Raw genomic sequence first — 218,511 nt, forward strand, 5'->3', positions numbered from 1 at the left:
TTTATTCTTTTGCTTTAAGACTTTTTTCTCTCCCACCCAATAATGTAGTAGAAAACACTAAAAGTTCCTACTCCTACAAATCCAAAAGATGAATAATTCCATACATGTTTCATTTTTTTTGGATGAACATTATACTTCTAAAGAGAAAGTTAATAAATGTTGACTACACATTTCAAAGCGAGGAGGTCAGATATTACAGAAGCTTCCTTGCTGTATCAGGTAAGATTTAGTTTTATAGAATTTGGCTACTTAAACTTCTTCTTAAGTATCCTGTGTTAACACAGTCTCTTCTTAGCCACTTTACTTTTGCACAAGCCTGGGGAGCACAAACATAGCGTCAGAGTCTTGGCTTTCCAAAAGGACGTGCCGATTTCTGCAGCCTTGGCGATCCCCAACCAACCCCGTGCCTGCCGCACAGCGGGTGTGTTCACCATGTGCCGTCTTACGCAACCTCTGCAGCCGGGGCCGTGTGCGAGGCTGCCTCTCGGGGGGTCCGAGCATTGCAACTACACGTCAATGTGGTGAGGGCACGACTGGCGCTGACGTGATAAATATGCGAATGACTCGCTGGTGGCTGGTGTTTACTGAGGTACAGGGCTGAGTCATTGCTCATCGCGTTAGACTCCTCCTCAGGAGAGGCTCAGCTTCCTGGAAGGGTCTTATCATCTGAGGAGCTGAGGGAATTAACATGAAAATTTACAAAAGAGCACGTTTTCCAGAAAACTGCAAACACTCCAAAATTATCTTTTCTTCTTTCTGAAATTATTGCTCAAAATCTTATACATTATAGTGCTTTTTCCTAAGTAAACTCACCTATGTGAAGCTTTTGTTAATGGAATGCTTTTTTTCAAGCATAAGTTTACTTTTTTGCAGTTTCAGGCTAAAGGTTGAGAAGTGAGTAAACTTTATATCAGTTAATTACTTTTAACCTCAGTTTACCTCCAGCTATATCACTTAGTTGGACGTAAAATAGAAATTAACTTGCCCTCACTACCCTCACTAATGTCCCTTCAGCCTCCAACTGGCAAGGGGAAAGTGAAACAGAATTTAGGCAACGGTTCTCTATTTCAGGCTGTTAGCTCTGTCCTGTCCAGTTGTGACATGGGCAACAGCAAAAAATGTCAGTCCAAGACAAGTGTAAGGAAAGATCAGTGACTCAGATCACAGGACTTTTTACTGTTTTAGTGGCACAGACTAGGTGATAACTTTCTGAATCAGAAGGTTAATTAAGATTTGGTATTTGTTCTTCCTGGTTTTAGTCTGTTGTTATTGGAAAGCGTCTTAATCACAAAACAATTCTTCTGTATTCTGGGATTAAAAAAATCCAGCTACTTAGAGTTTTATAGAAAAGATTGTAATTTTTACATACTTAAAAGCTTACTAATGCCTTTTACTATTCTTTTCATGAAATTATGCGCTATTCACTACTGTTGGATGTCTTGACATGCAAAAAAGAAGAAACAGTCTCAAGCTCCTAAAACCTGAATTTCTGGATTAGTTGCTAACTGAAAAGAGCTTCCTTCATTCAAACCAGGAAAAATCATCAGCCTATTATGGTGGAGCATGGCAAATTTCAATGCTAGCACTGTCCTAGGGCATATGAGACAGACAACAAAAAAATTGTATCATTTACTACTGAAACAGGAAAACTTTCTTGCCCCACTGATGACTCTTAGGAAATATGAGAAAGTAATATATTTCACTAGTGGTTTGTTTGATCAGAAAGATAACATTCCCAAGCTCATTTAAGCTTGAATTGTTGGGTTTGTAGGAAAGGTGCCATTCAAACAACTTAAATCCTTGTCAGAAGTGTGAAATTACTTTATTTAGAATTTTACAAATGATATGAAACCAGGTTTCTGCAGATTCTCAAATCTATATTTCTGTAAGGAAAGAACGCACATTCCTTAAGGAATATATTATAGGCAGTAAATTGTGTACCCGATTTTCTCTTAATTAGTTTTTATTAATCAATGAAGATCACATTGTGCATGTATTGAGATTTGTCCTTTGCTGTAACCTTTGGACTTACTCCCAGGCTACAAACCGTATTAAATAGAACTGGCTGAAAATAGGGAAAATATTTTGCAAAGACAGACAAAGGACTTTTAGTATCAGCAGGGCTGAGTTTCATTCTTTGCCCATCGCTAGTGAATGCAGTAAATGATGTTGAGGGGATTCCTCCTGTTTTCTTAACTTTGTTTTTCCTTTTACTGCTCTACTTTCTTTTTTTTTTTTTTTTAACTTCCTTAACAGAAATATTTTTAAAAGAGCAGAAGTAATTCTCAAAGGTCAAAGCCCTGAAATTCATTCTGTAATGGTGAATATGAGGAAAATTATGAGAAACACCACCCTTCCAAAGACATTAAAAAAATATCGATACATCACTGTTTAGAAAATATCTTAGAAGCAGCATGTTGTGAATTAGAAAGTCATATATCTCAAATGTGTTTATACTAGGCTGTAAGTGATTAAACAGCACTTCTGGCAGGAAAAAAAAATATGGATATACAGTGATGAGGGTTCAAAACACTACACTTGCTCACCACATTTCAAACTGTGACCCAGGCCATATAAGAAGATCTTTTTGATCTGATAGTAGATAGCTTTGTGTCAGAGCTGTGTTTTCTTTCAGCCAACCTCTATTGGTAGAGCTATTTGGCATGGTCACTCTTAAACCAATCCTAACTGATACAATGTTTTTTTTTCCCTCGGGGGCTTTCACTTCAGATGCAGAGCATTTCTGGGACTGTAGCAACACCTACCCCAGCATTCCCTTGAAAGAGCTCCCCATTCTCTTTGTGCATACCTGATACCCCTAACACCGACTCTCTCCTTGGCGCAGAGTTTTTACAGGAGTCTAAAAGATTTTTAAGGAAACACATTTTGATCTCTAGAGTGCTTTAAATAGTTCTCAAAAATGATAACTTACATGGAGAAAATGGTTCATTGGGTTTTCCATTCTTCAAGCAGGCCTCTCCCACATCATCCTTCAGATGACAGACACATCCTACACGCACACTTCTTTTATTAAGATCAAGCAGAACTGCTAGGAGGGAGCTAGGAGTACCACAGTACTCCCTTCATCTTGTAGGCACTCTTAAGTACAAGCTGTCTGCCACCAAACCCACAAGCTTCTGCTTTCCCTTCTCTTGCAGCAGGAACACCACTCAGTGGGTCCACACAGTACCTTCACTCAGGCCTGGCAATGGGGGTATCCTGATAGGCCAGTGAAAACATATCTCAAAAAAACCCCCTAAACCACTTCAATACCAGTGATATAATACTTCTGAAAATTATCCCCCTATACTACTTTTTTTCTCCCTGGAAACAATGCCATGTCTAAATCCAATTTGCAGTAAATTCAAAATTTTCCTTTGCAGTCTGTCCAATCTTTTATCCTCCCTTTCTCCCATTTTCACTCCAGACTAAGCTTTACATGCAAAGTAATTTGAAATTCTAGGGAATTCCAGTATTTAAAATCAAAGTTTGGCTACCAAAATTTTTAGATTTTATTTAAATTGTGCTTAAGTGTCGCTTTCAGCTTTCAGAGCTATTGAATCAGAATGCTTTTTGTAAGATAACCTTAAGCTCAGCCTTATGTCAAAGTTCAGATCACACTAGATGTCTGAAGAAAGCAGCAAATGGCGAACCTACACACAAAAAATAATGGCTAACACATTTTTGTATATTTCAATACTTAAATCAGTTCCGCAAACTTCAGCTTGAAAACCAAAGAATATCAGTGACTGATCTGACATGAAAATGTAAAAGGATGAAGATAATCTCATTATAATTTCATTAAAGTATCCCATCTAGTTTTTTTGAGTCTAACTTACTTTGAAGAAGTGGTATGATTTTAGACCAGAAACAATTCAAGGAAAAAAGCTTCCCTACATTTACCTTATATAAACACTTTCCCATGTAGTGGTAAATAGTCAATTTTCTCAAGTTTACAAATAATATCAAATTATTAAATTTTTTTGAGGTTTCCGGTGATTATTTTTTTTCAGAATACTGTCTTCCTTTCCAGAACTCACCAGTTCAAGTGATCAAGTTAGTAAAATAGGAGTCAACACCGACAGTTCAGCTAAAACATGGGATAATCTTTGATTTAAAAATGGGAAAAGTTTAAAATCTTAACCACTTCATAAACGTTATTCTGCAGTGGAACAACTCTTACCGATGTCAATTCATTGATATTGGTGTAGCTGTGAAGGAATTCAATGGCTTTGACTTCTAGAAAATATTTGCTGTGAGCAACTGTTAGGACTTCTTAACCAGGTAACCCGCACAGCAAGTATTTATTTGCATGACAGTGGTCCATGCAGCTTCAATGTATGTCTATCAAGGTTGATAAAGCTGCACTTTGCAGATGATTAGACCCTCTCTTATGGGGTTGGGATGGGGAGCACAAACAAGGGCACAGCAATATTCAGTCTCACAGAATGTTTTCTCTGGCACCTCCATGATTGTTTCCAGTTCTCCTCTCTCCCCAGAAGGATGACAAGCACATTTATTTGTGCTTTTAAAAATCAGTTCCCATCTTAGCCCCTACTTGGTGCAGACTGTGTTATCAGCAGCTTCCATTTCTTCAGAACTGGCGAGAAAGAACAAACCATAATTAAAGGCTGACAGTATTTACCCTCTCTTCCCTGCCCTGAAGGGACTGAGCTGTTGCCAGCAATTACACCCACTTCCCTGAGATTAGAGCAGGCAGGAACCAGTAAACCCACTCTGATCCCACCTACCCGCCCTAGGGAAATTCATCTGCCACTGAACAGTGACAAACCCTTCCTAACTCTCTGTGTTCTCTCTGGCCTCTGAATACCCTCCAAGGAATGATTTTCATTTCCAAAGACTATCCACTCATTTAGGTCAAAATCCTAACCTAAGAACAGCGGTGAAAATTTTGCCATTCAATTGACTCCTTATAAGTAATTCTGAAATCTGTTGATGAAAACATATAAAGTGTGTATGTGCAGGTATTGTAACCAGTACTGAAAAGGCAACGGAAACTAGGGCATGTAGCTGCTCTTGCTGTTCATGAGTTACATCACTGCAAACTTGTCTTCTTACTTTGCATACTACTTAATAATTTTGGTGTTTGTGTGTGTGTGGAACAAACAGTGCTTTCTGATGAAGTTTCTGTCATTTCAGTGAGTGTTCTCATGGTTTACTTAGCGACTGTGTAGAATGTGATCCTGTTGTGGCTGCTTTGAATATTTTATTAATAGGTAGATACTCAGAGTATTTTATGCAAGTAACTTTGAGTTACTTTTTATAGTAATGTCATTAGTTTGCCTCATCCTGTGCTGCTACTACAAAGTGTTGTGCTTTGATTTATGCAGATGGTTGGCAGTCTTTTCTTTTCCTAAATAATAGGCAGCACAAAACAGAACAAGCAAAACTCATGTAACAGAAAATGGTGTGAACTTTACAAATCAGAGCAGTTTAATTTCTAAAATATTTTATAATATTCCAGTCAACTATTAAACTATGATATTTCACACAGACTGTTTTGAAGCAATGAATCAACCAGGTGACTGCTGTAAAAATTTTCTCTTCCTTCTTTTACTACCCAGGTGCATGCCTCTTATTCTGCTTTCCCATTCTTCCTCTCTGTCCTGGCCTAATCCTTCAGCATTTGTTTGATTTGAAAAATCTCTCAAGAGTGTTGTTGCTTCCTCAGCAGACTTTGTATTTGCTCCTCTCCTGCTACTTTGTCCTCTGACTTGCCCCGTCTTCACAGCTATCTCTCTTGATTCACTGTCTGGAGCATATTGCCCTCTAGCACTTTTACCCAGCAGAAGTCACTCAGCAACACTCATGTCTGGGTGTTGGCTGAACATAAGGAAGACAACCAGAAAAGACCTCTAACAGCAACGTAGTTGCACATAGTTCTGGGATATTACAAAAGGAACTGGATTTTAAATACTTGCATCTCTGTCTAGTTCTTGCACTTACAAAAGAGACAAAAAAAAGTAAAAAAGATTCAGTTGGTTTTGGGGCATTCTGTGTAGTCTAGGTACAGCTTCACAAACCTAGAGGGTCAGGAGAGAATCCCTGACAGTTAACGTATTCACCATCTCCTGAAGGAGAAAATTACGGCACTGAAAGCTTTAGTTAAAGTCCAGAACAAGCCACTGAAATATGTGGTTTGAAATCCTGACCACCAGGTGTAGAGTTGATCCAGCCAAGATATACCGCAGCCTGGAACAGCAAGTTTCCATAGGCAGTAGCAGGTTCATGAGCTGCTATGTCTCCTCTCATTAGTGTGCCAAAGCCATTGCAGTTTTTGCCAAATTTCCTGTAATGGAAAACATTCTCTCATGGCTACACAAAGGTTGTCTGTCAGATTATGTACAATCCAAAACATTCACTGGTCAGATTATGTACAATCCTAAATATCCACTGGTGAGATTATGTGACTAATATGTCTGTTCTAGAACAAGCAGCAGTCACAAGTATTAAGCCCATGTTGCTGAGAACACAGCTGCGTTGGGCAGGGCACGTCTCCAGGATGAAGGACCACCACCTCCCTAAGATCTTGCTTTATGGTGAATTTACCACCGGCTGCTGCAAGAGAGGAGCCCCGAAGAAAAGATACAAGGACTCCCTGAAACAACATCTCAGCCTTGGCCATATTGATCAACAGAACTGATCTACTCTGGCCTCCAATAGGGAGGCCTGGAGACACACCATCTATAACGCAGCTGTCTCCTTTGAGAACACACGCAGGATCACTCTCGAGGAGAAAAGACAAAGCAGAAAGAATCGTGCCTTGCAGAATACACCACCTAAGGAGTCTTTCTGTTGTGCCTTTTGCAACCGGACGTGTCTATCTCGTATTGGCCTTTTTAGCCACCAACGCGCTTGCAACAAACGTGGGTAGAGCCCTCCTCAAATCTTTGTTCACGAAGCCCAGCCATGACAGCCATGGTGGTCACTTCAAGCCTGACAACCTAGGTAAGACCCTGCTCCCTCTTCCCTCCTCTTGCTCATGGAAGCTTTGCAGTAGATGTCTCATTTTCCAAATCTGCTTCTGAAGTCTCTTTGCTCTATAGCCAGTACTTCCAACAGCCTTTTCTCTCCTGTCTTGATCAGGAAAATCTCCAGAAGTCTTTAGGAATGACCACAGCTTATCCTAAATCATTGCAGTTCATGGTTCTGAATGTCCTTGAAAGTAGGTTTCTCTGGGCACCTAAAGGAAATTGCCTACTTGGAAAATAAGTTATTCAGTCATAGCTTCCCTGGGTGCACCTGCCCTCAGACAGAGAAGAATACTTTGGTGGTTCATACCATGCCCACTGACTACTTTTCCTCTCTGTACCTACAGGGGACAGGTATGGCCTTTTGCCTCATCTCCAAGCTTATGTGGGAAAATCAGGACAAAAGACTGCAAGCCTTTAAGCTCCAAGGGTCCACATGTATCTATATGTATCGTATGGTTTAGAGGGTGCCTAGAACTAGGGATGGCTCACGGTTCCGAATCAAGACCACTCGTTCTTGAGAACCTCTCTCCAACCAGCTTGAAAAGTCTCATTTCACAAAAGTAAATTATACCCAGATTTGTTGGTCTCAAAAGGGAACTAGGAGGAATGGACTAAAAAAAGCCCATCCACCCTCCCACCCTCCCCGTGGCCGCATTACTGTGTGGCTTGACTCCCTGACAGCTGAACACAAGATTGCATTGTGCCTCAGATTGGAGGTGAAAACCATTCACTTCCAGCATCTCTTCTATTTCCCTTCTTCATCCCATCCTTGCTTATTTAATAAATACAGTTGAAGAATTATCATAAGAGAAAACTTGATTTTTTTCCTATAGGCAAATTCTTTTATTTCTCTAACTGAATTTCAGGTAAATTTGGTGGCAGCAGCTTGAACCAGTTATCCTTGCATCTGTGCTTCCCATAAAATATGCATACATCTGTGACAATTTTTTCTTGGTGTTTGCCATGAATTTTACATGAGGGAAGATGAGGTTAAGAGCATTTTCCTTCATAATGATAGGTTGTATTTTCAAATTGCATAATATTTCTATTTTTAGATATAAATCAAAATTGTTTCCAGAATCCCTGAGGCCTGTACTTCATACTTCCACTGAAAATGAGCCTCATACAAGCCCTTCTCCTTTTCTTGCAGAAAAGCATACAGAGGACTGACAAAGTAGGCAGAAAAAAAAAACTTACAAAAATACCATAAATAAAATTGTCCCCAGAGAAGGTAATAATAAGAAAAAAATTCCCTGTAGTAGCAACAGGGACTCTCAGTAATTCCATATTTCATTTCATTGTCAGCAAGATAATTCACATCCATTTTAATACATGAATATTAACATTGGTCAAAAAAGATCCATTTTTAGGCTACACAATTGCAATTCGTAAGACTGCAGCTTAGAATGGGGCTTTACGAATCTGTGTCATTACTAAATTTAGCTTCTTACCAGCAACTTGTAGAAACAGACTTTCCTTATCTGCAAACTTCTTTACATGCACAAAGAATATGTTTTTCTGTGCAATAACCAGGCAAATTGGCACACGCACTAATATGCATAGAGACAGCAGGCTCTGCTCTGGCTGCTACTCATCCTCCCAATTTGTTTTCTCCTGCATGTGCCACCATTGAGCACCTGGAATCCAAGCAGAGAGAAAGGGGATTTGATGCCACATTCTTCCTTCCGGAGTTAGACTTTGCACTTCAGATAAGTGGGACTATGGAAGTGGAGATATGACCATAGAGCAAAATTGATATCTGGCTGCAGAGTGAATTTGAGTTACTGTACCACAGGATGTTTTAAAAGCCTGCTTTTGTGCTGACCTGTTTCTCAGACAAGGTCTTCAGCCCTACTTTTGCTATATTTAGATGTCACTTTCCCTTACATTATTATATGTAATAAACCATTTATTCTCCAGAGAATACAGAGAACATTTTAGGAAAAAAAGTTTCAAAAATCTACAACTCTACATAAAAACCAAAGTAAGAACCACACAACATTTTGGAGAGGTTAGTGGCATAGCATTGGCATATTTAGGGTTTTCTTGTGCAGACAGCATAATGTATCAAATGCAGCTGGTTTACTTCAGTTTGCATAATCAACTTTCAGTATTCATGACATTAAATATGTTAGAGGCAGGTAAAGCATGTCACGTCTGGCCAAATGTGCTTTTTAATTTTTATGTCTTTGAAGCTATAGCCTGCTGTCATTAAATAGCTTGAGCAGTATATGTAAAACTGAACTGCTTGCTACTTCAGCTAATTGAATGAGAGTCCTCTGTGAAATGTCATCCACGGCAACAGCTCCAGTGTTGCTCAAATTGGAGTGCTATGGACAAATCTGACTGACCACTTTATTTAACACTTGGCTGCATGGAAGTACAGTTTATTAGATATTTTTAAGGATCAGAGGTTCTTATGTGCAAAAAGCAGTATCTAAGAACGCCCACAGGATCAGGGCTGGCCAAGGAATGCTACTTTCAAGACAAATGGAGTGACTCTTCCTGTGGTTTTTGATACCACAGTGTAGAGAAGTAGACAAATAGCCTACCTTGCTGTATGTTCTTTTATTTGACGACTCAGCAAAGAGTGTTAATTGTCTAAGGATTTCCCCCCTTGCTTTCTTGCCTTGCTTGAAGTATCGTTTGCTAAGTTTGTCACTGGCAGAAAACAGAAGCCGTTTATTAGTAGACCAGTATTTGTTAAGAAACAGCAAATTCTTCTTGGAAACAACTTCTGATTTATGGTCTACTGATAAAACAGGTACATTTCAGGAAGCTGAATACAAAAAGTGTGTATCTAGCACTGAGATTAGGGATGAAGCTTTAAAAGAGACTGTCACAGTGACCCCTCATACATTGTTACTGTCACAGATACATCCAACTTCATTCAAATTAAAACTATATTGGAATTCTGTTGAATTTTCCACCTGATCCCTCCTAAGCAGTGTTACTGCTATTTCTGATAAACTAGCAAACTATCCTAGATCACTCCACTCCTCCTGCAATTGATCTCTGCGATTACCCTCTTTTGGTACTGCCGTGGCAGTCTGGTGGGGAAAAATCTCTTTGGAAATTTTAATTGTAACTGACATTTATTAATAGAAAAATCTGCTATGCTTCCTATGCATTCCTATTTTATGGTGATATGTGCATCACTTGACTGATACCTCTGTCCGCCTGAAGGTGACTCCTGCACCTTGGAACATACCACGTCAGTCTGAGACTTATTGTAGCCTAAGCAATGCTATCAGAAATGCTGCTTTTTCAGCTGCAGTGCTACAGATTTGTATCCAATTAAAACCTACCACATTCCAGCTGTGATGCTTTTGCACAGTTTTTACTAATTCCGGTTTGTTGCAGTCAACAGAAAGTTATCTGCGAATTATTTGCATAGCACTTAAATACTACATTCCATGATGTACTCATATGTGCATATATACACTTGAGCTTAGGCATAGTAAAGATCTTCTATCACACAAAACCATTAAACTTCCTGTATAAACACTGGAAACATACAAAGGAAACATGCACGCAGGCCACACACTTCATTGCAAACACAATTTACTGGAAGAAAATTTACTGGTGCTTCTGGAGAAATGGCACAGAAACAATCAGCAAGGAGGCACAGGACACAGGAAGCAGGAATGACAAAAGTGAGAGTTTGGTTTATGGCTAAACATATGCTGGGCTCTTTTTGTTTGGCTAAACATAAGAGCTTGCATACCAAGCAATGCCTAAAAAAGAAGAGCGGAATTAAAACCAAAACTGCTCTGTGGTCTTACTTATTTCTGCAGGAAAAAAGAGATTTATGCAAGTTCCTCATAAAACTGCATCAAAGACATCTGATATCTAAAAGCCAAAATCTTTTTATAACTGAAACAAGACTATATCTGCAATATTCGTTTATATTACCTTAAATGAGTAGATTTATTCATGTGATCCCACTTGTTCTTTTAGGTGTACGTAAAAAAGCACAACTCAGGGCACAGATATTTTTACTATGTGGATAAATTAATTATCTAGATAAATAAAGCTCACACATACATCCTAATTTACAGTCAACATTAGGAATTAGCAGCAGTTCTCTTTATTGGAATCATTTTTGCTTCTGCAATACACAGATATGCTGAAAATGGTGCTTTTCCACATGTGGCTACAAGAATTGATCAAGAAACATGAAATCACATAATTATGGCACTACTCAGTGATTCAGTTGTGAGCTACTGCAATGAGACTTTCTAAGAAATCGAGGACTAAGCTGTTCTGAAATTTAATTTTTGGTTTTTAACAGGTCTGTTTGGTGCTCTTGCAACTTCAATGTGCTTCTTCAAAATTTTTGAGCAAGGTAGGGTTTCAATAGATTGTCCTATCAACATTAGAAAATGTTGATACATTGCTATACATTACAGAAAATGAAAAAGGTAGCCATATATACCTATTGTAGTAACTAACTTCCTAAGCAATGTATTTGGCCACTTTGATAGTAAACATGCCATGAGTTTCATTTAAAAGTTTCAAGTTTCATAAGAATCTATGATTCTCCAGAGCAGCCTTGGGAAACAAAACAAAAAAACCCCACCAGTAAACTTTGAAGGGAAAAATAACAAGATAAAAAATTACCAATAAGATAAAGATGAGTAACTGAGCCAACAACTACAGATTTGACTTCAATGAAGAGGTGAAACAAAGGGCTTCTGGTTCTCCAGGGAAAGATGGAAAGCATCTCAACCATCTTCCCAGAGTTCACACATTTCAGCATTTGGCACAGAAGAGGTATTTACACATAGACAGTCTTCCTGGTGCTACTTATTTACCCAATGTGCTACACAGAACAGAGGAAGACCTGCAATATCAAGTCACAGACCTTGATGAATCCGGCCCAAACTTTTATTATTAGTTTCCTTGAGGCACCATACAATGATTTTCTTTCTGATACACAAGTCCTTAGCGTTCCTCTACTACTGGATAAAATGACTAAGACAAATACTAAGGGAAGAAAATTAGCTTTATTTATGTAAATTAGAAAAATTAATTGTTAGAACTTTGGTCAAATGGTTAATTCTGTACAATTTACAATTATATTTATATACAAAACTTCTAATAAAATACAGTACATCACACTCTTCCTGAGTCACAGTGTGTTTCTCAGTTCCGTAAATAATTTTTTCTTCTTTCTTTTAAAGCAATTAGATTCAAGAATGAAATAGTATCCTCAGTTTGATAGATAGTGTTTGGTTTAGTTAATACTGGTATTAAGAAGGAAGTCAAAATACTCTATAGCCTTTGCAATTTTGATAGTTATTTTTCTATATTAAAATATGTTCCTTGATAAAAATGTTAATTATATACTCCTTACTATCAGTTTGTTGCACTTTATTTATAGACACAGGACAAAGTGACTTCAAATATGTCCATCTCTCATTGCAGAGATCCGTAAATTTCTGTGAGTTACATGTATATATAACCGATCATTTACAGATCAGGAAACATACATCCAGATAGAGCAGAGGTCTGAATTGAGGCACAGTATGTTAAAACTGCTGTCCTACCCTGGACAGGATATGTAAGCTCCAATTGCCTGGCTCACCTAATAGAAACTTAACACAAGTACACATCCTGAAAAGTGAGACCATGTTGAGAAGCAAGGCACCAAGCCTGCCAATCCTTACATAGTCCCACTCTGGAAAGCACTACAGAGTCCTTCATGAAGAAGCATCATAGAGCTGTGTTTCACTGTTACATCTTGTACAGCTCAAGACATTAGGATTAAAGCTATTCATACTACCTGTACTGAGTTGAATTTTCTGAGATCAACAATAAACTATTGTAAGGCTTAAAAGGATACTTAACCTGTTTAATTAATGATGCAGTCTGTTAAATTAGTAATTTGCATAGATTACAATCTGTAAGTAAATTTATGCCCCAGTTAAATCCAAAAACCACTTAAGGTAACTTCTTTCTGACAAATATTGCTTTGAAATAAAATTAATTTTACTTAATGGCTAAGTGTGGGCTTCTTCTAAATATACCTATGGTAAAGTTCACTATACTTTTTTTAATATAGACATGTGCATTTCTGGTATTTTAGTCCAAAATAATAAAAAAATACAGATTTGATGACCTCTGATTTATTCACAGTATTTAGAGATGTTTAAGAAGTCTTACACTAACAGAAAGCTACCTAGAGATTTCCTTTCTCTTAAAAACTTTCTGAAATACTTCAGCACAAACTCAAATACTTAAGATCAACCCATAGCGATTCTACTTTGATTAGAAATTAAAAGGGATGTTTTTTGCTGCTGATATCAAAATGTAAAAGAAGACAATATAAAGCTTTAAAGAAAATTGGTCTTTAGCTGAATGCTTGAACTTTTCCCAGGATTCTTTGCATGTTTAGCAGTCTTCACTTTGATGCTTTCTTGATTGCCTTTCACAGCTGACTCAAGCCTGGCTTTCATAGTTGGAGAGGAGGCCATTAATTTTTTAAAAACTGATGAGTACTGTGGACCAATCTGCATCAGATTTTGCAAAGCAAACTCATGTAGATTTTTTGCTGAATTTGTAGCAGAAACCAGGGCATTTTCATCCAAAAGAAAGGAAATAAGGATGGGAAGAAAGCAGGCCACCAAATGAGCACCTACAACATTGAAAACACAACTTTAGCATACACTATTTAAAAATAGTTTCAAATTAAAACTAGAAGTATTTCTCTAGGTTAACCTTTTACTCAAACTATAAAGCTGCAAATGTTAGCTGAACTGTAGGGTAACAAGAACCAATATTTACTGTGAGCAATTTTGTTAGCAATTAGTGTTCAGGACTGGATTCCTAGTGGTCGTTTTGGTTTAGTTTGTTACTTATGGCAACTTTGAGCATATTTAATGCTTTGGGCACTCATAATGGAAATAACTTACGGTGCTCTTCCTCAGCAGTGGCTGTCAGAGCTGTAACCACCTTTATTCCCTCCTGAATGACTTGAAGTTCAGCAGCATTTTCAGGTTTTGCTTTTTCTGTTTCCTGCAGTTTTCCCACAATGGATGGTGCTAAAGAATGAATATAAGGATATGACACGGTTTTGTTTGGATGCTGAAAGACGGAGTGCAGCAGCTGGTAGCACTTGTACTGTACCTAAAGGGAAAATGAAATTTGCAGTTACAAAGCGTTGTACTTAAAAATACATCTCTGAGTATTTTAAATCTAACAGCTTGTCAGATAAAATTTTAGGGAGGGGGAAAAATGTGCCTCACAGCTCAAAAATCCATCAGGTTTCAGGCTGCTAATGTATAATACTTTATTAGAGCATTATAACTTGTAATCAAAATAATAATAGAAACAAGATCATACTTCCTTTTTCTTTCCACCAAGTCTTACATATTCTGACATTTTTGAGTTACGGAAAAAATACTTTTTTTGTATGAGGATGAGTACTGTTTTGAAAATACTCTCCTTTTTGCAAAAGTACAGCTGACTGAAAAGAGGTGCTTAAAATGTAAGCAATATCCCTGTCAAACTGTAGACACAATTTTAAAATGCCTCAGATTGTCCAATAGCTTGCATTCATTGGAAGTCAACAGGACTGGAACCACCAAGTTCCTACACAATTTCTGAAGGGTTCAGATGCTTAAATACTTGGATAAAATTTGAAAATGCATACTGACATTTCCTTGCAGTCATATTTGGCATCCCCAGTTTCCTAACAGTGGAAACTGACATTTACAATATTAGAAATGTATTGATCTATAAAAAAGTACTGTCTTACAGCTATTTCTCAAGTAAAGGTAACTTTATTTAATTTTTTATTACTATACAAATATATACAGAGAAGATGCAAGAAAAACAGTTTACAATGAATTCTCACAAAGATGAAATCTAATGCATGTTATTTTCAGAGCTGAACTTTGAGAGTGAAGAAGTCCCAACACCTAAAAAAGCCATTTGTATAAATACTTTTTTCCCTGATACATTGGGTTTTTTAGGTGAAGAATAGTAATATATGAACTGTGGCACTACAATCTAAAGCCACTACATGAAAATATTTATACTAGGTCGGAACAAAGCATTAACCTAGTTCAGTAGGCTGCATCCAGCAGTGGCCAAGAGCTGATGCTTATGGGACAGTAACAGTTATGTAGTGACACTTGCTACAGCTCCCAAAGACTCACAGCTGAGTGATTTCCTGTGCAAAAGATGGTATCTGTGTGTTGAAGATAAAACGAACAAATAAAATTAAACAGGTGCCTGAAACACTACACAACTGTATTTTATACTTATCAATGTATAAAGTGCTGCATCCAATGCAACAAAAAACCAAAAAAAAATCATAGGAATACAGAATTGCATACAGAATAAAAAATGATTAAATGCATGGCTGGACATGTTTTTGATCACTTGTTCAAACCGTAATTAAAAATAGAACCGATATAGTCAGGAGAGAATTAACTTCAATCAATACCCAGGACTAGTGACACAACTAAAATTCATTTAATACAATTCTGGTATTCTAGAACTTCACCAGTACTTACAAGAGGATCTTTTGAATCAAGTGTTATTTTAAACTTCTCAATACAACGCTTCTGAAGGCACTCTACAGTAGTAACTTCTGGGCTGGTAGACATAACAAATACTGTAATAGCAGTAAGCAGGCTAACTTCATCGAGTTCTTGGAGTTCTTTATCTATCAATAAAGTAAGAAGGTTAGATTTGCATTAAAAAGTAATCTTATGAGTTAAAGTGTTATATAGAGGTGGAACAGAAATATCAATGTCTACATTTCTTTAAGAACCTCTTTTTTCAAATACACAATGTACTCTGATGCAGTGATATGGACTTTTCCTGTAATAAAAGCCAAGGCCAAAATGGGAATTCAGGGGTGCTTATATGCATATTTAGAAACAACAGCATGCTCCTATTCCAATGTTTCTTTATATAAAGTACAATAAACATCTTTGAAGAGCTGGTAGGACATATTAAGATTACAATCTTTTTTGAGAGTATATAAAATTTGCATTAACATATATTCTTTTTCTATAACTTAAAAAACCATCTCTGTAAAGAAAAGTTCCAATGACAAATTACACCTTAGAGAGTAAACATAAGGAATGATAAAAATACTACAAATTCAGGAAGTTGAAGCAGCAGCACACAGTAAATTTAAGACAAAAAAAGCTTTTCTTGCACTACTGCTTTAAATACCCTTTGTTTTACTACGGGCACTAACTCTCTGTTGAGAAGCTGCACACAGGACAGCTGTCTTTTATGCTCAACCGTACGCTGAGGCCACAACTTCTGTTTAGGCTGTTGTACCGTGTAACTACATTGTGGCACTACGTAACACAGGAGTAGGCCTGCAAACCCACTGTCCTGGGTTCCGCTAGGATAGAGTTAATTTCTTCTCAGTAGCTGTTACAGTGCTGTGTTTTGGATTCGGAATGAAAATGGTGTTGATAACACACCGATGTTTTGGTTTTTTGCTAAGTCATGTTTATCCTAAGTCAAGGACTTTTTTTCTTGTCTCTGCACTATAGAATGTCAAGCCCAGTGTATAAACTAGGGGGAGTTACCGGGAAGAGGTGCTGATCTGGGTTCAGAAAGGGGGGTCTGGCATTAGTCAGCAGGTGGTGAGCAACTGCCTTGTGCATCCCTTGTTTTTTCCCTTCTTATTAGGATTATTATTGTAGTTTACCATTATTGCTGTATTTTACTTTATTTTCAATTATTAAACTGTTTATCTCAACATGCAAGTTTTACTTTGATTCTCCTCCCCCTTCCTCCAGGGTGGGGGCAGGGAGGGGAGAGGGAGGGTTGAGCGAGCAGCTGCTGGTGCTTAATTTCCAGCTGGGCTTAAACCATGACACCCTCATTTGTACTTTATAGATGATGACTTCTCATATGAACTGTAGAGACAAGACTGCACTATAGTTTCAACAGTACTTGGTAGTTCTTCACACATTCTTCTGTGACTAACATACTAATTTTTTTTAACATGTGCATAAATTGAATCTAAATAAAACCAAATAACCTTTCAGACAGACAGTTTTTGTTTTGTTTTTAAATACACAAACCCGATATTTGTGCTTACCTTGATCCCAACAGTCAAGTACTGAGACCAAAGCACTACGCAGAAGATCAGTCCAAGCAGTCCTACTCTTCTCTGCTCGAGACATTGGAGAAGACAAGAGTCCTTTAAGAGCTTGTAGAGATGCAGCAACCACCAGAGGTAACTGGCCATCTCGTGATTTCACAGCAGTTTCTTTAAGTACTCCAATAATTAGGTACAAAATAGTAGGAAGAACTGAAACGCTTCCTGTAAAACAATGCAAATTAATTTCACAGGAGTTAAAACGATGCAGGTACTTTTTACATTAAAAAAACTTGAGGCAGTTTTCTTGAATTCTCTTTTTTACTTATTATTTATAATTTTTAAGCACCTGTACTAATGGAGGCACCGGCAATTTGAAGAAAATATTTGAAATAATGTGTGACCTGCTACAGCAAACAGAGAGTCAGACTGCTTAAGTGAAGTCAAACCTTTCCCCCTTTTAAATTAGCACTGTAGATCTTTTATGGATGATTTTACTATATGAAGCATGGAATTATGTCCTGTTCAGAGAAAAGCAAGAACAGAAAGATCAGAACCACTGAGGAGGTTGTTCTCATAGAAGAGAAGGTATGGAAGTATACAAAGTACAGTAGCATATACGGTACATACTAGTATATGCAGTAGTATGTATGGTAGTATAATCTTTGTATATAATAGGATATACAAAGAATAGCAGAAAACAAAATATAAGCATCCAAGTCTATTTTGCAGTGAAGACAATAAAGTGAAGGAAATTAACAGAGGGTAATTTCAAAACTGGTAAAAGGAAATACTTCTCCCACATGATGCATGGTTAGCTAAGGATGTCACTGCTCCAGAAAATCAGTGAAGTCGAGAATTTAGTAAGAGTAATTAAAAGAGGACCTCAGAATAAATATGTGTAAAAAAATCCTAGAATTACGATAAAAACCTCTAAAATATTTTGAAAAGAGGAGACCTAGAGAGAGAAGCAGATTATCCCATAGGCTACTGAAGAGACCTTCATCTCTAACAATCTGATAATTGACCTGTCAGAATGACAGACCATTAACAAATATTAAAAATAAAACACAGAAGAAACCTGGCATAGCAGTTTAACTTATTTTTACATCTTGGAACCTAATAGTAATACAGAATTCTGCACATATTGGAGACAACCTAGCAACCTGCATACTTATGTGTTGCTCCTATCTCAGTTTCTGACTCAGCAAAGCACAGAGTTAAGCATATGGCATAATACATTTATCTCCTTCCCTAATCAGCAAAATGCTTACGCTTTTAAGATTTTAATATACTGATGTTCATGAGAGACCTGTTGAATAATCAAGGTCTCTGACATATGCACAAGTATTTTCTGAAGCTGAGGACATCTACCTTCTATTTTTAAACAGCCAAGTCTTTGAAAATTGACTGTTGGAATTCAGTAGGAAATGTTGTTCATGAGCATCATTTACTTGCATATTTTATTATTTACTTTATAAATAATATTATTATTTACTTGCATACCTATCATGACAGCCTGAAGTAAGAGACATGGTAGTCACAGTACTATAACTTCAATTACCTATTAAAGGGGAAAAAATGATGCAATTCCACATAGGAATTCTCTTCTCTTTGATTATATGAGCTGACTTTCGGAGCCGCTTCCTTATTCAAGTGACTGTATAAGCAAGCTTAAGCTCCTCTTTTCAGTCACCTGAACGAAATGCTCAAGTCCTTTAGTGTAAACATCTCATATAGTTTGATACTGCAAGCTGTTAGTTTGTGGAATGACATGAATGACTAAAGACAAAAAAGAACAACAGCCACCAAAAAAAATCACAGATTATTTTTCACACAAGATAGTTGTCCTCAGTTTTAAGTGATGCTATGTTTATTTCCATTTGCTTTGAACTAATAAATAATGGGCTGCAGGGGGAAAAAAGAAAGCATATGATAGCTTACAATGATAGCAAGAGTGCCATTTGGAGAATGATATTCCCCAAAGAAGAATCTTTTAGCAGAGAACAAAATTAAGAGAAAAGAAGACATTTTCAGAGCTGGTAAATACCAAAGATTTGCATAAGGTGTACACAGATACCTGAGGTGGGAATAGAAGAGTAGGGCAGAAATGGTTTATATGTGTGGCTGTAACAGCACTGGAAGATCATATGTACGAATATGATATTGGAGGTTGGTGGTGGGGAACCATCTTAAAGTTTGGAGTGAATTCAAAATGAATCACTCCACTTTCACTGGGTGAAAGTCAACTAATCTGAGAATTCAACCGTAACTCCTTACAGTGGTTTCCTAATGTTCCAATGATGGCTTTTAGTGAAAGGTAACATGACACATTTCCCTTTCAAATTTAATTTATGTCTCCATTATAATTCCAGAATAGACAATTCAAGTAGAATATAATCATGTAGCTGTTGTATACTTCCCTGTACAAAACGAATCTATTAATTGCACTGCTACATGTGGGAGGAAAAGAAAAACTACTCATTTAATTGCTTCAGTTTTGTAATCTGATAGTCAAAATATAATTAGAAAAGGAAATTGTCACAAGCAAATCAATAAAACTTACTGCCAGATTTATCCAGCTAAGAAAATTAGGTAATAACAAAGGGAGAGAAGACCCCACTATTCTTTCATTAATCTTTTCTTGTGGTGAAACAGCATACCTTCAGGAGAACAGATTGCAGGAACATCAGAGAGAATAACTAATGCTGCTGCTACCAGTCTACTTCCATCTTCTGAGAGTAACAGATGTTTTCCAGGTTGAACTGCAGGGCTACAAGTTAATTTAGGGTTGAGCTGGGGAAGCTGTCTGACAAGAATACAAACACACAACTCCAGTGTTGCAAAGACTAATGATTTCCCAGGCACCAGTCCTCCTGTGTCTTTGCCTTCTCCAAATTCTGGCAACGTTTCCTTTTCTGCAGCACCATCATCAACTAAAAGAAGAAAAAATATGGCAGAAGTCTGCAGGCTGTGCCTTGTTTCCAGAAAGTTTACTTCTTAAGACTGTTTCATCACCAAATCATAATCTTGATGTATATATATGTACATGAGTATGTATTCAAAGTTCTACTGGCAATCATACATCCTTCTGAATAAGCAAACTATGCAGTGATTGTCAAAAGGCAAAAGGGTGTGCAACAGATATACAACATCCTGAGGCACCAAACCAATACGAAGTCACCTGATACAAGTGCTTTTCTTCTTCTCCCAGTCTTTTCCTTTTAGAAAGTGAACATTAGGAAGTTACAATCAGAGTAACTATTGGAATCTAGCTTTTAACAGCTGTGTGGAGTCTCTCCATTGCTCTGTTGCAACTGATTGCAGCTTTTCATTAAAACTCCTCCCTCCCTGACACCACACAAGACTATCCCAACTGCACTTTCTCCAGTTTTCCACCTCGCTTCCTTTGTTCAACACCCAAACCACCTGCTATCTATCATACCACTCCAATTTCTTATGTCAGGCACCAGGACTGACTTAAATAAATCAGAATTAGTAACCAACTGTGAAACACTTCAATTAAGATACATCTTGGAATCCAGTTTTCCAAGAAAGAATTGCTTTAATCCTGATAATAGGTATTTAAACATCTCACACATTACTGTACCTTCTGCACTTCTCCGCTTTTCCTTCACATGTTCCTGAGCTGCAAAAAGAATCAAGCGAACCACTTCAAGGGCAGCAAGCTGAATATCAGGTGATTCTCTGGTCAGTATCAGTCGATGCAAAACATTCAGCAGCTCCACACCTAACTCCTACAACAAGAAAAACATTTAATATATCTTAATTTTAATGCAGGAGTTTTAGGAACTTGTTAATACTTGTTAAAGCCAACAGTATTATTCTGATTAATCTCCCTAAGGAACACAATGTAATTTGTACAATCATAGCAGTTGTCATTTTCTTCAACATCCAGCTCGTAGCTCCTGGTAACAGCAGTCCTGATCAATTCTCCCAACAAAATAGTAAACATAGCCATTTAAGAGACAGAGCACTTAAAATTACTAAACCCACCCCCCCTCAAGTAATCTTTATCTTACGTCATCTTCACTCCTGAAGGGGGGGATACTATATTGTATCCCTCCTACACTATAAGCATTTCCTTGGAGAGACCGTCAACAATCAGCAGAATTTGGGCATGTCTTTGATTTTTACAACAGAATTAATTCAACTGTGCCTTGAGAACTCTCTTTCCCAGAATTCTGTCTTTACCCAGTTCTCATCCTACTCATGTAATTACCCCCCCCCCCGACAAAATGTCCTCAAGTTCCCTGCCTCTCACCTGTCTTCTTACAGATTCCATGATGTGCTCTTTTTCTCTCCTCCCTCTACAGCTTTGGATTTTGGTAAAGCATATAATTTACCTACTACTTATATGTTCAAGATGCCTGAAATACAATCGAGTGTAGAGATACTGTTTAAACTAAAATTATGCCTTAATTCTGGGGGACATTAGATCATTAATTCATTACCTGATCACCACCTATTTTAGACCTTGGCCATGGAACATCAAAGAGTGCCTGTAGGGCATGCAAGCAGGCAATAATATTCTCCATTGCTGCATCCGATCGAGGAGAGCAGAGGAATTCCACACTAATTCCTGTAAGCATCAGAAGAAAAAACCCATATGTGCTCAAAATTTTAAGGAATAATTTTGTCCATTACTAAGTAACCTCACAGTAGGTTGAGCAGCCATAGAAATAGCATTTTATATTGTGAATTCATCTCCTATTGCTAATATCTTGGGGCAAGAACTCTATTTCCATCAAAACAAAGAATTTCAGCTTCTAAACAATATAAGACACAACTATAACTGGTTACTAACATAAGGAAATAAAACCCCAGCAATATCTGAGAAAAACACTAAACTATAGGTCCAATGAACAGACAACATAATTAATAATGAGAATATAGCAGAATATTTGCCTCATCGCTCTGATTTATGTAATAGAAAGAAATAATGGCAAAAGTAATAATAATGCATAAACTCAAAGGCTGAGGCTTTATCTTCCCATTTTACAAAAATGCAACTACCACAACTAGATCACTAGCACTAAGTAAATTACATGAACCCTAAGCTTGCAAATCCTAGATAAGATAAAACTATTTTTTTCCTCAGCTTTCAGGACTCCTCAAGACTTTGGAGACAAGCTTCATATAAACTGCAATCCATATTCTCATCCCAGTTGTACAGCTGTAATTCCAAAATGCGTGATGACTTGGGGAATGGGTCAACGTACACTGAAGAACAGCTGTGCAACAGAAAATGCCTGAGTTTTAAAGTTCTTTCAGTTTCTCTGTAGGAGTGAAAATGAACAACTGGAATATGTTCAAAACTAGAATAAACAAGCCAGATGTTCATGTTAAAGTAGGTGAAATTTGAAGCACTAAGTAGTAGAGGAAGCAGGGGAAACGGGCAGCTTTTGTATCAGAGGTCCCACTTTTAACTGAGGGAGCAATGGAGTTCCAAAGGAATCTGGCTCTCTGTAGAAAAACTGGGATTCAAAAGAAGACATATGCAACTGGGTCACAAAAACCCATTCTGAAAAGGGATTACAAAAGGATACAAAAGAGAGATCAAAGAAAAAAATATAATCACAAATGTCTAATTGTATAAATTTGGAGAACTGGGACTGAATTCAACTACCTGAGATTAGCTTCTGCAGTCTTAAGAGAGCTTTATGTGAATGTAAGGAAACACTTTTTTACTGTTTTGGTGACTAAGCACTGGCACAGGTTACACAGAGAGGTTGAATCTCTATCCACAAAGATATACAAAAGCTGTCTGGACACGGTCCTGAGCAACTGGCTTTAGGTGAATGGCTTGAGCAGAAGGTTGGCAAGATGACCTCCACAAATCCCTTCCAACCTACACACTATGCTGTGATGTAAAACTGTACTTCAGTAATGTTAATCCATACACTCTGTAATTACAGTGGTACAACCACGGTAAAATTCACCCTTGAACTTGCATGTTTATGGGCAGAGCAATAAACACTTGTTTAGGGCTTGTTTAGCTAACAATGAGTGGTTTTTGTACCACATTTGGAAAACACTTTACAATTTTCTCACTAGGACTTAAAATTCTTCTGATTGTATATTTTTCCAAGAGACAGGATATTCAACGATGCAGTATAATGTGAAAATATTTGCTAGCGGTTTTATCTAGTAAGAATTACATTTTGAGATACAGCATATAGACACTCACTAACCCAAGATAAGATGAAATCTGTCAGTATTCACATCCTCAGGTGACTTCACCAAGGGTCTGGTAGAAGAATCTTGACACATGGTAGTTGGGGTGACAGGTCGAGAGAGATTTGTAACTCCTTCATCTGGATCAATGACAACGAAACCTGTGCTAGTCAGCCATAATGCTGTAGCATAAAGTATCAGTGCCCAGGAGTTGTAGTAATGAGGTCTGGCATTTTCAATCGTCTCTGCTGTATAAAATGTACCACCTACAAGAAAAGAAGTTAGTTTTAAGGATGTAATTTATTTTCAACTATCATATTTTCTCATTCTTAAAAGAGGATTCTTCTTTTTTTTTGAAATTATGTTTATAATGTATTGCGAAACTATGGAAAAAAATTTAAATTATGTTTATCATGTATTTTATGTATAACTTTTTCTTTTAATGTTCAATATTAAAAATCAGGCTAATGAGGGAACCTAATTTATATTTATTTGGAAAAAATCCAATAAATCACCTACTTCTTTTTTCCACCATAAAATAACCCAACAAACAAGAATACCAAAAACTACTTTTCACATCAGTGAAACGTCTGTTCTCAAAAGCACTCCTGATCTCTAGATAGCACATAAGCATGCTTAAGTAAAATTTAATCTTACTTACAAGTCAGTACGCTGACAAGTGGCTTATGAAAATACAACTGATTTGCTTTTTTACCTTCAGCAGGTAGTTGTGATGCATATTCTGAAGGCAAAGTTAAGAGAGCAAAATCCTGAAGTGCAGCAAGCCAGAGCTTGCTTAGTGTTCCAAGATCTGCCTGTACCAAGTCCAGAAGTCCACTGGCTGAAAATGTTACATCTCTGTAGCTTTCTTCTGCAGAGTTTGCAATTTTTAAACAGTGATTGTGTGCATCAGTTTGATTTTTCTGCTTTTGAACTGCAACTATGTAAACCTGTTGATATAGAGATATTGACAAGCGTTGACATTTGGAAAAAACTACTGTGATCACTAACATGACTGCCCGCTGAATGGACATGAGGTTTCCTAGAATCTATTCCTGCTTTAAGTCCAGCAGGCAGAGGTGAACAAGCACTTATTTTCTAAACCTTCTGAATCAATTCCCCAGCTAATCATAATGCAAGTGTCCCCAAAAAAGGAAAAACTACTAAAACTCCTAAACACACCTGCAGTTAACTTCCCTGCTCTTAAAAAATAATATTTTACTTGTCCAGCTTCTGGTTTCAACCATCAAACCCTGTTATAGCTATGGCTACAACACTGAAGAACTTATCAAATAACATACCTATAATCATGATCCGGAAACAATAGTTAAACCATTCCTAAAGCTTCTTTTAACTGAAATGACATATTGCACTTGCAACTGACTTCTCAAAATTATTTATTACTCTGTGTTAGCAGTAAAGAATGAAGAGTACAGTCCTGCATACTTGAAGTGCCAGGGCCTGAGACAGGCCAAAATTGACTTAGAGATGAATCCTGTACTGTCCCTACTTGATATAGGAAAATGGGCAAACCTTATACACAGATCAGTTAGATTGCTTGTGCTAAGTATGAACTTTATACATGGATTAGCTAAACTGCTTATGCTAAGCATTATTTTGTCAAACCATATATTTGAGACATCTTTTGCTAAATCTTGTCTGTTAAACCGGATGCTTAAGAAATTGTAGTATGTTCTTGTGACTGCCTGTAAGATATTTTAGAGACCTTTCGGAACCTCGCCCAAACTAGACCTGGGCTCTGGACAAGCCCTGGTCTCAGGTGGTCGAGAAGGTGTTTCTGCATGACAAAATATGCAAGTCATTCATATCCAGCCTGCAAAAGCTGGATCCCTTCACAGCGAAGATGGAGAACTCACCCACGAGTGGACACACTGCATAGGATTTCCCAGTTACCAGGAGTGGTTCTCCGACCCTTCGCTGTGACTTGGGGCTCCCCAGCAAATGAAACGGTCTGGATGACAGTAATTTATTAGTGGGGTAACTGGTGATGTGTCCTTCTTCATCACTACTCTTTGCTTGTACAGTAATTATTAGATGCATTACTTTGCTTAGTTTGTTTGTTGCCAAAATGGTGCACATGCTAAGCTTATTGCCATATTAAATGCATTATTTTGTTTTTGTGTTGCCTTAATTTTGCTAGTATAGTAAGACCACTCCCTTTGTTGGTGTCTGTGTTCTCTCTCTCTCCCGTCAATCGGCAAAACAACACTTTGCAAACTCTTGGGTGTTACCATCAATAGGTTAATTTAATATTAATTTCCCTAGATGCCTTTCTAGCTATGAAAAAGACAGAACTGAGAATGTTTCAGACCAACAGCCATCTTTACTCTCTCCAAAATGCCCCTGGAGGGACGCTCTTCTCCACTATAAAGGAGACATTTCGATTCAATGAATCGCAAGTTAGCTTTGGAAATAGGTAAGATTCTAAGTGAGAAGGAACTGCCTAGGGCTTAAGTGAAATATTTGTAAATTACAGGTCACAAAAGCTTACGGAAAGCTATATGGATTTTACTTTCAAGAATTCTAGTGATGTTAATTATAGGCTGGAACAATCTGCAGATCCTCACTTCTGACAATTGAGCCTCACAGGCTTCTGACCAGTGATAGGTTGTTACATACTATTAAAAACATTTTCTTAATTTAATAATTTTAAGATGATCTCAGTACTTTATCTCTACCTGAATAGATTAAATAGACTAATCTACTTAAATCTCTCAATGTAAGCACATTTCCAAGATTTTTATTCCCACTCGCTAGATTTTCTCCAATTGTTTTCCTATTTTGCCAATATCCTTTCTCAAGTATGGACACCAGTGGTGTTTTTCTACAAATGTTCACATAAAAGCTATCTGTTGCCTACTTTCTCCTCCAAAACAGCTTCTTGACAACATAGAAATATCATGTACCTACATAACATGTTCATATTTAGCTGGTTATCAAGCCTCAGCGTCCAAGGTCCTTATCACTCCTTTCTAAACATCTTTTAGAGATTATGTACACCTTCTTGACTTTTAAATATTTAACCTTCCATTTACATGTATTAAAACAGGCATTCACGTGAGCTGACTTTTAAGTTAACCAATGCAGTACTGAACCGACAATATTAACTTACAAGAACTATTTCTAAGAAATTAAATGCCAATAGATAATGAGAAAAATGACATCTATTTAAAATGGTACATTCAGTGGACCATCACCATAGCCATTTATAACATGCAATTTTAAATGAATATTGAACTATCAGAATATCTTAAGAAATTCATATTTTTAAGTATGAGACATTATTCTTAATGTAAGGTATAATACCGATGGCTTAAGGAGCAGTGCTTTTGTCAAGTTTACAAAGTTCATGTACTGTTTAGAGGTAGCAAAGCAAAGGGCCAGCACTTTCTATTTAATGAAGCTTGTAAGAAATTTCTCAAAAATTCTGTCTGAAAGGTTCCAACTCACCTACCAGATATCAAGACTAACATTACAGAGCTGCTATACTAACCTCTGCCCAAGCCTTAAGCACAGCCAGTATCTCCATAGTTGAGGTGCTTTCATTATATTGTTGATTTTGTGCTTCTTTTCCAGCCTGCACTTTGACCAAAGAGGACACAAGCAACTGGTGAACCCTTCGAAGGTCATTAAGATCACTGACTACACCACTTGCTATCCAGGCACTGCATACCTAGTGTTGTGAAACAGAAACAATGAGGAAGAAGAAAAAAACCACCACTGGAGACTCTTTTGTTTTGTCTGTAAAATTATGAAAACCAGATTTAATTTCTACCAAGATACATTTACTCTCAGAAAATATTAAATGTTAAATGACACTACAGTTTAGTATACTTAAGTAATGAAAGCCAAAAACATTAGTGGGGTGTCACAAATAATGACCAAGTATCAACTGCTACAAAGTTTCTCAAAAGACTTTAAACTGCAAAAAATCTTTTGAGTTGTCACAATATAGAGATAACATTATTTGGTGTGCATTGAGGATTTGAGGCTAGATGATTTATTTTCTTTTTATTGTGTTGCGTATCAAGCAAAAAAAAATATTTCAGAGGGTCTATTACCTAAAACTTCTGACTTTCAACACTTGCCTGACATGCTTTTGCTGTGACATCAGGAGGAGTTTCAGGAGCAAAGGCAGGCCTAAGTGCTGCTCCAACCTAAAGAGAAGTTACACAACATTCAATACGTAGTGAACAATTAACTAAATATTTACTTTTCATAATTAGACTTCGTTATAATTTTCCTTTATAATTTTCCTTTTTTCACAGACTGTTTCAGTGAAGCTAAAGAGCAGAGAAACAGCTGCAGTCATACTTATATTGTTTTGTTTACACTGAAGAGATGGCTGTCTCTGAGAGGGGTCTTGATTCTATTTTTTGCACCATCTAAAACTGAACCAGAAACCTTTTCCTTCCTGAATGCTTGGCTTGATGAGTAGCAAGATGCCTAATGAGTGACATTTCCTTACTTAGAAAGAACACAGATTCAAGGGAACAAACAGCTGAAGTGGGTCAACTTTGGAAAGTTTAAAAAAGGGAGAGCACAAACCCCATTTGCCTAATAAAGAACACACAGACATATAGTTACCAGGTTGCAGAGATTTTAGCTACTCTCACTGTTGAAAGCCATTTCAGTAAAGCCCAATAAAAATTTCCCTTGCTGCTTTAGCCTGCATTTGAAAACTCAGACTTAAGTCTGATGCTTTTTGGAATGAAAGTGTAGTACGAACTCTACAAATACAAGTTTGTGAAAATAAGTGAAAAGGATTTGTTGTTAATGGTAATTAATGACAGTTTTTTAAGACCCACTAAAGCTCAGACTTCATTTAAGGAACTTCTGAACAAGATTTCAGGAAGTTATTACTCAAGTACAGAAAATCTATATCCATCTTTTTCTGGACTATTATGATATTGTTACAGAAAAAAAAAATTAGAAGATAAAGACTTGATATTTAACTGTTTCACATCTCTTAAACTACCATGGAACAGCTGATCAGATCTATACATAGTATTAGCAGAAACACTTTAAGGGTCCTGAAGGTTAAAAGGAAAATTATTAGCTCTACTTATGACCTGCTTGACGGTTTCAGACAGCAAGGACAGATAGCATATTTTTTCCCCTTGGTAGTTCCAGATTAGACCAAGGCACTTCTTTCCCACAAAGAAGCACCAGTAAAATAGAATTCTAATGCCAAAAGTGAGATTAAAGTAGGTTAGGATGTCTTCAGTGTCAGGATCTCTCCATTCCTATGAGAGAAAGTGATTTGACTTATTCAATCCCTGCTAGAAATTGAAGAATGGGAGCCAGATGAGGCTTAACACAGCTGTCTGCCGTATTTAACACAAATGCAATCTGGAATGCAAAATGATTAGGACATCTTTTCTCTAAGTCTCAGCCAACACTTAAGTGAAATGGACCTTTTGAGTATCATCCATGCTTTTATCTCCTCGAGCTTATTTATTGGCCAAGATATCCAAGTGTGATCACTGGTGTGCAAAGGCTACTTACTTCTGAGCAGAATTTAAAATTACAGTTGTTCCTAAAATTTTTTGCAATACTTCCACACTTTGAAACCAATGTTTTCCAAAAAAACCCTACCAATTATCTTTTTTGGTTTTGCTGTATTCAAGAGAGGAAAATTCCAAAACTTGAGAAACTTTGGAGCTTAGATATTATATACCAACTGAAAAGATAATTTCTAAGGATGTTAAGGCCAAAGAAGTTAACAATACTTTCAGTAACAAACTCACTGAAATCTAACTCTTATGCACTGCAAAAGCAAGTTTCTTTTAGTGATTGACTGTAACTTTAAACTTTTCTAAGTTATTGGTAATGGTGCTTACATTGGCTTGATATTGCTCCAGAATTACATGACCTGGAAACTCTGGTTCTGGAATAGCTGCAAACTTCCGAACAACAATTTGCAATGTTTGAAGCCCAGAAAGGCGAAGTTGATCACTATGATCTGTGGCAGCCATAAAAGCCATACGAACTAAGTCAGCTAAATGCAATACCAAAAAGTCATCTGAAAAAAGAAATAAAATAGTTTTATTAAATTTAGGTTTAGACGTAATGTGTTTTATAAGACCGATTCCAACATTTTCAAAATTAATATTTTACATTTTACCTTAACATATCACTTTAGGCAGCTTACACATACAACAGTCTAACTTGGATATCTTATCTTAGCTGATCTAGGTTGCTTTCCATTTATATGTAAAAAAAAGGTACTTAGAATAAAGCATATATCTTATGTATAAGGCAGATTTTCTAAAAAAGAGTGTTGAGGAAAACACCTCCAGATAAACATAGAGAGGTACCAAAAAATGGCAGTGTTTATACCGGTGATTATGCAAATTATAGGAAAAAAAAAAGTGATGCTTTTAAAAAGTCATACTCTCATCTACTCCCAGATACTGTGATGTTATAGGCTGGTGTCAGCTATCACTTCTGACTGCCAGTGCTTATGCAGAAACAATGGCTTCCTACGCATATGCCATGGTACTATAACCAGGAAAGTGAGTGTAAATGGTGCAGTAAGATGCCAATATTTTAGCAAACAAAAATTGCTCTACATCTTAATAAATGTAGGCTTCTAATCAGAATAATTAAAGGCTTCATTGATTACAAACAACAAATTTATAACAAACTTCACTAAGATGCAAAGAGCTAATATTTATTTTAAGCATACTTTGCATTCTATTGAATTCTTTCAGCGTGTAACACATACCTCTTGAATCACGTTGTTTTCTTTCCTGAGCCAAAGTTATGTCAAAATGTGCACTGCATGCATTTTCACACTGGTTTATAATTTTACAAACACACTCTGCAGCAAAAACTCTGGTAGACCATCGTGGATTTCGGAAAGGATGGAACCTGTCATCGCTGTCAGATGTTAAAACAGATGCATCATCCACTTTGGCAGTTTCCTCTTCTTGAGTGGTATCTACTGAAGCTACTGTATTGAAATCTGTATTTAAGACACAGGAGAGAAAACCCAAAATATAATATTCTTTCTTACTGTAACTGAAAACTACAGAAAGACTCACATGGAAATCTCTTCAAAGTCTATCTCTAGCCTCAAATTCACTGTGACTCCCTTCAACCTCGGTGTCTTAAAGTAAATGCTAGAATTAAAATATGACAAAACTGCCTACATTTGGTTGATATTAGTTGCTGGAAGACAAGATCAATACCATGAAAGTAAACTAAGAACTGCAGTGAAAGAATCTTTTAAAAGAAGAGTGACACATTAGAAGCTAGTAATGTTCCAAATCAAAAAATCTAAATCCTTGTTTTCCTCCTGTGCTGCAGGTAAAAGAATTTCCTTTCTCCCTTCCCCTCCCCCAGTATTTAGCACAGTAATTAATTTTGTCCACTCAAGAGTTTCATCATGATATAGTAGGTTTGAATCATTCCTATTAGTAATAGAAGAGCCCATCTGAATATTTTTCTTGTAGGTAATTGCAAAGGACTCATGATCTCAAACGTACTCCGCATTTCCATTTCTAATATGGAAATAAGTTAACATTAGGACTATAAATCAACAAGAATATGAACAGGCAACATGCTAAGATGTTGGCAAAAAGTTGTTCAACAGGGAAAAGGCAATTAGAAGGGAGAAAGGCATATTCATTCCTCTGAAGGAACTAAGTTAAAGGGTCCAATCTTTCAATATGAACGATGATGATACACTTCATAAATGCCAAACATTCAAGAAACATGAATACTTTTCCTTAGTGACACACTGTACTTCTGCAGACTTTATTTTGATTGTGTTCTCAACTACAGTGTATTAGGGCTTACCAGCAGAGGCAGCAAGAACGTCTTTACAAAGCTTCAGCCAAAAAGAGAGCTTTTCAACTGCCATTGAAGTAAGCATATGAGTCAGAGTCTCTTTGATATCTCGGCACAATCTTTGATCCAATTCTTTGTCCAGCAAGCCCAGCAATGCCCCCTCCAGGCCTATTTCTCTGATGTTCACATCTGCTAAGAACAAAGTGTGAGTTGAATGCTGTACATCACAAAACTGCAGTAATGACAACAGAAACCCCACCGCATGTTGCACATGGGGTATCTTTTGAATAAATACCTACTAGCCCTGAAATATTTTTGAAACAGTTGTATTAGCTGCTTTAATACTGTATCTGAATACAAAACAAACTTTGAGTTTTTACAGAAACATAGTAACAACAGGAAGAAAGTTATCCCAGGAAAAAAAAATCCTACTCTGAATTTCACAGCATTGTCATCACTATAGCATCTGAGCTCCTGAAAAAAATTACTTTTGGCCATATGATATTTCACACTAACTTAATTTTCATTTTGACTGCTATTTCACTTATCTTACTTCATAAGGTAATTCTAAAACAATGTTTTAACTTGAAAGGGAAGTTAAAACTATTCTTCAACAAAGCACAAAACTGGACAGACATATAGAAGTAATTTGTTAAATTACTATGAACAATTTTTATTTGCTCAATATTATGAATTTTACATATCAGCAGTTTTACAAAATGGCTACAGTCTATATTTTTGGAAAATTTCCAAATGAGCTTGAACTGAAATCTGAAGTGAAATCATTTATTACCACCATCTCCTCATAGAAAGGCCATGAGGACGAACTAGTGATCAGTCTCAGGCCTTTTAGCAAGAAGTTATTACAACAGCTACAGGCTAGACAGGCTTAGCTTTCTCTGGAATTCCACTTGCATTTTCTCATTTTCTTCATTTTATCATAATTTGGTACTATAAAGAGAACTGAGATAGAAAACCATTTTGAGTTCAAGATTTCAAGAGTGTAGCAAAGTTTTCATACCCATAGCAGACTGAGTTCAAAATTCATTGTCAATGTGTCAATGTTTTGATCTCGAAACTTCAATGCATTACCTGGAGTAAAATCTTCTCTGCTCTCTTTTACTGATGCAACAGCATATTCTGATACTTCAGCAGCTTCTCTTTGCACAAGCTGATGTAAGCAAGATACCACTGCACGTCTCAGTAATAGGTATGAGCTACAGAGATTCATCTGAAACATGCAAGAAGATACAGTAAGATGGCTAACAAACCTCTACAGCAATACCTCAGAAAGGCTGGTACTTTCTGAACAACTGCAGTTATGGCAAATCTGTTACATCAGTAAACATGTAATTGATGCTCTTTTTGCTCAGTTTTTTTTTTTTGTCCGACCCCCAAATGAAAGGTTTTGCAACATCTGTAATCAATTTTATCATATCCGTGCTTTTAGCATTTTCTCTCCAAAGGCAACTTATAATACTGCTTTGGGGCTGAATCCAACTCCCAGCCAATATTGGTAGAAAGACTCCCATTAACTTCAATGACAGGTGAATCGTGGTCTCAGTGAACAATTAACTCTGTTCTTTGACTACAGGAGATATATATATATATGTATGTGTATGTATATATATATACAATGGGCTTGAAAACTCAGTACAAGAGAAAATTACTCAAATCATCCTCAGATGTAACGAGAGAAATGCCAATGTAACCAAGGGTGAGATAGTCAATCAGGTTTTAGTAAATCTGAAATCCATGCATGAAAGGAAGTTTAAAAGAAAGGGCAAAGGGAACACTGCTGCAGTTTCATTGCAAAAAAATATCACATATTCAATTTACATTAAATTATGTTTTAGAGAAGGTGAGAGAAAGGGTGAGAGTTACTGGTGAATGTACTTTTCTAGCAAAAAGGTTCATAGCACCACCATATTTTACAACTATCAGGCCAGTGAGTGTTTTTTACACTGGAAAACACACCATTACAGATTCATTATTACTGGAACAAGGAAAACCATGTAAAAAACCCAAGACATAGCCTCAAGGTTTTTTTGTTAGAGGAGAGCTTTCTGATTTTTATTTGCTTGCTTTCAATTTTAAGAAAATCTGAAGGGAATCCCAAAGATATGATAAATTAGCTGTGTGGTCAGGCAAGATGGCTACACCAATATTTATGCAGCTTCTTTTAAATTAAGTGTAGTTTATCATAAAAAAAAATTCTTCTCTACAACTAAGTAATTGTGTGCCCTTAGCCATTACCATCCTTAAAATAGAGCTGAGTGTCTGCTGCAGGAAAACATTGACAGAAGACTATGCTCCTCATTTGTCAGCAACAGGCCAATATATGTTAGTCAAAATGACTAATATATATTACTTAACATATATTTAAAAAAACCAACAAGGACAAAAAGAGTAAGCAATACAAAATTTCAGCTTTGTTAGATTAACAAAACTAAGCTTCATCTTCAGAATTTCTATGCATGCACGTGAATCTACAATACTCAGATTTACAGATTTAATATGTAAAAAGATACACTCTGCATAATTCTTTTACAAGAACTCTGACTCAACAAGTATGTCTGTAAGATACTTTAATTGAAACTTTAAAACAAGTGAGGCTTTTAATGCAACACTTATGCAAGCAGGCTACACATTCTACTTTAAGTTGGACATGCATAAATTCCGTGCTCATTTTCAATAGGGGAAAAACAGAGGACCCAATTCAGGCTACCAAATAACACAAGATGCACATTTTTCATCTCTCTCATTCTTCCACATTCTAAGCAGGGGACAGGACTAAATGACAGACACAAAATGCAAGCATCACATTAAAACTTAAACAAACAGACCCCTTTCTCTGCTTAACACATTAAAAACAAAATTATTCCTCACTAAGCACATAAATGAAATGTATGCCTGCCATCTACAGAAAGTTAGGAAGGATCTGGTTAGGATGACAATAAAATGTCACTTGACATGCTAAAAGAAATTACATTAAACTGGTTAAAAGGAAAGATAAAAGATGAAATAAAAACACCACTGCAAACTGCAAAATTTAGGATTAACAAGGCACAGGGACCTACCAACACAGAATTATCCAACAAGATTTCCTGCACAAAAAACAAACGACAAACCAGTCATGACAAAACCAAAATATAGATATCACAGTGATATCAACCACACATGGAGACTGTTATATGTAAATTCAGCATATATTAAAATTCAGAATCTTACCTCAAATATACCAAAACCCTCATTTGCTTACTTCATTTGTCTTATATTTAATAAGTTGAACACACTTAAATTGCAATCCAGCTGCCTCTAAAATTAGTACTTAAACAGTACTAAGACAGCAGTACAGCATAGTTATTGACAATGTATACTTATTGTGTTTCAAAATATCTTTAATATCTTAGAGCTGAAAACTGCTACTAAATGCTACTAAAAATAGAAAAAAAATAATTCCTTGCACATTTGTTTTCAAATTGAGTGAGAATTCCTTGACAGAGGGGTAAAAGATCACTCATCTGACCACAGATTCTTTGCCTCTCCTGTTTTTCTGCCCCAAATAAGGAGTAGAGTGGTGAATATTCACACTATCTAGTGCCTAGTTTTTATATGCTACTTCAAAATGTATTGCAAAGGAGGACAGTGACACTTCGTTCTCCAGCTTGCAGACATTTAAACTCATGAAGAATAATTAGCTGAGGGTCACCTTCTGAGCAAACAGCAGAGTCAAGAGCAGATTTCAGATCCAATAATTTATCCTGCTTCCCTAGTGAGATGGTGGTTTAGTGGGTGGAAACTACATGGATGGATGGAGTGTTCTACAAATGCAGAATTCTGATTGCTCAATTATCTTCTCACAGACCTGAAAAGCACACACTCAAACCTTGTTTATGATACTCTTCAGAGACGTACTGGCATTTACTGAATTGTCAGTGTCAGCAAAATTGTCCCTAGTTGTATAACAAGTTCATGGGAATGAGAAAAGTAAGGCCAGTGATTTGTTTGGATTCCTACCCTGTGAAGCCCAGAATCATTTCTGGGTTAGAGAGGAACACACACGTGTACAGATGAATGAACACACACAGTCAAGCTATGAACCATGTTTTCTCTTAATTGAGTAATTTAACATTATGAAATTCATAAAGTACTGTACGAAGTACTTTCAGACCATTTGTAAAAACAATAAAAATCAGTAGTATCGTATAGACAACTCTATCATGATGTCCTCTTTATTAGTTAGATAGTTGATATTAGCTAGAGACACAGAAGCAGATTGCACACAGACTTAGAAATTATCCCAAATGCTAACACATCCGCTGAGCAAGAGAGTGGCTTACATGGTTTGCTGTGATTTTATCAATGTAAGAAAAACTGATTTTAACCCAGAGAAGAGAAAATAATTCTTAGTGTATGTTAAAACAAAGAACACTTCAGATTAGTTCCAGTTCTTCTGCAATTAGCATATTCATGCCTATCACAAAGTGGGGCTGAAAGACCTTCAATTTTTCCTACCTCCCACATCATGTTGCTAGTCAAACTGAATAAAGAAAACTGGAGGAATCTAAACTTTATCCAAAATTAACATATAGTCAGTATCGATACACAAGAGCTACCCAGTAGAAGATGTGAATAAGAACTGTGTTAGTATAGACAAGATTAAAACAAAACCCCACCATACTTTACTGTCTCTGTGGGTTTTTGTTTCTACCTAGCCCACAAAAAACCACCAGGGCTAATAACTACCAGAAAATTATTTTTGCCTTTTTTTTTTACGTGCTTCAGAACAAAAACTTTTCAAAGACAGAGAAATATTGAGTGAAAAGAAAAAGAAACAAACAAAAAAACCCCACAGCAAATAAACTCTCCAACCTCTGTGTCAAATGGGACTGAAAAAGAGTTTTGTTTATTTTTTCCAAAGACCTGGTTTGACTATTACTTATGTAACTGTCAGAAATATTTATACTGACTGCCAAGATGTCAGTACATTGAAGCATTAGTGCTACAGAAATCACAAAACAGAGAAATCTATAATTTTTCAGCATCATGAAAGAACAAAACGAAACCAAACAATTCTCAGTAATTGGTACACACAAATATTTTTAATCAATCCTTCACCCAAGGCATAAAAAGCAGCAAAAGGAAAAAAATGGTCAACATAAAATAGCTGGTAAAAATCCAGCAGAAATTTGTAATGAATGGTATATCCTGCCAGACAACTGGCCTTAAGAGCAGCAGAATGTGCTTGCAAGCAGTTTGGAAGGCCAAGATTTCTACAGAATGTGCTCATCTCGTAAAGGGGAGGTATAAACTGAGAGAAAAATAAGAAAAAATATCCAATACTTGCCTGTAGAAGGACATGAAACACCTTACCCCTACACAATGATCAGTTTCTCTGGTTAAAGAAACATCTCCATTTTTTAAGTGTTTCTGAGCAAAATGTTTTAAAATACAAGGATATAGACTAGTAAATATATACTCACACATAGGCAGCTAACAAGGTTAGACAAGTTGACGTGCCGAGGAGCAAACATGTGAAGCTGCTGAAGGCAAGAGATGGCTTGAGCCTGAACAAGGCAATCAGGATTATCCTGCATCACTGCACAGCCCAAGAGGCAGGAAGTTCTTAAGGCTGAAACTGTTGTACTGCTGCCTATATTTGGAATAAAAAAAGTAGGGTTTGGGTTTTTTTTGGTTTTAAAACATCGCTTTTTTTTTTAGTAAAAATGATAACCTGTTTTTTCCCAAGTCAGCCAACATTCATCCTCTTGAAGGATGACTTCTGCGTCTCTGCTATACTTTGATATCAATGAGTAATGATCACATTGCTCTCTGGAAATTTCACTGTCCAGTTACCTAAAAGGTGATTTAGATGCAAATTTTAAATGTGTGCATCACAACTAAGGCACAGATTGGCTCCTAACTCTTGAAATATGAGTATCTTCTGTTCTCATGCTAGAACTATAAGATGTTAAAATGTAAGAATTGTAAAATGTAAAAATTTATGTAAGAAATTTCAGCCCAAGGCAAGGCTTGGAGAACCAGTTAAAACAAAGGAAATGATCTCAAGAAGACATACTATTTTTAGAAAACTAGCAGTCATGTCATCTTCATTGCATAAAGTCATGGCCTGTGAAATACTGTTTTAAAACGAGGAAAAAAATCTTAGCATCTGCTTGTTTGTTACAATTGCAATCACACATTCAAACAAAGTTTAGCAATTCTGTTGCTAATCCAAACCAAGCTGATGCTTTTATATGTTACATACCTTGCAACTCAGGGCCCAGCGTGGTAATAAGTGTATTTAAACAGCGACCAAGGCTTTGGTGAACTTCAGCATAAGCAGGAGGCACAGTCAACAACAACATGAGAACAAGAGATAAGGTAGGTTCCACATGCACATGGTACAAGGGCCCAGCCAAATCTACTATCAGTGACAGAGAGTGTAGTGCCCATGCCTGTAAAATAAGAGAAGTCATGTAATGTTTATGTGATAAATGTAAGATTTTTTAAAAAACTTGATAGTTCAAGTGAAATTCAGTGTAAAGATATTGTGAAAAAAGCTTTAAAAATTCTTTAACTGAGATTTATACAAATACATTAAATACACTCGATGTCTCTTAAACTATTCTGATAGATAACAGTTTTAGCCACAGAGAAATAATGTGAATTAGTCTTCAAAAATTCTTGCATTATTCAAGGATGCATATTCACCAAGTTCTACAGCATTTAGGCTACAAATCCCTGTTATTTACTACATGACCCTTCAACAAAAAATGTGATGTAAACATCGTAGAAGAGACAAAAACTGACATAAACAAAAAAACTTAGGTACTATCCAGTCAAAGTCAAGATATAGGTGAATGTGAAATGAATTAATTTCTAAAACATCACCTACTGCTTCTGAAGCCAGTATATCTTAGCCTTATCAGCCTCGCTGATCATTAAGTAAGAACCTCATACATATCATCGTATTTGTTGCTAGGGAAGTTGTTGAAGGTGGATTTCAAGCAGGGGCTACCTTCTACATTGCCTTTGCTGCTCTAACCATTACCTGTGAGGTATTCCTAAGAGGTTGTGAAGTGTTACTCTTACGAGAAAAGAAACCTTATACCCCAGAATATAATTCTATTAATTTGTAACATAACATTTTTATATAAGTGGCAAGTACCTGTACATCAGGAGAAGTACTGTCCTGAGATAAAGTATACAGGATTCCAACACATGCATTCAGGTGCTGAGTAGAACCTATTCCTCCTAGGTACCTATACAGACATCCCAGAGCCAAAGAATGACCTGTTCTTGATACCACATCCCTGGCAGATTTTAACCTATTAATTGAAAGAAAGCTGTTAGTTTAATCACCAAGACTCTTACTATGCAATAAGCACATGTACAAATGAAATTTCTGGTATATAATAAGCAAAACATTTAATTAGACACTGTTACATTGCCAAAATTCTAAGTTCATATATCATTTCTTATCTGAAGAAAGTACCAAAATTATTTTAGATACATTTAAATGATGTTGCTAGAACAGCAGAGAATTTAATTTATTTTAAAGTCTACATGGTTACTTAGACAATCTTCTTCAAGATCACCAAAACTAAGAACTACATGCAGAACTCAGGCTGTGCTTTTTTCTGTTTATTTCTTAAGTGACATCAAAATCATGAAGGAAATCATCTTTTAAAAATTATCATAATAGTCGCTGGGTAGATTTCTCAAACATTTTTACAAACTCAACTAGTAACCACGCTTTTTCTGAACTTACTTGTCAAAACTGACTTGTGCTAATCCGGCGGTGAAGGCACTGTCAGAAACCACCTGTGCCAACCTGGCCAAACACTCTGCAGCAGCGCATCTTAGGAGTGGATTATTGCTTTCCAAGGCACCCATTACCAATGCCAGGGCAGACCTTCTAACTTCTTCTGAACCTAAACTTCCCTTGCAGTTAGCCAAATGCTAAAAATAAATATTAAATATATTAAACAGAATATGAATTAGAATGTGCTTTTCTGTCACGCAAAAAACTCAAGACCTGCAGAAGGAATTTTATTTTCTTCCACTTTACCTGAGGAATTCCTCTCTTTTTATTTGCTGTTTTGAGAGTTAGACATCTAGCCCCGCATAAGTGTACATCACAGCACAGCATTATAATATCAACATTACTATTTTAAGAAATACTGGACAGATTGTAGTAGAACAAAATAAACCAACATATAAGCATAAACTTTAGGAAATAATATCAAGAAGAAAACCAGTGAGAATGGAAAGACACAAAGAAAAATCTCAGTCCAAAATAAGAGTATGAGTAAAAGCTCTAGCAGTTATCTGGATTCCATATTAAATATGCTCCAAATACAAATACTGTACAATGAAAGGTCTTGCCTATTCTGAAAACATTTTGCCTTATTAAGAAACACTAAAAAAGGAAGAATGAAAACTGCACAGGAACTGAGGAAATTATAAATAAAGCATTAAGGAAAAGCAGTAAATGGCAGATAGTTTTGAGATTACTTTTTTTTACCAATTGTTAATTTTTATTTATACAATAAGAAATATGAAAGGGACAGTGATAAAGACAGAAATGACACAAACAGAATTTTTCCATATCTCTCTTATTTAAATGACACTAGTAGGGATGCTGATATACTACAGTGCACTAGAACAGGTTTTCCTAAAACTAACATTAAAAAAGGTGAAAACTAAACTCCTTAGCACTCAAGAAAGCTATGACAACACAAAACAATATATTATCATAGAAAATGGGATTGATCTTCACCTTGACTGTTAATCAAAACAAGAACTTCTGTGTAGAGTGCTGGTTTGGGCTGGGGTCATGGTAATTTTCTTCACAGTAGCTGGTATGGGACCATGTTTGGATTTGTGTTGCACACATGGCCAATAATACTGAGTTGGTTTTATTATTTTTGAGCAGTGCTTACACAGAACCAGGGCTTTTTCTGGTTCTTGTACCACCCTGCAAGTGAGCAGGGTGGGAGTGCAAAAGGAGTTGGGAGGGGATGCAGACGAGATAGCTGACCTCAAGTGACAAAAGGGATATTCCATACCATTTAGCTGTTAAAAGAGAGTTTTTAGCATAAAGAAGTTTTAAGTAAAATGAGTACATAGAGTTATTTAGCATAAAGAAGTTTTAAGTAAAATGAGTACATAGAGTTATAATACTGTGTGATTTAATATGCAGTTTGCCACTCTTTACTGGCTTAGCACAAGTAGCTGGATTAGCTGAACCCTTATGCCGATAGCTCTGAACTTACGTCAAGAGATGTTTTTGGCTGGAATATAGTTAATTTTCTTAGTAATTTTCCTAGTAGCTGGCACAGTGCTGTTTTCTCTTCAGCACAAGAAGAATACTGATAACACACTGATGTTTTGATTGTTGCTAAGTAACATTTATGCTAAGTCTAGGGCTCTTTTAGTTTCCTATGCTCTGCCAGAAGCACAAACCAGAATATCAGGACACTACAGCCATCAGCAGAAGCTGCAGCTCCTCAAGGTAAGAACAATGAACAGCCTACCTGCATGAAAACAGGGAAAGAACCCAATAATGCGTTAGAAGACCCCAGACCAAAAATCACCACTGGACCAAGAGATGCGTCCAAGATGTGTGGAGAGCACATGAAGGATGGGTCCATATATCATAAAGGGTATAATTTCCCAGGGATTTTTGTTCTGGGTGCCTCTCCAGAGGCATCCAGCTTGAGCTGACCTGCTGCTCTACCACTATATCAAATAATTTGGTTTTATGAATCTGATCCCTGAGACTCTGCTATGGGAAAGCCAGAGTCAAGCCAGAAGAAGTAGGAAGCATGCCTGAGAGGGAGTGTGTGTGCAAACAAGGAGACGAAAAGGACACATGTTGGCTCACTGGAGCCATTCGCAGTGAAGGGGCTCCGGTTCCAGCAGGTAAAGTCTCGGGTGGTCTGTGTGCGACTCCTTGAACAGTGTGAGAATGCTCAGGCAGCAACTTTAACATGGCATCATGCTCAGCATATCAAGTTGGGAGAAGGAGGCAAGGGGATGTTTGGAGTGATGGTGTTTCCCTTCCCAAGTAACTGTTAGGCATGATGGAGCCCTGCTTTCCTGGAAAGAGCTGGACATCCACCTGCCGATGGGAAGTGGTAAATAAATTCCTTTTTTTGCTTTACTTGTGTGTGTGGCTTTTGCTTTCTCTATTAAACTGTCTTTATCTCAACCCATGAGTTTTTTCACTTTTATGATTCTTTCCCCCATCCCACTATGGGGGGAGTTAGCGAGTGGTTGTGTGGCTGGGTTTAAATCACAGCAGTTGACACATTTGAAGCAACAGGTGCTATATTTTAGTAACAGAGAGAGAGAGAGAGAGAGAGAGAGAGAGAGAGAGAGAAACAAAGGAGAGGAAAGAAAAGAGAGAGAGAGGAGATTTACCTTTAAGGAAGTAGAAAAGGCTGACACGACATGTAGTTGTACTATTTGTTGTCGTGATCCTTTTGTTTGCTTTATGGAATTCAACAACTGTTCTAATGCCTGGAGCCTTAAACAAAAACAGAAAAGAAACCATAGAATTGAAAGTTAAAGAAATAATTCAAGAGTTTCAATTCTATTTTAAAACCCATAACAAAACCTATATATTACAGAAACAGAGGTGGAGCAAATTAACTCTTGAGTGTTTTCCTTCAACTGGCATCCCTGTCTCCTACAAAAAAATGGGTATTCTGTATTAGAAAAAGTAACTGATCCATGAACATAAACTCTTTGCCTTTGTTTCCTTATAACATATGTATTCACAGATAATCATTTATTCTAATTAACATTTAACAGAAATTATTAAAACAAACTGTATAGGGGAATGATGCATTTTGACTTACAATTGAGAAAGGAGGAGGTAAAAGAAAAAGAAAATGAAAATGCAGTTATCTGCAGCAATTAGTTCAGGTCTTGAGAAACAGGTGAAGAAAACCAACCGGTAAGGTGGTGACAGTTGGGGCAAAAAACCCAAACAGAAAAAAAATCCACATTAAAAGCAGTCAGTGAAGAGAGAATAAGAAAGTAAAGGGGAGTCAGAAGAACAAATAAATCACATGGCAATTTTATTGGCAGGTATTCTCATATTCAAAAAGCTGCCTCAAACTTACACTAAATCCTGAGCATTCTAGGTAGTGAAAATATCAAGACTCAGGGCTCATCAAGACTAAGCACTCATCCCACATAGGGTAAATAAAACCATTACTATCTATAATGATCATGATCTGAGGTCTAAGTACCGTTGGCTTTGAAAATACAAAGCTGTTTATTTTAAAAATAATTGATCTGCTCTAAAGCCGCATTCAAAAATATTACCAGCAGCATACAGAAGAAGAAACAGCACACAAAAATCTTAAGGAATTTTATGCCTTAGCAAGCAGTGTGTTCATAAATGCGAAACAAACCAAAATGCCATGTGCGCAGTAGGAAGTTCATACACACAAGAGAATTTTGTGAACCTTTCAAGCATTCTTGTACCTTGACAGAACTGTGGTAAGACACGTACCTGTTTCTTCCCATCTACTTTTTATAATGAATGAGGCAGGATGAGGGTTCCTTATGCTGCCGCTTCCTATCCCTTTTGTCCCTCTTTGTTTCTAAGGTATTTAGTAATTATGTATTAAGCACCACAAAAATAGTGCAATAGCTCTTAAAATAACTTCCATTTTGATCTGGCTATCAGAACAAAACATTTTTCCTGGTCAAAAGAATTTATTATGACAGTAACCTCTTGCTGGATGTGCTTTTTTGTTGTCAGTAACTTTAAAGAGAAACTTGAACAATTTGGTGGTCTAAATTATATTATTCACATGGTTTACAGAATCCACTTAAGCAATTAATTATATTTTCAGAACTGTTTTCTTCTGTATTCAATGTCAAACACTGTGACCATCTCATAACATCTCCCAAATTCCCAGCAGTTGTAGTTACTACTTTACCTGTGAGATTCTGCTATATGGGAAAACATAACTCCAAAAAGTCGAGTTGCTGCACTGATAACAGACAATGCAGGAGGTAGTGGTTTGGGTACTGAGTCCCCTTTTCCAGCTTTCTCATAAATTGCGTGAGGGTCGTACTCCAGGCTGCCACTAGCTATGCTGCTACCTAAAAGGAGCTGTAAGAAAGAAAAAAGGGATAGCCGTATTTTTGACCAAGTCTAAATGAGCACTGACCCTAATAACTAGAACTACTGCCTTTATAACAGAACAAAAAGTACCTGCTCTTCGATAAATCGGTGGTCAGTCTCCTGCAGTAAGGGACCGAGTAAAATGAGATCATTCTCATGACAAAGCGGTGGAAGCAAGAACGTAGAGGCATCAATCTGGCTATCTGGGACAGTCAAGTCGGTCACTAACTCTTTCAGAACAGCACAGAAACTTCCTTTAAGTTAAAGGAAAAATATTTAAAATTTCTGGTTAATTACTTGCAACGAGCAACTTTGGGAGCAAGATATTTATACTGAAATAGCAACATCCATCTAACATTTCTCTCAAGTCTTCAAATAGTTAATTGGAGAACCCTCTGTTACAGGGGAAACAACAGAGCAGTATCTGAGATAAGCAAGCTAAGCACATACAGCAATCCAGAAGCTGAAAAGCAAAGACTTTTACTTTTACAGAAGGCATAGTGCCATACAAGTGATAATCCAGTAAATTAGTTACATTTACAATTAAAGTAGAGGAAAAAAGGCAGTTACAAACACAGCTATATTTTCTTTTATTTCCTGAAAATTAATGCTGTGAAATGTATTACATAATTACATGGGAATACTTGGACTTGGCAAGTCGAGGTAATTTAAAACATCCATAAGTTTGATAAATAACAAAATCTGATGAGCATAGTCCCCCGTTTTATGAGTTCGCATGCGAAAAGCAAAGCAGAAGAAACTTACTGTAGGTTATGCTATGATAAATTACACTATTAGTTGAGTTTCACATATTTTTGTACTTAATATTTCTGACAAGGTTGTACATTATACATAAACAACAACCCTGGGCATTTTGACTCAGACTATTTTAGGTCATTAAAATAGTCCTTGTAGTGAGAGAACATTTCCAGCGCTGAACCACATGTGATGAGAAAGGTCTGATTTATAATTAAGTTGTGTTGAAAAACTGCAGAACTGATTTTAAAGAATGCACACAGTCTTTATACAATTATTACATAAGAATTTACCTCCAGAGCATTAAGGTTGCAAAGTCAAGTCCTCAAGAATAGGGAAATATCAGCACTAAGAGGAGGAGCTTAACTCCACATATCCAATTCTTTGCATTCAGATTAGATGATTGCACAACTATCTGTTTGCACTAAAGTTGCTTATCATTTCTCAACACGTTGAAGTTCCAAAAAACGGGACAACACAGTTATCAGCACCCCATGAGCACAAGCAGAATTATTATAGTTGGAGCTGGTAGCTACAACCAGCTATTTTACCTTTTTTGAAAATTGAAACTGTTCCTAGAAAGCTGACTTTCTCTCCCCTACTTACCAAACTCCTGGCCTCATCAGCCTGTCTTCCCTGCAGGCATCTGTTGCTTTGCCTGCCTCCCTGACTAATTAGGCAAGTATGTAATTTTTCCAAAATGCTTTACTCAAATCTAAATGCAAAAAGTTAGCACTATCAAATATATTGCAAGGTGCACAAATAGTGTGTGCCAGGGACACAAATTGAGCCTTTTCAAAAAAACACAGTAGTTAAGAACTAAAAGCTGTTCTTTCATTATTGCTCATCACAACACCTTTTTTTTCTTTTAAATTCCCTTCCTATGAGAACAGCTTTTAAAATCAAATGTAATTGAGATACCCATTTTTTAACCAAATTAAAATTTATTTTAGTCTCAGACACTTGGCAATCCTCAACATGTCAAACAATATTTTCCCAATGTAAAGCAGCTCAAAATTTTGAGCCAGAATGCTGTTCCAGCATTCTAGCTATTCATCTCATCCTATTAAGAAAGAGAAGTGAATGCTTGTATTCAATTTTATGGTTTAGACAGTGGAACGTAACAAGCACAAAAAGCTGAAGAATGAAAAGAAACCTAATGAGTTGTCTGACAAAACACATTAATTTCAGACAACAGAAAGCATCAACAAATCTAATAAAATTCAGACTACTGAAATTACTTGTGTGAAATTTTCAATCTGGACATTATAAAACTTTTTGTATTAAGTAACAGGAAATAAATGTTTAGCCTCAAAAACATGAGCACATTGTAATCCGGATCTAATTACACATGAAAATGATCACAAATATGATTCTTCATCTTAGAAACAGAAACAGCTTTCACCAGCTTAAAAAGTTCATACTTTGGATCAGATAAATTGCAAAGTCTTAACTGTTCAGACACAATTGAAGACAGCAACTAAAACATGTTCAATGTATTTCACTGATGTTCATGTTTACCTAATATGCTCTTTTCATTTCTGTCATCGCTGAAATAATGCAAATAATCACTTACTATTCATGCACACTCATAGTAGATCTTCGTAAAATTATGCTGTTTGAGTTGATACGGATTTTTAGTGATGAAAACAGTAAAAGAAACTGCCTCTAAAAGGCAGAAAGTGAGCAGGAAAGGACCAAGCAGAGCCTAAACAAGTCTTAGTGTCTCAGGCCTCAGAAATCTAAAGCCTTGAATTGACAAATAAGCTGGGATCTATGAATAAAGAATCTGTTTTCAACTGTTCATTTTCCTGGGTATTTTGTTCCTCTTGTGCTAAAGAAACCAAGTTTTGCACGTTATTTGCAAATACTAAAACCTTGAGTTACAACTCCTGGTGTATGTTTCCATCACCAATTTTCTCAAAAAAAAACAGCTTGCAGGTTTCTAGCATCTGCCTAACTACCTGGATGAAAGAAAACAAAGACAAAAGAAATAAAACTATGAACTGGTGAAAGTTTCTCATTCAGTGTGTCACTCTGAGCCATGCAAAATGTGACATGCTGTGCAACACCAGAGTACTCCTAATATTGTCCCTATTGATAATGACTGAATTTAGACATTGAAAAAAGAATTCTGGGTTTCATAATGATATTGTTTTCCTAAATATATAATTTTTAAAAATCCAGGTATTTGCAAAGACATACAGTTTCTGCATGAAGCTTTCATACTGGAAATAATATGGAAAGAATGGCATTTGTTTCAAGTTTTACCTTAGAAACTTTTCTTCACACTTTTAAATGATGCACACTTATACATTAAAATATATAGCAGACCTTGGAAATAAGTTCTGGTGATGTAAGCATTTCCATTCTTTCTCCACTCTCATACTGTTGTATTACACATGGGTGGATACGTCTGAGACTAAACCTGTCAAGTAACTGCTTTGATTCTAAGGCTATTCTCAAAGCTTTCAGCAGGGTGACCCCTTATTTACAAGAAACCTTTCAAGCTTTTTCTTTATTTATTGGATCTAGAATGCAGCACCCTCAGCTAGGATGCTCTCTCACATGAATCATGCTTTGCAGGTCACACTGTAAAACACGGTGTATTTTCAATGAAGTTAGAACATAACCCAGAAATCTCAAACACATCAAGAAACTGCCAAACCCACACCAAATGCTTGTATTGTATAAAATGTTACCCCTGTAATAAAGAAACAAAAGGAATAACTTGTTCTAAGGGATGAAAGTGTAATTTTCAGTCTTTTAAACTCAAGTCACGAATGAGTATTACACACCATGCTTCCAGTGTTATATACAGAATTCCAATGTGACAGCAGCTTTAAGGTATAAGTCAGGGATTTGTCCCAATTTTTTTAGCCGTTACCACTAGATGGAGCACATAATTTGAGTACGGATTCCCTCCACGATAAAGAGGACACAGCTAATTTAGACCCTGGCTGGCCCATATTGTCTCTGTCCTGAAAAAATACCCTATACTTCTCTTTACAGCTGTCAAAAGCACTATGGTTCCTTACTGAAGTCCATACAGTACTGTATGGCAAACAATTCAGAGACAACAAAGGTATTTAACGTTTTAGCTGAACTGTTAGACCCATCTAACTACAGTGCATAGTTATTGCATTAGAGGGCTAGATTTTAAATGCTTAGTTATGTTCTCCTATGGAAAAGTAAGTCAATCTCCAAATTTTGTTGAAATTGTTCTTTAAATACAAACTTTTTAGCCACAATCTGCACAGGATCAGGTTAATATCTGTAATATATGTTTACTTAAATTATGCAACTGATTTAAACTAAGATTACACCTTTGGGATTCAGGATTCAATGGAAAATAAAACAGGCATCAAAAAGATTTTTTTTCAACTACTTTGAAATTGAAAGGTTGTCTGCCTTCTAGTTTCAACCAAAAATAGAACAAAAGTCTATATGTGTAACAGAGGCCTATATTTATAATAGGAGAGGGGGAAAAGAGATCATGAACACTACCTTTTCAAAACCACAGTGACTTTGCTACAATTCATCAAATTTAAATAGACAGAATAACATTTGTTTTTTAGAAAGGGTGAAACTAATTTTTGCTACCTGAATTTACATAGAACAAAAACTTAAAAATAAGCCCATGGCATTTTTAATGGATTTCTCTCTGTATGGAAGTACATACCTTCATAGGTCTTTGGAGGCAATACTGCTAGTAATTCATAAAGTTTATGTCTGTAAATTGTTGATGGTGTTTTTAAAGCATTTCCGTATGATTTATGTATTGAAGAGAGCCTTAAAATATAAAAAGCACATCAGAGATGTTAAAGATGCAAGCATTACGTAATGCCCCAGTTTCATTTGTACCACTCTGCCAAATGCTTTTAAAATTTGTACGTATTATATAACTACAGTTCTGATTGGCATTACCAATAGTAGAAGGAAACCAATTTATTTCATATATTCTGACAGAATGTCTGTTGTCCATTCCCAGGCATTATTTTTACTTAATACCAGAGAAATAAACAAGATTTTCTATTTTCTTTGATTTTACCTATATTTATGACAATAAACTTTTGTGGATATATTTCTCTAAGCTAGAGTTTAAAGCCCAAATGCATTAAATCACTCTATATTCCAAAGGTAAATGTTTAAAAACTATAAAACCCTTTCCAACTTAGTTCTGAATACATATATAAAAAGTGCCCATGTCTAAAAGATTTTTTCTAAGCATATTCCTGAACTTTGTTTTTGTTTTATAAAAAATGATGGTATATAAACACAAATGTGCATGTTTGATTAAAAAAGTAGAATATAAACACTAACTTAAAAAACCCATGCAATAGCTTCTTTCTTAGCTTTTTCACATGACACTGGAATCTGCAAACACATAGACTCTGATTTCTGTCCTTTGAAAAGAAAGTTCTTTAGAAACTGTGCTAAGTCAAATGCACATTACTCTGGAGCTTCTCAAAACCAGAATCCATTTAACAGCTTCATACACACACTTACTGTGTCAATAAATCAACAGCACTTGGGAGAGGAGGAAGAAGTCTCTGAACAACTTCATCCGTAAGAAGACCACCACAGTGGGAAACAAAGCTTTTGATAGCTAGAAAAGGAATTGGATTTTAATTTACTTAGTGTGAGGTATCTTGCAGGCACAAAATCACATCAGCAAAGTAATCACATCATTACGTCACTAATAATGTAAAAGTAGAAGAAAACAAACAAACAAAATTAAAAAATATTTTAGCCTATAAAATTGAAGAAACTGATAAAAATCTCATGAAAAAAGTCATGTTTACAGATGCACTGTTTTGTTATCTCAGCTTGGACATTCATTGTCTGACTTTTAATTGCATATACAAATTAACCTATTTTTTGCTTTCTGTTATAAACTGAGTTACAGTATATAAATCAACTTCATGATAATTCCATGATAATAATAAAAAAATAGAAGAAGGATGATTAAATGACCTACTGCTTACTGTTTTCCATTACAAATTAGTTTAATTACTGTACCTTATGAATCAGCTAATATGTATACAAGTATTTTTCATTATTTATGAAAAACTAAACTTGAGTTTAATTTTCAAAAGCACCTAGAGAATATGAAGTATTAAATACCTATTTTCTAAAGAGAAAATACTCATAGGTTAATTGTTTAGTTTACTTGTAAAATGAAATTACTATTGAATTCCACACTTTGTGATAAATCTTAAGAGTAAGAGAGAGGGGTGATCACTACACCAGGGTTCATATTTCTGCAATGCAAAAGACCCTTTAGTACTCTAGAATACATGACTGAAACATATTAAGTATTTGAAGAAAATTACTGAAGTAATTTCCTGGAAACCCAAATTCACAGTATTTCATTCAAAAATTGCAACCTACCCAGACAGCAGCCACATACAAAGTGCTCTTCACAAGGTGAGAAGTGCAACTACCTTATCACAATTTTTACCCAAGTCTTCCCACTCCCACAAATGTGTTTGAATGACTCACCAATTCTATTTTGCTTATATTAAGTTACCTGATAGGAAAGACAACGTCTTTTTTCCAAACATAATAAAAGGTATAAACAACAGAACATATCCTGCTTTGGGTCTTCATTCATTACTGTGATATGTATGTTAAACTAGAGAAACAAGCTGATTATCATTTACTGCTTGAAAATCAACTGATTAGAAGAACAAGAGGAAAAACCATCTTGGGTTTTTTATTAGTTGGGTTTTTTTTTAACAAAAATTAAACACACATATATACATATGTAAATAGAGATATAGAAGCACGTATGTTGGGGAGTGAATACATCCTTTACCATCTAGTAAAAAAAAATCAATATGAAGTGTCCTTGTTCTGTCAGAAGGAAAAATAAACTAACAGCCCAACTATAAATATGCAGAGAAAGACAGTAAATCCCACTTACCACAAAGAGCACCAGTACGACCTTCCAGTGTTACTTGCCAGGTAAACGAATCTCCTCGTGTCTTCTCTGTTTCTAGGTCTTTAGGAGATGATGGAAAGATGCACTTCCACAGTAACAGCATTCGTGGCAGATGATGTTGGACAACTGCAGGACCTATAAATGTTGACAGTTGTCATGTTAATGCAGCATTAATAAAATTAAATTTTCTCTTTCATTCCTTTTTCCTGAGTTCACAAAATCTTTACAGCAGTGAATAAAACCTTACGCTACTTTTCCAGCCTTCTCATATATAATTTCTCAGATGTTTACTATCTTGGTACTTCATTTTCCTATATAACTGCATACCCACCGACACATTTACTAGTATGCTACCAAGCCAACTGCAGTCTCTGTTTTACTATGACCCTGTAGATCACCAGCATAAAAGAGATGTAATAATCAACAGCGATATTCAGGAAAGCAAGCATTTGTTTTAGGTTAATTAAATATAATAATATAAGAAAAAAAATGGAAGTTGTTGGGCAGAAGTAATAGCTGAAACAGGAAAGGTGCCTTGAAAATACGATCAAACCCAATAAAATACACTCTTTATCAGTAACTTACTGATCACAGTCAATAATATGACCATTAAGATATATCATAAAGTTCTGTAAGATTTCAAATGCCTGACAAGAGGGATATACAAATGATTAGATCAAATTGTGCTGGGACAGATGTTTAACAATTCATGACCACGAAGACATTTGGTTAGATTGACTTTGAAATTTATTTTCTACATTTATCTAATAGCAGTCCCACTCAGTCACTACTTTTCAGACATTGCTCCCAATGAACTAACAGCAAATTTGAGAGAAATGACATTTTAAAAAAACTTTTTGAGATAAAACATTCCAAACATTTCAGGGTTTTTTAATGATTTTGCAGTGGTAAATTACATAAAATCTCAAAAGAACTAAAATCAGAGATGTGACACCGAACAGCTTAATGGAGTTTAAGAAAAATTGTAGAAAGCTACTACCTAATGTCATGAGGGCAGCTATCAACAGCCATCCAGCCTGTGTTCGCTGCAGTGAAATGCGACCGTTCTGAGAAGCAGAACACAGCAACTCCTCTGCTACTGTCATGATTACCTTCAACGTAAAACAGAAAAACAGAGCATCAGCATCTTCATAACTACAATTTTTTTTTCAAATACTTTTATTTTGATACTTAATCCTATTCCAGTTTTCCCAGATAGGATGCCATCTTCCCCTCACGCAATGGCAATTAACTCGGCCTCCTGAAGTTGCAATTCCTGACTTCAGTAGTAGTCTGGGACAGCTTCAACAATTCTGTGGAGTACTAGGTAAGTTACTCGGCTGGTTTGTACCCTTTCTTTTATCAGCAGTAAAATGACAACCGATAATTCTCACAGGAATATGCATTGGAAGGATAGAAGTGTTGTGATATTCTATTTATGTCAATACGTAGAAAAAGAATAGCATGACACCTACAAATTACAGCTCAAAAGAAGTGGTGGGATGGACCAGTAATGATCTTATCATTGTTTTAGAATAACATATATTATTCTCTCTGACCACTTTTCAAATCGACAAATGGCATGGCTATACAAATGACTGAGAATAGTATAGTTAGAATTAATCCCATTTTAGCTGCACACACCCACCAAGTGCTAAGAGCAAAGTGATTACACTTGTTACCAAAGCACAAGCTACCTAGAACTTAAATGGAGGAACACACCCCCACGGACAATTACCACAGCAGGGCTACTAATGCTGTAAGTATTCTGCAAGTAGTTTGCTTCAATTACATTTCACATATGCTAAAAAGTATTTCTTACTTTCTGATTATGTCTGGTCTCCAAAACTTCCCATAAATCAGTATTATAAGTAAGAAGTGTCATTATCAAGAGTATCATTAAAAGTCTCAGTATAGAAAATATCCTTCTATAATTTTTTTGCACACTTAGAAAATGATGTGAAAGTTTGCACATAAACATTTATTTCATGAATGTTTGAAATTTTTACACTTCCAAAACTTCATCTAAAGTCTTTTTTCCAGTCGGAAAGTATTGGTTTCCCCAATTCCATAATGCTACCAGGTGGCTGTAAATGAAGAAATTTATTTGTATAGATTCCTGATAGATTAAATGTATTTGATTCTAAAATAAATCAGTACCCTTGTTAAATTATGCTACTAAAAAATCACTAAAAACTTATTATAATTAAATTACCTGTAAAACAAACATCCGAAAAAGGATGTCATTTAATGATTTCTGGCAATTTTTCTCTCTATGTACAGGAGGAATGTCTTATTTTTGAAGGATTTTTTTTAACAGAAGCATAAGCACTAGTACTGAATGTTAAATGTACCAAAACTCATTAATTATTTTCTTTAGGTTCCACCTGCAACTCTAACTGCTCTCTCAAAGGAAAATTAATTAATATAAAAGAGTTTCTATCCAGATCACTACTGTCTGAGTTTGATACTTCTTTGTCAAAACTGCTCTATTTAACACTGGTCTCTTTCAGTTTCTGGAAGTGTTCCTGGGAGAGAATGGAAAAGGGCTTTTGTCAACTGCTCTGTTCTCACCCCTGCCAGCTTAGTACAGAATACAGTATTTCTCCCACACTTATTTTGTACCCTCCCATACCTCCTCCTGGCTCTATTTCATCCTACTATACTCCTCTAAAAGAAATCTTTGTTAAGAATTATGTTTCTCTGTTAAATAGAAACTTTAGCTCTGCTTAAGTATATAGTATTTGAATGGCACTTCTTATCTATATAAGTGGGCAAACTGTATTCATTTTGTTCTCTCTGCATGATCTTTTAGTAATCACCAGGAAAAGTTCTTAAAAGCTAGGAAACACAGGTACATTTTTTTTTAATTTATAAGTTGTTTCAATTTGCAGTTGGAACTCTGAATGCTGAGAATATTTTCTTAATGTCCATTGACTCCAAAACAGGTATTTTCACAAGAGAGAATATAAGTTTCTACATTGTGTAAAGAATTAGCATGTACTGCTGACATTTCTGATGTACCATAGTTTTCCAAACATGAGTAACTCCATAGATAAAGTTGCCAATAAGATGGAAACAGCTTCTTCTCCTGGTCTGTATTTCTACATCTGCATATCCCTAAAATTTCAGAGCACTGTATATCCTATCTGCACTAGCAAGGAGATTGGTACAAGCATCTTAGACTATGATAATGTAATAAATTGGTTTCTATTAAATTCTGTAAAACTAAATAAAAGCGTGTATCTGTTGTACTTGACTAAACATTTTGTTGGACTTGACCAAAGATTTTCAATATAATGCATAATGTCTGTTACTGCTTTAAGCACTGACTAAACTGTACTCTGGAGAGTCATTGATGGGCCTAGGACATACTAATTTGGCTTACTGTGTGCTTGAACAACTTTCCTCCCAGAAACATGACAGCATGCAACAGATCTGTATGTGTATTTCTATTTTTTTTTTTTTTTAATGAAAGGAAGATCTTTTCCTTTGGCAAAGGCTGATACTTTTCAGCTGGATTTACTCCAAAATAGCCTTTTCTCACCATTAACACTACTGAAATGTCAGCTTTCTAAATTAAGCCAGTGTCAAACTGAGACAGAATTGCAGAAGGCTTAATTTTGCTGTAAAGAATTTAGTTGGAAATTTGAAAAATGTAACTACTCAAGAAATACTTTTTTCAGGTAAACCTTCTCTTAAGACTGTTCAATTTAAGTCCTAAAAGCTCTGTTCCAAAACAATGAATTTCTCCCCTAACAAAATTTTCTATTAGAAAAAGGTAGTAATGTGAGTAGTTAACAAAATCATTAACGACATTTCCCAAGAAATTCACAATCCTGACACATTTGAGAAAAAGCATTCGCTTATTTGAGTTATGGTATGCTTCAAAGTCCTCTTCTTGAGGCGCCAAAATATCTCATCAGTACACTGGGTTATGTGAGCACATCATAAAGTAAACTTGCAAGTACTACTGCAAAAACATCCAAGAGCTGCCCATATGTAAAGTATTCAAACCGTACCTTGCCTTTTCCATGTGGAATTCCTAAAGGACAGTGTTTTACTGCACCCAGTAAAGCAGCAACAGCAAAACTATAGCCAGTTACTGCTTCTGGGGAGGATTTCAACGTACTAAGACGTTCAATGCAACGATCCAACAGCAGGGACACATAGGAGGGTAATGCTACTGCAATACAGCGTAAACTCCAAGCTGCTGTTATTCTGACTGAAATGCTGGGATGAAGAATGATAGAAATTACTGCTTCCAGAACTCCTGAAAAATAAAACGCATAAATGCACTTAAGAAATAGGTAAGCAGATTGTCAAACAAGCAAAAATCTATACAGAGGACTGGTGAACGTAACACTATCCAATTTCTGTACTTCTCTTGAAAAAACTATTATTGTTTTTTATTGTGAAGTACTTCTTAACGAATTTTAATAATTCAATACTTTTCAAAAAAATTTACCCTGAATGAAACGTAACATTATGGAGAAAACCTAATGGAAAGAGATGTCCACTCGAACCCATCCAGAAAAAATGCAGCTAAATGAAAACAATAAAGGTTGATGAAGATACCCGGTTCAATCAAACTGATTTATTAAAAACATTATGAAGTGTTGGACTCTAAATACAACCCTTAATGGAATTAAATTTGATACTTTTTTTTTATTTTTAATAAATATACTTGTACAGGTTGGAGAAGATACAGAACTCTTTGGGCAATGTCTGAAATTTTCCTACAGCATGTTAGCTAGCCAACTTTCCCTTCTCCCTTTTTTGTTTTTGGTTGTTTTGTTGGGTTTTTTAAAGTTTATTGGAAGAATATAGAAAAGAAGAACTACAGTGATCCTAGTAAGGAGACTGAGCCAGAAGAATAGCCATAAGAAATCAAAGAAGAAATAAGAAAAAATAAGGAATCAAAGAAGACGAAAGTGAGCGAAGGAATATAAATACATTTTGTACTCTGGATGACAAAATAATTTAGGGCTTGTACCTGTACTGGAGTCTTGCAGTAATGGTGCTGCTGTCGTTCCTAAGCCTTGGATAAGACTTCCAAGTTCCTGAAGTGCACACACAAGCACATGCTGACTTCCTGTTACATCTATTGTATTAAGTCTTGTTTCCAAGTTACTGTCACTCATTGCAGCATCTGATAACACAGTACAAGAAAATCACTGTGAAATCATTACCAAAATCAAACAAACAGATCAGAAAAAGGTTTTTGCAAGAGAAGATGTTTCAATTACTAAATGCAGGCAGGTAGATAAAGTGGAAACTACCAAATTGCTTATCTTTACGTGATGGGAAACAGTGGCTAGCAAGAAGCATGCTATTCTGCGCCCCACCAAAAGTGATATGAAGAGGACATGCTTTGATAATTTGTCAGATTTTGGTACATAGTAGGAAAAAAGAAAGGGAAGAAAAGAATTTAATTTTATGACAGCAAGCGAGAAGGTGGAGACAAGGAATAAAGAGAGAGGGGAAAAATATGATGTATTTTTGAAAGTTCATCTTTTGAGACACAAATGAGTATGTCAGTTTAAACATACAGCATTTAGATATTTAACTCAGATACAATATGCAGCTGTACACCAGGGGACAACTGGTTATGCCCAGCATTTTCTTTCTTTTCCACTCCAAGGGGATATGTTTTCTCCAGGAGAAATGCTCATTTTTCAATTAGGAACAAACGTTTCTTTTTTGAACCTTCAGTAATGTCAACTGCTCTGAACAGGAAGGCAGGATCTGGCTAGACATACAATAACTGCCAATTTAACTTACTTTAAAATACTATCTGTATTTTATTACTGCATATATTTATTATTTAATTTTATTTGCAATTGGTTAAAATTGTTTTTGCCAGGGAAGGAGTGTTAAAAATACTTTTATACTTGTGTGGGTACACACATACAGAAGAGACACATGCACACACACACACAAATAACCAGCCCAAGCTAAAAACAAAGCAGTCCATCAAAAGCGTTTTACATTATCGTGGGGTAATAAATCAGCACTATATATTCTATTTCTGCAGTCTCTGGATTAGGTAGTTGGACAATCACTTAAAAAAGGAAAAACAGAGGCCCAAATGGATAATCCTGTTAGACCCATACCCACAACTTTCTTCAGTTTCCAGATGGCCTGACAAATCTCCTTGGCAGCTGCAATTTGAGCCTTTTCCCCGAGCAGGCCTCCTACTGTAGCTCGAAGGATGAATGAAACACAGCGACGACAGCCAATAGCATCCACTGGGCTCTGAACAGCCTTAGGGTGAGACTGAGACACAAGATCTAGAATATGGGAAAGGAAGGCAGAGAAGTTCCTTTCAAGCCATTTTGCTCCTAATGTAGAGACAAATACCACATATGCCTGAAAGAGATTTGAAAAGAAATATATTTTAGAGCAAAATATCTGGGAAATCCCTGCTAACTATCCCACTTTCATAACTTCTTAAATCTGCACATTGCACAACTAGAACACTAAACTGAGATGACTTACAAATTTATGCATCTATAAATCACATACGTTCTCACTTCTGGTATCTGCAATTTCTTACATATATGTTTAAATAATTTAAATTACTATCAAAGTTGTACCAGTAATATTGCAGCCTGCTTTGACTGTAAGTTAATTCAAGATGCTTGCCCATGTCATTTCATTCCAGAGTGTGAGAAATGGCAGTTTACCCGGCACAGGCACTTTTTATGTAAAACATTGTGTTTGGTCTCACTTAACAACAGCTTCCAGCTATTTAAAATTCTGAACATGCAACCCAAATTTAATGTACGAATGCATTTTAAGAACTACAATATTACAAAACTATAACTCATAACCTGGAGATAATTTTGTTATTAAAGGGTTTGAATCAGGGAATATTTGCAGCCCCCAAGCACTGTTCCTCAACTCAATGAATTTTAATTGTTTGCCTTGCAAACCATAAAAAAGATAAAAACCATAAAAAGACTATGTTTATCACAACAAGGAGAAAGAATGCAGAATCACTTTACAAATCTAATCACCACAAGACCATTTATTTTGCCACATAATAAGCTCCCCCACAATTGCCTTCCATGTGCATGTGTTGGATTCTTTTAATGAATAGATCAAGAGAAGGGAATACAAAAAATGAGAATATGCAAATGAACACACAAAATTCCTCATAAGAAACTTCACTACTACTAATATCAATCAATTTCTGTATTTGCCTCACACATACTTTGTCTTGTGTCAAAGTATGTCAAAGTGTTAATAAATTAACAACAAATTTATTCATGTAAAAGAAAGTGAACTACTCTGGACAGAGAAATTATACTATTAGATCCTGTTAGAGCTAATCGCTCTTGACAAATACTACTTATGTTCATAATGCACCAGTACATTATCCTGGTTTTACAGATTTGAAAACTGAGGAATTTCACACGATAAAGACTGTCTTGAACAAATATAAAATCTTCTATATGTAAGAAATCATCTTCAGTGACCTTCTTATTTTTAAATTCATAATGAGCTGAAACTCACTAATTAATACATTTAATAACTGCAAGTGTTTTCTACTTATAAGCACTGATAAATACATAATTTCTCAAGTTTTTCTTATAGAATCATTGCACTATTTAAACTGTTCTGGTAGTTAGAGTGTGCCATCTAGCGCAGGTACTATTCAGTTAACATAGAAATGCATGAAAAAGGAGACAACTTCCAAAAACCAGTAAAAATAGTCAAAACATTGAATTGAAATATCCGCTCCTGGAAAACTAATAAAACCACCATGCATACAGAACACCCTAGGAGTCTGGCATGCATTTTCTAGGCAAATAGCTGTCAAGGTATTATTGTTCCCCAGCTTTTCTGTCTCTCTGCCAGAAGTTAATGCTTCCACTCAGCATGACCTGAGTACAGACGACAATTTGTGAGCACCTTCTAGCTGTTTCAGTGCAAAGTGTGGCAGCTTGTATCAGTAATTGAAGCTAATTTAAAGATTTTTTTTTTTTGCACTGCAGAAGTTGATATGTACTAAAAAACTGCCTTACTGGCAAAGTGGATTATCATATAGCTGTGGAACTGTAATACTAAAATAATCACAGCTGTTTGATACGTAAATGTTCATCATGACCTATAGTCTTGATTCACAGTTTTCACATTTGAGTATCCATGTCTTAGAATGTTTACTTTTAAGATAATATTTACAGGATGAAGCCAACCTGATATTATCTGAAAAATTTATACAATTTTTACCACCATGCACTATATGGTCTGATTTCACTCCCATTCAGTTAACAAGATTCTATCCTTTGAGCATCCTAGAACACAGCAAAACAGATGGTGGGGTTTTTCCACTAAATTCTGTTTTCCTTAGTTTTCATGCACTTCCTCAAAGCAGAATAATTTTTTCAAAACTGGACTTGGAATGTCCCTATACAGAAGGAAGCTATTCCAAGTTCAAAGATTTATTGTAACGTCTCCCTTTAATTTTTAGACATAAGGTATTAAATTTTAAATTAAAAATTCAAGGATTTTAATTATATCACTCCTTTGAAATTCCTATCACATGAAGCTTTCACAAGTAATACATATTTAACTTTTAAAATTTCAAACTATCAGGCAAACAATAAGCAAGATCAGAAATCTTTTTTTTTTTTCTTTCTAATATAACTCAAGATGTAAATCCTTATTTTAAAGTACATACATTTCATCACAGATACAAAAAAGGATGAAGAAAGGAGAAATATATGCAGAGCAAAACAGTTATACAAATGTTTAGCAATCTCAGAAAACCATAACTAACGTAAACCAAACCTGGGTGATTCCAACTCTAACATCTCTGCTGACCGAACTGGTCCCCTTCAACATATCGCCACTGGCTCGTAGAAATCCACAACTTCCACGCAGAAATCCAGTTCCCAATAGCTCCATCACTTCTTCCAAAGAGATTCTGCGGAAGTTCTGCTTGGTGGACACTAAGAATAGATGTAAATCTTTAGAGGAATAGCTCTAAAATCTTGCTACCTTTTAGAGTGGAGAGGTTCAACTCTCATTGTGTTAGAAAAAATAATTTGCATAAGTTCAGTAGCACAATCAAATCCAAATACAGTTTAACTTCATAACAGAAACTAAGATATTTTAGGACTCAGTGATCCAGCAAACCACAACATTTATCAAGTTTTTCTCCTTTAGCTACCTTTAAATAGTCTAAGCCATTGTATGCCCACTTATATTTACCCACCCTCAGTATTTACCATCTATGCTCCCTCTGCAGAAAGGTCTGTGTGATCTACTCCTACCACTCAAAGTTTCATGGAAGTCCTGACTAACATATTCCAGCTTTCCACTGAAGACAACCTCTATTCCAAAATTCAGAGGGGCGGATTCCCTTTCTGCTACGCTTAGCCAGGTAAGGGTACAAATACAGGTTCTCTTACAAACAAAAGCAACTCATCTTGGCATTAAGATAGCTCTTTGAAAGAATGAGAATAACAAAAACAGCTAGGAAAATTATTTATCCCAATTCCTATTCCATTGCTTTATTTCTTTACTGAAAGTTCATTTAAAATAAATACTGGGACATGTCTGCAAACAGCATGATGACAGCACACAACACAAACTAAGTGACCTAAAATTTTCACTGCATTTTTCATTATCTTGAAAGCATTGAAATGGGAAAAGAATGAGAGGATTCAAGATGATTATGTCCAGAAAAAAAAAGTAAACAACTCAATATCAGCATGTCATCAGATACAATACATAAACTTCAAGACTATGAACTCCTTCATTTGCTCCCTCCACCTCTCCCCCCAGCCCCTTCTAGTCCCCACCTAGCTTCTGTCTCACTTAGTTGTAACTTCTTTTTAACTAAAAATAACTCCAATAAGGACAAAACTCCTTGAAACAGCCAATGAAATAATTTATAAGCTTCTTATATAACTTTACCTTAGTACTTTAGAAATAACAACTACGTTTCTTACAAAGATTAAAGAAAACCACTGAATCTACAAAGAGGTCAGAATATTATTTTTTTTTACTTTATTGAGAAAAAATAAGTGCTGTTTTCTGTAACACAATAATACTCTCCAAAAGATTCTTAGGAAAATACTTTATAAATCAAGACTTCAGACTCTACAAAGCAAATATACAGCCTCAAGTATTCTGAAAGACAGTCAGTTGGGCTTAAAGGCATGTGATTTTGTCATTTGCTGCTTATTGCACTGAAGGTTTACTCTGATGCCATTAAAAGCAGAACAATCAGTCTGAATCACACTTATTCTGCATCCTGTTATATTTTGCTTAGATTATAGTTAGATACTTAGCTTTGGGCTTCTCAGATTGGACTAAAACCACCTAGTCTGAATGACACCAAATATTAGAGATGTTAACTTTGTGCTAGGATGCTTCAGTTAGCTCAAGTACTGTCTGTCAGCAAAAACTGCTACATGGTTGTTATATGAACAAAACTGCATGCTAATTTCTGCTTCTGATCATATTAGTACTGCTGGACAATCTCGATGTGATATTGATTAGTGCAGAAAAATAGCTTGAAGGTATCCTTAACTTTTTCGTTTGACACAGAGACACTGCCTCAAATCTTGGTTCTTTCTACACTGCTTAAATTAATCTTGCCTTTAAATTCCTCAGGTTACTAATTTCTCTCCACAGAATAACAATCTTATAATAGAGAAAAATAGTTTTACCAAATACTTCTCCTTGTTTATTTTTTTATAAATAAATAAATATATATATATCCCACCAAAAGCATAGCACTTCAGAAGAAAAAAGTTACAGAAAAGACCAAACCAGAGACATGAACAGCCAGATGAAGCTTTAATTGTGATTTTTACTTCAGGCTTCAATAGAATTTGAGAATTTCTTATCGTCTAACAAATTTTTACAGGTGAGGACTCAGCAAATAAAGTATATACTTTACCTCTTGTCTGCTTAGACGTTAGAGCTCTAGCCAATACTGTGCCTAAAAGTTTTGAAACTGCTAATCGTACATCATAATTGGAACCTTCAAAGGATTTAAAACATAAGGTCACAACACTATCCAGGTCTGTAGTCCACATAAATACTGCTTCATCCTGAAGTTCAAGAAGACACTAGACAAAAAAAAGGGAAATAAAAGTGTTTCAACACGGGAAAGTAGTCAGTAAAAATTTTAATTTGGTACAGAATACACAGAGTTCTTCCTAACAAAATAAGCATGTCGCCTCATACTAAAATTACTTGTTTTTTGCTGCCAAGGTAATATTAAAGAAATAAAGATAAGTAAACAATGTATTTACTGCTGTGTTCATCACCCATTAAAACAGAATTTTATTTAGGGAGTCACTTAATAAAAACAGCTATTAGAGTGGTTTACCTTTGCAGCAGCACAGCGGACTGCCATGGATCGATCTGTCAAACACGATCGGGCAGCTTTGTAAACATCTCTGTGACAGGGGATAGCAGCAGCTCCTAAACCATTTAATATATTTTGCAAACTAAGCATGATTTCATAACGACCTTGAGACTGAAAAATGAAAATGAGAAATGTTAAAATTTTGTAACCCTAAGATCCTTGGAAATACAAAATGCCAATTACTGAAATAGGCAAACAGTGGTTGGGTCTTTTAGACTTTTGGAGATCTGTTTATGCTGAAGCAAGTTAAAGCAGATAACTTGCCTTAAAACTCTATAAGCAAATGAAAACAGTAATTCTATGTTCCATTGAAAAATACTAAATAGAAGAACAAAACTCAAAACAAAGTATGAGCTATACCAAAAAGGTTCTCATTAATAACGCAATTAAATTTTCTAATTTTCATGAAATCAGATTGAAAAAAGCTACAATCCATCATTTTTTAGTCATTATCCATTAACTCGTTATTACTTCTTTGGAATTTAGACACTGATTTTTATCTGATTTTCCATAATTTTTTTTCATAAATTGGTATCATGCATTTTTTTCTTACTCATTGGTCCAGCTACCAACAGTAAACATCCTGTTATTTTTCCAATCATTTTTTAAACATGCTGTTCCAATACCTCTGCATTCTTCATTGCTTTAAGCACATTCCCAACGGTGTCAGTAAAACTGTTTCCCAAAATTCTTCCCAATTTTTTGTATAAATAGCCCAAGCATACCACCGCAGCACTAAAACAAAAGCAAATCCAAAGACGTGTGAAAATGGATGCAGTAAGAGATGAAAGGGATTAAGAGACTAACATAATCAACGGGCAAACAGCAAAATAACTGAACAGAACGTCCCAAAAACATAAATGGATTATGAATAGGGAAAAAAAATGGTCTGTGTGTGGCACATACCCTCTACGAGAAATGCAGATACAAGGGTTGGGAAAATAACTTGCACAATACAAGAATTCAGGTAAATACAATCTTCTAATAAATTTTAAAACAGGAATAGGGCTTCCATATCCACTTTTAAAACTTATCTAATTTTTTACCAAGCATGCTCTGTGTCATGCAGTCTATGGCACTGTGCTACAGCAGTCGCTGCCAGAAGTAGTCACACACAGGTTTACTTACAACTTGATGGCCAATAGTAGACTGCAAATGGTCTAGTAATTGCAATTGTGTCATTTATGTATAACAATACATAAGAAGGAAATAAAACTATAAACCCATGTCCTTTTCATCCTGGTGAAATATCTGACAGCTGGACTCTGTGTGCTCATTGGTCTCTCCATTAGCAAAAGAAAAAATTGCTAATATGGAGTAAAAAAAAAAAAAAAAAAGAAAGAAAGAGTTGCCTAATGAAAGAATGTTTTCCTTTGAATAATTACTTAAGGAAAACACTTTGCTTTTGTATTGACAGATCTATAAATTAAACCAATTAGTTTTATGACTACAAGGAAAAAAAGAAATTATCCCTTTAATCAGCTTTCAGCTCTTTGGCTTAACCTACTTAAATATGCAGACATTGCTCAGCATCCCCTTCAACAAAACAACATTTTGCTTATTCCCCAACTGCATTCAAGTTTCACATAAGTTACACAGTACAATAAGAAAAACAAAGCCTTCTTTCTCTCTTATCATACCAAAATACTATTTTCATTAAAAAAGCATTTTTCATTATTGCTTTTATTCAACTCAGTACACACCAACAGTTTGGATTATAATTTTGTTCATGGTGTGCCTGGGCATAAAATTACAGTTGTCCCATCTTACTACTAAATTGAGCATCTGAAGGTCACAGATACTTTAATTAACTTCAAGATTAAATAAAATCTATTTAATAATCTGAAGAAGGAATATTTAACAGACATATAAAAAACCCCAACCAAATAAACTACCTTATAACATCATGGTATAACCTGCAAACACTCTTAGAAGTTTGGCTGTACTGCCATGTACTGCTTCAGCGTCGCATGAAAGAGTCAATCAGTATTGAACAGTGATTTCTAGCAACAGAGTGACCATACTTGTTGATAGGTAACATCTAGTCAACTAAAGATGGGAATCTAGTTACTTCTGCACATCAACATTTAAGTTTTTATGAAAGTTCAAAGCATAGGACTGAGGAAGCTCTCGTACCTGCCTTCTAGGATTGCATCACGGCTCTAGTTGTCTATTTTCTTTTTCCACAAATGTTTCTTCACTAAGTCCAAACTGTACTAATTGTGGAGTTACTTTAACTGTCAAATTGTAAGCAACAGCCAGAAGTTTCCAAGGAAGCCTGTAAATTTTTACAAGTTTTGCAGGGAAAAGCCTCTCTGCCCCTGTTTCTGCCTCCCTAGCAGCACACCTCTATCTTCATACACATCTAAATTGTTTTCTCTTACATTTTGCCTTAACAATTGTACTTGGAGAGGCACCAACAAAAATCCAGAGCTAAGATACTCAAACGTGGTAAAATAGCACTGAGATAAGCTACAAAAGTTTGCAGACCAGGCAAATGCTTATAGTTTAAAAGCAGCCCTTGTCAATATTTCAAAAACTTCATCATTTAATTAATAAGTTGCATTCACACTGCATAACCTGTTTATCTGATTTGGTATTGTATTCATATCACACTGACTTTTAGTAGCAGATAAGCACCTAGCTAAGGTTATGTTTAAAGTGCTTGCCTAAAATATTTCCATCAAAGAAGAAAAGTAATAATTTATGAGATAAGAGAATGATTCACTGGAACTGTATTTAAAGGAGTTCCCGGGTGTATTAACATATTGTGAACACTGATGGTTAAGTGTTGCTACGAGACAGCATGGGCATGTATGCTAAATAAGGACAGATGGCAAACAAAGACAACACTTTAATCAAGATCAGGCAAAAAAAAGCAATTTTTCTACACTGAACACCAAGTATTTAATATATTTGCAACCGAAGATGAAAGATTTTACTCAGTAAACAGCTCTGTGGTTCCAATTATTTTTGTGTAGCCTCAGCCTCAGTGTCAGCTGTATCAGAAATACTTTTTCCAAAACTTTTTTGAATTAAACCATATTTTACCGTTACTTTTTTTGCCATCTCTTATTTCCTCTCCTCACTACTGCTTACATACCCAGGAGCATTCTGAACAATGCCACCTCTCTCTTTCTCCCCCAGTTACTCCTCTGCGTTCTGACTCTGGATATCTGCCATTACTGCTTTACTGCCAATGGACTCCATCATCCCTCCTTGCTATGCCGACATCCTCCCACTTCCCTCTGGCATATTGCAGCTGAAGCAAGGAAGACCTGCAGAGCTCTGTCCTACACTACAACTCAACTATAATGTTAATGGCATATCATAGTTGAGAATGTAGTATAGCGTAATTTATTCTGCAAGACTTAGACCCTTTATAGCAAACTTATTCTTAACTCAAAAGACTGCACAAGAGGTCACCTGGAACAAGAGGGAAACAAAAAAAATTATGGTATTGGAAAATACAACTGACTCCTTGCAAAATTTATTTTCAGAAATCTTTACTTGGGTTGTCAGAAACAAATTTAGCATGCAAAGTAAAGGAGGAAGACATATTCTGCTCTGCTTTCAATACCATATCATTAATGCACAATGACGTTTTACTATCTCTACCTTTACCTTTAATTTTCTTCATTATAGTCAAAGATGTGCATTGTTTCAGGAATGAAGGTTACTTACAACATTTCTGCACATAAAGATTTGGTTTCACATTCTGAGGTAACAGTTGATGTTTCTCTGTTCTGTCCGCTAGGCTTCAGGCGTTTAGTTACAAACATTTTTAACTATGTCCAGTTTCCCAACTGGATTAAGAAATGTAACTGTATTTTGTACCTGGAGTTGTACTTGTCTGTTTCACTGATCTTCTCAGCAATATTATTCCCTTCTCCTTGTTTTTCAAACAGCTGTGCCCTCATAACTCTGTTATCCATCGCTGGTATCTCCCCAGCCTGATTTTCAACTGTCTGGCTGGAGACCACCAATTCTCTTCTACTCTTTTGGTTCCTGATGCACACATACAATATCTAGCACTAGCACGACCTTTGTTTTATTATGTATCTTGTGGTAGTGAATTCAGATGCAGCTCACCATGTCAATCTGTCTCTCTTGTTATTACTGAATTTGAAGTTTGGGATTAAAAAAATACTTACAGTTTTGTAGGCAGATAACTTGGTGAGTCATCTTTACTCCGAATGAGTTCATTGCATTTGTCAATTGTTTGGTAAACAGAAAAAGTGTCCCCAGTGCTATAAATTACAGCTAAATTCTTGGCAAGAAGCCGTCTGGTAGGAGGTCCTGGTGAATTGTTTAATAAAGAAGTCAATTGTTCGACCAGTTTCTTCTGGTTTTCCCTTATATCAGCCTGGAAATAAAATCCGTAACCAGTTAAAATTCAGTTAAATTTAAAAGTCAGTTAAAGATAATTAACGTAAATTATCTTTACTTTTCATTATTGCCATTCTGATAATGACATTCTTAATTACAAATAAACATTTACTTCATTTTTATGCTTAAAGAAAAGACATTACAAGTATGTGACTATTTTATTCTTCTTCTTAAAAAGAACCCAATACGTTTTTCAGAGCTACTATTTCTAGTAGCATTGCAAGTGTATTTTCCTATGCAATTAATATACTTGTATCTTTCTAAAACAAAGTTTCCTTTTCTTGCTTTGCCTGCTTTAAAATAAAACAATTAATAGATATATAGTAATTTTAGTATCAAAGAAGAACTTTAGCCATGTTTCAAGAATCTCAGTATTAGAAAGGAAAGAACTTCCCTTAAAACAATCATCTAGTCTTAAATAAATTATTTTAATACTCTTTTAAAAAAAATAGTGTGGTACCATATTTCATTTACATATTTTCATCACAAATAAAACCACTTAAATACCGTTATTTTGGTCGGTTTAGTCTTATATATCTACACAATCAACTTAATATACTCTAAACAGTGAACTAATCAATTGGAGAGTTGGCTGGAAACAGGTCTTTTATCATTTGATTAGGAAAAAGTTAAAAAAAGAAGAGAAAGATGTTACTTTCTTGCTTGCTAGAGAACTATCAAATAATTGTGCAATGCCAGGTGGAAGCATGACTGACATTCTTCACAATGGGGCTGCAAAATCTTGCAGCAATAATATGAATTACAAATAATTAAAATTCCCTTCATTGGACAAGTGGCTCTGTCACTTGAAGGGCTGTGACCAAATTCTTGTAACATTTAGAAAGCTGCTGCTAACACTAAATATACTTTCATTGCTTGTAAATGAAAGACATGAGGCAAATGAATTTGAATACTGCTCTTTGGTTTTAAACAAAATAACAAAAAGACAGAAAGAAATAACTATATAATGTGATTTTCTTCTCAAATCTCATTGTACTTACTCTGCTAGTCACTGGTAAAAGTTTTTCCAAATACTGTAACCACTCAAAAATGAACTCTGCTTTTTGAAATCCACCAAGCTGGTTATACACTTCTTCATTAAGCAACAAACTGTGAGCTAACTCCATTCCTTGAAATTTTCCTCAAATCTCTCAAACACTGTGGAATGAAAAGAAAACCCAACAAACTACCGAAGCTGTGTTAATCAGTCAGGTTTTCTTCCTCATTAATATCTGATGAATCAGAAGTTTGAACAGCTAAACAGAAAAAGAAATAAAAAGTTAATAGAAAGTCAATGATCATATCATATTATATTTATGCTTGGTTTATTAAAATAAAATTTTCAAAGGAAAACAATATAAAAAATAAATTATAGCAGTTTTATGTAGCGATCTTTAGTAATACTTAAGTTTTTCATATGAGATAATGGTATTGATGTAATACGTCAGCTAAAGTTAAATATACTTCAGAATATATCAGGGGGGTTCTCACTGAACTTCTGATTTTCCTTCTCCTTGTTTTGCAAGAAGTGAAGTTTTCTAGTCCTTTATCATATATATTCCTGAAAGTAATGACCAACCCAAACATAATGACTTTGCTATCTAGAGCTAAGTGTAGCAATAGCTGCAACCTACACATAACAGACTCCTTTTAATTATATTCATAAATATAAATGTTAACATATTAATTCAAACACTTTAGGTATTCTCAATGCCAAGCAAGGCATAAAAAAATTCCAGAATTTCATCGCTGAACAAACCTCTAATACACTCTTTTTTTATGGGAAAAAACCTCAAAACCAAAAGAAAACACCCAAACCTGAAAAAAAAACCCTCAAAAACTTGACATCCAAAAAGAAGTTATGTTTTACTTATGTCTCTCAGACTATTTTTGGAATTTCTACGTTTAAATGCCATATAGTCTCAAAATACAAAATAGAATACTCTGCAGGCTTCACAAACAAAAATAGTCAGGGAGATTCTGGTTAAAATATGGTCAACTATATTTTAAACTCAAAAAAGCTATCCTTTTCAGAGGTCATTAAGACTGCTGAACACATTTTTTCCTATGTAGTAACAATATTATAGTGTAAAATGATCCGTCAAACTGTAAACAGCAATATAAAGCACTGGTAAATAATTCAGTACTCAGGTTGTCATCAAATGCACAGCAGAAAGCTACCTTTACTATTTTCTATGCATTTTTAGGTAAAAGTAACTCACAGAGAAAATTAGTCATATTATATTTACTGTAGTGAACTGTCACTTCAAATCTACCTGAAATACCAAGCCACTTGAAAAGGTACCACACTATAAAATGATGTGCAGATATAAATACACATAACACATTATACTTATATAATATACATATATTACATATTATATACATTATACATATATATACATATTTTATCTAACTAGGTACACAGAAGTTCATAATTTACCAGTTATGTCGCTCCTAGAACACTCACGGAATTTAGCTCTATCCTCACATTTTTTGCAACATACAAAAAAAAGTAGGATTACATATTTCACTGAGTATTTGAGTGGAGTCTCATCACTACTCAGCATGAAAATTACAGGTACAGGTCACAAATACGTCTTTTTTTCCCTCACCTAAGGCATGTCCAATGTCTACCATCTCTAAACCACCTACTACCACAGTAACTTATCCATTTAACACACGCAGCTCAGGATTAACTCATAGCTGTTTTTCCCAACTGAAAAGATCACAGTTTGTAACCAGACATGGGCACTTAACTTACCTAGAAGATAATTTCTCCTCATTGTAAAAACTATCTCTCTGCTGCTTCAGGTTTTTGGATAAAGGATGTTAAGAACTTGATTTCCTAGGAAAATAATTAATACAAAGATCAACTTTAGGAAAGAAAACACATGAGATACAAGTGTAGCTTCTACAGAAAACAAGAATTCCAAAGTCTTGCAATCCTGAAAATTTGTATTAAGTGATAGCTCACCAAAAAAGACTGGAGCTCCATAAATATTATTAGCTCTCTATATGTTACATTTAAATTGGGCAGACGCACCATGCAATTGGATTCATTTAACTACTGAAACTGCCTTTGTTATTTGCTTTGTTAACTTAGTTTAATTCTAAACCATAAAAAAAGTAAGTTCAAACAGCATAATACAAGAGTATTTCAGTGCTTTTGTAAGATCTACATTACTTCAATATATCTAAAAAAGTAGAGGTGCAAAATATTCACTATATTAGTCTGGAATGCTATAATAAATAGCCATAAACAGCACGATAGCATTCAAGTCAAAACCAACAACCAGCAGAGCTGGCATAGGTGATTCATGTGTTCTGAAAAATTCATGTACAATACTATGGATACAAGACATGAGGATTATCAATCCATTCTCCTAGCTCCTAGATATAGTTTTAATGTAAGAACCCATGGGCAACACATTTCCTTTTAAAACTCATTCAACTTGAACTTATTCTGGCAGGACATGAAATAGAGGTTGAATGTGAATACTTTATTTAAAAACTATTCACTTTTTAATCAGTCTTCAAATGACTGATGTTGAAAACAAATCAAAAGTGTATGTAGATTTCAGAATAATTCAAACTTCTTTCATCCTGGTGAACCAGTGTTCAGCCTGCTGAAGAGAAGGTCCAAGAGGACCTTAAGAAATGCCTTCACAAGGGAAGATTATCAAGCAGATGAAGACAGGATCTTTATTGAGGTGTATGGGAGGGAATAATATAAAAGTGGCATAATTAAAACAAGGAAGCTTCCATCTTGATAGAAGAAAAAAGATTTTCACTGTAAGGATTATCAGCCACTGGGATTGGTGATGACAGGTTGCAGAATCTGCACCCTCAGGGGTTTCTAGCACTTGACTGGACAAAGCCATCTGAAGCTATTATTGTAACTTGTTTCTAAATGAAGACGGTTCAATTGTATAAACATGTGTCGTGGGTTGAGGTGGCTGGGTTTTTGGTAGCGGGGGGCTACATAGGGTGGCTTCGGTAAGAAGCTGCTAGAAGTTTCCCCCATCAAGTAAGCCAAGGATAGCTGGCTACAGGAGGGACTTCCTGCCGCTGGCCAAGGCCGAGCCAATTAGGAGCAATAGTAACGTCTCTGTGACAAAATATTTAAGAACAAGTTTGTTGCGCGAAGAATTTTCGAGCCCGGGGAGAGCTGACCAAAGCTCCTGGGCAGTCCCGCGGCCTCCCCCGCTGCAGGGGGGGAGGTGGTGGCAGCCCAGCCCGGGCCTCTTGGCACCTACCCCGGAGCAGGCAGTGGTGCCCCGGCCGAGCCACCTGTGCTGCTCTCGGCAGTGCCGGCCGAGCTGAGCAGCGGCCCCTGCAAAGGGGCGGTCAGGGCTGGGGCCAGGGTGTGTGGCCCCACGGAGAGTCCTCGCAGCGCCCCGGGTCCGCCTCGCGAGCAGCCCGTGCTGGAGCCCGTCCTGCCCGAGGAGCCAAACAGCACTGACAGCACCAAAGCCTCCAAGGCAAACTGCGAGGGGTGGAGGGGGGGTGCCCCGCGGGCTAGGCCAGGGCAGCAGAGTGGCCCCTGCCAGCGGGCACTGTCCTCCCTTCCCCCCTGGCTGAGTCGAGCCAGGCTGGGCCAGGGCAGCCCGCTGCGGTGCAGCCGAGCCCATGCTGGAGCAGATGGATGCATGGAAGAAGGCCATTACTCCCCATGTAAGGCCCAGGATGGAGTGGAGTCCTTCAAGAGACTTGTGGCTCCACGCCGGAGCAGGTTATTCCCAGGTAGGACTCATGGCCCTGTGGGGGATCCACATCGGTACAGCTCACCCTATGAAGGACCATTGGGGTGAAGAGACCCCCCCCTGCACCCCATGGAGAAGTGACCCTCGGGACAGTAGATATGGAAGAACTACTGCCTGAGGGGTGGAACCACGTTGGAGGGGTCCATCAAGGACTGTTACCTGTGGGAGGGACCCCACAGAGCAGGGGAATGACTCAGAGCTGTGGCCCCCCCATAACCTGTGGTGAGGACCGTGGTGGAGCAGGCTGTCCCCCTGTAGCCCATGGAAGAGTGACCTACAGGAGAGCAGATTTGGAAGACCTGTTGCCCGAGGGGTGGACTTGTCTCCCTGCACTGCTGCAGGGGGAGGAGGGAGAACATGGAAGGAAGGAGGGGTGAGTGGAAAGTGTATTTAAGACTATTTTATTTCTCACTCTTTAGATCTTATCCTGTTAGTAATAAATTTTAGTATTAACCCCACATTGAGTCTGTTTTGCCTGTGTGACCTCTCCCAGCTCAGAGTGACTTTAGTGGGTGCCTAGAATCCGGCCAAGGTCAACCCACGACAACACGTTTGCAAAAATAATCTAGATTTATTTATTTTTTAGTTTAAATTAAAGAAAGAAAAACTGTTACGGTATAGTTGCTGATCTTTACAATGAACCCCTGCTAACAAGGTCAGAAAGGCTAGCATTTCTCACAAGAGAACTATGAGTACTAAATTACAAAGGCTCACTGTTTATTATGCAAGATTTAGTTTTGTAGACACAAAACTGGACATGCAGCAAAAAGAAAAATTTTTAAAAAATCACAGAGCTGATCTGGTCAACAAGCAAACCTTGGTTCCATGAAACTGCATACAAAGCAGTATAACCCCTATTCCATGCAAAAAACTTATCCCTAACACTGACTGAGACTCCCTCTAACAAGAGTAAGTCTGCACACCAGGGACACTGATGAAGCTTCAAAAGTAACAATAAAAAAAAGGGCATATGCATGCAAACTTGTGAGAAGAAAGCCAAGAATGTGGGAAATTAAGTTTTACTTATTTTTATTGGTTTTGCAGCCAGAGCAGAGAACAATGCAGAAGGCAGACTGCTTACAAGCCTATGTAAAGCAGAACACAAGCACAGAACACAGGGATGAACTACATTTGATTAATAATAAATATGTCCTTGTTATGTATGCAAGATGTTACCAGGCAATTTCTAAGTGCAGAAGAAAACATCAAACCAAAACACACACTGTCCAGACATGGGTGGGACTGTGCCCAGCTCAGAGGCAAGGCACAGCCACGCAGGGGGCCAGGCAAGCACGGTGGAAGACTGAATGTCACGTCAGCCACTGCAGCTTTTTGAACGTCATCACATGCCAATGAATCGATGCGAGTGCAACCTAAGCATGTAAAGATGCATCTATATTTACATGAAACTCATGTTTAGAAATGTTGAATTATTTGATAGTGCCTTTCCCCTGGTGTTACAATTTTGATGCTTCTCAATCTGAAAAAAGAAATCTGGAAAAAAGTGTGAAATTTATTTGAATGAGATGTATACTATGCCATCAACCAAAATGAAAAGGTATACATGGCTGATAAAATCTTCATTTGCCAACTAGCATGAAGCACCATGCTTTTGGTTTTGTCTTTAGGTAACTGAAGAAATTACAAGAATTACTTTACCATCGGTGCTACAAGAACAGATCAATCAAAAATCCCTCTTTTTTCCTATGGTGTAGGTTTATTTTGCATTTACAGTATGCAACAAAACTGTCAGAAAGATTTACTGGACAAGGTAGAAGGTGTTCCTACTTATTACTGATGAAAATTTTTTTCATTTATTGATGGAAAATTTGGCAAGCAGGATTGTTCAAGACTGGTCAGAAAAGAGCTCAGAAAAGCTCTTAGAACAACCTCTAAACAGAATGTCACCCTGTAAATTGAAAGAATATAGGGTGAGTCAAGTATTAAAAGGTAAAAACACTTCAGTTTCTGAAGTTCCTGACAGACCACAGTGAGAAAAGAGGGACCTGTAGTCTTCTTTAAATACAGGGTGACTCATCCAGGATAAGACTGATCTGAGTAACTGCCTTTAGCAACCATCTTTCAAATACGAGAACCAACGGATTAGCCATGACAAAATTATAACAGACTAAAAAAAACCAAACAGATCTATTATGTTTATCAAGTTCATTCTGAGCTAGGTAATCTCCTCAGGTTTTAAAATCTGAGGTGAGCAGACCATAGACTGCTGTATTTCTTTCACATGGACATCTAAGACAAAAACTAATCATCACGGCTAGGCTTCAAGAACAAAGATTTGGGGAGGGCTCTACCCACACTTGCTACAAGTGTGCTGGTGGCTAAAAGGGCCAACACAAGATAGAACAAAAACTAATACACAACCAGTGAAAAGCTATAAGCAATAGTGGCAATAATTTTTACTTTCCCCCTTTCTTCCACCTCATAGCATATCTTGCATATATATAAAAAAAATAAAAAGCAAAAAAAAAAAGGTAATCTGCAACAAAGCAAACTCCTAACTGATCTCTCACTAAAAGAAAGCTTTTAAATTATGACTCATTATTTCAAAGAAGAGCAACACAAGTAATGGAAACTACCACACAGATCAAGTATGTACTTACAAATTTATTTTCTTTCAAGACTTTTCATATTTGATCTCTCACTGTTCCAGCAGTTTGTCTCTTTTCCAGGAACAAGTGCTCAAACAGAAATCAGATCAACCTCAGCTCTGTAGGTATGACACACAGGATCTAATGTACAATCTAAACAAGGGTCCAAGTCCTTTACATCTACTATGCAGTGAAGAAAATAAAGTGTCATTTATCTTAATAATTATTTATATTTTTCTAGTTTCAGTATTAACATAATTCTGCATTAAATCTGACCTAAAGCATAATCACAGAATTACAGAATCAATTAGATTGGAAAAGAATTCTGAGATAAAGTCCAACCTTTGACCAAGCACCAACACATTAACTAGACTATGGCACCCAGTGCCACATCCAGTCTTTCCCTCCACACCTCCAGAGACGGTGACTCCACCACCTCCCTTGGCAGTCTATTCCAATGTCTAATCATCCTTTCTCTGAAGAAATTCCTCCTAATATCCAACCTAAACCTTCCCTGGCACAGCTTAAGACTGACTGTGTCCTCCTGTCACTGGTCGCCCAGGAGAAGAGGCTGACCCCCACCTGGCTACAACCTCCTTTCAGGTAGTTGTAGAGAGCAACAGGGTCTCCCCTGAGCCTCCTCTTCTCCAAGTTAAACAGCCCCAGATCCCTCAGCTGCTCCCCACAGGTGACAATTTGAAGCATGGCACAGCTCAGGAGCTCACTGATATATCTGTGGATTCTAGCAGAGAAGTAAATGCATATTATGCTTCTAAGAAATTATCACTGTTACTCATTGCCAGTAATGAGTAACAGTAAAAAAAGAGTAATGAATAACTGTAGTGAGTAAGATCAAAAACGACCAGTAATAATAACCAGTGTTTTCATAACAGCTGCCATCGGGCTCACTATACAATCAACACCATAACCATCCCACTGCTGAAAAACAGAGCTGAAGCACATTCATTAGCTTCAAGCTGTCCCTCACTGCACCGCAGCAGTATTTTAACTGACTTCAAATTCATGGTTTTTTCCTCAGAAAGCAAGATTTTTATCATCTATCTAACAAGTGAACTAATACATTCCAGAGAAAGCCTTCTAGCCTGACACATTTAGTTGTAGCCATTAACAGCTCAGATCAATGTTACTCCTGCAGCACTGTTTTAAAAGTTTAATGGGATGATCATTACCAATGTATCTGAGCTGACTGCAGGGGAGACATCGATGCTCAAGTCTATGTTAAGCCCTCGGACATACCCGTTTAGAGTGTCTTCCAAACATAAACAAAACTCCTGCCCAGCCCCCTTGGACTTACTTCTCACAAGAGAAACCGAGTATGATGGTCTTTGCCAGCTGGGCAGAAAAACCTTAAAGAACCAGCCAAATTCAGCTACTAATGAATGAAACATAGACCAAAATCCAATAGTTACAGTTTGTTGTTTATACTAGTAGGCAAACAGAAAGAGGCATTGAGGCCTGGAGAAGGCAAAAAGTGCAGGATGAAACTCCCAGCTACTTCAAGTGGGAGACCTGATGGCCCAGGAAATTAAGAATTTAGTTATCTTTAGCTGTAATCTAGCTAGAATTTATAGCTCACAGAAATAATCTGCTTCAAATCAACAACAATGATAGAATCTTAGTAATTTCCTAAGGAATAAAAAAGAACTAAAATTCCAGCTTAGATGAGCTTGGAGTTTAGATACTGGAAATGGATTGAAGTGAGAACATTCAAGAGATAAAGGTGTTTATTATTACTGGAAAGACCAGGCAGCCTTTGTTTACTTTTTGACTTATACAAACTATCATCAACTAACTCACAGAAGCAAAGTCTGCCTCACAATCTTCAGTTAGAGTAGGCAAAGCTAAATAGAAGTGTCAGTGCATGTCAGTACTTCCAAATCTTTTGTGTGGCAGGATCCTCAGCATTCAGCTAACTTTTGCCTTCTTTATATATACACAAGCCTTAGCCTTAAACTTTATGCTCCACAGAGCTACATGAAGCAATAGCAGGTAACTGCTGTTCCCAATTTAACATTGAGCCTTCTGTACATATTTTATGTTCAGCAGTGCTAATCACTCTTGGCCTCTCATTTGACTGAAAAAAACCCTGGGAATTTCGTGTGCCCTTTCACCGCTTTCTTGTATGCATTTTCAAAGAAACACACAAGCAAATGCAGAGCATTTTAGCACCAAGACATGAAGAGGAGGAGGGGAAAAAAGAGAAAGTTAACCCCCCTGAGAATTGTTTCTTTAGCAGAAGCATTGGTACATTTAATTGATTAAACCCTTGATGAGGAGGACAGTGAAGATTTTCTGAAACCAGAACCCAGTCTTTCAATGCATACACACTCATACTTGAATTTGTCACTGATTGGTCTCATCAATGTGGACCAAATTACTCCTTAGCATCAAAGTGATAAGTGCTTTTCACCCAAAATCAATATAGTGCCATTAAGAATGCCAGGTATTTAGCAGTGTTATGTTACATTGGTCAGCAGTAAGGAAAATTTGAAGCCAAACACAGAGAAGACGGGACCAACAGTCATGTTTGACAGCAGTTTGCAAGAACAGACCACAAGAGAAAGTCATCACAAGACTACAACTCAGAGGACATGGAAAAAGAACACCAGGCCACAGAGGAGATGGTCCGAAATATTAAGATCTTTAAATCAAGCAGAATTCTAACTCTTAATATCAGATTTTAAGTGCATTAGCATCTGAAAAACACACCAAATAAATCCCACAGTTGAGTACTCATATGTTTTATTGTATATTCTGTGTTAGAGACGGATTCAGTTCCACTCACATTAAATTATCTTCCTTTTTTTAAAAAAAACAAAACATCTACCCACTTGCATCACATGCTTATCCCAAAGAGCAAAAAGCACTGAAGAATCTGTCTAACTACAAGCAGAAAAAGTAAAGCTTATTGCAAAACCATCCACTTCCTCTAATTATTTGTGAAGATTTCAGACTAGGACAACTTCCATTTACATCATATTTTTGTATGCAATTATTCAGATTAGAAACATGATTCTGAAATCATAAATGTTGAACCAAGATCCTATTCTTTCAGGCTTTCTGCTGTGCTCTGGGTGAAGCAATTTGCCCCAGGACAGCTATGTATGTATCCTCTCATTGAAAATTTGGTAGCATTTATGCAGGTAGTCGTTAAAGTTACAAGCCAAGTGTATCCTCATATATTGCACCTCCCACATATGTAGGTCTTGCTGTGTTCACACAGTGTTTCAGGCTGTCCTAAAGAACAAATATCATGCAGCCCAAACAGAATTATTGTTAGCTTCTCAGCTACTTTCATCTGTGTTGCAAAACAAAGAGGCTGTTTTGTGAACCATGATGCTCATACAAAGTACTTGTTTACTCCCACAGGAACAGTTCCCAACGACTGATTTTCCTACCAAAATGCTATTATTGATTTCCAAGTTTCAGAGGAGTTGCCCTTTATCTGAAAAAGTAATAAAGCTCAAAGGCAACAAAGACCTAACAGAAATCTATCAGAATCCTTGCTCTGGACTTGCTGGTTTTAAAAATGTTCACACAAAGAATGTGACCACCCACAACCTTCATACATAACAGTGACACTTATAAGAACTACAACACAATATACATTTGCTGAAATGTGAAAGAAATGACAAGACAATGTCTTCTAAGAATGCTGAATGATTTCTGTGAAGTTTTGAGGACAAGGCTTGAGGGAAAATTAGAGAAAAATACCCTGAAAAAAAGTGCCTGGAAATGCAATAGCTATTTCAGCAACACAACATATTCAAGACATTTAAAAAAAAAATTTGGAAGACGTTTACTCATTGTGTTAAAAAGTATATACACTTTGCTTTCATGTTTCTTGTCATCACTTTAATTTTTATCTCCACATAAGAAGAATTATTCCAGGAAACCAAGAAGCAACAACATTCAGCTACTGAGAAATATAAGCCAGCCATTTCCTGAGCTCCACAGCAGCACTACTGGCACACTGTCCCCCCTAGCCCTCACAACTCTCTAATATTATTTAGGTTCATTTCTGAAAGTTTCAGCCAAGAGATAGACTTGGCTCCATTACAGGGACCTTAGAACATTATTTTATTTACAGGTAACCTGGCAAACCACATATAAATAATTAACCAATGCTTCTAATAGTCATAAAAATGGTATAATATCTGGAAGTTTGATACTGACAAAATGAGTTTAAAATATTCCCCCCCTCCCTAAAACTGGACTAACTAAACTTCGGAAAGCAATAACTAGCTTTTGTCTGATAAAAATTGATAGAATGCTTTGGGTTTATTTCTTTGCAGGTTTGAAAGCTGGTGTCATAGCAAAGCAAGTGCATGAAAAGCACAGAAGTATAAACATCCACCTAAATCCTACCAATAATTTCAATACATGTCTGAATGTAGTTTTATTCCTGAGAACACTGTAGACAATACTGTTTATCTAATATAGACAAAAATACATCAAACTGAGTATGCTGACAGGGTGGGGTGTGTTGTTGGTGGGGTTTTTTATCACAATGACAGCAGTTTCAGGAAATGAAATTATTTGTTAAAATGTTAAATTGACTTACACTAGGTGATATATATGCATATGGATTATCCAAAGTGTAGGTTGATTTTAGATACCAATTTTCCATTAAGGTAAATACTGAATCCAGTCTAGCTTAGCATTAAATTCAGCCAAAGGGATTTTTTGCTGAACATATCCTGAAATCTCAGAAAAGTATACTTATTTTTCCTGAAAAATTATTATAGCTATTACTATGACTAGACTTCAACTGCGCTGAAACACATCAACACACAAATTTAGCAGTAGGAGCCTCACAGATGCAGACTTTGCAGGAGACTTGTTTGGCAGATCAGAGGCCACTATCCAGGCATAAATTACTGACATACCTCAACGCAATTGTTCTTTCTCTAGGTATTTTACATGAATACCCAAAGTTTTCTTTCCCCAAAGAAAACTCCAAAACAGCTCAAAAAATATAACTGCATAAAAATTTCATGCCTTTTTGGTCTGCAATGTCGATACAGACATATTTTGTGTCTTTTTAAAGGTTCTGCTTCCTTAAAATCAGTAAAAACCACATTGGTAAAAACTGAATAGAACAAACATCCCACAATCTGAATATGTTTTTGTGAGAACATATTTCTAACCTCCTACCTCATTAGGATGTTCTGAATTTTAAAACAGACAATCATACTGCATTGATTAATAAAGTTTTTGATGTGTTGGGAAGTAGTCAGTCATGAAGTAGCCAGTAAGTTAGATATTTTACCAACTATAAAAACAATCCTATGTTCAATAATCAAGCACAAGTTTTCAGTGTATCGCTAGATTTAGCGTAACATCAAACTGGTTTCCTCCCCCCAACTCCATTTCATTGTGTCAAACAATCAGGAAAAGAAACCCAAACTCCATTCAGCACACAAGCAGAAGTAATCTATCTGCTGGGTCTCAATTGTTATTTCATACATGAGAGTATTACACATCATGTAGCAAAACACCAAAACATACAATATAGCTTGACTATTTCTGAAGACAGGGAAAATATTTCTGGCATGTGAGACTAAAATAAAAGTACAGTTCATGGCCAGAACTGCAAACACTTAATGCTACTAAATCGAAACCCAAACTTAAAGAATCACTACAAATAATAAATTAAAAATTCAAAATTTATCAAATTTCATTTAGAGAAACACAAAGCTGAACTGAACTTTTATCCGCCTTCCTCCTCTCCTATCATCCTTCCACCCATATCTCAAAAAACTTTCCTTTTCACTAAACTTACAACATCTGTTACTCTTTCCCTCATTCAAAAATGTCAACACTAATGCAACTTTACAGGTTTTCCATCCCTGGGCACGGTTTTTACCAGTTATACGATGCAAATTTCAAGTGCAAAAGCCTGCAAAAACATTTCTGCATACCAGAATGTCCAACACTGCTACTCCTCCCCTAAATATTATTAATTACCAAGATTTTTAAGAAAGTACAAAAAAGACCCTAAAATCACAGAACCTCGTTGAAAGTAAATGCCGAACCCGTCCCTGTAGCCTTAGGTTCTGTATCGCCCCGCACAGGGCAGACACCCACCCTCGCCCACCCCGGGCCGGCCGGCAGCGCTGCTCTGCCGCCGACCCCCGTGACACCCGGCCGGCACCAGCCCTGTGCCCGGCTTGCCGCTCCTCCCGCGGCGAGAAGACCCCTCTCCGCTCTCCGCTCCCCTCGCGGGGCTGAGACTCGCCCCGCAGCCCCGGGGACCGGGACGGGACGGGACGGGCTGTGCTGAGGGAGCGCGGGAGCCGCTCGGCCGCCGGCTTCAGAGGCGGCCGTGTGTGTCACCCACCGACCCACCCAGGCGGCTCGGGGGGTGATCGAGCACTTCTCAGGCGCAGGCCTCGGGCAGGCACAGCCCCGTAGAGAGCTACCGCCTCCGCTCGGCCCTGCTGCCCCTTCACACAGCCCCTCACGCCGCGCCGAGCCCGGGCATCCCCTCCCGCGGGCGGGGGGCTGGCACCGCGCTGCTCCGGGTCATCCCCGCCCTCACCCGGCGGCTCCGAGCCCTGCTCCGGGCGGCCGCCGGGGCTCTCCGCGCCCCCTGCCCCGGAGGCAGGACCGGCGACCTCTGCCCCCGCCCTCCCTACCTGCCGCCCGCTGCACCTCCTGGCTGCCCGCGGGGCTCCCGTGCCGCTCTGCGGGGCTCGGCTCCGTCCGCCCGCCCTCCTCCGGCACGGGGGGGCCGCGGGTCCTGCGCCCGAGCTGCCGCCGCCCGCCGGCGGGGAGGGGGGAGGAGAAGGAGGAGGAGATGGAGGGCGTCTCCGGTGCTCAGGGCTGTGCAATCGGGCCCGGAGCCATCGAGCGCCCGCGGCGGCGAGGAGGAGGGCGGGAGCGGCTCGGGGAGCGCGGGGCCCGGGGCGAGGTGCCGCGGTGCCGGGGGGCACAGAGACCCCGCCCCGAGGGCGCTCCGGGGCCCCGCAGCCGCCGGGGCGGTGAGCGGCGCTGCGCTAGCGGGGCACAGCCGGGAGCCAGCGCTCAGCGTTCTCCCACCGAAAACAGCAACAAAAAAAATCCCTCTCGGTGATATTTTTTTTAAAGTAGCTCGGCTGGCATTTTTGGGATTTGTACCTGACTTTTTTATAAGAGTCTACCATGGCTTCTGATTTCCACTCTACCCCACAGGCGTACTTTCTGGAGAGGGCACCTGGGCACTGCACAGGACAGTAACAGGAACAGCACCTTTATATTAAGCGCATGCATGTCAAACCCAACATTTGCAAAAGTTGTTACTCGAGTTTCATCTGTGTAGGCTCTGACCCCACATCGATATGGGATCCCAAGTCAAGGAGTCATTCTGTGTCTAAAGGACCAGGTCAGCTGGAGCTCCTGGTTTCTCCTACTGCATTAGGTAGTTCTTCCATGTGCTCCAACTGGAAAGGGTTGCTACATCATTGGAATGACTTCCACCCTTCCGAATTTTCATAAGCAAATTCATTGGTCATGGGAAAATTTCCATTGGAGGGATTTTCTTTACTGAAATCTGTGATCAAAGTTAAGTTCTGTCTTAATGAGAGGAACGTATGTGTCTCTCAACCATTTTTTAGTTTTAAAATAAACAAACAATAATCTTACTGTAGTTCTGCGTTCTCTGGGACTATTTTCTTTTAACTGGTGCAAACAGAATCACAGAATCATTAAGGTTGGAAAAGACCTCCAAGATCAAGTCCAACCTTTGATTGATCACCACCATGTCAACTAGACCATAGCACTAAGTTCCACGTCCAGTCGTTTCTTGAACAGCTCCAATGATAGTGACTACAGCACCTCTCTGAGCAGTCCATTCCAATGTTTAACAATCCCTTCCATGAAAAAATTCCTCCTGATGTCCAACCTGAACCTCCCCTGGCACAGCTTGAGACTATGTCCTCTCATCCTGTCACTAGTTGCCTGGAAGAAGCACCTTGCTACAGCCTCCTTTCAGGTAGTTGTAGAGAGGGAGCCATCGTGGGGAGGGAATAATGCCCAGGACACATAACCATACGAGCCAAAATTGTGTCTAACCCTTACATAAGCTTCTGCATTCATCTTCAAATAGATTCAACATATAAGGTATATATACAGTGGGATCCTCTGGGAACATCTGTATTCGGTTACGCAGATGATACTGCTGAGAAATATTTCAAGGAGTGTACGCAGAACTGCCTGATTACATTGTGCTATAGATGCCACGAGCTCCGGGCTGTGTTACCATATATGGACACTGGTTTCATTTTTACTAAACTGACTGTTATAAAAAAACATAAGCACTGATGCTTTTAAAAAAAATTCTGGCAATGGATGTGGTAATGAAGAATATATAAATGCCTCATACCTGAAGCAGGAAACTATTTACATATTATATTTCACAGAAATCAACTCTACGAACTCCTACTGGTGCAAAGGTGTTAACTCCTGGTATCAAAAATAACATACGCTCCCAGGAAAGAGCTATTTGCTAGGTTAACCTCATTTTGATCAGGAGATGAGTTGTTGCTACTCATAAAGATCTGCAATTCACTTGTGAGAAAGGTCAGCTGAACAATTTATATTCAAAGACTGTCGGTGTTATGACATTTTCCATAATGAACTCCAGAAAAACAAAGACTGCTCTGGCTTGCAGCCCTGAGGTAACAGAAAGACCTGGCAATATTTGTGAAGAATTGATCATGTTTAACCCAGAAACAATAAGCAACCCCAAATTTAGGATAATTTTTGGAATATTACTGCTGTTATCATCATTACTATGTCTTTTATTCGCTCTGTTATGGTAGCAGGTAGGGACCCATCCAAGATTAGTATCTCATAATGCTGAATGTTACATGAGCATAGAGCAAAACAAAATATCACTCATTAAGAAGTAAAGTCTTGCTCAGTTTTTCCTAAGCCTTATGTCTCCCAGCCCCCTCTGAACACATGATATCAGATCTAAGTAATGCTTTGTTAATGCTAAGCTGATATGATTCAATTGGAATAACAAAGGATATTAAATCAGGACACTCCTTCCATCTCTGGGTACATCAGCTTTAGGGTGACTTTGTGCCAGCAGTGTTTACATGAGGGTAAGAGTCTGTGTTTATTGAATTTATGGCTAACCTAGATTTTTATTATGATTTTTTTCCTAAATTGGTCAACAGAATGTTAACCATGCACTGATTCAAATTAATGTCTACTTCAGCAATTATGTATGCCATTTTTATTTTTCCCCTTTTCCATCTGAAATAAAAAAAATTATTGTCATGCAAGTTTACAGTACTTTGTTCTAAACCAGAAAAAAATAGGACAGTTAAATGTATTCGCCATGTATTAATTCAATTTTCCCTTTCCCCATTAGTCCTGACTGTACTTCAATAGCAAATTACTTAATAAAATAAGCAACTGGCAAATAATTGAAATGCACAAACCTACTGATTAGTCTTCTCATTAGTCTGTATTGCTGAAGTGGGGAGACAGCATGAATCAGTTCTGCTGTACAAATTCCAGACATAGTAGAATATCTATGCAGTCGCATACGCCTCTGAGCTAAATATTTTCTTTCTTTCAGCTTTATAATCCTCAATGACTCTAGAGGAAAAAAAAGAATGTATTCCTTTGAATTTAGTGTGACTGTCCATGCATGACTAAGAATCACAGGACTAGGGGCCTGATTTGAAGCAAATGTAACATCATCAACTAATTACATAGCAGAAAAAGCCAAATTCCATGATATTTTAAAATAATTAAGAAGGAATGTCTTTAGATTAATTATAAGATTAACTATTTAGTTTTACTTTCTCTTTGCAATTTTGTTATACGGTCAACATACTGGGTTTTAAGTACAGAGTGAGACAATTAAGTTCTGAATGTGTGAACAGTTACACCATCAACTACAGGCAATTTACATTTGGTTTTAATTTAAGGTTATTAATCTGCCTATAAACATTATAACATGCTCAGTTCTAGAACTGCTGCAGCCCTTAGCATCCAAGTCTGTCCCACGCCTGCTCCCTCAGTTGAGACAGTAACTATGTGTTTCTAATCCCAAAAGTGAAACGTTCAGTTCCCTGCAGTAGCTCCCTTCTGGGGGCATGTAGAATCCAATACATTTTGGCCTGTCCTAGCTTTTGCAATGTCCTAAGTACAAATCTTTCTTTTTTTACACATTGAATATCAAAAGTAATATATAGTTTTATTTTATGCTACAATACCGCTATACTTCTTTTTATTCCCAACAGTTGCTTTTTGTACTATCACAAAATGCAAGGCCTGAATTCCTGCCAAGCAATTGCTGTTATTTTTAATCCTAAAATGTAAATAAAAGTATTATGCAGGCCTAGATAATATTAGATACAGCTACCAAAATGGCAGTGGGAAATAAGAAAGTTAGATCTTAGGGATGAATTGCCAGCTAAATACTAAAGCCTCCCAAAACCCTTTTGCTTTCACTGCTAATACAAAACCTTTATTGCCAATCTCTCCTAATGGAGCATATCTAAATAGCCTTAAGCTCCTTACTTGCACATTTTTAATACATACTGACGCAATAGGGCATCTATTGTGGCACTTACACTGGTAAATACAATTAAAGTGAATAGAAAGCAATCTTAAATTCAGAGCAATAAGATACACAAATACATATGAACAAGAACAGTACAACAGGAATGCCATTTATTTGCTTTTCCATGCTGTCTGGATCACCCCTGTTTTAGAAGTACTATGGGGTGTTATTTACACTGATACCACACCATTCATTGAGGCAGTCAAAGTGCTCTGTGGACATTAGCTCAAGTCACATTTGTGAGGCAGAGGCTTAAGCAGGAGGTAGTGAAAGGCAAATTCCTGTAGCTCCAACAAAGGTGAAGAGAGGTGAAAGCATACTGCCTTCTGACGAAAAAGGGGGATCAGAGGTGATTTTTGGCTTTTAGTGAAGAGAAAAAACCTAGTGGTTTTAAACCTCCTTTTCCCTTGTTTTCACTCTTTCTTTGTCTCACAGATGGAAAAAGTGGAGCAGAAAATTGCTTTACCCAAAGCCGCACACTGGCAGTAATTAAACTAGCAGCCAGCATTGGTTTAAATAGAAAATGTGCAATACATTCAAACTATTTGGGCTACTCTAACTGCTGTTTCTTTCTCTTGACCACATATACCATTTACTTTTCAACTGTATTTGCACGGCACTTCTGGTAAAAGAATCTTGTAGGGATTCCTAAATTTTGTGTTGCTTTCAAAGAGCTTCAAAAAAACAAGAAGGAATATATAGGAAATACTAAATTCACTAAATTCTTGAGGGAGAGTCTCAAATTTTAGATGCTGTTTTCCCAAGAAAAATATTAAAGAGGAAGCTCTACTTTCTGTTCTTGTCCAGCAATTGTCACCCTGAGTTCTAGTATAAAGCAACTGGTGGATCTTACAGACAGCCCAGTACTGTCCCACTGTGCTGTGAATACACTAAACTGAGTGATGGTCCTTGTTTTGCTCAATGTATAGTCTTAAGGATCAACACATTGAAAAAAAAATAAAATACCCATTTATTAGATGAGAATTGAGATGCTAAGAAATTAAGAAATGAGGCCAGTCACAACAGAGGAGACCACTCTAGTTCTCTATGGCATACTGCTACTCCAGCTTAAGAAGATAAACATTATGTGTTTGAAGGAGCCCATATAGCAGAGACTAATAGAAAATAAAAGCAAAAAATAATGGAGCTTAAAGGATTCATACCTCCTTCGCCAAAGAAGCTGTTTTTGTATCAGAGGTGAGATTGAGGTTCACCAGATCATACTTATAAATCCAAGGGGAACTGATTTTGTTCTCAAAGAGGGGCTAAAGAGCAGGGGTTGCATTGAGTCACAATGAAGAATGAAACTTTTGTGCAGCTTTTGTGGTAAATGAGATCAGACATCACAGCTGCATTAAAGGATCTGTTGAAAAGAACCACAAAGGCTGGCTAACATCCAGCAGACCATCAAGTAAGTGGCTGCCATTTCAACATGGGGAAGCAATTGTCTGCAGAAACTGTTATGTGCAAAATCTTGCTATGGGCAACAAGAAATCCACCCTATGTATAAAGTCACACCAAATGTATTATAATTGCAACCTTAGCAATTTAATCAAAGAATTATTTTCAGTCCAAATCTAATTATTGTAGAAAAAGAAAGGAAATAAAAATAAAAAAACTGTATAAAAAGTCTCAATAATGATACTACACTTAAAACCGTTATGCATGCACACCTAGTACCTATACCTACCCCTTTTCCTGGTGTCGTGCTTACCCTTTCGCCTCATGTGGCTTCCATCTGGTAGAGGCAGCACAGTGGATTATCAGCATCTGGAGTCCTATGCCTTCAGAAGTATGATGTTGGTGTTATGGTTTGTTCTTCTTCCTCTCCTTTTACTTCTTTTGGAAAAAAGAAGCTGGGGCTATTTTGCATGTTTTCTAATAAAGTTTTACACCTTGCTTTTTCTTTACTGGCCCACAACCGCGTATTTTGCTTTTTTTACATCTTAAATACCCATTCTTTCTTCTCTTTTTTACCCCTAAGACTAGTCTTGCCCAGCTCCAGGTTTGCATTTCTTTAACTGACCATTGGAAAGTTTATAGCCTGGGGGACTCCAGTGACAGTCTGTGCCCCATCTCTTACCATCCCCTGCCTCTACTTTACACTGCCGTCAGTGTCTTCACTTCTCAAGGCTGGTGCTGTTTTGTACACTGTAACATTATGTTAGAGTCATAAAAATATCATTCTACACAGAATAACTACTTAGTATTAATATCTATATAACAACTGCTGTTTCAGCATACAACGCAAAAGTAACACAAATCAGCCACAGTCCCCTGCCCTTAGAAAAATTGTTGTTACAGCTAAATCAAGTAAAAGCAAAGCTCTGAGAAGACTAAGGAAAGTTCAGATAAAGCATGTGTGATAAGACTCCATCCTGAGGTCTTGTAACACTTGTGATAAAGCCCACTGACTGTTACTAGCAATAGCAATACAGTTGCAGCAGTGTTATTAGTATTACTGGTCTACACACTGTTTATTAACTTCCAATTCTGGATTAATATTTGTATGCTGTAAATTCGTATGTTGCATGCTGTATGTAATAGCAAAGGTAAAAATTTCCAGAAAGGGCATGGGAAGGAAGCAGGAATACTGCTGACTAAAAAACAAGCTATTGCACCTGAAAGCATTAGTAAATTTTTATGAGCCCAGTTCATAGTCCACACACATTCAGTTTAGACACACTGGGTGTGTACGCTGCAAACGAGGTCGCAAAAACTTGATACTGGAATTACCGTACGACAGTTGAATTGAAGGCATAATAGCATAAGGATGACTCCTGACTTTATAGGTTATTTCAAGGAAGTGGGGAATATTAAGCATCTTCCAATAGATGGTCTATAAGTATAGAACAGGATAATTATTTGAGGTTTTGTCTAGTCACAGAATAGAAACTATTTAAAGCAGTGTCAGATCATCTGTTTAAAGTATATATTCACGGCAGAAAGAAATGAACATTTGGCTTTGAAAAAGTGATTTTAATTGATTTTTTCATCAGTACAGTCCAGTATGTTATTCAGAAATGGCTTCTTTCAGTAAACGGATTGTGAATCAATAGTAGATATAAATAAAGCAGTACAAAGGGCACAATATTCAACGAGCTGCCAATCACTGGAGTAGAAGACAGTAGAAATCAGTATTCCAAGATGGTTACAAAAATAAATCAGAAGTGGGCAGATAATACAAAAATATCCACCTTGTAACAGAAATTATAGAGTTCTGTCTGGTCCTAAGAACAACCAAAATATATATTTGATTTTATGTGCTTTATATGAGAGATCGTATGAGATGGAGTTTTGTTTTAAGTCTGTTTTTCACTAAACATTTTCAAGCCTATCCCTCTTAGAACTCACAGAGTTCTTGAAATATAGAGAATGAATTGCCAGGCTGCCAAAGACCTTTCTGGAGACAGGAAAAAATTTAAAACTGCAGACTTCGTATTATACCTCAAAGGATCAATTCTTGAGATATATTAAATACCCACAATTCCTGTAAAGTCTGTGAAAGTCCTGTAAAGTCAGCACTTTTTAGGATTTGACCTCCAAAAGAAAGAGGAATAAAAATGTTTTACCACACACACAGATTAAAATGAATTTCTATTAGTTATTCATATCAAGACAATCTTAGTTAAATGTTGCTAGTAGGAACTGAGAACATAACTCATATTGTGTCTATCACAACTGTTAATTATTAATGAATAAACATATCATTTGGGACCTAATAGCTAATATTTCCAGGCCATTTGTGTAAATGGTTGCTTTCAACTCTGAGAGTGTCAGTTGCCAGGAATTCAACATCCTTATCTATTTTGTAATTATTAATCATATATTATGTAATCTGAAAAAATCTCATTACTCTCTTATCAAAACTACAAGCTTTGTATGTGTTAAAAAAAAAATGTAATTCTCATGACATAGTTTGAGTCTGCAGATTACACATTCAGTAATGTTTTTCTACAAAAATAAAGATAAGGACAGAATTTTGTAACTACTGACCTACAAGTTAGGATTGTACAAGCTGGTAACCTCATCATCCATGAGGTTTTAGGTCTTTTCCAGAATAATTTGTTAATTAAATGGCAATTTTGGATAATTACTGCAAACCATATAAATGTCTAATTTCACTTTGAATCCTTCTAAGCCATAATGCTGCAGTAAAAGAGAAACTTGACTCACAGGATAAGCATATTTGAATCAGTTTTGAATTTGCCACATTTTAATACAGCTGTTCTGTTCTCACTGCCTTACAAGAGAGAATTTCCCATTATAGCTTCTTAACCCCATCTGTTAATAATGTTTATAACAGTACTGCATAGGGAGTCATCTGGGAATGTGGCCCCAAATGTACCAACACTGTCTATAAAATGAAAACTAGTCTCTGCCTGGCAGATTCAATAGACAAAAAGCCTGAAGGAAGCAATAGGGGCAGTGGGAACAATGAGATGGTTGCATACAATGTACCATCTTTACTTTTGTTTTCATTTGAATGTTTCTGTTCTTTTCCTGAGGCTCTCTTATGAAAGACTTGAGTAGACAGCAAGACCGCAGTAACAAGGACACAGACCAAGCTATAGCAAGCAGCCTATCAAAACACATCAGAGATTTCAGAACGCAAACTTCAAGAAAGCAATTCAGTGGTACTGCTAGTTTCTTGATGGGCCTCACTTATTCTTCCCTACATAGCCCATGATCAGCCCAGTACTACCTTAAGTCTTCCACCCCTACACACTCTCGATGAGGAGGATGGACTTTCTTATTCAGTACCTACTCTCTAAAAGGCTAAAAATTCAGTGATTTTGTGTTTTCTATGTATTGGTTAGTTAGAAAGCATTGCCATTTTATAGTTAGAAAACAGAAAGGCAAAAACTGACTCAGGAAATCTGGAAACATAAGTACATTTACAGTATTCTTTTTTCTAATCTATAAACCACTTACTCAAGCTATACATGAAATACTTCATTATTTTTTAGTAAGAAACAAACGCATTAACCCATCCTTGTTAATAAACCTTTCAAATTATTGGATCAATATTAACAATTATTTTGAGCACACTTCAGATGCATATGAGTATAAAATGCATACTCATTATAGCAAAGCAGTCTCAGGCATCCTTGTATTCAATGCCATTGGCAACACCAGTACAGATGAATTTTTACACTGTATCTATCTCCCAAAGCATTCAAGCACATTAATGCTTAGGAAGGGAGAAAAAAAGACACCAGTACTGTATCTGAGATACAATTTATTTTTTCAAAATTCAATCAGATGAGTGTAAGGTCCATTTGTATCCAGTTTTAACACCTGCCTGTTTCCGTATGTGCCATGCTTGACATGAACACCTGCTTCCATGCATTTGGAATTGGCAGCCAGTTCTTTCTCACACAAAGTCACGAACTGAGAATAAAGTTCCAACCCTTTTTCTTTTTCAATGTTTGCATGGTACTGCATCTTTCTTCCCTTTGGTTTACCGCCTAGGGTAGCCTGAGGTATGATAAGTACATCGCCTGGTAAATCAAGAACAGAAACGAACTCGCCGTTTTCATTTTCACTTAATTTAACATTCAACAGCATATTGACTGCAAATAAAAATAAAATAAGAGTTAGTATAACTGAAGTAAATTAAACAGGACATCATAAACAAGATTCAAAAAGTATTTTGATGTGTGACAAACTACTCAAGTAAAAGAAACTGTTTATTAATTAAATGAAACATGGACAGTCAATAAATACTATTAACCAACTAATATGTCCGAGTATTGTGAGGAATGTTAAGGATATGTATATTAACATCAGATGTCTAAAGTTTTATTTTTGGGGGAAGTGATTTGCTATCTAAAATCCTCAAGTAGATTCTAGTTTGATACCCCCAAAAGAACCCAGAGAAGGGTGCACATAATGGCCCTTACTAAATTTTCTGATACTCAAATAGGCAGCATGTGCACAACACTACACATCGTAGGAGACACCACCATCCTCAGTGCACTTTGGAGAGCTTTGTGCCCTGACTGTCTTTTCACACTGGTTGGAGTAGTTTGCAGCAGGACCCAGCAATGATCTGTGCTGAAGGCACAGCTCCACAGTTCGGTCTCAAATGGAGTGAGAGTCCTTCAGCATTCCACTTGGAGATGTGCAGGGGCCAGTTTGTCTTTTGAGAAAGGAAGTGGGCAGGAAGGTCAGATGCAATTTGCCTTATAAACCAGAATATATAAACTTGCAAATAAAATCAATACATTTACTAACATTAGATTTTCCATGTTTATATAACAAATCAAATCATTACCCCAAAACTTCCTCAAACTCTGTAAAAGCTGTGAGGATACTAGTTATGCCTCCATGTTTAATGTTGTTCAAAGCAAAAAGAGCTGAGTTGTGATTCAGGAACCAAAACCACGCATTTAAACAGATTCAAAATATATTTAGGAACAATATGCTGTAAACCAGGCACTCGAGGAGGATGGTCATACATGAATCTCCTCATAAGAAACAGAACTTTCTTTTTCTGGCCTGTTTCAGCTGCCCCACAGCTGGAAGTGTAATTATTCTCAAGTAACATTCTCATGAAACTCTCACAAGCACAAAATAAATTTTCACATAGATTTAAATATACCCAAATATTTCAACTTTATTTAGCATCTCAGAAAGACTGTGCCCTCCAAGACGAAGGAGAACCCCACAGCAGTTCCTCTCAGCATTTTCAATAGCACCTGTACTTGTGCACTGCTGGGCCCGGCCATTAGCCTGGAATAGACTATCATTACACAGTCTTTTGCCAAATCACTAATATCAGCCAGCCACAGAAAAGAAAAGGGGTATTTTTATCTGGAATACATGGCATCACATATTTTTCCAGGTGATCCAGTGCTACTGATGGAGGAAAGGAGGGAGAAGAAATGACATAAAAGTGGGAAAAAAACCCAACAACAAACCAAAAACAAACAAAAAATTCAAGCCAAAACAGCAGTGGGTGAAGACAGAAATCACTACCATTTGACCTGATCCACAGCATCTTCTCTGCTTTTATGTAAATGTTAAGGTGCATGTGGAAAAGAGGGCAAGAACTGCAGATATTGCTGTTATCATTTTTGAACCAGAAAACTGCACTAAAAATACTCATAGTGTATATAGTACTACTGAAATGAGATGGGAAGGACACTGTCGAGTCATCCGCTCAGCTCCCTCTACTGGCTGTAATCTTAAATATCCTGCACATACAGTGTGATCAGTGTCAAAATACTTAGCAAATCAAGCCATGAACTATTTGAAATTCAGTTCTGTCCTGGACTGAACCTGTTGCCTGATACATGTAATATGTCAAATAGCAGGTGCAGCATTTTCTCTGTTTCCTAGAAGGTTATCATCGTGGGAATTGATTTTCTAAGTTAGTCCTGAGCAGATGGACAGAGTGAGAGGCATGGACAACTGTCAAAAGAAACAAGACAGACCAAACTGTTCTTTTAGGCAGGTGACTGATTTAGAATGATGCCATCTCATGGTTTCTTGACTTCTACTTGTCCAAACAGTTGCTGCCTTCTCTGCCTCTACTGCTATTCTTCTTTTTCAAATACAAGAATTTAGAAGGGTTATATCATACCGATTTTTGGAACGAGATCCTCATCAGCATCTTTGAAGAAGCATATGTAGATAACAAGCCCTCTTTGGATCTATAAAAGATTACAGAAACCTATGTCAATATTTCTCATTGTCCACAATGCATACTTACAAAAACTGGTATCAAAAATCAAAAAACAACACAACAAAAAAAGGTTACGAGAATAATTTTAGTTATTTTGTATAGCTTCAGACATTAAGTTTACATGCTCTGGAAGCTTATAAGGTATATGCTGATTATCTGCACAATGCTTCTACATACAAGTAAGCCAATTTATTAGGTCCATGTGAAGCCGAATTTAGTTGAAATGTACAATGTAAAGTATTAACACAGACAAGGTGACAAGATGAATTAATGTACTTAAATCCAGCATAGGAAATATTTTTGGCTTTTTTTTTGCTATCAAACATAGGGCTAAAGTAATTTTCAAGTTTATTTCCAATTATTAAGCATAACAAACACCACAGGACTTGTCAGTGAACTAAATTTTATTCTGGTGTTAAAAGTAATCTAGCACAACATAATTCTGAAAAAAAACACACAGTCTGATAATTAAAGATTTAAATACGATGACCAACATCTGTGAAGTTGTTCAGAATATTATTAAGTTGTCCAAAATATTATTTATCAGCTTGTGTAATATCTTACTGGTGAAAGAGAACCCTTCCCCTGATTGATAAATCCAGAGTAAAGGATATGCCACTTCCTTAGCATTCAGGGAGACTACTTGTAAGAACTATGTAGGTGAGGGAAGAATTAGGTCTGTACTGAATAGAAAGCACAGGAAAATTCTTGTGTGGGTTTTCTGTTCTCTTGGTGAGTTCTCAAGGTATGCATGTGCAATAACCCGTGCTCTATTAAGACAAACTGATAGGCTCTGCAGTCAACGCAGAAGTACACCTGAATGGTTTAACTTCTTCAGGAAAAAAACCCCGAAAGGCATACAATATCCACAGACATACAGTATATAAAAAACCCTCCCCACTGCTTTGTCAAGAATAAGCATCTTAATATTTTTGTTAGAAGAAATATAGATGTCAGTTTACCAAATACCACTGAAGAGATGTTAAATAGATTGGGACAGGAAGGAGTCACTAATCAACATTATCAAAGCAAAAAGATAGGAAATGTGAAGAGTTTCTAAAAAATACGGTTATTTAATTTTTCCTCTCTTTTATTTGTTTTTCTTTCCCCTTTTCTCTAAAAGATAAAGGTTTTTGGTTAAGAAAACTTAGCTATACACATAAGATTTTATCCCTTTATTATTGCAGAGATTAAACAAAATGCTCACAGCAATGACTAAGAAAAGCTATGCTTTCTCAACTGTTTTTAGTGACTAACTTCTGAAAAAAGAGAATACTCTTTGTAGTCAAAATGGCACATGCTGAGAAACTTTCAAACGCTTTAAATGGCTCCTTTCAAAACTCATTTTGACCACTAGAGAATATTATACATATTCCCAAATGACTGCCACATTTCATAAACACTGTAACAAATTTGATGGCCTGAACCTCAAATGACGTTTCAAACCATCTGCTCAAAGAGAGAAATGCAGGCTGCCAAACATTACACATCCTTACATGTTTAGCTAAATATTAACTCCAGAAACAGACCAGGGTGAGGATATTAATAGATAATAACAATGCACACATACCTACTAATAAATATGTTTGTGATAAAATAGGCCAACTGCATTTACATTGTACACTTCTGACCACGGCATTAGAAATAAGTGATGCCATGATATAGCATGCATCCCAGAAAATAATTTTATTTCTGGAACTTGTGACAGTCTTTTTTTTGCACAGTCTCACTTGCAGAAGTAACAATATTCTGCAAACATCTCATTTAAAGAGACAAAAGAGAAAATAAAGTGACGCCTTGAAGTCCTATGGCCTGACAGCTAAAGATTAAGTAACAACATTCATCATTTTTCCAGCTTCTATCATCATTTGATGCCTGGTTTTGAATATCCAATTTATCACAAGATGAAACATGCATATTGAGGAAAATTAGAGATACAGGAGGTTAAACGAAAAGACAATTAATTCAGAGACAATAAAGGTTCCAGAAGATGTTTCTATTTGTATTGCATGTTTATGGTCTTCTAGACCGTTTCTCAATCATGATATAGTTAAAACCCATTCAAGTATTTGTAAGTTGAAACTTACGGTTTCAACTATGACTGAAAACTGTGGTTGAACACTATTTTCAACACATATGCAGCCATGTTTTAACCTCTTGTTAGGTCTTACTTTGTTCTTACTCCATTTCTTAATTCAATAGAAGATGTAAAATTGAATGACATTACAAGAGCAAACCTAATAATAACGTATATCAGTGATCTTATATCAGTGTTTCAGGTGTCCTGAGACTTTTGCTCATCACCAGTGTAAGGAATGGTGTAGGGATTGGTGTAATTGTGCAAGAATTTTTAGCAGAAAGCCAGAACTTGTTTTGCTTAGGAAGACTGCAGAATGCCTTCTCAAACAGGTTAGATTTTTTTTTTCCTTCCTTCAGCATTTCAGAGAAAGTTGCAGGGAGAAGCTGTGAGCAAGCTCTCTCTCTCTCTCTGGTATGCAGAGAGATAACATGTTTGCACACATGTACAAGGCGTCCTAGGGCCAGAGGTAGGGTGGGGAGAGGAGAGAGAAGATAGAAAAAGCCTTGGAGAAGGTGGGGCATTGCCTTTTTTTACCCTGGGGCCCAGTGTGTGTGGCATCGTTAAGAAGTAGTCCTTGCATCTGAAATAAACCTTTTTTTTTTAATCCTTCCGCTGCCTTGGCATTCTTGGGAAGAATACCTGTGTACGTGTTACCTTACAAATGGGAACGTGTAAACCTTTTGAATCAAAGCAAAACCATTGCCACTGCTGAAGGTCCCCTGTAATCTATCTGCTCTCCATAGTACAAAAAACCAAGTAAAATAACACAAATAAGATGGTCATATAGTCAACACACTGATGTGCAAACAGCCACTGCAAGAACTTACACAGTGACACGTAGGCAGCTGGACAGGGAAGTTGTGCTCTATGTGGATTTACTGTTATCAGTAAAGTGCCTACATAAATAAACCAGCAAAGCAAGTCACTTTGCAACACTGGCATTTATTATACAACTGTCCTAAGTAATCATCAGATCAGGCAACCTGAATTATGAAGGGCTGAAGTACCCAGCCCTTAGGCCATACAGCCAGCCGTTGCAATGCTGCCTCCAAATGCTGCTTTTTAGCTCTTTTGCACGAAAAAACAAATAACTGACTCGTTCCTCATCCTCCTTACTAAATACATCCATCTGAATTTTTCAGGATATTATTAGGAAAACCAAAATATATTCTGTAAAATATTATCTCAACTCTACCTTTTTTTAATCTTTTTTTCCCCAGGAAATTGCACAGGATAATGAAAACAGAGATACTTTTCATCTTTAGAAAGCCAGTTTGTGAAACTTGCATTAATTATTCTTTGACATTTCCACTTCAAGTTTAGATTTGCTACCCTGTGGGAAGATTTCTTCATATTTCTTATATTCAGCTGCAGCAAAGAGAGATTACATCATCTGCCACAGGTCACAGAACAAGTCTGTGCCTGGTACTTTGCACCTCTTTTTGCTATATTAACCAGAAGACAAATCAAGGGAAAGACGATAAGGAAAAGGCAGTTTTCATTTTAGCTGAATATTCATCTTACATTTCTTTTCCCCCATAGTTGTGAAATACACCAAACTACACCTTATTTCCACTCTACCTTTAAAAGGAGAATTCCTTTTTTTCCTAAGTATTTTGCTGTACACATTAGCTTTTTATGGAGGTTATCTAACCAACATCTCTCCATAAACAAGACATCCAATTCCCAGTAATCCTCAACAGGACCAAAAAACTCAATCATGAAAACACAATGAAGGCAGTGATTCATGTGTAAGTATAGAGTACACTCCCAACCTTTTTGCAGATAAAGAACATCTGCTCTGAATCTCCTAAAGTACCTACAGGGGTCTCCTACAGCTCAGCAGCTATTCAAAGGCACCCACATAATATGATATTTATAGTATGCTAGAAATGTCTCAAGGTGAGGACCTACTTTTAAGTTGTTATAAAACATCAGGAACACATTGGTTCATGTAAATAGTAGTCGATGAGACCTATATTTTTTATTTTTGCATTGACATGCATATATAGGGAGTAACATTACCCTACCACAAAACATCAGCAGCAGTTTCCTTCTAATGACCTCTACAGTAGTCATACTAAAGAAAGTATCACTTCCCAGTCATTTTTCCTGCATAGTGACTTCTCTTAAAAAGCCTGAGGTAGCCAAGAAAGACTCCTAAGTACCCATAACAAATATGAGTAAGGTTCATGTCCAAAAAATAATCTGCTGCTGAAATCACCCCAATCTCTTGCAGATTCCTTTAGTGCTTTTCTATTACTTTCCCAGAGATTTTTGCTGAATCTGTTAAAAACTTCAAAAAGAGATGTAAACCGCAAACCCCCTTGTAACAGTTACTCATATCTCTCAACTATAACAACTTCAAACTCTTTTCAGACAGTTTAAAAGATAGCCAGCAAAATTACAGTTCTGCTGTTATTTACTAGATGTACAACTACTTCTGAGATTAGCAAGCTAGAAATAGCTTATTTTCCCTATAATAATTTATGCTGCAATAGACACAGATGCACTTCAGCCAAACATTCTGGTTTCCCAGACCATGCTGCAAAAACTAGGTCTTATGGATCCATCTGCCCCTTCTGAACAAGGAGAGAGAAGTTTTAAGGATAAGGTCAAAGACAAACAGTGAACTCTTTTCAGATTTGTTGAATGAACTCATTAACTCATAGTTGACCAACCCAAGGGCTAAATAGTTGACACCAGCGTAGATGAGTTATTCTACTGTAGGTAACCCATAAATAGTGACAACTACAGCAGGACAGTGCACCCCACAGGGCAGCCTTCATGCTTTGGTAAAGAGCCCCGGGCTGTATGCACAGCACTTAGCCCAAAGAGTCTGCAGAGCTACCTACCTCTCCCAGCAGGACCATGGGAGGAATATGAGGAAAATACATTTCCCTCAATCTGTGTAGTTGTCTACACCCTAAATTTCACTTTTAGTTAGTGGTCTGTTAAAAAAAACCCAACATCAGAACTACTGCTACCATAGCCCCATTGCCCTTTCCTCTCCAAGTGCACACTATCACACAATAAACAAAGCGGGCAGCTGAGCCCACCAGCCAAGGTTCTGGTGCCTCTGTGAAAGTGTATTCAAGAAAAGAAGGAACAACACGGCCAGAGGGGAAGGAGGTGTTGTGTGGTTGAGCAGCCATGCTCCCGAAGGGACTACAGCCTGCGGAAAACCTCTGCTGGAGCACAGGGAAAGGGAAGGAGCAGCAGGGACAAACCGCCGTGCACCGGACTCAGCCTGCTGCGCTGCTCAGTCCCTCCGCTGAAGGGACTGAGTGTAACCTTGGGTGATGACGAGAGCGTGAGGAAAGGGCTCGAGAGGGAAAACCAGGGACAAGGTAAGAAAGGTGTCTGAAAGGAAGCTGAGCCCAGAAAAGGAAGACGGGGGATTTCCCTCAAATCTCCGTAAACGCCCACCCTCGCTTCCCAGCGGCGCACGCGCACGCGCACCGAGCGTTCTCCCGGTGCCCGGCCCGGAGCGGCCCCGAGCCGAGCGGAGAAGGGGCGATGCCGAGGGGGCAGCCCACAGCCCACAGCCCACGTTACCTCCACCCACTGGGCCTCGGCGCCGCGCTCAGGCGGCCGCACCTGCAGCCGGGCGGACACGCTCTGCTGCAGCAGCGCCCGGGCCCGCGCCGGCCGCGCCGCCGCCATGGCGGGCCCGCAGCGCTGGGGGCGGGGGCGGCCCCGGGTCCCGCCCGCCCGGCACCGCGAGAGAGGCGCTCCCAGCGGTGCCGGCGGGGCTGGAGAGGGGGTGCGGCCATAGGAAAGGAGCGGGCGGCTTCTGCAGGGGGTAAAATGGGGGCTTCTGATCTGCCAGTGACGTCTGTGGAGAGGGCTGGCAGCGGGGATACAACCTTTGGAACAGAACGAATCAAAGTATTGCTACAGCTGAACTTACTATGACCGTCAGCTACCAGGAAGTGGTTTCTTGTTTTGATGAGAAATGACAGATCTGCTTGTCTTCTGGCGGGGAAATGTTACATGCTTGTGATAAGTGAAATACACTGTATAGTTTATGCATGAAAAAAAAGGTGAATACTGTTTGTTACTTCTTTAAAAACAATGTTTGTCTTTCAGGTGACTGAGAAGAATCTATCAAGTTGGATCCTTTATCATCAATGATACTGCATTGAGGCAGAGGGAACATAAATGCAGTTAAAAGGGATCTTGATAGGTAGTGATTAAAATCATCTGGAGAAAAAAGTGCATAGTTTTGAAATGAGATTCCACTGCTAGTGGGAAAAGTTAAAGTATTGTAACTGCTTCTTTTATTATCTTCCAGATCTTGGGCTACATAGCCTGATACTCCTTGAACAGCTCCAAAACTGGAAGAGTTGTGTCTTCCTCCCATCTGTGAATTTTGACAGAGACAAGTTTTGACTAATACTGGCTTCACTGAAATCAGGATAGAACGATGAAGAATTCAGCATCTCTCTTAATTTTAAGACAAGTTGTTATTGTTACAATTATGTTTAAAAAAAAAAGGAAGAAAAATATTTAATACGTAGCAGTGTGAGTAAGAAGCTGAATCTTACTACCTGGCCTCAATCATAGAGTAAGATTACCAAAGATTACTATTGCAGAGCAAGGGTCAATATGCACTTGTGAATAGTCAATATCACACATAGGGATATATTCGTCTTCTGTCTGTCATTTTAAAATAAGATTCTTTAATGAGTGTTCAGTGAGGTTGCTCTTCCCAAAGCAAACCTTCATGGAAGAGCAGGAAATTGCACTATGTGGTTAGTGTATAAAGTAGCTCATTTTTGCTAGCTGTAGGGTATTGTAAAATATAAGCTGTTTTTATTTAAACTAAACTAATTTTATTTAAAATACCTTCTGTTCGTTTACTTGAAAGCTGTATCCCCAGTCTCATTAAGAAGAGTTTAATGAGGTAAAAATCCATTTAAAATGAGAGGGGTTTTCCATATATATTTGCAATATAAATGGATTGTTAAGTAAAATGGATTTTACTACAGTCTGAGCAAATTATGTAATCAGATTATAAAGGAATATTAATATATAAGGATATTGATTGTTTTTTTGGTGCAGGGCCATTATTTACACCAGGACGTGATGGCGAACATTTATTCATGTGCAAGTTTCAACACAAATGCCTGTGAAACAGTACATAGAAAAAATTGTTTGACATCATCATTTATTCATGGATTCTTGGTGGAATTATGTAATATTTTCATTGGGAAGCCAAATTAATTCGCCACATCTTGAATTTTTTTAATCTTAAGGGTCGATCATTAGATTAAGGGCCTCTCTTTGTACGCCCAAGAATGACAGTAAATTTGTTGGTTAAATTTTAGGTGTGAATTTGATTGTGGGTTTTGTATAGAAAAAAAACCTCTTGGCATCTAAAGAATATATCCATGCATAAAATATATTGATATTTTTATCAGTTACTATATAAAGACATTTTGCTACGTGTTTTGGATTTGACTTAGAATATTTCCTGTATCCTCTCTGCTTGTTGTGACTGGAGCAGAAAGTAGGTATTTTGGAAATGGTACCCAGAAGATATTTGTGGTTATTTTCACATCAGTTCTCTTTCAGAGGTGCAGACTGCAGTCTTGCAAATTTCAGTGGCCGTGTGTTTTTTCTTACCCTTTGTGTGAATGGTCATGTGTCTGAGTTCAAGAAGGGTTTAGACAACACTCTTAGGCACATGGTGTGATTCTTGGGGTGTCCTGCACAGGGCCAGGTGTTGGACTCGATGATCCTGATGGGTCCCTTCCAACTCAGCATATTCTATGATTCTATGCGTATTTGGAATGAATACTTTTGTCAAGAGTTGGTTGGATGCTGGGAGCTCTACCTATGCAGGGACTTGGCTTTCTCCTGTTTTATAAGAGGATGAAATGCTAGAGGTCTTTAAGTACCAAAACGATCACAAGTGATTGAATTTTTCCCTAGTGATGTTTTTTTGTTGTTGTTAGGATTAAGTTTGGGGTTGCATACCATTTGGCAGGGGCAGTAGTTGACTGGACCTTTGAAGGAACAAGATGTATCAGGGATGTTATTCCTTTGTCTATGGTGTCTGAAACACCAATACTGAAACAACAGGTCAATCCCTCAAAGAAATAAAAAAAAAAAATGCTTATCTTTAGTCCAAGATGTTTAAGCTACCACAAGACAGCTCAGAATGTTAGTGTGATTTGTTTTTGAAGTGATGTTTATGATCTTACATCTTGAACTGAGGCGAGTCCTTCACTTTCATTTGAATGATGATCCATATTTCTTCTCTTTTTCTCCCAGTTAAGTTATTTTGCTTCTCTTTTTGAGCTACTTGCCTCATCACAGATAGCACGAATGGCTCTTATATTTGGTGATTATTTTTTTGTAGCATGTTTCTCAGTCTAGTTCAAGACACAATTAAGTTTTCTAAATCCTCAGAATTGTTAGCTGAAATGCCAATTAGCTGAAGGAGACAAGATATTGCTCAACAGTGATGTAGCTGCAGAGAGGATTAGCTGGTGATGTTAGAATCATTTTACAGTCTAAGACACATGATGACTGTTTAGTACTGAATTCTTCTATTCAAAGCACTGTCCAGACATTAAGGTCAGAAAAACGTCTGCCTCCCAACCACCATCCTCCTTCCTAGTAGGTATTTAAATAAGGAAAGCAAAGAGGGCATAAAGAGTTTCCCTAGTACAAGTTAGGCAGCAGAAATAAGATGGAATAGCAGTCCTGTCACTCAGAGACCACAAGTATTGCACAATGCCTGTATACAGCTACCAGAAACGGCTCTTCCAGAGAAGACATAGAGTGAAGACTGTCCCTCACTTTGCCTTCCAAAATGACCTCCAGATCTGTTTAGCATTCAAAATAACCATTGCAGACTTCTGGGGTAAGATGATTGAGAGGAAGAGATGATAATGTGATTTTTATTTTTCTGGTTTGCAACATAAATTCTGAGGAAGCTTCTTCAGCCCCAGTTCTGTGGCATCAGAGTTGGTACACCTCTTTAGCTCTCCCAGCCGAGCTAACCTAATGTTCCCACAGAGGTCAGAATTGTTTCCAGGGAAATCTGGTATTCCTGTTGTGGAAGTGAAATTCTGTGATGTGAGCAGTTGATTTTATCTGTGTTTAAAGAATGCAGCAAAAATCGAATGCACTATTAAAAATAGATTAGTGTTTTGTTTAGTCCTGCATACAATTACTAAACAGATATTGAAATGTGTTAGAGTAATCAAAAGTTAATTAAATTTATGAACTAAAATAACTGATTTGGCGTGAATGCTGTCAGGTACAATTTCTGTTTTTCTATATGAGAAGCAGAATTTGGATCTATTAAGGGGAAAAAAAGTATCCAAATAAGACACACAGTGTACTTGCTTACTTCAGGCCAGCTTTGATCAAAGTCAGCTTCAGCTTCTTGTGCACTGTGTGGAGCTGCTGACCATACATCAGTGCAGAGCCTGGCACTGCTCTGGCAGCACAACAGGCAGTGGTTCTGCTTTGCTTCAAGCCACTGAGCTAACCCGTGCCTGACTAAACTAGAGGGGTGTTGCAAACTGGGTTCCTTCTGATGGAGCAGGTATTTAGATTAGGCACAGTGGAGCACAGGTCGTACTTTCTTTATTGTCCTATTCAGGGTTGGTCTGGTGCAGACTGACTCCCCACCAAGTGTTTGTGCTGTGTTCCACAGCTCATGTATTATTGGCCTCTGTTATGCATGGCCCCTGCCACATAAAGGAAATAAAATCTGTTCTCTTCCCTGGACACTGCTGCATCTCTGCTCTCTTCTTGTTAGTTAATCCCTTTATTTTTCATCTTCAGTGAGAAATTTTGATGATAACGTTAGGATGTTGCTGTAGACAGAAATGTGTCAATATCTTCTAGGAGCTGAAACTTGAGCTTCCATGTTTTCAATAGATGACATATGTAACGTTATCAGTGTTGGCAAAAAGCCTCATGTTATTAAAAATGTACATGGAATGAGATGTGGCTTTTTCTGCTCCTTTCACAAACAGTATGAGAGATCATTTATTATTCTCTCTGTACCTGGAGGACTGCTCCCCTCCAGTTACTGTTGTGTATGAGGCATAATAAGGCTGCATGTCATTTTTTTTTTTTTTATTTATATGGATGACTTTCAAGGTAAAACTTACCACAGCTTCAGGCCAAAAGCTTCCTCCTTGAGTCATAGCTCCTAATCATTTTTTTCCCTCAGGCATATTGATCCTTAGTTAGTCAGGAGAGCATGCACACAAATGATAGTCATTAGGAAATTCTCTGAATGGCAAACCTCCGAAGTCATCCCAAGTGCTATTTTGCCATGCGTCATGATAAAACTCAGTGAGTTTGAGGACATGCTAATTATATGCTTGGTCTGACATTTATCAGTTGTTGGAGCTATTGTTCCCAGAACACAGCAACCTCTTTTGCAGCATAGTTCAACAAGATTGCCAGAGCTCAGTGAGCTAAGCAGGGTTGACAGATTTTGGCATTTTATTCCCTTCAGTGTGAGAACATTGCAATGCAATGCTGTACCATAGCACACCATCATATACTGATACAGTGATGTTGATCTATGGGCTTTTCTTAAAATTATATTTTGGGAACTTACTCCCCTTAGAACAAATAGCAACTGTAGGACTTTCATTTACCATCAGCCTTTGGTTTTTGATTGTTTCAGCTAATACAATAGTTTTATTTTTATATATATATATATAATCTTTTTATTATTTTAACCAACTTACATAGAAGGTGATCTTGGGGGGAAAAAGCAGATGTTTAATGCAGTGAGCTAAATAATAAAAGACTGTAAATTCTAATGAATATTCGTGGAGTCAAATAAGATAATAGACCACATGGTAAGAAATAAGTGGATTCCTGACTTCCAATGTAGCTTAACATGTCAAAGAGCTTCTAGTGTCAAGAACTGTATTTTAATTTTTAACTTTCACACTTTCTCAAAGCACAGATTTTTTAATGCATGTTTCTGAGCTCATTTGGTGTGCTACTATTAGTTTATTATTAGATACCTCAGAAGCACCGCAATGATGAAAAGATTTTTTGCATAATCTTTGTTTTTTGCTTTTTTAAACTGTCAGGGAGTCACAGTTTCTTTCTTTTACAATAGCTGCTAAATAGCTGTCACAGAGTGGAAGTAAAAGACTTTATCTTCAATATTTGATGTTATAAAGGAATAGAAAAATGATATTTGGTATAGCTTTTTCTTAAAGAGCTTTTTATTTCACAGATAATTCTTAGAACTGCTGGAGGCATACATTTTTATGATTAACAGGATAAAACAATTACTCTGTAACTTCGGATATTTTAATATCACAGATATTTAAGCTTTCCTTGGATACTCTGTTGCCCATAGGACAAAAAATAATCGTCTTCATAATAACAGTCTGAATGAGGGACATATCAAAATCCTTCATTTTTGTGCCCACAAATAAATTCCTGCACAAATATGACATTTTAGCTCCTGTTAGAGAAAACACAAATCTAACTAATGCGCTCTGGAGTTTGGAGAATGACTGAGCTCAGTTTCAGGTAAACCTCTAGGCTATATCTGTACTAGAAAGAATCAATAGCAGGAAATATTCTTGGCCACTGCAACGGTTCCTGACATACTTTTGGCCAGGTCTCACTAAAAAAAATTTTGGTCCTGGTTCAGCAGTTAAGAACCAGTTAAGAACCTCTGGCTCAATGTAAAACCCTGAGGAAGAGTTACTTACCTTCACACTTGAGGATTAATCAGAGGATTGTGTTCCAAGAATTGGTGCTCTGGCTGCACAGTGGTGGAGTGCCTCACAGTTCTATGTGATAGTGCTTCAAACAGTTTGCACAGACACAATAAGTGTTCTTAGATCAGGTTTATTTTCAGCAGAGATTGATCCTTGCACACCAACCTCTGGAGCAAGTTGCTAGTGTAAGTGGTCCATATTGTGTAAGTGATCCATATGCACCCAAAGTGCATCAGTGCCCTTCTGAAATACCTTGCACTGCTAGTGCACTGGAATTTATGGGATAAGTATTGAATGGCCATGGAACAAAACCGAAGTGATTTAGATTAACCAGATTTTAAAAATAATAACACCGAAACAAGTAAAAATTGATGTAATGTTTCAATCAGCCTCACTGGTCAAATAAGATTAATTTGCTACACAGAACTCATTTAGGCTCAAGGTTCTGATGTTAACAAAAATGCTTCCTGTGGAACACAAGGTCATTACTGAGAAAAATGAATGAAAAGCAGAATTAAAATGATTTCAGAAACTGTGGCTGAATGTCACTGTGATGCAGATCAGTGGTGTCAAATGGTTTACTGAAGCCTTTAGGACAGGACAGACATTTTTATTCTGTATTTGTACAATGTCTAACACAACAGGACTCTTTCTGCCCCTGGGACTCTTATCATTGCAATTTATCTCCATCACTGGAAAAAAAATAGATAGGAAAAAAGAAAGAAAATGCCAGTTTTCCTTCAATGTTTGTGAAATATATGGCAAAGATTAAGAATACTTTCAAAACCTTTGATTTTGTGTTTTCTTCAAGTATGGAAACACTGTTAAATTTGAATTAATTCCATTCATGCAAGGAATATCTATCTATCAGGTACCTAAGAAAAATTATGTAGCTTTGTTACAGAAGAGCATATTCAACAAAATAAATCTCTTAATTTTATGCACCACTTCCTTAAGGCGGGAAAAATTGCTGTAATATCAGCCGCATCTTTGCTGTTACTGTAGTAAGCAATATTAGCCTGAAGAACTTGATGACTGACTTCAGAAGAGTCTAGTGCCAATTTAAATAAGGTTTTTATCTCTTCTTGACTGTGAAAGACTGCACTGACTAAAATGTCCACAGGAAAGCAATATACAAACGAAATTGGTCTCAATTCTGCCAGACCTTCTTCCTCATTTATCAAAACCAAACTAAAGTAGACAATTGCATTTTTTTCTCAGTTTAAGGTTTGGCAATGCAGTTGCATCTGTTGAAGTTACTTATGTGGTCTTATATTTATTTGAGATAGTAATACACGTGATAAAGAAAAATGAAGAAATTGTTATTGTTTCTTCTGTGTTTTCATTGTGCTTGTTAAGATCTTACAGTTTCAAGCACTGCAATATATATAACCAACGTTTTTCTTCTTAAACAAGGTAATATTTTTAAAGAAAGCACAGGTAAACCTCCCTTGTTTTGTGTGGATATTTGAAATCAGAATCTGTTTAAATCCCTTGGTACAAATTTACTTTGCAACAACTGCCTCTGTATCAGTGATGTTGACCTTGTTGCCTAAGCCTAGCAGAAAAAAGACATTAAAAGAGAAATTCTAATGAATGAGAGGCAATAGTGGGAGATGTAAGGACTCTCCTCATATATGCCTGCAGTTGTTTTCTCCTCTAAGGCCTGAAATTCCCTACTTACATGTTTGTAAGATGTGCCTTACTGATACATCGGGAGCCTGTTACCCCCAAGTATGACACCAAGCCCACATGCACAAGCTCTGCCAAGCTGATGCTGATCTCTGTAGGACCAGATCAGTATCTCAGCATGAAGTAAAGCAGCCTGGACGTTGCTTTAATTTCCACGAGGAGCATAACGAAGGTAAAGCAAAGAACTCACACCAGTGGGCATTTTGAAAAACCTTGGGAACAACTCCAATTTAAAAAAGCATGGAAAAAAAGGGAATGTGTTAACCCCAGGTATCCTCCTTGATCTCTAGCAGTCTGATGCTCAGATGGAAACAGCCTCTAGCTTTTAAAACGCAATCACAGTGAGGGTTTTCCTCGCTTCTCCAGAAGTGCCATACTTAGGGCATTGTATCTTATTTTACTATATTACAATATGTGGAAAATTATCTAATAATTGAATGTATTCATCTATATTTCTTAAACATGCAACATCAGCCTCATTGTCCATCACATGAGCTTTGAAAACTGGCCTAAAATTTAACTATGTAAGAATTCCTTTCTTCATCAACCAAGTAATTATCACCATGTGGACAAAAAAAAATATTAAAAATCAGCATTTAAAATGTATTTATCTTTAAGGTGCCAGGGCTGGCCAACCAGCCAGGGAAAAAAAACCCCAGAATCTGAGACACCCCCCGCCCCCATGCCACACACTCACTCCAGTATGCAGTGGTATACCTTTGTAGTCAAAGATTACAGGCCTGATCATGAAGCTAAAATGACCCCTTAGTTTTGAAGAACATTTTTTTAGCCACTCTTTAATGTAATTTTTAGTTCAAATTGTGACCAAAATAGATGGCTCATATGAGAAAGAGTTTGCAGTGTGCCTTTAACTTACTATATTACTAATATGGTACTATGCAAACATCCAGAAATGAGAATGGAAACACAGGGTTCCATCAGCCTTGAAAGCTTACGGTTTTGATAATATGCTCTTTTTTTTAGCTGCTTACTTCCTACTGCATACAAATCAACCTAATTAGCTACCAAGTAATTTTTCAAATGTTAATTAATTTTGAAATTTGGAGTCATTTTGGCAACAATTTTTTCCTAGCTATACCTGGATACCTGTAATTGATTTTAGGTGGAGAAAGAATATATTTAAACACACGGCAGTCTAATTTCAGACAAAAATCAATTCTATTTTTATCATGTTAGTGTTCAGGCTGAATAGCAATTTAAAGTCTATGAAATATTTTGTTACATTTACTTAAAGAAAATGTTATCAATTTGCATTAAAACTAAATATTGTGTCTTTCATTTTGTTGAACTGTTGAAAAGTCTGAAGTGGAATTTTCTGAAAGATGCAGAGATTCCTGTAGTTTCCATCGAGACTCGAGTCTGGCAGTAAAAACTTAGTTAATTTTTGGTTTCATTTTCTTAGACTCATATTTTAGCACTGTATGTGGACTGCAATAACATGTCGGGCAAACAACACAGAACAATATTTTCAAATGTTAAAATTTAAACGGGACACCCAGAACAATTATGAGAAATGTATAATCCATAAAACTGTCTCACAATTATTAGAGATGGTGAAACACTACTCAGTCAAACCACAATCAGTGTATTCCACTAAAGTCAAGGTATTTTGAAAATGTCTCCTTTATTGCTGAGTAAATTGATTTCCTTTCTAATGGCCAAATCCTACTTTTCGTATTTACATTCAATACAACTTACTGCCATATTAGCTACCCTACTATTAACAAACCAATGCTAAAAGAAATGATTAAAACTAAAAATATTGAGAATTGTTAGCTCAGTTTCAGTTTGTGCTAGATCAGCTTTACAAAAAAAAGCAAGCCCACAAAAATATTTGGGGATTATTCCAATCAGTGTTGGAGCTATTCTCAAAATTAAGCAGTATCTCATAGAATGTTTTGCTATATTCTTTTCTTTGTATAGACTTTGAAGTGATGCATATCTAAAGTGTATTCCTACCAGTGATCCTGCAGTACCAATTCCATTTATGTGAGATGCACAATATTTTGCACTTTAACACTGCCTCCAACTGATCAAAGTAGAAAAAACAATTATGCAAATTTTCTGCAATGCAAAAGGTAACATGGTTTTGCAGTGAAAAAAAGGCCCTCAAGGCAGATCTATATTGCAGTTTCAAAATGAAATGGCTTATCGATTTTCAGTATTCATTTGTGTTTTGGTTTGATAGTAGGGTAAATTATTGGGAAACTATTTGACCACTTCAGGTGTCTGTGCTGGCTATGCAAAATATGAGAATTGCTTAAAGCATACGAAAAAATATTTTTATCATTATAATTTATGTGTTGTGGCTGAGCATTGGAAAACTGTAGGTTTGAGCAAAATGCTTGATTAGTGCTTTTAATAATAAAAGACAAAAAATAACATTTAAAATAGTAGTGAAAATTCCACTCACTGTGAAAGAGAGGAAATTTTTATCATAATAATGCTTTAAACTGATGTAAAATCCTCTGATCCATTGCATATTACAACAGATACCAACAGAAGACACTATCTACGCTGTATTTTATATTTGAAAACTAATGGCCTGAAACTGCCAAGATCTGAATTACTTCTTTAATACCACTCAGATGAATAAGGCTTGTTCATGGAATTGTCAGGAGCAAATAATGTCAAACCGATCTAATTTCCTTCCACAAAGTGGTTGCAGGCCTTGTAAATGGGAGAGAAGCAATAGATGATGTGTCTTGAAGCTTTAAACAAATCTCACTGAATATAAGGAACAGAAATGCGGTTTTGATGAAACTTTTACTGAGAGAGGGTAAACTGGATGGAAAACTGAAACTGTGACTAGAAAAACGATCGGTGCCAAGCAATAGGACAAGAGGCAACAGGCAGAAAGTGATGCAGAGGAAGTTCCACCTGAATATGAGGAAGAACTTCTTTACTGTGTGGGGTTACTGAGAACTGGAACAGATTGCCCAGAGAGGTTGTGGAGTTTCCCACAATGGAGATACTCAAGAACTCTCTGGATGCAGTCCTGTGTCATGTGCTCTCGGATGGCCCTGCTTGAGGAGGGAGGTTGGACCAGATGTCCCACTGTGCTCCCTTCCAACCTTACCCATTCTTGTTATTCTATACTTCAATATTAGCATTATTAAAAAAACCCAACAAAACAAAAACCAACACAAACAAAAACAAACAGGTGGCATCTGTCTTGGCTACAGGTCTCTTTGTTCTTTTACCTAATGACCCCAAGGAGAAAACGGGATATATATATTTGTAGAGAATACAAACCAAGACAGGACCAAGCTCTCGGCCGACCATTTTGCGGGCCAAGATGAGAACTCAAAGGCATTGACAGGCCGAGGGAGGGCTGCAGAGAGCGCCAGAACGACCCTCTGCGGGGACAAGTACAGCATTATAAGGAGCAAGTCCGAACCAATTTGTAATGCGTGTGGTCACTCGGTGCTGATCCCTTGGCCCCATTTTCCTTACAAACAGAGGCGGGGAGCCGCCTTCCGTGCTGCTGCTTCACAGTGCCACCGCTTGTGCTCTCTGCGGGAGGACCTGGGTCTCTTCCACCCAAGTGCGGGGCCGCAGCAGTTCTCAGCGCCAGACTCTCGCATCCAACAAGCCGCGCTCTCTCCCCGGCACAGCCAGCGCCACCGCCTCCTCCGGGGCTCTGTGCCGGGCGGAGCGCGGGGGCGGGCCGGGGCGCGGGCAGACAGCGCCATCTCAGCGCGCCGGGGGCGGGGCGGCGGCGGGATGGCGGGTCCCGCCTGGCGCTGGGTGCGGAGCGCTGCCCGCCTCCTCCCCGCCGCCGGCGGGCGGGCTCCGGCAGCGCCGTCGCGCGGTCCGGGTTGCGCGCCCGCCGCTTGCTCCGCTCCGTTCGCCGGCTCCGCGGTGAGTGAGGCGTGAGCTCCGCCGTGCGCCGCGTCCGCCCGGGGCGGGAGGGGAGCGGAGCGGCCGAGCGGCGGGCTGTGCTTCAGGGCGCGCTGCGCAGGGCGGCAGGCGGGGGGACCGCCGTAGTCTGGATGCCCTGACGGACTGTGTCCTGCGGTGGCCAGTTCGGCAGCAGTATCCCTGCGGGAGGGGATGCGGTCGCTTAGGTCTAGGTCTAGGTCTAGGGCAGTGTTGGGCTGGGTAGAGGGAGATGGGGTCTGCCTGCTTTTTGCCTGGATCTGAGTCCACTCCCAGAGAGTAGCGCGGCGCTCACCGCCTTTGGCGGTGAAATTGTACCTTCCGGGAGCAGGTGGGACGCTGCCCGCGGGGATGCTCCACTCGGCTGCTCGCTCCGTCCTGCCGCGGGGCCGCGTGTGGCTCCTCTGCCGCAGGAGCGGCGGAGAGGATGCCTGTGGCACGGCTCGGGGCGGGCACAGACAGCCCTCGGGGCAGCTGCCTGTGCGGCACCGCCTGCCCTCAGTGCCTCGCGTTCTGCTGCTTCGCTTTTTGCCGTGTTTGTTGCGCCTGAAACAACTGTGCAGAAAGGACGGCTAGGTTGGCCTCTTTTTTTTAAAGCTTCGACTTTTAAAGGAGTGCTTTGGTTTATTTCAATACAAGTCCTCCTTTTTTTTTCTTTTAGTTTAGGTGTTAAGATGGATCATATTTGAGTCTAAGCAAAATGCGACTGGGGTTACTTTTAAGTTGGCCCCGTCCCTGCCCGCCTTGTGAAGCAGGCTCCCTTTGGGAGAGCCCGCGTGCCAAAGGGTTTTCTTGGACTAGTAGTGACAATTTCTCAGTGTGCAGGTGGGTTCCTTCGTGTCAACTCTGCGAAAGCTGCATGTTGATGCATACCATTTACTTGCATTGTGGTTTTGTTAGTCCTCGAGGTCCGGGGACGATTCTCTTGGGGACAGACGCGCCCGGATCCTGTCACGCGGGCTGCCAAAGCAGAAGCCCATAGAAGGAGTTAAGCAGGTGGTGGTCTTGGCTTCTGGGAAAGGGGGAGTTGGAAAATCAACAACAGCAGGTAAGATTTGACCTTTTTTAATTGTTGACTTTGCACATTTTCTAATACTTGGTAAAGAATATTTGGATGCTTGTGTCATTAGCTTGTAAATTGGTTCCACTAACACTGCCCTTTACCTCTGTTAAGTCCCATTGCAGCCATTGAGAATCTGTATGGGTACAGAAGTCTTGCCTTTAAATAAGATATAAATGGAGCAGACAGCTTTGAAATAGTATCTAATAGTGCAGCGGTGTCCTGAGACAGTCTGCTTTAAGAGGCAATGTAAGCTGAGGTGAATTGGATCATGTGGTAGTGCGGTGGCACTTCCTCTAGCAGCTTAGATGTGCCTGTACAGTGCCTCTCTGCTATGTGAGCGTGGTCATGTGCTCTGTCGAGGACACTAATATTTAGAAAGGCTCAAAATCAGGAGTGTCCAATTTTCTCAACTACTTATATAGCTGTTTCATAAACAAAAGAGGAAACAGTAATTGTAAACCACAAAACTGTCTAATCCACCATTAGGTTTTAGATTAATTGTTCTCTAACTGTGCAGTTGTTCCTAGGTGGTAGAACGAGATAATTCATGGGTTACCAGTACTGCAGAAATTTTCTTGAACTTAAACAATGATGGCAAAATGGAAAAATAATCATTATACCAGCAACTGTGGTAGCCTTCTAAGATGGGGTTACAGTTGTGGTGGATGAGGGAAGAGTGACTAGTGTTATCTCCCTGGACTTGTGTAAAGCATTTGGCTCTCTCCTGCACAACATCCTTTTGTCTGAACTGGAGAGACTGGGATTTGGTGTATGGACCACTTGGTGGATAAGGAATTGGCTGGATGGTCACATTGCATCCAAGTTTGGGTCCTCCAGCATAAGAAGGACATGGACCTGTTAGAGTGGGTCCAGATGAGTGCCACAAAGGTGATCGGAAGGCTGGAGCATCTCTGCTGTGAAGACGGGCTGAGAGAGTTGGGGTGGTTCAACTGGGAGAAAAGAGGGCTCTAGGGAGACATTATAGCAGCCTTCCAGTACTTAAAGGGGACTTATAAAAAGGAAGGAGAGTGGCTTTTTACATGGGCAGATAGTGATAGGACAAGAGTGAATGGTTCTAAGCTTGAAGTGGAGAGATGTAGATGAGATGTTAGGAAGAAATTCTTTACTCTGAGGGTGGTGAGGCACTGGAACAGGTTGCTCAGAGAAGCAGTAGATACCCTGTCCCTGGATGTGTTCAACGCCGGGTTGGATGGGGTTTTGCACGACCTGGTCTAGTGGAAGGTGTCCCTCTCCATGGCAGGGGTTTGGAGCTGGCTGATCTTTAGAGTCCCTTCCAACTCAAACCATTCTATGATTCTGTGACACTGAAGGTAAACTTCTTTGAAAAGGTCTGTGTAAAGTGTTAGAAATTTGTTTAAAGATCTCTTCCTTAGCATCTAGATTGGAGAAGAGTCATGCTTTAGTTGAATGATGTGTACTGTTCATGTCCAGTTGTTGAGAATAACAGATGGATATAGCTTTTAATTTACCATTTTTTGTTTTGTATTTCAGCCGTGCTTGAAAAGGGCTGTTGGACAATAAATACTAGAACAGACAAACATGATACCTGTACTAAAAGTAACTATACTTAGAAAAAAATAATTTCCTTTTATTTTTTTAATCTATTTATCTATTATCCTATACGTGGGATACACATACCTATACAAAGACATGCAAAATAATTAACACTTGCATTTCTTAACCATCAACCAAAATGTACATCATTATAATTCATGGTCTGGTTGTTTCAGGTAAAATACCAAATAACTGTCTGTCAAAAGTTTACAAAATGAACATAATGTGAAAAGTAAATTCAGACTATTCTTCTTGTGTCTGCAAACAAATGTGTGAATTCAAGTTCTGCTAACTGGCACCTATATGTAATTTCTACATAAAATATAACATGTATAAATAATACTTAAAGCTGGGAGAGAGTTTGTTCCCATGCATTTAAAAATAAAAAATCAGGGTTCAACAAGCATTAAATAAGAGATTAGAAATGTAAATGAACCGTTCAAATGTAACTGTATTGGACAGCCTTTTTTAATGAATGTATTAATTCATAATATTGAGAAGAAAATCTATATTCTTGTTTATTATAATGAGAATAAATTTAATGATTCAGGGGGACAACAAAAGATCAGATAACTAGTATAAACAAAAGTATTGCATGGCACCATTACTGAATTATGTATTTAAAATTATATTCTTTGTAATTGAGGTTTGTGGGAAATATGTTTGGGGACAATTCTGTTGACACATTTTGAGAGCAGGAATTTAGAAGAAAAGAGAATAGTAAGCACCTCTAATTCCTAAAGCACTACAGAAAATAGTCTTACTGCTTGTATCTCAGAAAGCCTATCAGGGTTCTTTTTATTGTTTTGCTCAGTGTGGTAATGTTTTAATTGCTCTGGATCTCCATTTCTGGACAAGAGGATCTGCATTCTGGTCAAGTTTGTCAGGGCCATTCCTTTACCTGTTGAATAACTCTCTCTGTTTGTTGCATTTGGCTTTCATGTTGTATTCTTTGTTGCTTCCAGCGCTTTTTGGTCTTCTGAGATCAGTGTAGTCAATGATTAGAAGCAGTTGTGTTATAGGAAATATATTTTTCAATGCATGTTTAAATGCTTCAGTTGTTTTTTGTTGTTGTTTCTTTTTGTCTAGTACAAGTCTTGGATTCTTTGTTTGTTTCCCATGTTTTCTGTCACTTGCCTGTCAAGTTGCTGTCTTTTAACAGCATCCTTCTGTATTTACTCCATCTGGCCAAAGTTTAGGGTTTGTGGTGTGGGTTTTTTTTTTATTTTATTTTTTTTTTATTCTTTCTCTGCTGTTCCCTCTTTTGCATTAGCCTGAAGATGAGAGTACTGAAGAAAATTGATCTTGGCATGAGAAGAGGTCAAGGTGTGGTCTTGAAAGAAGAGGCATTTTTTATTTATTGGAAGTCTTGCTGTTTTCAGCTGTGGAAGTAAAATAAAATTAAAGACTGATGTTCTTGCTCACATTTTGATAATCCTGAAGTTTGGGGAAAATAAAACTACTTACTATGTGGGCCTTCAGACATTTTTAGCAAAGACTAACAGTCTGAGATTTGTTAGTATTGTTCAGGAAGGCTGATACATTTTACCATGTGTTGACTTTATCTCAGTCATATTTTTATGTGTTTTAACTTTTTTTTCCCTCTTGCGTACTTTTGTTCTGCATGTAGGATACACTATTATTGAAACTTTTTTGATTTTGGGCCTTCTCTACATGGTAAAATATTCTGATAAATTCTGTTTCTAAATGGCGCTTATGTTGAGACATAAGTATTGAAAGTTATCTTTTGGAGTTCATCTAAATTATCTATACATATTTTATTGATGATGTATGTTAACCATGTTACAGATACAGGCACACTCAGCTGGTTCTATATACGTCTGATTTTGGACCAAGAAGTTTTATTTGTGTTGTTAGCTCGGTGTTTTGAGACTTCAACCATGCTATTCCTACGGCCAGTTTGGATTTGGAAGTTAGAAAGTACACGGTAATAAACCTTCCCACCCTTGTGCTGATTTCAAGAAGACTAGAATCATAGAATATCCTGAGTTGAAAGGAACCCACAAGGATCATCAGAGTTCAGCTGCTGGCCCAGCTCAGGACCATCCCCAGGAGTCACACCTTGTGCCTGAGAGTATCGTCCAAATATATCTTGAACTCAGTCAGGTTTGGTGCTGTGACCACTTCCCTGGGGATCCTGTTCCAGTGCCCAGCCCTCCTCTGAGTGAAGAACCTTTTCCCAATGTCCAAGGCTTCATGCCAGGTTTAGGTTGGATTAGACTAACTTGGATCAACCTGTGCATCATTCCTGATACTGGTTGGCAGGTGGAGCTGCTGGTTTAGCATGAGTGCTAAACCCATGAGTGGAGAGACCATGATTAGAAGTTGCCTGCTTAGAAGTTGTATAGACTTTCTGGCATGTACTGCCTTGCTCTCCTGCACTCCTGGCTATAGGAACTTAGTAGTTAGGGCCAATATGAATGTTTAGGATCAGGTTAGGTCCTATGCTACATGTTTACACCCTCTTGGAACTGACAGTAATACAAATACAAGGGAGTGCAAGATTCAGCTGGGATTCAACATCAAGTGTTCAGCTAGATATCTTGCTAAAAAACTTAGGTTTACGTGCTATACTGTTTCCCTTCTTTCCCTTCAGTAGTCAAATATTTTTTATTAAAGAAGCATTGTGGATCATACATTAATTTTCACACATGAAAGGTGTGTAAGAAGAAGATAGATGTATGAAGTGATTTTTAAGACAGTGTCTATCTTCCTTCAGATATGAGTTGCAGTTAATTTGGTTTTTTTTCTTTTTTATTGATAATAAAATTGGTTTGCTCGTTTTTTCCCCTTATCTGTGATTTGTAGAGTGGTCTCCAACTTTCAGAAGATGAATTTTCCCATGATTGATTTGGGGAATAATTAATCAAGCCTATGTTTAAATAGCAAGTTGAAGAATAAAATCTATGTGCTTTATTAGCTTAGGAGTAAAGAGATGCTGTGTGCCTCTTAGAGAAAGCTGTACAGTTGTCCTTGTTAACACCCTGCCCGTTTTGTTTGAAGGAGCTTACCTTTTACAGTGCTAAGTTCTTCCGGATGGGAATCTGGCTCCCCAGCTTGTTCTCAGAACCATTATACTCTTCTGGTAGAACAAGACTGACTGCAGCTTAGCTCTGTTGAAAGGTTGTGTGGACTGAGAAACAGCAGTATGTAAAGAAAACAAAAGATGTTAGGAAGAAAGAGTTGTGTGTGTTGGGTTTCTTCTCGTGGTGTTTTTTTTTTTTTCCTAAAACATGTTACTGCTTGCATTATAAAAATTACTATTTGTTTATACTGAAGCTTCTGGGAGGTCTTCTAACATAACTGAAGCTGGTGAGCCATTAAAGATACCATTTCTTGCATGTGCTTTTTAGTTATGGGAATTAAGTATTCATGGAAATATAAAAGCTGTAAACAAACTCAGTCTTTTTAGTTGCTTCATCCCTTTTTGTCTGTTTCTTTAGTTGTTACAATTGCTTTCAGGTAGATGTGATTTTGTTTTCTGACATAAAATATCAAGTGAAAAGCATACCTTGCACCTTGTTCCAGGAAACATCTATGTTCAATATATCACAAGAAATCAATAATAGTGATATCATCTTCCTGGTCACTGTGCTTTAATAGTTCATGCCAATACTTACCTAAATTCTAGTTTTATGAAAGTTCACTGGAGACTGTTACCAGTGAAGGGTGAAGGTTATCAGTGACAGGGTGAATTTAGTTTTGTAGTACAGTGTCCACTATTCAGAAGTGGGTACCTCAAAATTTTTTCCTTAATGTTGTGCTTTGGCAAAATACTGAGATTGTTTTTATTTTGCAATGTCCTCTAGAAACTTAAGAGTTTGCAAGTTTTTGCAGATTAAGTTTGTTCACTTGTTAACAAATGTGGACTGAAATGTGAGTGCTGCTGCCACTTAAACCGAAAATATTGTAGAGGTGCAAGAAGCTAAGAACCAAGATGATGATGCAATTATTAAATAAGTGTCATGTATTTATATGATGTTTTCTCATGTTAGTAATGATAATGTTCTCAATATTTAGGAATTCAGTTTTCCCGGATTTAATCTTTTTTTTTTTTTCTCTTTTCTCTTTCTTGCAGTAAATATAGCCCTCGCCTTAGCAGCAAATGATTCGGTAGGTAATCATCTAATTATCAGCCTTAATGTGAAATGTGTGTCATATATCAAATGGTTACTGCTGAGGGCAGTCACATACATTAAATGTATTTACTCTGACAGTTAATTTCTTTATTTGTTTTTGGTGGACTTCTGAGTTTCTGTTAATTTGTTTCTATTTTATCAGTACCATTAATAACTTAATAGATCTCATCCTTTCTCTTGGTTTGGCTGTGTCCTTTCCCTTGTGTGTTACTGAGTTCAGTTCTACAAGTATGTATAGATGTAGTAGAGGATGCTTGTGCAGGTTGGATACGCTTAACAGATAATTAAATTCTATCAATTCAGAATACTGATTCAAAAATATAGGTCCAAAGATTTACTTTTTCTGGAGAAATTATTATAAAAATACTTTATATATAAACAGCTATGGGAAAAAAAGAGCTATGTATCTTCCTTAAAGCTTGGAAATACTTTTTTTTTTAATGAAAAATTATCATTCCCCAGTTTGGTATTGCACAAACTGTTACCTGGACTATAAATAGATGGTGGGAACAATTCAAGTGTAAAAACCACAGGTGTTCATTATGTCCACCTGCTGCTACAGACTGGGGGTAGTTCCATTGTGCACATTTATTGCCACACATGTATACTCAGAAGCAAGCCTCATTTCCTATATGAGGGTGTATAATGCAGGTTTTGTGCTCATAAAACATTAAACAGAAAGATCCTCAACTACTTTAATCAGATAAACGTAGCATCTTTTTAATGTTGTAAAAGATGAGTAAAAGAAAACAACAGGTAGAAAGAGCGAGGTTTACATTCAATCTGCACACTTTCTGTAGGAATTTTATATAAAGTTAAAAGAAATTTCCATAAACTCACTTAATAAGAAGAATGTTTAAAGCTGTTATATGAAATATGTACTGTTTGTGATGGCATCTGATCTTGTTATTTCACAGTTTTAATTCTGTGTTTTAAATAGGCTGTTGGAGTAATTTGATTTCAGAGAAATCTGTCATCTTGAAAGCAAAACTGCTTGAATGGTTCCTTCTAATTAACTTTAAAACATGGCATTTGCTGTAATACTTTTGTAAAACAAATGTGAGCCTGCAATGTGATCTGTTGTTGGATGGCCATTGAGTAGCTCCATGGAAACCATGGCAACTAATTGCACATAACTTTCAGTACCAGTTTATATGTTTTTAAGATTGTGTCTGATACTTTTCAAACATGGAGATAAAGCATCTCTTAGTAATTCTGACATAGACAAGTTTTGGGATTATGCCCTTTTTTATGAGTTAAGCATCTGGCTTTAAACATAATAATGTGATATACCACTTCTGTAGCCCATTAAAACACTCATGAAGCACACAAATAAGAGAGACCATAGTCTAGAATGACTGAAGAGGTTACTGCTGGAGTTATGTGGCAAATCAGAGACTGAGAACTAATTTTACATGAAATTGAGCCAAGAAAGTTAAGCAAAGGCAGAATGCACCTGCCATTTGTGATGTTACCATTCTGTGTGAAGTCGCAGGCCAGCGTCTGGTGGATGTTAATCAACGAGGAGGAGCTGAAAGTGATGAAACAGCTGTGACTTGCATGAACCGATGGTCACAAGTTAGCAAGCTGCTACCTCGGTGAAATTGTGCAATGATGTAGTTACAAGTTAGAAAATATGAAATTAAGGTGGATTGAATAAACTCAACTTTCTCTTGCTTGTTCATGCATTAATATTTTTTTTGTGGTTTTTTGTTTGTTTTTGTTTGGGTTTTTTTTGAGATAATGATGCGTACATCATGTTTATGTTTAAACTTTGGCCTCGAAGTCACTGGTGTGCTCATTTGTGTACTCACATTGATTTCAATTCACTAATTTTGTGAGTCAGGCTTTTGAAGTGAGTATCTCAGGCTTTTGAAGTGGATCTTGTTCCAGGCTAGGATTGTCCAGTGCTCTGAATTGTAGAGGTCATTGCAATGATCACTTTTGTTATGGCGAATGAAGTTGTAGTGGGTTGATCCTGGCTGGATACCCTTAAGTGCTCACCCAGCTGCTCTATCACTACCCTTCCCAGCTGGAAAAGGGAAGAGAGAAAAAGATGGAAAATGACTCGTGGGTTGGGATAAGGCACTTTACTAAAGCAGAAAAGTAAAGCTTGTGTGCAGAAAAGCGAAGCGAAAAATAATGAGGTTTATTCTCTACTTCCCATCAGCAGCAATGTCCGGCCATGTCCTGAGAAGCAGGGCTTCAGTGACTCATAATGGTTTCTTAGCAGGCAGCCATTGGAGACAATGGATGCCCCCCTTCCTTCTCCTAAGCATTTGTATCTGAGCTGACATCATATGATATGGAATATCCCTCTGGTTAGTTTGGGTCAGCTGGCCTACTTGTGCTCCTTCCCAGAATCTTGCCCTTGACTGGGAAAGGAATGTTACATACTGATGCTGTGCTCAGCAGAAGCCAAAACACCGGTGTGTTATCACAGAATCAGCTGGGTTGGAAAGGACCTCTGAGATCATCAAGTCCAACCCTAGATCCACTTCTAGCTACCAATGCAAAGCACAGCACTGTGAGGGCTACTATGGGGAAATGAACTCCAGCTCAGCCTGACCCAATACAGAAGTAAATAAGGAGTTTTTTTTTCCCAGAGTCCACTGGTGCCTCCTGCTGAAGTTTATAGTGAATTTCTTTATCCTCAGACACACAGCAGTGGATGCCTTCATTTTATGTTTAATAACTACTGATTATGGATTACCTTCCCATGGTTTTTCTTCTCTTCATTGCTTTTGTAAGTTAGTCTCTTTCAGAGGAAGCAGTAATGATTATGTGAGTAAATCAGAGCTTCAGGAGCCCCCTGCAACCTATTACAGTCCTTATATCTCTTATAAGCAAAATACAGATTTATTGAAACTGATCTTGGACTTGATGTACTGCTTAAAGGAGGAAAGAACGATTCATGGAGGAAGATAGATCACCATGACAATAAAGGTCTGTGCTTCCTTCATTAGACACAGTGTGTTTGCGTTATAAATTCTATGTTTGTAACTCAACTGTTCTTTTTCTAAGATAATACAGGTCACAGACTGTTAAGAACAACTGTTTTCAGGTGAGGGTGATCTGTAAAAGATGCTTTCAGAGGAGACTGGATTAGAGTAGATTCTTGCTGTGTTCAGTGACAGCTGTGACGTCTTGTTTGATAGTCAAACTAGAAGATTAAAAGTCAAAGCATAAGGATTTTTTGTCCTCTTGATAAAAGAAAGCATCCTTCCCTCTTCTCTTGAAAGTCTACTTTCTATAGTTAAAAAAACAAAACCAAAACCCCACTGTTTCTATAGATAGACTTTTTTTTTTCGCATGGAAGCTTTTTCAGTTATTGTAGTGATTGTCTGAAATACTAGGGCATCAACAGAGGCTTGGACATTGTCATGGTCGCACGGTGTTATTGGCAGAGCCGAGATTAGAATTCGGGAGTTCTAAGTCTTGCATACTGGTTTTCAGTCTGTTTGGCGTATTTTTACCTCATGGTTACAGAGTAAATAATTCAATACTGGATTTCATTTAGATGCCTAGATACCATGTCCAAGACAGAGTAGGGGTTTTGGAGAGGTTTTCTATTTTTTCTTGTTTGATTTTAGTTTTTGATTCAAAGCCAGGGAAAACAAGCAGGACAGCCTCTTATCCGTTCCTGGTATATTAGTTTTTTGGTACCCTGGGTTACCTGTTGTAGATGGATTAGTTAAGAAATATATAAGCTCTTGGGCTTGTACCAAGGCCTGTAAATCTATACAATGTTCTTTTTGTGTTAGGAAATAACTTAAAGTCTTACCCTTGTGTCCTGTTTTTAATTGCTCGCTTAGTTTGACAGCTGATTCTTTTCATTCTTTTGATGTATCAGCAGTCAGTTGTGCTCCCCTAGGAGCACTTGGGAAGAATTTTTGGGTTTTGTGCCAGGACGATTCATACTCAGACTAGAATGACTATTTATGAAAGCTGCCTGGCCAGAGACGATTTATTATAGTAGAAACAAGTTGAATTAATAGATGGCAGCAATAATAGGGTAGAGATTGCTTGTTTATGAACAGAGTATTTTAGTGAGCAAACACCAGCTGTGCATGACTAAGGATGGCACAAATCCAGTTGGGAGGCTGTATGCTTGTGCTGTCACTATGAGGCAAGCTCCTCAGTCAGATTTCCTTTGACTTGCCTTTTAGATGCAGGAAGATTTACATTTTTCATTCTAGAATGAAATGTTTTTGTTGTGAAGGACAGAGGAGCGAGAAGTAAAACCATATGGAACAAGTTAGCATGTAAGCAGAAGCAAGTGGCTTCTGCCTGCAGCAGTGGGGACGTGTGGTTAAAGGCAGCAGTTTTCACTATTCTAGCCGAGCTCTGCGCCAAGGGATTACGGGGTCATGCAGAGTAGGACCAAAATTTGGGATGCATCAAGGGCGATTTGAGCTCGGGGAGTGGCCCCCGTTCCCAAGCAAGCCCGTGGGTTGCTGAGCAACGCGGGGATTTCGGCAGGGCCCGTCCGTGTCCGTGTCCGTGCCCGTGCCCGTGCCCGTGCCCGTGCCCTTGTCCGTGCCCGTGCCCGTGCCCGTGCCCGTGTCCGTGTCCGTGCCCGTGCCCGTGCCCGTGTCCGTGTCCGTGTCCGTGCCCGTGTCCGTGTCCGTGTCCGTGCCCTTGTCCGTGCCCGTGTCCGTGCCCGTGTCCGTGCCCGTGTCCGTGTCCGTGTCCGTGCCCGTGTCCGTGCCCGTGCCCGTGTCCGTGCGCGCGGGGAGGCGGGGCCGGCAGGGGGCGCGCGGGCAGCGGGAGGGCGGGCCCGGCGTGAGGGGGCGGCAGCGGGGGGGAACTGCAGCGCCATCGCTGTGAAATGGCACAGCCCGCTGTAGTTTCCTTCTCTTTCTAAACCAGGAAACTCGCATGGGTATCTGCCCAATATACACATAGGCGAGTAAGAAGTTTCTCATACATATATGGCAAGTTACAGCGCAGAAATGACGTAGTGAGGAGCTGAGTCTTCATGGAATTCATTATTGTGATACCAAAATTAATTTTAATTTCTTCGAAACGTGTATTTAATAAAACATACATTTTGAAACTGCTCGAAAGCCGCCCACCTTTCTGCCTCTCCTTAAATATTTGGCTCCTGTAACTAAGCTATTTGTCCACAGGGTAATATTTGACTGCTGCATTCATAGATGACTTCACAATGTATATACATTTCTTGTTGGTAAGGAAAAAATCCACCTGGGAGGACAAACAAATCTAGAAGAATTAGGACAATAATAGGCTCCTTCGCTGAGTAATCGTAGTGTGAAAGCAGGTTTTGACCTGTTTTGTCTTCCTCCTATGCAGCTTTTCTAATTATTAGGCTTTGATTTCTAGGCATCTCTACCTCTGTTGCTTAGAGAATCAGCAGACTTTAATTGCTGTAGATAAGGTCTTCATGCTTGTTTCTTAATGCTATAAAGTGTCAATAAAGGTGGAGATGCTAGTTAGAATTGATTGGGATTATTTTGCAATGACAGCTTCTAGATCAGCTGAGAAAATGAGGGAATAAAGCTTTAAAAATCTGTTTTTCAAGTAAAACATGAGTGAAATTAAAAATATTTTAAAACATAGACATCTTAAAATGTTTTATTTAAATCAGATAACTATATGCTTAATTTGAAGAAAATTTCCCCTTTTTTATTATGAAATATTGCCTGTAGAGTTAAGTACCTGCATCCTTAGTCTTCAAGTCATTGAAAGCCTAGTGCAAATATCGCAGAGACTGATGTGAAAGCTGGAGCATGTTTGTAATAATTTGACGTGCTGTGAAAGTGGAGAGGCATCTTGTAGAGATGGGGTAATGTTAGGGATTCCATTTTGGTAATTTCTTTTTCAGTGGTGCTATATTGAATTTTTTTGAATGGGATACATAATGTGCAGGAAGGCCAAACAAGGCTGAATTACTGGTATCTGATTATTAAGAAGCTTGAGTAGGAGCTAATGCAGACTGCTATGGAAGGAAAAGGACTTTTAAACCAGTAGCAGACTGAGTGTTTAAAGCAAGTTTGTGTTTCTAGGATAGAGAGCGAGGAAACTGCAGTGGTACATTTTTGGCTTTAATCCAATTTACAGCTAGGCACTTAAATATTGTGTGCAGCTGAAAGAGTTAGAGAATTAGGGATTAGAAGATGGCTATTCATTGTGTCAGTATGTCAAATGAGGAATCCATAGCCTATCCTGATATTAAGTTCCCTTTTGTCCTGTGTGTTGCTGCTTGCAGTTCGGGATTAGCTCTAAGTCTATAATGACATTAAAAGGGTAAATTGAGAGTCCTGGTGGTGGATTAAAAGCACAAGCTTTAAAATAACTGGCACCCTCACTTAGCAAAGCTAGAATCTCTGTCTTTGGAATGGACTGCAGCTACTGAATGCTGGGAGCACTTCTAGTGTAGGAAAGCCTTCACCATATAGAAAAACGACAGCTCATTAACCTGTGCCTCTATCCCTCCCAGACTGAACACCAGGGAATTCTGGTGAGCTGCAGAGTTTACTTCAAAGTAAAATACCATCCACTAACATCCAGTGGGGATACGTATGCCTTACCAAGTATGGAAAAAGTCTCAGATAATATGAGCAAAAATGAAATTAATGCTGTCAAAGAGTCTCTGGATGCTTAGCAGTAACGTAGGCTATGTTGATTAACAGCTATTTATAGCAGCTTCTTGTGAGTTCCTTTTTTTATTCTTTTTCTTTATTCTTTTTTTTTTCCTTTCTTTCTGTTGGTATGAAGTCTTTAATCAGGTCTGTTCCTCAATAAAGCATTTGGCAACTTGGAAGAAATTAATATCACCATATTCTCCTTTGCACACAGAATTATGTGGGGAGGGATCCTTTGTGATATGTGAATAGAACTGGTTGCATTTGGTTGAAAATTTGTTACTGGAAAGTGTAATTGATTTCATTGTTACTATTCCCTGAAAGACGAAAAAGGGAAGCTACATAAAGAAAGTGTAGGGAGAAACTAAACAGTTCTGAAGTGTCTGTTCAAATAGCTAAGAGGATGGAAGATATGGGTCATTTTATCATGAGTATGGACTTATGCCATCTGAACAAGGATTGTGTATAGTAAAACTTACCTGCCTAAGAGAACAAACATAATAGCAATTGAATATTTTCTAATCTGCATGAGGAAAAGCAAAGGAGGCAGAATTTACTGGGTTTTTTACAAGACCTTTCTCTACCAGGACTTTGTCTAATATGGCCTTCAACAACTTTATTTTTTTCCCCCAAAATAATTATAACTAAGTTCAGAGCTTGAAAATAGTTGGTTTAGAATACAGCTGTCTTCCAAATCTTGATCATTTTGCTCACAAGGCAGTGGCCAGGTTCAAGGACTAAAGTGAACTTTAATTACATTGATAATCTTGCCAGAGAAGGTAAAGGAAAGGATCTTTTTAGTGAGGTTCTCTATGCCTGTATTTTGTACAGTGCACAAAATGAAGCTTTGGAATTGTCATCTTTCAGGGATATATGCAAGAATATCTTCATCTATTGACGTAGCATTTGGTTTCTTGTAAATATAGAATCTCTACCTGGTGACTGTGAAAACTTGTTTTCGTTTCTTAGTGTAGGTGAGAGAAATTTCTGAATTGCAATGAAAACTTCACTGTATTGGTACTGGGTTAAGAGCTGCAGTGATTATATAACTTATAATACGTTATGCTGAATGTTTGTCAGAAATCTTTAGAGAGGTCTAATGGGGAAATTAATATCTTGCTGAGAAGATAAATGGTAGTGAAGTAGAAAGAAGTATGTAGTCCATGATGTAAAAGCAGAAAATGAAGAGGAATTATAGTTCCTTAACACAATCCTTTATTCTGTAAATTTTTTTTTGTGGTCTTAAGCTCACCAGTGATCAGGTGAGACCATGGCAGCCAGTACCAGTGGTGCAGAAAGAGCAAATCCTAGTGGTAGTTGGCCTGTGCTAGAGAGTGTTTATCTAGAGAGGAGAGAAATCTTAAAAGCATTGGTAAGAAGGTAAGTGTGCACATTTCCGAGTTTTTAAGTATAGTTTTTGCTAACAAGAGAGTACTTTTGTGTTTTCATGTGCCGACAATATATTTAATTTTAATATTGTGTTCTCTGCCTGATGGGATTTTGATAAGGCTCTTATTCTGCATGAAGAAGACAATAATTCTGTATGTGTTAGTTTGTATATTTTTTTCAAAGTAGCTTCCAGTGGCCAAGAATTACATGATTAAATCATATGGCAATGGTTACATAGTCAGTTGTGTCTGTGTGAGAATTTAAGCTGTTTAGAACTTGCAGTCATCATCATGGCTGGGCTTCGCGAATGAAGATTTGGGAAAGGCTCTACCCACGTTTGTTACAAGCACGCTGGTGGCTAATGAGGCCAATGCGAGACAGACAAGTCCGATTGCAAAAGGCACAGCAGAAAGACTCCTTAGGTGGTAAATTCTGCAAGACACGGTTCTTTCTGTGTTGTCTTTTCTCCTCAAGAGTGATCCTGCGTGCGTTCTCAAAGGAAGCAGCAGCGTTATAGATGGTGTGTCTCCAGGCCTCCCGACTGGAGGCCAGAGTAGACCAGTTATGGTGATCAATATGGCCAAGGCTGAGATGTTGTTTCAGGGAGTCCTTGTATCTCCTCTTCGGGGCTCCTCTCTTGCGGCAGCCAGTGGCAAGTTCACCATAGAGCAAGATCTTAGGGAGGTGGTGGTCCTTCATCCTGGAGACGTGCCCTGCCCAACGCAGCTGTGTTCTCATCAACATGGCCTCAATGCTTGTGACTGCTGCTTAGAACTTGCAGTAAGGCAACAAAAATACACAGGTCTCTAGAAAGTATTTTCCAAGTGTAGTTAAGTTGAAGATTGATTCCGACTTTTGTCCACAGCTGGGCAGGTGGAAGGAAAAGGACAAATGTTAACTTGAGAACAGCTGTTTTGAACTTGGTTATTGTTATGTCCGTCTGGAGAGATGGAATGCTGTTAGTTTAATAGCACAGGGTAGAAACACGTTTATAAGGAGAAAATGCAGCCATAAGAAGATAGTGGAGTTTTATTTCCTGAATCCTTTTCCTGCAGAGTGCCGAAGGTGGCTGTAGCAGTGGTGTGTGCTCTGCTCTGAAAAACACTTAAAAGCTTGAATGTGCTTTACGTACTGCATTTCTATTTGTATAACTAGTAGTACTTAAGAAAAAAAAGATTCAGCGTCAGAATGATATGTATATGCATATGAAAATAATGCCAGAGGGCATAAGAAGAATCTTAGAGCTTTTTTCCCCCCCCTCTTTTTATTTTAAGTTACCTTCTTGGTTCTGCTTGTGATCCCCTGTAATCTGTTTCTTCTGCCCAGATGTTCTTTTTTTACCTTGTCTGATGTTATGCCTGTTTTTTTAGGATTTGTTTTAATACAGCAATGCTTTGAAAGATGTGCTTGTTTTATATGAGGTGTGGGTTATATGGGGGAAACACAATTTATTAAAATTTAATTTAATTTCTTAATTATTGTAACATGCATCTGGATTACATTTCAGTCAGCATGAGAAGTATCTGGTGTTGGTAATTCTGATGAACAGTTTCATGTGGTAGCATCCAGGTGTGTGCATATTATTTCTTCTCTTGGGCATTTAAAACATAGTAAATGCTGGAAGAGATGATCTGGACTGTGCTGTGCCTGCCTTAAAAGATCCCTTGGTAACTACCATAATGTATTTCCAAGATAGTTAAACCTTGAGTAAAGGGTTTTTATTGGTATTCTAGGGATGCTTAGATACTGCAAAAGCAGGGATAGCTGGGAGAAACAAAACTCAAAACCATAGCTTATTGGGCCAATGCTTTGTGTGTAAGCTGCTGCTTTTAGGCAGTAAGAATTCTTACCTAACATGTTGAATTGCTTGGTGAAGAAAAAAACCCCTGCCTTAGGCTATCTTTAGTGAGGTTCTGCCAGTGATTTAAAGATTTGCCAAAGGACCTTTCTCCTATAATCCGGTAGAAAGCACCGTGCTTACAGGAACACTTGTGGTTTTGTAAACGTGAGTTGTAGAAACTCGAGGATCTGTTAATTATTCTTCTGTTTGAAGACAACAGTTTTATTGAACCATATCCATGAACACAAACAGTGCATCTTGGAAACTGGCACTTTCCTTGCGTCTGAGGAAGTGTGTACATTTTTTTGAGAAACTATCAGGTTTATTGTATTTGCTTGAAACAAAGATCAGCTTTGTAATTTGGAGTAACAGCTGAATTTGGAAAGTCTTCCTAGGTAATTGAAGGATGTTTTTCTCCAGTGTGCTTGTATCTATTCAGGAAATTTTGTACACTTGTAGATACCTTCCTGCTGACTCCTAGGAATAAGTGGCCTGTACTGGTGAAGACCTGATTATGTCCAGGAGGTCATAAAATGAGTCTAATTAATTTAGATCATCTGAAATCTTCAGTCCCTTTAGGCTGAAAATAAAACTGTAGTGAGTTGTGAGATCATTGTAGTCAGGCAGTGCATAGTCACAATCCATGCTGGGGGTGGGGAGAACCCTCAAAAAACTGAGGGAAAGTATGTCAGTCAAGTGTAAAACACTGTAGGTGTTCCAGCAAATATTTACTTTTGTTGGGAAGGAATTAGGTGGCACAGCCCTTAAATGATGTTTTGATGGGTTGGATTAGCTGCTAACACAGATAAAGGGACTGGGTCATGAATCTTTCTAATCTGTTAAAATAATACATTTTGTATAAGAACAAAGAAACTCTAATGCTCTGTTGATGTCTTTGAAGTCTAACATAAAAACAGGTCTTTTCAATGTTTTTGAAATCACAGCTCTCATGCAGTAGGCAAGAAGTAGAATAATTTCTTGGAGGAACTCCTGAACTTTTTTCTAGTAGTTTTCACAAGATGTTATAAAGAAAAAAATGCTTAAAAAATCTAAATTAAATAATCCATATAATTACATGTGCTTTACCCTGTTTAATAAAAAGTACATTGAACAACTGAACCCAAATTTGGCTGATTTTTGTAGTAAAAACTTATTTTTCAAAGTACATAGTAGATAAAATATGTTAATGCATTTTTTTCACATCTTAGTTGTAAAATTTAAGATACATGTGTCTTATAATAGGTAAATTTAACACTGCAAATTGTTGAGCTGTTAAGGATGTCTTCAGGATTCAATATCAACAGCTTTAAAAAAGAGAAGGAAAAAAGAAAGCAACCTCTACAGAAGAACAATGCCTAGAAACTGAAATTATTACATATAGGTTAATGGTTGGACTCGATGAGGTCTTTTACAACCTAAATGATTTTATTATTCTATGATATATTGTACTAACAAGTGTCAGTCTTGCTTCTCAGTTGTCTAGTCTTCTATGAGTTAGTTTCCTTATCTTAATTGAAATTCAGATTTATTTAGTAGCAGTGGCCTCAATACTCAGGTTTTTAATCCAGGTGCATTTCTCGATTAAAAAACTACAGTAAACAAACTGATTGTGATGCCACAGAATGTACTTCATGTTTAGAAGTTCCGTTCAAGGGTAAAGATGCTGTATACTTGCATTAAAAGCCTTGTCGCACTCCTCTTCTAACCAGAAACTCAATAGTTATCACTGAGCCTTTATCTTTCTTTCTTTCCCATCAAAACTATGATAACAAAATGGCTTAATATAAGATACCAAATTAGGAAAGCATCATCCAAAAAGTGAAGCCCACATTTTGAAACAGTGACAGGGGAAGGCTGATTTGGCAGTGTTGGAAAAGCTCCTATTCCTGCCTTAACCTTTTAAACATACTTGTTTGCAATTTTGCAAAATGTTGAATACAGTTAGCTTTTTATATTAGAGAAACTTGACATTCAGCACTTTAAAGGGCTTGCTCTTTACTACTTAATTTGCAGAACTTGGTAATTCATAGTCTGCCTTGCCATCTGTAGGAAAAATAGTTTTAATTTCCACAAAATATGTATGTATATCTATAAAAATGAATAGAAAAAACTCTTCTAAGTCTAGACTACATAGTTGAAATAATTTTTATTTAAAGTTTATTGCCTAATGTACCATATGTAGCTGAATAAACCCATTTTTAGCATACTTTTGTGTAAATATATTTGATTAAAATGTTATGCCTGCTTAATTAACTTCAGATACTTGCATTTCAGTAACTTCAGAATGTCTGCAAAAGTTTGCTCTGGCTACTTAAGTGGAAGAAAAAAATGTTTTTTATGTTTTTCACATTCCTTATGGTCACTGGTGTAATTTAAATTGCATAAAGTTGAATATATTTACAAACCTAATTTGTTGTTTGTTTTTTTTTTTACAATAAAATTTGATACCTTTTTTAAAAAGTTAAAATATTATTTCTGTATAAATGTACGTGGAGTAGAGAGAACGTTGTTCATAATGTTTGGTAATATAAAGTCTGTGGTCCACATTATGTAAAGAAGAAAATGTGCAAGTGAGGATTCTGTGTATTGAGAATCTAGATTTTATAAAGATGTCTTATCCAACTTGTAGACATTGTTATATTTCATTCTTCAACTGCAATTTAGAGAGAAAGGAAACAATGATAACCGATGTCTAAATCAAGATCCTATTTTTATTTCTATGGGCAGTTTTGAATTTTGCTCAGCTAATAATTCAGAAAGGAAGACATGTTTTGACAATTCCTTTTTTTCTTTTGTTCCTTATACAGACAAAAGAAGTTGGTTTACTTGATGCAGACATATATGGACCTTCAATTCCCAAAATGATGAATTTAAAAGGAAACCCCGAATTAACACCAAGTAAGTGGAAGTGATTTTTCTTCCTGTCTTCGTTGTACAGGGATGAGCATGGCCCACTCATCCACTCATTGGTGCTTCCTTGGTGTGGTACAGCAGGGATGCAAACAGAAGACTGAGTTATTTGTTTATTTATATATAGTATTGAGATTGCTTTCAGAGCTAGCTTGTACAATTTAGGAGCATATTCAGGGTCTTATTTTTTGTTAATCCACAGACTTTGGCAGTTTCATGGATTATTACTATAGACACTGGAAAGGCCATCTAGGAAAGGAAGGTTATTTAGTAGTTTTAAACTTGCTGTACAATATCCTGCAATAGATGACCTTCAATTAAAGAACAAAACCCAGTAATCTAAGGAAAAAGAAAACATTAGAAGAAATAAGAGAAGGATCCTTACAGGAGCTTGTACAAAATGTCATTAAAATGATTCTGTTTGGTCTCTCTTCAACCAAACGTGCTAGGCCACTTGAGTAATTTGAAGTTGTGTGTGTGTGAATGCAGTGCAGAAGGTAAAGACATAGACAAAACTCCTACTTTTCCTTCTGCTAGGAAGAATTCTGGGGAAACATAAATTGAGGTAGGAGAGTCTTGAGAGAAATAAGGAAGATTTTTTTACTATGAATTTTGCATTTGAAGTGCATCGTGCAGTATGAACACGAAAGGGCCTATTTTGTCGTGTTCATATATCTCTTTTCGTTTTTATGTGACATTGACTTTTGTTTCTCCAATTTTTTCTCTCACTCTCTGAAATATTGATTAGATAACTTAGAACTTCTTAGTGATTTTGCTCTGTATTTTATGAATCCATACAAAATGTAAATTTTCTTACGATCATACAAATGAACTTGCCAGAAATGCAAGAACTTAAGAGTATATTTAGATATTGGGCAACTCAGTTTTGCTTCAGTGACTGTAGATATTTTGGAAAACAGCTGAAAATTCACTATGAGCTTTTGTCTCAACATGTTTTAAGCATTGTTAAAAAATGCAGAATTCAATGTAATAGAAAAAAATTGGAGGATTTTTCTGAACTGAAACTGCTGCTGTTGACTTCTAAGCACTAACATTTTGATCACTAAAATATATTCTTTCTAGTTCTATGTGGAATGTACAAATAAATATCGGGATTTAAAGAACATACTTTTTTTTTTTTTTACCTGACAGAAAAATGAGTTTGTATCTTTCAAAAGCTTGACACATTACACAAGTCTGCTGAGAGAGACATGTAGTAATTTGGTATGAATGATAATAGGGTAGAATTTGTATTTCAGGGATTTTGTTCACTTCTCTGTGCGCTTTTAACCTCTTGAGTTGGTGAAAGTGCTGTCAAAGATGGTTTAATTGTGAAAATTGGAATGTGGATGGTGTAGGAAACTTAAATTGTGAACTTCAAGGATGCATTTAATGAGTGACAGATACAATAAGCTCACAAAGAGATGATCCATCGTAGGTGTGTGGAGACATATATATATACACATTTTTTATATATATATATACATTATATATATACATACATTATATATATATTTTATATATATATACATTTTATATATATACATTTTACATATATATACATTTTACATATATACACATTTTACATATATACATTATATATATATATACATTTTATATATATATTATATATATATAATATATATATAAAATGTGTATATAGATACACAAACGTGTATGACCCTTGTATTTTGGTATAATGAGGGTTAGTGTTATCTTCTGATTTCTTGCTATGTTTTCTAGAGTAAAACAAGCTCTGAACAAATACTGCATAGCAATTGAGAAAGCCCAGGCAGTTCTGTGTTACTTGTATGCATGAACTATGTCTACACAACAATAAGTCAATTAAAAACATTTTTAATAGCATAGCAATCAAAAAATATGTTTAATGTCTAATGTTGTCTTCATTGTGAGGCCTGGATTTGAAAATGAATCTGTAGAGTAATCCTGGGAAGTTCTGAGCGCTCCTGCAATCTTTGATTTCTGTTTCTTTTCTCACACGAGCAGTTGAAAAGGGATTAGAGATGCCTGGTACAATACAGAATAAGTCCATGCAGTAACTATTACTGCTGAATAGAAATTATTATGGTTATGCTATTTTTATTTAAGTATTCAAAATGAATTAGGAGTTCTTGTTGAGGAGAGTCTGTATAAATGGAAGATACTCCATTAATTTAATTTTGCTAGCTGTAGTACATTGGAAACTCTGCTAACATTTAATAGGCTGTCATTCAAAATACTTTAGCTAAATGGTCAGAGAAATATTGGTTAATAAGTTCACAACTGAATTTAATTAGCTAATGGAATTATCTAACTATGGAATAAATATTAACATCAGCTACAATGTATACACAGGGCAATGCTAATAACACAAGTAACAATAGCATTTATTCTTTCCCAAATAATTTACTGAAAAGCTGTTTTCTGGCTTAGTGAACTGCATAATTTTTTTTCTTTTAAATCTGCCATTTAAACTAGTTGGCAGAGAGTAAAAACTATTATATTGCCAAAAAAATATGACCATTTTGCCAGATAAATAAGTTTCTTCAGTTCGCTTAAATGATTATGGAGGTTTTGGTGGGCAAATCTTTGACAGTTGGCTGCTCTCTTAGTATTTCAAACCTTTGCTCATTTTATGATAGCTTCAGTGTCTCTTCTGTTTCTTAATAAAATGGTATATTCAAAAGATCAGTAGTGGGTGTCTGTTTTCAAAATTTAGAATGAAAAGTAATTTCTGAGAGAAGGCTACCAGTGTTTGTAGCTGGCCCCATTGAGTCTATATAATATTGGGGCAGCTACAGAAATGGACATTTGCATTTTTTCACTGGGGTATGTGTACATGTCTGCTACTCTTTAGACTGTGATAGCAGACTCTTGTAAGAGAAAGTGAATATTTAAAATAGTTGTGACTGTTTAAAGATGTCTGCTGGAATATAAAGAGATTGAGGTGCATCTGTTTGAGGGTTATAAACAGAAAATTTGAGTGGAATAGTTAAATAGAAAAAATGTTATATATGTAGCATATTTATTGTGGTAATCATGAAGAAGTTTCTTGATCTTGCATAAGAGTTTAAATTTAAAGATACAGCTTGAGGTCTCCAAGTTGTCTTTATCATGCTCTACCAATGGCACTGCATCATGATTGATTCTTTCAAAAAAGTCATATTTGCTACTGACACTACTTCACGATTTGTGAGCAAGTGTTTTTTAGTCTAAGAATATCCTTTATTGATTCTATTTTCAAAGAAGTCTGAACTGAAACCCTGTGTTTTACTTTTGGTAATGTCTTATCCCAGTTTATCTGGATGGCTGAAGTAGAGTAGGTCCCATGTGTCTTACACGGGACAAAATAGTAATTCAGAATGTTGTAGTTAGTTGTGGTTTATATTTTGGAGGCTTTTCCAAAGTTCATGATGAAGTAGTTGAAAGCGAGAAGACTACTTAAGTGTTAAATATTTTATTCTGATCCTTGACTGTTGCCTTCAAACCTGTAACAATTAACCTCAACTGGTTGAGTACAGCTATTGATGAGTTCACTTGTGGCAAAAATTGATGATCTTTACTTTGAAGGTAAAGGAGATGGAAGATACCCAGTTCTACAAGGAATTAGTTATAGTGCATACAGTTGTTAGCTGCTGTTTAAAAAAAAACACCTGTAGGGGATTAATTTATTAAAATTTTATTTTTCATTATACATAAATTATACAATTAGAAAAAAAAAAGGGCGAAAAAGTATAAGATAAAAATATAGTGTAGTAACTAAAGCCTCTTACTGAGAGCAGTCTTTTTGGATAAATGGCAAATCAAATTTTACCAAATACTATTCCAGTATAAATTACTGAAAAACTTTGACCTGAAAAAATACATTTGAAGTCCTTGAAAGTGGAGTTGTATTACTCTTCATGTTGTTAATCCTGCAGTGCAGTAATTCTAAGTGATTTGATATGGATTATTAGCAGATATTCATTATATTATGAAGTTTACTTGTTAAGATATACAAATGGTTATTTGGTTCAACTTACACAAAAATTGGAATTAAATTGCAAAATGATTTTATTATAGGAACATGATAGATACACTTTTCATTGTACATAAATAAACAAAAGAAATTAATCATGTTTTGGTACACTGAACACATTTACCTTTTTGCTTATTTCAGAGGAATAAATGTTTCCATTGCTCTTCTCTGCTAGAAGTAAAATTGAAAGACTGTAATTAAATCTGAATTTTCTCAATATTTTTACCTTGCAATTTCACTTTCATGCTTTTTTTCCTCTCTGGGTTTCTTGCAGTATTCTCCCTCTTTCCTTCTCTGCAGTACAATGGAGTGGCTTTCCAGAATAAAGAAATAAAGCACAGTATATAAAAAATAGGAAAAAAAAGTGGTTTAATCCTTTCCCTATAGAGACCAGAGGCTAAAAGTGACAGTAGGAGTTTAAAAGCCAACATGTCTTTGCTTTAGTCGATAGTCCTAATCTTGTAAAGTACACAGAACTTCACCTTAAAAGTGATGAAATTAGAATAAAATCACGGAAGGATGTAGGAGGAGATTCATATGAAATGCAAAAGGAAATATTTAATATACACAGGAACACATTTTTTTTTTAAATAGAGAATCGACAAGTTTACTGTAGTTTTAATCAATGTCATCAGTGTCCAGTGTCAGAGTTTAACCCCAACTGGCAACCAAGGCCTGTACAGCCACTCACTCACTCTCATAAGGAAACTAAAATCCACACACACAAGCAAAGCAAACCCAGGAATTCATTCACCACTTCCATGGGCAGGCAGGTGTTCAGCCATCCCCAGGAAAACAGGGCTTCATCCTGTGTAACGGTTGCTTGGGAAGACGAAATGCCATCGCTCTGAACATCCCCCCTTCCTCCTTCTTCCCCCAGCTTTATATGCTAAGCATAATGCCATATAGTGTAGAGTAGTCCTTTGGTTAGTTGTAGTCATATGTCCCCGCTCTGTCCCCTCCCAGTTCCTTGAGTACTCCTAGCCTGCTTGCTGTTGGGGTGGGGTAGAAGCAGAAAAGACCTGGACTCTGTGGAAGCACTGCTCAGCAGTATCTAAAACATTCCTCTGTTATCAACACTGTTTTCAGCACAAATCCAAAACACAGCCCCATACCAGCTACTATGAAGAAAATTAACTATCTCACCCAAAATCAGCACAATTACATATAATCCTTTGAACAGTTTTTTCTCCCGTGTCTTTTCACCTAAATTTCTTTTGGTTTTGGGTCTTGCTTACAATGTTAAACCTAGAAAGGCTGAATTGACTCAAATGTATTGAGTTTCATAGTTTTGTTTTGAAAGCAATTAAAAGTCCCTGGTTAACTGGAATTTTTTTTGAAGTTGGCTCTTGGATTGAAGGTAATGTGTAGTGAATGTCTGCTGCTTGGGTTCCTGCTGCTCCCTGTTCTGTACTGCTGTTGTCTGTCACCCTGTTACGTGACTGACTTGGGCAGTCCCCCTGTCACACCAGCAAGTCAGTGCTTCAGATGACATGAGCTTTCCCAGAGGTTTTGTGTGTCAGGACAGATTCCTTGAACTGAATGTTGGGTTAGTCTGTTTCATTCCTTGTGGATATAATGAACTAAAAGAACCCACCCAAATTAGTCTGATAAAGCTTCTGATCCACTATAAATAATTTTTTTGGCTCCATGGGGATCTGAGAGCATTTCAAAATGTGAGTTATTTTAGCAATTGTAAGAAAGACATTTGTGATGGAAGGTAGTGGCATGATACTTAAAACTAGTCACGTGTTACTATTTTAAACCTAACAAGTCAGTGCTGCTTTAAAATGTAACAAAGATGTGACTAAATCGCGACTTGCTTTTGAAGTATAGTCTTCCAGCAAGCAATTAGTCCTTTTGCTTTTACATAGGACTGATGAAGTCATATCTGCTAAACTCTTCTGTTAATGAAAAAGCTTTTACAGAGCTTTCTTTCCTCTGCAGTCTATCAGGAGGAAAAAAAGTAGAAAACCTGCTCAGGTAATGGGAAAAGCTGCATTTCATTATGTGTATGTTTCTTGAAATTGAACAACGAGCATGGAATAATGCTCTTGAAGTCTCATTACTAGTTTGCTTTGGTTAAGTATTTGTGATGCGTTCATGGTTAGATAACACTGTTAGTCTGGAATGTAATGGGCAATCACAGCCTTCCTTGTGTGGAGCTCTTCAAGCTTAAAATACAAATTGCAGTATTTCTGGGGCAATCCTGCAAGTAAACTTATAATACAGTGTGAAATCAAGCTTGAAGTCTCAATTAGTCTGTCACTTACTGTAGAATATTCTGGACTTCTGGCACAAGCAGTTAAAACAAAGATTTAAAATTTGTGACTTTGACTGGCCTTTTGGTGACAGCATCCTTTACCCTCTGACATAGATTGGTGTCTCTGTGTTTTATTGCAGGATACCCTGGGGCCCTGTTGCTATTCATTCCCTTTCCCTCTGCTGCATTTCTTTCCTCTTTACCACACTGAGGGTGGAATTCAGTTGTCTTTGCTTAGGAAACTAGTACTGCTAGTGGAGTATGGTGTCTGGTGTCTTGCTGCCCCTTCAGGTTTCTTCCCATGCCCTCTGCCAAATCTGCTAGCCCTGTACAGATCTCAGCTCCCTAAGGCATCCAGAGTGGCAGGAGACATCTGTATTTACACAAATAAAGCCAACCATTTTACTACTCTTCCTGTCCAGTGTTTCTTCCCTTTCCCCCTTCTTTCCCCTCCTTCTTTCCCACCCCTTTCTTACTTCTTTCCCTTTCCTGATACTGGAAAGCCTGTATAGTCTGAAGCCTTTGTGTCCTTGGCTGGAACCTGGATCCTCCCTTTACAGGATGTTGACCTTGGGAGGTGACTTTCAAAATAAACAGCAAATAAGTTCCTTATATTTGTATGTTGTGACAGCCATATGAGAATTACTATGTTGGATGTATGCTGTGTATGTTGGAGTCCTAAGTTAGATTGTGATGGTATCCTGTAGTCACTGCAGGATATGAAATTGTATACAATTAAAATCCAGATGATGCAAAATATTTTGAAATCTTATAAGTGACCATGCTGAAAACCTATTGCAGCTTGTCTGTAGGTATGGCACATTGAGTTTGTGTCAGATAATCTGGGTGAATGTACCGGACCCCAGGCTGCTCTGCAGTGTCTCTGTCTGACTGGCATGGTGGCTGTGTGTTTCAGTGTGCCAGACGTCTTCTGTGTTTCAGGCAGTGAGTTGTCACCAAGATGTGAAGAGGTGGGAAATAGCAATTTGTCATGAAAACCCAGCTAATGATGAGCTGTGGAAACAGCAGCAGAACCTGTAGCTTTTGTATAAACTATGATGAAGTATCAGCTTGCTCAAATTCTGATAAATATATGCAGAGGATGGGTTTTATTTAAATAAGGTACTGTAAAAGATGGAATACTGAAACTTATGAGCAATTCAGAAATATGCTTTTAAAGCTGCTGCTTTAAATGCTGCTAAAATGTTATTAGAGACTTAGGTATTGTGAGCAATATGTAGTGTAACTCTCTAAGCCTTTTCTAATGTATGCTGTTTGTGCCTCAGTTTGCTTTTCAAAGTTTAAATTCTTTTAGATGTATTTGGGAGTTTCAAGTGAAAATGTGTAACTTCAGCAACGCACCTAAACTGTTTAGATCACCTAGATGTTTATTACTTGTTCATTGCATGCTTTCCAACAATGGAAATGCTTCAAGTGGAGCTGTGGCTCTGTTAGAGTGTCTGACCTAGGGGAACACCGCATAGGTCTCCAGATCCATGGGATTCTTGAATAATCTTGGTTCCATCATCTGTAAATGAGATAATAATTTGCCATCTTAGAAGCATGTTGTTAGGTAAAAATGTTCATTTTAGCTGCATGAGTGTTACAGAAACAGGGCTTGTATAAAAATTAAGAATCAGGAAACAGTCACATTCAGAGCATAGCCTGGAGCTTGCAGTAGTGTCTGTGCTCGCAAAACTTCTATGTTGGTAGCGTCTTTGGAAACATTTGGAAATGTGCATGCAATGAGGATGTTTTTAACTGGAAAATAGTACAAATGTTCTACTTTTTCATAGATTTAGCTATTGAAGCTAGAAGAACTTAAAAGCAGCAACTTTGCTACTTGATGACCAAAATCCAGTTAGGACAGACAGGTGACTTTGAATATTAATATTTATTGAAGACAAAGATTAAATAAAATAATTGCTAGAAAGAATTCTAGAAAGTTTCTGATCTTGCATTATAGTGGCAAGTTCCAAAAATAGCTGAGTATAATAGGAAATCTTTAACAGGGAGGAAAATCTGGGCTTCTAGTGTTCTCCTCTCATGTTTGGATGTTTTTTTGGTCTTTGAAGTGGTAAAAAAATCCCAACCTACCCTGTAGTTCAGACACTTGAAAACTCAAAGCAGCTCCTCTGCATTAGTGCTCATTGAGTCAGTGAGCTCAAAATACCTTTGCTAGGATGTTACATGATCTACTATATTAATATTTAATAATTATAATATACCTTTTCTTTTCTTAAACAGTATAATGCCTCCTAAGGAGGAGTATTCTGGAATAATTATCTTTACTTGCTTTATAAGACTAAAGGTAAGGTTTTGCTTGCTCTAATGTATCCATCAACAGACCTCTTCTGAAACTAAGCCAAGAATCGAAGTGGCTCCTTGTAGCTTAACCCTGATGTGCAGCTGAGCACTTGGTAGCTGCTGGCTCACTGCCTGAGAGTGATGGGGAGATAACTGGAAGGGTAAAACCTAGAAAACTTGTGGGTTGAGATAAAGACAGTTTAATAGGGAAAGCAAAAGCCACACATGCACAAGCAAAGCAAAACAAGGAATCAGTTCACTACTTCCTATGAGGAGGCAGGTGTTCAGCCATCCCCAGGAAAGCAGGGTTCTGTCATGTGTAACTTACTTGGAGACAAACTCCGTAACTCTGAATGTCCCCCTATGTATTTCTTCTTTCCCCAGCTTTATAAGCTGAGCATGATGCCATGTGATATGGAATATCCCTTTGGTCAGTTGGGATCTTATGTTCTGGCTGTGTCCTGTCCCCACTTCCTTGTACACTCCCAGCCTGCTCACTGGTGGGGTGGTGTGAGAAACAGAAAAGGTTTTGACACTGTGCAAGCACTGCTTAGCAATAACTAAAATATCTCTATGTTATTGTCACTGTTTTCATCACAAATCCAAACCATATCACCATGCAAGCTACTATGAAGAAATTTAATTATCCGAGCCAAAATTATATATATATAGCTCTGTACATACTTTCTGTGCTGTACTAATCCATGGCCACCATTGAACAGCTATGTCAGCCTTTTCAGAGAAGGAGTGGAGTAACTCAGTTGCCTCGGCAGGATAGTCTGCAAGGCTTGATGTTTTTTGGGAGGGAAAAAAAGCTCAGTAAAAAATAATTCCAAAATGCAGAAGATCCATCTTCATTACATCAATGTCATTCTTCCCCATATGAGTAACAATCCAACCTTCAGACCAGTCCTAGAGATCTTCTAATCAGCAGTCTGCTGTAATGCTGTTACAGATTTGCATGTCTGCCTCTTCTAGTGCCTTACTTTTATTCTATCAGAAAAGGCATTTATTGATATGTCCTTGGTGCTCTGTTGATCTTACTGATCTGATTTTGTATGTTCAGAGAAAACACAGCATCCTTTTATTTAGGGCCATCAAGCTTACTGGAAAATTGTAGTTGATCTCTTGGCATAGGTGGCACAGTATTGCTGTGTGTTGTGATTTTAAGAAATCTGTTTTGTTGTGTGTTGACTTTTTGGAGCTGTATGGAAGGCCTCTGATAACAGAGAAGCATACTCTCAAAGCAATGGGAATTTGAGATGTTACTGAGATCTCATTAAGCTAAATCTTCTTTACTGTTATGTTTTAGAAGATCTTCACCAGTCTCAGGGCGAAGGACAGGGAAGGCCTGTTGCTTTTGATGAGACAAGGGTGATATTCAGAGCCCACTGAAGCACTTGAGATAGATAGATTTAACAACAGAGGCCCCTTTGGTTGCTCTGTAGATCACTGTTTGTCTACTCACAGCAACTCTCCTGTTTTACCCACCAAAGTGAAGGCAAGGGAGATCTCTGAACGTGTGTGAGATTAGGCTGTGTACGTAGTTTCTCTGCAGAAGAAATGGTCCACGCAGGTAGTGGATGTTGAGATGTTAGCCTCTTGATATTTGACTGACGTAGTGCAGAGCAGTTGGATTGAACTGAGAAGTGGCTTAGTATTTTGATAAACTTTCCAGAATAAATGTATCTTTTCCATTCATCTTACTCTCCTGTTCCTGGTCCTCATGTGCTGAACATCAAAAATTGGCCTCTCCTTTTTGTTTTCATTTGTTTTGCCTTAAAATTGTCCCTATTTCATGGTAAAAAATGGAGACTGTGAATCTACCATGATATATACTCTTGCAGATACTTTTTTCCTCATACTTTTTTTAAAACCCTCTCAGATAAATACGTAGTCATTTCTGTCAATATTTCTAACTTGTGGCGATGTGTATGTTCTTTATAAGGACACCAAAGCAGTGCCTAGAGAGGGCTCTAGGCTGAAGTTCAGATGTAATCAACCTCTTCATAACAAAACTGTCCTACTGCAGGGGAAGAAATAAGACTGTGGTTCCTAGAAATTTGGTTAGACAGCATAATGCCACCAAAAGAAACCCTGACAAAACACTGAAGAGCTGCACAAGTCAAGAAGAGCTCTATGCACCGGTACAGTGTATCAGTCCAAGCCAGTCTCTTTTCCAATAATAGTTCCATACTCATTTCTGAATGCAAGTGGTTTGTTTAGCTTCCTATTTTGTTCTTTTTTGATTTGTAAATCAAAACATCCAATTTATTTTCAACTGTATTTCTACAAAATTACATGTCTTGAATGCCCACTTACTTGATTGCTTGAAAGCTTTCATCTGTAGAGTTTAGCTGTTTAATTTGTGTGCTTTTGGTTGATTTTTTTTTTTTGAATTTTGAGTTCAGCTTTGAATGTACTGCATTACATTCACATTGTTTTTATTTTAGTCTATCTATTTTGCTTTGGGTGCATAAAAGGTTTCTGTCAAAATAATATATTTTTTTTGCTTAAAGTATTCTTTCTATTTTCTGCTGGTTCCTGTCTGTGCGTGCTCTTAAAAGACATCAGCTAGACCAAAGAAAATTCCTTTTGTTCTTTTGTATGTGTGCGTGTGCCATTTTGAGATAAGGTGTGGAATTAGGTGGCAGAGACTGTAAAGAGGAGTTTTGGCTTTTGCAATGTTTTGTTTTGGATGCTCTCTCCTTTTGTTAATTTCTGCTTGCTTACCCCTTTACCAGCAGTACAATTACAGCATTTCCTCCCCTATTTTTATTCTTGACACCTGAGAGCATAGGAATATGAAGCATGACAAGGACATTACCTCTGCAATATTCAAATAAGCATCTTTTGTCCTACAGAAATTTTAGAAGTCTGCAGACTACTACCAGCCTGAAGAAATCCAGGACTTCTTTCCTTGAGCTGCTGACAATGTGTAATTTAGGGGTGTCTTTATTTAGTACCTCTACTCTGGGTTCCAAAGCAGCCTTAACAGAAGGAGATAAATTCCCAAAACTCTAGTGTGTTAATGGGAATGTTCTTCTGATTCATGAGATTGATGAATAACAGTTTAAAAAAAATATTTAAAATCCTATCATGTCGTAGGACTTTGGTTTTGTTCTGATATAAATGACTCAGTTTAGTGAAGTACTGCAGAAGTAGAAGGCTGCTTAATAGGGAATTTATGCTTCACAGCATGGGGATTTCATGAAAATAGATCAAGTTGGTTTTGGCAGCACAAAGTGACATTATATTATGGGCAAATAAGTTGTTATTTTGGCAAAAGATGAATGGTATCAGTAAAATGTAACAACCTAATTAAAAGTGAGGTCAAATTCTTGTATAGGATAGGTAAATGCATACTGAAGGGATGAGAGGGAAAAATAGACAACTGTTTAAGAAGAGAGGAAAAACTGCTCTTAAAAGATAAAAAAAAGCATAAACGTATTTCTTTAAAAAAACCCCAAAACCCACAAAACCAACTCCCCTTCAAAAAAAAACCAAACCCTTGTTTGCTTCTGTTTTAGAAAATCTAATGAGGCCCCTTAAGAACTATGGAATCGCATGGTGAGCATATGTTTTAATTTAAATCAAGCTTCTTTTCAGATGTACTTGATATTGTGCTGGAAAGCTTAAGTTTTTGCATTGTTGTTTCAGCATGTCTATGGGTTTCTTGATAGAAGAGACTGCCCCAGTTGTGTGGAGAGGGCTCATGGTAATGTCAGCTGTTGAAAAATTGTTGAGACAGGTAAGGACTTAGGTACATATTTATGTCTCAAACTAATCAGTTATTTTAAAATATATTTAACTGATACATGAGTGTCCATGACATTATTTCATATGTTAGTGGTGAGCATTTTCGTATCTTGGTCTTCATAAATTCTTAAGAATTTACTCTTAATTTCTGGTAACAGGGAAAGTTGATACTTTTGCATTTACCTATCTCCTTCAAATAGAGCTGTTGTTACATGCATTTGATGAGTGAATTGCCCCAATTTGCCTGCCTTCTCATTCCTTTTTATGTTTCTTTATGCATTAAAAAAAAAAAGGCATTTTGAAGTTGCCTAAGGACTTGAATGTATAGGTATCTATGCATATCTACAGCTGTATTCCCTTATGTGCTTGTTAATTCACCAGCACTAAGAATTCCTAGATGGCATTTGACATGTGACAAGTACAGGAAAATGCAGATAGATTGTTAGTTAATAAGTTTCCTGGCATGTAGAAGCAGGGTGGCTTTTTTATTTTTTTGACAGATTTTTTTTTCTTTTATTGTGAATAGATCTGTGAAGTGCTAATGAGACAAACAGCTGAAAAAATGCATTAAGGTTGTGTGTTTAGACTTTGAAGTGACCCAAATTGTCCACAGCTGACATCCATTTTAGGGATCTAATGTCTACAGCTTGGAGATCACAAGGTTTCTGTATGTCTTCTTTAAATGCCTCCAAATCTTATGTTCCTTTAACAACTGAAAAGAATATTTTTTTCAGCCTTTTTCCATTTTTACAGAATTCTCCTCTAACATGGATTTTAGAATAGTGGCACTCATTGCTCTAGTCAGAAAAGCCAAAATTTTGGGAGGAACATCTTTGTTTAGAATTGACCTCTAAAAGTAAGGGGTATGATGGCAACAGCTGTGGAAAGCTGTTCTGACCTCTTTGTGTGTTGCATTGCACTGGCCAGGCTCACAAAACCAGAATGTAAAGCCTTGAAGGCAGAGCTAAAGTTGGCACCTGCTGTATTGGCGTGCTCCCCCCTGAGAGACTGAAGGCTGGCAGGCACTCCAGTAGCCTTACTTCAGTCGGTGGGATCCCCAGATGGGAAGCCTGTGCCATCATTCTTGTGGAGGGTGTGGACGATGCCGTGTAATGAGCTTGTTGCTCCCTAGCAACCAGTGGTGCAGATACATGCTGTCTGACCGTGCTGTGGGAACGAGACAAGTCCATTTATGCTCAGGGCATCGCTGATTTGCCTGAGAGTGGAACCTGAGTTCTGAAAGAAGAAGGCTTTACAGCTAAATTTCTTCCCACGTGCATTTTGCTTCTGCATGATGACCAGGATAGTCTTAAATTTGTGCTGGAAAAAGTTGTTTGAATCTACTCCTTCAAAGAAAGAAGCTTACAGATCAGAGGGAAATGCAGAAGGTCTATCAGATGTACAGATGGTTTTTAGAAAAGAAATAATGCATTTTCCAGACTGAGACATGCTATTTTATTTTTAAAACTGTACTCTCCCTTCTGACGTAGCTACTAGTAGGTCTCAAGAAGAGGTTAACTGTAGGACCAATAGTTTTATAACCTTGGACACCTAACCAAGAGGGAACAACAGCATGTGATGATGCTTTTAAAGATACTGTCATTCCATTTTATATTAGTAGTTTTGTGATTTGTTGGGGACTTTGAAAATTTTTCTTGTTTTCTCTTTATCTGTTCTGGTTGATCTTAGCTATTAACTTTTGTTTGACTGGATAAAGTTGCTTCTAAGAGTAAAATACTTCGGCTTGTATTTAACTTTCTAAAACCATATTTTTAAGAAATAGCTACTATGTCTCATTAGCTGCATAGAAACCATTTAAATTAGCTCCTTAATCTAGATTTGTAGGATAATATATGTGTAAGGGGCCCCTGTGCATTCAGGCAAGCTGATAAAATATTAAGTTCTTAAAATAATTAATTCAGCCAGATAGAAAACACAGAGGTTCCCAGACTTCCATGTTAGAATAATTCTTGGTATTTTATAATTGTTTTTTTTTGTTAGGTGATGGAGAGGTTTTTTATTTGTTTTAAGAGCATCAAGACTATGTGTTCACTCTGTAAATAACTTTGGATGCTTGTTTGGTTTTTTCCATATGAACAAATCGGTTTTCCAGAGTTTATCATGTTTCAGATACTGCAATAAAGCATTTGAAGTTCTCAGCTTCCAAATTCATTTATGAGGACTTGTTGACTCATAATTGATCTGTGCCTGTAATGAGTATTTAAATGCTTTTCTTTTACTTGGAAGCTATTTAAATTTCTGGAATTCTTACTTTGGAAAATATATTTGTTCAATATATATGTTATACTTTCTTATATGCTTACTGCATGTAACCTCACTCTTTGTAATACCTGTATATCTGTCCCTCTTTGGTGCGTGAATGGCTTTTCAGCACAGTCTAGAGTCCAACCTCATTATTGTCTCTTGTTGCTTCTACTTTAAGTGATTAACCTTAGGCTAAGTACAGTAAAGATACAATTTTTTTGAGAGTCACCTAAAGCCTGTACTTGAACAGTAATGTGTCTGAAAAGCTCTGTTGAAATAAGTATCAAGTAGACAGCTAAGAATCTTAGAAATATAAAGATTATTAAAGAAAAAAAAAAGACAAGAAGGCAAGCAAAACTTGTTCTCTGATTTGAACTGTTTTTGTGACAAGGATTTCAAATAGTCGTTACCACTGTCCCATACAGTCTGTATGGTAAGTTTTCTAGTACCATTCTCATTTTTTTCTGAGGACATCTTGACAGGTCAGTGGCAAAAGAGCAATTGGAAGGGTGCAGGCATAATCCTGCTGTATGCCTTGCAGTATATTGTGGCAATTATTCTGCCAAAAGGTCGGGAGAGAGGAAGTGAGCAGACTGTGGGTTGTGAGATCTGGGATATTTCAAGAGCCTCTCTGAGAAAGCTGCCATAAAAGCAACAGTCGAGTGAATGGCACAGTAAAAATTTATGTGTAAAGATTTGGGATTAAATTAACTTGGAAACAGTAGTAGTATTTAATTTTGGAGAGCAAAGACTATGGAGGCTGTATCATTTTGAGTTTTTGATCAGTCTGAAGTGACTGATGTCTATAGAGGAAATTACAGATGTTCAATACTGGTTTTGTTTGACATATTAGTAAATTTTTATGTGCAGTTGCTACTGAGAAGTGTATATGTAGTTACTGGCATTCTTCTTTCCACCATTTAAATTGGAAAGGTTGCATATGTGGATTTGGGGACAAATTTTCTTTAAATGTGTTTTATTTAGCTATATGTTAATGCTGCACATGGGAAGATAAAAATGGATAAGGTATTGAGAGCAAGTGTATAAATAGCTACAATTGACTGGGCGTGTTCTATGCAGCATAACGTTCTGTATATGGTGTCTGTACACATCAGTCTGATCTCGTTTGGCATGTGTGTTCATAACACTGTGTTAAATCTTATAAATTTTTCATCCTGTAAATTTGCACAGTTTTGCACCATCTTACATGTCTGTGTGTGTAAATACATTTTTTACAAACAGAACAATGGAAAAAATAGGGGGAAAGCTTTCCAAATGAAGAGGAATAATGTGTATTTGATTTGGAAGAAATACACAACAAGAACATTTTCAGTAAAGCAGTTAGATACTACACGCTGAGCCATTTGCCTGATTGATTAGTATGGTTTGCTAAGAGTTGTCCTTCGGCTTCTGTTTGTGTCCATGTACTGTCTTTTTTGTCTCACATTTTTGGGACATCATTCTGTGTATACAGTGTTCAGCACTGTAGTGAGTTATCACTTCTTGAGAGATGCACAGGCATACACTTAGATTTACTTCCAAGACACAGATTTACTTCCAAGTAAATCTAAACATTTTCCTTTGATACTTTTTTATATTTATAAAATGAATTTATTATACCTTTTCTCTACTGAGCACGATAAATGTTGTGTTTCAGGTTCTCAAAGCATGTGTGTATGTGTGTGTGAGTGACATATATCTGTTAAAAATGCCTGAGATCAGTGTAAACTACCAGTGGCATTCACCACAGCTGATATTCATCAGAAATTAAAATCTCTTTTGCAGATACATACACAATTGCTTAACTTCTGATGGCACACGCTACCTTGCATATATATTCTCCAGCAAAGAGCCGTCAAGGTGATAAGGGGGAGTGAAGCATGTAATGCATAGAGAGACACTGAGAATTAGGATTTTTTTGGTTTTGAGGCAGTTAAAGGGAGATACAGACTGCTGTCTTAAACTACCAAATGGATATGTACAGAGAAGGTGATGATAGATTCTTCCTGGACATGCACAGTAATAGCACAAGAGGTAATGAATGTAAGTTGCAATATGTAGTAAGAAATGGTGCAGTCTTGGAAGTACTAGGAGGTTCCAAGCAAATTAGCTTGGATAGCATGTTGTTGCAGCTGGTGGGCGAGCCTACTAGGGGTGGGGCCCTGCTAAACATACTGTTTACAAACAGATATGTTGGTCCAAGGCTATCCGGGGTACAGTGACAATGAAATGATAGTTTTCAATACTCAGTTCAACAGGAAGGGGCATCAACAAGTGTACCGACTTTCAGGGGCAGACTTTGGCCTATTCAGTATCCAGTTGGTGACTAGTCACTAGTGGTGTCCCGCAGGGATCAGTGTTGGCCCCAGTCTTGTTTAATACCTTCACTGATGATCTAGACGAGGGGATTGAGTCCACCATTAGCAAACTGGCAGATGACACCAACAGGAGGAGTGTTGATCTGCTGGAGGGTAGGAGGGCTCTGCAGAGGGACTCAAACAGGTTGGATAGATGGGCTGAATCTGACAGTATGAGGTTCAACAAGACCAAGGGCCTGCACTTTGGCCACAACAAGCCCATGGAGCACTACAGGTTGGGGACAGAGTGGCTGCAGAGCAGCGAGGAAGAAAGGGACCTGGGGATACTGATTGACAGCAGGCTGAACATGAGCCAGCAGTGTGCCCAGGTCGCCAAGAAGGTGTTTAAGAAAAGACTGGATGTGGCACCTAGTACCATAGTCTAGTTGACAAGGTGGTGTTAGGTTCTAGGATGGACTCGATGATCTCAGAGGTCTTTTCCAACCTAGCTGAGTTGATTCTAATTGATTTTTCCTCAGTAGCATTTCTGGTCTCTTTAGACTGTAGAAGTGCTGATCAGATCTCTGTAGGCAGAGACAGAAAAGTCAAATAAGCCTTATCTCTTGAATAAGCATCCTTAGTATGAACTACGAAAAAAAAATAATTTTTTGTTTTCCTATCATATCTCTTGTTTTATGGAAGTACCTTGATCTAGGAGAGGTTTAAAGCATGCAGTGATGTGCTCTCAGGCATTTTAGAATTGAGTAGCGATGCCATAAAGAAGGTTTTGCTGGAGCTTTCTGGCAATTTTTTTGTATTGGCTTTAGTACTTTATTGCCTAGGATACAGACCTTTGTGAAACTCAGTTTTAAGACATCTGTCTGTCCTCTGTAGTGCGTGGAGAATGATAGGTTGATTTTTTTTTTTTTTTTTTTTAAAATCTTTCTATCAGTGTCAGCCCTGCATAATTTACAGTCTGAACTGGACTAAGAAAAATTTGAAGATAGCAGAAAAAAGCACCTTAAAGTAACAAGCTACATGTGTAGAATAATTTTGATAACCAATTTCTTAGAAGAAAGGCAAGCAGGAATGATTTCAGGAGCGGACTCCAGAGACATGAATTTGAAAGCTAGCATGTTTTTAAGTGTTTGCTAAACAGGAGTACTGGTGGTACTTACTTACATGGAAAATTTCAAAATATGGACTACAGGAGAGACCTAATGCCATTCTTTTATTCTTTTCCACTAATAAAGGAGTCTGTTTATTCTTTCTAGCTGCTGTAGATTAGATGCAGAAGGGGACATCGGTATTGCTGCACTGAATATTGCAGTGCCTAAGAGGCAGGTGCCCTGCCTTGCAGGAATGGAAAGTTAAACCAAAGCCTAGGCTGGAGCTACTACATACCTGGAGTGGTGGGAATACATCACTTGTCATTTCCAGTGGTACTATCTGAGGGATTATTTTTCTCTCCGGGATTGACCTTCATACTCTTTGACAGTGTCTTAAAATAATAGGTGCAAGCCTTGGATTTTAAGGATAGCAAAAACTTGTTATCCTTCAGATCCATTCTTGAGCAAATTGGCAGAAAGTTCCAGTTGTACTGTGTTTTCTCACTTACATAGTAAATGTCAAAGATGAAAGTATTATAAGTGTGGGCAAAAAACTGTGTCTCAGTAGTATAAAATGAGTGAGACTGTATTAGTGGATGAGAGGGAGTAGCAAAATGGGATTTAGCTGAGAATGGCACGTATTGGGTCAGGAGGAAGACAACAGTAACAAGTTGATGACTCTGATTTTTTGTACCTATATTTTAAATGAATTGAAAGGATGCCCAGAATAGTAATAGTGAATCAATGCTGCAAATTATTCTTATTGTAAATGTAAAGAGCAAGGGAAGAAAGCGCACTGCAGTGAAGCCAGATGATTATTTTTTTTTTAGTATGGATTTTAGCACTTTTTGGTTTAGGAAGGGTGCTCTATCAAGAGATTAACATTGAAGGCATTTAACTTGCCAAATTAATTATGGCACTAAATTCTCAAGACAGGAAAGTAGTGAGATGCTGCAGTGGGAAATTGTAGCAAAGGGGATCAGAAACATGAATAACTCTTAGTATTTGTTTTTCAAACTTTTGTAATCTTTTAATCTTTTAGTACACGTTTAAAAGTCTGTGGGCACTCATTTGTGACCAGAAGCGTATATACTTAATGCAGATTAATATTGTTCTCCTTTTTATATATTTTGTGTTTTGGCAACATGTTCCATCTTAGGATATTTACTAATTTCAAAATTGACATGTGTTTCACAATATTCATGTATTTACCCAATCTGCAAGTAATTGAGGCAGATAGTCAGTAGCAGGTTATTTACAGTTTGCATTTCATTGAGCTAAACAAAGCTGTGCTTATATTATAAACTACAAAGCTGTGTTTATATTTGCAGTGCATAATTCTGAAATACAGTAGTCTCACCAGGTGTCACACAGTGAAAAATTTGCCAGCGTTTCAGCAATTACAGAAATATTTCTTGTGTTTATTTCATCTGTTATGAGTTGCCTTAGGTTGAGAGGGACATAGAGCTTGTTAGTTCAGGCTAAAGTCTGCCACCTTACAGTTAGGGGAAAAAAAAAAAGAAAAAGTTGAGACATCGCTGTTCTTCAGAACAATAAGAGCAGTTGCATCTTAGGGATGCATTTTTATTTTTGTGATCCCAAGTACAAGAATGAAAAGATCAGACATTTCATCCCTACACCTAAGTATTATGTATTTGTTCCGTTTAGAAAGATCAAGATGTGCTATCGGAGATATTTTGAAAAGAGGAAAAACACTGAAGTTTCAGTGCTAAAATTACACTTTAATATGTTACTAAGATTGCATCTACTACTGGCAGATGGTAAACAATAACTCTGAATACTTGTGAGATTTTTTTTTTCCGAGGTTTTTAATAAGCTTTCATTTAAAACAAGGAAGGTCAGTTTTCATTCCTTGTTTTATCGGTGAAATTAAGGAAACTGTTTCAAGAGCAAGATAAGCAGAGGACCTACTCATACCTTATAAAAGAATGTTTTAAAAATTCTTATACTCGTTTTTTGTTATATTTATTTTGCTAAGACTAAAGGACAAATAATTAGTTTCTTCTCCTTCAGAACTCGCTGAAATCAATGGAAATCTTGACACTAATTTCTACACCATGCTTCAACTGCGATGTTGGTGTTTAGAAAAGCCTGCTACATTTGTATAATCATCGCTAATTTGCTCAAATGCTAATAATCACCTGGAAAGGTCCTGTCTGTCCAGAGAGAGCTGCCTTAACCAGTCCCAATCACCATGTACGTGTTTAAAGGATATGATTGTACTTTCTGGAGATAAGAAACTAAACATTGATGCGGAGATGTACTGCAGCCAGATGTGTGGGAGATGATAGGAAGCTCCTTCTTTCCATCCCTCTGCCCTCCAGTTAGAGTACTCCTATTGTCACCCTTTGGTTTGAGTGTTCCTGTATGTTTTGAGGTGGCTGTGACTGAACCAATATGGGCTTGATTCTTTTTGTTTCCAGCTGAAGCTACAGAACCTGTTCTCTTGTCTTTCTTCCCTTAATGAAGCAGGATCCATACAGATCCCTGTTGCTTTACTGGCTTGCGTTAGCAGCTGATACAAAACGGGCTTATAGTCTCTGAGAGGAATTGACAATCATAGAAAGAAGTGTTAGGAAAGCCAGAAAAATACAAACCCATTAGCCAACATCTTACTGCTGAAAGCATTTGCAGTAAATGTATTTTAACTGTCTTTGAGGATTAAAAAAAAAGGCAAAAAAAAAAAGCCTAAGAACATTGTGAGAATGTATTTACAGCAAACATTTCTTGGACTGGTTCCTCAGCTGTCATGACTATGACTGTGCAGTTACTGCTGCTGTGGGAACAGGCTGCGAGAGTGTTTTCTTTACTCTGCTTCCTGTCTCATCTCTCAAAGAGATTACACAGGTATGCATGTGTATGCCCTCCTTTGCATAAAACAAAAATACAAAACATGCAGCTGTTTTGCTGGGTTCATTGACTAGACAGGAAGAAATGGCAGAGCTCATGGTGTCTCAAAATGGCTGTGCTGAGGCTAGATTTTTTTTTCTTTTTATTCTTTTATCTTGTTTCTTTTCTTTTTTCCCCTTGAGGTTTTAAAAGAAACAGTTTTGAGGTTTAAGGTTTTTTTGCAACAAAGACTTGAATTTTGTGCCTAAATGGCATCCAGCTTCATTCTTAGAAAGAGGTAGTGGTTTAAGCATGATCTGAAGTGTTTGCTAAACAGGAATACTGGTGGTAGAGGAACTAGGAAAAGAGCAGGCACTGCTTGTTTTCTTTTCTAAATGAAACTTCCATTATTTACGTGAACTTTTTCAAAAAATAGAAGACACCTAATGCCACTCTTTTACTTTCTCTGTTCTTCTCCAATAATAAGGGTGTTGTAGGTTAGATGCAAAAAGGGATGTGAGCATTGCTCTGCTGTGCCTAAGAGGTAGGTGCCCTGCCTGCAGGAATGAAAAGTTGAACCAGAGCCTAGCCTGGAGCCACTACATACCTTGTGTGGTAAGAATATATCATTTATCATTCCCAGTGGTACTGGGGGGTTACTTTGCTCTCCTGGAGGTACCTTCAGGCTCTTTGGCAGTGCCTTAGCGGATAGGTGCTCTATCTTGGAATGCTAAAGTTTAGAGCTTGGGGTGGAATAAGTGGATATTAGTGGTGTAAGTCAATGGTGGTAGGTTCACTAACTGGAAGTAAACAGTACTGAAGATGTAGGAGGGCTATTAGGAAAATCCTATGGGCTGTGTCTCTCTTTTTCTCTGTCTTGGATCTCAGCACCTAAATGTGACCTTATTGGACAGCTGTGTGGAGTGGAGATTAAAGCTGACATTGAGCATCTTTTGTTAGCTTCTTTCTTTCAGTTGAACTTCACAGGCTTTCTCTCTGTTCACAGTAGCAGTCTTGGAAGCCTGGACATGGGGGCTGAAAGTTTGGTACTTTCTCAGTTTGGCATTTAAGGCTGTATTACCTGCTGCCGAGGAGAGTGCCCTGAAATCACGTACAGCAGTCAGAACCTGAACCAGAACTACAGCTGGTGATACAAGACTCTTGGGACCAGAACTAGAAACGTGAAGGGGGGACATGGTCAGATCTGTGAGGAAATTCAGTTAATCTAAAGTTTTAGCTTTCCAGGTGAACACCTGACCTACAGGCCTTATGTAGGGTCCTGATTGCTTCTGTGACTTTTGCATTCTTGCTTACATGGTTGCCACTTGCTTGGGAAATTAAAACTCACATCTTGCTGTTCATAGATAGGTTCTCTCGTATGTCTAATTATGATATTAAATAGCAGCAATTTTAACAACAGAACCACAGGCTTTGTGATTTTGTTTTTGGTTTAAGTCTTTTGTTTTTTTTGATGGCCACAAGTGCTAACCTTTGTGTTGAATTTAGTGTTACCAGTGGCAGGTGCATTTAGAGCATGCCTGCTAAATTGGGCTTGTACGACTTGCTCTTTTCTCAGAAATGTGTGTGGATCCGAAATGGGTTGAAATTTTCTACTCAATGGAGATTGAGCAGAAAGGATTGCTTCTGAGTGTGCAGATGGAGCTCACCAAAGCTGCTTTTTGGGCATGTTTTTTTCCCATTTTTCAACCTTTCTTTTTCATCTTTTTGATCAAAACAAAAGTGGAACCTCTCCATCCCTGAACATTGATTGAACATTGATATATTGTTTACCATTGCACACTAATTTTGCATAGTGTATAACAATCAATATAATTGTATAAACAGCTTTTAAAGTTAGTATTGAATTTATATATAAAACTGATTGCACAGAGTTGTTTTTTTTGTTTTTAATAATCCAGCTTGCATTCTGACTGCTGGAAGCTGACAGATTGATCCTTCACTGAAACTATCCTCCCATGTCTCTTTGGCTCCTAGAAAATAACTGCAGATATCCAAGAATAGCAGCAGGGTTTGTACCAGTATTCTTTGTAGAAAGTGATTATTTCTCACATCCCAAGTGATTGACACAAATGTAAAGTAATTGTGCTTAAGGTACCAGAGCTTGGTGTCGTGGGTTTTTACCCCCCCTCCCCCTCTCTAACAAAGAAAAAACCTTCCTTTTTTGTACTACTTATGAAGCTGCAGAAGATGTTTCTCCTCTTAGTGTGTTTTGCTCCATCAGTAGTATCTTTTAAAAGAAGGATTATGTTCTAGCAGAATGCTGTTGTTGGAATACAGTTCTTACTATGGAGCTAAAGTGGATACTCATTTAAAGTACTTCTTCTGCTAGATGTAAACAGCTTATTCTGTAGAAATTAAATAAGAACTGGAGGTAAATAAAAACCCTAGGAAGTGAATGAAAATATGAAGACTGTCCCTTGCTTGGTAGTAATCACTGTATGTCCCTGAAACTCATGGTATCAGCACATTTAGCAAATTATTTTAATGGGGTTTAGAATACAAGTAACACTTCATTGTTGCAGATTCGTAACTGATGACACTGGTGAATGCAAAAGCCTGATTCTGTAGGCACAGCCAGTGTTTTGGCAATCTATATGTGATGCTTTCACAGATTATCTGTTGTCTAATTTGTAGTAAGTGCTGTTAATACTCTAGGAATAAGACATTCAGTACATCTTTAAATTGTGGCTGTTATGTGTGTGTACAATTTTAAAATGTATTTATTTTCATTTTGACATCTTATCGGTGTCTTTAATGCACTTTGTGTTCCACTCTTTGTAAGGACAATGTATATGCAATTTTTCTTGCTCCTTTCTGACCTAAAGTCAATTTTTTTAAAAGATAACATATACCAACTTCACAATCAGAGTTCCATGGTCACGAGTCTGCTCTACTGGCTCTCACACATGCTCCTGTTTACATTCTTTTTTCACACTGTCATCCTCTCGAATCTTCCTGTGTAGTTAAAAGGTTCTATATTTTGTGCAGTATTATTGTTAGTTCTTGTTGAAATTATTGATTGTTGTGCTCTGTGATAATTCAAACATGCTCTCCAATGCTGGTTTCATTTTCAGGGGAGAGACTGTTTTGAATGCCATGACTGAGGAGGATATGCTTGTGCATTTAAGTACAGAAATTTTGGAGGATGAATCCTTATCCATATTTGTGAAAAACAAGTTATTTAAAAAAAAGGAAAACCAACATTTTATTATTGAAAATTAATGTTTCACTGTAAGGCTACTACTTATTTTGAGATCTGATAAGATCTTACCAGGCAGAAGACCAGTCTCCTATATATCAGTTCAGTTGTCTACATCTAATTGATTCTATTTCAGTTTTTCTTGCTCTATGTATGGTAATATTGGAGGGTTTTCTTCAGCAGCATTTTAAGTGACTTGAATAACATCTATGATGTTATTTTCTTGGGTAGTCCTTTTTCAGAAGACCTGCCTCTGTGGAAGTTCTGTTTTCTGTACAAAAAAGTGTTACACATTTTGTTTGAGAAACAGTTTTCTGAACTTTTTAATCTAGTGATTTTTAGTTTAAGCTCTAATGTAAAGTCAGTGTCTCAATGGTGGGCATGAAATGGTACCCATAACAGTCTGTTGGTACCCCAATAAGGAATTGATAATTTCTTTTAATTGTACCAGAATATGAACTAAAGCTTAAGGAAGTTAAATAACTTGTCAAGAAATTTAGGAACATTGCTTTCCATTGCATATCTTAAGCATTCAGTCTTAAATTATATATCAACTTTTGACATCATTATAGAAACATAGACTGAAATACATAGAGGGAGTGGACTTAATAAGCTTCTCCCTTTTGGTATTTGTTGCCAACACTTGTAATATTTCCTTCTGTTGTTGTTGTAGGGAAAATCTGAATCAGACAGCTTATATAAATTTTATAAGCTTAAATTGAGTCCTGATAATACTGCCTGAAAAATGTGTTGTTGGCTTGGGGTTTGATAGCTAAACAATGATTTTGCCTTTGGGTATTAGTAAGGAGAACTCAAAGAGAATTTGTAATTTAGTTGACGTGTAACATCGCTGTATCTACCTGGTGATTGGTTTAATTAGATGATGGGATGCTAGCCCACTTCTGATTTGGTTACTATTATATTACTTTTGTGCTTAATTTTATTGCAAGAAGATGTAGGAATAGACACTTGCCTCATTCCATATTTATTTTCCCAATGTCATATGAGAGTAGCTGAACTACAGACAGTTCTGTGTTGTAGAACCTGAAAAAAAAGAGAAAGGTGTATTTCTGAAGAAAAGTTTCTGCAAATTACGTAGTGCAAACTGTGGGTCAAGGGTAGAGAGAGCAGCGGACCAATGATCAGTCTCAAGACTGAATGCATAATAGAAGTTTGTCTCTCAAACTGTCATCTTTTAGAGAATAAACCCTGGGAAATGAGTCACATCTCATGAAAACTCTTTGTAGTTACGGCTTGAGCCTTTTATACCTGGTAGAGCTGATACAGTTTCTATCAGAACTATTCCTTTTCAGTCATCCCCAATTCCCCAGACTCTTGTGGACATACCAGGCTGCCCCACAGCTGTGTTCATCTTCCCTTCAAGCTGACACGATGTTGACTGGGCTTTCTGAAGAAGCTTGGTGTTGAGTGCCTTCTCTCCATCTCCTGGAACACCCTGCAGAGAATAACCTCTTATTGTGGTCATCTTTGTTGTGGCCTTCTTGCAGTTTTTTAGTTTCGTAGGTTTTACAAATGGAGGTGACAGAAACTTCAGGTTACTGCATTTTCCTTCAGTTCTTAACATTATTAAAAACCATCAGGGAGGAAGAGGAGAAGGCCAGTTTCTGTTTTAGTTGTTGAATTGAACAGAACCTTGGTGTTCTTCCGAGGCACTTATTTCTAAAAGTTACTCTTAGTCTATATTGAGAATGAATAGGAGAATTTCCTTCTCATTATGGAGATCTCTGTAGCAAACTGTTCTTATGCTTCACCTCAATTTCTCTCTGAACTTGGCAGAACAGACTGCTCAGAAATACCTTAGAGGGAATTTGAACTGTTGCAGTGCATCTGTTTTTCATGGTGTTAGATTGCAAGGCTTTGAGATCAGTTAAGCACCAGAGGACAAGTCAAAGGGGCAGTTGTCTTTGTTCAGAAAGTGTCGAGTTGTGTTAAGCACTGTAGCATATCTTGTTATGATACTGCCAGAGAGAAAGTTTCCACAGGGGCTAAAAATCTTCTGGTTTGTGTCTGGGGAATGTCTTCTTTCTTTGTCAAATACTTGTGAAAATAAATAAAAAAAGTGTGATTAAAATGCCATGTGTCATTATACTATTCCTAAATTATCTATTTTCTTACCTTGTGAAGCTAGTTAATTGTTCCCAATGTCCATGTATGTTTAAGCAGAATCTTTTAGTAATTTTTCAAGGAAATATTTTCAAATACATGTTTTGGGTTTTTTTTTTTAAATATGTGCTTTTTATTTTAAAGAAATGCTTTGTCTTAACACAGAAATACATGTGAACAGTTATATAAATCTTCATTTAAGAATGTAATTTCTTTAATTCGTTCAGCTGTTTGGCACTATTAAATCATTTATATGCACATGAGCAGTTAGGAGGACAGATCTGGCAGGAATAGACCTTAAGCTGCCTGCAGTGTAGCTTTTGATGCTTTTCTGATACCCATGTTCAGAGTTTGGCTGGCTGCTGCCAAGTTTGCCACCTGCATAATGCTTAATTGAAACTCTGCGTGTATTCCTCTTAATAAGAACAAGTAAATAATGTTTTCTGTTATTTACCAAACAACGAAACAACAGTATTATTTCAAAGTCACAAGTAGCAATTCATCTTCTGTGCTAGTATTCTATCATTTCTGCCTCATGCACAGAGGATACTCAGGCTTCATTTCTCAGTAGAAATGTCATCTATATCTCTATGCTTTACCTTGGGTTTAACTTGCTATTTGGGACCCTTACTCAAAATGCATATCTGGTGTTTTGATTATGGATTGTCACATAAACAGAATGATTGATTAAAGTAATTTACATAGAAGAATTCGTGGTGTTTCTGAGCAAGGGAAAATACACAGAAACACATGGCACTTAATTACATTGCTTAACAATAAATGTCAAGTTAAACCTTTTTTAAAAAAGATGAATGCTATACTTAAGGAAAATGCAATTACATTTCTATGGTTTGAAATGTTTTACATACTGTATACATTAGAGGGACAACGATATTAACAGTTCGGTACATACAAAGGTGCTGACAGATTTCAGATGCTACAAGGCAGGGTTCTGTAGCTGCTGTCCACCTATTGCTTGCAAAGGGAACTCGTTTACTGTAATATGCTGTTAGTCTGAGCTCATTTACCACATTTGCATACAGACACACTTCTTGGAACTGATTGAGAACATGAGGACTAGTGGTTCTGATTTGGTAAATTTGTTGTATATAAACAGGATTTGCATTCAAATTAATGTTTTATATCACAGCCTGATTATAGTTTCCATTTTAATGATGTTGAATAAATGGCTATAGTAGATTTCAAAAAAGCCACTCCTCTGGTTTTATGTTCCAATTGTAAATTTAATTAAAAATGTCTTTCCCCTGTTTTTTTCTCCTATGCTGAAATTCAGTAACAGACCTGGAATTTCTTCTCCTATTAAATGAAATACTTTGCTGAGGCTGCTGAGCTTTTTGGGCTGGAAGTCATCTTAAAGAAGACAGAAGTTCTCTATCAACCTGCACCTCAGGAAGTCTTCCATCATCCCCATATCACCATTGGCCAATCAGAGCTCAAATCAGTCCAGCAGTTTAATTACCTAGGTAGCCTCATCTCCTTGGACAGTAAGATTGACGGAGAGATAGACAACAGGTTAGTAAAGGCATATAGTGCCTTCGGAAAACTCCATAAAAGAGTTTGGCGTAATAAACACCTGAAGAAAAGTACCAAGATCAGTGTTTACAAAACCATAGTGCTGTCTACTCTTTTATATGGATCCAAATCATGGGTTATCTACCGCCACCACCTGCACCTCTCAGAATGCTTCCATCAGCACTGTCTCTGTACAATCCTAAACATCCACTGGTCAGATTATGTGACCAATACATCTGTTCTAGAGCAAGCAGCAGTCACAAACATTGAGGCCATGTTGCTGAGAACACAGCTGCGTTGGGCAGGGCACATCTCAAGGATGAAGGACCACCGCCTCCCTAAGATCCTGCTCTATGGTGAACTTGCCACTGGCTGCCGCATGAGAGGAACCCCGAAGAGGAGATACAAGGACTCCCTAAAACAAGATCTCAGCCTTGGCCATATTGATCACCAGAACTGGTCTACTCTGGCCTCCAATCGGGAGGTCTGGAGACACACCATCTATAACGCTGCTGCTTCCTTTGAGAAAGCATGCAGGATCACCCTTGAGAAGAAAAGACAAAGCAGAAAGAATCGTGCCTTGCAGAATATACCTCCTAAGGAGTCCTCCTGCTGCGCCTTCTGCAACCGGACATACCTGTCTCGTATTGGCCTTTTCAGCCACCAACACGCTTGCAACAAGCGTGGGTAGAACCTTTCCCAAATCTTTGTTCGTGAAGCCCAACCATGAAATGAAATGTACACTTCTATAACAAATTATCCAAATCACGTTAATAATTTGTTTAATAGAAGATTTTCATACTGCTGTACTTCTATGGGAGGGTAACGGAGAAGCAACTGAACTCCACAGTGTTCATCATCTACTCCTTGCAGAATAGAACCAAATGAAGAGAAAATCCACTGAGAGAAATGGGGTGATGTGCAGAGTTCCCAACCTAAGTCTGAGCAAATCCATATGTCCAGAGGATACCACTCAGTAGTGGGCAAAAACACTAGCTCAGTTTTTTCCAGAAATTATGGCTATATTGTTGTGGTGCAGCTCTCCCTTCTTGCCCTGAATTACAAACGAAAAAGAAGAAAATTAAATTGCGAATTAACTACATCCAAAATAAAAAGCAACATTAGTTTTAATGAGGAGTGGTTTTCCAATCTAGTGTGCTATCTGACCTTCACCAGTTCAGCTCCACAGCAGTGGCATGACTCAGAGAGGTTTGTAGAGGGTAGTTCTCTCATGTACTCAATATTTGCGCACCTTGTCTTTACTGGGGCCTTTTCTGAACTTGTATGATGAAAACCTGTCGTCTTCTTACTCTGCACAGTGGCAAGACATCCTTTCCACTGCTGCTGGGATGGTGGTGTAGCTTCTCCATTTTTCTGTGCTCAAATTTATAAGTATTACAGTGTCTGTCATTTGATAGACAGCTCATTTCTTTTTTTTCAATCCATGAATTTAAAGAAAATATGTGAATTAAGATGTTTTCAGTGCCATAAATTAAATAAAGCATTATAATTTAGTTGCACTATGTGTTAACAGAGTATTTTTCCTGTTGCCTAGCAATGAGATTTGCCATGAGATTCACCATGCGCTTAAGATTCCGTTACTAACATCTGTTTCCAGAGGTTGTAACTTTATTAAAAATCATTACTCATAGGACAATCCAGAAAGTGCATGTTGGATGTTATGGGGTCACTTATTAAGGAAGCTTGAGGCAGGAAGCTCTGGGGCCCTCTTATTTCTTTACCCTTTCTCCCATTTTACTGTATGTGGTAAACTCTGGAAGTCACTTTTTGAGCAGCAATTTGTGTTTCCCCACGAAACAGGCGGCCTAGGAAAGGCTTTGAGGGCTGGTGTTTGAGGTCATCTGCATTAGCGTTGCACAAAGTAATGGAGTAGGTCTAGATATTTTCTTTGGGGAACTGTAGTGCTTGGTATGTTGGAGGATCACACGGAACCTGATGAGAAGACTAATGCTTGAAGAGATTGGAGGAGCAAAACCTCTGGTAAGAGTGAAAAGAAAAGCTACAGGCCAAGCCCAGAAAGTCACTTTGTTTACAAGAGGAGCTAGCTTAAAGTTAGGGCCAGCAAGTGTATGCAAAACCAGACAGCTTTTAGCTTGGGGGAAAAACCCAGTGTATTTATTTTTTGTTCCAGTTACCTTTGATAAAGGATGGGGTTTGGATTGTCTTTACTACTCCATGAGGCAGTGCTGTACTTAAAAGGACTTGAATTTGAGCTCATGGAGAAAAGGGCTTAAAAATACTCAACATCCAGGGTTTTTTTCTGAGAATATATCTGAGAAGCAAGTGTTTTTGGCGTACAAAGTTACTAGAAACTGTGTCAGAATAATAGCAGTGCTCTGCCACTCGTAGTTGTGTTTCCAGACTGCATCTTGCTGCAAGGCAGAAAGCAAAAATCCAGTTTGTTCACTGTATTCTATAGAAGCATTTAAGGAAGGAGTATATGATGATTACTGGACTTGTAAATTTGGACTTAACAAAAGATGCCAGGACCAGCCTTCATGAGGACATGGGGGAGGAAGGTATTCTGAATTAATGCTTTTTAAAAGCTAAAAATGTCTGTAACTACCTAGTGTTTCAAAATGGTTGTGATTATTACAAAAGATCTGGATTTGCATATTGAGATTTATGAAGTTTACTTACAGAAGATAAGTATAAAAGAAGATAAAAAGATTCACATGTTTTTAGTTGTGAATCTTCAGGGAACGTGGATTTACTCATGTTGTAAATACTACTTTTTAACATCTATATAATTTCAATTTGTCACCTTTATAATGGTTTATCTTTAATTAAGAAACATAGAAATTTGAAGTTCATGCCTTCAGGTGAGCAAAGTAATTTTTACTGGAAAAGGAGGCATTCATAAATACTGGCATTTATCTGGCATTATAAGCATGCAAGATTAGTTAAGAAAACCAAAGTAAAAGACAGACTTTTATTTAGATGAACTGGCTTCTCTACCCCATGATTGTTTCAGTATGTATATTTTTGCACATATGTGTAATCTTTCTTTAGGGTTATGTAGTCTCAAAATAATTATTAATATATAATTATGAATGCTAATTGCTTTTAGAAATCTGTTAGGCATATGTCATTTTTGTTGACAAAATATCATATAGATGATCTAGATCAATATTAAATGTGAAAAAGTAAAGTGCAGTATTTGCCATGCTTGACATAAATGGCATTTCCTGTTTAGCGTGACTGTCTTAGGCACCATTTAGTATTCCCTGAAGCCTTTGTATAGAAAATGAGGAAAGGGAGGTGTGCCTGAGAGTCCCTAATTTAGACATTTAAAGTTCGAATTTGCAACTAATCTTCCTCATCCCTCTTTTCTTATAAGTGCTCTGAAATCTTCCATCTTCATCAGTCTGCCTTGAAAAATTTCATTTCTCACTGGAGTGCACATTGCGTTAGTGATCTGGATTTCACATCGCATGTGCTTCCCTAGAAGATCATCAACCATACAAGAACTGAATGAAAATGAATGTGTTGCCCTGACAGGGTCTAGTACTACTACCATGATAATAACTAGGGCACTGGCAAAATGTTGATTGTTTTTTTGCTGTTAAAATGACGCTCGAGGGAACGTGTAAAATACAGTGCTCTAGTTTGGCGTATTCCTGTATTAAAGCAGCTCGTACGGTTGTATCTTATATGTGTTGTATGAGTCAGAAACATACCATATAATTGTGTTATATCTGTGTAGAGGGGAAAATGAGGGGGAGATGTTTGTGGGTCTTTATTTTTAATCTGGTTTTGATTTCTAAAGCTTCTGTAGTGCAGAGATGAAACACCTTATACACATTACTGCTGGCTAGTAAGATAGTACTGGTATTAACCTGCACCATGTCAGAATTGATTTGAGGATCTCCCAAAGCTTAGTTAGACTGTTGGGAAATGTTTAGGCAAAGTATAGCTAGACTTTACATTATATAGAGTAGGCCTAGGACTGTTTCTATTCTTATGAAAGAACATTTATCACAGTGCACCATGCTCTAGAAAGAGTTATTTAGCTCTCCGGGAAACCTGTCCTAGTAAAGAACATAAGTAATCACAGCATTCTCATATTGGAGTCTGATATCTTTAATGGTTGCTCTCATTTGATGTCTGGCAAACTTTTTTTTTATTTTGTGATGTCTTATGTGTGTTGTAAGTTTGTATCATTATACCTGATGATTTTAATTTAACAAATCTGGGGTGTTTTGTTTCTTTGTTTTTTCTCCCAACACCTCTTTTTCCCTAGGAAAAAAATGGGTAGTGATGGCTCTAAGTTTCTAACAACAAAATGGAAAAAATTTGAAAAATATTTATATGTAATTTCAACAAGTAACAAGAAGGAAGCAAAAGTAGTTTTAAATTAATGGAAACAATTCCTAAACCATATTTGTTGCACAAACCCCTGATTTTTAGCCTGAATTTTACCTAACATTTGCTTCTAACCTGTGATACTGCAGCTGCAAAGTAAAGAGTCTTAAGTTATTTCTACTTTTTTGCAGGGAAATAATTCAAAAAGAATTATGCCAATGAAGTTTATAGTAAAATTGAACTCATAGTTTTAAGTGATCAGCAAAGATTATGTCTCTTAGAAAAATAATGTTTGATCCTGTGCTGAAAGAGTGACTAAGAGGGCATTGGAGTATTAGTCTTTTGAGGTGTCCTGGGTTCACTTTTTGTGCGTCAGAGGAAACAAGGACTGCGCTAAAACACAAAGTACCTTAAATAAAAACACTTAAATCTTCACATACGTTTTTATTGTTGTCTTCTAGGTTGACTGGGGTCAACTGGACTATTTAGTAATTGACATGCCGCCTGGGACTGGAGATGTACAGCTCTCAGTGTCACAGAATATTCCAATTGCAGGTATGTGTTTTGCTTGACTGTTTCAGGGATTTGAAGTTAGTTAAGTTTGGTAGTGTAACCTAAAGAGACCACAGAGAAAAAAACTCAGGGCCAATTTAGTGTATAAGATAAGATAAAAAGAGCAGATCGTTTAATCAGGCCCTCAGGCCCAGGGAATACACATGACACACACACCCAGGCAGTGGTTCTATGGCTTTATAATAAGGTCCATCCAATCCCAGATTTATCTACCTCCTGGGTCTGCCCAGTTCTGCCCCCAACATTCCCCTTTGGGAATTGGGTCTGGGGTCTTGGGGATCCCTTCTTCCTCATCTTCATCTTCTTCACAGCATGTATAGTCCTTGGAGCTCCTCCAAAGTTCTGGACTTGAAGGTTGCTTTTGTCTTTTCTGGTATCTTGTTGTTCAGGCCTAGGGTGTGATGTTCTTGAACAGAGGTGTTTTTCTACAATTCTACCTTGAAAGGAAGACTAAACACGCTAAAGGAACTTAGAGGGGTTTGATATGAAATGGGGTAGTAGGGTTGAGTATGTGTAACCTAAGGGTGGCATATTATACAAATACATGAAAATCTACATTTACTACTGAACTACTTCTAAAATCTACAAAAAGCTAAAAAAAATCCAAAAAACTCTGAAAAATCTTATTTTAAAATGCCAGTCAAAAATTCTTTTAATTTTCTTTCTAACATGCTAAGAAATTGTTTTGTCAGTTGTGTGATGATGAAAACGTTATCAGTGATTCTTAACATGTTAGCATTATGGTTGCGTTACTTTCTTTTAAGCTGAGTTTTGAAAAGATTGAGAAGTTGAGTATAGTTCTTGAAGGAAAAACAGTCATGCCAAAAACTGGTAAGTTTTGTAGTAAAAAATTTTCTTTGTCTGTACCTACTACATAGTAAAGCTAATACAATAAAATAGTTTATGATTGCTTTTTAGTTAGAAGGTGTAAATTGTGTTAATTCACAACATTTATTCAGATAAACTGTTCGGCACTGTAATACACTAATGCATTCTTTTTCCTCTTGTGTTATGAATTTGACTTTTTGGAGGGGGTTTAAACTTCAACAAATCAATCTTGCCATATGTAGGCTGCCCTCTAATCTCATTGGTTTCAGCAGGATTTAGAAATACTGCTTCTGAAAGAATGCTTGAGCATCTCACGAGGTCTGATAGACTGTAATGGTTTATTACCTGTCTGACATACTTCAACAGAAGCATTTGTCAATAGCAAAAAAAAAATGTTAGGAACTCAGTGGTAAAAAAGAAAAAGCAATCCTTAACAGTCTCAGGAAAAATTTAAGTTGCTGTGGCTCTTCACCAGGAAGGGAGTCCATGGGATCTCCTTTCTGACCAGTTGTCCAGATCATACTAGACAAATCCCTAACTGACCCTATCTAGTGTTGCCAGTACAAGAACTCCAGAGACCTTTTCCAACTAAAAATTCTGTGAATCTCAGTTAAAAAGGCATCAGTAGGACCACTTGCTCCGGTTTTAGTGGTATCAGACAAGTATGTCAATACAAACCTAAAACGTAAGCATCTTTTGCTGCTCTCATTCTTTTCTGAGTGCAGACTGGCTTGTGCACAGACCCTGTTTCCCTCCAACACTCCTTTATCTCTGCACTGTGGTGTCAGTAACACACTGAAGTGAAACCACTAAACATTAAATTGGTAGAAATGTTTCACTTGCATGTAGAACTCTTACCAGAATGTCTATAAGTTTAATTAATAAAGAATTGCATATCTCTAAAGCTTCATAGGATAGAATTAAAGAGTTAGCTAGAGCTATAGGTAAAAGACAGGACCATCTGTAAGGGGACTAGAGCTAATGGGTTTTGGGACACACATCCAGCTTTCACAGCAAAACCATTAACAGGACATTGACGTCTGCAGAATTGAAAGGAATCTTTTATCAGTCAGGCAGTACCTTGTAGCTTTTTCCTTAACGCAGGCATGTCTCAGCTTCAGTCAGTCGAACATGATAACCACAGTTACTCATATATCTAGAAGACAGATTTTTTGACAAATAGTTAAATTTAGCATCAAGGCTTTGTGGGTATCTCATGATCTTCCATGATGTCAAGTTCAGGAAAATATAAATCTTTTGACATATAAAACTCAAATGTTCAGACAAATGGTAACTCAGCCATAACATAATTGCCCTAAAATGGTTAATAATCACGGGAGGTTCTCTCTGCTGCTTGTGATTGTGTTGAGTGGTGGAAGGGAGCATATCAACAGAGTTGTGATGAAGAATGTAACTAATTTTTCCCAGAAGAAGTAGAAGAGGAGGCTTCTAGTGCCTCAGCTTATCTGTGACCTGGAGCGTATGATAAAAAGCAAGCTGATTCATACCCATTTTCTTAAATACAGTGCTTAGTAGGTTGCATGTGTGAGTAGAAAGCAGGAGGGCCTTTTACTCCTGGTATTTTAAGCAATGAGATGAAACATGACAGTGGTACAGAAGTTTTTGGTGAAGTAGAATTTCATCAAATCATGTAAAATTATGAAATTGAAGAGTTGTGTATTTATCTTTGGGAATTATGTTGTTTGTTTTTTTTAAAGTACAGTAGATACTGATAATTTCTGTTTACTACAGTGCACTTAAATGTCCTGATTTAACATAGAAAAGGTCATTAGACTATGGATCTTCAAGGGATTGTTGTGCCCTTTCCGCACAGGAACTCTACAGTGCCTTCAGGAGTGTAAGTGGTTGTGGTGGTACACTGGCTCCTCTGGGACAAAGAGGTGATGGAAATTACTTTAATCATGTATTTCTTCTGAATTTTGCTGATGTCTGCTTTTGGAAGGTCATAAAATCTTTCTGACTGATACACTATATCAGTAAATGGAAACTTCAGGTTTTTTTCTCATAATACTTACATCTTCAAGCAAAACAATTTTTAAAAAGTTGAATTTTCTTGCTAAGTGTAGTCCACATTCTTGTGTAGATGTAACAAAGTGAAGAATTAAGAGTAAATAATTTTTATGCTGTATTTTCATTAGTTGTCCATGTGATTTCAGAAACCTGTGGTATTCATACCTGTTAAATCAGGTTTTGAGGCAAGTCAAAGTAGACAAGATGTTGATTTTAAAAAGGGAAAACAGGTTTAAAGCAACAATAAGCAGTGCAGATTTTCTTGATATGCCATAAAAGGGGATATATTCTTGCCCATGTCTCTCTTTAAACTCTTCACTATAGCTTCCTGGCGTAGTTTTTAGCTTTTTTTTAAATTTATTTGGACAAGTATGGGCTTTTAAAACTTCCTAACTGAAGACAGCATTTTGATTTGAATTCTGAAATGTCTTCACATTGTTCTTGAAGTTGTTCAGTTCAGCTTATTACTTTGTCAATCCTAACTTCATAAAATTAGGAGTGATAGTATCACTTTACGTTTGTCTTTCCCATTAGTTTGTTTTGTTGAGCCTGCTGAAGTCTTCTGCAGTTTAAAAAAAATAAATGTATTCTGCTTTTGATGAAGACAAATACAGCAGACAAGGAGTGATAGGATTTTTAATTCCCTGTGTTCTTACTGGTTCAGTGAATTTGTGATTTATGAAGAATTTTCTCTGTTGTTTATTATGGCTATTTTTCACCCTCATTGCAAGGGCTTCTTTTTGTACAGCTTGAACTGTGCTTTCTTCTTTTGCTCTTGTTACTTGGTTTCTGTCTCTTTGACAGTCCCTAGCATTGTTTAACATGCTTTTATTTTCTTCAACTTTGTTCCTTTCAAAGATGTTGAAGATAGTGTTACACATCTTGATGATCATATCTTTGGAGCAGTCCACAGAATTCGTCTGGCTTGAGGACACCATTTGCAATTCATATTTTCTAAGCCCTATGTTGTCTTTTACTTTGTTGTGGAAAATATTTGGTGATGTGCCATTCTGTTCCCTCTCCAGTTTTCTTGTTCTTTTTTTCTTTATCCTTTGAAGATGCCTTGGACAGTCATGATATTAGTGGAATAATTTCTCTGTTTTTCCTCAGAGGCAACATATATATCTTAGTTAAGTAAATTTAGAAGGGCATTATCTAATTTGCATGAAAGTTGTTCTTTGATTTGCATGCATGCATATGTGAGATACAGTTATTTGCATTATGGTTTCTTCATTATTAATCTGTGCTTCCTAGGGATAGGCAGTGTAGAATATTTTTATTTTGCCTCTAAATAAATTTACAAAACCTGCACACATATTTTTGCTAGCCACTTAGAGATTTTTCTGTGCATAATGAGTATGAATATGAGAAAGAGTACTGGTAAAGATGTTTTGTTTGGGGTGGGTTTGCCCAGTTGGGACATGAAGAACTGTAGCATCGCAACACCTGACAATAAGAGAGACTCAAAAAGGGACTAGAGCAATACCTAATTGGTAAAAGCAACACAACAAGATATGCCTTATAATTCCAGTTGTCATTAAAGAGAATATCAGCTGCACACAACTTTGGCTGGAGTGACAGTTTTGTGTGGGTACTTTTCCTTCTTTAAAAGAAGATAGAAAAGAAAACTGCTGTGAGTTTTGCTTTTGATTTTATTTGTCTTAGTCACCTTACAAGGAGATGCATCTTACTTAGCATATTATTCTTTAATTGTCTGTAACTTTGCTCATGTTGCACTTGTTCTTCAACAAACTAGTAGATACAAAATGATACGATAACTTGAAAATGTGATACATACTTCTGCGCAACCACCACTGCTTTCCTCAGGTGCAAGTTTACTTTCCAAATAGAAATCTAGGGTCATTATGGAGAAAAAGGCTTTGTTTATGTCCATTGTTACTTAATTTGCATTTAGTATTACTTTCTTATTCTGTTTCATTGTTTGCATGAACAAAACTCCCAGAAACGGCTTCTTTATCATGTATGGAACACGCATGCCTGAAAAAGTTAGAAACATCCTTACACGTTTTCCAGCTTTTAAAACATTTTACAAACAGAGGGTTTCAGATGACATTATGATGTTTGATATCAAGATACAGTGTGAACTAATTATGAAGAATAAGGCTTGTTAAATTGAGACACCTAAGTGTGTGTATTTGTTTGGTTATTTAGATAAAGGAGCCACAAATAAAATTAATAAATATTACTGAAAATGGAGGATTAGCCTCCCTAAAGACTGGAGAGAAGTTTATCATTCTCTCCCTTCAGAGTACAAGGGCTGTGTGAGGAGCAGCAAGGGTGTCTCTGTTCAGGAGGCAGTCTCAGCCCTTCACAAGTGTTTCCGCAGGAGAAGCTGCATTGTGGGGGCTGACTGTTAAATCAGTTAGGGTGTCTACTGCCCTTTCATTATAAACGTTAAAATGAGGTCTGTGTTGGTGAAGTGTGACAGCTCTAGAGGCTTTGTTGCAACTGACAGAATCAATTCCAGGTTAATACTGGAATTCTTTCATTTGCTAAAGTTTGTCATATCACTCTTTTCTTTGGATATTGAGATGCCATGGCATTGAAAACCATTAGAAGTATACACCTCCCCACCTGTCCAGTGGAAGCTGACTGAGACAACCAAATAATTTCACAACTTACTGAGCAATCTTTTAATAATTACAGTACTGAGCGTTGAACTGAACTGTGTTTGTAGAGGAGACCTAAAGGTAAAAGGCTTCAGATTTTATTTCAATACTCTTAATTTTCCCACCCTTTGGAATTAACTTTTTATTTTCCATACAAAACATATATTATTATAATCTTACAATAATAAATTCTAAAAAGGTTGTTAATAAGAATAAAAAAGACAATTAGTCAAGATAAGCAAAATGAAAGCAAAGTGAATGCTGTTTGATGTTTCTATCAAGTTCCATAAAAGCAGAAGCATTGCCATTGCTAGTCATATAGGGGATTATTTTCGTCACCTTTCAGATTTTAAATCAACATTCAGAGTTCGTTATCCTGTAAATGGTGCAGTCTTTCTGAATGCCCTTTTCAGATAAGTCTGAAATATTTATTAAAGGAGTTTTTGTTACTTCAAATATGAATTTTCAAAGAATTGTAATTAATAGGATTTCTTTTGATGGCAGTGGTTTGATAGATAATTTTAAATAAAACCAAAAAGTATAATTTTTGTCTTTACTGATTAAACATTAGAAGTCTTATTTCTATTCAAGTATGTACATTGAACAGGAAAGAGCAGAGGGATGACACCAATTTGAAGACATTTGGCACTTTTAAATTCTTAATGTAATGTGCTACACCAAACTGGTGAACCAAACTATTTACACATATTTATGTCAGTGTCACACAGACCAGGGTGTAGCCTTTGCACAGCTATTTTATAGCAGTGTGTGTGCACTCAGGAGAACCAGATTCTTCCTCAACGTATAATAATGTACAAGAACAAGGAGTTCAGGTCATGATTAGATGGTTTCTTCAAAAATGAACATTAAAAACCGTAAAATGAGAATTTGAAATCAGCTTTAAAAAAAAAAAAATTGTTGATGTTTTCTTAAACTAAGTGTGATTTAGCATGAGAAAGAATTGTGATTTGAATAAAGGTGTCTTTTTAAATTACCTGAAATTGCAAGCTGAGTAGGTATGATGTTGTTCTCTTGTCTTTCCAAAGAGAAATGATCAAAAAAAGCCCAGTGCTGCAGTACAAGTTGTGTGTAGCATACAGTTTAAGATTAGAGGTCTATCAGTATTCTGTCATTGCTCTTTGTATAAATGTTTGTTTGCCCCTTGTGGCGTATCTCGTCCTTTGATGCAAACCACAGTGGCAGCGCATCTGATCTTCTTTCCTTTTAGTTTAACAGTAATATACAATGTTTTTCTCCATTTCTGAGCTTGCTTTCTTCTTCTGTAGTGAAGGTACATAATTAGTTTCTGCAGTAAATTTTTGAAGCTGTTTTATGGGAGCCATTTGGGTAATAGTAAATTTTACTTGATCTAATTTTGAATGGCAAATATTTTTAATACCAGATTTCGATGTAGATTTACTCTTTGTTTTGTTCTGTATTTTGATATTTTAAATAGCTGCAGGAAAGGAAAGGCGTGTAGGTTTAGGATACATTGAAAAGCAAAGAAAACCTTAGTCACACCGGTGGGGATTTAAAAACGATTCTTTATATTCATCCAAAAATAATTTGCATGCTGAAATAGTTTGCTTCTGTTGGCATAATAAATGTAGTTGACAAATGCAAATTGTCGTCAGGGGTATCTTAGCTTTGGACACTCTTGATACTTCATTATGAACTACCAGACTCAGTAGACTCCGTAAACTTAATTTAGAGACCAAAATGCAGGATAAGTTTACACATTAATACCTCATAGTCTTTCAGTATAAATTTAACTCCTGGCTCATAGAATTGATGTAACACACATTGCCTGCGGTAGATGAAAGGATAGTGTATTCAGTGCAAGTTCTTTAAATTTTATCATTCCTGAAAAATAGTTTCCAGATATTGAGGAAAAAAGCTGTGAAGTACAGCTTTCAGAACTGGGGCTCTCTGAGGTCTGGCAACAGTGGCTAAGTGTATGTTAAGTACTAGATTAGCTGCCATTGCCTCGTTTTTTAGACCAATCATTCTGAACAGAAAGAACGAATGAACCTAGTGTTCAGCTGACAATTCCTAAAGCTGAGAGAAATTTATATGAATAATGCTACTGTGTTCTCTCCTCTAGCTATTTCTTCTAAAAAAATAAATATTCAAATCTGCTCCTTACCATCCCCACCTCAAGGGGAAAAAGGTAAAGAACAGAATGGTTTGGGGAGCTGATTGAAGTAGTCTCACTATTGTCATTTTTCTGCAGTAGAATTACTCTTTTACAGAGTTCTCCTCTTTGGATTAGGACCTCTCATTTTTTAAAAAAATCATATTTGTCAGAGAGACTGTTTGGACTTTGCTCTTACCTAGTACAATCCTCATAATAATTTGGACATGATTGGTAGATGCCCTTGAAAGCAGGAGGTGGAAGGGAGTAGAGCAGAAAATGCTCATTCCGATGCCTAAGGAAAAGTGTAAAGTGGCAGTGTCTGTGAGGGAGTAGCTTTTTATTTTATGCCTGTACTTTGCAGATAGTGTTTGTTCACAGATGTTATTATAAATGTTTTCGGTGTTTTCACTTCTCTAAGTAAATATTTCATTGTAAATTGCATTAGTGTGACATATGTATTCAGTTTGCCATGACCAAAACAAAACATTTTAACACAGTGAAAGTTGTCTTTCCACATCTTTTTCCATGTGGTCTAGTGTGAAATGGGTGTTATAATACTTACCAGTCAGTTTAGATGAGGGCAGTTTAGCTTTAGGGTGACAGCTTTATCCAGCTTGTGATGTTCGTCTGCTCATTGGTTTCACTGACAGTTTGACTTAGCAGGAGGAAGAATCTTGCTCTAAGATTTTTGTTCTCTTTTCGTGGGCAAGTCAGTAGTAGTGTCCTTATGTATAATTACTTGCTAGTTCTTGGACAGGAGAGGATGTGTTGGAAACATACACTGTCTGAACAGGTGTTCAGTGACTCCTCCAAGAAGAAAGCAGTGAGTACGCTGGAGGTGTGACACAGCAAGCTGGAGGATCCAGCCCTTTGGACAGTTTTGAACTATATTATGAGTTTGAAGTGAGGACCCTGTAATGGAAAACCACACCAATGGTTCTTTTAAGTTGCTAGTTGTGATGAGATGTCACACACAAAAGCTAAAGGAACTTCTTTACAAGGTTTATCCAAGGAGATGAACAGTCTTCTAATGTTAGTTTATCTGTTATCATTATCTGTTATCATTATCTGTTATCATTATCTGTTATCATTATCTGTTATCATTTGTTCTTCCAAGACCTTTTTCTGCATCTTCAAGTGCAAAGTGTATCTGTATTTGCAGGCATGTTTTACCTATGAAGTAAAAAGAAATATGATAGAAGGTCAGAGGGACTCTGAAGAGATCCACCATAGAGAAGATTCAGGTTAACCAGGCTATTTATAACTGGAAAGTCTCACCTAGAAGTTTGAAATTAATGCATTGGAAAAGGTAGCAAAAGGTACAAAAAGCACATGAATGGTGCGTTCAGATCAGACCATCTACACCCGCATTGAGGCCTGCATGTGGTTTCTTGCCAAGAGCATTCAGTGCCTGTCAGTCAGCAGATCTCATTATTCTGTGTCTTTATCCTCCAGAATTCTGTGTGTCAGTCTTCCTGGTCACTTACACTTCCCAGCTTTTGAGGTGGCATTGTTTGCTAAGACGGTGACATAAGACGCAGTCTGATACTTGTGTGTGGAGGGATCCTTAGTCATCTGTTTGGATGAGAGGCACCTAGCCTGGTTCTGAAGTCTATCTGTGAAGACACTACAGGGAAGAAAGAATATATTATAGGGATCCTTTTCGTCCTAAGGTAGACCTTCTACATTGCTGTTTATCAGCTGGTTTTTAGACCTCCCTGTTTTTTGCTTGGGTACAAATTTACAATAGCTAGGGATTGGTGAGATTTCACTTTATGCTTTGTAATTCAGAGTATCTAATGCAAACTTCAATGGTGCATTGAATACAGGTGATATTTTCTATACACAGGAATTATAGGCTGTTTAAGTGCTTGTAATTTCCTGAACACCAGTCCACCCAAGGATGAGTACCAATGTGCTGTGCTGGCACACCTTTCTTTTTGTGAGGACTGAGGACCTGGGGTTGAAAAAGAAAGGGAAACATCAATGTTATTAAGGGTACTGTTAGTTCTGTCTCTATATGTCATGTGTCCTAAGGACAGTTAACATAGTTTTTGCTAATGCAATCTCACCTTGACTGCTGTGTCCAGTTCTAGACTTCTCAGTACAAAAGAGCCATGTAGCTCCTGGAGCTAGACTAGCAAAGGGCTATGAAGAAGATCAGGGTACTGGAGCATGTCACTTATGAGGAAACGTTTATGAGGGAGCTGGACCTGTTTAAACTGGAGAGGAGAAGACTAAGAGGGGAATCTTATCAATGTATATAGACAGCCGAAGTGAGGGTGTCAAGAGGGAGGAGCCAGACTCCTCTTGGTGGTGCTGAGCAATAGAAAGAGAGGTAATGGGCAGAAACTGATGTACAGAAAGTTCCACCTGAACATGAGGAGGAACTCCTTTACTGTGTGGTTGACTGAGCACTGGAACAGGCTGCCCAGAGAGGTTGTAGAGTCTCCCTTGCTGGAGATACTCAAAAGCTATCTGGACAGAATCCTTAGTAACATGCTCTAAGGGACTCTGCTTAAGCAGGGAGGTTGGACTAGATGACCTCCAGTGGTCCTTTCCAACCCTACCCATCCACAGCTTCTGTGTGATTCGGTGAACATGCATCAGCCTTTTGTCAACTGACATAGAGTGAAATTACAAAAATAAATGGAATGCTTGAATAAGTAGATGAGTCAGTTAAATATAAGTGTGCTCTACTTAGATGTCCTTACTATGCTCAAGGCTCAGAAATTATTCTTCTGCACACAACTGCAAACACAGAATTTTTTAGTATGTTTTAATGTACAATGTGATAGCATTATAGTTTCTGCAGTTTCTGTGTTCAATTTGTCAGCCTTAGTTTGTCTCATTCAGACAGAGACTTCTGTAAACGTTGCACGTACTGCTTTGAGACACTGTGTGCACAAATGCAGTCATATTTCATTCCCTTATTGATTAAAATAACTTTACTGTTTGATAGTCCTCTTAACCGTGTAGAGTCAAGATAGCAAGGAAAGTGTGGGCTGTGTTCTTTCTTGCTTATGATTTTAATCACTTTCTGAATTAAACATATGCAAACTTATTCAGGGAGGGGAGCACCATGAAAAGTCTCATTTGCCATATTCAGTTGCTAGTAAAGGAAATAATGCTGCAAATAATTTGAATTCTTGAACTTCAGGTTGTGTTTGCCAGACTAGCAGTTGTACCATAGAAAGAGAAAAATACTCACTTTATAGGGCATTGGTATAAGTCAGTACAAGCTGACTGTGAATAAATTTTATCTGTAATCCAGCTCAGAGTGAAAAGGAAAATAGGAGAGAAACATCTATTACACCCTCAACAGCAGCTTCTTGAGCATACTGGCTTTCATCTGTGGAAGAAGCCATGCAAATTGTCCATGAGCACAATTTTAACTCATATATTTCAGAAACCAGAGGGTTTTTGTACAGAGAGTTGGTATTTGTGGCAGCCGAAACTCTGCAATGTGCATTGGGTCTTTTTGGCATTTTTGCTTTTTCCCTTTGGATGAGAATTTGTTAGTCAAAAATAACTCTCAGTTAAGCTGCCTGTGGTTCTAGTGGGTGGTTTTTTGTTCATAGTCTCCATCCTTCATACCACGCCAATTATTAGATTCTTAAAAACAATTACTAATGAACCAGACTGCACATAAGCTTCTACACAAAGATCCAGGGGATGCTGAGCCAGCATCTTGAAAGAAGAATGTGAATAAAGGTGTGAAGCAACTAACGTGAGTGTATACACATAAGGCACAAATTTCCAATTTTGTTGGAAAAAAAGCATTTATAAGCTTTTCGTCCAAGTATTGAAAGATCCTTGTTCTACAAATATACAGAAAACTCAAGGAGTCTAAATTATTTAGCTGTGACCTGTGCTTTTAGGGAAAGGTATATTCATTTTGTGAAATTAACCCTACATTTCAGTGTTGGCTGAAAAGTGTAACCCTGTGCTTAGTGAAATGAGGAACTAAGGTGGCTTCCACGTTATTCTTTGTGATGCTGTTGGAAAGAGGTTGTCTTGGCAAAACCAGCAAATTATTCGAATGCCAGAGTTTTAGCGAACAATAGGGAGATTGCATTTCCTTGGTACATTACATATGCCGTTCAGTTTTTGGACTTGTTTATAATACTATGTAAGGCAGAGATTGGCAGCTTTTCAGGAGTGAGGTGCCAGATAGTATTTTTCTTTCACAAATTAGAGGTTAAGAGCGCTGGTTGAAAACATTCAAATGCACTGTCAGGCGGTGTTTGGAAACGGCTGGCTGTCAGGCAGGCAAGGTGCCACCCGGCAGGAGGTGGATGGCATGAGGGGCAGGGCTCCCTGTCCCAGTGCTGCCAGAGCCAGGAGTACTCTCGGAATGCCAAAGCTTCTGGTGCTCTGGCCAGTGATGCCAAGGTTGTATGCCTCTGGATATCTACCCACCTCTTTCTTTGCTGTGTACACGAAGGATTGGAAACTGCAGGCCCAGTAGTAAAGTCTCTCTCAAGCATCATAAATTGTCTGTTGTAGTGGCTGTTAGTGTGAAGTTTGACATAAATTTCCTGTGCATGGTTGGCTTAATGTCACTCTACATTTTTCTGTAACAGATACTTTTGACACTAGATGACCACAGTGAAACCAAAGCTAATCAACTGACCAGTAATGTCCTCTGGCACATTGCATTTTTTTAAAATAGGGATGAGCATGAATGGTTTTGAGGAAATAATATTTGAACCCCCTGAGCATATGGAAAAAGATGCTCTTTGTGAAGTGATGTGGAATATTCTAATGTCTCTATTGATTTTGCAGGCTGTAGAAGTAATTTGCAGAAGTAATACAATAATACACTAATACAGTATATGTTAGTAACCTGTAGGCTTACTTTACTTTAGAATCTAACCTCTGACAAAGAGCTCTAGCTGTTGGAAGTACTAATTATCAGATAACCTGTAGCCATGTCTGAACAGTCTGAACACTACACTTGATTCAAACCTAGTGCAAGTTTGCATGAGTTGGCCTCTTTTTGTTACCATTCCTACAAAGTCACTGGTGTTGTGTCTAGTGTGACATGTTTCAAGACTGTCAGTGCTTGTATCAGAAGGCATCCAGGTCTGGTCTGATGACAGGCAGCTGCCTCTTGATTTTAGGACAAGGCTTATTGTTAAATTAAAAGCTTTCAAATGTAGTTATGGCACGAGACAGTTACTGTGTAGATATTCCCAGAGTACCACCTCTGCAACCTGTCAGCATATGGACCACATTGTCTTCTATCCGTCGTCATATGACAGTAGATAATTTTTCTCATTTAGAAAATATAAATGGTTTCTACATAGAAAAAGTTATGATGAAAATATTTAAATTATTTTTATTACTTCATATCTTATCTCTTATTTTGATTATTGCATTATAAAAAACATGGCATCACTTTCTTCCTTAAAAGCATATAAATGTGTGACTACTTTGAAGTAGTAGTATGTACTAAATAATCAAAATATTTAGCAATATAATTAATAATACACATTTTAATGGGATTTCATATTTTCTTTACCTAGGAGCTGTGATCATCTCCACGCCACAAGATGTGGCTTTATTGGATGCACGCAAAGGAGCTGAAATGTTTAGAAAAGTCCACGTACCTGTAAGCCTCTATGTTAAAAATATCAGTAGATTTTTCTTCCCCAAAATATAAAAAAAATTTCATATAAGGCAATAGATGAACATTCAGGAATCATTTGAATTTTGTAGATTCTTGTTAAAAGAATTGGAATACAGCTTATATCTTGGAACTTGCTTTAACAGAAAGGAAAGATTTTTTTCTTAGGCTGATTTCTTTTAAATCAGTTTGTTTAATCATGTGGAATGGATCAGGTTGCTAAATGGAGTATCTTATGAAGTAATGTGTGCTTTTCAATTAAACCTGTCTTACTATCTCCACATTATATGTCCTCTTCATCACTGTCTGAAATTTCTTGAAATGTAGAAAAATCATATATTGGTATATTCTAAGAAGATTTAAGTTTTTGGGGAGATAAAGCATGTTTAGAACTGTCACTTTGGCATTTGAAGGGCTCTGTGACTATCATGACAAGTAGAACGCTATATAATCACTATTTTTCATGAGCTTTGTAGCTTATATCTTGGCTTGCTTATTTGGGAAATACAAAATTTAAGAATATCCACAATTAGGAGAAAATATTAAACAGGCTGACATCTTTGACTAGATATCTTCTATGTGTGCTACAAGTATCTAAGTCACTGAATGTTATACTCCAGAATATGTTTATGTAGAGATTAATTTTTCCTTTGAAATGGGCATTCATGAAAAAATAAAAACTGAAATGCTTCCTTATCATAAACTGTAAAGAAAAAAAGATGATTTCTTGCTTACCTGTGTGAAGATTACTTTTACTCTTTATTAAGAAAGGAAATTTCTTTCATAGCTAGTGCTTTGTTAATTTAAAAAATGCAGCAGAAAGTTGAAGTGACTGCTTTCCCTTTTTTTTTAATTTACAGAATAGCTTAACAAAAGAAATACTTTGATAAATTCACTATTATTAACTATTCCTTAAGCATATTTGCATCAAAATAAAAATATAGTAGCATTTATAACTTGCTGCTGGAAGGAAAAAAAGAAGAATAACATATGGAATGTTTTGTTTTGATTCTATGTTTGGGTTTGCTAAAATTATGTAACATAATTTTCTTCAATTTACATTGTGTTCAAGTTAGCACTTTGCTGAATTTTGCTTTTGTTTTAATGAGAAATTACCAAGATTGCTTTCTAAGACTGTTTTGTTCAATGTTTTTGAAGAGAATGGCCTCTAAGAAAGTCATGCATTCTAGGATAGGCTTAGCTGACATTAATTTGACTAGTAGATAAGATATTAAGTATCGTCTATTTTGGTTCATTGGAATTTTCGGATCTTGTTAAATCAAATGAAAGTACCAGTAAAGCTGTTATGCCAGATGTTGAGTTTGAGTGGGCTTGAACCAGTCATGAGGTCTTGGTTTTTCATGATGCTGCTTCATTTTATTCTGCCTTTGAATGTACGTGAGTACAGGTGCATCATTTACTTCTGTTTTAAAGCAACTCCTACCTATGTATTCCATTTCTAAGTGTCAGCTAAATCTGAGGATCTAAAGAAAATGTAGTTACATAATTTTTGATGGAAAACGTCAAACCTGAGGTTTACGTCAAAGAGGTGGAATCTGTGGGACTGTGCTAAAATTATGTATCCTGATTATATAATTGACTGATCTTTAAAATTCTGATCTCTAAAATCTTTAATCTTTAAAAAAGTGCTTGCAAAGATTTTATTTTTCAAAGAAGCAGAGAGTACATAGGTTGCAGAATTATACTTTTTTATATTTAATGAACTGCAGTCTCTCCCGTGTACACATAGGTCTGCATATACCACCTGCCTCTCATACCTACTGTCATGAGTTATCAAAGACTCAGATGACACATGTAGTGTTACCACAGTAAAGTCACAGTCGTTAATGTTGTTTGTTTGTCCTTTACAGTATCAAAATTAAAGTAGAATAACTGAAGGAACTGATGAAAAGCTGGCAATGAGAGCGTTAAAACCAGGATTACAGCACAAAATTTTCAGTCCTAGGACATGGTCGTTAAAAGAGGAATGTCATCTCTTGTGCAGTGCAGCACACCTACACTTCCAGTACAGAAGGAGTTTTGCTAAGTGGTGCTGACTCCTATCAGAACAAGTTTTTAAGATTCTTGCTCATTATGTGAGTTTGGTCAACGTTTTCTTGCATTCCAGAGGGTGACTCAGAGTGAGTAACTTTGAGTATTTAGGAAAAAAATTGCCTATTTTCACCTGCTGAAGTTGAGTTCAGTTCAGTATGGTTTATCTCATCAATCATATCCCTGAAAGAAAAAGACAGGGTTTTAGCTAAATCTGCAACTTTTTTGGAAGGTTACGTTGTGGATCTTTTAGGTTTCAAAAAACTGCTTAGATAAACTCAGCTATGTATTTCCTTTTAAGTTATACTAAAATTGCTTGTTTGGCTATGTTCTTTCTGGTATATCTGTAGTATCCAGAGTAGCCAGCCAAGATTATTGCTTCATACTGGGAGCAGATGTTAGAGCCAAAAATTGCTCATTATAAGATGAAAGGTAGGAAGACAGAAATATTGTACATGTTTACTTGAAGCACTACAGTGTGAAGTGACTGACTCGTGGTTACGTAGGAAGTTGATGGCAGACTGAGGAACCGTAACCCATCAGATTGAAGTCAGACCTCAGCACCATCCATCCTTGAGTACAGTGAATGACTTGAGTTTATTGTCTCCTGGTGTAAATACTGAGAGCTTTCATTTTCTTACTGTGTTTTCTCTAACTTAGAAGGTAGTATATTTGGATTTAGGCATGGTTTATTGTGTAACCAAAAGGTTAGTTAAGCACAAGAAATATGTAAACATTCAGAAACTGTGTGCAGATAACTCATAATGAAAGGTTTCTTCATTTCATGTTATTTCTTGATAGATGTCTCTTCACCATTTAAAATAACAACTTGACTAAATGAAATTCAGTTCCATGCATTATAACCATACTCTCCTCTGCTGCAATAGATTAACTCCTGCATTATGATTCATATAGTAAATACTAGTTTTCATGTCATTACTGAGCCAAGTTTGCCAAGAAATGTACAGGAAAAGGAGCTCACTAAGGACTGGAATAGTATTCTCACATGCTTACGGGATAGTTTGTGTAACAGCTGCTTTGAATCTATTAGAAGTCTATTATTTGAGCAGGGAAATGAGAGTTATTACTGACTTCATTAGCAAGACGCATTACTTTGTAGGTTTAAAAACTCTGAAGATCGTAGTGAACTCTTTTTCTTCTCTAAATATGTGTGCAAAAATATGCATGGTAAAAATACTTCAGCAGGAAAGTTGTGTGTTTGCACAAATTCTGTATTAAAGTTAGTATTTTTAAGTTGCATCTTAATATTAAAAAAAAATCTTCATACTCCAGAAGAATAATTTATGTATTAATAAATATGCAATACTCATTGGTTGACAAACAGGACCAACACTAAAAGATTATTGTGTAATGCTAGAACATTATTTGCTTTTAGTAAGGTTTGTTGAAATGGAAAGAAAAAGGACAGTAAATAAGGCCTCTAAAACTGATAAAGCATTGGAGATACAGCTGTATCTCAGCATTTGCATTAACTGTGGCAGAAGGACTTCTTAGTTATTAGGTTATCAAAGAATTAACAACATGGTTGTAAGAGTCCTTAACTATTCACAAAACAATAGTAGACTACAAAACTTTTTCTTTGATTGTAAATTTGCTGAATTATAAATGTCGTGTGACTACTTTGAAGAGAACAGAAAGTTCAAACTCAAAGATACCTGAAAATGAATTAATTAAAGTGTACATTTCAAATTATCTTTTTTTTTTCTCCTGTGCTGTCAAAAATGGCTTCCCTGTATCCTGGTGAAAATAATATTTTTCTTTTGCCAAATCATACTCCTTCCTGTGTCCTTCATTTACCATCACAGTGAAAATTCCATGACTCGACTTTAAGGAGAGCAGGATGAATGCCTGCTCAATGGTCATCCATAGAAGGCTGTGGCTGTAGAGATCCCTTGGACACGTAGTATGTCGTGTCTCTCCTGGTTTAAGAACTGGATGAGAAAATTACCTACAACAATGTGCCAGTAAATAGAAACTTGTTCCTCTTGCTCCTCTCACAGTCTCTGGGAGAGAGTAGAAGGTGGGGAAAGTCAGTTTGTGGTATTAAATTGAAAATGGGTAATTTTTTTTTAAATATTTTTATTATTTCTTAAAATGTTGCTTGCTTAAAACCCTCTGAGAGTTTTCTTTACATAAGTAAAGAAAATACACCTCATGGTGGTATAGAAAAAAACATCTTTTGATAATTTTAGCTTTTGATAAATTTAGCTTATAGATAAGGAAATTTTTATTAGGATATTGTAAATAACATGCTTTTTTATTTTTAAGTTTGGTGCCAGGAGTTGTACATTCACTTTTAATTAAATAACTATATTTGTTGGTTGCATTGAACACTGGTGCATCCTTTTAGATATGCTTCATTAGTGTAGTGATTATGTTTCTTCTCTAATAACTAGACCAGCTTGTTCAAGCACAAAACTAGAAGGCTCAGGGAAATGTAGAAGTACAAAGTGCTACAAAGTAAATAACAATATAAAATATATATTCATGTTTTTAAAACTTGGCCACAGTTTGTGTGACATATCTAGATAGCATATAAATCTGAAAATGAAGTATTGTAACATGTAACCTTTAAGCAGGTCTTGTGTTAATTAACAGATGGGTAGGAACTTTCACCCTGTAGCATTTGAATGCTGTTTTATCACTTCTGGAAATTCTCCTCTGCCTTAGTGAAGAGTTTTGTTTACTAGGTGGACAAAATGACATCAGTGCTATCATTAGCATTATTGTATATTGTGAAAGAATATTTTTTTGTGAGAATGATTTCTCACAAAATCATGAGAATTTTCATTTGGCATATTTTGTAAGGATGATGTTAAACACCTGGCTTCAACAGAAAGGTATCCAGGACGTGTGTATTAGATTGTTATGCTGTGGTTTTTGCCACTTAGTTTCACATAACTATTTCTTATGTTTGATCTTTAAAATGTGTTTCTGCTCTTAGAAGAATAGCAAATCTGGTTTTTTTGGAAAACATTTCCCTACAGGACAATTTATAAAAATACCTTAAAAGCATATCTGATTGTGTAATTCCTCGTAATGGTGTGGTTTTATTTTGTGTTTCCTAAAACTGCACAGTACAAAACTGTAAAACACAGCATGGAAATTCTTCCAGTATTCAGAGTTTGAAAATTAAATACTGGCAGGGAGGGTTCTTGGCAAGATAGGCTTGTGCAAGAGGTACTTTTCATTACAAATAAATCTGTTAGTCTTTGAGAGGTATAAATGTGATAAAATTGAAATAATGCACAAATGATGGTGCAACTGAGATGACTAATAAGAGCTGAAAATGATGTTAATGAGTCTGATTCCTATTTTAAATGAGTACTCTGTGTGAATTTATAGTTGATAATCTATTCTTTATTGTCAGAGATGAATAATGGAAATACCAGTGCTTGAATGCCAGGTTTGAACATCCTTTCCTTTACTTTAACAGGTTTTAGGACTGGTTCAGAATATGAGTGTTTTCCAGTGTCCTAAATGTAAGCATGAGACACATATCTTTGGAGCTGACGGTGTAAGAGATCTAGCAAAAACCCTTGGGTTGGATATTTTGGGTAAGAATATAGAAATGTTTTTATTTTTCAAGAAAAATTGAATGGTGTGTGTGAAGCATGAACTGAAATATAGAACTGCATAATCCTAGATTACTCTATATTCAGACAGTGTTCAGATATAATAGAACTAATAAGTAGTATGCTATATTCCTTGTCGTTCTTGTAATGGCAATGCTGACTGATTATGAAAATTCTTGAATTGTATCTTAAATCTCTTTGTATTTACCAGCAATCCAGAACGTGAATTGTTTTGATATCAGTGTGCTGTATTACCTGAAATTGATTATACAGCAATTTTTACTAATAACCAAGAATTCTCTTTGGTTTTAGGACAGACCTAAACTCTGTCCAGTAATGTCAATAAATGTTTTCTCATTTATTTAATTTAAATTAAATGAGTTGTTACATATTGACTTGGTGGAGACCTTATAGCATCCTAAAGGGGCTTATAAGAAAGCTAGAGACTTTTTGCAAGGGCAGGCAATGATAGGGCAAGGGGGAATTACTTTAAACTGAAGGAGGGTGGATTTAGGTTAGATATTAGGAAGAAATTCTTTACTGTGAGGGTGGCGAGGCACTGGCACAGGTTGCCCAGAGCAGTTGTGGATGCTCCATCCCTGGAAGTGTTCAAGGCCAGGTTGGATGGGACTCTGAGCAACCTGGTCTAGTGGAAGGTGTCCCTGTCCATGGCAGGGGGTTTGGAACTAGGAGATCTTTAAGGTCCCTTCCAATTTCAACCATTCCATGATTCTGTGATTAGCCACAATTAAATGCATACTTGTAAGCTAAAATATGCATGAATCTTGAAAATATACATCGCTATTTTAAAAAGGCATGGTTCAACCTGTGCTGTAAGTAAAGAATATAACGCAACATAATTAAGTTGGTAAATGGGATAATTGCATGCACTAATGATGTGTTTCCATGTATTACTGTAATTATCTCAATGATTTTCCATAGCTAATTCATTAAAAGGAACCAGGAAGCTCACTTAGAGAGATCAACATAGAAACATCAAGGTCTGACATAGACATAAGATAGCAAGGCAACACATAATTAAAGACATGCTTTTGGGCTATCTTTTAGTTTTCTGAATATATAATGAGTTGTGATCGAGGCCCAAGGGGGCTTCTACAGTCCTGGTTATGTGGATGGATGCAAATGCTCTGCAAGCAGTTGAATCAAACATGCATTTAGATACACAGGCACAAATGATGTATCGTGCCATTGGTCCCATAGGTGATTTGTGTTATTTCCTACGAGGGAAGAACCGATCGTGATTGTGTTTAATTAGGAGTGATGTGAGAGATGTACAGATTTAGCAGGGGATAGATGAGATATATGAAGAAAATGAGAGTGAAGTTTAACTTCAAACTGTCAGTGAAGGACCACACTAAGATTAAGAATAGTGCCTCAAGGGTTAAATTTAGAATCACAGTGCTTGATCTGATTAGTGCACTCCTCCTTCCAGGGATGACCATTATATAATAATACCATATGGTATTGTAAGAATTACTGCTTACAGATTTTACATTAATCTATCCCAAATGGAAGTTTTATTTCAATGTTATTTGAATTCTGCCCCAAAGCCTTGAGAACTTATTTTTACATATATATATATATATGTAAAATATATATATAATATATATAAATATATATATAAATATATATAAATATATATATTTAAAATTAGTATTTCTAAATTTATTTTGGTTATATTTTGCAACATGGCTATTCTGTTTGTTTGAATAAGAATCTAGTGCTCTTTTGAAACCTGACAAGCTAGCATCTGACAAATTCCGCAAGGTAACAATGTGCGGGACTGAAAAGTATTTTCCTTCTACTTGCTCAGAGTCGGCTGCTATTAATTTTACTGAATACTTCATTTATTTTTGTTTGTGACAGAAGACAATTAGCAGTTGCCAGAACACTTTCAGGTGTAGTTTATTATTTCATATACTTCTGATTGTCTTGTCTTTTTATTGTTTCCTAAAGGAAAATGTGATAAGGTTTGTGAGAAAGAGTTTTGTGCTGCTGATTTTTCTCTCTCTTTCTCTGAAATTTTTTTTTCTGAAGTTTGGTGGCCATAACTGTGTTTTGTTTGTATTCCTGCTTCCTTTGCGTTCTGTTTTTTATTCTCTTAAGCTTTGTCAATTTTCATATAGTTTTTTTAATGTTTCTTTTTCTGCATACACTGAACCTCAATAATTTACACTGGCTTGGTTTGAGTTAAATAAATGTTGCTAAAGTGTACAAATTAAACTGATACAGTTTCTGACATCAGTCAGGGTTGAACTCAGGCTGTTCTGTCTGCGTCCATCCGTGATGTAAAATGTAGCTGTGTCTTCCATTGAAAGAAATTTGGTCTTCAATTCACTTTATAATTTTTTATGTAGCAGTGAACTAAACATAGGAACCTCCAAGTTTTTTGTAGTGCTGAAATCTGTGTTTTGGAAAGTATGTTTCAGAATGGAAAAGAGCTGCTAATTGACTCTCCTTTAGAATGTTCCTTTCCTCTCTGACAGTTCTCTGCTCATTATAAAAGCAGAATATAAAGAAGATTTCTGTTGGAAAGAAGAATGAGCTGAATAGCTGTCCATCTTTGAATTGAATCCAAGGCCTAATAAGGGCAATAACAACTGCTATTATTTGGAAATTTAGTATTCAAAGAAGTCTTTGAACAGTGATTAAAATCTTAAAACAGCACAGAAAAGAATATACGATGAGGAGATAGGCTGAAAAGTTGCATGATGAGCATTTTCCCAAAACTCAGGCAATTCATTTAATGTATGCAAAATAATTTGTATCTCAGCCTGTGTTTTTCTGTTTGTTTGAGGCAAAAAGCCCTGCCTTCTCTAATAAATGACAGTGCATGGTCCTTCCTATTCAGAGCATGAAAAGTCCAAAATAGTTTGGCATTATTTATGATGGATGTAAGGAAACCGTACTGCAGCCAGTATTCATTTTAAATGCTAATTCTTGGAGATTAAGTAATTCAAAGAATATACTGAACTGAAATTTGATATCAAGTTACTTCAGGGCTATTCTAAAGAAACATTTAAGAAGTATTAGGTCTTCACATATGTGTATCTTGCTATTTTTGATGCAGGAGACATTCCACTGCACGTTAATATACGGGAGTCGTGTGATTCAGGACAGCCTGTTGTGATCGCTCAGCCTCAAAGTGATGCTGTAAGTTTGGTGCATTGCACTTAAAGCAACAAAAAGCCCCCCTCCGAAAATGAGTGGAGAGGGCTTCTTGGTATTGCTGTTCGAAAAATGTGTGTCTGAATGGAACTTAAGGAAATAAGATAAAAGAAGGTAGTATCATGAAGTAACTCAAGCCCTTGATTTTGGAATGCTGGTCATCCGTTCTGCTTCTGTGGGTTTGGTTTTGTTTAATTAGGCTGAATCATTCGGTATAATGAAGATTTGATCCAGGTCCTGGCATGCCAAGAGGAGGAAGGTCAGTGTCAAGCCTCATGAGACCTTGCAGCTAATGTAGGTCCTCTAAAACTGTCAGTTGAGCCTTTGGTAGCTGAGCCTGGAAACTGTCAAAGGGTCCTATCCAAAGATGTTTGGAACAAAACCTGCGCATTGTCAGTACCTGAGTTGTTTTCAGCAGGAAGTGGAGCAATTTACACACAGGAGGAAATGGGTTTTTCTGTGCATTTACCGTAATATTTTCTTGCCTGTGGAAAGTAGGAATTGGTGAGGTGGTGAGAGTCAATTACACAAGTCTGTAAAGAAAAGTAGTTGTACGTACAGAACTTCATTAATACTGTTAGAGTAAGATTTTCCTGTCTGGTGTTTTCTTTCTCCTCTGCTGGAGTTTGTATGCCAGGCTCTGTAGGGCAGGGTGCTGTGCATAGTATATGGCATGATGCAGCCTGACTTTTGACTGCTGCTTTGATGTTATAGTGAAAAAAAGTGATTAATGCTGATAATAGGTGGTAGAATTAATTTGAGATAAGGTAGACTGTACCTATGGTACCTATTTATTTTTTAATATCATGATTGTTAGGCACATGCTGAAATACTTTTTTCCTTCCCAGTGTTTTAGAAGATTAAGAAAAAAGGGAGGACAGGATTAACATTGTCAATCCAGTGTTTAATAACACTGATTGGGATTCTGGAGGAACAGTGACAGTCTTAAAATTGTAATATGTCATTTTGTTTTGAGAGAGAAGCAGCAGCACTATTGCATGTTGATTTCTAATTGAACGCAATATTTTTGCTAGACTTGGGCAAGTCCCATGCTGTGGAATAATGCAGTGATCTTGAGTTCAGGTCCTTGTGAAAAGGAATTCTTATAATCCATGTGGTAGTTTCTCTCTGGGAAGTTTGATCAGCAGTGTGAAGGTTTGAATGGATGCATGGCTTTGGTCAAAGTTGAAATAAAACAGCTGAGCAAACTAAGATGGAAGGCTCACAGCTCTCAGTATCAGAAATCTGTAATAACCAAGGGTCTGTAGCTTGCTGGACTATTGATCTAAAAATTCAGACATGGAGAATAGCATTCTGAAAATAAAAAAAACACAAGAAAGTCTGTGTTGCCATCTGTTTGTCCTTGAACTATATTCTTGATAACAAAAGGATGGGTTATATTCACCATTTGTGGCAATTAAGTTAAATATGAAGAGGAATAAAGATTTACAAATATGTGTGACTCTGGGGAAAACTCTTTAATATCCTTCTCTGCCATTGTGTCTGTGAGATAATCATTCTTCTCAGAGAATGAGGTTTTCTTAAATGTCACTAATCTCTACAGAATAAAAAAGAATTTCCCTTTATCCCTGGTTTGCCTCTCATTTTAAAGACAGAAAAAATATTGTTGTTCTCTTATATTTTAAAAGAAAAAAAGAAAAATCAAATTCTTAGTACATAACTGATGGTGGAAGAGGTCATATAAGGTCAGATTCTAATCTTTAATACATGACACTCATCACCATGTTTCTCAAGTAAACTAAAATTGTGGCTATTCATGCATGAACAATCACAAGTTTTCAGATAGAGAACAATATCTGCTGAAATTATCCCTGCTCTTGTCTCTTAAATGTGCAGGGGATTTTTATGCAAAATTCTGAACTGATTTTGTTAGAACACACAAATCAAATACAGAATCATAGACCTGAAATAATACCCAGCAGATTCAAACAGTAGGGAATAAGGATGGTGATTTACTTTTTAGAAACCCAGCATAGTCACACCTTCTAAGCTCTGTCAAGCCTAGAATAAAGGATGTTTCTAAAATATGCCAGTTAATACTTTTTTTGCTTACACGTCTGCTGTGGGGTTCAACTTGCCTTGCATATATATGAAAGTATAGCTCTGACTCTACACTAGAATTTCAAAATGTGTAAGCAAAGTTGTGTAAACTCATTATTTTAAAGCTTAAATGTAGTTAGTGGAAAAGAGGTTTTACAAATGACCAGGAAATTGCTAACATCTAAAAAAGAAAATTACTTGTAGAACTGTGCATGTTTGAACTTAGAAAGTTGTTCCTCAGGGAAGGCACGGAATACACAAGAATAATCTACTTATGGAAAAGGCTGACAATATAGCTAAAGGATATGAAGGTTTAATGGCTGGAGTTCTCTTCTGGTGAAGCTTGAGGCAGTCCTCAGGGAGAAATAAACAGTGCTGGTAAAATGATTTTGCTCTTGGTATAACATTGCCTATGCTAGTGTTTCTGTCAGCTTAGTTGTTTAAATTGTGGCTTTTTCTTAGCACTCTTCACTGACAAAACTTTATGTGCTATAGAAAATTGAATATGGCTGTACTCGCATGTCAGCCTAAAGCAGCAGTTGAGAGTGACCAGAGGTCCTTTACAAAAAGCTAATAATTTCTTAGTTTAATCAACAGTGAGGACTTAACAGATCCTTCTGGAGATTAGTTGAGCATTTCTCTCCTCTATCAGGCTGTGAAGGTGGATTGGCTGACTAGGGCTTCATTTTTTTGCTCACTCAGACATACAAAAGAGTCTCTAAACAGCAAAAGCTAGTAAAGGAAAATCGTGAATGGTACTAAAATGGTAGAATGGGGGGAAAAAGTAGGGTAAAAGGTAGTCAGGAAAAACAAGTGAGGAGTCACTGAAACCAGGTGAAATTGATTATGCTCAGATGTAGGAAACCTCCTATGGACCGTGGGAAGGAGTCAGCAGCAAAACAGGTGTTTGGAAGAGGCGTCCTGAAGCTTGCAGATAAGAGGACTAGAAGCACAGCAAGACATACAGAACATGATTAATTGCAATACAGTCATTGTTCCACCAAATGAGTTGTTTAAATGCCCAGTGAATTCTCCATCAACACTGGGAGAAGAGATAGGGGTTGCTAAGATCTCTTCCATTTGTGAGTGCAAAACCCAGAGTGTGGTGGTTATCTTGTGCAGAATTCTTGCTAGAAGCTTTTGAGTGTACCACAGCCTTCATGGCACAGTGGATTTATTATTAATACCTTGGTAGAACAGACGGGCTGTCTTTGACTGTTGAGCACCAGACTCCCACCTGTCTTAAGGCTGAAGAAGCAGCTCAAACAAGTACGAAATACATTTGCTGTACCGGTGTGTTCAGTCACATCCTAAAAGTTGGGATAGACATTTCAGGGAAGTGACATGCTGGAGGCTGAAGCCAGCAGTAGATGTTGTCTCTCATCTTCTTGTCTTGGGAATGAGATGTTTAAAAAAAATATTGCGGAGGAGAGGTGATACACCTCTAAGGTTCATCAGGGATAATGTATTCAAGACAGCAGAGAAGTCATGAAAGAATGAAGTTTAGATATCACCTTTTCGCCCTTCTTCGTTATTGAAAAGATAGTGACACTTCATGACAAAATATAGAGAAGATGACTGCTTTTGGGGGGGAAAAAAAAAATCAAATTCCAGGAAACTCATAGTGGTCAGTTAGTTCCTTAGTGTTTTCTTGCCACATGTTGTTATGGAAAGCATTTGGAATCTATTATGGAAAAATACTGAGTTCACCCTCTTGTTCCATAAAAATCAGGTAGAGTATACTGGGAAAACAAGGAAAGGTGAAAAGAAGCAAAGCCAGTGCCTCTTCTCCTCGTGGCCTCAGAACATGGCCACCTCTCCAACTACAACAACTACTACAACCTTCTTTTCCAGTCTGGGTGATATGTTTATATTTTGCAGAAGCGCTCATTGGCTCAACCCCAAGGGTAACCACCCCCTGGGGGTTACCATTTTATAACTTCAGGGGGAAAACTGTTTTTTCCCCCACCACAATTATATATAGGCAGAGTGTTGGAATCCTCATATTGCACAGCCTTTTGCATGTGTGCATGAACTTATACGCAGTGTGGTGAGGAATTTATGACTTGGATAGAACAGCTAACCTTGTCCTGGAGCAAGGAAACCAGGACCTGTGGCTGAAAAACATGCTTAATGTCATCATATCCAGTTTGTGATCAAGACCAGTGTATAATACAGACCCCACATACTTCTTGAGGGAAGTTCTGTTACTATCTAGCACACATTTAACTATGTGGAATATATTCAGCACTCTTGCAGCTTTTGTATATTCATATATATTGGTGAAGGATTTTTAGTCCAAAAAATTGCACACTATCTGTAAGGGGAGAGGAAAAGCCCAGTCAGGTGGAAAGCAGGGACACAAGGCATCCGCAGTTTGACATAACAGAGCAAAATAAGTCTGGTTAAAAATCCCTTTTCACTTAGAGCAGAATGTTATAAGCCTTACTGTGGTGTCATCGAAGGAGACGGCCGAAATTTGTATTCGGAAACACTTTTCCTGTAGAACTCTCTGAAAGGGTCATGTGTAAGTAGGGTAAAAATGTACAGCCTTTTAAAGCTTGCAAGAAATAGTTGGAGAAAAATTGAAGTACTGGTAGCAAATAATCATAGAATCATATTTGGTGGTGTTTAGCTGTCATCAATAATGCCATTTAATGAGTGGTCAATCTATTGTGTAATATCTTTAAAGAAAAGCAAACCCCAAAGAAGGCTGCATGATATGATTTATAATATGCCTTATTATCAAGACTTCCTTTGAATGATCACAGTAACATTTGGTATGTGTAGGTTCAATTCCTTCATTTGGGGTATAGGTAGTACACTATCAGAACTTCATTTATGGTTCTCTCCGCTGAAGGCAATTCTGAGTGGTAGGTTAGTCTGTTTGAAGGATGTTACTGTGCTGCATTTGATTTGCACTGTTTTACTTAACCATGTTTTCTGGACAAGATGTCTTTTTAGATGTCTGTAATGGTATCTGAGTGATGTATATGCATAGTGGCACCTTGGGATATCAGTATTACCCAGCTGAGGCTCCCTCAGAGTGTGGCTTGGCTGTTGCAACTGCTATTATGTAGGATTAACAGGAAATTTCCCATGAGCACTAGGGGTTTTTCTTTAAGATTTTAGTTTCATAAATGCAGCTTACTTACCCACCTCTTTAATTTCATGTTATAATGTGTGGATTGACTTTTATTGTCTCATTAAGTCTCTTCTCTGAGCTGAGACTTCTGGCAACTCCTGCCAACATGCAAAAAAGAATCTTATGGTAGAACTGCCCAGAGAAGGACAGAGTGGGAAAGGCTCTGGACCTCTTGCAGCAATCAAGAATTTCTCTGGGTGACATGAAGCTTTTATCTGAAGTGGCAGCTTATTTAAAGCTGTGTTTATCATCACGCTTTTAGCGCCTTCTGAGTTGACCACAGTAAAATACAGACATTAGAGGGCAGCTCCAGTCATGCACTGAAGGCTGGAGTTGTGTCAAAGTAGCAAGCAATTTCCATGGAAATTAAAGTTGTTTAAAAATCTGATTGAACTGGAAAATGAACTGTGGTTGAGCAGAGAGTGCTAATAAGAACAAAAGCTACCAACTATTATTTTCATGTAGATGGCAGCTAAGTCTAGTATGTGATAAGTCACTATTTAATTAGTTGCTCATGGTTGCTAGCTTCCTTTAGCAATGAGTAAAGTATAAGCCCTAACAGCTCTGTTGAACAGATTTAAATTCCTTTTCCTTCTCTACAGGTATAGTAGCATCCGCAGCATTTGATATTCCAGACAGTGAGGACTTGCATAGATTCTCCTTTGGATGACTGGATAAAGCATCTTAATAATCTTGGAGTCTTGCAGTAGGAGTTAGAAACCATGTTGGTACTGGGATTTATACTCTTTGGTGTACAAGGCCTGCAACTGTGTGATGTATCAGTATGCTTTTTCTCAGTTGCTGATCTGAAGTTGTTTGTATGCAGTAGTTTGGGTGAAGGCAAATGTCATATCAGCTATGTGTTTTGACTTTGTTGATTGTAAATTGGGTTTTGTGTTTGTGTGGCAATTGCACCAGATACTGGAAGCCACTAAAGTGAGATGGTTTCAGGCTAAGAGCTGCACTTCAGTGGAAGGCAAACCTGTAGATCAAGCCAAATCAATCCAATCCAATCCATGAGAACAGGGCAGTCTCAGCTGTGACCTGTGCAGTCTGTTTGCAGTAATCTTAGCAGTGATGCATACTTCCCTCACGGATAAGATTTTTAGGGAGAATGAAATACCATAACCGAAAGTCTCATATTTCTATAAGATTACTGTAGGGCTTAATTAGATGAGCTAATAAATAGCCTTGCAGTTTAAATCTACCTGTCTATTATCGCATGAAAATACAGATTCATTACAGAGTAAGGAATCAGGATGTTCTCTGATTATTTAGGCTAAGTAGGACTTTTCAGTCTATTTCTGTGAACTTCGTTGCAAGTTCTCCGTTTCCTACTCCACCATCTATACTACCATTAGTCACTTCATTGTTGGTTGTGCCCTGGAGGTCCTAAGAACTGTACACTTCTGGCAGTGTTTGTACCAGTGTCTGAGAGGTGAACAGTCTCTCACATGGCTGTTATGCAGCTCTTTTGACTCTGTGAATGTCACCTTCCACCTCTGCCTCTGCCCTTCCCTGTGTTCCTCTCAGATGCCGTCTAGGCAGTGTTCATAATAAACAAGTCTGGTCTGATTTTAGGACATTGTCTTCCTGTGCACTTCTTCATTCTTGTGAAACAGGGAGAATGATAACCGCTGTGTTATTGTTGAATATAAAGTTGTCCATCAGCAAAAAAATGGTTTTCAGAAAGTCTGTAAACCATTCCTTTAGAGCTTTCAAACATAAAGGGAATAACTGACCTGTAAAGTTTGCTTTTATCCTATTAAAATGAAAATGGTGAGTGATGAATAAGAACTCATCCTTTACTTTTTCTCTTCTGGTTTTCCACCCAGAAAGGAAATAATAAACCCTGTCCATTTTCAGTTGCAGCCTGACTTCTTTTGCTTAGTAATGACGAAGTAAACAGCTGAACTGTGCTCTCTGTCTACAGATGCCACGTTGGAAAGATCATGAGTAGGAGAAACTATTCAATACACGTGGGGTTGTTTTTATGTGATGCATATTGACAGTCACTAAGACTCCATTTAGACCTTTCAGGTATGTTGATTGATAGACAAGCCCTCACTGCTAGCTAAAGGATTTGTTCAAAGGTAGGAAACTAAGGCTCGAAACAGTTGATTTTTGTTGAAGCCAGGTTACTGGTAGGATTCTCTACTGACACGTATGAGATACTAGTCTGTTCAACAGACAAAGTAGTGGTCTAGGAAAACAGAAAAAAAGGGATGTTTAGCGGGTAAGACCAATTGTTGATAACTGTAGGGCTAGGTAACACTGGCATGCTGGCTACAAGGAGTTGTACCAGGAACCTCCTGTTGCAAAGTGGCAGATAGCTGCTTGGCAAATAAGAGTCAGTGTACACTGGGAAATTGTTACTCAGACACTCATTAACAGTATTTTTGGGGAAAAAAATCTTAAGTTTATTGTGATCTTGACATAGGGTAACATTTACATAAGCAATGAAGTCTGTTTATGGTGGATTTATAATTCTGTGTACGGTTTGGTCAACTCTGGAGCAGAAAAACAGCCTGGGCAGTCTCTAGAAGGGGCCAGATTTTCTATGCAGGTTGTTAATTGACTCATTAAGATGCATGAATTGATTTGTGCAAAGTGGGAGCTGCCTGCGGGACTATTCAAGAGAGTTCAAAATTCCCACCTGGAGTGCTCCTAGACCAATTAAGTCAAACATTTAACTGCAAAGGCAGCTTGACTTCAGTCAGTCACCTTATTTCAAATTAGTCCATTGTCTTATCTAGGAGAGTGGTTAGTTGGGGAGTAGCTGGACCACCCAGGGAATTAGTATCTGAGTGAGGTGGGTGTTGCACACAAGCTGTGTTACCCAGCAGCACTGCAGTTGTAGCCGTTGGTGTTTTAATTTCATGGTTGTGAATTAAGTTCTATAGTTCGTTCTATAGTTCTTGCCACAAAGTCATGCATATGGGAGAAAACAATTCTACCTTGGTGTCTGCCTTCCTTGCAAACTCATAAAATTACACTGCTTTAGTTTTAAGGTGATGTGAGCGCTGAGGCTGAGACTGTGAGATGCTGGGGCTGGCAGTGCCAGAAAAGAAAACCCTACATGCTAGGAGCAATCCCTAGAAAAGAGGAGACGTGAATAGTACGTGGCCCTGCAAAAGGTTGACACCTGGTTCAGACCAGTGACAGTGGGAGTTAGTGGGAGCTACCAACCTTCCCTCCCTTTCCCTCAAACTCTGACCTCTGGCATGTGTCAGTTCGTTTCCTATTTTAAAGGCTCATCAAGGATACAAGGTCTAATTCATGGTTAGAGCTGTCTGAGAATGCTGCAGGAGGCATGAAGGATCAGTGCATTTGGGGTTATTGTAGGAATTTCTTCTAGTAAAACAGGGAAAGTTGTCAATATGGGCACCATATTCAGACTTACTTGAGAGGATGGAGAAGTAGGTTGGTGTAGTGGGTTGACCCTGACCAGATACCAGGTACCCACTAAAGCCACTCTCTCACTCTCCCTCTGCAACTGGACAGAGGAGAGAGAAAAAAACAGCTAAGAATTCATGAGTAGAGATAAGAGCTGGGAGAGGTCGGTGACTGATTACCTTCACAGGCAAAACAGACTCAAAGTCGGGATAGTACTTAAATATTACTAATAGGATAAGAGCCAAAGAGTGAGAAATAAAACAGTCTTAAAAAACAGCTTCCCCACACCCCTCCCTCTGTGTTCTCCCTCCTCCCCCCCCAGCGGTGCAGGGGGACGGGGAATGGGGGTTATGGTCAGTTGTTGTTTCTGTCGCTGCTCAGAGAGAGGAGTCCTTCCCCTGCTCCCAAACCCCACTTCAGTCTTTGGGAAAGATTTCTTTTTTTGAAAGTACTTTAATTTTAAAAGTCTGAATAGGAAATTATGTAGTCCAGTCTAGTCTGTAATTAATTGTCTCAAAAAAATTTTTTTGGAATGTTTTTGTTTTCTCTGATTCTCTGTCCTATGCATGGTTGTCATGGTTAGGGAAGTTTATAATTAACAGTACCTGTGGGACTAAAGAGTCTTATTCCTCCTCAACACTTCCAGGAGACTGTTGACTTTGTTTGCTCTTAAAGACAAATTGTTCAGTCAAGTTCTATTCTTAGAATAATAACTGAGTTAAATTTTAAAAACTCCCTCTCCCCCAGTATTTTAAATAATGCTTGTACTTATTTTATGTATTAATGCATCATTTTTCCAGAAAACAGACTAAATTGAACCCATTTATTTAAATATCTTTGGTTTTCTTTGAAGGTGTGTGAAAGAACAGATAACTAACGAGATGTAAAATGTTCCTTTTTATAGAAATGAAAGGTGCTAAATATATGTTTCTGTTTTTACAGGCTAAAGCCTATCTAAAGATAGCTATGGAAATAGTAAGAAGACTGCCAGTACCTCCTGCTTGAAGTATTTACCACAGAAACTTGCAAAAAAAGCCATCTGTGTTGCAACCAATGCAGAAGAGTCCTGCTACCTAATAATGTGGAGGCCATACCTTAGTTTTAAGAACTTCTTTAGGAGTTAATTTACCAGAGATTAAATTAAGATTGTGATATTTACTGGTTTTTGAATCATTGCTTGTCCATGTCCAAAGGGATTGAAGTGTGCAAACAATGATAGACAGTATTTAACTGCTGAATTGTAACATCATCAAGCATTTTTCACGTGTGCTATTTTATGAATGAAAACCAGCCTCTCCACTCAAGGAGAATGATGAGAGGTATGCCAAAGGATTAATCCTGCTTAAAAACTTAAATTTTCAGTACTCTTAATTTCTTTCAGTTTTGGTTCAGCTTTTACATAGTTATCTATCAAACTGACCCTAAGTTCTGCAAGATTTTAACAAGAAAAGTCAGTTGTGCAACCGCTGTACTTTTTGTGTGTTCACCTTATAAGAAAATTTTAAAAATTCCACATATACTCTGAAGAGTTCTTGTGATGGATGGTGATCAGATTTATTCATTATCAGATCAAGTTCGATCATGAGGCAATTCATGGTTTAGTGAAGAATGGATTACATGACCCCGAGGCTTATTTCTTGACTGTTTTGCATTATAATGAACCCAGACAGAAGACCAGGTAACCGAGGTCTTCACTGAAAACCAGATGTTTTGCCTGGTCTCAGTTTGACAGGGAATACAAATGATCAAGATAAATTAAATTTGTGATTGCATATTCCTACTACAGTGCAGCGACTTGGAATTTGAATATAAAGATATATTTTTGAAGTAAAGAAATATTTGGTCTTCAAACTGCACAGCCTTCTGGTTTGTTTTTTCATTGCCTTTAATCTTTATTTTTGTGTTAATGTGTGGAAGTAAAAGATTATGCCTTCAGGGAATGAGTTTCCATTTACAATTAGATGTTTGAGTTGACATTTAGGCTTTTTCATTTACACAATCAAGTATGAGTATCTTAAACATGCATGTTAACCATACCATACTGTGAATTTAACCATACTAGGGAGTTCTGCTGTTGACCTCTGAGGAACCAAGGTTTTCCCTGTATTCCAAATACTTATTCAGGATTTTGGATGAATTGTTTTTTATTACTGAAGTGATACAGCATAAAAGTTGGTATAGATTTACATTAAGAATATTTAAGTAATATGTACTCAGAATTTGCATGGAAAATCTAGGCACAAATGATGAGTTGAATTTCAAGCTTAAGTGATTTTGTAAATGTGTAAATTACATAGTCCAAAACTGTGGATTTTTTACTTCAAGTCAATCTCTGAACCTCTTCGCCTTCAGCCTTCCCCGTGCAATCTCATAGCAGTGATCAGTTATTTCAGTAGTATATTATCCCAGGCCCATAAATTTACAAAAATACTCCCTTCCTTTCAGTTGTCTGATATATTTTACAAAAATTAAAGCTGGCTTTGTGTTCTACCCTTTCATACTTTATTGATAACATTTTTTAAAATTAAATTTTATCTCTCTATATTTGTTCACTTTGCTTTACATATCGTAATTGCTGATATACCTGTCTCTAAGTAATCCTGTGGTGGTTCTGGTATATTATAACCATAAATTTCAGTTGAAAAACTGGGATTTCTGGCTGGTTTTTAATTTAAGACAGTGATATAGTCTGAATGGTTAGCATTTGTTATTTTCATTCTGTTAAAAAGTTTTTGAATGTCTCTGACATCCAGTTCATGTTGAGACTGGATGAACAGTCAGTATACAGATAGATAGTTGTTTGCTTTCCCTTTTGTTTTTTTTCTCATTATTTCTTGAGTTAGTTGAAGGATGAAATTTGCTTTCAAATGTCCTTTTATTTTTACTCCTTTTTCTCTTTTTATTCCCCTTTTAATTAAGTACTGTGGTTTTGCTCTGTTGCATCTTTCAACTGCAGAACTATTTTGAATGCCTTTATCAAGGAACTGGTTCTAATGATTAAACATAGTTTCTGTGCCAGTCTCTGAAAATTCATATTTAGTTAACAGTTTTGTGGAAGGATTGCACAATGTAGTAAATTTATTGATTGAAAATTGTCAGTCATTTTCAATAAATATACATAATTGTACAGAGTTGGTTTAAGTGCATTTAAGGGTAGCAATGGTCAAATCAAACTTAAAATGAGAATATATTGCTTTACTTCCCTCATTCTCATAACTGAAAAACTGTTTCCCAGCTCTTTTCCTGCAAAGTAAGTGAAGGGCATTAACAGAGTGTTACTACTGCTTAATGTTATACAAACACATATTCATATTTTTTATATTACATGTATATATGTTAAGTATATATTAATGAATTCTAGTCAACATACTACATTTGAAATTGTAATTCATAAAATCTTTTATGTAAGTTGTATGGTGGGGTGTTTGGATCAGTCAGAGGTTTAGCAGGAGAAAGTAGTATTTAACTATAGCTTATAAATATAGATTATAGACTTGACACACAGTGCTGTTTGCTCTTTTCAACTCCAGTATTTTACTTTAATCTCAGTAATATTTCCTAGTGTACTAGTAAGTTGTTTTCTAAAAATGGTAATCCTAACAAGAGGGCCTGGTGTGCATAGGTAGGTGCTCTTTGCTCAGAAGCAATGGAGACTTGCTGCAAAAGTGCTGTGATCATGGGTTACTGGCACAGAATTATTAAAGTCTGTAGCACTGTGAGCTGCAGTTACACACTGGAAAATCCCACAGAGGAAGGAAGAGAAAGAAATAGGAGGGTTAGGGAGGCACGGGATCAAACAGGCAGGAATAGGGACAGAGGCCAGTCAGTCCCAGTTTACCTCCAGTGTAGGTTAACAGCAAGATCCTCAAGAGCCCCTTGCATCGCTGTCAGACTTAGTTTTGCTTTCACCACATGGCCCTTTGTATGGTGACGACAGTTCCTGTGTTTGCAGATAATTTCTGCTGTTTCTTGGGTGAGGAGCATATGGGCTGTGTCTTAAGATAGTGCATTTCCTGGCTTTCAAAAGTTTCAGTTTTGATGAAAATTAAGCTGAAAGAGAGTATAGAATTGTTTGAGTGAGTGAAGTATATTGCTATAAGATTTTTACTGAAATGTTCAGCTCATTGTGAATTGGTCAGCCTTTGAGACTATGGTTTGTGCAATACTTCAGATGTTAGACTTCTCACAACAAAACATTTTTAATTGTTATTTGAAGTTATGAGAGAAAAGTAGTTTGCAAGTCAGTTTATCTCTACTAATTCGAGTTCAAACTACAGCCCATTGTAGTTGCTCTGATTGGTGATCATGATTATGAATTAACATTCATGCAGAGAAGAAATGGCAAAGTAGGTCATCTTCAGTATATTAATGAAAAACTCCTGTAGTTCGGACCTTACTTCAAATAGCTGGATTCACTTGGATCCAGTTCAGCAGGTGAAACCCTCTATAATATCTTTCCATTAGTAAGTTTGGTTTTCACCTTGACCTGCTCAAACTCACTGTTAGGTTTTTGCTGTTTGTGATGAATGCAGTTGGTGCTGATTAGAAAAGGCTTTGATCTGAGGCAGCTGCTGTGTACTGGTTTGTTGGTAAACTGTGTTCAGGGCCCCCTAATATAAACCAAAGGCTGCAATCAAGGCAGCGGCAAAAGGGAATAAATAAGAGGTGAATCTTGTGCCAGTGGGAACATCTCCAGGTTCTAGAGAGGCTGCCCATTACAGGGCTTGCCAGGTGCAAGAATGTATGTGGAAGAAGAACAACAGAAGAGCAGCAAAAAAGAAAAACCCTTCTGTTGCTTAGGAGAAAGATTAAAGTGCTGTGAGAGGCTCTGTGGGCTACAGAACTGATGAGCAAAGGTTAAGGCGCTGAAGATGCTGTGCAACAATTTAAAGGGGATTTTGGTACTTGCTCAGGCTGTGCAAAGCTTCTGTCAGAGCATCCTCAACCCTGAGGCTGACACATGAGCTCAGTACCCAAGTACCGAAGTCCGCAGGCAATGCTCCTGTCCTTTTAGGTGCTGGTGGGGGTAGGATCTCCATGCTTATTTTTCCACATCGTTTGCTGTAGTTGTCCAAGGTGCAAGAAACTTGTTCTACACTCAGGTTTAGCTAAAGATTCAAATTCGTAGCTCCTAAACTTAGAAGAGATCCTCAACCACTTGGCTTAGTCTTTGCTAAGGACCATCATGGAACATGCAGCACTTCTGATAAGCCTGTATCGCTTGTGGAAAAATAAGGAACATCGTCCTAATCACACCTAATTATTTTTAGCCTAATGACTTGGGCTGGGTTTTGATCTTGCTCCCAGCCTTATTGATGTCTTTTACCTAATGAGACTGTGAATAAAATTATCAATGGTTAGGCTAATGCCTGGCATTTGAGCTGCTTGCTGATGTGAAATAAGGCTCTGGGGTTTTGCTTTTGTGATTTTGATACCCATGTGTCATTCTAGTTTCTCATGGCCACATCTGGGCCTATACTGTTGTCATCATTTTTATTTAACAGGAATACTGCCTAGTGGAGATGGTTAGGGGGAAAGGCTTTGCTTAAGAATGCTTGACCATAAGATGAATCTGAATTGCTGATTTAATTTCAGAATTGACTTATAATGGTAGGAATTATAATGATAATTATGTTTTATTTCGGCAGCGTATCAGCCAAGGCCCCGATATGTCAGCCATGTATCACAAAAAACACAGCAAAAGAAAAAATTAATTCCCAAAGTAGTTTTCAGCCTAAATTTAAGACTTGCTTCTTTTTTTTTAACCTCTGTTTTGCATTATAAAAATATTAAGTCTGAAGAAAAGGTATATTCAAAGGTCTGTATTTTTCCATTAGCTTCACATATTCTGAGAGGGTTTTTTTTTTCCAGCAAGAAGAGGACAGGCACAGCCTGTCCTTCCTTATGCACCTATTCCTCTAATTTTCTGTTTGTATGAGTCTGGATCTGAATACCCACTTTAATCAGTGCAAATAGATTACTTCTCCTAGGGAGTGCATGAGTCTTCGAACAAGCTAGTGGGGAGGGAGAACATCTGTTGTCCTTTAACATTGTTTTGAGGGCTTAGACATCTGTTTGAAGTGTTTTCACTCATACCACTGGGATTTTCTAAAACTTGTATTATTTCCTGTGGTCCAGAGGTTGTCTCTTTTCTTTGAGAGAAAGGCCGGAGACTCCCCATGCTTGCCTCTTCCATGTATGCTTCCTGTTACTAAACAAGGTCTGTTTTACAGATACAAACTTCCGGTTACTTTTCCTGAAAAGTGTTAGCTTATAAATCATGACTTTCTAATGACATTTATAAGTACTTTTTAGGGACTATTTCTTTCCCCAAGTTAATATGGAAGAAATACTAAAACGTATTTTTAAAGCCCAGTTTAACTGCATATTTAGGAGTAATAAACAGGGTGAGAAACTATCCTATTAAGCCAAACCCACAGTCTGTAGGTGTAATTTTGGAGTGTTCGTCCACTTTGTAAATGTTGCAAGTATTTTTCATCTCATTAAGGGAAAATGTTAAATGAACTAAAGTTCAGGAGCCTGAATGTTCTCCTGCTCCCCAGTAAGCATTTGAGGGTGACGTGAGATCTGTCTGTAGGCTGTTTTCTGCATTGATTTATCTGCTGAATCAGGAAGTTTATACCTGTCTCTTCTTAGAGGGGGAATTTCCACATAAACGGGTTTTTGTCTGTGATTGGCTTGAGGCCTCTAATTAATTACATTTCAGATGAAGTGGGGAGATTATGGGTTTGTACTCTCTACTTCCGCCTGTAGGATATTAGGGCCCAATGGCTATTTTGGAGAGTTACTTTTTAGAACAAGTTTTAAAAGGCTGGAAGAATGTGCCTTGTAAGCATCTAGGCTTTGAAAACTTAGTCTAATAACCCTACATTTATTTGTGAGTGCCAGCACTACTGGCATCTCTTTTGTAATGCCTTAATATCCTAAGCTTTTAGGAAGCCTGTGAATTGTGGCTTGTTTGCACTTTTTTATAAATGCGTGTTTTACAAATGCATTTCTGCTTAACACAGACAGTGTTACTTCATTTTTGGCTTAATTTCTCAACAGTGTAAATAAACCTCTTTTTGTAAAGCAGTTTTCCTTGCCTATTGGTAATGCATCTAGAAAGTTATTCCTCTAGAGAAAGAAATGACAGGGCTGTTTGATGCTGAATACCTTCTTCCCTGTCAGGTTAATACAGGAAATTGTAGTTGTTGTTTCAGTGAATATTGTTGGTTTTGTTACCCTGATGGGAAATATATCTTCATTAAAACAAAATGAAACTGCTGATAAAATGTCTTTTAATTATTTAGAGCTTGTAGCTCATGAACTTTGAAAACAGTACACTCTAGAGTAATTTCTTTAAAATATTCCCATTTATAGACTTTTTAAATATATATTTTTTAAAGAAAGTAGTGGTATTAAAGATGTTTGGACAAGCTCTTAGCTGTTGAAATGGATTGCTTTCCACTGCCTGAAAAGGTCTGCCATTTTCACAAAGAATATGAGTCAGTGAAGTTATGTATTATTGCCCATCAGTGCCTGCGTACAGAATCCTAAGTATGAGTCTGCAGTAGCAGGTGACAGGAGGGTAGAGAGATGACGTACCAGTATTTGCCTGGAATGACCTCATGCCAGGAAGTAATAGGAATTTGTTTGGCAAAGCAAAAATAAAAGCAGGCTTACATTTTTAGTGAAGGCAGATGGGTCAGGGCAACGCAGGGAATTCGTCTTAGCTGATGAATGCGACTGGCATATAAAAGGAAATAAAACATTATACTTGAGAAATGAAATAGAAAATGAATCTTTCCCACTTCTTCCAGAAATATATGGCCATGTGACCTGGGGTGCGTGGCACACTGGGGATGTGTTGATTCTAGTGCTTCAGAAAGGTGACAGGACTCAGCAGATCATCAGGAGCCCTCATTTATGACACAATTTCTGCATGTTAGGGAAGCAATTGAAAAATGTATTTACAAGTGAATTGTTGAACACAATTGCTGCAGAAGGTTACTTGAGGAATGAAATGTCTCAGTTCTTGGTCAGTCTGCTTTACATCAGATAACGTGCCATCCCAAGATGGTCATTTATTAAAGTTAGCATTTTAGCTGTCTTTACCGCAGGAACTGAAGTTGAATGCAGTAACAAGATACATATTATCTGCAAAGTACTTCTCCTGACACCGTCATGATACCAAGTGTCAGGAAAATTTTGAATACCTTACTGAATTATTGTACCTGAGCTTAATATGCAGTAACTTGAAGTTTCATTCTATTCCCATCATTTTTTCTATACAAAGCATATCATGTTTTCATTTCCAGCACTTTATGCCTGTTGTTTGTTCCTCACATAAAGATAAAAAGATTTATGTACAGGGGCTCCAAGAGGGAATTTCATGCTTTGACATGAGATTATATAATTTTCTTCAAAACAGAATGGTCAGCAATAGGGTTGTCTTTGTTTTCTGTTTTGTTTTGAGAACTAGTCACCAGAAGATAAGATACCAATTGGACATAACTTGGATAGTGAGACTGGAATTCTTCTAACCAGGCGCTAGTTGTATCTTGAGAAGACAAACACGAAGCTCTTTTTTTTGAGTATATGAATTTGTTTTTTTATTGGCATGGAAAAAATAAAGAACTGTGGTAGATAAAATGTAATCCTTTGATTTGAAAATCATATGAGTTAATTGTCATGGTTAAGTATCATGAAAATACACCTACTGAATCCAGGTTTTTTGATGCAGCATGTGCATGTGCTGGCCCTGGAGGAGTCAGCAGCATTCAAACAGAAGTTACTACCTCTTAAGTAAACTCCAAGCTCATTCTGTGATTTGCTGTTAAGAAAAGTCACACCCTGAACTGTGTCAGCATTGAACCTTTAGACTGTAGGTTCACATTTCCCTAACACAGGAAGTGACTCGCTGAAATGTTTGTTCTTCACCTTTCGATCTACTTTCCTCAGGAAAACAGGGATCTATTTACTCCACAATGTGTTGGTGCTTCTTATCAGACTGTAAAATGTCCCTGCCAGGCCAGGCATTGGTCAGTATTTGTTAGTAGCTGGTATTCTGTTTGTAGAAGGCCAGTTGCTGTATATAATACTTGGGAAGCATGTTCATATTCTGGTGTAGACCTGGCAGTTGTTACAGGCCATGATCTTTGCTTTGATTTGCTTTCTATTTGAGTAATGCTGCATTATTTGCAGGCAATGTGTGGCCCTGTAATTCGAAAGTGTTACCATTCCCAAGATAAAATCCTGCACTGAGAATGACCCTCTGGAAATGACATCTTACCCTTGTAACTCCACTGCTTTGGGAAGAGCTCTGCATGGGCACTTGGAGAGTGTGGCAGAGCTGTCCACTTTTATGAAGGACTTACTTGAGCCTGTTAAGACACAGAGGTAGCTGAGGATCAACAAAATGGTATGAGGAAATAGCCTGCCATGTTATGTTTGAACATGAAACTACTAAGGATGGAAATTTGGAGGAAATCTGGAATCTCTCTGCTGTTTGTGGTTTGTTGACACTGGCTGTATGCTAGGTGCCCACCAAAGCATCACCATCACTCCACTCCTCAGCTGGACCGGGGATAGAGAATATAATGGAAGGCTCGTGGGTCAAGATGAGGACAGGGAGAGATCACTCGCTAATGACAGTTGTAGGCAAAACAGCCTCAACTTGGGGAAATCAGTTTAATTTATTACCAATCAAATCAGCATAGGTTAATGAGAAATAAACACAAATCTTAAAATACCTTTCCCTCATCCTTACCTTCTTCCTGGACTCTGCTTCATTCAGCTCTCTACCTTTTCCCCAGCAGCAGCACAGGGGGACAGGGAGTGGAGGCTGCAGTCAGTTCATCTCACATTGTCCCTGTTGCTCTTTCCTCCTCGGGGAGGACTCCTCACACTCTTGCCCTGCTGCAGCGTGGGGTCCCCTTCCACAGGAGATAATCCTCCACGAACTTCTCCAAAGTGAGTCCTTCCCATAGGCTGCCACTCTTCATGAACTGCTGCAGTGGGGGTCCCTTCCATGTGGTACATTCCTTCAGGAACAAACTGCTCCAGTGTGGTTCCCTTGCGGGACCACAGGTCCTGCCAGGAGCCTGCACTAGCGTGGGTTTCCTGCAGGATAACAGCTTCCTTTGGGCACCTCCACCTGCTCCAGTGTGGGGTCCTCCATGGGCTGCAGGTGGATCTTTGCTTTGTTGTGGTCCTCCATGGGCTACAGGGGCACATCCTGCCTCACCACAGGCTGCAGGGAAATCTCAGCTCTGGCGCGGGGAGCACCTCCTCCCACTGCTCCTTCACTGACCTTAGTGTCTGCAGAAGTGTTCCTCTCACATTCTCACTCCACCCTTCTCTGGCTGCAACTTGCTTCTGCCCAATAATTTCTTTTCCCTTCTTAAATACATTATCCCAGACAGAGGTGCTACCACTGTCCAGCAGCATGTCCATCTTGGATTCAATACCTATCCTGAGGTTCAACTGCAAAAATAGGAGAAGGAGTACATGTGTGATTGGTTTCTGTTTAAATAACTGTAAGTTTTGGAAAAAAGCCTTTACTATTCTAATGTGCACTTGTCAAGCACTACTTCAATAAAAATGTGAACACACTTCTAACTACTGCTTTTATTGCTCTCCAAGTAATTTTGAAAGTATGTTGTTTATAATCTTAAAAGAACTGTTTTCTTTTAAAAAGCGACAGTGTTTAATATGTTCAACTAAGAAAACTCAAAAACTGTTTATGACATAATTCTATAGTTTCTGATGGGGCATATGAAGTCCATATTTTCTATAACCTCTGCTCTATAGCTTAGTGCCACTAAGATACAAAATAATACAGCCTGGCATCCAGGGGGGGATCCAGAAGGGGTCAACATAAATTGCAAAGAAGTAGATTTGCTGTTTGCATTGTAGCATAGAGAAGGTAAGAAGTTGCCTGCATCTCAAAGCCAAGCTCTAAGAGTAGTCATCTCTCTGCAAATTAGAAAAAATATTGTGAATACTAATTCCTAATTTTGAAAAAGAATTTATTTCACTCCATGATGTGTTGTGGAGGACCGGATCACTCTCTCTCTGTAGAAGGCCAGTTAACAACTTGACAAGACAGCAGCAGTGTTCCCCTAGCAATGAATGCTGAACTCTTCAAGAGGATTATTTCATTTTGATTAAGATCAATTTTTTGTCATAACTGTACACAAACTATTTGATTCAGTCCTTGGAACTGCTGGATTTTTACTTCCAGGGATTCTGTCCACAAGACATCCAAGACTTTAATTTGGCACATGGTCCAAAAGTCATGGACAGACCTCCAATCTGAGGGGCACAGCTTTGTGTGTGCATTGGAGGAATTGCATCGTGTCACCCAGGAATCTTCTGCCTGGCTCACTTCAAGCATTACTTCCCCTAAGGGAGTTTTGAGCATTTGTGCTCTTTTAATGAGCTGCATTGGAAGATACTCTTATGAAGCAGCAATTCCACAGGAGCCAAAATACTGTCAAAGCTACTTCATCCTGGAACTTGTATTAGCTGCTCATTACCAGTGTTTGTGCATATGGGCCTACATACCAGGTCCAAAGCCCTCTACTCAGTGCAGATGGTCAAATGCTTCTGACAGATAAAAGCTCCATTCTGAATCGATGGTCTGAACACTTGCAGACTCTTTTCAGTACTAGCCGTGTAGTTCAAGACTCATCAATTCAGTGCATTACACAGCAACCGGTGAAGAATGAATTGGATACTGTCCTTACTATAGGAGAAACTCTTAAGGCCATACAGCAGGTGAAAACTGGCAAGGCAGCTGGGGTTGGTGGAATTCCACCTGAAGTCTGGAAGCATGGGGGCCAAGCACTCCATGCTAAATTTCACGAGTTTGTGGTGCGCTGTTGGGAAGTAGGCGAACTACCATCAGACCTTCGCGATGCAGTCATCATCACTTTGTATAAGAAGAAAGGAGATAAATCAGACTGTTCAAATTACCGTGGTATTACTCTGCTCTCCATTGCTGGCAAAATCCTGGCAATACTTTTGAACAGACTAATACCTGCTATAGCAGAAGGAATTCTACCTGAAAGCCAATGTGGTTTCAGAGCCAACAGGAGTACCACGGACATGGTGTTTGTTCTCAGACAACTGCAAGAGAAGTGTAGGGAACAGAACAAAGGTCTCTATATAACCTTTGTTAATCTCACCAAGGCTTTTTATACTCTGAGCAGAAAAGGTCTATGGCAGATTTTGGAACATTTAGGATGTCCCCCCAAGTTCCTTAAAATGATCATCTCACTCCATGAGGATCAGCACGGCCAAGTCAGATATGGCAATGCACTTTCTGAGCCCTTTCTAATAACCAATAGTGTGAAACAAGGCTGCGTTCTTGCACCTACTCTGTTCACAGTCTTTTTCAGCATGATGCTCCAAAGGACCACGGCAGACCTCGATGATGAAGATGGTGTCTACATTTGATACCGTAGCAACGGAAGCCTATTCAACCTAAGGTGACTGAAGGCCCACACTAAGAGACCTTAAATCATCTTGTCCGGGAGCTGCTTTATGCTGACGATGCCGCCTTCCTCGCCCACACAGAAGTAGCTCTGCAGCATTTAACATCCTGCTTTGCTGAGGCTGCTGAGCTTTTTGGGCTGGAAGTCAGCTTAAAGAAGACTGAAGTTCTCTATCAACCTGCACCTCAGGAAGTCTTCCATCATCCCCATATCACCATCGGCCAATCAGAGCTCAAATCAGTCCAGCAGTTTAATTACCTAGGCAGCCTCATCTCCTTGGATGGTAAGATTGACGGAGAGATAGACAACAGGTTAGCAAAGGCATACAGTGCTTTTGGAAAACTCCATAAAAGAGTTTGGCAAAATAAACATCTGAAGAAAAGTACCAGGATCAGTGTTTACAAAGCCATTGTGCTGTCTACTCTTTTATATGGATCCAAATCATGGGTCATCTACTGCCACCACCTGCAACTCTTAGAATGCTTCCATCAATGCTGTCTCCGCACCATCCTAAACATCCACTGGTCAGATTATGTGACTAATATGTCTGTTCTAGAACAAGCAGCAGTCACAAGTATTGAGGCCATGTTGCTGAGAACACAGCTGCGTTGGGCAGCGCACATCTCAAGGATGAAGGACCACCGCCTCCCTAAGATCTTGCTCTATGGTGAACTTGCCACAGGCTGCTGCATGAGAGGAGCCCCGAAGAGGAGATACAAGGACTCCCTGAAACAACATCTCAGCCTTGGCCATATTGATCAACATAACTGGTCTACTCTGGCCTCCAATCGTGAGGTCTGGAGACACACCATCTATAACGCTGCTGCGTCTTTTGAGAACTCACACAGGATCACTCTTGAGGAGAAAAGACAACACAGAAAGAATTGTGTCTTGCTGATACCACCTAAGGAGTGTTTCTGCTGTGCCTTTTGCAACTGGATTTGTCTATCTCTTATTGGCCTATTTAGCCACCAGCGTGCTTGCAGCAAATGTGGGTAGAGCCCTTCCCAAATCTTTGTTCATGAAGCCTAGTTGTGATGATGACCAGTGTTTGTGATTTTGTTTTCTTCAGCTGTTTTGGTGTAAGCAATGTCAAGTGATCTGATAACAGCAGAAAATCACAGTGCTTTCAGAGGGTTAGATGCAGTTTAAGTGTATTTCTAGCAGTTAGTGATGATCTGCAGACTAGCGTCTCTTTGTGAGGGTCACCATTCTGCAAAGCAATCCAGGTGCCAGCCTGATGGCACAGTTTGTCGGGGCACTGATGCTGCTGTTTCGGTGCTGTTGACTGGCCCAGTTTCATGCAAAACAGGTGTGAGGTAGTGCTGCTCTGCTTTGAGCCCCCAGCAGCACAGAGGCTCATCAGAGTCTGATGCAGTGATTCGGGTGGTCTTGCTAAAGGGAAGCTCATGTGGACTGCAAAACGTTGTGTACATATTGGTGTTTGTAATATACACACTGGACCAACCCCCTTCCTTGTGTTACAGGGGTTCAAAACACAACTCCTTCTGAGAAGGGGAAAATTACCCCCCTTAATTCACTGAGGAAGCTATAAAATGGAGGTGCTTTTCCTAGCATTTCTTGGTCTAAGAAATTTTCCCAACCAAGTGACCCCTTGGGAGACAGAGTAGGCTGTGGGAATGGGCCACCAGCGCTGGGGCTCAGTGACAGGCTGAGCCAGGCTCATCTTCTAGAGCCCATGATGGGGGCATGGCCCAGTCCTGCTACTTCCTGATGGATTTCACTCTCTAGTTCTCTAGAGATTGTAAATCGAATACATGTGTTACAGATCCCTTTTGTGTCCTGCCCGACACTTCCTGCCCCTTCCTTGGGACTGGTGAGAGATGTTTGTGTCAGATATGGTCTGTTTGTATGTTCCACACTTGATGGATGGGGACAGTCATGACAGTTTCAACAGGGAATGAAGCTCTGTATGCAAAGCTGAGTACTGGGAGTACATGGAAATACCAAGATACACAGGAGTCTGTGTGTGTGTTTGCAAACTAACTGCAGGTTTTATTTAAAGAAAAGTGTCCCATAGCTGCATGGTTTTCATTAGGAGGCAAGGAAGAGGGAGAGCAGGAGTGCGGATTTGTGGTTGCACAGGGAAGCTCTCACACAAGTAAGCTCTCACACAAGTAACTAATGCAATAATTCTCTGAGTTAGAAATCTAATCTAACTCCTCTCTTTCAGAGAAGAACGTCACATTTTTTTTTTCTCACAATGACTGTGAGAATCACTCTTCCTGCTATAACTTCCCAAAGTGAAGAGAGGTTTCCTGTCATAACTTTAATCTCACTATTCTATTAGGGTATGAAATAACAACCTTTACTAATATAAAAGGAAGTAAATGGCTTTGGGGCAGGTTTTTTACCTGTAAGGTTCATTCTGCACTGCAAGCATCTTAGAAATCACCGTTACATTGTTGAGCTGTTATGTCATGTAGAGTCACCTTTTTAACGTTAAAGTCATGGCTCCAAACTCTTCAGCAGCTCTGCACAAGCAATTTTAGGGTGGGATGACTCCCATTGTCTGGTCCTTCTGCTCCATCAACAAGGTTATTTCTTTAAGTGGCTATAACAGAATGAAATAACACATAGCTGTTAATCTCTTGATTATATTATTGTCTTTGATAGGAATAGGATTAAAAAATCAGATTACATTTCTTAGAAATTTGCTGGAGTGCTTCTTGCTTCTTTGGAGCTAGCCACACAACACATGTAAACTTTATTCACGGAGGGGCAGGTACGTGAGAAACGAACATTCATTCATAAAAAACCTTTCCCTTCTAAAAGCCTTCATTGACTTTTCTTTTACCTTTCATTATTTAAAAAACAAAAAACCAAAAAAAAACCACCACCACCCAAACCTCCCTGGTTTCTTACTTTTTTCCCGCTTTCTTTAAATGACTCAGTTATTATTCAACAGAGAACACTGAGCTAGGTCTTAGGTATAAGTTCTAAATAACGCACAGCTTTGCAACTGGCAGCAACATTTGGGTGAAGACTTTCAGAATGCACCAACCCAAGCAGGTATAGTCATTTCAGGTAGATTCCATTAATTTAATTCTTTATGAGAAAATGCTTTTTTTTTTTCTTGGCTTTATCTTCATGGCAAATACCAAGAAACTTATGTTCCTTGGTAATTTCATATTTATATGCCTACCCATACAATCTGTTAAAATACACTTTTTTCAAGACATTTATGTGTTCTTTTAAAATACATATACATTCTTCTTTACATTTTCAAAACGAAATTGGTAATTTGAAGGCTTTGATTTTCAAACTTGAATGAATTGCAGCTTATTTCTTAAGGAATTTTATTCCAAATTTTAGTATATTGTATACCAGGCCATTGTTAAAATTATGTGCATGAATTTGAACTGCTATGACAAAAATGAATAGGTGTGCAATTCATCTTTTAAGTATACGAATTATAGGATATATACCGCATATAATTGCTTCTAAATCCAACTAATTTATTGTGACTATGTTTTTGTAATGTTCCCTTCTGCAAGCTTGCAATTTATATTTCAAGATATAACATTATAACATCAATTTGACCCAGCTTATATTAATATTGTGATTTCAAAAAGGAAAAGGGAGCAATCCTCCTCCCCCTTTGTAAAGCATAGCTGGTGTGGCTTCAGTACAGTACTGAATAAGAGATTTGCCTTTCAACCTCTTTTTTTTTTTCCAGTTTTGAGGTGGCTTGATCAGATGCCCCTCGGGTCTTGCTTCGAGATCTACAAAATAAATAGATTTATCACAAATGTTAGCAGCAGAGGCAAGAAAACTTCTGCCTTGGTAGATGTGTCACCTGAGAAATCCACTCTGTTATATTGCTAGAATGAAGTACAAGGAGATGGCACAGATCATGGCTTGGATTAGGCAACTGTCACCTGGAGGAGGAAAACTGGGCTGTAACCCAGTTTTGTAATGTTAAAAAAATTACACCAAAGGGATGAAATTATCTTGGTCTCCAGTACAACTACCTTGAATATGGTTTGTACCAAAAGATAACCATTTTCATTTGCATCCTGAATACTTGAGGCCTGCATTTCTTGAAGGTATAATATTTCTACCAAAAATACCCATGTACTCAAATTTAGCATGCAAAAGAATCCCCGCTCCAGGGAACAAACAGGTCTGAACTAACTGAAGGCCTGTGAAGAGATGTAAACCTGTCTGTAGGAAGGGATGCAAACCATGCTACCAAAACTATTTGGAAGATTTCTCAGTTGAGGTTGCTCTGTGCCTATAATTTCAGCATAAGACATTTGTGTAACTACTTTTATGTACAATACTTGGTACACTTATTTATGTACTGTGCAAGGTAATGCTCCACCTGAAACCTCTATGCTTTCATATTTACTTTGCATACAGGCCTGACCGTGTATCCATGCTAAATACTGGCACTTGGGCATTGCTGGTGTCACTACCTGTGCCCACGTGCAGCAGAAGTTTCTGCTGTCCCTCACGCTCTACCTTGATAAACCTGGGTTTGTCTTGGGGAATAAAGTGTACTTCCAAAAGACCTGTAAGATCAGAGATACCTCCTTCAACTATTATGCTGAAATAAGCAAATCAAGGCTGAAACTCACCACTTTTGAAGAATTCTGTTTTCCTATTCCTTTAGGTAGGAGCACTGTGCTTTTCTCCTCACCACCATTATAATGGTAAGCTTCTGTTGGGTCGAATGCTCAGTTGGTCTTTCTGGTATGTGAGAGATAGTAAAAGAAGAAATAAGTTTGTGATTTAATATTGTCTTCATAGAACAATTAAAATACTTCTGCCATTAAAATGATACTGTTTATATCGATTCAGCTGTCTGGGTATGACTCCTGTAATTTTTACAGAATGAGGGGCTGGCAAACAATTGATTTGGAAACTGGGGAGTGGAAATCACTTCTTATGAGGAAAGGTCACCTTGAGTGTGTATGAACAAATACTGCCAGATGTTCTTTAAGAACGACAGGGAATTATCCATCACTTCTATTGCAAAGTTGCTTAGCATGGCCTTATTTTAGTATTTAGCCCACGCAAACAAACATCTAAAAAGTCTTCTGCTTGTGTTCATTAACATAAACACCTTCAACAACACATTGAAAGTGACTTCTACATCTGGTTGCCTTGTAATTTATTAATAAGCACATGCTGTTCAATAAATGATTAATTTTTTTTAAAAAAAGCATTAAGAATTTATGTTTGAGATTTTTTTTTTCTTTTCAGAGAAGTGAAAAAATACCTTGGAATTTGATTTTTTTTCTCTTTGTATCTGCTGTAGATATCTATATTTTCTATCAAGATACAAGCACAGAAGGAAACTTTGCAAAGGTCAGGGAAAATATCTTTTCAATACAATGAGACAGTGAAATGCTGAACAGAGAACCCAACCCTGGAAGGTCACCATTGACTGTGAATAATTTAAAGAGTCAAAACCAGTATCCAGATTTGCTTTATGATACTGATTTAGAGTGATGGCCTCCAACAAGCAGACCGGTCATCCAGATTTTTTTGTGATGTCTGTTATTAGGATTTTTTTTTCTTTTTCCATACTGAGATATGGTTAGTTAGAGCTTACATTTTTACCACTTGGATTTTGTTTCAAGGTTATTTCCATGTGACTTGGGGCTTTGGTGAGGTAGTTACACCCTCTCTGTTTCCAATATACTTTTATGCATGATATACCTCCTTATATGCATGGCGTATCTACTATAATTATCAAGTTGGCACAGTCCGTGTATAGCCTGTCAGGGTATCTTGGCATTTGCTGAGTTTTGATTTTTCTACATAATGTGAATTAATGGAAAATTTTAAATCCCAAAGTTACTTCTCTCATCTGCTGATCTAAACAGCATTACGGAGGGAACATTATGAAAATAGGAATCGAAGTGAGTGACAAAGGCGTTGACTGTGAATTCTTGGTATATTTGCACAAGTTGGGACAATTAAAGCTAAGCAAGAAATGAGAAATGACTGTGAAGTAAAAAACACTTTTAATACAGCTTGAAAATAGATAACTTCAGACACCAAAAGGTTCCTCTCCTGTGACAGCTTTCAAACAGCTCTCACAGACTTCAGCTGGCACCCGCTGATGCTATAAAGAGAGAAATCAGTCATCACTGGCCTTTTCTGGCTTTATTTATAGGGGAGAAAGAGGTCACAGTGGCTAAAATGCAGCCAGCATAAGGTCTCAAAAAGGTGAATATTTTAAAACACAAGTTTTACATTTCTTGATGTGACTTCCATTCTAGGCAAACAAAAGCGAAGGTGAGAGCAGAAAATTAAGAGCTAATATTGACTCAGAGTGATCTTAAGTTCAGTACTGCCAAACCTGAATTTGCAAACCATCAAGCTGCATATAAGTCATGATCTGCTTAGGGAGAACTAAAAAACTGGTGAAGCAGCCAACCAACCAAACAACCCAAACCACCTTTTTATTTACCTGTGGTTTTTGAGACTCTTTTTAAGACTATTCACAGGTTTCTGCAGTTGTGGAGACTAGAACTGTACCAGTTTGTTTTAATGGAAGTCAACACAGTAAACTCCCAGAGCTGCAGTATAAAGGGAAAACAAATAGGAGTATTTTAATGAAATTGTGAAAGTTGGCAAAATTGCAGGTTGTGGAGATACAGGACAAAACCCCATTGTTGTTAAATTATTGCTTAGGTACTGATAGAAAGGATTAGCTTTTTGTAGCCTTGTTTTAGTGCAGCTGCTGTGGTCATTGGATGAATAAGGTTGTAGATAGGGCTAATCAGTGAAAGAGAAAATCCTGTGGCAGCAAACAGGCAGTGGCTGCATTGTGACAAACTTTAACTATTACGTGAATGAGGATCTCAGACAGAATGCCTCTTTGAAGGAGCTCACTTATCTCCTGAATTAGATGGACCAGAGGGAAAAATGTGAGCGACTTTGCTGGATGTGAGCATCCTCATGCCGTCTGACATCACAGAAACACAGAAAATCCCCTCTTGGGATGCCGCCCCTTACTGCGAGCTATTTACTCTTCCAGGAGGCCCAAACCTGCCTGGGTGGGGTGGGTGCTGCAGGAGTCCTAGGAGGGGGCAGGATGCTGGATGGGTGATGGTTTTCATCACTGCATCTAACTTCCTTCTGATGCTTGAATGAAACAGCTAGTGAGGGCTCTATGCAATAACCTAATTGCTCTGATGTCTGCTCTTTTGTACCATTACATATAACATTGAGACTGAAATAAGCTGTATCCCTGATGCTTCAGACACCAGGGCAACTAGTTGGGAAACTTCTGAAAAACAGTGTTTAACCAATTAAGTGGTGACTGAATAAAACCAAGTCTTTACATGTTAATTTCCATTTCTCTTCCTTCTCTCTCTGGCTCCTGCCCTCCTCTCCCTCCTGTCCTTTTGTCCCTTTTGTTCTGCCATTGGTCAGTGCTGCAACCTTCCCATGCCTATAGCATCTCTTAGTCCTAGTTGTGCTTCTTGTCAGACTGGCGTCAAGTGTTCAGAGATCCAGGAAGTTAAACCTACCCAGAGACCAGGGAGTTACTTTACATGGCTTACACACAACCTCTGCATCTACCTTTTTTTTCTTCTTTGTCTGTTTAATTATTTTCTTAATTTAACATATTGACAAACAGGCTTTCTGCCTTTGTTTCCCTTGTCCTGGGCCCTGCTTCTGCTGGATTGGTAAATATTTTGAATTTTAAAAAATTAAATTTTATTATATGTATTTGTAAATTCTGCTGAGCTTTTTACCTTCTCTTAGAATCCTTCATTATGGCAGTGCTCTTAATGTCCTCAGATTCAGGCATAGTCTAAAATGTGCATAAGCAACCAGGGAAGTGAAGTGGTGAATGATCCATGTGAATTTACTTTTTTGACTTTTTGTTTGGGTTTTTTCTTTTATATGTACTGTTTTCCTATTTGTACGCCCTCTTGCTTTGTTCTTCCTTGGTCTGATGGAAGAGTGCCAGCACAAAGAGCTCCTCAGTAACAATAGTCTGTGTGTGTGGTGAAGGGCAAAGAGGTGAGATGTTCCACCCAGGATAGAGGGAGAGATGAAAAGAAGGACACACAAGGAAGCATATTAGCAGCATGAGCGTTAACAACTGGTATCTACTAAACACATGAAGGCTGGTGTTTCTGGCCAACTAAAATGTCTTGATCACAGCTGTCAACTGAGCCACTGTGTTTTCTATATAAATTTAGAGGTATGGCCCAAAATTACTGTGTGGCAAGTGACAGTTCTTAAAGTTCATCATTAGGTTCTTGTACTATTCATATGTATGTCAGATATCCCTTCTATCCTGAGATTCCAGGGTGATTGACTGTTCACACAGACTAGGAAAGCATCAGACTGTTCACACAGAGTAGGTAAGTTTTCAGAATCTCCAGCAGGTTTCAATTTCCATTAGCCTTTGGTGCACCTAGATTTGGCCATACTTGTTACATCCCACCAACCCCTGTCTACTCCTCAGTCGCAGTATCCGCAGGGTTTCTGAAGGTTTTGTAACTGTTTCATGAAGTGTGAGATAATGGATATTTGAAACTGATCAGATCAGTGCGTAAAAGTGGTTTTGGGAGCTCAGAGAATCACTTGCTCCTTGCTTGTGGGGAGCAGTGCTGCTCCCCTCCTCAGTTCTCTCATGGGTTGCATTTGGGATAATAGAGCTGGCTGCTTTCCAACAGCTGCTAAAAGCAGTGACCCAGAGCTGCACAGGGTGAGGAGAAAGAAGGCACCACTGTCACAACTGTGGGGCTGAAATGGGTGTTGTGAGACTGGGTCATAATGCTCCCAATTGCAGAAATGATAGAAAGAGAACCAGTGATAGAGAGAATCATCTCTGCACTCCAGTGTCTTTTGATAAGCCATAATCTGCTTTGGAAGCTTATTTCTGTATGCTAATAAAATTGAATTGTATTTCTGAAAGTGTCAATATCAGCACAGTATGCAGACTTGTATACAGACTTTTATAGTGAAAAAAAGAGTTCATAGCCTTTTTTACTCTAGTAATCACTGCTCTTAATTAACATCTTTGTTATCTCTAAATTGAAATAATACTGTGAGCTACTCGTGCTTCCTGCTTAGCTTTACTTAATTGTCCAGACATTTGACTCAGCACTGACTAACCTAGATGCCAAATCCATAAGCTAATACGTTCCTCTGCTCTCAGGGGACTGGTAACAAGCTGCCCATTTAATGCTGAACACGTGGAAGCAGCTGCGTGGTGTGAATATGATGGCCCAGCAGACTTGTTTCAGTGCCAAAATGCTTCACAATCAGACATAATTTTTCAGTGTCACATTCCCTTTCAGGGAACTCTCCTGACACGCCCAGGCTTGTTTTCTTCTTTCTGAATGACCATGAGGTGCTCAGAGATGTGGGAAGTAAAACCTGCCCTGGGACTTGGGAGGGCTTTGCATGGCTTGTCTGCTGCCTCCCTTTCCTTCCAATGCCAAGGTAGCAATGGCCATGAAAGCAGTTAGATGCCCCCTTTAGCTCCCTTCCCTTTATCTTCACAACAGCCTCTGAACCTGCATTTTGGAAGACTATACTAGGACATGTAGGACTGAAATATAGATATATTAAGCTGAAAAAGATATGTAGAAATCCCAAATTCTTTCATTAAGGCAGATCGTAACAGCTGGCATGCTAACAGTGCAATGCTGTGAATATGATACCCTCACACAAAACACAGCACACTTCCCCTGTGATCTGTAATTCACAGGGAGGTGTAACCAAGGCGTTTCATTGAGCCTGCTCAGTTACCAACCTGCACGTACAGCTATCTAAAGCTGTAACAGCAGTGCAGTGTGAGGCTGCCTCTGCTTCAGCCTGTACTTTGTTGCAGTTGTGAGAGACCAACAATATAAGCAATGTGAAGTTTGCAGGTGGAGGGAATGTCTCAGGAGATCAGCTGGGAGAGCTGGAAAAACCTGATCAAGCCATTCAAAGAACAGAAGCTCCAGTTTAAACTCACTGTACTGATTTTGCTATAGTACTGAAGAAACCCAAAGTTTGTTGAGCCTTTTCAACTCTACCAGCTGCTGTAACAATAGATGTTACCTCTACCTTTAAACTTTACAGGCATTGGATTTTCCCTCCTAGGAGCTACACAATTAGAAGTTGCTGGCCAAGTTTGCTGAAAGGAATAGTACTTCCTAGCATCACTGGTTCACTGGCACAATGGACTGGATCCAGTCTGTTACATTTCCTCGAAGCCCCTTAGGTGAGAGGACAAAAGCAGCTAGATCATCCCACCAAGGTGCCAGAGAAACTCAGCATAATAGAAACACCAAATTAATGTATTTCCTAGGCAGTTACCTGGTCTCCCCTCTCAGCACAGCTCACTCTTCTGGCTGCAGTGGGCAGTTCAAGGGTAACAGCAGACTCCCCAGGGTCCTTGGTTATTGTTGGGTAAATCCAGCTTTATAAAAAGCAAAGAGTGAACAAATATGAAATAATAAAGTGAAGGGTGAGAACCAGGCATCGGTTGTATTGAATCACATCATCTATCATGACTTTTGCTCTCTTTTGGCTACTCTATTTTTATGGACAGTATTATTAATTCTCTCACCTCACGTTGTTCCTGTAGCATTGCACTGTCCCATACCTTTCTTACCTTTGTGTGGGGTTCTACCCTGGTAAAGCTTGCAGGAGCTTTCCTTCTCGTCAGTATTCATACCCATCTTTATTTTGCTCCCCACTGCTGAGGATGGAGCAGAATCCACTGCTGGTGCTGTGCTCTGGTTAGGTAGAATGAGATATGGAAAAAAAGAAAGAAAGAAAGAAAGAAAAAAAGGCTGGGGAGCATTTCTTTCCTTCCTGCAGGGTTCGGCAGCATTTTGAAACTTGGGCTTCATTAGGGCAGTGAATGGGATGTGGTATTTTAAAACTAAGCAGAGTCCATAGCCCTTTCACAGTTCATAGTATCATGGATGATTGCACATTGAGCTCTTAGCAGTTTATTAGTCTGTCGTTTCACTTGCTTTCACATCTTTGAATGGTGATTTCTGCATCCCCAACAAGATAGGGAAGTCCCAGAAACAGGCTTAGTATTGCATATGGTTGGAATGTCTGGACAGACATTTTTCTTTTGAAAAATGCTTATTCGTTGAAACTGAGTTGTGCAGGGGACACTGAGTTTGGTTGGGTTTTTTTTTTTTGCACTTGCATTTTGTTGTAGTTGATGCTATTATACAACTCTGATTTTAGTTGGTACAAGATTAAAAAAAGGTGAGAACAAGAATGAAATGTTTTGGTTTACTGGATTTTATTGCTGTTTTGTGGGAAATTCCAATTTTTCAGTCCACTCGGGAATGAAACAATTTTTGCAACTTCAGCTGTTCACAGGAGACATTTTGACATTGGCCAGCACTGTGTACTGGTCTGCACTGCTCATCCACCTCTTTCCAGCTGGCTGTGCTGTGCAACTTTTTCTGTGGTCCGTGGTGTGACCTGTCAGGAATCACTAGAAAAGTTGTCTAAGTATCAGTCTGGAGAAGAGACCGTGGCAGCAGTAAGCAACTTCTGCTGAGGCCAGGCAGAAAGGATGCCTGGCTAATGGAAGGAGGATGGAGGAGCCTTGCTGGCTGCAGTTCTTGGAAAGTCTGAGGGGAGAGTTTCAGTAATGTTATTTATTATTCACATGGCAGTGTCCTCTGCAAAAAGGAGAGGAGACAATGAGAGTCCCTAGGAAAAGAAAGCAGAAAAGAGGAAAGGAAAAATAAAGAAAAAGTTGATTGAGTTTTCTCATGAAGAAAAAAGGTAGCAAAATTACTGAAAACTTTGTTAGAGGAAGAAAAGGGAAAAAAATGAAGGTAAAGGAGCAAGAGGTTGTCTTCAACATGCTGACAGAAAAGATAGGATGGCTGTGATTGAGAAGCTACAGAAACTGAAATGATAGAGAAAAGTCAGGGGTGGGGGGGAAGGAAAGAGGAAAATCAAGTGAGGAAACAAAGAACATGGTGAAATTCCCTTCCTAGTAATTTTGTGGAAACAGTGATTCTGGATATGAGGTGCTATTTTCTGTGTATTGAGAGAGTGATAAGCACCCTGACTTTTGGTACATTCTCCTGTCAATTGCAATGTCTTGAGAAGCATGATGTCTCCCCAAAGTCTGATAACAGGAACAGGTTATGCTGTGAAATTCTATCACTTCTAATTTATCTGGCCACCATGGATGTCACAGGGAAGGAGTATCTTGCAATTACTCTTTAATTATATGATTAGTTAATAGGGTTCCCTATTAAACACTGTGTAACTACGTGGAGATTACCATGTAATTACTTTGAGTAGATCCAAAACTAATTAGCATATAACCTGTATTCTTGCCTTGTGGTTCGGAAGGCTATAATCTTGTAATGATATGGTACTCACTGTGTTGTTAGCCTGCCACTACACGCTAATTTCCATGTAGTTAAATGCACAGTAGCTTTCATACAAGTAGTTTTTGTGTTCTGTTACCAGTTGTCCTATAAACTTGTGCCCCTGTTGGCATTGATAATGACTTAAACCAATTACATTTTCAAATTGCCTATGTGAAATGCTTTGTTATACCCTTTGCTTGCTGCTATGCCATAAACTCAGCTGGATACGAACTATAAAAACAATCTTGAGTCAGGTGACTTGATTAGTTTCATTCATTTGCTCACGGCACCAAATCTAGTGCTCAATGCACACATCCATTTTACTGATGTTTACTGTTCATTTGTGGGAAGCAGTCGATTCCGAGTAGTAAATGCTGCAGGTAATGCACCAGTTCAATAATCATAATAAAATTATGTATACTTTAAAGATAAGCATCCCTGCCCAAGTTTTAGTGGAGGTAAATTCTTTCTGTGTTGTTTCTCTTTTAAAACTCAGTGGAAGTATTGGTGAGCAAAGCTAGCTTGCTTAATAAACAGAGGCTGGGTTATATCTTTTAGCACATGAATAAAAATATTTTTAAAATAATGGCTCTGTTTTTTTGCAATTCACTTTCTAATGAAGGGATCCATCATATCTCTCAGCTAGGATAGAACAGGAAAAATGACCACTATAAATACAGTTAGGTTGACTTTTCCTTTTCCTTTTCCTTTTCCTTTTCCTTTTCCTTTTCCTTTTCCTTTTCCTTTTCCTTTTCCTTTTCCTTTTCCTTTTCCTTTTCCTTTTCCTTTTCCTTTTCCTTTTCCTTTTCCTTTTCCTTTTCCTTTTCCTTTTCCTTTTCCTTTTCCTTTTCCTTTTCCTTTTCCTTTTCCTTTTCTCTCTCCCTTTCCCGTTCCCCTTTCCATTTCCATTTCCTTTTGCCTTTTCCTTTTCCTTTTCTTTATCCAGCTACCCAACATCTACCCTCCTGCAATGCTCCCCATATGTTTTAGTTTTCCCTAAACCCAGAGTAACCTCAAACATGTAAATCCACTCTGTTGTCCCCCTGACACCCCACCCTTGGCTCAGAGGGTCTTGCTAAGCCCAAGGAGGACCTTGAAGACACTTGCATTTGAAGTGCTGGGTGAGCGATATTAGGTTGTGGTTTAATTCTGTCACCCAGATGGCTTGTGCCCTGTTAGATTTCTGTCACCTGTGCGTGCAATAAATGCACATTCCCATGTTCAGGCTGCTTGGGAAATTATTCAGCAGGAGCAGACCTGGGTGGAGGCCAGATTGCTGCAGATCTCACTACCAAGTCTCTGTATCCTTCACTTTGACTGTGACATTCTGCTGTGTTTGAGTGTGTAGGTTTTTTCCCAACCAGTTCTGCACCCATCTTCCAATAGTTTCATCTAGAATATTTCCCTAGCCTGTTTGTGCTAGGGAATGTCATGAGAGACAGTGCCAAAAGCCTTAATAAGTCAAGATATATGATGTGCACTTATTCTTTTTCTATCTGCCATGTCTGCTTCTTTGACAGAGAAGGAAATTACAATAGTCTGACATGACTTGTGCTTGGCAAATCCATTATTGGCTTTTACTCATCTTTCTTCCCCCCACTTTTCTCTAAGGTTTTTGAAGTAGCTTGTTTATTTGCTGTTTTTCCTGACTACTTTAAAGGGGTTTTTGCTCCTGAAGCCGTCTCTGAGTTTTTTTTAATGTATTACATCAGTTATCTTAATCAAATTCATTATGTCTTCCTATTAACCGTTTCTGGTGTGTATCTATACTATCTAAGCTACAAAACTCTGCTGCTGCTACAGTATTTACACAGACTGGTCTGAAATTCACTAGCCCCTCCATTCACCTCTTTTAAATAAGAGCATGGTATTGGTCTTTTTTCCTTTTCCTAGACCTCATCATTGGCTGTCCGTGAGCTCTGAGAGTTAACTGCTAGTGCTCGCGACACTGTTTCACATCTTCAACTA

The 218,511-nt window shown here is 37.6% G+C and overlaps 3 protein-coding genes and 1 long non-coding RNA gene across 12 annotated transcripts; 2 read left to right on the plus strand and 2 right to left on the minus strand.

Annotated features, from left to right (window-relative positions):
- Positions 1-11,069: 11,069 nt before the first annotated feature.
- Positions 11,070-79,880, minus strand: HEATR5A (HEAT repeat containing 5A). 5 transcript variants are annotated; one of them, XM_027720194.2, is made up of 38 exons: positions 79,774-79,880; positions 68,501-68,584; positions 66,738-66,992; positions 65,502-65,713; positions 61,974-62,082; positions 61,309-61,458; positions 60,874-61,045; positions 58,752-58,912; positions 56,069-56,324; positions 54,949-55,104; positions 53,975-54,225; positions 50,953-51,064; positions 49,935-50,087; positions 48,515-48,614; positions 47,688-47,797; positions 43,340-43,503; positions 43,062-43,237; positions 41,527-41,632; positions 38,870-39,060; positions 38,267-38,426; positions 37,364-37,553; positions 36,579-36,748; positions 34,173-34,199; positions 32,185-32,323; positions 31,102-31,281; positions 30,026-30,265; positions 29,139-29,320; positions 27,384-27,452; positions 26,789-26,968; positions 23,990-24,224; positions 23,292-23,540; positions 21,552-21,679; positions 20,687-20,834; positions 19,740-20,012; positions 17,077-17,301; positions 15,521-15,672; positions 13,913-14,126; positions 11,070-13,635 (listed from the first exon to the last, which is right to left on the minus strand). In XM_027720194.2, exons 3-38 carry the CDS (start codon positions 66,861-66,863, stop codon positions 13,334-13,336), a joined length of 6,168 nt encoding a protein of 2,055 aa, XP_027575995.2. In that variant the 5' UTR covers positions 66,864-66,992; positions 68,501-68,584; positions 79,774-79,880; the 3' UTR covers positions 11,070-13,333. The 5 variants fall into 5 exon arrangements, with proteins under 5 accessions (XP_027575995.2, XP_039242389.1, XP_027576005.2 ...); XM_039386455.1 differs by lacking the exon at positions 79,774-79,880 and adding an exon at positions 79,476-79,493; XM_027720204.2 differs by lacking the exon at positions 79,774-79,880 and adding an exon at positions 73,124-73,561.
- Positions 79,881-86,657: 6,777 nt separating this feature from the next.
- On the minus strand, positions 86,658-97,162 carry DTD2 (D-aminoacyl-tRNA deacylase 2). The gene is made up of 3 exons (XM_027720176.2): positions 97,031-97,162; positions 91,291-91,360; positions 86,658-89,275 (listed from the first exon to the last, which is right to left on the minus strand). Exons 1-3 carry the CDS (start codon positions 97,136-97,138, stop codon positions 88,950-88,952), a joined length of 504 nt encoding a protein of 167 aa, XP_027575977.1. The 5' UTR covers positions 97,139-97,162; the 3' UTR covers positions 86,658-88,949.
- A 125-nt stretch (positions 97,163-97,287) lies between these two features.
- Positions 97,288-98,926, plus strand: LOC113987448. The gene is made up of 2 exons (XR_003540543.2): positions 97,288-97,661; positions 97,770-98,926. It is a non-coding gene; the product is annotated as an uncharacterized LOC113987448 (long non-coding RNA).
- A 9,716-nt stretch (positions 98,927-108,642) lies between these two features.
- NUBPL (nucleotide binding protein like) lies at positions 108,643-202,300 on the plus strand. Of its 5 annotated transcripts, XR_005565494.1 has the most exons (12): positions 108,643-108,780; positions 109,699-109,846; positions 115,536-115,570; positions 128,241-128,331; positions 140,462-140,501; positions 140,592-140,682; positions 160,876-160,969; positions 174,145-174,230; positions 179,755-179,875; positions 182,985-183,067; positions 190,222-190,328; positions 192,627-192,703. XR_005565494.1 is itself a non-coding variant. In XM_039386471.1 (11 exons), the coding sequence occupies exons 1-11, from the start codon at positions 108,643-108,645 to the stop codon at positions 192,687-192,689; spliced, it is 990 nt and encodes a 329-aa protein (XP_039242405.1). In that variant the 3' UTR covers positions 192,690-202,300. The 5 variants fall into 5 exon arrangements, 4 of the variants coding, with proteins under 4 accessions (XP_039242405.1, XP_027575964.1, XP_039242418.1 ...); XM_039386471.1 differs by lacking the exon at positions 190,222-190,328 and having other exon boundaries at positions 192,627-202,300; XM_039386479.1 differs by lacking the exons at positions 108,643-108,780; positions 109,699-109,846; positions 115,536-115,570; positions 128,241-128,331; positions 190,222-190,328 and adding an exon at positions 138,214-139,078 and having other exon boundaries at positions 192,627-202,300.
- The last annotated feature ends 16,211 nt before the right edge of the window (positions 202,301-218,511 follow it).

The sequence above is a fragment of the Pipra filicauda genome, unplaced genomic scaffold (genome assembly GCF_003945595.2).
Source record: "Pipra filicauda isolate LSUMZ 115617 unplaced genomic scaffold, ASM394559v2 scaffold11_size5308982_pilon, whole genome shotgun sequence".
Classification (NCBI taxonomy): domain Eukaryota; kingdom Metazoa; phylum Chordata; class Aves; order Passeriformes; family Pipridae; genus Pipra; species Pipra filicauda.

Bases quoted from the DNA above. Each gene is read 5' to 3' on its own strand.
- DTD2 (XM_027720176.2), bottom strand. From the start codon at position 97,138: ATGGCGGCGGCGCGGCCGGCGCGGGCCCGGGCGCTGCTGCAGCAGAGC. The intron at 91,361-97,030 runs GTAACGTGGGCT...AATCTTTTATAG, and splicing joins CCGAGGCCCAGTGGGTGGAG to ATCCAAAGAGGGCTTGTTAT. The intron at 89,276-91,290 runs GTATGATATAAC...TTTTATTTGCAG, and splicing joins GGATCTCGTTCCAAAAATCG to TCAATATGCTGTTGAATGTT.
- HEATR5A (XM_027720194.2), bottom strand. From the start codon at position 66,863: ATGGAGTTAGCTCACAGTTTGTTGCTTAATGAAGAAGTGTATAACCAG. The intron at 61,459-61,973 runs GTATTGGAACAG...TTCATTTTTCAG, and splicing joins AAGCAATGAAGAATGCAGAG to TCTCAAGGTCGTTATGAAAT. The intron at 14,127-15,520 runs GTAAGTACTGGT...TTTTCCCTTTAG, and splicing joins TTGATTCAAAAGATCCTCTT to GTACAGTACAAGTGCTACCA.
- NUBPL (XM_039386471.1), top strand. From the start codon at position 108,643: ATGGCGGGTCCCGCCTGGCGCTGGGTGCGGAGCGCTGCCCGCCTCCTC. The intron at 128,332-140,461 runs GTAAGTGGAAGT...CTTCTGTTTTAG, and splicing joins AAACCCCGAATTAACACCAA to AAAATCTAATGAGGCCCCTT. The intron at 160,970-174,144 runs GTATGTGTTTTG...TTCTTTACCTAG, and splicing joins ACAGAATATTCCAATTGCAG to GAGCTGTGATCATCTCCACG.